Genomic DNA, 256,488 nt, shown 5'->3' on the forward strand with positions numbered 1-256,488 from the left:
ATTTAAGAAATTTTATTTCATTAAGTTTTTCATATGAGTCTTTAATTCGCATTGTAATGGATCAAAATAAAAAAATATAATAATAAAATGAGATTTTAAATATAAATAGTTGTACCTAAGCTCTGCCTAGATGTTGGAGAGTTAAGGTGTTCTCATTATATTTAAGAATCCATTTTCAAGATTGCATTTCATAATCACGCGTAACATCTATTAACACATCTATTTATTATTGATTGCTCTCAATTCACATGTTTATGCCTTTAATTATTGTTTGTTGTTTGATAATGCCATCGTTGGCATTTTCATATAACAAAAATTGTGTTTAATTTAAAAGTGCAAAATAAAACAAAAATAACATTCCGAAGAAAATAATTCTTGGTATTCTACCTAGATGTTGGAGAGTTACCAACAATCATCTTTCATAAATAGTATTATTTTCATTTTAAGGAATATTGTGTTAAATTTTAAGTGAAAAGAGTTATTTAAATTCTGCCTAGATGTTAGAGAATTTTAAAATAATTCTTTAACTTAGAGATTTTCTCAATATTTCTAAATAAAGAGGTTTAGCAATTTTTTTAAATGAAAGGAATTAGTATTAAATTTTAAATCAAAATCATTTCATCTAATATAAAAAATAGCACATGATTAATTGGTACCAATTTATGGGCGCTATGAAGGTAATAATCCTTCCCCACACGTAATCGACTTTCCGACCCAACCTGATTTTCGTAGATTGAAATTTATCTTTTTGATAAACTTTAAATCTTTTTTTTTTATAGTTTTATAAAAAAAGATAAACTTTTGGAGGGTCAATCACACTCTAAAAAAGATTAGTAGCAACTCCTCTTATTTTTCTTAATTTTAAAATTCTTTATGTTTGACGGCTCTAAAACCGTTACGATAGCTTGGCAACTCCACTAGAGACTTTGAGAGTCAAGTCAAAGATTTTAATTATGCACTATTAAAGAATTATTAGATTTAATCGATTTTATTTGATATTTAACTTAATTTCCTTTGTTTTAATTCTTTTAAAAAAATATATACGAGTTAATAAATAAAATAAATTACATGTTAGTTATTACTTTATTTTGATTTTGCTCTCATAATTTATTTATGTTGTTTTGATTAATACATTATTTTGCACATACTTTGTATATTCACTCGCATGCATGAGCTCTAAACTCGGGCTCTATTCCTTTTAGGATGAGGTAAAGTAATTACACTCTCGTGAGGTGATAGCCTTCGCATTTGCTAATGAAATACTTTCTCTCAAATTGAACACTTTCCATTAATAGCCTATAATGGGCAAGGATTAGGGAGCTTTACTAGCTTACAACAGACGATGACGTGAGGTGTAGTCTAGGAGCCTTTAGATGTATAAATCCTAATCCAACATACGTGAACCATAGAAAGCTTGCCTAGGGTAAAGCCCTATCGACTTTTTTATAGCAATAACCCAAATATGTATTAATTTAAAAAAATAGATAATAAAAGAAAAGCATTTTCTTAGAAATTTTTTTCTTTCTTTGAGCATGTAGTTCATTCATTTGGTAATTGTCCAAAATTTGCATTTTCATAAAATATTATAGAATAAAATGATTTTTTAGCATTATCCAACAAGCCAAAAAAAAAGAAAAAAATTAAATTTTCAAAAAAAAATAAATATTTTTCTTAAATTCTTTGTTTATTGGCTAAATAAAAATCAATTTTCAAGTCCTAGTTTTTATGTAAAAAAAATTGTTTTTCCTTCTAAAAAAAGGATTTTTTTTCTTATTTTGTTTTATCTTTCGCATTTCATACATCATAATAAAATAACAAATATATCCCATCCCATGCTCATCATAATAAGATAATATGACCATTCAATCCCATCCATATTGATAGATAATACATGCATTCTATTTCATGCACATGCATCCTGTGCACATTTTAATAGGTAGTGCGCACACTTCATTTCCTTACATATTTTAAGATAATGTTAGTTTTATTAGGTTGACACAACACATGCATTGTATTCCATATAGACATATCTCATGCACACGATAGGCCCGTGCATTTCATACAAGTATGTTGCATTAGTCATAGATATACATCACATCACCCATGTAAGTATGTCATTACAGTTCATGCACATGGTTTCATGAATGGTAGGGTTTATAGAATTTGCATTGTATTTCATATCCCACCATCCCTGTAGCATAACACTACATTTCTTGCATACACATTCATGAATGAAATTTTTATCATTTGGGTCCTTGTATGTATAGAAATCCATTGTCTTAAGCACGTATGCATTTCATGATATTCTTCAGTCATCATATTCATGTGTTTGTAAACATACTCTGTGTGTCATGTAAGTTAAAAATTATTTTTGTGGCATTCATTTAATAAGGGTAATAATAAAAAATTTTTGACCTATGTCCTGGAATAAAATGTTTGTCTTAATGGGAATCAAAATGGCAAAAATGAAAGATTAATTGGAAGTAAGAATTAGTGCATTGAAATTGAATCAAGAGGAATTTTGGCTCGAGCTTTAGGAAATGAAACAATAGAGGACTCAATTGATAGAAATGGTTAAAGGTAGTGGTGGGGTTAAGTTTGTTACTCTTTAAATATCATTGTCACTTCCAATTCCTTTCTGTCAATATCAACCGACTCCTATTGGTTTCAGTGCTTTTCCTAAGTATACTAAGGCATTGGGTGATTTGAATAATAACCAAAGTTTGGGTGAACTTAAGAGAGGAATGGGTGAACTGGCCACACAAATGACTAAACTTAAAACTTTGATTTCCAAGATGGAGTCACATGGTTTCAAATAACCATCACCAATTATCCTGAGTTCAAATCTGTACTTAAATTCTTCTTATAACTATTTTCAATTTCCTTTTTAAGCACCTAAGATTAGGCCCTCAAATTCATGTAACCTTCGAGAATTCGACACCTAAATCCATGTTTACAACCTCATATTTCAGAATCGCTTGTCCAACATGCTATCTCATCACTACTTTCTCAACCTAATTCTTAACTAACATTTTTTTAGGAAAACAGACCAACCATAGAATAGAAGAACTCTTGCAACACTAAAACCCATGTTGATCCAATTCTCATGTCTTATATAGATTTATACCCATTGCTCTTAGAGAACCACCTTACTGCCCTTATCCATGCTAAACCTCATAAACCACATTTTTCTAAATGATATGACCCCAATGCCTGATGTAAAAACCATCTTGGCATTGTGGGCTATTCTCTGAAAGACTACACGACTTTGAAACATAGGATACAAAAATTGATGAAAGTTAGATATTTGAGTTTTAATGTCAAAATAAAGCCAGTTATTTATATGAATCCTACACTAATACATTTTGTGACTGTAAGTAATGCTGTAGACAGTAATCAAACTTACCAAGATGATGAATGAAAAGAAAAAGCCTTAAGGCAAAGGGTTATTCTTAGGTGAGGCAAATATAGAGTAAGAGCTAGTTTAGCACTTTTTAGCCCTTGTCCTAGGATTGTTCTTGATGTTTAAATTTGAAATTTTTGAGAATGAAGGAAAACTTTGAATTTTCCTTGAATAGACGTCTCTGTTTACATTTTACTTTTAATGGTGTGCCTAAAAGGGCTCGTGAAAAAGAGTGATAGTTGTAAATATGTTTTTACCAAACTTTTAAGGTGAAAAAAAATCTATGGGAGGGAATTTAAGCTTATCCTTAATAATAATAAAATTTGACTTACATATCATGCATCATTTGTTTGAAATCATTGTTTTTCACGCTAACTAAAGACAAAGAATGATGATTGTGAATATATTTTTGTTAAATCTTCAAAGCCAAAAGATTTTTGATAATAAAATTCATGTCATGCATTTCTAAATTTTGATAATTAATAAAAGGTTCAAGGATAGCTATCCTAGGAAACGAGATTAGTTAAGTCTATGCACTTATAACGTTTAAGTCAGTACTAAAATCATAAAAAATAAAAATACAAGTCGGATGGACAAAATGAAAAAGGCCCAAAGAAAGATCAAGAAAATAGTCACGGGAATGTAACAGAATATGGATAGATAGTTGGCAAAATTAAAACAGATATTAGCAAAGTTGACAAAAGGAAAAGGAATTGTTGAAACATATAGGGCAAGAGAGGAAATAGGTGGTGAGAGACCATTATATCCATTTGGATTTACATATATTCAAGACCCTCATATGCTGCAATCAGCTTCAACAACTCATCAACCTTATACTAACACTCTTGCCAAGTTACCGTTAGTTTAGACAAATGTCAATCTCGAGCGTACTCCTTACGACTCTGTTGCTGTGCCTAATATGGATGATCCTAAAGAATTGAAGAAATTAAAAAAGGTGTTAGATTCATTGGAGATTTAATGATGAAGGATAAGCACGACCTGTTAAAAGGGGGATTGAAGGCAATCGAAGGCCATGATGTGCACGGGAATGTTCACACCAGTGAACTTAGTCTAGTGCCTGATCTTGTTATTTTATCAAAATTCAAAGCCTTAGATTTTGATAAGTATGATGGAACAAAATGCCCTTTAACACATATCATCATATATTGTTAAAAGATGATAAGTCACACTCATGATAATAAGTTGTTAATCTATTGCTTTTAAGATAGTCTCACCAGGTCTACATCAAGATGGTATGCTTAGCTAGACCAAAATAAGATTTGCTCCTCGAATGATTTGGCTAGGGGTTTCCTAGCACGATACAAGTATATTGAAGATATAGCACCAAATAAGTTGTTTCCCATAAAACATGAAGAAAAAATCAACTAAAACTTTTAAAAATATATATATACAGATAAAGAGACATGATAGCCCAAGTACAATCACCTTTGTAAAAAAAAAAACTCTCTATTACAAAAAAAAATGATCGAGAATGTCTTTAAAAACTTTTCTGACATGGTGATTTCTGGCAAGATTATAGAAAATGCAATAAAAAATGACAAGATTAAGGTAAAAGATACAATAGATATTAAAGAGAGAAATACATAAAAAAAGAATGAAGAAAAAATGCAAACAGTCACAATGGAGGGGCATCTACCTAAGAGTTTCATCTTGTACAATCTTTATCCTTTTCATTATCCTGTCATAAGCAATATCTTTCAAAACCCATATATTTGCCAACCAAGCCAGCATTTGATTCCAACAAATTCTCATCCCTAAATGACCATTCATGATCTTGTATCTACATTTAAACCTGCCATTCAACCAATAAAAAATTGAAATAGACCAAAGAATGATCAAGAGAAACTGTCAATCTCTATTTCTTATCTTTTGCTTTTATTAATAAAAGGTCGATATCTTACTCTTGTGCCTTAAAAAATAACACCAAATGCATCGGTAAGGAGTTATGATCCCAATAGCAAATATGATTATCATATAGGGGCAATTAACCACTTAACTAAAAAATGCAGACAACTGAAAAAAAGGTTAAAGATCTTATCAAGAGTGGTATTCTGACTTTAGATGTGATAGAACAATGAAAATTAACTCTATCCAATTGCCAAATATGAAGAGTTGAGATAAAAAAAGAAGTCTCAAGTTTTGAAAAATCAAGATAGGATGATTTTTTATGAATCTTTTCATTATTTATGTATGACACATGTATAGTGTCCTTAGGAGTTAACTAATTTATTTTGGAAAGTTGAATGCTTTGGATCTTTTTTCAAAATTTTCTTTTTATGCATTTGTTTGAATAAAAAGTCTCATTTAAGTAATTTTCAAGATAAAAAAAATTAAAAAAAAGCAAAAAAAAATTTTTTTTGTAATAAAGATGGAAGGATTCTTAAAAGAAATGGTGAATACTATTAGAAAAAAGTTCATCAAATACCTCCACACTTTTTTGATTACTTTCATGTCCCTAATCACTCAAATGATTTGATTCATAAGAATGTAAGATTATCTACTAATGTATTTATTATATCATTTTTGATAATATGTGAATAATACGTCACATTCATAAAATTGATGCATGAATAACATGTGATATGTAAAGAACATACTGTCTTTATGAAAACTAAATAATTTTGAAAAATAATTTTTATATTTTTAACAAATATAATTTTACAATTTTAATTACCATTCTAACTAATATTTTTTTATAATTCTAATTATTATCCTAATGATGATTGGCCTTGTGCAAAAAAATATATATACGAATTGACTTTTGCTATAAGATCGATGTGAAGGTTGAAAGGGTAGTCATAAACCTCCCTCTCAAGGGATTTTATATGTTATAATATTAAGTAAATATATTCAACAAAAATTATGTTTTTATTTTTAAAACATCGACTTTTTAATAAAAACTGTATTTTCTACCTTAGAAACATCATTTTTTAATTTTAAAAAATATATATTTTCATATTTTTAACAAAGATTACATTTTGAATCTTATTAAATTCTAAAAAATTTATTTTTTTTTCATATTTTCAACAAAAATCATGTTTTTATTTTAAAAACAACGACTTTTAAATAAAAACTATATTTTCTATATTAGAAACGTCATCTTGAAAACATCATCTTTGTTGAATTCAAAAAAATATTTTTATATTTTTAATAAAAATTATATTTTTATCTTAGAAAAGTCATCTTTTCAACAAAAATTATATTTTTTATCTTAAAAATGTCATCTTTATTAAATTTTAAAAAATAATTTTTTCATATTTTTTATCTTAAGAATATCATTTTTGTTAAATTGTATAAAATAAAAATTTTTATCTTTTCAACAAAGATCGTATCTTTAATTATAATTTTTGTGAGGATTTCAATACTACAATATATTAAAACCATAATCTTTATCTAAAATATGTTTTAAAAAATTATTTTCATAATATTTTATAAAAGGTTACAATGTTTCTACAATAAATAACGTAATTTATATAATATGAAAATACAATTAATTGATGACAAATGGAAGAAAAATTTTACTTTCCTTTCAAAATTTTAAAAAATCTCAAAAAAAATAGAGTTTTTAATTTTTCATAGCTGTTTAAAATTTTAACTAACCTTCAAAGGTTATATTTTTGTAAATCAAATTAGAAAAATTAAATTACAAAAAATTAAAATTTCAAAAATAATAATTATTTTCCCTAACCAATACCTTAATTTAAGCTATCATTTTTCCTTTTCATGAATTATGTGAAGTTTCATAACTCTTGATCCATGAAAGATAGAAAGAAAAGCTTAAATGCTCTTAATTTTGGCTCGACAAGCAATCCATCCTGCCTTTTAACATGAAATTTTTTTGTAAAAAAAAGTTACGCACTATCCAAGAAGTTCTTTTCTTTTGTTTTATTTTTTTCAATGATGATAAGAGTCATTAATTGTTATCCTTTTCATGTTGTCAATAGGAAAAAATGAAAAAGCACAAATTAAGACCATTTGGATTAGACAAAGATTTCATCAAATTTCACTAATAGTTGCCAGAATTGATTTTTTGTCTTAGAAAATGCTTTGCTTCTATAGTATTTGTTGTAGACATTAAATTTGTTCGGGTCTTGAGTTTTATCAAGCTCACAGGTTAAAATTTGATTTCTTTTTTAGGCTCAAGCCCACTTTTTTTGTTTTGTTTTTACTTTTATTTTTATTTATCAAATATCATTTATTAATTAAACATTAAAAAGATATAAACAAAACAAACAAAAAATACAAAATAAAAGAAAAAAAAGAAAAAAAAAAGAAAAACAATACAGGGGTGACAGTGATGCCTTGCATGGCACTATCGGCCACTCCTATACCCTGCAAACCCTATTCACCTTTGAACCCTAAGAGTGCCCATTTCCTAACACTTAGCATCAAACTTGCCCATGGGTACCCATTTTTTCTACAAAAAACACCCAAGCACTAACAAAAAATGAGAACCCAAAAGAAAAAAAAAAAAACCCCACATTCAGACACTCGGAACCCCCCAGGCATTATTCTTTCTCTCTCCTAGAGTTTCTGTGTTCCACCCATGAGCACCTCGCACCCTGCATAGAGCCTGAAAGAGCTTTTTTGAACTATGCAATCAATCTCATACAACTTGATTTTTATCATTATGAGAACCTTGAGTGGAAAACAAGATGGACCATCACAAAAAAATAAAAAAAATGAAAAGATCTTTTTCACCTTATCCTTTAATAATTTGCTCTTCGAACCAAATAATCATGTTTGAAATGATGAATGGCTATCTTTCTCTATCATTCTCATACATAAAAATTATCCACTTACTATCCATTTGAGCCTATTAAATTTTTTATTCCAAAATGAACCCTAGTCAAGGATCGTTTTCTACATTGAGGGCAAAATAAGGACACCTTCAAGAGACCAACTTCAATTAAAGTGTTTGATATTGAAAGCATCTAACATGCCCCTCGAAGATGAGAGTCTGAGGCAAAAAGTGACTAAAGCTTTAATTAGAATCCCAAGAGTTCAAGAAAGTAAGTAGCTAAAGATGAAGTTAGATGTTTCCAAGGAAGAGCAAAAATAAAAAAAACATGCACCTTAGGGATAAGACTCTGAAGCTTCAGTTACAATCCAAAAAAAAAGAAAAAAACATATACCTTGAAAATGAGAATTCATGGCTAGAGAAAGTGAATAAAGTTACAAAAGTTAAAGCCAGATGTTTCAAAAAAAAAAGTAAAGAAAGAAAGCTAGAGAATGCTCATCAGGATTCTTGGCCTAATTACTCCGAATAACATATTTTTTAGCCTATTTATCCATTTTTTTCAGAACATCGAACCTCAGCCTATATTACATACCTTAAAAAGTTTATTTTGATCAAATATGGACACTCGGATTGAAGAGTAATGTCCTTGAAAATTTGTGTATACTTATTAATATTTGGCAAGATTTCACCAAGTTCTTCATTAATAGAAAATATGGCTCTAAGATGAAAACTTCAAAAGGGTAGTTTAGAGCTAAAGTCATTTTTTAGACTCCAAAAAGAATTTTAGAGTTTCAAGGTTCTATCCAAAAAAAAAAAATTCTCGAGACAAAACCTTTTGAAAGATCGGTACCCATACAAAACTTTATATTTCATTAAAAAAAAAAAGAAAGCCAGCCTTTTTCTTTTTCCAAATTTTGCTTAAAAAAATAATGGCTAGTTTTGACACACATTAAAGTATCACGTTTTTAATAGAAAAAAAAGTGCTTTGGAAAATTGTCTATTTCGTGAGCCCTAGAGAAATCTTTGAACCCTCGTTGAGCTTTTTATGGGATATGCCCACCGGTGAAAAAAATGATTTGTCAATTACCCCCATCCACAAGTTTTCCAAATAGTAATCATCAATTTTCAAGAGATTCGAAAGTCTTAAGTTTTAAATTTTCTCATTGATTGCAAAGACACTTTATGTGGGATAATTTTTTGATCATTTTTGAAAATTTTAGAGATTATTTGAACATTTTGTACATAATACTAAGATCATTTTTTGGTAAAAATGAAACATTGAAAATTTGAACAGAGATCTTTTGATAAAAAAAGAAGCTAGAAAAGTCTTTGCATTTGCATTGCTTGTATCATAAGAAAGACATTTGACCTACAAATAAAAAAATAAAAAAGAAACATTCGTAGTTGCATCACTTGCCTATGCATCATGAAAGGGACATTTGCATTTGTATCGCTTGCATCGTATCACAAGAAAGATATTTAAATTCACATCACTTGCATTTGCACTTGTATAAAACATTTACATTTGCACTGTAAGAAAAAATTGCATTTGCATATTAGAAAAGGTATTTATAGGGGCATTTACATGAAAAGAACATTGTCACTTGCATTGTAAAAAAATCAAATGTATTTACATCAAGCATTCGTATTCTTGCATTTGCATTGACATTTGCATTCACATCGACATTTCCATTAGCATATTTGATGAGATTAGATATTTGTATCATGATTACATTTATCTACTTTGTAAATATTAAAAAAAATAAAAATAAAAAAAGAGAAAAAAAGTAAGATTTTAAAGTTTCAAAGCCTCTGTTAAAGGGGAACCATTTTCAATCAAGATTTCAAAGCCTCTGTTTAGGAGGAACCTTCTTCAAACATGACCTTTAAAGTCTAAAAAATCTCTAATAAAGCGAAACCCATTTTCAAAAAGATTTTTTTAAATATCTTAAAGTTTCATTGCCTCTGATTAGAAAAGCATTCAAAGATTTTAAAATTTGTAAGACCTCCAAGTATAATTTTCATGACCTCCAGGAAAAATGTTTTAAAGTTTCATTACCTCTGATTAGAGGAGCATTCAAAGATTTTAAAATTTGTAAGACCTTCGAGCACAATTTTTAAGACCTCTGGACAAAACATTTTAAAGTTTCATTGCCTCTGATTAGAGGAATATTCAAAGATTTTAAAATTTTTATGACCTCAGGGTATAATTTTTAAGACCTCTAGGCAAAGGATTTTTACATTTTAAAGTTTCATTACCTCTAATTAGGAGGAGCATTCAAATATTTTGAAATTTGTAAGACCTCCAGGCATAATTTTCAAGACCTCTGGGCAAAACATTTTAAAGTTTCATTACCTCTGATTAAAAGAAGCATTCAAAGATTTTGAAACTTGTGAGACCTCTGGGTATAATTTTTAAGATCTCTAGGCAAAAAATTTTTACATTTTAAAGTTTCATTGTCTTTGATTGGGAAAAGCATTCAAATATTTTGATATTTGTAAGACCTCCAGACATAATCTTTAAAGACATCCAAGCAAAACATCTTAAAGTTTCATTACCTCTAATTAGAAGGAGCATTCAAAAATTTTAAAATTTGTAAGATCCCTGGGCAAAATTTTTAAAACCTCCAAGCACAATCTCTAGGACCTTTGGGTATAATTTTCTAAGACCTCCGGGCACAATTTTCAAGATCTCTAGGCATCATTTCAACTTACGTTGTTGTCCTGATTGATTTTTTATTTTTTGACTTGTGGCGTTATCTCGATCGATTCTTTACTTTTTGATTTATGGTGTTATCTTAGTCGATTCTTTATTTTTTTACTTATGGCATCATCCCAATCATTTTTTTTATCACTTAACTTATGATTCAATCCAAAAAAAATTACAAAAAAAATCAAAAAATAGAAAAAAATAAAAAAAAATTCTCGATTTGCTTCCAAACAAAATTATTGTTTTTATCTTTGCCATATTCTTGATTCTCAGTAATGTGCAAAGAGCGATAGCTGTAGACATCAAATTTGTCTAAGTCTCGGGTTTTATTGAGCTTACAAGTCAAAGGCCGATTTCTTTTTCAGGCTCAAGCTCATTGTTTTTGTTTCATTTTTACTTTTGTTTTTATTTATCAAATATCATTTATTAATTAAACATTAAAAAAATACAAACAAAACAAACAAAAAAATATATAAAAAAAGAAAAAAAAAAGAAAAGAAAGAAGAACAAGACAAGGTTGGCAGTGGTGCCTTGCATGGAACCATTAGCCATTCCTATATCTTGCAAACCCTGTTCACCCTTGAACTCTAAAAGTGCCTATTCCCCTACCCTCAGCATAAAACCTGCCCTTTGGGCATCCATTTTCTCTACAAAAAACACCCTAGCACCAACACAAAAAGGGTGAACCCCCTCAAAAAAAAAAAAGAACCACACTCTTAAAAACCCAGAACCCCCTAGGCACTAGTCACTCTCCTCTAGAGTCTCTGCGTTCTACCCACGAGCACCTTGCACTCTGCACAGGCCCATACCCATTGCCCAATTGGACCATCGAGGTACCTAATCAGAGCCTCGTACTACTCCACCCTCACCAAGCTCCACCCCTTAGCCCAATTCTCTTTCAAAGAGTCATAACCTCAAAAAAAAAAAAAAAAAATGCAGTCCTCCCCGTAGAGATGAACCATCAGTGCCAAGCTATCTACATAAACAAAAAATATCATAAGTTTTGGTTTTATAAAAAAAAAAAACTTTAAACCTCGATCTATGCAGATTGAGGCTGTTTCCGGTGAAAGAGAGGCCAGATCAAAGCTCAAGAGGCTAGGGCGAGCCTTTTGGCAAATTCAAAAAATTTTTAGTGATTGGACTAGCAGTGGACGTATGTCAGCGATGGAATAGACGACAGCCAGTGTAGCAGCTATGATTGGCCAAGGAGACCTTTCTTATTTTAGAGAGAGAATCTCTTTCTTAGAAAGAGAGATTGAAAAATGAACCCAAAAAATTTTTTAGGTTTTATAAAAAAGAAGATAAAAAAGGAAAAATGACGCCATTTAAGAAAAAGTGAAACGACATCGTTTTGAAACCCAGAAGGATCTGTATGTCAGCCTTGACCTGACTCGAGGTCCGCGCAACCCGATTTGCGATCTGTTTCTTCCTCAACTTAAGATCGACCTAGTTGAATCGATATTGAACTACCCAAAAGCTTGATTTGAATCGTTAAACTACTAAATCAATCAAACTGACACAGATCGATGTTGACCAAATCATTGACTTGTCTGGTTTAGATATTTTTTATTTTTTATTTTTTTTAAAATTTTTATATTATTATTTTTGTTATTTTGAGTATTATTATTAATATTTATGCATGATAAAATTTTAAAATTGTTAGAATAAATATTTGATTGTTTTTAATAGTAATAAAAATGAAAACAATAAAAAATAATAAAGATAAAAAAATAATGAGTATATAGCTAAATGTTTTTTGACAATTTTGCTAATTTTAAAATAAACTTTATAAAATAATAATAATAATAATAATAATAATAATAATAATAATAATAATAATAATAATAAAATGCTTATAAAATAGAGTAATAAAAATTTTTTTCCTGCCTAGATGTTGGAGAAAATATAATCGTGTTTCCAATAATAATAATTTCGCCTAGATGTTGGAGAATTATTATAAAAAAATATTAATAAATAAATTAATAAGAATAATAACAAATTTTCATAAAAAAGGAAATTTATGAAAAACTTTAATTAATTTTAAAAAATTATAAAAATTGAACTTGCTTAAAAAATCTACTTAGATGTAAGAGATTTTTAGAGATGTTCGCATTTTCTTTAAACCCTAAGATCCAAACCCTAAATTTCTAAACCCTTAAAACCCCAAAATCAAAACTCCAAACCCTAAAATCAAAACCCTAAACCATTTAAACCTTAAAGTCAAAATGCTAAATCCCAAATCCTAAAATCGAAACCTTAAAATCCTCCAAGCCCTAAAACTAAAACCTTAAAATCGAAACCCTAAAATCCAGAAACCCTAAAATCAAACTTTTAAACCCTTAAAACCCTAAACACAATACCATAAACCTTCAAAACCTCAAAATTTGAAAACCCTAAAATCCAAAACTCCAAAATCACAAAATGCTAACTTTTAAAACTCAAATCCATTCCAAATTTTAAGGATACATATGAAAGTCTCACTTGAAATAATTTGTTCTCGAATGCCACCTTGACGATGGGGTATTTAAGAAATTTTATTTCATTAAGTTTTTCATATGAGTCCTTAATTTGCATTGATAATGGAATCGAAATAAAAAATATAATAATAAAATAGGATCTTAAATATAAATAGTCGTACCTAAGCTCTACCTAGATGTTGGAGAGTCAAGGTGGTCTCATTATATTTAAGAATCCATTTTCAAGATTGCATTCATAATCACGCATAACATCTATTAACACATCTATTTGTTGTTGATTGCTCTCAATTTGCATGTTTATGCCTTTAATTATTGTTTGTTGTTTGATAATACCATCGCTAGAATTTTTGTATAACAAAAAATGTGTTTAATTTAAAAATGTAAAATAAAACAAAATTCACATTTCAAAGAAAATAATTCTTGGTATTTTGCTTAGATGTTGGAGAGTTACTAACAATGATCTTTCATAAAAAGTATTATTTTTATTTTAAGAAATATTGTGTTAAATCTTAAGTAAAAATATTTATTTTAAATTTTGTCTAGATGTTGGAGAATTTTAAAATAATTCTTTAACTTAGAGATTTTCTCAATATTTTTAAATAAGGAGGTTTAGCAAAATTATTTTTTTAAATGAAGGAAAATAGTATTAAATTTCAAATTAAAATCATTTCATCCAACATCGAAAATAGTGCATGATTAATTGGCATTAATTTATAGGTGCTGTAGAGGTGTTAATCTTTCCTCATACATAACCAACCTCGGACCCAACCTAATTTTTGCAGACTAAAATTTATTTTTTTGATAAACTTTAAATCATTTTTTTATAGTTTTATAAAAAAAATAAACTTTTGGGTGACCAATCACACCCTAAAAAAGATTGGTGACAATTCCTCTAATTTTTTTTTATTTTAAAATTTTTTACATCTGGTGATATCAAAACTGTTATGACACTTATTATCTTTAGAATTCATTAATTTGATTGAATAAGAAATATATTGACTCAATTTTGAATTCATATCAATCAAGTACTTAAGATCTGAAATATTTTTTTAATTTATTTTTTTCATGTATGATATTGAGCTATAAAATAAAAATAACTTTTTTATATTTTATATTTTTTACTTTATTTGTTTTAAGATTCAAACTCATGTTAAAAAAGTACAAACCAATTTAAATTTTTATTTTTCTTCGAGCAAACACTTAATTATATATCATGGCAAATCAAACTAATCTTGACTAGTTAGTGTTTGGAATCAATATAGCTTAACAAGATTCCAAATCGAAAAGTCAAATGGATCCTTGACTATTGGAAAGGTGTTTTAAAGATTTGAAATGCAAAACATTAGAAAATGTATTTGTATATGAATTTAATAAAACAATTGGTATATGATTGTGTAAAAAAAAGATATTCCAAAAAATAGAGAAAACATAATCAAATGGTAGTGTTGGATTCATCATTTTTGAATCGAAAATATTGACTTAAAAAGATATAATTTTGTGATATATTTTTAAATTGTAAGTTATAACTTTATCATATATTAATTATTTAAAAAAAGTATTAGTTAATATATTAATTTCAAAGTTAAAAATATTAAGATTAATTTTATTTTTATTAAAATTAATTCAAATATAAAGTAACACTCAAGTTGTTTGTTAATCAATTAATATTATATTTATGATAATAATTTTATTTTTTAAAATATTGTTAAAATGAATATTAACATTATTAAAATTTATATAAAATATAAAAAAATAAAATTTATTTATATTAACTTAAAAAATAAGCAGGCAACACCATGCAAGATTATTTTAATAAAAAAATAATAAGTGTACCAAAAAAATCTATCTCACATTAATTATTATCCTAATTTCCTTAAGTTATAACAAAATTTTATTAAAATATTTTTTATAAAGAGATTTTATTAAAAAAAAAAGAGATTGTACTAACAATCTAAAGATTATTATCAAACATAAGCAAAATTGAGGAAAGAACCAAAAAAAAAAAAGTGAAAAACAAAAAATGGAGAAAAATCAAGAGAAATAAATAAATTAAAAAGAGTGAGAAGAAACGGTCTTGTGTTTGTAAGAATGGCAACGGAGGAGAAGCTCCTCCTTTTCTTTGACAGATCTCTTTCTGTTTCTTTGTAAAAATGACACCCTCACTACCTAAAAATATAACCATCAAATTGAATTGGTCCATCCTGACGTGTACGAGCCAGTTCTTAGATCCAACAATGAACAGATTAAGAATATCTGATGTTTCAGAAATACCGTTGGTAAATGCAACCATATCTCAAGAAAGGGCTGCCCCTGATGAAAGAGTATCTGAATGACTTTGGACTCTGCACCCAGTAGATAACTTTTTTACCTTGTGTTATTTGCAGTGGAAAACTTTTTCCCTTTTATATTGCATTAGATAAGTAAATAGTGTTTATTAGTTATTCTTCACAGCTGATAGGATTCTTCCTTTCTCAGTTGTTTATGTGGTGAGAATGGATAGTCATCTTAAGTTCTATGAGGATACAAGAAACTTAGCTAGAATGTCTGATATTCTTGCTGTTTATGCATGGGTTGATCCTGCAACTGGTTATTGTCAGGGTTTTAGCCTTCTACTCATAACATGTTTTGCTGAACCTTTCTCTTATTGAATTGCTATTTATCTGGTGCAAAGCTGTGAAAGTTTCAACTTCAAGTTTTTAGTTTTAAACTTCTAATACAAACTGTATTGGTTGGATTTTGATCGTAGATATGAGACCTGCTGTCTCGTTTTATTGTTCTCTTTGAGGATAATGCAGATGCATTCTGGTGCTTTGGGATGCTTAGGTATTTTAAACTTGGTGAATATGTTGATCGTGGTCATTTATGTTTTTTTCCACTTGCTTCTGCTTTTCCACTGGCCTCCAGCTTGAAAATTTTCTGATGAAGGGGCCAACTTAAGTGAAGTAGTTGCAAGCTTTGTGGCATATTTTGGAACACACAGACAGGGAAATTTTTTCACATTTATCAAATATAGATGCTGAAAGCCTTCATTTTGCATTTCCAATGCTACTGGTTCTATTTTGCCTAGAGTTATCATTCAATAAGGTTCTTCTTATGAGGGAGGTCCGTGCCTTTAGTCTCATGTAATGCTGTCAAGCTGTTGCAATCTATGGTACTACTCTATTTTGATATATCTAGGAAACAATGAAGTAAGCATTGTGTTAAAATTTGAATTGGCATATAGTCACCACTTGAGCATAAAGCCAAAGATTTTGATGCCTATTTAGAGTATTCCATGTTGCTAGCATCTTCTTTATTGCACACTTGATTGGAACCCCATATTTATGGAGTTTTTGTCCTTTTCTTCTTTGTCTTTTTTTTTTTCTTTTCAGCCTTGCCTTTTTCACGGCCTCTGCATGCTGTGATCAGTCAAGGTTGTCTCACCCTAGATAAATCCAACTTAGGGTGCTGATGGTTTTTATAGATGCAAATCCAGAAATCTATTTGCATGAATTTAAACCTTGTATTATTTCCAACTGGCAACTTTGAGTACTGCATCCATGAGGGTGCTTTTAAAGGATAAAGTTAAATGAACAGGCCCTTAGAGATTATTTAAAATTCCTATAACAGATTTCCCTTTGCTCTGTCAAGTAACAGAGATCATTGTGAAGCTATTTATATAGGGAATAATACTAGTTATTATCAGTTTGCATTTTAATTGAATCTCAATCTTGACTTGCTCCACCTTATTTTAGTGTGAAGTTCAAGTTTTTCAATGTAAGAGGTGCAGTTAATGGGCATGGTTTCTTAAAATGGAATGCTAGCCTATTAGGGACGACTAGATAAGAAATTTGAAAAGACCTCAAGAACTGCTCGTAAAAAGGATGAATTGTATTTGCTTCATTTATTCTTTCGATTTCTTTCCTTTTTTTTTTTTTGTTTGAGAATGGCACTAACAATATCAACCTCAATGTAGATGATGTGGGCAGCTGATTTTGAAGAATCTGTCACGTGCAATTTAGAGGAGATCTGTCTAGAAGCATTAATTATACAACTTCCTAGAGATTCTGGGGCAGAAATCAGTGAAGAAAACCATGAAAATGGAAACGATGGTGTAAAGGATGGCCTACAACTGAAACATTCATTGTCCGAGAATGCTGGAATTAAAGAGGAATAACTTATCACTTTTGTTGTTTGATACAGAATCTTTGCCTAGAAATGATCACCTCCAAATATGTAGTGTCGCCTCACTAGAGTTGGCATCGGGGCGGAGCGGGTCGGATTTTTGCTTTCCCTGCCTCCGACTCGAAGCTTTAGTGCTTTTACCCGATACTCGACCCGTCCCCGTTCAGAAGTTTTAGTGGAAAAACCCAACCCCGACCCGTTACAAATATTATTTACCATAATAAAACCCGACTCGACCCGAATTCAGTTTATTACCAATTTAAATTTTCACATGAAACAACATTTGTAACATACAAACATATTTAGACCATGGAGCATAATTTAACGTGGATTTACAGTCAAATTCTAACTATAAAAATAGTCAAATTTAAATTTTCAAATGCTGTAACAGGCAAACACATTTAGACCATGAAACATAATTTAATATGAATTTATAGTCAAATTCTAACTATAAAAATAGGCTGCAATTAAAGATACAAGTATATATTCATCCAATTACAAGAGGCATCAAGTAAACACCTACAAGACCTCACAACAGCTTCTAGTTCAAACACAACAGCTTCCAGCTCAATCACAACAGCTTTCAGCTCAAAAAATGTTGTCACTAAGGCACTTCTAGAAATATTAATATCTGATAAAAGTTTTCCATCCAATCTTCTAAAGAACACCTTCTCTATAATAAACTAACCATTTTGAGAATATTATTATTAAAAATGTTGTATTATTCTTAAAAAATATGGAAATAAATGAAGCTCATCTTAAACATTATCAAAAGGAGAATGCACACCATTTATTGTCTACAAAATAACATAAATGCATGATCAGTTTTTAGATTACCAATAAATAATGAGAAAAAAGCTAAAGCAATAATGCTGGATGTGATATACTATACAATATTCACCTAGTTCATCGGTATGACCAATAGCAATAGAAATGTCATGTACCTTTTGTCCAAATCACAATAAATCATTTTATCATCACTAAGCTCCATATCCTCATTCTCCTCTAACCACACTAGTCCTATAAAATAAAACAATAAGATGAATAAATAAATCTCATAAAATAATATATTTAAAAACAATAACATAAAAAATGAATTAGTCAAAAAGGATAATATTATTTACCAAATTAGTTATCTTTTCCTCAATCTCACTCTCATCAATATCTTCATAGAAAGACTTTTCTTCTAATGAAATTGACCCTACAAATGAAATAATAAAATATTAACAAATAATATATAACAACAAAATATAATAACTAACAATATGTTAAAATAAAAAATAAAATTGCATAATATGCATTACTGTACCTTCTTTTTCAGCCCATAACCAATTTTGACAATATGTTAAAGCTTCTATAGTTGATGGATAAAATCTATTGCATTGCGCACTCACCAACCTCCCTCAAGTACTAAAAGTAGACTCTGAAGCAATAGTAGAAACTGGTATGGCATAAATATCTTTAACAATAAGTTGTAAGATCGAAAATTGAGGTCCAGTTAGTTTCCACCAATTCAATATATCAAAATTCCCTTTTCTTGGTATGACTTCTTCATCAAGTAACGATCTAACTTTGATTTTACTTTTGATTTCTTTTTCTTTTTCCTTGAAACAAAATCATCATAGTCTCCCAAATTGCCCAATTCAGTAGCACCAAGACAATCTAAAAATGAAAAGCTTGAAATATAAGATCCTTCTTCTTTTTTCAAAGTCAATTTCTCCTCATACTCCTTAAGCAAATCCCGACATATTTGCACAATCCTTTCAATTTTAAATTCAGCATTTTCTCCATAAATATTTTCAAAGTAATACTCCAACAACTTTGTTTTGTACCTTGGATCTAAAATTATGGCAACACCCATAATACTATGCACATCATTCCAATATTTTTCAAATTTGCCTAACATGCTCACAACCATACATGAAATAATTCTATTGGAATGCATAATCCATTCATTCAATGCCAATATGATTTTGCGAATATTAGGAAAATAAAGATTTGCAATAGCATATTTTGTGTCAAAAAACCCTTCAATGATATCATAAAACAATTTCAACTTCTCACAAACCTCAGTTGCAATGATCCAATCATTTTTAGTTGGCAAATATTTATATAAAGGATCACCATGTAATTGCACACAACGAGGAAAAATCTCTTTATAAAACAAAGCTGTTCGAAGCATCAAGTAAGTAGAGTTCCATCGTGTTTTGACATCAACACATAACTTTTTTAAAGTTAGAATACGCAATTGATGTGCTACCTCTTCAAAATTTTCCCATCTCTTTGGTGTAGCACCCCAAAAAAAGACACTATCATGAATTCTTTCAATTTCATCTCCAATCATACTCAATCCATCTTTCACAATCAAATACAAGATGTGTGCACAACAACGCATATGAAAAAAAGCCTCATTAAGCAAAAGTGCATCACAACCAATTCTATCAATTAACAACTCAATAACACCATCATTCACACTACAATTATCCACTATAATAGATGAAAGTTTTCTATCAATATTCTAATCTAAGAAACATTTCATCAAACTTGAAGCAATGACCTCTTTCGTATGTGGAGTTGGCATATATTCAAACCTAATTAAACAATCAATTATTTACACTAATTAATAATTAATTCAATAGTAATAATTACTTAATAAAAAATAAATACTATCAAAACAAGGTAATTTAATAAAATATACCCGATAATGCGTTTTTGTAAGTTTCATTGATTCTCGATGTAATAAGCAGTGATAGCCATGTATCCTCTTTTTTGGTGATCAGCAGTCCACATATCAGTTGTAATAGCAATTCTCCCTTCATTAGCTTCTAATTTGGATATTGTTTTTGCCTTTTCTTCTTTGAAAATCTTTAAAATATCATTCTTTATAGTATTCCAAGAAGGCATAGCAAACAAAAGTTGGAGACTGTAAGAATACTTTTTAAATTGCACATGATCAACCATTGATAAGGGATATTTGTGCATGATTATCATGTTGGCAAGCTCTCTCCTTGTGACATTTTGATTAAAGGAAAAGTTTTTGTGTTACTTTTCCACCTGCCTTCTTTTGATTTACTAACAGCACTTGTTGATGAATATCCATTTGAAATCGCTTGCTGCATCTCTCTGAATGCTCACGTAAATTACTTGTTCCATTCTTAGAAGCACCACCAAGTTTTTTCTTACAATAATTGCATATTGCCTTCCATTCATTATTGATCTTCTCTTTTTTAAAATGTTTCCATACTTCTTATTTTAGCTTACTTGAGTTATACCCAGTATCATTAACTTCAACACCATCGTTAGTCACACTTACTGATGGAGTTGTATTTTCATCAGATGTTGGAATAGAAGTTTGCTAAATTAGTGATTGATGTGAGGTAGAAGTAAAAGGTGTTGGGGAACACGAATTATCTCCTAAATTACACATTTTACCTTCATTCATAAAAAAGAAAAATTAAAGTTAATTCTACTAAAACAATTAAAAAAAAACTTAGAATCTAAGTAACAAAAAAATTAAAAAAGTTTATTCCATAAAAAAAAGTAAAAAATAATCCTACCATGTACAACTTAGCATGCACCTTTAGGTTGTTGACTTAGCATGCAACTTTAGCCAAATGAAGAGGCTAATTAACATATAAAACAAGTTAAAATATCTTCATTTTGTCTTCACTAATGTAGGAGAATCAAATTTCTACAAACAGGATATTTCTAAGAGGCATAAATGGTTTAGGATTGTATATTGATATATGTGCATGTAATGAATGAATTTTAAAGCTTAAGTGGCCTTGTAATGGCTCGTAACTAATGATGTAGGAAAATTAAGATAGTGTTAGTAGATATGAGGTCACCTGATCAAGAGGCCCTACACATTTCAATGATTTTGCTATCTAGGATAGGGAAAGAATTGGGATAAGCTGATAAGGGTAAATTTTTCAACCTTTCAGGTGCTTTATATTTAGGACATGTTCTTTTGAAATAGCTGGTTTCTATTGCATCTGATAATTCATGATTAAGAGACCCTACACATTTAAATGATTTTGCTATCTAGGATAGGGAAAGAATTGGGATAAGCTGATAAAGGTAAATTTTTCAGCCTTTCAGGTGCTTTATATTTAGGACATGTTCTTTTGAAATAGCTGGTTTCTATTGCATCTGATAATTCATGATTAATTTTTTGAGAGTACAAATTTATTGAGGAAATAAAAATTACATACTTGACAAAACTGACAGCCTTAATCCTTAGGACAGTCTCCCATTATGCTATCTAGCTAGACAAGTGAATCAAAGCTAGTAATGCAACTTAGAAATAAAATATAGTACTGAATTTCTTATATTATGGTCTCTATCAATTTTTTTTTATTCCCTTATGCTATGCTACATATTCTCACCTTTTTTTTTTCATTTAGTTACCAAGCAAGCTTAGTGTGAAGCCCCTCCTGATATGATATACAAAGATAAGTTCTTAATTCAAAGCACGGTTGTCCTAGTAGAAGCAACCAATGAAGACATTATGTCTGCCACAGTAAGTGATTTTTTTACTTTTCTTGTGCTTAATTAATAATAATAGTAAGTGACTTTTGCTCATTGTTTTGTTTGACAGTTTGTCAAAGATAGTGGAAGATATATTGAAGAGAACAAGCTTAAATAAATTGCAAAAGAGCCAGTATTCAATGAATCAAGGAATAGATTATGATGTTTCAATTGCAAAAGAGCCAATATTCAATAAAGTTGGGATTATTGCACCACTACAGATGGTTAGATCTACTTTGTCTATTTTTTTAGCCCTTAAAGTCAAGTTATACATATATGTACTTGTATGTGTGATTGGATTATCTTTTAAAGGAAAATATATATTCTTTTTAATCTAAAAGTGAACTTAAAGAGATTTTTTGGTTGAATATGAGATTTAAACATATACTTCAAGTCCATTGACGAATTTTGTACCTAATACCTCTAAGAAAATTAATAAATTATCAATGTTCTCTTCACTGCATCAGGTTACCAAGGTTGAGGAGTCAAAGATGATAAAGCCTATAAAGGATATGGAATGGAAGCCAAGGAAGATATGTTATATGCGGAGGATTTAAACCCAATGAAGGATGTAAAGCTGAAGCTAAAGAATGATGTTAATAGGACTTAAAATTAATAAAAGACATTAAGCTGAAGAATGATGTTAATGTTAAGGACTTAAAATTAGCAAAAGATAGTGAGCTGAAGCTAAAGAATAATAATTTCAATAGCAAAGAGTCAAATGCAGAATCAAAGCCAGTTGAGGATATTCTTGATACTAAGGAATTGAAGTCAGTGAAGGAAAAAGAGTTCAATGCATTGAAGGATGGCGAGGTGAAAACATTGAAGACTATAGAGGAGATAAAGTTCGCTAAAGATGTGGAGGAAATGAAATCAAAACTAAATTACCTTGAATCTAAGCTAGCCGATGTAAGTTTATTTATATGACAAAGAATGATGCTTAATATTGATAGTTAAAAAATAAGGTTGAATTATATTTTACCATCATTAATTCACATCTGTTGTCATGTCGTACTATAAAGTTTCAGTAACACCATAGGTAATTTCCTTTTCAGGCTAAAGCTACCATTTCAAAATTGACAGAGGAGAAGAGGTTAAACACTTAAGAAAGGAAGATCTTACAAGAAGAACTAGTAAGTTTTCTGTCTATGCATTCTTCTTATAGGTCCTTGTTATATGTTCCATATCACGTGTTCAGTCATGGACAGTCCACATCAAGCGCCCTAAGACACTTGATAACAGAAGCAAGCTCAACAACCACACTTGCCTACAACACTTGTAAATAATTCTTAACAAATTCCCCTAGTTTCGACTTAAGAATTCTAATTTTTTCCAAGTAACCTATGATAGGTATCATGTTTTTAAGCACACTACAACCAAGCATTAAAGGGTATTCATTTGATATCATCAACAGTTAATCCAAGTCCCTGTAAAAACTTAACACGCTCGACATAACCTTAACAGTAAAGGGTAATTCTAGATTCTCTAATTCATCAAAGATTATTCATAAGGTTTTAAATGAAAATGAAGAGATTGATTTATCGGTAAAAAAAAATTTGATACTTGTAAATAAAATCTATAAAGGATATGACTTTGGCTTACCTCAAAACTGTTGTCTGCTGGTACTAATGGAGATTACTTAAAGGAAGGCTCAGTTGTAGCAATTTTTGTTTCTCAGAAGAAGAAAGGATCGCTCCTAGGTACAAATGGTGGGCTGGCTTGTCTGTCTTTCTATCTTGTTGACTTTTTTCTTTCTGGCTTGATGGCTTTTCTTGCTGAAACAGTGGAAAGATTCGAAGGAAGAAAGCTAAATAGATTAAAGCTAAATGGATGAAAAAAGGTGGGATGGCTGGAATTGGATAGGTGGATGAGAAATTTTAAAGAGATCGGAAGAGATGAGAAAGATGGGATGACTGGATGGATGAAAAACAAGAACACCGAAAGAAATTAAAACTCAAAAACCCTAAAAAAAAAATTACATATCTATATTAAGGGTATTTTAGTAAATATCTCGGGTCCGGTCGGGTTTCATATAAACCCGACCCTGACCTGAAACCGATATTTTAAAAAATAAACCCGATCCGACCCGACTCGAAACCTATTTAAAAAAAAAAAAAAAAAAAAACCCCGACCCTAAATGATCGGGTCGGGTCGGACCTAACTGTTTCGGGTTAATTTGCCGACCCTACGCCTCACCAACTAGGAAAGGAGATGATGATTTGCCTGTCTTTTGTGTGGCTGCTATTCTCATAATGAACCGTCAAAAAATCATCAGGGAAACCGGTCAATAGATGACACAATAAAGGTATGCCCATAAGTTATTAAGTTATACTGTTATCCCTCTCTGTCTCTACACAAACATTCACAGCTTTGAGTGTCCATTCTACTCACAACCCCTCCTAGTTTGGACTTCTAGGGTGTTTGGTTGCACCTACTTTCAATTATTTGAGCTGGCTAGCCAAGATCCCAGACCTTATTAAATTCACCTAAAATAGAAAATGTTTTTGTTAGGAGATGTACTTTTATAAGTTTGCCCTTTGTAAAAAGTTGAAGAGTATTATTTTCTTCCACCGGATAGAAAAAAACTTGGAAAACATTTTTGGTAATGAAAGGATGTTAGCAATTTTTATTCTTCTATGTATCAAACTTGTAAGAGTTTCAATTACTGTTTAGATGGGTAACAAGGCCCTACTTCTGCATTGCTGGCTTGACCTAAGTTTGATACAGTTTTGTAAATGAAACATAGGGGAGTTAACCTGGTATTGCTAGAATCAACCCTTATATTGGTATGATGATGATCAATGTGATGCCTTACCTTAGATTCAGTTTAATGCAGCTCTGCAAGTGAATTGTGAGAGAGTTCAACTGGAGTGCTTGATTCGTTTCCAAGTTGATTCCATACTAATTTTTTTAGAAACAATTTTTTTTTTTTTGTGCTTAAACAAAATTTAACCTCCCCAAGAACTCAGGTTTCGAGTGTAGTGAGTGCCTACTTTTCCTGGTTTATGGGTCTTTATATCTCCCTGTATGATAAGTTATTTTGCAAGGCTGTTTTCTTTCACTCTGTAACGAGTATGCCATTAATTCTTTTGCGTGATTAATGTTCTTGATGACAGAGATGGTGGAGTTGATATACCTGTACAACTCGATTGTTGGAGATGCTTGTTTTGATTTCAATAATTTTCTTTTGTATACTGATTGCAGATTTTCAATGATAAACTTATAACAATCCATGTCAAAAGATGCATAGGTGCTGCAATCAAACTCAGAGACAAATATTTTTACACGGTTAGTAATTATAATCTTTTCCTCTTATGGAATTATGAGTGAGAGGTGACGTGCAAATTTAACTCTTTTGTTCTACTTTGCCGTGAATACTTTTGTTTCTCTCTCTCTCTCTCTATCTATCTATCTAATAACAATGCAAAGGCATTGTCATATTAGAAACTCTAATACCGTTATGGAGTTTGAACATGTAAAAACGATACTGAATTGCCCATGTGACAATATGTGAGTTAATGCATGATACCTAAAACCTATGTCGAGGAGGAGTAGAAGACTAAAAGGAACAACATTGATAGGACCACACCTTTTACTTGGTTTACTGAGATATAGTCTTAAACAGGACACAGCGGTTTAACATGATACATATAACTGACTACAGTGGGAAAAGACATAGATTGTTGTTCTTGACAATGGTTCTCTTGACTGTAGTAATTAGGATTGCCTTGCATTACATAGTTTTTTGACAGAATTAATGCTCTTGTTTCAAATCATTTCTCCTTTTGAATGGATGGAATGAGAACATTAACATTGTTGAATTCGTGGCATGAATTGTCTGCGTGGCTGAGTTATGATTACCTAACTGGCATCTAAACTGTGTAAATTCATAGTATGTCAGTGGGCATGCATGACATCACAGCCTTCTCTGCTCTATTAAATGTTTCAACTTCATAATAACCTTTAGTATATCCAAAATTTTGTTTTAACCAACTAATCAAGAACAAAGGCCATTCAGCTCGGAATAGTGAGTAGTCTGCAGCACTTCCTGCCCACTTTCATGGCAAAAAGGCAACAGAACTTTGAGCCAATATTTAGTATCGGGGATTCCTAGTTTGGACATGGCATGAAAGTTTATGGTGGGTCTCTTATGATGGAGTATAAAGCAGAAATGCTTTTGCTGTTGTAAGATTCATCCTATTTTTTCACTCCATTATCTTCAAGTCCGTTCCAAGTTAACTACTGTCTGGGTTTTATTCCTCTCTACAGCAGTAGTAATATCTGATGCAAAAGAGTGTATAAAATTCATGTAGAAGAATTTTTGAGTTGAACAGACTCCGTATTTCATACGGGCACACTTTTTCCCCTATTCTTTGGGCTACACTTTTTCAGGTCAAATATAGTAATAGTAATTTTTTGGTTATGTAAATTAATATATAGTAATTTTATGTATTACTATCAAAATTTGGGTGAAATCTAGACCTAGTATTATGTAAAAGGATTGGTTTGCAGCATGGACTCATTGCACATTCCTGCAACACTAAAATTATTGAAAGATGAAAGTTTGTTTAAGGAAATCAAGATAAGCTGGTGATAAACGAAAGAAATAGTCAGAATAAAGTACATAATTAAAGTAGCTGTTAATTATAATTTCATTTTATCTCGTTTTGGTCAAACTTTGGAAAAGAATTTTATTAAATAGCTTTTTACCCAAAATTTTTGTAAAAATGTATATATGTGTGTGCATAAGTGCGTGTGTCTGTTCATAGGTTATTCTCAGATCATTTCCCTTTCATATTCTGTTTGAAGCTAAATATTAACTGGATGGTCTGTTCTTTCAGCAACCTTTAATATAAACTTGGAGTTTATATTGCTATGTACTGTCTCAACTTTAGTCCCAGCCCTAGTTCCTAATTTAACACCAAAAGAAATTTGACGCAAAATGAAGTAGGAGAAGAACAGAAAACAATAGAGGCTGAATTGTTGTAGAATTGGAGTTGGAACAAGAACAAGATCAATAAGTTTTGGGGTTGTAGAACCACTAATGAATCCGATTAAAACGCATTGGGCCTGCATAATGAGTCTAGAAGACTATATGTACCAAGATTATGGGAGCTTTTTATCCTGGCCCTTTGTTACAAATAAACATGATCTACCGTGAGTCCTTCAAATTCATTAAAAGGTTTCATGCTGAGTCACTGACCATTCAAATAAAAATACAAACGTAATTCCTGGCAAAGAGAGAACATATCAACACAATAAATTTAGCAAAGTTCTAGGATGCTTACGCATCAAAGAGGTTATTAAACTTTGCATGTGGGGAGTTTGGTGTCGAATATATGATAGATTTCATGAAAATTATCAAGTTACATTTTTCTTCCAGATCTTAGTCTCTCCTGCATGGCAATGACGTTCATTTTGTTTGGTCTGATGACCTATTTATCAGATTTCTTGACTTGCTCCATGCTCTTATTCCTAGCAATTCGGTGCTTGGCATATGATTACTTTAGTATGATATAATCTTCCATACTAATCTTTCTTGGTTACGCAATTAATGCTTGTGTGGTTTGACAATCATTTTAAAGGGCTGGTGTGTCTTCTTTGAGTGCACTTGTCTGTTATTTAAGATGTGAAAAAATGTAGTTTGATGTTCAATTTATGATGATTTTAGGAAATTATCAACTTGCATTTTTCTTCCAGATCCTAATCTTTGTACGAAGGGATTTCTTTTTCTTTCTATTAGATGACTAATCAGGGTATCGTAATTTCTTCAGCATTCTTATTCTCAGCAGTTTGGTGCTTGGGATCTTCATTGTTGTATTATGATATAATCCCACTTGATGGAGAATCTACACACTAGCTTTACATTGAGTAAATGCTTGTGTGATTCGATAATTATTAAAAAGGCTTTTGTGTCTGCTTAGGGTTATTGGACACTTAGTGATGCATATTTGTTTCTTGATTGTCTTTTTGAATTATCATTGGAATCAATTTATTTGCATCGAAATAAAACCATTCACCTTCCGGCGACCCCTTCTCTCCCCTCTTTTCACTTGTGTTGGGAGGATAAAAGAAGGGGGTGAAAACCACTATTCTATTTAAGAATGTTTGCCTGGCAAAATAATAGGAAATCATGATTAAGCTTGCTCTTTCTCTTTTTTGGCTTCATGTTTATGATGTAACTTATACAGTTCTCTCCTTCTCCTCAGTTTGCAGGTACAAGAAAGAGTGGAAAGTGGTAAGAAGTCCCATCTTTTCAAGGTTCATTAGCTATCACGGGAAAGCTCTCCCAGGTTAGACGAGTGCGATTTGGTTTTTTACCTTTATACAATTTAAATTCTTTTCTAAATCTAAATGTTAAATTATGCATCGACGATTTTGTTTTCTTCCTTCCATGTATGTGAATTTACAGAAAGAAAATTACGCTGTGTAGTTTTTATTAGATAATTGAACTTTTAGCTTTCCTTTTGGACAGTTTAGGTCAGGATTGAACAAGTTCTACAATTTATTTGTGGACAGAGAAGAGTATTCCATTATGTTGTTTTTTTATTGATATTCTGCTATACCTTAATCCAAGACACTTGGCATTTCAATGACAACCATCCCTATAATTTTATGATTATGAATCATTCATCCCCCAGCAGAGTGACTCTCCCAGTTTTTACAAGGATAGTTTTTATATGTAAATCTGCGATTTTTGTATATTTCGCCGTCCTTTCCAGTTAGAACTTTGATATTTCCCATTCGACTCACGGAAATTAAGAGCAAATGATTTCCTCCTTTCTCCAAAGCCAGTGGCGAATTCCTGGGTGATTTGCTTAGTATCATCACAAAGGAGTAGCTGCTGATCAACTCCAAGGACAACTTCATTGGTTAACACTCTGAATTGTAGGAGTTGGTGAAACTATATTTGGATCCAGATGCCGGGTTTAGAAATACCAGCGGGTTGCTTTGGCTCTTTCTCAATCGTGGTGGACATTGCTGTCTCACTTCTGCCAAGAATGATGCCTTCATGCTTGGGTCTAGCTTTCCTGCATTATTGAAATTGTACAGCCGGTCCTCAATGAAGCTACAGTGTGTTTTCCCCATGGAATGTGCTCCTGATATCGAAGAAAGGTAAGAACTCAAGTCGCAAGAACTGAAGAAAGCACTATTAAGAGTTTGTTCCTTGAAACCCATTACCATCCAATTAGTTTACTTGGATTATAGATTTGCCAATGAAAGAGCTGGGAGAAAATAAGGATGAATAAATGAAAAAAAAAAATATATATATATATATATATATATACATATATATATATATTGTATTTGAAGCTGTCTATTTAAATTACAATCACAAAATTTAAAAATTCAATATTTTATTTACCGATCTCATAATTGTTGGCTAGTATTTATTTTGATGTGTATTAAGGTTTTTTTTCCACAGCTTGAAATAATTTATCAAAATAATAAATTTTATTTAAAATAATTCACATTAGACCACTTAACCACCTAGGTGACCAAAAAAACAAGTAATTTAATACAATTAAAAAAATTAAATAACCTTGAAATATAAATTAATTATATATATAATAAAATAATAGTTAAGAAAAAATTATATCAAGTATTGTTTCAATGAAAGTAAATAATTCTTATAGCAATTTAATTTGACGAAATTTAATCTTGAATTTTTTAAAAAATTTTATAAAAATATTCAATAAATCACATAATTCTAATTATTAATAGAAAAATAAATTTGTTTCCATTAACTCACAGGACCCACCGCCGATTCATTCACTTATTTACAAATATATCAAAAATTCTGAATAAAAGGCCAAGAAAAAAGTACAAATCAAAAAGATGAAATGAAATTCAACTGAAATGAAATGAACAAGAAATGAAATTCCAATACTTTTTACACCAACCTGTAAAATCTTAAGTACCTTAAAATTGTGTAAAAAAAAAAAAAAAAACCTAGAAATCTAGAGGGAGAAACACGGAAAGTTACTATGAAAGGAAATCTTATAACTGGTACAACGGAATTTTAAGGGCAAAATTGGTTTTCTATTATGAAGACCTAGTAAAATGGAAAGTTAGGGTTTTTTTTTTTTTGGAGATGTTCACTATTTAACTAGGAGAACCGAAAACCTGTTACTGTTATAAGGATTTAGAATATGTCTGATGTCTGCTAAGGTTATCTTTGTTTCTCTGTGGTTTGTTTTTGGAAATTTTTGGATCCCGAGAGATGAGCAATTCATTAAAAAATGGCAACTGTTGGATAATTTTTAAATGTCTAAATTACCTTTTGTTTGGTACACGAAGACAATGATATTTCTCTTTGTTTTACTTGTATTTTTCAATTTCACCTTTTTTTTAACTATTATCTTTGACTCCATTTAAATATAGCAACTTGTATATTGATATCATATTTATTTTATGTTAAATATATATATAATATAAAAATTTTTGTTGTATAATTTATGTTAATATGTGAAATATAAAATTTTTATTTTTATTTTTATCAAATTCACATATTATTTTTATTAAAATTTTAAATTATATTTTTTATCATATTATCGTATTGTGTTTAAAATTATCAATCTTGATTCCACTTCAATTTTCGTTAGCTTTTTTTTTTATAGAATATATTGTCTAATAAAGTTAAGAGTGCAAGTCTAAGTTATTAAACAAAAATTTTAAAACAAGAAAAGATTTACTTACATTAATGTAAGAGTTATATTTTTTTTTAATTTTTGGATACAATAATTAAGTGTAAGTGTTATGAATTTAATTTTGATTTAAAAATAAAAAATGTAATTTTTACACTAATATAAGTAAATTTTTTAAAGATATATTAAATTGTATATTATTATCCAAAACCTTTGAAAGTAAATATAGTATATAAGATAAAGAAAACGGAAAACTTTAGAAAATTAACATGTAAATGATTTTTTATCACATAACTTTTCAAGATTTTTTTATTTTGATCACCAATTTAGAAAATAATGTTTTGATTCTAAGCTTATATATATTATTTTAATTACCTAATTATTAAAAAATAACTAACTAATTTCTCATCCGGCATTCTAAATCAACATAAAATTATATAACCATAATTAATGTAGGTCTCATTGAAACTTTACCATTAAACATTTCTAATCGCCATCGCTTGACATTGTAATTTCAAGTTTTTATTTTTTATAATAATCTAAATTTTTTTATTTTAATTATTATTATCTCAATTTGCCTTGCTATTTAATATAATTTCCACAATAAAATTTTAAATAAACTTTTAATTGTGACTTGTGAGCAATATTGACATCAACTATCAAATTCAGAGTGATACGAGTGAATTTTTCAAAAGGATATCCAAAATAAAGAGATTAATGAATGACATCAATTTTTCCTTAGCATTAGCTTTGAAGCCTTTAGCTTTCTTTTGCACCAAAATATAGTTGATAGACTTCCAAGGCAATAGGCATATATATTAGAGGTGTTGTACGATTATTAATGTATCATAGTCCTTGAATATAACAACAATTAAAGAAGGTTTTAAAACCAAACTTTCATACATACCGCATAGGAATTTTGGAGTCTAAATCTACTTTTTCTGTCCAATATTTGGTCTAAAACAATATTTGTAATTCAAAATTAGTATTATAAACTTTTCAATCATTAATAGGGAAATAAAATGAAGTATCAATATTATGGGATAAGACAAACAATAAAGTGATTGAATTTCTTTTATAGTATTGATTTGAACATCTTAAAAAATTATTTAAGGATCAAATTATTTAATTAAATTTGAAGATTTGTCTAATACATAACAAGATTTGAATAAAAATATTAAGTTTGTTAAAAAGTTTAGATTAAAAAAAATATAATCCTTTAAAAAAAGAGTTGAGTCTTGGTTCACCGCTAAAGGCTCGAATTTAATTCAATTTATTTTTTAATTATATAATTATATATTATGAAATTTATATTATATAAGAAACAAATATATATAATATGATAGTATAAACAATAAAAAAATGTGTTAAATTATCTATATTTTAAAATTTAACAAAATAAAAAGCCAAAAATACTAAAAATTAAATAAATATATCATTTTTTATTTTTTTAAAAAGTTATCAAATGGGCTTAGGTGGATTTGAGATATACCACTTAAGAACTTGAGTAGGTTTAAGCAAAATTTCAAACTTCAATTATCAGGTAGAGCCAAATTTGAATAAATATATAAACTATTGATATTATATATAAACTTTACTCAAATCTGACTTAACCCAATTTATGAATACTTTTACATTCAACAAAAGCAAGCAAGATGCTAAAATTATCATAATGAACTACATTAAAGTTTAAGATGACAATAGAATTCAAAAAATGAAATCCAGATTAAATGAAGAATTAAGTATTAAAAAAATTAAATGTGCTGAAATCAGATTATTACATTGGATCTATAACATATGTGATTAATTAGCTTTATACAGATCTAACTTAATCCCTCCTTTCCTCCTTTAATTAATAATTAAATCAAAGAAAAAAGGTGGAAGGCTTTATATATATATATATGTATGTATGTATGTATATATATATTGTATAAATTTTAGATCTAAAAATATTCATGTTAAGTAGACATATCCATAGCATGAGTTATCCAATTCCACCCACGCTCAAAAGCTTAAACACCTTGGACTAAACTTGGATTAGATTTTTAATTTAAATATTTAACAATAATATTAAATAAATGACAAAAATAATCGTTATCAAAATTTTTACATTAATTATAATAATATTTTTTTATATTATATATTAACATTTTCAAGGAACAAAAGTACAAAACAACAAATCATTTCTTAATTAAAAAAAAAAAGGAAAAGGAGAATAAAAAAGATAATGATGTGATGCTGTAAACAAAGTGTAATCCACATAAATGAATTACCACTAAAATGGTTTGGTAGGGCAGTGAAGACATTGTCAAGAGACTTTATTGGTGGGAAAACATAGTGGACAAATGGATGACATGTGTAAATCAAAATGAAAGAGTAGATCCAGAATCTCCTAAGCAACCAAGGCTAGAATTTAATTCTGAAGGTTTTTTTTTTTTTTTTTCATTTTATGAACTCTTATGCCAGGCCATGGGGCAATTTAGAGCTGTCACTTTATTTTACTAAGTGTTTATTTTAGTTGGGGTTTCGGGGGAAGGAGAGCCAGTCGCATGTTTCAAAGGTTTGGCGTCAGTCAGGGGTTCACATTTTCTGATCATGATTGGCTGGGCCTAGTGTCATGGGTCGAGATTCAAGCTCCGAACTCACGCGGCTTTGGGACCCGGGTATTCACCCTTCCGGCGTCCCAGATCAGCCTGACCGCCACGGTTCACACCCTTGTGAGGTATTATCCGCTCTGACCCCCCTGGCCTCACGGTTTTGTCCTACAAAAGGCGCCTCACAAGGCGGAGATGGTGTGAACCCTTTTATACCCCAGGGACCCTCCTATTATGTTCGATGTGGGATTCAGGACTCCCCCTTAGGTTCGTGACATTCTCCCGCACCCAACCTCGTGACGCCCTCGTCACGGAGGCTGACCACCCTGCCTACCTCCATCGAGGTGCTCGACGTGGATCGAACGGTTTAGGGCTGGCTCTGATACCATTTGTCACGGGTCGAGATTCAAGCTCCGAACTCGCGCGGCTCCGGGACCCGGGCATTCACCCTTCCGGTGTCCCAGATCAGCCTGACCGCCACGGTTCACACCCTTGTGAGGTATTGTCCGCTCTGGCCCCCCTGGCCTCACGGTTTTGTCCTACAAAAGGCGCCTCACAAGGCGGAGATGGTGTGAACCCTTTTATACCCCAGGGACCCTCCTATTATGTTCGATGTGGGATTCAGGACTCCCCCTTAGGTCCGTGACATTGACCACTTATCACGGGTCGAGACTTAAGCTCCGAACCCGCGCAGCTCCGGGACCCGGGCATTCACCCTTCCGGCGTCCCAGATCAGCCTTCCTGCCACGGTTCACACCCTTGTGATGTATTGTCCGCTCTGGCCCCCTTGGCCTCACGGTTTTGTCCTATAAAAGGCGCCTCACAAGGCGGAGATGGTGTGAACCCTTTTATACCCTAGGGACCCTCCTATTATGTTCGATGTGGGATTCAGGACTCCCCCTTAGGTCCGTGACATTCTCCCGCACCCAACCTCGTGACGCCCTCGTCACGGAGGCTGGCCACCCTGCCTACCTCCCTCAAGGTGCTTGACGTGGAACGAACGGTTTAGGGCTGGCTCTGATACCACTTGTCACGGGTTGAGACTCAAGCTCCAAACCCGCGCGGCTCCGGGACCCGGGCATTCACCCTTCTGGCGTCCCAGATCAGCCTTCCGTCACAGCTCACACCCTTGTGAGGTATTGTCCGCTCTGGCCCCCCTGGCCTCACGATTTTGTCCCACAAAAGGCGCTTCACAAGGCGGAGATGGTGTGAACCCTTTTATATCCCAGTGACTCTCCTATTATGTTCGATGTGGGATTCAGGACTCCCCCTTAGGTCCGTGACACTAGCACTAGCAGGCAAATGTTACGATTCACATCGTTATGAAATATATTTTCCGTTTTAATTTATTGAATTTTACGGTATTATCTTATAAAAACATCTTCGATATAATATATGAATAATATGTAAATAATTAGTGGAATTCCAACCCACGATGAATGTAAGATTTACCACTGTGTTTCAGAACCCCACTCACCTCTAAAAACATTAATTATTTATGTGTTGGTGTTTAGCTCCGATTTCGAAGTTTTTTTAGAAAGACAAAAAAAATTATTAAAGCCAAAGGAAGGGTGTGTCCCTATATTTGTACTCTGACGTATAAGTAAAAAAAATGAGATAAAAAAAGAAATAGGAAAGAAAGAAAAAGAATTGAATGAACCTACCTCAATGGTGCTTGGATCGTCACATTTATAGATAGGCTGTAAGGGACCATTAATGGATAATAAGGAAAATGCTTGATGTGGCATTGATTATGTCAGAATGACTTGACATATTAAGTCGGCACAAATAACAAAAATATCCTTGATTGTTTTGCTGAAGGCTTCTAAGAGGGAAAAAAAATCATTATACCCTTTTGAGCATCAAATTCCTTACCACTCTATCCCTCCAACAAGTAATCTGACATTATCCCTTCACCAAGCAATTTGAGTATTAGATTGTTGAATGCATGATCGGTGTTTGTATTATATGGCAGATTGGCAAAAAGAGATGACTTAAAAGTTTGATTCTTCAGAGCTGACATCATAAAAGAGAAGGTCGGTTTTAAGGGGTGACTAGCCTTGAACCGTGGTCTAACTTTATGGTTGTCTGATCTCGCATGCATGTCTTGGGTTGAGTGCATAGTGGTTTAAAGGTTACCAAGGTGATAATTGCTTGAAATGATCCGAGGTTAGTGCTGGAGTTCATTTAGTCATCGTGAAACTAGTATTTTATTTCAAAAGCTTAGATTTAAGCCTTTACTTTGAACTTTGATGCTGAACCGAGCTCTCAGTTAGCCCTGGAGAGTCATTTGATTTGGCTAGTTCGACTTGGTGTTCATTTAGTTAGGCCAATCTGACAACATTAAATGAAGAGAGAGGTGGTCTGAGTGAAAAAATTTAAAGATGATAGATGAAAAAGATGCCTTCTTGCCTTTGCTCTAACACTTGGTGTGGCTTATGCCATTCATCTGATTTGTGATGTGTCTATATAAAGAGCCGTTAATGATTTGGTTTTCCACCTTTCTACATTTTTCGCTCTCAATCTTATTTGAATTTTCTAATCTCAAAAGTTTTTCAGCCTTTAAAGTTTTTTCACTCATTCCTTAGTACGTATTATTAACCATATCTTTTAGTATGAGTTTTGGAAAAGCTAGGAGTTACTAGATAGAACTTAGGGGACGTCAGCATGGGTAGCAAGATAACGATCCGATTCCATCAATTATCGAGGACCATAATTACAAAAAGACGGCTTACTGGTTCAATTTAATGTCTAAAGATGGGCAATGACAAAATGAAGAGAATGCTCTGGTAAGAGGAGAATGGGTCCTGAGCACAAAAAAGCTTTTTGTTCATATTAACTTTGTTTTACATAATCTACCACCTTTTCTTATCTCTCAAGTCAGCCCATCTTCTATGGCCGACCTTCTTTCATCCTTAGTTGTTCCTCTTTCTAGGGTTCAATCTTATCAATTTTTTTCTACCTCTGTTTTTTTTTCCATCAATGCTTCTGTTATCATTTCCATTCTACCCTAATCAATTCTTGTCCAGATCTCTTTCATTTTTAAGTGGTTTCTACCTTGTTCTTCTTCACCTTATCTTTCTTTCCCCAAAGTTGAGTTACTCTTAATCCCAATTTAACCTTGAAATCCTGCTCCTGTTTAGGAGTTATAGTCTTTTGATGGTAAAGATTCTGAAGATAAGGGTTTTGAGGAGAAATAAGAGAAAGGGGTTACTTTTATCGAGGCAAGTGATGACAAAGAGGGGAGTTTTGTATAACAAGATTATTTGGTCGAGGTCTTTGTATATACTTCTTGTGACCTTGGCATAATCTCCAAGGATGTGATGAACGAACTAAAGGGCAGAGCAAAATATAAAGACTATCCTAACATATGTTTAGCTCATCACATTCGTGTTTTGGCTACGACTTTTCTTTTTCCCAAAAAAAGGGTATAGTATAATAATGTTGAATTCCTCAGACCGAGTCACTGATAGACTAGAGCCATATCAACTTTATGTGTATTGGGATTTTTCTGTGGCTAGTCTAAGGTTCCTACTTTATCCTTTATTTGTTTTAATTTTTAATTTTTATAATTTGACTATCATTAAACTCACTCATAACTCTATATAGTACATAGTTGCCTTCATTATTCTTTTTCAATATTTGAACATTCTTTTTTTCCCTTTATTCAAGGATTTTTTTCTTTTAAAAAGCACCCTAACAATAGTAGGTGGTACTACATAATAGCTTGACCCAATAAAAAGTTATTTGCTGATTACCCAAGCTCAATAAAAAATTGAAAGTTACTCTTTTTTTGCCTTGAAAAGCAAAAAATAAATAAAAATGGTGAGCTTAGGATTGAGATTATTCTCGAGGTTGAGGTTTAGGAGATAAGAAGTACACTCAATGCTTTGGTAGATCTATTGGTGGTTTTTTTTGTCCTAGATTTATCAAATTGGGATAAAATTTTGGAGTATACTCATAAAGGGGAGCTTGTCATTGATGCCCATGAGCTGACTTCCCTCGACGTAATAAACAAAATGAAATACTAGAATAGGCTTAAGGTAACCTTATAAGATTTTATTTTAACCTAATTTTATCTAACTATTAGCTCGATTTTGTAGAGATAGCTAACAATGATGACTTTGACTTTGGCTTGTACCAATATGCCCCCAAACACAAGAAGGGCTAAAAAAAATTCAACTTGAAACCCCATTTCGTGAAAAAGACAAGGTCATTAACACTTTCCTACATCACTCTCTTGTAACACGAAAAGCAAAGGTTAAGGCTAACTGGGATATGTCCTCAATGTCAGTACTGACACTTCTTCCTCTTATCAAAAAGCCACAGGTGGAAGCTTCCTCTTTTTTTCTAAAAAATCTTGAAGCTAGGGTGTTAAGGCCCAGCTTAAAAAAGATCTCCACCAATTTTGAGTACATTCTTACTGACGATTTCATCGCCAACCTAACTATGGCAAAGAGATTTAGCAAAGTCAGGGTCCCTTATCTTGGTAAGTATTGACTAACTTTAACTCGATTTTATCAGTATTTAAGTATTTTTCATTTTACTAAGTTTAAGGTCATTCTATATAGTCCAATAAAAAATTTCTCTTCAACCCTTGGATAATACTGGTGAAGCCCTACACCATGCTTACCTTATAATGGCCCACTTGCTAAAGGTCAAGAAAGACATAGTTGTCTTAGTTGAAGAGCATAAAAAAAGCTCAACGTACTGGGCAAAGTTTGATCTAGCCTCAGTACTCCCACAAAAAAGAAGCTCAGTAAAAGAAAAGAATTGACAAGCTGACAACAAAGTTGGTGGCCATCCTGGTTGATAAAGCCTCAGTTGACTCAATGAAGGAGTAAGTTGAGCTCAAGTTTAATGACGTTTAGATTGAGATAATAAAGATAAGGTTCGAGCTCGAGGCTAGGAAAAAAGGGAGAGGATGACCTAAAAAAAAAGCCGTGGAGGAGTTTAAAGCTTCCAATGAGTACCTCTAGATGAAGGTGAAGTTTTTTAAGAAAAACATGCCTTGTACCTTCTTACTGGCCAAAGATAAGATGTAATTTAAATTTTCTACCCTCAACCTTAACCTCTCTAATATTGATATCAACAATATTAGATCAAGAACTCACCCTAATCAACCTAAGGAGGATAAAAAAAAGGAAGAGAAAAATGATAATAAGGCTTTAGAGGTTGAGCTAAAGGCAGCTTTAAGGGTTGAGAATAAGGTGGGAGAGACCAAAGACAGTGAGATCATCATTACTGCTTTTGTTGGTGAGGGTTTGCTCCTATTGCTACTGCTATCAATGTTATTGTTGAATGATTCTTTTAACTTTATGTTTTTATTTTTGTAAATTTTTATTGATGAACGAGGTTGATTTTTTGTAATGACCTTAGGTAGGGATGATTTGCTGACATCATTTGTTAACACTTCCTTTAACGATTAATCAATACAACTTCTTATTCAGATCAATCTAATATTTCAGTTCAATTTAGCTTTATTATAATATACTCGCCTAAGTTTAAGCACGATTAGTTAAAGAGATTTTAGCTCAGTTAACTAAGTTGAGGATTTACATAATCCTTTTGGGTTAAATTAACTTTAGAATCTATCAAAGTTCTAAGTCAAATTTTGTTAAATCCATAGGTGTAAGCTCATTGAAAACAATTTGATTTCCATATTCAAGTACAAAATACAAATGTAAGCTTACTTTATATCGAGCTACTGATAATAGACCTTTAAATTATTAGCGTTTCATGTCCTTAAAATGACATTGCCATTTAGGTCCTATAGTTTGTAGGTCACTTCATGGATAATCTTTTTAATAACATATGGTTCTTTCCAAGTTGGGACTAATTTGCCACTTCAGTCATCTACTCCTTAGATTTTTACTTTTTTAAGTACCGGGCCATCTTTCTTAATATGCTTATGTCAGACTCTTTTATTATAATAATTGGTCACCTTTTGTTGATAAGCTGCTATCCGTATTAAGGCTATGTCCCTTTGTTCTTTAGCGAGATCAAGGTTAGCCCTAAGCATTTTTTCATTTCTCTTTTCTGATCCTAAATCGACACTTAAGCTCAAAAGATCGATCTTAACAAATACCACAACCTTTATTTCAAATGCTAAATGGAATGAGGTTTCACAAGTTGGTATCTTTTGGTTGTCCTTAGAGTCCATAAAACACTTGGTAGCAGCTCACTTTCCCTTTATTGTATCAAGTCTCCTCTTTAAAGTTTTTAATATTATCTTATTCACAGCTTTAACTTACCTATTGGACTGAAGGTAGGCAACCAATATGAAGATTTGAACACCATTCCTTAAACTTTAAGTTTTTAAATTGTTTATCATTATCTGTTATTATAGATTGAGGTAAACCAAATCTATAGACTATATTTTTTTATATAAATTTCTCGACTTGGGCATTTGTGGTGGTAGGTAAGACTTCAGCTTCAAGTCATTTCATGAAGTAATCTAAATCTATTATTACTAAGAAAAATATCCTCTGACAAGTGATTAGGGCGAACAGTTCAAGAACATCCATTTTTCATTGTATGAAGGGCCACAGACTAATGATAAGAGTAAGCTCGATCAAGGGAAGATATTGTATATCAGTAAATTTCTGACACTTATCGTATCTTTTTACCAATTTAATTGCATCGCTTCTAATGGTAGGCCAATAATAGTCTTGCCTAAGCATTTTTTAGGCCAATGACCAAGGTTTGAGGTGACTTTCATATATTTCTTCATGGATTTCTCATAAAACATAGTTTGTTTCTTCCTCATCAACATATCTTAAGTAAGATAGGCTAAAAGATCTTTTATATAATTTTCTTTAATAATTATGTACCAAAAGGCCTTTTTCATTAATGCCTTAGCTTATATTCTTTCCTCTGATAGTGCTCTCATGGTCAAATACTATTTGGTTGGTCTCATCTCAATTTTTTTCTCTATGATCTGTCGTATAAACTTATCCTTGATGCTTTTATGTGTTAGTTTTTCTATCAAAACTTAGTCTTAGCTTTTCATTGTTATTCCTAATGCTAACTTAGACAAGAAGTCTGTTTGTGAATTCTCTAGCCTCGATATCTTATTCACCTTGGCTTTCTTAAAGCTAGCTCCAAGGTCAGTGCTCTATCTAGATACTTTTGGATCTCATCTTTTTGAGCTTTAAACTCTTCATTTATCTAATCAACCACTAGTTGAGAGTTGCCATACGCGATTATGTGTTGAATATTTAGCTCAGTTGCCAACTTTAGGCTAGCTATCAGTGCCTCATATTTGACCTTATTGTTGGATGTCTTGAACTTGAATCTAAAGGCGTATGGGTACCTGTAGCCCTTGTAGGCTTATTAGAATAACGTCAACTCCTCTGCTATGGCTTGTGACTGATCCATCAATATAGATTTTCCAATAATCATTATTCGAGGTTTTTTTTTTTTTCTTAGATTATCTTTCAAGATGTACCAATGTAAGTTTTGCAACAAAGTCTACTAGTACCTGTGATTTTAAAGCCAACCTAGGTAACATGTATAGGTCAAATTTGTTGAGCTCTATTGCTTATTTAATTAGCTTTTTTGACTTTTTAAGCTTTTGTAAGACCTATTTTAATGGTCGATTAGTTAGTACATAAATTGTGTGAGGTTGGAAATATGGCATAAGTTTTCTAGTTAAGGTGACAATGGGATAAACTAGCTTTTCTATGCCACAGTAGTTAGTTTCTAGCTTTGTCAATACATTGCTTACAAAATAGGTCAGTCTTTATTTTTTTTTTTTCTTTTTAGATTAGGATTAAACTGATAGTCTGGTCTATGCTGGCTATGTACAGGTATAAGATCTTACTGGATTTTAGTTTGGATAAAATGGGTGAAGAGGATAAGAACTCTTTGAGTCTTTCAAAAGCTTTTTGGCACTGCAGAGTCCACCTAAAGTTAGAGATGTTCCTGAGGATTTTGAAGAATGGTAAACATCGTTCTATCAACCTAGACATGAATTTGCTTAAGGCAACTATTTTTCTAGTTAACTTCTGTACTTCTTTTACTAAGGTTGGCACTTTCATGTTTAGCATTGCCTAAACTTTTTTTGGGTTTGTCTTTATCCTCCTTTTGTTAATCATATAACTAAGAATCTTGCCCAACATGACCCCAAAAACACATTTGCTTGGGTTAAGCTCATATTATACCTTCTCAAGGTGTTAAAGATCTCTCTGAGATCTACCAAGTGCTTGATCAAACCTTGCTCTTAACTATCATGTTGTCCATATACACTTCCAAGTTGTGACTGATCTGGTTTTTAAACACCTTATTTACCAACCTTTGGTAGGTCGCTTCTACATTCTTTAATCCAAAGGGCATTATCTTATAATAGTGAAGGCTTTCTTTAGTAATAAAGGCTATATTTTTCTCATCATCCTTTAACATTTTAATTTGATTGTAACTAGAATAGGCATTAATAAAACTGAGGTCATGCTCAACACTATAATCCATCAGTCGATCTATACTAGGGAGAAGAAAGTTATCTTTTGATAGGCTTTGTTCAAGTCAATAAAGTTAACATTTATCCTCTATTTTTTGTTGTGCTTTTTGACAATGACCACATTGGCTATCCATTCAGGATAGTAAACCTCCCCGATGAAGTATGTTTGCAATAATTTGTCAACCTCTTCCTTGATAGCCTGTTGTATTTTCAAGGTAAAAATTCTCTTCTTTTGTTGAATTAATTTTACCTTAGGAGTATGCAGTTTATGAAGCATTACTTTGATATCAATACCAGGCATATCATATGGTGTCTAAGTGAACTGGTTAAGTCACAGCAAATTTTCATCATATTTAAAACATTATAAGAATATATAAAATGTCCAAGTAAATCTCAATACCTCTAATTATTGGCAAACATATTTAGAAGTTTTATTTAAAGAAGAATAAACATCATCATTGACTTTGGTATTTTTGATCAAGAGATATATTACTTTAGTTTTTTTTGTCAACCATTTTGTATTGAGTTCATATTTTTTTGAAACTCAATAGTTGCCACTGACAACTCCTTAAAAATGAAAGAATACCTTTTGATAACGTTTCAGCATTGTACAAATGTTCAGACCAAAAGTTAAAATGTTACTCTAAGACAATGAATTGCGATGATTAGGCAACTTGTTGCTTTTTTGTATTTTATTTCCAAAACTTAGTTTTCACAACAAATATTCTAAGTAATCAATTTTCATAGTTGATTACTTCTTTTAAAAATCTCATGAGTAATATTTTGGTCATGACACTCTTTCTTTCACCTCCCTTGATCATATACCAACATATAAACTAACACTCAAATCAATCAATGACTACTATGTAAAAAAAAATCAATCAATGACAATCAACTACATTCTCTTTGAAAACCTTTAGCCCATGATCTTAAACGAAAATGTTAAAGCGATTAATTATGCAATTAAACATATCACCATATAAATTAATTATAATAAGTAAATTACTAACCTTAATGTACAGGAACATTAAACTCTTTAGGACACTTACCGCTTGCTTTTTTATTTTTGAACTATACTTACTCTTGTTGAATTCAAGATTTATAGAACAAATCCGAATAAAATGACTTTATGTCATAGTCGAAATAAAACATGGGAGAAAACCAATTTTAGTCTTCCACAATCACTTCCACAATAAGTTAGAGAGTTATTGAAAAAATAACTTCATGATTTTTGGTTCAACACCAAGAACATTCTTAATAGCCTTCCATAAAATATTCTCCATTTCATGATCATGAACTTGAACATAATGTTGCCATTGAAGGAGATTTATTATCCTTAAATTGTTGTATATTGGGTACAGTTATAGCAACAGAATCAATAAAGTATGCAAAAAATACAGAATTAGAGAAGAAAAAATTGATATTTGGGCAAGACACTTCCAAGAAATTTTCTTAAAGATAATAGTCTCCCTACTGCAATGCAAATGGATTCTTGGAGACGTTATACCCAAGAAAAAATGCCTAAAGTTGAAGAAAAAAATGATTGCACTTCATGTTTTTCTTGAACTCATGTGAACCATGAACCCCCCCAAAAAAGAAAAAAAAAAAGAGCATAGGAAGATAAAACTGTTTTTGATCTTTCAGAATGAAAAGATGTAAGGTTGTTAAAATTGTGTTTAGAGAAATATTTATGACCTCATAAGGTGTTTCAAACCACCTTCCACGTAAAAGCATCATTCAAATGAATTGATGCAACTTTTGGAATGAAAGAATTCCAACATGCTTATATTTTAGTCTTAAAGTGTAGATATTCGAATGCCAAACATAGGATATTCGGATGTTTGCTTTCCAAAACGTGGGTATTCAAATACCCAACCAGCGTATTCAAATGCCTACTCTTTAACTTTCAAATTGTCATTTTAAAATATAGCATTCAATTTCCTTTTACTTATTTCATTCCAAACGTTATTTTATACTTTTAAAATACAATTTATCAACAAATGCATTCTACATGATTTAGAAAACAATCATTTTTACCTAAAAACATTGTTCTTTGGTAATATATAAAACAAAAATAAGAAAAAAAAAAGAAAAAAAGTCAACTTCATACCAACCATATTAGTGATCTTTTTATATTTTTAAAATAAATATTTCATGAACTTTTTTTTTGTTAATGTTTGATTGATATAAATTATGTAAATTACACTCGTTCATAAATTCATGGTAAATTTTGATGACAGATTAAATAGTGATAAATTTGATCTTTAATCATTAATTTAAATTTCGTTATATTGAAGCTTTGGGGGTTTTTAAGTATATTTTCTAGTTGATTTATTCAAGAAAATTTCACTAATCAAGGAATAATTTTAATTATGTTTTTTTCCTCTTATTATTTTTGCCCATCTTTTCTTTTTTGTAAATATTTTAAAAATTATATTGAAAATGTTTTAACACTTAATAGACTTTTTAAATATTTTAAATTTATTTTTCATGAATTTTTATCTTTTCACATTAAAAACTTGGAACAGTTATTTATAAAAAAATAAAATTTCGTATAAAATACATTAAAATTAAAGTTTTGGTTTTTTTAGTTTATTTTAAATCAAGGAGATACAATATAAGATAGAGGGAGCATTATATTATCATATTATTAAATTAATGGAGAAGAATCAATAAATGAACTTCATAATTGTTATAACATTGGAGAAAATTAAAGTTATTAATTAAAAGAAGGTACGAGGCTATGTCGGGGTGAATTGTTTTTCAACAAAAATTTTCATTGTTTTTAGTATTTATATGATTATTATTATTATGTAAAAATAATTAAAAACTAATTCATAAAATGTTATTTTATAAAAATATTTAGATTATATTTCATATATTGCAATTATGTTTGGTTGTTAGATTTTTGTGTTAGGTTATGAGCATTATATTTTTTATTAATTATCTAATGAAATTTATTATTTTTTAATTTATTGAAATTTATAAAGTTTCTTTTTTTTTTTCTTTTAGTGAGAACGTCTAAAACAAAAGAAAAAAAAAATAAAAGTATAACAATTATAAATTTTAATGAAATGATTTTGATTTTGATTTTGTTTTAATTTTAATTTTCTATTTTTATGTAGTTTTATATTTCTATCTATTATTATTATTTTTTAAAAATTTAATTTTTATTTTATTACAAATAATAAATAAAAATTATGTTTTAATTCTTTCTTTTGCTTCACTTTTCTTTTTCCTTTCTTTTCTTGCATTTTTCCTTTTTTTTTCTCTTCTTCTCTCTGCCCAAAGCATAAAGAATATGATATATAATAAATAGATTCCTTTAAAAAAATAGCAATAAACTACCACAACTAAAGTTTTCTGTTTAAATTGTGTATCTTTCATCATCTTTTATACTCATACCCTCTCAAAATAATTGTCCCTTATTGACTTTTTTTTATCAAACTAACTTAACTTTGACCTTCATTTTTTTAAAGTATTATATTAAATTAATAGTATGTTTTGCAATTTTTGAAATTCAAAGTTTACAAATCTTATTTTTAAAAGCTTTTTGATTTTATAATTTTATTAAACATAATGATCAAATTTGATTTAATTTTTAAAAAAAAGTTAATAAAGAATAATAATTTCAAAACAAAGGGAATAATAAATTTTAACAATTCATTAAGATATAGAAAGCCCAACACATTATTATACAAAACATATTCATCTATCAAACTCGAGCCCATACAAAATACAATCTAAATTTTTTCAACCCAATTAAAGTCTACAATTGCATCATACAATAGTTACTCGCTAAATGTCAACAAATAGAAGGTCAATTGAAAGTGAAAAATGTAAATAATATAAGGGATTATTGATATTAACTATAGACAATTAGAGTTATTATTATTTTTTGAACAGATTTAGAGTTATTATTATTGATTATTGATATCAACTATTAATAATTATAACTTAAAAAAGAAAAACATATAGACAATTATATTACGGGCTACAAAATCATGGCTAGAGAGGAGTGTTAATTTTACTAATTGTATTTTTTAAAACATGTCGAGAATAATTCAAAATAAAAAAATACCTTGAACAAAATTATTGCCGATTGGATTGAAGTGATGCTCCCCATCTTTGAGTTTCCATGCCGATATGAAATATATAGGGCAATTTCCGGGATCCAAACCAAACACCCACTGTCCTCACGATAGCAAAAACGACTACGCCCGCTAATCTGGTCCAGCTTGAGTGGAAATGGAAAAAAGCCATTTGTTTCCAAGTGGGATCGCCACTGATCCAAAGTATGGTGTCGCACAATTCTATCCCTACCTTCACATCCCACTATATTATTTATATGTCGCCTTAAACAATTCTCTTCTTTAGTGTCTAGACCTAGACCAAAAACATGGGAGTAATGTTGAAAAGAGTCCTCAAAGCGTCTAATGAAATCGGAGTGATTATGATTAGCAGCATACTCTTTTATTATCACAAAGTCCGGGTTTATATTCCTCAACTTTAACAACTCTCTCTCCAATATTCCAGCCTCTCTCAGCAACATAGAGAGTTTAAAGAAATAGAAGACGACCACAGCCTCATCCTCTGTTCTTCTGAAATCCAACATAGACTCACCCACTTCTTCCAAACTATTAGCGTAGACAACTTCCAACTTCTCCAACTTAAATTTATATTGCGTGACCGCCTCAGTGATATAATCCTTTTCTTCTTGGACATTTATAATTTTTTTCAGAGACGGTGGTAATATGACACTTACACGGACTGATATGAGATCGTCAAAAGCATCGGTTAGTAAATCAAACAAGCCTTTAGTGTAATTGAGATGTGGTATGCGGAAATCAATGAGGTGCACTCGCTTCTTTCCCATCACGGTGTTGTTTATGGCATCTCCGATATACTCATTAGCAATACCATCCCAATACTGTAAATACAATGGAGGAGTCATCTGCAATTTGAAATAGGCAAAGTCAGGATGGAGTCCGTACGCTGGGCGAACTAGAGCTTCTGCAAAGTATTTCACAACTGTGCTTTGTTGGTCGTCGGGTTCGTCAGCTGCAAGAGTCCAGATCTGCTCAAGCAGTGAATCGGCAAGTTTCAGATCCCCATCTTCAACAGCTCGAGCGCAGTCTAGTAAGACCGGAAAAGCAGAAGAGGCCATCACTGTAGGCAAATACTAGTAGAAATTTGGGGTTGAAGGATGTAGTTACCGATGAACTTGAGAATACAAATAGGTGACGAAATTATTCCAGCAAAAGCAATAGCGCGTGATTCATTGTTTGTGGTGGTCCCCAGTCCGCACACCGCACGCGGTGTTGACTGACCAATAATTAAAGCCAAAGCATCCCATTCCCACCTACTGTCTGAACATCGATTTTTTTTTTATTTTGCCTTTTTGGTTCATCTAAGTAACCTACCCTTCCTAGAAATTGCTACAAGGATTACCGCTACCATCATTTTTTCATTGACCATAAATTTTCCAATCAAAATATGAGTCATATTTTGTTTTGTTTCTGTACAAAATTTTCAATATAAACGTTTACTTTCAGTGGAAATTTGAATTTTATATTTCTACTTTCTCAATTCCACCGGTTTTCGTTATTTGATTCTAACTTCAATGAATTTTTTTTTTGCATTTTTATTAAAAAAATGAAATGATTTAAAAATAATTGATAAAGATTTCGATCTTCAATTTGAACGATGTGATATTTTAATAATGATAGAACATGTTAAGACGGGATAACTTTGTGTTTGCATCAAATATATTAATCTAACAAATTTATATTTTTAATTAAATAATAGTAAAATTATTTGTTAATATTTTTTTATTAAAATATAATTGTAGTTGTAGATGTCTCTATTTTTTTAATAAAATATGTAAATTTTCATAATTATGATTCATGAATGATCGAAGAAAAATTTAGAACTCGTCTTAAGATGTTTTTATTTTTATTTTTTATGTTTTTAATTTTACATTTTTAAAAATTAAAAATAAAATTATGTTTGATAGGTTTTTTTGAAATAAAAATTAAAAATAAAATTTTAAAAATTGTTGAAAGTGAAAAAAACATGTTTTCAATATATTGAAAATATTTTCATCACATTTACTATGCGCGTGAACAATAATTGCGCATGAACAATATCAATTTTAATGCAAAAAAATAAAAAAAAATCATCAAAACTGCCATTTCTTAGAGTCAAACCACTACCACTTTCACAACCCATGCCCATAATTACTTCTTTACGTGGTCCCTTGTTTTTTAGTATTTATAACAAAATGCTAATTCTTTGATGTGTTTTCAATTTTATTAAATAAAAATAAAATAAAATATTTAAAAATATATAACATAAAATATAAAATTGACAACAACTCCTTCGTTACTCCGAATTTTGGTCCGACAGGCAATCTATCCTGTTTTTAATGTGAATTTGGATTGGTCAACCAAAACAAAAGAAAAAATTATGCACAGTTCAAAAAGTGTTTTCTTGAGTTAAATATAAAAAAATGATTTTAATAAAAATTAAATAATTATCTAAGTTCTTAATATTTTATTACATTCAACTAAATTTTTAATTATTTATTTTCATCTAATTAAAATTTTAAATATTTATTTTTATCTAATTAAATGTTTTATTGAAAAAAAAATTGACGATTAAGTAATTTTGCCTAATAAAGACTTAATTAATTATAATAAAATGATAGCAACTTAAAAATTATTTAATTTTAGTTAAATTTTTTTTTTATATTTACGTCTTTTTTTCCTTTCAATAGTCATAAGTCCCTAAATGGCTGTCCTTTTCAAGTCATGCCCACTTTGGTGTTGTATGAAAAATTAAAGACTATAAATTAAGTCCATCGGATCTTTGGAAATCTTTACTATAGCTTACATTAATTTTCATTTTTTCAAACCAGTATGATAGTCTATAAAGCTGTAAACTGATTTCATCCTATGATAGTATATTTTACTTGTTCCTAGTTCGGTTATCTGATAACATTTAATAAACTTTGTATTTTATTTTTTATAAAAAAATAATAATTTAAAAAAAATTTATAAATATTAAAATTAAAATTTAAATTCCTTACTATATACTATCTTTTTAAAATAATTATGTTAATTAATTAAATTAAAATTCAGATTTTATTTTTAGATAAGTTTGAAAACCAACCTAAAAGTATCCAACATCCGACATTATTTTCTTATTTTTTTTCTTTTTTTCTTGTTTATTGTTCTAATTTCTTTTTAATTTTTAATACACCTACTTATAAATAACCAATCAAAATTTCAATTTTAATCTCGCCCTGCTCTTTTCATATAGTAGTATATTTTGATACACAACAAATTAAAATTAATGGACATTCATCCACAGATTACAAATAATGCCCGCCATCACCTCCTCCGTCATCATCGCTGCCGCCACCACCTCCTCCCATGGGCCCAAAGGCACAGATAACCGTTGAAATTGTTGCTCAACAGAATTTGCAATGTCAAAGTGTAATCCTAACATATTGCTTTACATCATCCATTTAAAGAGATAGAAGACGACCACAGCCTCATCCTCTGTTCTTCGGAAATCCAACATAGACGCATCCACTTCTTTCAAACTATTAGCGTAAACCACTTCTAACTTCTCCAACCTTACTCCATATATCTTGGCCTGCACAGTGACATAATGCTGTTCTTCTTGGACATTTACAATTTTTTTCAGGGACCGTGGTAATATGATACTTACACGGACTGATAGGAGATTGGCTAGATACGGACTGATAAGACATCTATATAGATGTGGTATGCGGAAATCAATGAGGTGCACTCGCTTCTTTCCCACCACGGCTTTCTTGATGGCATCTTCTACAGGAATATACCACTACAGAAAATCTAATGGAGAACCCATCTGCAATTTGAAATTGTCAAAGTCAGGATGGAGCCCGTACGCTCGGCGAACTAGAGCTTCCGCAAAGTATTTCACAACGTTGCTTTGTTGTTCGTTGGGTTGGTAAACAGTAAGAGTCCAGATCTGCTTAAGTAGTGAATCGGCAAGTTTCAGATCCCCATCTTCAATAGCTCGAGCGCAGTCTAGTAGGTCCGGAAAAGCAGAAGAGACCATCACTGTAGGCAAATACTAGTAGAAACTTGGGTTTGAAGGATGTAGCTACCGATGAACTCGAGAATACAAATAGAAGCTGAAATTACTCCAGCCAAAGCAATAGCGCGTCATTCATTGTTGTGGTGGTCCCCAGTTCCCACAATTCCCGCGTATTGACAGACCAATTGTTTGAACATCGAACCTCTTTTTCCATTTTGCATTTTTTGTTCATCGAAGTAACCTCCCCTTCCTAGAAATTGCTACAACTATAACTGCTACTATCTTTTTTTCATTGACCATAAATTTTTCAATCAAAATATGAGTCGCATTTCATTTTGTTTCTGTACAAAATTTTCAAAGTGTAAATTTGAATTTTATGTTTCTACTTTCTCAATTCCACCTAATTTCGTCATTTGATTCTAATTTTAATTAATTATTTTCTTGCATTTTTATTAAAAAACGAAATGATCTAAAAATAATTGATAAAGATTTTTATTTTTAATTTGATGATGTGGTATTTTACTAGTGATAGAACATGCTAAGATGCATTAATTTCTTGTTTGTATCAAATATATTAATTTAAAAAAATTATATTTTAAATTAAATAATAAAAATATTTGTTTGTACTTTTTAATTAAAAATATAGTTGTAGATCTCAATTTTTTTTTTTTTGAAATATGTTAACTTTCTTACCTCTGATTTATGAAGGACCAAAGAAAAGTTTAATTGCTCCAAATTTTGGTTCGACAAGGAATCCACCTTGTTTTTAACATGAGTTTGGATTCGTCAACCAAAACAAAGAAAAAAATTATGCACTATCCAAAAAGTTTTTCTTGAGTTAAATATAAAAAAAAAGTCTTTTAATAAAAATTAAATAATTATCAAAATTTTTATCATTTTATTGTATTTAATTGAATAATTAAATATTTATTTTCTTTAATTAAATTTTCGATTTAAAAAATTGAGGGTTAAGTAATTTTGTCTAATAAAGACACAATTAGTAAAAATAAATTAGAGGCTTAATTAAGTATAATAAAATGATAATAACTTCAAAGATTTTTTAATTTTAATCAAGAAACTTTTTTTATGCTTACGTTTTTTTTTTTCAATAGTCATAAGAGCCCTAAATTGTTATCCTTTTCAAGTCATGCCCACATTTGTATTGTATGAAAAATTAAAAACTACAAATTAAGTCCATCATATCTTCGGAAATCTTGACTATAGCTTACATTATTTTTCTTCTTTTCACATCAGTAAGATAGTCTATAAAGTTGTAAACTGATTTCATCCTATGTTAATGCTATTTTACTTGTTCCTAATTCGGTTGTCCGATTACATTTAATAAGCTTTGTATTTTATTTTTTTATAAAAAAATCATAATTTAAAAATAAAAAATTATAACTGTTAAAATTTAAATTCTTTGCTAGATCCTATCTTTTTAAAATAATTATATTAATTAATTTAATTAAAATTTATATTTTATTTTTAGATAACTTTGGCAACGAACCTAAAAGTATCCAACATCCGTTATTCTTTCTTAGTCTCAATTTTTTTTTCTTATTCTAATTTTTTGATTTTTAATTCATCTACTTACAAATAGCCAACCAAAACTCCAATTTTAGCGACGCCCTTCTCTTTTCCATTTAGTGGTACACTTTGATACATAACAAATTAAAATTAGTGGACATTAATCCACAGTAGCAATCATCCTTGCAGCAGTAACATTCATCTACAACATCATTGTTGTCCCTCTCTACTAATTAATTTATTATCTTTTGCGATTCACAAGCAGTAACACATAATAATAGCATCAAGTTTTATTGTAACATGCCTACAAATATAAGTTGGGAGACAGTTGAAAAAAACTAATTTATATAACGAACTTTCAAATGATATAACAGATCTAGATTGTGTAGAAAAGGGTATGAAAAAAATCAAGGAAACATATTTAAATTGTATTGTTCGATTTATTATTTTTTAATAAAAAATATTATTGATTTGAATAGATATTAATTTATGATAAACTTTTAAATTGTAAGTTGTGATATTATTGATTATTTAAATTAAGAGTATTAGTTATATATTAATTAATGTTTAAAATTGTTAAAATTAATTGAAGTATAAAATAACATATGAAGTTTTTTCTAATCAATCATTATTGTATTTATGATAATCATATTATTTTTCAAGAGTAATGTTACCAGTAATATTAATATTAACATGTATTAAAATTCATATTAAATATATAAATTTAAAAGGTTTTTATATCAATTAAAGAATGAAGCCACAACACCACACCACAATATGCTAGAAAAAAAAATAATGGATATTCAATCTAACTTGTATTAATTATTATTCTAATTTGCATAAACCAAGTTACAACATAATTTTATTAAAATATTTTTATCAAGAGATGTTATTAAAAATCTAAATCATTAACAAAGATAATATTAAAATAAAAAAATGATAGCCTTCATCTCTTTGACTTAATGGTCAATTTAGAAAGACAAAGGTTTTAGTTTTGAACCAAAACTCCTCTTCATTCTTATGAACTATGTCCATTCTATTTATAAAGAAAAATGGCAACCGATTCTTTGGCAGATCTCTTTCGCTTCTCTGTTTTCTCAAATTTTTACATTGAATTTTAAATGCCTTTGGTTAGATCAACTAAACGATATTGAATACTAATCAAACTCAAAATTTATATATAATTTTGATGTGAAATTATCATCAATGTTTGGAAATTAATAATAAAGAAAGAAAGGCTGAATGGGGGGGGGGTGAAAAAATGACAAGGAAAATGAGGTTATATTTAGCTGTAAAATTATTCTCTTATTATTTTTTATTTAATTTTATGAATTAAATGAGAATAAAATGATTTAGTTTCATGTTGAATCGAAATTTAATTCCTTTGTTATGTATAGTTTTTTTTTTTTGAATGAAAAGTTAACTACAATAACAAAATTTATATAGAAATTAAATTTATTAAAAAAGTAATATATTTAGTTAAAATATTTAAAACAAAATTTATGTATTTATTATGAATTAGGCTTTTGTGATTATGATCAAGACACAACAAAAGATTTTTTGTAGCAAATTGACTAAAGTAAAATACAATCGATAAAGTACAAGCATAACAACTATATATGTAGTAGCTCTGCTAGAATCACGGAGGAACTTTTCCACTCAAGAATTTGCAAATCACTATAACAAACAAGGAAAGGAAAAATAGAGTCCATGTAGCAAATTTTAGGTTCAGTGGAAAAGGAATTGTAATGGCATGGCAAAATGCAGCTGCGGCTAGGAACAGAGCAACTTTTTCTAACACTATGGAAGTTCTGGTATGTTTTTGGCCGATGAAAAATGCAACCAAGAGAAAGGAAAATGTAAGCAAGACAGCAAATGAAAGCAACACAAAGGAAGAAGGTAGCTCCTTGGGTTCATTAGTTTGTGAACACTGGGGGGAGATTCCAAGCGCAAAAGTAAAGCAAAATGTCAAGATTGCATTCTGCCATTGATGATGCGTTTGAACTTGAGCAGTAAATAAATTAAGTAGTTCTGACTCCTGGTTGAAAGAGGTTGACGGTGGTGATGGGGGAGGCAGTGACGGCGGTGATTCTGCGTCAATGACACTTGGAGATGGTGGCGATGATGACTGGAGCTGTGTTGGGTGTGACCTTGATGTGTCCGATTGAGGATGAAGTCCAAGGACAAATGATACAATCAAAGCCAGAAACGCCTTAACTTTTTCTTGAATAAAGCTCATCATCATGTTCATTTGTATTGTACCCAAGAATCAAACCTTGTCATATATATAGATACAAGAGCAGATCACCAAGTTATAATGCAAGGAAAATTGGAGAAAAGTGGAAAAAACTAACAGAAAGATCTAATAAAATGTACAAAGCCCTTGAAGTCAAGTCGGATCCGATGGAGTTCGATTGAGGGTGGACCCTTGTGGTCTTTCACACTTTTGCTTGGTTTCTGTACATAAACAATTTTGGAACAACAAAATCGGATAAAATAAGTTCCGGTTTCCTCCGAAATAGACCATAAGAAATATATAAATATATTACAAAATGAGATAGTAAAAGCTTAAGCTAAAGGTAAATGAAAAATAAGATAGACGTGTGCTACGTCCACAACTTACAAAGAAACGCCGTTTATATGAATTATAACAAAAATATATTTCATATTTAGCAAGTGTATCTGAATTATAACATATAATTTTTATATAAAACACATATTTACACAAAACAAATATATAAATTAACATTTCTAATTTCTTTAAAACCATAACATCCTTACAAAATCATAGCAAAGGTTTATAGGTCCATAACGAGACCAAAGACAGTTACAGATAATGGAGTGCAGCTACCCCATCCTTTTTTTTTTTTTTTAATGTTTTAAGACTATCTAAGATTATCTTGGAAAATAGTTTGAAAACCCCACTCACCTCCTAAAAACAATAATGTATGGCAATTTGATGACCCAAATTTTCAAGTTGTTTATTACTTTAAAGACAATTGTAGAATAAATTATAGAATCAACTTCTTTAAACACATGCTTTGATTATACGAAACTTCTTGAGAAATTTTTTATATATAAAAGCAGACCCTGAATTCAAAGACCATCTCGCCCCTCTTTCTACTCTTTGCCCTTCGCTTTTGTCTCTATCTATTCGTCTTTTTTTCTTCGAACTTTAGTTGGCTGTGTATAACATAAGGCTAAGGGAGTGGACTTCAATTATGTCCGAAAAGTCGTTGGCCCCTAATTTTTTCTATTAGCCTTTATATACAGCTTCTTTTGGCTTAATGCAACTCGTCTAGTATTTTTTTTTTTTTTGCTTCATGAAATATGATATATATATATATATATATATTTGGTTATCAAAATAAAAGAGGAAATGCATTTTTTTTTCCTACTTGCTATTTGGCTCTAAAGTATTAGGATTTATAAGTAAAAATTTCTGAAGGTGCAAATCAAGTGTTTGTAACGAAAGCACTCCCCTTGCATTTTTATATTTATAGTTTTACAATCTTTCAATCACAACAAAAAATTATGTAAAAATTTACTAATTATAAATGAGTTTCATTCAAATTTTTATAAATCATATAAAATTTTGAATTGTAATTAATTAATTAATTAATTATAGTTCAATTATTATGAGTAAATACTATATGTAACGTATGCAAATCTACCAATAATACATGTACTAGTACTACTTCTATTTATATATATAAAATCATCTATTTATATAATATAAGATCATTAGGTTATCGATATTAAGTTTGAGTTAATACAATATATAGTTTAAAAATTTAGTACGCAAATTTTATATATTCTTTATATATCAGTTTGTATTTTTTTTTTTTGCCATGATTAAAACTTTGAGGAGTTTAGTTTTAAAGGCAGCTATACTGCTGCATTAATGGAAATAGGTTCAGTTTTGATGTTTTTGTTTGTTAAAGATGTAGTGATGGAAGAAGTATTGATGGTGTTGGTGGCAACCATTGAATTTTTTATATTTTAATTAAAATTTTGATTAATATGATTTTTGAATTGATTTAATCAAAAATCAGAAATCTTAAAATATTATTTTCAAAAATCAATAAAAATTAATTCACTTATCAATCAATTAACTGACTTAAATCAACTTCAACATTTAATTCAATTAAAACCAAAATATAAATATCTTTAATTTAAGCTGTCATTTTTCCTTTTGATGAATTATGTGAAGTTTCGTAACTCTGATTCACGAAGGATTAAAAGAAATGTTCAATTGCTCCGAATTAATGAAGGATAGAAAGAAAGGTTCAATTGTTCCGAATTTTGGTCCGACAAGCAATGCATTTTGTTTGTAACATGAGTTTTATTGGTAAAAAAAAAAAAAAAAAGGTTACGCACTATCCAAGAAGTTCTTCTTTTCTTTTTTTTTTCTTCAATAGTGATAAAAGTCATTGTCTTTTTCTTGTTATCAACAACGAAAAATAAAAAAATAAATAAAAATTAAGACCATTTGGATTAGATCAAAATTTTATCAAATTTCACTAATATTTACCAGAATTGATTTATTGGGCCGAAAAATGCTCTGCTTGGAGAGTACTTAATCAATTGCACTATTAATTTATTATCCTTACTGTTTATTAAATTGATTGAATGAGAAATTAAAAATCTCAAATAAATTTTTTAATTTATTTTTTCACGTAAGATAGTAAACTATATAATAAAAAATAACTCTTTTTATATTTCATTTTTTTACTTTATTTTTTTTAGGATTTAAACTCATACCTTAAAATTATTTAAGCTCTAAACATAAATAATCAATTTCAAATCTTCAATTGTTAAAAAAGTACAAATTAATTTAAATTTTTATGTTTTCTTTTGAGCAAAGACTTAATTACATATTAAGGAAAATCAAACTAATTTTGGCTAGTTAGTGTTCACAACCAATCCAGCTTAACAAGATTCCACATCGAATTGAATAGATAAAAGAAGTCAAATGGATCCTTGATTAGTGGAAAGGTAATACAAAGATTCGGAAATGCAAAATATTAAAAACTACAATTGCATCTGAGTGTGATAAAAATTAAAAAAATATATTTTATATTTAATTTATTTATATAAATTTAACATAATAATTTTTATATCTAGAACATATTTAATATGATATAAATAAGATAAAAATATATAAATTATTAAATTTACAAATTCCTAATAGGATAACATTTAACCGATTCATGTTTTTGCTAACATTTTTAGGCTGCTTTGAAAATTGACCTAAAAGAATCCGACATCCACTCACTTTTTCTTTTTCTCATTTTTATTTTTTAATTGTTTAATACATCTGCTCATGTCCCTCTCTTCTCCTTTAGTATTAGAATGTGATAAACAACAAATTAAGGTTAATGGACATTCAAATGATGGCCAAGAGCAACCTCCCCCATCATCACCGCTGCCGCCCCCACCTCCTCCCGTGGGCCCAGAGGCACAGATAGCCGCCGAAATTGTTGCTCAACAGAATTTGCAATGGCAAAGTGCAATCCTAACATATTGCTTTACATCATCCATTGAAATAGCTCTCCAATTTGCAAAAACTCAGTCCAAACTCTGTCCTTCCCTCGACTTAGTTTCTTTTTCCAACTTACATTCTCTTTGCTCTTTAATTTGTTTCAACATTCATCAATGGGAGGTTTGGCAAGATATCCAAATTGTAGGAGAAAGAATCAATTATCATTTCAGCAGTAACATTCATCTACAGCACCATTGCTGTCCCTCGCCAGTAATCAATTTATTATCTTTTTTTATTCACAAGTAGTACCATATGGTAACAACATCAAGTCTCATTGTAACACGCCAATGTCAATGGTCGTATAATCCAACCATTGGATTCAATCCATGACAGTTTCTAAAAAAACAAAAGTCTTACTGACATACTATAATGTATATTTTATTTCATCATTTAAATGGATACTCATATTTATTATCTTTAAAGATCGATTTAATATTCAATTAAAAAGAGAGACAATATTGATTCCATAGATTTATAGGTATGATTTTGTAATAATAGGAAAAAATTGCCAATATAAATTGAGAGATATAATTGAAAAAAAAAATTTATATCTCAAATCATGTAACAATTTGATATATGAATGTGTAAAAAATGATATGCAAAAAAATAGAGAAAACATATTAAAATGGTAATGTTGGATTCATCATTTTTGAATCGAAAATATGCACTTAAAAAGATATAATTTTGTGATATATTTTTAAATTGTAAGTTATAATTTTATCATGTTATTAATTATTTAAAGAAAGAGTATTAGTTAATATATTAATTTCAAAGTTAAAAATATTAAGATAAATTTGATTTTTATTAAAATTAATTCAAATATAAAGTAACACTGGAGCGTTTGTTAATCAATTAATATTATGTTTATGATAATAATTTTATTTTTAAAATATTGTTAAAATGAATATTAATATTATTAAAATTTATATAAAAAATAAAAAGTTATTTATATTAATTTAAAAAATAAACAGGCAACACTGATTATTTCAGTAAAAAATAATAAATCTACCAAAAAAAATCTAACTCACATTAATTATTATTATAATTTCCATAAGTTACGACATAATTTTATTAAAATATTTTTGTAAAGATATTTTATTAAAAAATCTAAAGATTATTACCAAAGATAATATCAAAACAAAAAAACCAGCAAACAAAGAATATAAACTTGGAGGAAGGAAAGCAAAACTGAGGAGAGAACCAAAAAGAGAGAGAGAGAGAGAGAGAGAGAGAGAGAGAGAGAGAGAAAAAAAACAAAAAATGGAGAAAAATCAAGAGAAATAAATAAATTAAAAAGAGAGAAGAAACGGTCTTGTGTTTGTAAAAATGGCAACGGAGAAGCTCCTCGTTTACTTTGACAGATCTCTTTCTCTTCTCTGTTTTCTCAACTCTGTAGATTGAATTATCAATGTCTTTGATTACAGCAACCAAGCAACAAACCCGATCAGTCAATTGAAATACTAATCAAACCCAAATTTTATATATGATTTTGACGTGAAATTATCGTCATTGTTTGGAAATTACTAATAAAGAAAGAGGGGGTGAATGGTGAAGAGCAGGAGGAGAGGAGGTTAGTGTTGTTCCAAGTGTAATGTGTTGTGGGGTAAAAGAAAAGCAATGGAGTTGTGGAAAAGCTGCCGCCGCCGCCCTTACTGCCAGAGCCGTCAATACTCAAAGAGTTGGTTGTATTGTTCTCGACATTGGAGATCCTTGGCTTTCCCAGTCTCCCATCAAGGTTGTTTTTAGCTGTAAGATTATTCCCTTATCATTCTTAATATAATTCTGAGTTAAATGAGAATCAAACGATTTAGTTTCTTATTGAATCGAAATTTAATTCCTTTGGGTTGTATAGTTTTTTATTGAATGGAACCTTTTTTAAAGCTTTATAAGGTCTTTAGTCTCTAACATTTGAGTCAAATGAGATCCCTAGGGCAAGAGTAGGGTTTTATTTGGAAAAGGGAAAGGTTATTATTACAAAAATGAAATTTTTAATTGGTTTCATTTTTTGTTTCAGTAGTTTAAGGCATTCAGCAAACGTGAAAAAAATAATTAGAGATTGGAAACTTTGTTGAATTGTTAACCCTTTAATAGTTGAATTGTTAGTTTAAAAGGGACAAAAGTTTGAATTGTGAGGGAAGGCATACATTTCCCAAAAATCACATGCAACGAAACATTAATTAGAAGGGAGGTTGGCATGTCTGAACATTAATTACATGCTTAAATGCTAATTCTTAGTTGGTTATTTTACTTTACCCGCAACCTATGGAAATATCTATACTTCATGCCTTTCTAAACTATATGTCATGATTCATTTAAACAGGATCGTACCATGGAAGGAAATGGGATAGGTTTAGAGGGTACCAGCTTGTCCCAACTCTAATAGAACCTGTCATAGTGTCATTTACTACCTTACATGATAATCAATTTTTCTTTAATTTCTTTTATGTATTTCAATGTTGTATATGGTAAGTTGTATGCATACTTATTATCATGTCACTAGTTTCATGAATTTTTCTAATTTTTGAATGCTAAAATATAAAGAGCCTTAATATGTTGCGAATTAATTTTTTGTTTGGTTGGATATGTGCTTTAACCCATTCCATCTCTAATTCTTGGACGGCTTAGTTGTGGAACACATATTGCTTATCTGGATTTGCAGTTTTGGAAATGGTCAAGTACTTAAATTTGTAAACACATTTGGGTTCAATTTCGAGAAATTGCATGGTTTCCAACCTGTTGCGACCTCTAGGCTTAATGACACTTCTCATCTTGTTTTGTTTGCATTCATGATATTTGCTGTACATCTCACCTCATAAGTAAGGGGTGGGAGGTGAATGTTGGTGTCAATGCACAGCTTGGATGCATGACCAAATAAGAGGAGAAAATGCAAAGTAGCGACTTCTATCATTTTGTTTCGTTCCATATAGAACCTCTTAACGTTGACTAACTTTAAGACCTTTAGGTGTTGTGCTGCTCTTTTTCAGATATTGTCATTAACATATTTGCTTATGCTTTCTATCTCCCCCTTCCCCTGCCAAATTTGTATGCACACACTCACATTTTCTCCAGATGGTGCAAAACTGTAACAGTGATTTTTCTCATTGATGTTAGGGGGTTGATCCATCTATAAGACCAGAAGTTTGGGAATTTTTTCTAGGTTGCTATGCATTGGGGAGCACTGCAGACTACCGAATGCAATTAAGGACAGCCTGGAGGTCTTGTTCTTTACTTTTCCATTTCAAAATTATGCTAATATTCTTCTTTTCTTGTACTCGCCTATTTTGAGGCTGATCTGCTTGCACGTCAAACAGACTAAATACCCTTTTCTAGTTAAAATTCTTGTGTAATCGTACTTCATTTTCAAACATGGTTAGCTTTTGATAATAAGTTTTTTCAATAGTTATCTGCATTGTCCATTATTTCTCCTCTTTTTGTTGTCAACAGATAGACAAATATGATCTTACTCATGTATAGGAAATATCTATCCATGATACACATCTTTGTGTTTGTCATTGTTTTCCTCATTGCTTACCAAATGATTGAAAGTCGTGATTTTTTGTTAGAAAAGTCTTATTTTTTGATGGTTTGCTTTATACCAGCTAGAATACCTTTTTACAGGTTCTTTATGGAAAGATTACCAATATTAGCTTTTATTAGTTAAGGATAATGAAATTTCTACCTTATCATTATCCACTTCATCGGCATTGCAAGCTACAACTGGCTTCAAATGCCAATAGCTTTACATGGAGAAACATACTATGGTGTTAAGTGGTGAGAAAAGAGCTCAAAATGCAAAGCATTGAGAGTGCAGCAAGGAGGACGAAAATTAACAAAACGTGACCAAATTATTTCCTTTTTGCTTGGATAGAATTCCATTAAGACCATGCTTCTATAATTTACTTTAAAATTCTTTATATTCAAAACAAGTTTAGGACCTATATGCGGGTCTGATTAGAACTTTTAGTTATATGATTTGGTTATGAAAATGATATACATTAGCTTTATTTAAGAAATTATTTTTTTCTTTTTTGGAAAAGGCTCTCTCTTGATTAAGCATGGGCAGAGAGATTCTTGCTCGTTTATGCATCCAGAGTTAATGACTTGTTTATTGTTATTGTTAAAAATTTTTTAGAAAATTTCCTGGGAATGTTGTGCACACCACTATCCTTTATTAAGATCAAGGCTCTGTTTTGCTGATTTATGAATATTTAACAGCTTTATGGGAAATGTATGCAGGGAACGTTAAAAGGACCTCTTAAAGCAATGCCAGACAATGCATTCAAGCATAGGAACTGGTTCACTTGCTTATACTACGGGTTCAAAAGCTATGGATATGAGGACATCCTCCAAAGATGGGGCGAAAAGGGAAACAAAAGTTGAATGTAGGCAAGCTTCTGCTGATGATACTGATAGAAGAAAGAAATATTCTGATTTGGGTGATAATTGTACTGATAAGTCATATGCTAACCAAAAAGAGAGTTGTAGTGATTTTGCTGACCTTATCAGTGGGAGGGGAAATGCTGACACTGATGCATATGACTCTTGCTTCTTATCAACTTCTGGTCTGTGTGGCCATTGTTCCTCAAACATAGGGGGAGACTGTAACAGGTCAGAATTTATAACTGAATTTGATTTTGATTTTCCTCCTTTACCAGTAACAGATTTGTTTGAGAAGAGTGAAGATGAGAAAGAATTTGATGCAAGTGTGGAAGATTATTCTGCTCAATATAAATTGATATTTGAGGATGACAATATGCATAGTTTTCAAATCAATAACAAAGCTGATTTAATCATGGAATCAAATGTTTCACCCTCACTATCTAAAAATATCTCATGCCATTGAATTGGTCCATCCTGATGTGTATGAGCCAGTTCTTAGATCCAAAAATATAAGTTATAAAACAGAAACAGTGAACAAATTAAGAATATTTGATGTTCCACTTACTTGGTAAATATGTTGATCTTGATCATTCATGTTTTTTCCACTTACTTCTGCTTTTCCACATCCCTCCAGCATGAAAATTTTCTGATGGAGGGACCAACTGGAGTGATAAGCAGCTGCAAGTATTTTGGCATATTTTGGAACACACAGATAGGGAAATTTTTTCACATTTATCAAATATAGGTGCTGAAAGCTTTCATTTTGCATTTCCAATGCTACTGGTTCTATGCTGCCGAGAGTTATCATTAAGTGAGGTTCTTTTTAAGTGGGATGTCCATGCCTTTAGTCTTATTTAATGCTGTCAAGCCATTGCAATCTATGGTACTACTATATTTTGATATATCTAGGAAACAATGAAGTAAGCATTGTGTTAAAATTTGAATTGGCACAAGTCACCAGATTGAGCATAAAGCCAACGATTTTGATGCCTATTTAAAGCATTCCATGTTACTAGCATCTTCTTTATTGCAAACTTGATTGGGCCCCCATATTTATGGAGTTTTTGTCCTTTTCTTCTTTGTCTTTGTTTTTCTTTTCAGCCTTGCCTTTTTCACGGCTCTGCATGTTGGGATCAGTCATGGTTGTCATACCCTAGATAACTCCAATTTAGGGTACTGACGGTATTTATAGATGCAGGTCCAGAAATCTATTTGCAGGAATTTAAACCCTGTATAATTTCCAACTGGCAACTTTGAGTACTGCATACATGAGGGCGTTTTTACAGTATAAAGTTAAATGAATAGGCCCTTAGAGATTATTTAAAATTCCTATAACAGATTTCCCTTTGCTTTGTCAAGTGACAGAGATCATTGTGAAGCTATTTATATAGGGAATAATACTAGTTATTATTAGTTTGCATTTTAACTGAATCTCAAAATCTTGACTTGCTCCACCTTATTTTAGTGTCAAGTTCAAGTTTTTCAATGTATGAGGTGCAGTTAATGAGCATGGTTTCTTAAAATGGAGTATTAGCCTATTAGGGATGTTTAGACAAGAAATTTGAAAAGACCTCAAGAACTTCTCGTAAAAAGCAGAATTATATTTACTTCACATATTCTTTCGATTTTTTCTTTTTTTATTGAGATTGGCACTAACAATATCAACCTAAATGTAGATGATGTGGGCAGCTGATTTTGATGAATCTGTCACCTGCAATTTAGAGGAGATCTGTCTAGAAGCATTGATTATACAACTTCTTAAGGACTCTGGGGCAGAAATCAGAGAAGAAAACCCTGAAAATGGAAATGATGGTGTAAAGAATGGCCTACAATTGAAACATTCATTGTTTGAGAATGAAATAATTAAAGTGGCATCAACTTATCACTTTTGTGGTTTGACACGTAGTTTTTGGCCTATAAATGATCACCTCCAAATATGCAGTGTTGTCTCATCAACTAAGAAAGGAGATGATGATTTGCCTGTCTTTTTTGTGGTTGCTTTTCTTATAATGAACTGTCAAAAAAATCATCAGGGAAACCCGCTGAATAGACGACGCGATAAAGGTATGCCCTTTAGAATTATTAAGTTATACTGCTTCCCCCTCTGTCTCTACACAAACATTACAGCTTTGAGTGTCCATTCTACTGACAACCCCTCCTAGGTTGGAGTTCTAGGGTGTTTGGTTACAACCTACTTTCAATTATTCTAGCTGGCTAGCCAAGATCCCAGGTCTTATTAAATTCACCTAAAATAGAAAATGTTTTGTTAGGAGATGTATTTTTATTACTTTACCCGTTTGTAAAAAAGTTGAAGAGTATTATTTTCTTCCACATGATTGAAAGAAACTTGGAAAACATTTTTGGTGATGAAAGGATGCTACCAACTTTTATTCTTCTATGGGAGAACTGAATTATCCCCAGTTAAGAGTTTCAATTAGTGTTTAGATGGGTACTAAGGCCCTACTTCTGCATTGCTGGCTTGACCTAAGTTCGATACAGTTTTGTAAATGAAACAAAGGGTAGTTAACTGGTTTTGTTAGAATCAACTCTTAAGTTGGTATGATGATGATCAATGTGATGCCTTAGTGGCTTAGCTTCAGTTTAATACAGCTCTGCAAGTGAAATGTGAGAGAGTTCACCCTGAGTGCTTGATTCGTTTCCAAGTTGGTTCCATACTAATTTTTTTAGAAACTATATTTTTTGTGCTTAAATGAAATTTAACCTACCCAAGAACTCAGGTTTTGAGTGTAGCGAGTGCATACATTTCCTTGTTTATGGGCCTTTATATCTGCCTGTATGATCTGTTATTTTGCAAGGCTGTTTTCTTTCACTCTGTAATGAGTATGCCATTAATTCTGGATGTGTGGCTAATGTTCTTGATGGCAGAGATGCTGGGTTGATGCACCTGTACAACTCGATAGTTAGGTATGTTTGTTTTTATTTCAATCAATTTCTTTTGTATACTGATTGCAGATTTTCAAATGATAAGCCTATGAAATTCCATGCCAAAATAGGCATAGGTACTGCAATCAAATTAAAAAAGAAATATTTTTACAAGGTTAGTAATTATAATCTTTTCCTCTTGTGGAATTATGCGTGAGAGGTGACAAGCAAATTTAACTCTTTTGTTCTACTGTGCTGTGAATACTTTTGTTTCTCTCTCTCTCTCTCTAATAACAATGCAAAGGCATTTTCATATTAGAAACTCTAATACCGTTAATGGCGTTTGAACATGTAAAAACAAGACCAAATTGCCTATGTGACAATATGTGAGTTAATGCATAATACCTAAAGCCTATGTCAAATAGAGGGAGTAGAAGACTAAAAGGAACAGCATTGCTAGGACCACTCCTTTTACTTGGTTTTCTGAGATATAGTTTTAAGTAGAACACAGTTGTTTAGTATGACCCATATAACTGACTATAGTGGGAAAAGACATAGATTGTTGTTCTTGACAATGGCTTTTCTTGACTACAGTTAGGATTACCTTGCATTACATAGTTTTCTGACATAATTAGTGCTCTTGTTCAAATCATTTCTCCTTTTGAATGGATGGGATGAGAACATTAACATGTTGAACTAATGATATGAATTGTCTGCATTGCTAAGTTATGTTTACATAAGTTGGCATGTAAAATGTGCAAATTTATAGTATGTCAATGGGCATGCATGACATCATTGTCTTCTTTGTTCTATTAAATGTTTCACCTTCATAGTAACCTTTAGTATACCCAACATTTTGTTTTAATCAGCCAATTAAGAACAAAGGCCATTCAGCTCGGAATAGTGAGTAGGTCTGTCGCACTTTCTGCCTACTTTCATGGTACAGCTCGAAATTTATATATATATTGTGAAATTTATACTATATCAAGGATAAATATATATAACATTATAATTTAAACATTAAAAATGTGTTTAATTATTTATATTGTAAAATTTAATAAAATAAAAAAAGTAAAAAAATTAAAATTTAATAAAAATATTATCTTTTAATTTTATTTAAAAAAGTTATCAGGTGGACTTAGACAGATTTGAGCTATACCATTTAATAATTTGTGCAGGCTTATTCAGAATTTCAAACTTAAATTGTCGAGTCGTGTTAAATTTAGACAAACATATAAAAATACTGATATCATATTTAAATTTTACTCAAATTTGATTTAACTTGATTTATGAATGCTTTTAGATTGACTTACTTAATATATACAACAAAAGCAAGCAAGATGCTAAAAATATGATCATGAACTACATTAAGAGTCTAACATGGTGATAGAATTCAAGAAATGAGATCTTGACTAAATGATGGATTAAGTATTAAAAAAATTGAATGTGTTGAAATCAGATGGTTAGATTGGATTTGTAGCATATGTAATTAATTAGTTTTATACAGATCTAACTCAATCCCTCCTTTAATTAATAAGTACATCAAAGAAAAAAGGTCGAAGACTATATATATATATATAATATCATATAAATTTTAGATTTAATAATATTTATGTTAAGTGGACATATCCATAGCATGAGTTATTCAATCCCACCCACGCTTAAAAGCATGAACTAAACTTGGATTAGATTTTTAATTAAAATATATTGTAAAATAATATTAAATAAATATAAAAATATTCGTAAAACAATCGTTATCAATATTTTTACATTGATTATAGTAATGTTTATTTTATAAATATTTACAAAACAACAAATCATTTCTTAATGAAAAAGGAAAAGGAGAATAAAAGAGATAATGATGTGATGTTGTAAACCAAGTGTAATCCACAGATATGAATGACTAATAGAATGGCTTGGTAGGGTAGTGAAGCAAATGTCTAAGAGATTTTATTGGTGGGAAAAGATAGTGGGCAAGCGGATGACATGTGTAAATCAAAATGAAAGAGTAGATCCAGAATCTCCTAAGCAACCTAGGCCAGAATTTGATTCTCAAGTTTTTTTTTTTTTTTAATTTCATTTTATGAGCTCTTACGCTAGCCATGGGGTAATTTAGAGTTGTCACTTTTATTTTGTGAAGTGTTTATCTTAGTTGGGGTTTTGGGGAAAGGAGAGTCGGTCGCAAGTTTCAAGGGCTTGGCGTCAAGTCAGGGGTTCACGTTTTGTGGTCTTGGCTGGCTGGGCCGAGCACTAGCAGGCAAATGTTACGATTCACATCGTAAGGAAATATATTCTCCCTTTTAAGCTTCATAAAAATTAATTTTTTAAAAGATATCTTTTAAAAAATATTTATATTTTTTAAAAAATAAATTTTCTTATCTGAACGAGTTAATAAAAAATATTTTTTATTGTTTGATTATTTTATAGAAAATTTATTTTTTAAATAATATTAATATAACTATTAAAATATTAAAAATTATTTATTATTAAACTATATTAAAATTATTAATATTGAAGAATAATTATATTTTAATAATATTTAATATTAAAATATTATATAAATATAAAAAATACTTAAAATAAAATTATTGATTATTTTTTATATTAATATTTCAAAATATTTAAAATAGTATTAGTATTCTTAAAATATTATTTTAATTAATATTAAAATTTATTAAAATATTTATACTATTAAAATATTTATATTTTATATTGAAAGTATCTATTATTAAATCATAATAAAAATATTTTTATTTATATTAATTATTAAAATAGTAATATAAATACCATAATAAATAAAATATAAAATTAAATATCTTAAATTTAAAAATAATATGAAATTATTAAAATATTAATATTAAGAAAATATTATTATATTATTTAACATTAATTATTAAATAATAAAAATATTATTATATATGTTATTATTTATTTTTAAAATAATCATATAATACTATTTATTATTGAAATATTAAAAATATTTATGTTTAATAATATATAAAATAAAAGTATTTAAAATTGCAATATCAAAGAACTTTTAATGTTAATATTTTAAAATTTTAAATAAAATTAAATAAAATGTTATTTATTAATATAATAATATTTTGGGTTGAATCAAATTAAGTTTGAACTTAAAAATTCATGTACAAGGTTCAATTTAAGTAAAATTATATTAAAGCACATTGATAAATAATTTTACTTATAAACAATTTTTTTTCAAAAATTGTCTTTTTTTTTTAAAGGTAAAGATAATTTTTAGAAAAATTATCTTATTTTTTGTTGATTAGTAAATTATTTTTCGTTGATCAATTAGTTTTTGTCAAACTTGAAAATACAAAAATTATTTTTTAAAAATTATTTTCTTTTAAACAAATAGAGTCATGATATTATCTCATAGTAAGAGATAGTTCATTCTTTTTCTAGACCAATAGAAACCAAGATACATCAAAAACATACCAAGTTTTAAAATCAGAGACAATAGACAATTTCATAAGTTTAAGTTACCATCAAGAGACAAACATCTAATATTAATAAAACTAATAGGCCTATAATCATTCAACACTATCGAATTGTCTACTTTTGGAATTAAGTCGATGAAATAAGAATAACTCCAATTTCAAACTTGCCAGATCGTTGAAACTCCATCACTTTCACTTTTAAGATATGCCTTTAGTCCACCCTCTTTACTTTAAATTAGTTTTTATAGAAATAAGAAAATGATATTTTAACCTCATTTGGATCATATACCCAACTCCCATGTCAGCCAACCCAGCCAGGGACCTCTTTGCCCCTAACATTGCTTTATAATGTAAGAAGCTAGTGATCTGGTCCCCTTTTTCCAACTAGAGGACTCTAGACTTTAGTCACCAAAGAGATTTCTTTCATCTTTAAACAAACATCCCGCAACTTCAGGACTACTCCCTTTCTTTCCATCTTCAAGTCTCTTTCATTTACAAAATTATCAAGTTGATCTACGATAGCCTTAAAGCTATCATCGATGTCACAAAAAAAAAAAAACTTGTTTATTCCAACTTTTCAAAAAGAGCTTCAATAACTGATTATCTTTAACAAACAAAAGCCTGTTTCATATAAATCCATTCTCTTTGAACTTCTCCAGAAAAACTCTTTTTTAACACCCAGCAGTTCAAGGATTGAAAGGCCAATACCACCAATGAATTGATTCAGACTGTAAAAGTAAAGGCACAAGGTCAGATACTAATCACTTCAGACCTCTAGCTTTGGTATAATTATATAAACCAATCGATCCATTCTGATAAACAAATACTTGTCCAATCTATACCTCTAGCTATGTTATTATTTTCTCTCTCCTTTTGTTGAGCATCGCTGAAAGATATTGTTGTTACATCTTGAGCAGCCTCATTAAGTGGCCTGTGAGTCGCATGATCAATACCTCTATTTAATAGCTTCCTTCTTAGATGTGTGTTCCAGTAATTCTCTGTCTGATAATTTGTTTTTCCTTGTAATCTCCTAGCTATGAATGACCATCTATGTATAATAGAATGCCCAAAAAATTGATGAGGTTTGCCTTGAATCTCTTAATCTTACATCGAAAGTTGAGAGTTGAGAGTTTGTCTTGTATCCCCCATTAAAAGTTTAATAAAGTTATAAGAACTTTCACTCTTATAAATAAGATATTTTGATTTTAGTTTGATAATCCTAAATAGTTAGACACCAAGAGAATAGATAAGTGAGTAAGCTATTAAAAGGGTGTAATTGAATTTTAGGTTAAGTTTTGAGAAAGAAGTTTTTAGTGACTTTTTTTATTCCAAAAGTTTATAGTTGTAAAGATTTATTTGTTAGTGGATTTAGTTTGGAGTAGGTCATTTTGAGCTATATCGAATATATTTGTGTATTTATTCTTGTTTTGTACTTGTTTTATTATTTATGTGTGTCGATGTTACATGCGTGTTAATTTTCTAACAAGTGATATTAGACCGAAGTTTGAGAAAGAGGAGAGGGAGACCCAATAAAGAGAGGGAGACCCAATAAAGCGTGAAGACAGTAAAGACAATGTAAGTATTTCAAAATATCTGAAGAAAATATATCTAGCATGTCTAAACCCAAGTTTGAGATTTCATTATTTGATAAAAAGAGTAATTTTATGTTAAGGTATATCTAATATATCTATACCCAAGTTTAAGATTCTATTATTTGATGAAAAGAGTAATTGTCATAACGTATAGATACATGAACCTATAGCTAAACATTGACTTAAAAGTTACCACCAATCTTTTTTATTTAGGTATGATTGGTCACCTAACTGAATTTATTTTATTTTAAAAAGAAATCTTTGTCATAACGTCTAGATCCGGGGATTCATCGCTAGACATTGACTTTTAAGGAGTCGTCACCAATCTTTTTTATCTAGGTGCGATTGGCCACCAATCTTTTTTATCTAGGTGCGATTGGCCACCTAAAGAATCTGTCCTTTTAGGGAATACCCAAGTTTAAGGGTCCCTAAAAGAATAGGTTCAGGTCTGCTAACCAGAACAGAGTTTGAGAGTTCGGTTACGTGTGAGGAAGGTTATAGCACCCTCACAGCGCCCATAAAAGATGGTACCAGCTTAAATTTGTGTTATCCAATGAGCCTTAAAAATTTACCAAGTAATTAATTATTGAAAATTATTCTCAATTGACTCTAATACTTTTAGCAGGAAATTGAGAAAGTCCCCTCACCTCAGGAGTATGCAAGAAAACTACTGTTTCAATTGTAGAGGCTCCATCGTCGGATTATTTAAAAAAAAATCAAAATCAAAATCAAAATAGAAATGAGGGAAATGATGATTGTTCTTGTGCAGGGAAAATTGATACTTTCAACTTTTCCCCAAAAATGTTTTTTTTTTGGAAACTTTGATTTTCAAGGAAAATTGATACTTTCAACTTTTCCTCAAAATATTTTTTGAAAATTTATTTTTTTAAGGAAAATTGATACTTTCAACTTTTCCCTAAAAATTACTTTTTGAAAATTTTGATTTTTAAGAAAAATTGATATTTTCAACTTTTCCCTAAAAATGTATTTTTGGAAATTTTGATTTTTAAGAAAAATTAATACTTTCAACTTTTTCTCAAAAACTTTTTTTTTTTGAAATTTTATTTTTAAGGAAAATTGATACTTTCAACTTTTTCCCAAAAATATTTTTTTTGAAAATTTATTTTTTGAGGAAAATTGATACTTTCAACTTTTCCCCAAAAATATTTTTTAAAAATTTTGATTTTTTTAGGAAAATTGATACTTTCAACTTTTTCTCAAAAATATTTTTTTGAAAATTTATTTTTTGAAAAAAAAAATAAAACAAAGTAAAAGTGAAAATAAAATAAAATAAAATAAAATAAAGGAAAAAAATAAATATTAAATAAATATAAAAAAGATATTAAAAAAAAAAAACCTGGCTCGGCTCGGAGAACGGCTCTGCTCGGCTCGGCTCAAGGAAGGAAAACGGCTCGGGGGAGTGGCTTGTCAGCTCGACTCGGAGGGGGGCAGACACGCGCGGGTCAGAAAGCGGATCGACGTTCGGGTCGGGTCGGATCTCGGTAAAACGCGCGGATCCTCTGGGTTACTTAAGGCCAAAAAACGTCGTTTTGAAAGGGTATAAAAGGCATTTCCCTCTATTTTTTGACAGAACGCTCCTCACCTCTCTCTCTCTTCTTCCTTTTTCCTCTCCCTTCTCTCTAAAAAGCCGAAGAACTCCGATTGAAGATTCACCGGATTCTGGGTTTTGTCGCCGAAATCTGGGTTTTTTCGTCGGAAGTTCACCGGAAGGTCGTCGATTTCTGAAATTCTTGCCGAAAACTGGGCAGGTCGTCGGAAACTTCAAGGTTGGCCGGAATTTTCGTCGAAAAATTCAAACTTCGTCGAAAAATTCACCGGAATCTGGAATTTTCCAGAAATTCCCAGAAAAAAAAAATTCAAAAAATTCCCAAAAAATTTCTGATGATTCTTAGAACTCTCCTAAACTCTTCTCTACGCCTTCTATACTCTTCTCTACGCCTTTTCCTCTCAAATCAGTAGCTCTGGCTTACTGTTTTCTGTGTGTTTGATCTGTTCCAGGAGGGTCCCTTTTATAGGGATTGATCAGGAGTTCCTGATCAATCCCAATTCTTCCTTGAACAGGAATTCAATCTTTGAATCCAATCTAGACTCTTCTGATTGAATTCCCATTCTCAATGGGATTCTTCAACTTTCAATCACAGCCATCAAAAAAGAAAGGAAAAAAAAATAATCAAATAAATCGAGAAAAAAATCAGATAAAATTAACAGATAATTTAAAAGAAATAATAAAAAATAAGATAAACCCAAAAATATATTACAAAACAAAAAGACAAAAAAAAATAATAATAATATAATAATAATAAATATATAACTATATAGATAAAATACATATAAATCTAATCTAAAAAAAATAAAAAAATAAAAATAAAGATATACATATATTAATACATAATAATAATAATAAATAATAAAATACATAAAATACAAAAGAAAAAAAATAATAATACAGGATAAAAATTGAATTGGGCCTTACCCATTTGGATCAGGCCCGATTGATCCAGGCCTGGACCAAATTGGGTGTCTACAGCTGCCCCTCTTTGCACATTTTCTGTGAAACAGAAATTGCGCAAAGACGTAGACACCCAATCAAATCTCAACTTGACCCTTTTTACTTTTTGTTTTTTTTTTGTTTTTTTTGTTTTTTTTGTTTTTTTGTTTTTTTATTTTTTTGTTTGTATTAAAGCTCCTCTAAGCAGAGGCTCAACGACTTTGAAAAGTAAATTGCTCCTCTAAACAGAGGCACCATGACTTTGAAAAGTAAATTGCTCCTCTAAACAGAGGCACCACGACTTTGGGAATGTAAATTGCTCCTCTAAACAGAGGCACCACGACTTCCTCTAAACAGAGGCACCACGACTTTGAAAGTAAATTGCTCCTCTAAACAGAGGCACCACTAAACAGAGGCACCACGACTTTGAAAATGTAAATTACTCCTCTAAACAGAGGCACCACGACTTTGAAAGTAAATTGCTCCTCTAAACAGAGGCACCACGACTATGAAAGTAAATTGCACCACGACTTTGGGAATGTAAATTGCTCCTCTAAACAGAGGCACCACGACTTTGAAAGTAAATTGCTCCTCTAAACAGAGGCACCACGACTTTGAGAATGTAAATTGTTCATCTAAACAGAGGCAACGGGACTTTGAAAATTAAAAGGCTCCTTGACAATCATGTCCAAAGGAGTTGAAAGTTGTGTTTGAAGGAATTTCAGGAGATTATGCCCAAAGGTCTTATAAATCAACCCTGATACCAAAAGACATCCTATTTCAAGGATTAGGAACTTACCTGCCAGGCTTTTTCTTTTTCAATTTTGCAAAATACCTTGATATCTGTCTTCTCTATGTGGGATGTTGGAACACCCCTGCTTTTTGAATTTATACACTATACTTTCCTGAAAGTAGTGTATGCTATGCAAATGCATATGAATTTCAATGCATGCTATGCAAATGTTGGCCAATTAATTCATGTTCAATGTATGGTACTCAAGTTTCTCAAGCTTTTCTTGGGCATCAAACCTTTTGATTCTTCAGAGATCCAATTACACTGCTCTTCTAAGATCGAACCAGTGTAGCTCATAATTGTCTTTTCCACTCACCTTTTTTCTGTAACAAAAAATCTCTTCCCAGATTCAATGTCCTAATCAGGAGCTGAACATCTCGATTCTGCCTTTTTCACTTTTGACTTATTCAATGTAATGTAAAGATCTTTTTATGTTGTCATTCATTCATCAATCATCATTTCAAACTCAAAAAGTAAGAATACATTTGCACATTTCTTCCATGGTGGGGTATTGAGAAGAAAAGGATATGAATGGTTGAGAAACAGTCATCAGAAAAAGGCATAAAGAATGAAAAATGTTTCTTATTAGCAAAATGTTGGCAAACTTTGGCCAAGAGAGAGTTACAAGGATAGGTATGGGGACAAAGCCCAAAATGAACAATCAGATAATCATGATAACACATCTCAAAGTTTTTCTGAAAACTCAACCCTCGATGTATTTAACAACTCGGAACTCTTTCGAATTTGTTAGCTTCCATATCAGCAGGCTTTTAAACTCGATGCTGTATTCTCATTATCTAAGCCGTCGTTTCAGGTTTTCAACTTAGACAAACCCCCTATGTCTCAAACCGCCCTTTTAGGGTTTTCGCCTTGAGTCCTCCTTTTTCACTTTTCTTTTTTCTTTTTTTCATTTTTTCCATTTTTTCTTATCATTCTTTTTTATTCTTTCATTTTTTTATTTTTTTTCAAGCATAGTATTTCTTCACAGCATCAAAATTTATAGGATGGGGTAGATCATTTCCATCCATCTCAGTTAGTATCAGTGCTCCACCCGAAAAAGCCCGTTTCACCACATACGATCCTTCCCAATTCGGAGTCCATTTTCCTCTACTATCATGTTGGATTGAAAGAATTCTTTTCAAGATCAACTCTCCTTCTCGAAAGCAACAAGGTTGAATTTTCTTATCATGAGCTCTCATCATTCTTCTTTGATATAACTGACCATGGCACAATGCAGTCAATCTCTTTTCTTCTATGAAATTTAACTGCTCATAACGTTCTCGAATCCATTCAGCTTCTTCCAACTCAACTTATTTTAAGACTTTCAAAGAGGGGATCTCTACTTCCACTGGTAGTACAACTTTCATCCCATAAACAAAAAAAAAATGAGGTTGCCCCAGTAGAGGTGCGAACTGACGTTCGATATGCATGCAATGCAAACGGTAACTTCTCATGTCAATCTTTAAGTCTCGGTCATCTTTTCCAGAATCTTCTTTATGTTCTTATTGGCTGCCTCAACTGCCCCATTCATTTTCGGACGGTATGGTACCGAGTGATGATGCTTGATCTTATATTGAGCACATATTTCTTGCATCATCTTACTATTTAGATTCTTGGCATTGTCTGAAATAATTCTCTTCGAAAGTTCATATCTGCAGATGATCTCCTTTTTTATGAACTTGCAAACCGCGGAGCGTGTCACATTTGCATATGATGCTGCTTCTACCTATTTTGTGAAGTAATCTATCATCACAAAAATGAATCTGTGTCGATTAGAAGCTTTTGGGGTGATTGGACCAATGACATCCATGCCCCACATTGAAAATGGCCATGGTGGTGCCATAACATGTAAAACAGATGGTGGAGCAAGGATCTTATCAGTATATATCTAGCATTTATGACATTTACGAGCATAGTCAATACAATCACTCTCCATCGTCAACCAGTAATATCCCGTTCTCATAATCTGTCTTGCCATCATATGTCCACTAGTATGTGCCCCACATATTTTATCATGCACCTCTTTAATGATTTTTTTCACTTCAGCCTCATTTACACACTTCAATAATACTTGATCCTTGCTTCTTTTGTACAGGACATCTCCATCCAAGAAAAAGCTCATAGCCAATCTTCGGATAACCCTTTTATCATTTTCTGTTGCTTGAACTGAATACTGCTGATCCTTGACATACTGTAAGATGTTATAATACCAGGACTTTCCATTTTCTTCTCTCTCTACATTAGAACAATACGCTGTTATATCCTTAACATCTAACTTGATGGGCTGAATGTCAGTATTATCATTAATTCGAATCATTGCAGCCAGAGTAGCCAATGCATCATCAATCACATTCTCTTCCCGGGGTAAGTGATCAAACTGGACATCTTCAAATTGTTTCGTCAACTCTAGAATATACTTATGATACGAAACGAGTTTTGAATTTTTTTTCTCCCATTCTCTTTTCAACTGGTATATAACTAGAGCTGAGTCTCTAAACACTTTCAATGCTTTCACTCTTCTTTCTATAGCAGCTTGCAAGCCCATAACACATGCCTCATATTCAGCGATGTTATTTGTGCAATTAAAATTTAACCTCGCTGTTACAGGACAGTATTATTTTTTTAGAGAAATCAGAATTACTCCAATTTCGTGCCCTAAGGCGTTAGCAGCTCCATCAAAGTACATTCTCTAACATTTTTCCATATGCTCCCCTTCCTCCAGTTGGAAAATAGTCATTAAGTCTTCGTCAGGGAATTTTAGCTTCATCGGCTCATAGTCTTCAGTAGCACGATCTGCAATAAATTCTACTATAGCGCCTCCTTTTATTGCTTTTTGGCTCACATATATAATGTCATATTCTGAGAGCATTACTTATCATCTAGCGATTCTTTCAGACAAAGAAGGCTTTTCGAAGATGTACTTAATGGGATCCAGTTTCGCTATGAGCCATGTAGTATGATAAAGCATATACTGTCTGAGTCTTTTGGCAGTCCACGCTAATGCACAACACATTTTCTCCAATGAAGAATATTTGGATTCATATTCCGTGAACTTTTTACTCAGATAGTAAATAGCTCTCTCCTTTCGGCTAGCCTTATCTTGCTGCCCCAGCACACATCCCATTGAATTTTCACATACAGTTAAGTATAGAATTAAAGGTCTTCTTGGAACAAGTGGCACCAATATTGGAGGGTTCGATAGATATTGCTTAATTTTATCAAACGCCTCTTGACATTCTTCATTCCATTTCCCAGGATTATCTTTACGGAGAAGCTTAAAGATGGGATCACATTTGTAGGTAAGTTGAGAGATGAACCGAGAAATGTAGTTCAATCTCCCCAGAAAACCTCGAACTTCTTTTGGTGTGTTGGGAGGTGACAAATTCTGGATGGCCCGTATCTTATCGGGATCAACTTCAATTCCTTTTTCACTGACCACAAAGCCTAGCAACTTGCCTGACTTTACCCCAAAGGTGCACTTGGCTGGGTTTAATTTGAGCTAAAATTTTTTTAACCTCTCAAATAACTTTCTGAGGCTAGTGACATGATCTTCATCCTCACAAGACTTTGCAATCATATCATCTACATACACTTCGATCTCTTTGTGCATCATGTCATGGAAGAGTGTTACCATGGCCCTTTGATATGTTGCCCCAGCATTCTTTAACTCAAAAGGCATGACTTTGTAGCAGAAGGTTCCCCACATGGTCACAAAAGTAGTCTTCTCCATATCATCTGCGGCCATCTTTATCTGATTATACCCCGAGAAACCATTCATAAAGGAGAAAATTGAATGCTTAGCTGTGTTATCTACCAGTGTGTCAATACGAGGCAAAGGAAAGTTATCCTTTGGGTTAGCCTTATTCAAGTCCCGATAGTCCACACACATTTGTACTTTTCCATCTTTCTTAGGAACTGAGACTATATTGGCTACCCATTCTGGATACTTAGCCACTTGTAGAAAATCTGTATCAAATTATTTCTTCACCTCTTCTTTAATATTTAGCAGCATTTCGGGCTTCATCCGTCTCAATTTTTGTTGAACTGGCTTACATTCTGGCTTTAGAGGTAATTTGTGCTCCACTATCTCTGTGCTCAGTCCTGGCATATCCTGGTAAGACCAAGCAAATATATCTACAAATTCTCGAAGTAAGTCTGCCAATCGTTGCCTATTTCCTGATGAAAGTGAAGTGCCCATTCTGACCTCTTTCTTATTCTCTTCATCTCCCAGATTCACTAAGTCCACTACCTCCTGATGAGGCTCGATTGGTTTATTTTCTTGTTCAATCATCCTCATTAGGTCCGGAGGCATAACATATTCTTCAGGATTCTCTTCATTGTCAAGTTCATCAGTGTTAATTGAATTCTCAAAGCTAACCTCTTGATTGTTATCATGATTATCTTCATGTTCATTTAAAGACCTGAAATTGAATGAAATGGGGTATGTTGGCAAGATGTGTTTGGAGAGATGAAAATAATGAAGACACAAGAAGAAATGAATGAAAATACATCCTTCATATTTTTTATTAAAAATAATAAATGATGAATGGCCCAAACAAAAAAGATCACCCCATAGCCTTGGGCAAAAGCTATTGAGATGTCACAATTACATTTTATCAAAATCAAAAGTCAAAGGCATTTCGATGGCACTTCAATTGTTCAGCTCATAATCTGGTGGACAAAGGCGAACCCACTCCTCTTGATTCACCCTCACTTCATCTTCAACAGCATTAATGGCTAATTGGGTAAAAACGTCATCCACACTTTTTCTTGCATCTGGGTACATGAATCCTCTAGGTCTAAAGGTTTCATACAAGTGTGGGATAAACATCAGTCTTGCTGTCTTTCTTGATGGCCTTCTTTTAACTTCCCACTCTACCGTCTCATAGCCTAAGCCTGCCATGTCGCTATTGTCCGCTATTGTTGGAGGTTCTTTAATTCCCTGTAAATTTTTACGTAGCCCAAGTCCTGGACACCAACCTTTGTTGATGACTTGGCTCACCACTATCTTTGAAAAAGACTGACTTTGAAATCCTTCGCCTACAATATTGACCAATTCAAAAGATCGATAGGAGCATGCCAATGCTTCTTCGGCAACCTCTACATATGGGGTGTTCAATGGTTGGGTCACTAGCATATCTTTTTCCCCAACTACCACTACTAATTGACCTTTCACATTGAACTTAATCTTCTGATGCAAAGTAGAGGGCACAGCTCCTGCCATGTGAATCCATGGCCTTCCTAACAGACAACTGTAGGATGGAGAGATATCCATCACTTGAAATTTTATATTGAAGGTGCGTGGCCCAATTTGTAAGGGCATCTCAATATCCCCCAGGACTTCTTTTTTGGTCCCATCAAAGGCTTTCACAATCATCTAACTATCATTCATATGAGAGGAATCAATGGGTAACCTTGCCAAAGTTGACATAGGCATGACATTGATGGCAGAACCATTATCGATAAGGACTTTGGCTATGATATGGCTCTTACACTTGACTGTGATATGCAGAGCCTTGGCATTTCTTTTTCCCTCCAAAGGAATCTCATCATCACTGAATGAAATGTGATTTGGCATAACTAGATTTCCAGCCAAGTGGTTCACATATTCAACAGACACGTTATGTGCCACGTATGCCTGATTTAACACTTTCAGCAAGGTATTTCGGTGTGGTTCTGAGTTCAGCAATAGTGATAATAATGAGATTCGAGCTGGCATTTTATTCAACTGTTCCACAACTGAATACTCAATATGTTTTACCAGCTTCAGAAATTCACAAACCTCCCTTTTTGATACTGGCTTTGGCTGATCTTTTTCAAGTTCTATCTCAAGATTATTTTGCCTTTCTCCTTCTTTAGCTTTCTCTTTTCTAGCTTTCTCTAGCATTTCTAGAGTGTAACATCTCCCACTTCGAGTAATGCCTCATACACCAGTAATATTGAAAGCATCGACCTTGGAGACCTCTTTCTTCTGTCCCTGAACTACAGTGTCACAGTCATATCTTCAGGGTACAGTTTTCTCATCTTTGTATGAAAAAGAGTCGGGACTTTAAAAGTTATCGGTCTAGGGAAGAGTTTGTCTATGACTGACTTTGGTTTGGTCCCACACTGAATTGTCACTGGTTTGGGAAACAACTTTCAGGCCTATCAGTCATGTATACCTCAGCATTCTTCAGGTCTTCTTTTTTTTCATAGACCTCTATTTGGTGTGAATCCAAGAGTCTTTGCACCTCATGGTGAAACTGCTCACAGGTTTCAAGGGAATGGCCTATTGCCCCACTATGATACTTACAACTGGTACCAGCTATATATGCTCCATGATAGCTGTGTGGGCTTACCAGTTGTATCATGTCTGCTCTTCGTAAAACATCAAACAATTGGCCTAAGGGTGTCTTAATATCTGCCACTTCCTTCTTCACATGGGGCTTCTGTTCTTCACCTATAGCATTCACATTGTGATTCGGTAAAAGATTACCACTAACATTTGGCGCAGCCATCCCTCCAGTATCAAAGTAAATCATCCCATCCTTGATCAACCGTTGTACTTTGTGTTTCAGGGTAGTGCAATTTTTGGTAGAGTGACCAACAATCCCATAATGGTAATTACAGTGGGCGGTGGGATCATACCACTTGGGGTAAGGTGTCTTGAGGGGTTCCAATTTGCTTAGAGCAATCAAATGACTGTTGTAGAGCTCCTTATATAATTTCGTATAAGTCATTGGAATTGGGTCAAAAACAGGTTTCTCACGAGTGGTTCGTTGCTCCCGCGAGCCACCAATAGGGTTGGTTGGGCAATTTTGTGGTCTTGAGGTAGGTTGAATGTTAGGACTGTAAATGGTATTTTGGGGTCTAGGAAGGGTTTGATAGGTTTGGGGGTATGGTGGTTGTGTAAATGGTTGGTATGGGTGAAAGAAAGTATTATTTACAGCAGGGTGATATGACAGATATTCTAATGGGGGGTAGGGTGAATAACCTCTAGGTTGCTGTCTATCAAAGCTCATAGCCTGAGCTTCAGTTTTTTTTTTCTTCGGGATTCTTTTGCTAGATGCTTCATTTCCTTCTAGCTTGCCATTCTTGATGGCACTCTCAATGATCTCTCCCGAGATTACCATATCAACAAAATTCTTTGTCGCATTCCCTATCATATTTTCATAATAGGGAGGTTTTAAAGTGCTAACAAATAGCACTGTAATTTCTTTCTCGGTCAGAGGAGGCTATACCTGAGAAGCAATATCCTTCCACCTCTAAGCATACTCTTTAAAAGACTCATTTGCATTTTTCTCCAGATTCTGCAAAGACAAATGATCTGGGGCCAAATCGATGATATGTTTATATTGACTGATAAAGTCATGTGCCATATTGCTCTAAGAGCGAATGCGAGTTTTGTCCAGCTGAACATACCATCTGGCCGCAGAGCCAGTAAGACTGTCTTGGAAGACATGCATCAAGAGTTTTTCATCATGAGCATGAGCTACCATCTTTCTGCAATACATGGTGATGTGGGTTTTGGGACACTTTGTACCGTCATATTTTTTAAATTTTGGTACTTTGAATTTATGGGGGATAACCACATCAGGAACTAGGCAGAGCCCAGCAGCATTAACTGACCCATAAAAGCTAAATCCTTCCACAGCCCTTAACCTTTGCTCTAGCATGCTAATCTTGAAACTTTTCTCAGCTTCCACCTTCATTTTTTCCTTCTCCTTCTCTTTTAAATCATCTAGATCATGAATTGGTTCTGCTACCTTTTCAGTGAAGACAGGATTTATATAGCTATTATACTGCCCTGGATTGAAAGCTGATGGCATTCCAGGATATGTTGGATATGCGAAGTGTTATGGCGGGACCTTTTGGGCAGACTGGGCTTGAGGTGGGCCAAAATCTGGAGGGTACAAAGGGTCCACCACTTCTTGTAATGGGGGAACTTGCTGGCTTGTATTTCCTTCAACTCTTTTTCCTTTATTCATGTTATTAAGGGTTTCCAGAATCTTGCTTAACTCACTTTCAATCTTCTCCTGTGCTTTTTCTATCTTTTCAAATCTATGGGAATTTTTCTGCTCCATTTGCCTTACTCTGGATCTTGTGTTGAAACGATGGGCAGAGTTTTCGCTAGATGGAGCTATCCTGGAACCTTGAGTACCATACCTCAGAATTAGTAAATTTGCATGATTATCACATGGTTAAAGTGTAATGAATGAGAATACAATGAATGAAAAATGCATGTATGCAGAGAACATTTACCTTAAAACGGTATTCAACTAAAAAATTTCATTTATTCCAAAAAAAACTTCGATCTACATTGAGTTTATCATCCTAGAATTATAGCCATAAAATTGTTTGATCTGTTCATACTGGGCCTTGGCTTCTTCTATGAAGTTCAAGAGATGCTGTCCATGTTCTCCTATTGGGGCCACCACTTATCTTAATGCCTCTGCTTCTTTCACCATCTCTCTTACCTTACATACCCTTTTTTGGATTTGGGTTGTTAAGTGCTCAATGTATTTTTGCCTTCCTAAGTTCTCTCTTTTACCACACCAGACTTGGTATGATAATTCTCTATGTTCTCTAACCAATGCAGCGATATGGTCTCCTTGTTCTTCCAACCTTTGACTTAGCCCGTTCAAATAACTGTTTAGCATGTTAAGTTCTGCCTGTGCTTCGGTGCTTTCTTCTTCCAATTCGACATACTCTTGCTTCAGTCTTGTATTTTCCTCAGTCAGCTCGACAATGGTTATTTCTTTGGCCCTTTCTCTCACACATAGCCTCTTATGCTCCTGGTATAACTTTGCTAGATCTTCAGTAGCTGTATCACATTTTTTAGCAATCTTGTGAACTTTAACTTCATAACTTTCGGCTCTACCTTTCCACTGGGCTTTTTCTTCTTGAAGTTCCTGAATCTCTTTCTTTAACTTGATCTTTTTAAACTCAAATTCTTTTGTTGCCAGCTCTAACTCTGATGGTGTCTCTTTAAGTTTTTCTTTTGTTGATGGTTGAGAGATTTCATAAGTGAATACCATTTCTTGTCTTCTCTTTGTTCTCCAAACCAAGTAACCTGGGGTGACTTTTTCAGTGAATGGTCCAGAACTCACTATTTGGGGATTTTTCCATGCTTTGATCATTTCATTCATCCTCTTAAATGTTTTAGGCTCACTGTAAGAGAAATCTAACTGATGAAGCCCATAAATCACAGGAATAAATTGTTCTCCCCCCAATTGCCTCCTCACTGGAAGTGGTGCATAATTCGTCACTCCCCATAAACCCAGAAGCGGAACCATTGTACTATCCCCACATTGGTATAACATAGGCTCATGATTCATCCACGGGGCTAACCATCTCACCCTGGCACCTTCCAACATTTGTAAGAAAGTTATCCATTCTTGTTTGGACTTTCGCTTTGACCACCCACTTTCGCAGAATTCTTTGATCGAAAAATGATTACGGATGTAAATCTTTAAGAAAGCACCATTTCCTTGTTCAAAATGGCTTTTCATCCACACGTACAATAACTTTATGCATCCTATGAAGCGTCCTCTATTCCGACGACAATAACTCAAAGATCTGATAGTCTCTGCTAATATTACCGTTGAAGGATTACAGCCATTGATCACACTCTCGAAGAAATCAACCACCGTTATCTCAATATGCCCTAAAACCTTTGGAAAAATCATCAGTCCGTATATAGCCAAGGCAAATATGTCTAACCCCCGTTCTTCATTGGCGTGTTGCATCAGAAACTCATGAAAGAACTTCCAAGGTAGGCAAACCTGTTCTTGTTTCTTCTTTGTATGAGAATCCACAACTTCCTTGTCTATCCTCATGAGCTGAGCCAGACTTTTACGAAATCTTGACTTATGCTTTTTGACATATATCTTGTCAGGAGTCTTGAGATGCAAACCTACCAAGATCGAATATTCTTCGATGGTGGGAGTCATATCAGCTTCATTAAAGATGAAACACTTGTATGCAGGATCCCAGAATTGTGTCGCAGCTCTAATTAGTTGATCATCAACAACCACTGCTAGAAGGTGTGCTATATGCCCATGTTTCTGACAAAACTGCTCTTGTCTTAACGGACTCATCTTTTTCCAAATGTCAACCAAATCCTCTAAATTATTCTGTTTGAGGAGGATAGATGTTTCTTAAGACAGAGTAGACTCATACCCAATTGGCAAGCAATCTCCCATCTTCAGTTGAGTCTTTTCTGACAGGGCCCTTACTTCATTGGGTGTCCCACAAGGTGCTAATACTGATGAAGAACAAACTAAGCGTTCATTGGCGTCCATGAAAAAAATTTGTTGAAGACCATTTTTCAAGCAAATGTTCTTTATGCAACTTTATGATATGCACATGAACCAATGCAAAAGAAAAAGAAAGGTTAGTATACCAGGAAAAGAATAACTAACTAAATAAATTTAAACATCACATAAAGTAAAAGGGATAAATCCTATGCTTTTGGTTAATTCTATCAGGGAAAAGTGATGGCTCTATCTATGGGTTAGGCACTCTTAAGGTTCACTATATGTGGTTTTAAGGGTCAAAGTCTAAAGGTCCTCAAATTGTTCCTTACATCCTTGTCCATCACAGACTAGTAAGGCACCCTAATCCTCACCCATTACAGGCTACAAACGAAAAATGTTCAATTTGAGTGAGAGTATTTCGCTAGCCACTACGGAGGCATTAGACCTCACGAAAGCAATAGGTACTTTACTCCCTCCTAGAGGGACGGATCTCGGGTATAGAGCTCATGTTATGCACATGCATATGAATGACATAATTAACAAGGTAAATAAACATGAATAGTAACATATATACAAAAAAAAATGGTTCAATTTTATTAGGCTTTTGGATAACACATATTATTTGCTGGCCTGACTCTCAAATCCCCAATGGAGTCGTCAAGCTGTCATAACGTCTAGATCCGGGGATCCATCGCTAGACATTGACCTTTAGGGAGTCGCCACCAATCTTTTTTATCTAGGTGCGATTGGCCACCTAAAGAATCTGTCCTTTTAGGGAATACCCAAGTTTAAGGGTCCTTAAAAGAATAGGTTCAGGTCTGCTAACCAGAACAGAGTTCGGGAGTTCGGTTACGTGTGAAGAAGGTTATAGCATCCTCATAGCGCCCATCAAAAGATGGTACCAGCTTAAATTTGTGTTATCCAATGAGCCTTAAAAATTTACCAAGTAATTAATTATTGAAAATTATTCTCAATTGACTCTAATACTTTTAGCAGAAAATTGAGAAAATTTCCTCACCTCAGGAGTATGCAAGAAAGCTACTGTTTTAATTGTAGAGGCTCAATCGTTGGATTATTTAAAGAAAAATCAAAATCAAAATCAAAATAGAAATGAGGGAAAGGATGATTGTTCTCGTGCAGAAAAAATTGATACTTTCAACTTTTCCCCAAAAATGTTTTTTTTTGGAAACTTTGATTTTCAAGGAAAATTGATACTTTCAACTTTTTCTCAAAATATTTTTTGAAATTTTATTTTTTTAACGAAAATTGATACTTTCAACTTTTCTCTAAAAATGTTTTTTTGAAAATTTTGATTTTTAAGAAAAATTGATACTTTCAACTTTTCCCCAAAAATATTTTTTGGAAATTTTGATTTTTTTAGGAAAATTGATACTTTCAACTTTTCCTCAAAAATATTTTTTTGAAAATTTATTTTTTGAAAAAAAAATAAAATAAAACAAAGTAAAAGTGAAAAGGAAAATAAAATAAAATAAAATAAAATAAAGGAAAAAATAAATATTAAATAAATATTAAAAAGATATTAAAAAAAAAAATTGGCTCGGCTCGGAGAACTGCTCGGCTCAGCTCGGCTCAAGGAAGGAAAACGGCTCGGGGGAGCGGCTTGGAGGCTCGGCTCGGCTCGGAGGGGGGCAGACACGCGCGGGTCAGAAAGCGGGTCAACGCTCGGGTCAGGTCGGATCTCGGCAAAACGCGCGGATCCTCTGGGTTACTTAAGGTCAAAACAACGTCGTTTTGAGAGGGTATAAAAGGCACTTCCCTCTGTTTTTCGGTAGAACGCTCCTCCCCTCTCTCTCTCTTCTTCCTTTTTTCTCTCCTTTCTCTCTAAAAAGCCGAAAAACTCCGGTTGAAGATTCACCGGATTCTGGGTTTTGTCACCAGAATCTGGGTTTTTTCGTCGGAAGTTCACCAGAAGGTCGTCGGTTCTAGAATTCTTGCCGAAAATTGGGCAGGTCCCCAGAAACTTCAAGGTTGATCGAAATTTTCGTCGAAAAATTCAAACTTCGCCGGAAAATTCACCGGAATATGGAATTTTCCAGAAATTCCCAGAAAAAAAATTTCAAAAAATTCCCAAAAAATTTATGATGATTCTTAGAACTCTCCTAAACCTTTTCTTAGCCTTCTATACTCTTCTCTACGCCTTTTCCTCTCAAATCAGTAGCTTTGGCTTACTGTTTTTTGTGTGTTTGATTTGTTCCAGGAGGGTCCCTTTTATAGGGATTGATCAGGAGTTCCTGATCAATCCCAATTCCTCCTTGAACGGGAATTCAATCTTTGAATCCAATCTGGACTCTTCTGATTGAATTCCCATTCTCAATGGGATTCTTCAATTTTCAATCACAGCCATCAAAAAAGAAAGGAAAAAAAATAATCAAATAAATCGAGAAAAAAATCAAATAAAATTAACAGATAATTTAAAAGAAATAATAAAAAATAAGATAAACCCAAAAATATATTACAAAACAAAAAGACAAAAAAAATAATAATAATATAATAATAATAAATATATAACTATATAGATAAAATACATATAAATCTAATCTAAAAAAAATAAAAAAAAATAAATAAAGATATACATATATTAATACATAATAATAATAATAATAAATAATAAAATACATAAAATACAAAAGAAAAAAAATAATAATACAGGATAAAAATTGAATTGGGCCTTACCCATTTGGATCAGGCTCGATTGATCCGGGCCTGGACCAAATTGGGTGTCTACAATCCTAAGGTTGACTCAGATATCTTTAAAAGATAGATTCAATGTATACGAAATTAGAACTAAGTTTGAAAATACAATTACATGTGAAGAAGGTTATACTACCATCACAACGTTCATCAAAGGATGTTACTAATGTGATTTTATGTTGTCCATTGAGCTTTAAAAAAAATCATACAAGATAATTAATTATTGAAAATTATTTTTAATTGACTCAAATACTTTTGACAGAAAATTAAAAAAATTTTCTTACTTCAAGAGTATATTAGAAAATTATTGTCTCTATTGTAGGAGTTTCATTATCGGATTATTTAATATTTAAAAAATTTTCAAGGAAAAATTAATATTTTAACTCTTTTTCTAAGATTTATTTTCTTATTTTATTTTTTAAAAAGATTTAATTCTTTTATTTAAGGAAAAATTGATATTTTCAACTTTTTTCTCAAATATATATTTTGAAATTAGGAGGATTTAAAAAAAATTGATACTTTCAACTTTTTGTCAAATCTTATTTTTTATTATTTTTTAGTTAAAAAAATTGATATTTTCAAATTTTTTTCTTAAAACATTTCTTTTGAAATATATTCTTTTTGAAAGATTTTTATTTTATAAGAAAAATTGATACTTTCAACTTTTCCTTAAAGTCTTTTTTTTGTTATTTTTTTATTTAAAAAATTGATATTTTTAACTTTTCTTTAAAAATATTTCTTTTGAAATATATATTTTAAAAAAATTTATATTTCTAAGAAAAATTGATACTTTCAACTTTCCTTAAAAATATTTTTTGATATTTTCATTTTTAAGAAAAATAGATACTTTTTCTTAAATCTATCTCTTGAAATATTTATTTTCAAAAAAAATTAATACTTTCAACTTTTTCTCAAAAAAATATTTTTCTAAAATTTTCATTTTAAGGAAAACTAATATTTTAACTTTTTCTTAAAAATATTTTTTGAAATTTTTATCTTTAAAGAAAATTGGTACTTTCAACTCTTTTTAAAAAAATATTTTTTTGAAATTTTTATTTTTTAAGAAAAATTGATACTTTCAACTCTTCTTTAAAAAAAATATTTTTTGAAACTTTTATTTTTAAGAAAAATTGATACTTCAAATTTTTTTCAAAAATATTTTTTTTGAAATTTTTATCTTTAAAGAAAATTGATACAATTAATTTTTTCTCAAAAAAATATTTTTTGAAAATTTTAATTTTTAGGAAAATTAATACTTAAAGTTTTCCTCGAAAGCATTTTTTGAATTTTTATTTTCTTTAAAAAGTATTTTGTGAAATATTTTTATTATTTTTTCATTAAAAAAACACTTTCCTTTTCCTCACATTTTAATTTTCCTAAAAAAAATCTTAGAAGAAAAAAAAACTTATGCATAATTGATTAAATACTATTGATTTATGAAAAAAAAGAAAACACAAAAATAAACAAACAAATGAACAAGTAAAAGAAGAAAAAAAACTACCTTAGCCTACCTTGGCTCGGTTCGGCTCAACTTAGCTGGACTTGGGTTGGCTCAACTGTACGCTAAGATCGGCTAGAATGATGCAGTTCAAATTTGGCTTAATGGCTCAATTAGCTCAACACTAGTACAGGTAATTGGATCAAGCGAAATGGAAAACACGTGGATCTTGGTTTGTTTTAAACCCAAAACAGTGTCTTTTTCATGTAATATAAAAACCCAAAATTTTAGTTTTGTTTCTTCAGATCTCTTCTTCCCTCTCTCTCTCTCTCTCTCTCTCTCTCTCTCTCTCTCCTCTTGTTGCTTCTTTCTTTAGGCAATTTTTTATCGTCGATTTCATCAAGCATCATCGAAAAACTAATAGGTGTCTGGGTTGGTCACTAGGAATTGGTATCTGGCCTCTAAATTCTGAAAACAGCTTGCCAAAAACTCGTCAAAAAATTCAAACTATACCGAAAAACTCATCGAATTTTGGAATTTCTAGAATTGTCCAAAAAAATGCAAAAAAACTCCATAAAGGAATTCCAAATCTACTTTTTATTTCCTTAAGATCCTCTAAAATGCAATCCAAAATAATTTCCCCAAGAAACCTATTTCAGAAAACTACCTTAATTTCTTTAAAAATAATTTTCTTTATGCTTTTTGACTACCATGTTTCTTCTTTCCCCTTTGTGTGTGATCAATAGTTTATATAAGGATTAAGCACAAGATCAACTGAAGATTCAAAACTTGAAAACCCCCTATTTTCCAAAATCTCTATCATATTCATCTATTTATCCTAATTTTTTTTAAAAAGAAATTCTTTTTATTATATTTTCAGAATTCAACCTCCTTATCTTAGAGTTTTATAAGGACTAAAATTTTATTTTTATTAATTTTTATTTTTTTATCCAATCTTTATCTGAAACAAATTAAAATCCAAAGTCTGAAAATATAGGTGTCTACAATAATTTTATATTATGACAATTATTATTCAAGATCTGTTAGTACAATAAAAAGGTTGGAGTGGGTATTATAGAGTAATAAGTCTAAGAGTATGTGTGACAGTAATTGGAATAGAATTAAAAAAAAAAGTTGTTAGTACTATTAGATTGGCATTAGCCCTAGAGGTAAACTATAGTGTGTTAACTAAAAATACTCCAAAGAGTTTGTGGATAAGCTTAAAGGTATTTGACTTCGAAGTTGTTGACTAACATATTATGTTTGAAGATGGATTTGTATTCTCTGAATATGAAAAAAAAGGTACGAATTTTTGTAATCACCTAAATAAGTTTAATAGGTTAGTTTCTCAATTGTTGACTATTTGTATTGATGAGTTAGAAGATGAAGAAGAGGCTTTAATTTTGTTGTTATCTTTGCCTAAGTTTTTTAGACCTTTAGTTTAGACTTTGTTAATGGGTAGGTCTACTTCGAAGTTGGACGATGTGATTGCCCTGTTGCATAAGAACGAAAGGTTTTTGGGAATACGAAACTCATCACCTGGAGGGAGTGCACTAACTGTAAAAGGGTTTTGATCAAAAAAAGACTTAAGAAGGGTTAATGGATCGAAAGATTGATGGAGGACTCAAAAGAGTGTTGATGGATCAAAAGGGAGATCCAAGTTAAGAGACAGAGATTACAGTGATATATAATGTTATTATTGTGGTAAAAATAGACATATCAAAATGCACTGCAAGAAGCTGAAAAGGGATATGACTATTTTCAAAAAGGCAAATTACAAGAAGAAATCGGATGAAAGAAATAGTGATACTGTTGCTATTTTGTTTGATGATGATGAGGTCATTTTGATGACTTATGTGGATGAGTTTCAAACTTCAAAGGGCAATAAAGGTTGGATTTTAAATTTAGCTACTACAGTTTATATTTGCAATGATATGAGTTGTTTTATGGAGTTGAAAAAAAATGAAAAAGTATGGAGATATTGTGGCTGCCAATAATAAAAATGTGTAGATTTAAAGTATTGGGAGTGTTCGCCTTAGGTTGCACAATTATGTTATTAGGACTCTTTGTTAGGTAAGGTATGTACCAAGTTGTAGCTACAATTTGATTGCTTTGGGTTAGTTAGCTTCTTGGGGGTATACATACAATGATAGTAATGATTAGTTGAAAGTATATAAAAATAATAATGTGATTTTACAAAGGAATAGAGTCAAAAATTACTTGTACATGCTTGATGAAGGCTTAGTTGTTGAGATCCCTACCACATAAGAAAAGAAGAAGGGTAAGCGTATAAATTTTGCAGATACTATTAAAGTGTTTGGAAATTCAAATCAATAGAGGATTTGTTGGGTTTGCCTTGAATCTCTTAATCTCACATCGAAAGTTTAGAGTTGAGAGTTTATCTTGTATCCCACATCGAGAGTTTAGTAAAATTATAAAGAGTTTCACCCTTATAAATAAGATGCTTTAATTTTAATTAGGTAATCTTAAATAGTTAGACACCAAGAGAATAGTTAAATGAGTAAACTATTAAAATTGTGTAATTGAGTTTTTGGTTAAGTTTTGAGTAAGAAATTTTTTGTGACTTTTCTCATTCCAAAAGTGTCATATTTCATTCCAACCAAAACTCTAATAATTGTGAAATTTATTTATTAGTGGATTAGGTTGCGAGTAGATCATTTTGAATTGGACCGAATATATTTGTGTATTATTATTCTTGTTTTGGACTTATTTTATTGTTTATGTGTGTCGATACTACAAGTGTGTTGATTTCCTAACAAAAACACCATAAAAAACCAATCAATATTTTCAGAGTATAAATATGCAATCGTAGACACCAAAGTTGAATGGATACTTACCTATTACAAGTAAGATTATGCAGTTTGATAATGGCCTCATCTTCTTCCTTAGTGAAATCGAAAACTTTCTCTTTCTATGTTGTTGACTTCCTCCCCAAATCTTCATTCTGTAATTGTTTTTCATTATCAAATTCAGAAGAGAAGCCACATACTATCTCCAAATGATGTTTAAGAGTGGACTGTCCATGTTTAAAACTAGAAAATTGAAATGATCATTGTTAGGATTTAAAACGGAGATTAAAAAATTGAAGATTAAGAAAAAAAAAAAAGATAGATAGCCATCTTTTCTTGTATATAAATGTTGTAAATGTCTACAGCATTTGCTACATGTCATATTTTTATTTTTTTCTTTCGTGACATATGTCATTTATTTATTTATTTATATATTTTATTATTTAAACAATTCTATATTTTAATCGAACCCACAACATTTTTTTAAACTCTTTTTCCTGTTTATTTCTTTTAACTTTTTTATATTTAATATTTTTAACTTTCTTTTACATGTTACTATAAATTTTTTTTTAATTTTTTAGCGAGATTCATTATTTTTTTCATGAGATTTTTTTTTAAATTGCTTACTTTTTATATATTTATATCTTGATTTCAATGGGGCTATGGTTTTAGTTCTGTGCGATTCACGTTGTTGTTTTTATTTTTTTATAATTCATAATTTTTTAAGAGTAGAACTTACTTTTTCATTATATTTCTTTTAAGATCCATTTTTATTTCTTTTAATATTTTTCATCCTTTTTTAAATTTTGTTTTTTATATTTAATAAATATTTTTTAATTTTTTAGTTTGGATCCATTTGATGTCAATTTAAAAAATATATATAGTTAATCTTTTTTATATTTTTTTTGTTAGACACACTTGATGTCAATGGTATCCCTTTTTCTTTTTTTTTTTACTTTTTCTCAATTTTTTTTATTTTTTACATAATTAATAAATTTTGTATATTTTATTTTTTTAGTAACTCACTTGATATCAAATATATTTCACTTATCAAGTAATTTGAAATATTTTGAATTTTTTTAATGTTGGGTCCGTTTGATGTTATTATTAAATATATCTTATAATATTTCTTTAATTTGATAATTTTTTAAAATTGGTATTGTAAATGTTACATTCGGATTTGAATTTTTTTCTTTTTTTTTCTAGTTCTTTTTTTTTAAATCCCTATTTATATAAAATTTTCAAATAAATTAATCATTAATAATGTTATGTACAAACTCAGCTTTTTTTTTTTTTTTTTTGCTTTTAATCATTGTTTTCTGTTGTAGTTTTTCTCTTCCTTTCTTTTTATATTTAATAAACATTTTTAATTTTTTTTTGTTATGGCAAGGTTAAATTTATATTATTGACAAAAACCATTTTTTGTACCTTTTTGTAATTAAATAATTTTGTTAAAAAAGATATTAACCACGATGTCAACATGGCATCTAGATTTGATTTTTTTTTTTTTTTTTTAGTTTTACAGTATAAGAAAAAGGATATTTTTAATCAATAATATCAAATTGGATATACAAGTAAAATATAAACAAAAAATATTAAAAAGAAAAACAGAAAAAGAGAAAAATTACAAGAATAATTCTTTATTGTTGACCTCGCATGGCGACTCAACTTTATTTTTTTCTTTTCAGAATTTTTTTCTATTTTTCTATTTTAATTCTTTTGTCATTTTAATTAGATAATTTTTTTAAAAGAAAAACCATCTTATGCTTACACGTAATGTTATATTTCATTTTTTTTACCTTTTTTGGTTTATCGCTTTTTTAATCAAATAATTGAGAGCAAATGCAATTGATAAATTAATTGTTTTAAAAAAAAAGGTTAATAGAGATATGGATAATAAAATAATATATATTCTATGTGTTTCGATTTGTCCAAATTTTATAGGTGCGTTTTAGAATTGAATCAAGGTTTCTATAAAAAGTTAAAGTGGATTTGAAGTTAAGTTTATGTTGTTCCATTTTGTCTAAATTATATATTAAATTATATTTTAAATAATTTATTTTATTATATATATGCATTATATTAATAAAATTGTTTTTAATAATTTACTTTAATAAAAATATTAGATTTATATATGATTAAGATGTAATCTGTCAATTCATGCATCCATTATATAAATTTGATTTATTTTAACTTTTATTTGATTCTCATTTGAGGTCTCAATGTATCATTTTATGTTTGTTTTGTTTTGTTTTTGTTTTTTTTGCATTTGGCTTGTTCTTTAAATTTTATTAGATTTTTTATTTAAATAAATTTTGTGAAAATAAATAATATAGTTGGTCACATGACAAATCCCTTAATCCGATAAGGGATGATTTTTTAAATTGACGTTGAGTTAAGTCAAATCAAGTTAAAGAAAAAAAAAAGAGATCACGTCGCAAGCTTGGTTATGATGCTTTATCTATCAATCCATTTTGAGTTATATATAAAAATATATTTTATTATTTATTTAATTTTATACATATATGTATTATATAAATGAAATTATTTTTATCTTATTTTAAAAATTTTATATTTTAAAGTCACTATTAGATTCAATGTAGCACCCTCATTTAGCATTTTAAACTCATTTTAGTTTTTCCTACTGTTTTCGTTTACCTTTTCCCACTTTTTGTTTTTTTTTTAATTTATTTTTTTATAATTTTTTAGATTAATTTTATGAGAAAAGAGGACCAATTAAGATTTTTACGTTTCATTTTTTTTTATTTTTTACTTTCATTGTTTTGATTTGATAAATTTTACAAAAAAAATGATGAATAGATATGACAAAACAAAAAAGAAAATTGATTAGCAACTAGACTAGACAATTCAAAACACAATATAATAACAAAACACAAAAATAATACAAAAAATACATAAAAATAACACAAATTAAAATTTTAACAAAAAAATATTTTTGGTGTTGATATAAATTATATTACGTAATTTTTGTATAAAATATAATACGAATATATGAATTTTAATTATTTTACATTACATGAATAAACAAATTGTTAAATCTATTCGTAGCAACATGCTGATACTTGCTAGTGTATATAATAGTGTAAGGTTAAAGTATTTTTAATTCTAATTCTATTTTTAACAAAAAAAATATGTTTGGTGTCGATGTAAATTATATTACGTAATTTTCATATAAAATATAATACAAATATGTGAATTTTAATTATTTTACATTCCATGAATAAACAAATTGTTAAATCTATTCGTAGCAACATGCTGATACTTGCTAGTGTATATAATAGTGTAAGGTTAAAGTATTTTTAATTCTAATTCTATTTTTATTTGATAAATTTAACCGGTTAAGATTTATTTAATAAATCATTATCAACAAAATTCTATTATGATGATGTTAATTTAATATAATTAAAACTTTATTATTTATAAAATTAATTTTATTATTAAAATATAATGAACAATGATGTCCATTCTTTTGAGTTCAAAAGTTCTCCACATCTATCCTCATATATATATATATATATATATTATAGATTATAGATATAGATTAATAGAAATATTTCTTGTTAAATTAAATTAAGCATATACAGCAAACATGTGTTTTAAATTACATTAAAATATTAATCATGTAAATTAAACAAATGCCAATCCTTAAGAAAGAGTTAATAACCTTAGCTCCTCCCTAAACATATACTTCCAAGGTATAGATCAAGATACGTCCGATATCGAAAGTGAGCCATGTGTGAGGCAGTCTGCATATTTCATCACAAAGAGTGCATAATCCACAGAGTTGCAAAGATTGGAAGTTTATGTAAGTAACTATGGGTGATGAACCTTTATAAACCATAAAATGAAAACCAAAAGCTTCATTTTCATTATTTCTCTCAAATTAGAATAGAATATTTATCTTATTTCTTTTGCATAGGAATATCTTTTGGGACATCAAGTAACCAATCCTTATGATTATGTCCCAATGATGGCAATAGAAACTCTAAAAACCACCGTAGGATTATATGCTTCTCTTAAACATTGGACATTCGAGAATGTTCGTTTGAATACAACCAAAGCAATTTTTTACCATCAATGTCAGCATAAAAAATAAGCCAATGTTCATGTAAACACATTGGCATTGGCAGAAACTACTGCATTGACAATCAAAATTAAAATGCTACCATTCTACTTACTATATTATGTTACAATATTACATTAAAAACTAGAAAGACTAAGCCTACAGAAAAAAAGATTAACTTTCTCACGCCTTTTAAGTCCTCTCGTTTAACCCAACTTAACACTTGAGATTCAACGTATAATCCGTTTATCAAGAAACTCTGAATTCATCGTATATGGTTGAAAAGTTATTCTCATGCCAACTAATGTGTAAATGCAACTTAATTATGATTTTGAATAAATTAAGATACTTACAGTAGTAGAAGAATTGCCCGAGTTGACTCCTCCTAGGTTCTATCTTTTAACTCTCGATCTTCTCAGAATTTATGCTAGAAGATAGGTAAAATACGTACTGAAGAAAGTGTAGAAAAACTTTAAGGTCGAAAAGCTTTTGAGGGCAAAAAATTCAAATTGGATTGAGAGTAAAGAAAGCAAAAAGGTGGAAAACTAGAGCCCCAACAGCCTTTTCTATAACCGTGCGGTAGACCCAAAATTCAAACTCTTGGAATAAAACACAAATCTCACATCGATCAAACGAACTCTATTACTAATCTCAGATCATTCTAGTAGAGTAACACCTCGACGACTTTCAAGCCGGCCATGCAGTCAACTCAAGACGTACACGCAAGATTAGACCCTCGCTAGATCGAATCACGACTCTAGGCCATTTATCTCTCGATACTGATATCCCCTATGACGTCGGCTCCTAAGAACCATGATTTACATCATCTTCCTCTACCTACTTAATCTATGTAGAACGTATTGATCATATGTCGAGTAGTTTGATACTCATATTGCTTGATGGGGAGACAGAATGTTGAGAGCATTTAGTGGTCAAAGGGCATAGTAGTATTTTTTCATATTAGAAGTCTTCAGTAGACAATCAGGGATAATTTTAACATTTGTGTTGACTTGACATATCAGGTTAGTCTGACATTTATAGTGTCACGTCAACTCGATAGTGTCCTTATTGTCTCTTAATGATCTCGTATCACTTATCTATAAATATAAAAGTCTAGGTATCATGAAGGTCATAGACACTACTCTATTTTTTCCTTATTACTCTCCTTTCGATCTCATTCTTTCTGATTTTCGCGTCAGAGTACAAACGCAGGGAGCATTCTCTGCCTTTACCTCTAACTGTCATTTTTTTTTGTCTTTCCAGGAATACCCTGAGTTCAGACCTTGGCACAAATAATAGTGGAAAAGTGGATGACATGTGTTAATTAAAATGAAAGAGTAGACACAGAATCTCCTAAGCAACCGAAGCCAGAATGTGATTCAGAAGTTTTTTTTTTTTTAATTTCATTTTATGAACTCTTATGCCAGGTCATGGGGCAATTCAGAGCTGTCACTTTATTTTGTAAATTATTTATTTTAGTTGGGGTTTTGAGGGAAGGAGAGCCGGTCGCATGTTTCAAGGGCTTGGTGTCAGTCAGGGGTTCACTTTTTTTGGTCTTGGTTGGCGAGGCCTAGTGTCACGGACCTAAGAGGGAGTCCTGAATCTCACATCGAACATAATAGGAGGGTCACTGGGGTATAAAAGAGTTCACACCATCTTCACCTTGGGAGGCGCCTTTTGTAGGATAAAACCGTGAGGCCAGAGGAGGCCAGAGTGGATAATACCTCACAAGGGTGTGAACCGTGGCAGGAAGGCTGATCTGGGATGCTGAAAGGGTGAATGCCCGGGTCTTGAAGCCGTGCGGGTTCGAAGCTTGAGTCTCGACCCGTGACAAGTGGTATCAGAGCCAGTCCTAAACCATTCGATCCACGTCAAGCACCTCGAGGGAGGTAGGCAGGGTGGCCAGCCTCCGTGACGAGGGCGTCACGAGGTTGGGTGCGGGAGAATGTCACGGACCTAAGGGGGAGTCCTGAATCCCACATCGAACATAATAGGAGGGTCACTGGGGTATAAAAGGGTTCACATCATTTCCGCCTTGGGAGGCGCCTTTTGTAAGATAAAATCATGACGCCAGGGGAGGTCAGAGCAGACAATACCTTACAAGGGTGTGAACTGTGGTAGGAAGGCTGATCTGGGACGCCGAAAGGGTGAATGCCCGGGTCTCGAAGCCGCGCGAGTTCGGAGCTTGAGTCTCGACCCGTGACACTAGCACTAACAGGCAAACGTTACGACTCACATGGTTATGAAATATTTCTCCGTTTTAGTTTGTTGAATTTTACGATATTATCTTATAAAAATATCAATGAATATAATATATGAATAATATTGAAATAACCAATGGAATTCCAACCCACAATGAATGTAAGCTTTACACTGTGTTGCAAAAGTCAAAAACCCCACTCACCTCCCAAAAACATTAATAAGGTATGGAAATTTGATAACCCAAATTAAACGTAGTTTAACATGAGGCTGAGAGTGTCAATAACTTTTCCTTTCTTTTTTTCGGCTTATTGCAACTCTTCTAGCAATATAATTTTTGCCCAAAGAAATCTATAAAGAAGAAAACAAAATATTCGGTTATCAAAATAAAATAGGAAATGCTTTATTTTTTAACTTGCTATTTGTCTCTAAATTATTGGGATATACTAAATTTACAATTATGTAAAAATACATTACTTATTACATTGAAAAAACATTAAATGTGAGATCTATTCAAATTTTTTTATATATCTTATAAAATTTTGAATTATAATTGATTAATTATAATGTAATTATTATAAGTGATGTTTTTATATAAAAAAATGCAATTCTACCAATGATACATATTAAATGTGGGTTGACACGATAAATAATTAAAAAATTTAACGTGCAAATTATGTATATATTTCTTTATATATCAACTTGTATATTTAAGTATTGAATCTCTAATAATCTAATTAACTCTAAAAAGGGCAAGGTTTCAAATTTAATTAAAAATTGGGCTACAGATTGTAGCAATGGGCATTGGCCAAATTCATCAAAATGGTCTAGAAAAAGATTGAATTATCTGCTATTATTCTTCTCTCTTTTTGTTTAGCACCGCCGGAAGATATTGTTGTTACATCTGAGCAGCCTGATTGAGTGGCCAGTGAGTCGTAGGATCAATACCTTTGTACAGTAGCTTTCTTCTTAGATGTGTGTTCCAGTAACTCTCTATCTGATAATCTCTCAGCTATAAATGACCACCTATGTATAAAGGAATGCCCAAAAAACACCATAAAAAACCAATAAATATTTTCAAAGTATAAATATCCCGTTAGTCTGTTACCAACAAGGTTATGCAGGTTGATAATGACCTCATCTTCCTTAGTCAAATCTCAAACCTTCTATTTCCATGTTGTTGACTTCCTCCCTAATTCTTCATTCCCTTGTTCTTCATTATTAGATTTAGAAGCCGTGTACTATCTCCAAATGATGTTCAAGAGCTGGACTGTCCATGTTTAAACTAGAAACTTGAAATGATCATTGTTAGGATTGAAAACTGAGTTTAGAAAATTGAAGATAAAAAAAAGAGGATAGCCATTAAATTAAATTAAGCAATACAACAAACATGTGTTTTAAATTACATTAAAAAATTTAACCATGTAAATTAAACATAATGTCCCGTTAAAATGCCAACCCTTAAGCAAGAGTTAATAACCTTGGCTCCCTCCCGAACCTATACTTCCAAGGTATAGATCAAGAAACGTCCGATGTCGAAAGTGAGCCATGTCATCTTGAGTGAAAGGAAAATAATTGCCGTGTGTGAGACAGTCTGCATATTTCATCACAAAGAGTGCACAATCCACAGAGCTGCAAAGATTGGAAGTTTATGTAATTAACAATGGGTGATGAACCTTTATAAACCATAAAATGAAAACCAAAGCTTCATTTTCATTATTTTTCTCAAATTAGAAGAAAATATTTGCTTACTTCTTTTGCATAGGAATATCTTTTGGGACATCAAATGACCAATCCTTAAGATCATGTCCCAATGACGGCAATAGAAACTCTGAAAACCACCGTAGGATTACATGCTTCTCTGGAACATTGGACATTCGTGAATTTTCGTTTGAATCCAACCATAGCAATTTTTTATCATCAATGTCAGCATAAAAAAGAATCCAATGTTCATGTAAACACATTGGCAAAAACAACTGCATTGACAGACAAAATGAAAACGTTACCATTCAACTTACTAGATTATGTTATAATATTGCATTAGAAATTAGAAAGACTAAGCCTATAGAGAAAAAGATTACCTTGCTCACACCTTTTAAGTCCTCTCGTTTAACCCAACTTAACACTTTAGATTCAGCATATAATCCGTTAATCAAGAAAGTCTGAATTCATCATATATGGTTGAAAAGTTATTCTCATGCCAACTAATGTGTAAATGTAACTTAATTATGATTTTGAATAAATTAAGATACTTACAGCAGTAGAAGAATCGAACGAATGGTGCTTCAGGTACCTATGTGGAAATTTCTCGTACCTTCTTCTAAGCAAAACGAAAAACTGATTCACAACCTTCAAATATGGGCAGGACAGATGCAATAAAAGCATTAATTCAAGTAGTCTTTTAAGAAAAAAATGAAAAAGAAACACTATTTTTGGAAAGACACTTACGGTATCCTCAATATAGTATTTTTGTGCATTCTTTGAATCAACATCATTTGGAGGAATCATAAGCAAAGGTACTAATGCCCTACCTGCTATCTTATCTTGTCCAACAGATTCTCTTTAAAACAAATGCAACAAATTTCATTATTATTACAATGATTATGACCCTTTAATTAGGCCAAATGATCATGACTGAGACCGAGATGATGTATCATACATACCCCCTTATTACATGACTTTGCCCTTCACTCAAATGTATTAATTCTTCAACGGTGAAAGGAGATACCAAAGATGCCCGAATATCCTACAAAAGTCCAAACAATAAAATGTAAGTTTTTTCTTTTTAATGATAGGAAACCCTTTAATAATAATAAAATGTAAGTTTTTCTTTTTAATGATAGAAAACCCTTTAATAATAAATCAATTCAGAAATATGAAATGTCAGAAATATAGTACTAGCCTAAGATTTTAGGTCGGGTTTTCCTCATATATGTTTACAAAATATGAAGGGAATTATTGAGTGTAACCTTTTCTGTCCATGTCATTGCCCCCTTCTCGAAATCTTCGTTCCCTGCTACTTCATTATCAGATTTAGAACAAAAGAGTTCTATCTTCGAATGATGTGCAAGAGTTGGACGGTCCTCCAATTTCACAATAGGGCAACCTATATTTCCTGATCTCTTATTAGGTTCCATGTTGTAGGAAGCTTTGGATTTTTCTCCACTGCTAGTTTTCCCATAATTCCAATTTTTGCAACTTTTCACCGCCTGAGTCTCTTTCTCCTCCATCTTCCTTTTAGCCTATCAAATGAAAATGCATAAACGAAACTCAGTTTTCTAGAATTCAAGGTTATAATGTAGCAAAACACATTCAATTGATCAATTATATCATATGTGCATACCTTGCTCTGCATTGCTGCAAGATTTGCTCTGTCATCTGTGACAATTAAGTGAAATTAGTCGAAACCACTATCATATAAAAGTCAACGAGAATGTCATGTTGCAATGATGCAGACTACAAGTTCATCAAGATAGCACAACTATAGCAGTTGAGTGAGTTAGAAGCTTCATCTTGCCTAATTTACTCAAAGTTTTAATACCTCTTGTAAGAGTTATCTTAAGGTATCAATAGATAGCTTGGTTTCATGTTAACTACAACTACAAAGTTTTGATCCACATCTATAAAGGGGTTTTTTCAATAATAGAACTTAATTAATTCCATATTTACTTATTTATTATTTATTTTCTTTAGGAGATAAGATGATAATAAAAACTTAATTCAATATTACTTACTTTCTTCAGGAGATTCTAACCAATCCCAGCCGCATATCATTGCCTCTATGATCTGAGGGTCTAATCCACTGAATATTGGATTATCCATCATAACTTTTTCATGGAAAGTAGAACCTGATATAATAGATGACATAGGTATTGCTAAGATATCACGAACCATCCTCGCAAGAATAGGAAAGCTTGAAGCTTGTTCACACCACCAACCAAGTATGTCAAGATCTAGATTGGAAGAAATAGTTATAGGTTGGCGAAGATACTTATCAAGTTCTGATATTGATGAAGCTTCAGTATTCCTTTTGGAATTGTACCACCTATGGAAAGATTCCTTTGTATTTTCTTCAGCGTTCAACAATGTCGAGGAATTATTATCATCGGAGAACAATGCCTCATTAGACATACTTCTTGCATATTCATCGAAAATATCAGTGAGAGTATCACGAATTATTCTTAAGTGAATCTTGGCATCACCATTGCCATAGATTGCCTTGTAGGAGAACTCCAAAACATCAAATCTAAACTGTGGGTCAAGAACAGCTGCAATTGCCAAAACCAAGCTGCATGTCCTACAATTGTTATCAAATTTCACATTCATCAATGGGTATCCTCTTCTATCCTGTTGACTTAGTTTGTTGTAGATACCAAAAATGTCCCACAAACATGCATTTGAAGTTTTAATGGCACCATCAATAGAATTTTCAATATTCTTCTCACCTGAGTTATCCTTACCAAGGAGACCAAAAATACATTCATCACTACTGATGAAAAATGTGCTTGGAGGATGTGAAGCTACAAAACACTGCCAGCTCTTTCTTATTTCTTCAGCTATCTTGAAACATGATGAGGAATTATGTATGGTTAAGGAACAAACTTTCTTGTCAAAATTCCATTCCACAAGGAACTTTTTGAAATTTTCAAAGAAAGTCATTTTCTCAAATTGATTCCCTAAACATTTTAAAGCAAGAATTTTCTTCTTCAATTCCCAATTGTCATCAATAAATTGTACAATATAACAACAATACACAGTCTTTTCAGGATCATGTGCCCACAAACTAATTGTCAAATTAACGCGACAGCAGAGCTTATCAAAATATTGAAGAAGTTTATGTTTTTCCTCTTGATAGACACGAATTATGTCAGATGATAGAGCTTCTTGTGATGGAAGTTTGAACATAGGTTGCAATTTTTTCAAAAGAATGATGAAAAATTCATGCTCAACTATATTCAATGGGTACTGATGCTTAATAATCATTCTTGCAACATCCATGCTACTTCCATCTTGCTCAAATGAAGAATTACCTTCACTTGCATTTTCACTTTTTAAATCACCTCTCCCAACTTTGGTTGCTCTTTTTTTACATCTTGTCAAGTGATTTCTTAGGTGGGTAGTTCCTTTCTTGCTTGAACCATCAAACTTTCTATCACAATGTACACATGTAGCAAGTTCTTTCCCATCCCCATCTTTTCTCTTGATAAATTCTTCCCAAACATCAGATGTTGACTTTCTTGGTTTAGTACTTGAGTTTAGTAAGTTATTTACATTTGCTTTTACTATCTCATTCTCATTTTTTGGAAGTGGTCCAAATGAAGTTTGTTTTCCATTTCCCTAACATTAGCACAAATCCATAGAAAAAAAATTATTTACAATCAGTCATTTTTAAATAGTTAGCTTTTCATGTTTTAAAACAATTAGATTGACTTGTAGTTAAAAAAATGAATAACTAAACTGTAAAAATATTAATTAGTGCAACATTTCTATGGAAAAATTAAGAACAGTTAATAAAATTGTAACCTTGAATAAAGTGATAAAGGAACAACAGATTACCTGTTCAAGAGGCACTCCCCCTGTTCCAGCTGGCGGTAAAGCATGCATAGGTAGCGGTGGGTGGAAATTTGGAATCACTCCCATCTAAAAGCAAATGTTATTATCATTAGACACGTGAATGCTAATATATGAATGACCTTAGAATAATATAAGTATTAGATATTGTAAATACAATTAAGATTGAATGGTACCAGCTCATTAAGCCCTTGTATTTCCATTACATGATCATCCCTTGTGTTTGAGTCTAGAAAATCATAGGTAGATGAAGCTAGTAGAGGGTTTCTCATATGCACTGTCACCTGCGGAATATTCGAAATGGCTTCTTCCTGGAACCCAACTTCAGTTCCCCGAACCCTTACTATAACAAACTTTTTCTTCATATTTTTCATGTCATTGAAGATACGAAGTGCCAAGGATTTTGCTTTTTCAAGTTTTGCCTCAATAGGCAAAAAAAATTCTACTACATAATAAGCATCAGTGGTATAACGGTTCTGTAAACAGATTGCTACAGCAGCTTGACCCTTACAATGAATGCTTCCAATATCAATAATTAGATGGTCAGATTTAATAAGCATAGTAACATGTGGTTCAAAATGGAAGTGCTCACTTGATTGAAGTGCTTTCCCAGCAATAGTTTGCCCTTCTTGAAGTCGGTTTTTTCCACATGCTTCAATAACATATAGAGGCAACCTACGATTGGCATAACAAAAAGTACTTTGGATGAATAGAGTACGTTTCTTGTATGGAATTTCATTGACATCAGCCTCACAAGTCCATGTTAAAGCCAACTGAAGCGCATGTTCTGAGCATATCTCTTCTAACATGTTATATATCTCAATCAAAGCAGCTAATTGATTTAATTTGAAGCCCTGTGTTAATATAGATAATAATGAATTATAACAACAAAAAAAAAACACATTTGCAGAAAAAAAAAACCCAATACATCATTAAATTAACACTTTTATTAGGGACGAAAATAGATAAAGTACCCGTTAATTTTAAGGTATACATATCTAAATCCAATTATCAAATACAATATTCATATTGAAACCATTTAGTAATATCCTATAAAATCTGATTCCATTTATTTAGTTAAAAATATACTGGTATCTATTACAAAAACCTAATTAAATCCGAATTTAATAATAAAATAAAATTCAATTATTTTATATGTTTTATTAATAAAATTAAATTAATAAATTTAAATATATATTTTATATTTAGACAATTTAAAAATTTTACTAAATGATTTGTAAATATTAAAAAATTCATTATTTATAATTGGATTCGATAACGGATACCCTAAGCTTACTACATGTATCCTACTCAAACCCTTAAACAAAATACTCTAATCTTCCTTAATCAAATCCATTAGCATCAGATATCTATTTATACCCTATTCATTGTCATCTTTAAGTTTTTGGTCATTTTGTATGCAACTTCTAAGAGTGTATATTGATAATAGTGCAAATTCAAATTGGACCTTTTTGATAAAGTCTTCCCTTTTTCATTTTAATACCATGGAACTTAATGCCTGTAACTACAAGACTTGAAGTTTAATAATTTTACCTAAATTTTTAGTCCCAACAATATGTACTTTAATATTCAGGCGGCCCCTATTATGCTCTTATAAAATTTTATGCTTTCTTTGGTATTTAAAAAACTATTATTTCAAAAAAAAAGTACAAGAAAACTTTTGGCATGCTTTCAAGCAACCAATAAATATACATTATAAGTTTTGACATTGTAATTTTAATTTGATTAAAAATTAATCAAAAGTTAATAGTAAAAATTATTATTTTCAAGATTGTTCTTTTGTTTTCTTACAAAATATTTTTTTCACCGTTAAATTTTGATATTTTTTATCAAATTAAAAGCATAATGTTATAATTGCACTTATCCAAAAATGAATGATAAATTTGATTCTTTTAGCCAAGATAAAATGGTATATATTTGGACCTTAACTCATTAAAAAATATACAAACCATTGATAACTTTCTAAAGTTAAAATCAAAGTAAAAAGGAACAAAAAAAGGTTAATATGTAATTTACTCTCTTGAATTATATTAATTTTAAATTTTGATATTTAAAAATAAAATTCACAATTTCATATCTTAATTTTGTTTTCATCAAATATTTTATGCTATTGACCAATGTTATTAATCAAAAAGATGATGTGGCAGATATAATTGACCAATGAAAGTGCATAATATGTTATGATCTTATTTGTTATTTTATTGCTATATTAGCATGTTATTAATAGAGTTAGTGTTTAAGGAAAAAAATGGTATGACAATGAAAAGTTGAGACACTAAATCACAAATTTTTTTATAGGTATTAAAGAATGAAAAATAATATAACTTAAGGATCAAATTACATATTAGTTCAAGTAAAAATTTTAGTTTTGTATTGTTTAGGAGACTTGAAAAAGACAACTAAAAGAGAAAAAAGTTAATACCTCTAGAAAAGGCTGTAAAGGTTGTACTTTATCTTCTAATTGAGGACTTGGATTGAAACCTATAACAAAATTGATAAAAATTTTATCATTAATGAATATAATCATAAGTCTAAACAACAATAAATTAAGAAAAGCATGATGACATATGTAGATTCTTTATCATAAAATTAAGGGTCAACGATCCAATTTACCATTTTTTTAGTTTATTGATCAAATTTTATCAATCAATCATCTTTAAACTGATTGATAAATTTTTGACCCAACACTTTTAATTTAAACCCAAATTAGTCAAAATATATACCAATAGAATATTTCATTAACATACTAGAGAAAGAATGAAATATTTTTTAGTTTTTTCAAATTTAAAAAAGTTAAAAAAAAAAATAAAACAAAACTAGAGAGAAAATTGGAAAAGCAAAAGAGAGAAAGAATAATGAAAGTATGAAAATGGAAGGGAAAATTGCATAGTCTTGTTATCAAGCATTAATCTAGAGCTGATCAACAAAAATTTGGATATATGAAAGGGCAATGATGAAATTAAGAAAGAAGTAGCCAGATTGTAAAGAGAGAGAAAGTGGGGGAAGAGAGAATTTATCGATCTAGATAGATCTAGTAATCTAAAACACCACTCAGTGACATAACACAAATACAATATGAAAAGAGATACAAATGTGACATGATTTAAAATTTTATCAATAACTATATATGAGTTTAATAAGAACAAAAAAAATGTATTTTATATTTTCATATCCGCACGAATTATGATATGTAATTTTTATATAAAATATTATACAAATACATAAATTTCAATATTTTAGACGATATGGGTATACAAATCATAAAGTCTAGATCTAGTATGGAGATATGGAAATGAGAAGAGAGAAATGGTTTGGTTATCGATGGTGATTTGCCTTCATTATGCATAGAAAGTGATGTAAATAGTTTAAGCTAAGGAGTGTTTGATTTGCAAATTTTTAGATATTGGGAAGGTAAATGATTCTGACAAAAAGTGATAGTTAAAAGAAATAGGTGATTATTGTGTTTTGTTGATTTTAGAAAATGTAAAAATTTTATGTAATTCACATAAGCTAAGATTACCTAATAAATTCTTTTATTATATTGTCCTTAATGACACAAATATAACACGTGACATTTGTATAATCATTTATTTAATATTTTTATAATATATTTATTTAACACATGAATAACTGATAGAAATAATAATGCAGAAAGCACTAATCTCAAACATAAATATGACATGATTAAAGAAACTATAATCATCACAATATACTTCTCAAGATTAATCAATAATCATGTATCATAATACATGTATTTCTCAAAACAAAATACTAAAGCAAAATGCATAATTTTAAAACTTAGTCATGCAGTAAATCATATTAATGAACTATGATCACAAATATATTTAACAATATAATTCATCTTGTCCTTTTTTATTTCGAGATTTATAAAACATTAAATGTATGCATATTTCCACCAAGCAACTATGAAATATTTTAAAATATTTTTTAGAACATTTATCAACTAAAGTCATAATTAATGACTAATAAGAGAAAATCACTTATAAATTTATATAATAAATTCACTTAGCAATATATCACATATTTTATGCTATCAAATATAATTTTTAAATTAATGAACATGTATTATGCTAATCATCATAACTATGCATAACCAATTTATTGATCTTCAAACAATGTAATTTTACTATTTATCAAACACTTTACACTATCAATTATCAATGAATGCATTAATCATAAACAATATGTCACATTATCAATTTATAGCATACTTTAATGACATCATTATTAAGTATATTTCATCAATAAATTTTTAATATCTTTGTTTTCAATGAAGTGTATAATCAATGTCAATGTTTTTTATGTTCATTCTCACACCGATTCATCTAATAGTGATTTCTCTTGTCAGGTTGTTTTTTCAACCTTTCCTTTCATTTTACTTGTACATGATCCTTTGATCAAATACCAAGTCATAGTAAAATGAAAATAAATCAAGCAATGACTCTTCAAAATATATTCATCTTTTGGATAAACTTCAATCAAATATATCTAAATACAATTGCGCAATCAATCAATCATCTCAATATAATCATTATGCTAAAGTCACATAGCAAATTTTTATCATATTTAAAACATTATAAGAATATATAAAATGTCCGCAAGTAAATTTTAATACCTCTAATTATTAGCAAACATATTTAGAGTTTTATTCAAAGAAAAATAAACACTGTCTTTGACTTTGGTATTTTTTATCAAGAGATATATCACTTTAGTTTTTTTGTCAACTATTTTGTATTGAGTTCATATTTTTTTGAAACTCAATAGTTGCCACTGACAACTCCTTAAAAATGAAAGAATACCTTTTGATAACCTTTCAACATTGTACAAATGTTCAGTCCAAAAATTAAAATGTTACTCTAAGACAATAAATTGTTGTGATTAGGCAACTTGTGGCTTTTTTGTATTTTATTTCCAAAACTTAGTTCTTACAATAAATGTTCTAAGTAATCAATTTTCATAGTTGATTACTTCTTTTGAAAATATCTCATGAGTAATATTTTGGTCATGAATCTCTTTCTTTCACTTTCCTTGATCATATACCAACATATAAACCAACACTCAAATCAATCAATGACTACTATAAAAAAAAAATCAATCAATGACAATCAACTATATTCTCTTTGAAAACCTTAAGCCCATGATCTTAAACGAAAATGTTTAAGCCATTAATCATGCAATTAAACATATCACCATATAAATTAATTGTAATAAGTAAATTATTAACCTTAATGTATAGGAACATTAAACTCTTTAGGACACTTACGGCTTGCTTTTTTATTTTTGAACCATACTTACTCTTGTTGAATTCAAGATTTGTTGAACAAATCCGAATAAAATGATTCTATGTCATAGTCAAAATAAAACATGGGGGAAAACCAATTTTAGTCTTCCAAAATCACTTCCACTATAAGCTAGAGAGTTATTGAAAAAATAATTTTATGATTTTTGGTTCAACACCAAGAACTTTCTTAACAGCCTTCCATAAAATATTCTCCATTTCATGATCATGAACTTGAACATAATGTTGCCATTGAAGAAGATTTATTATACTTAAATTGTTGTATAATGGGTATAGTTATAGCAACATAATAAATAAAGTATGCAAAAAATACATAATTAGAGAAGAAAAAATTTATATTTGGGCAAGACACTTCCAAGAAATTTTCTTAAGGATAATAGTCTCCCTACTGCAATGCAAATGATTCTTGGAGATGTTATACCCAGGATAAAATGCCTAAACTTGAGAAAGAAAATGATTGCACTTCATGTTTTTCTTGAACTCATGTGAACCATGAACCAAAAAAAAAAAAAAAAGAGCATAGGAAGATAAGACTATTTTTTATCTTTAAGAATGAAAAGATGTAAGGTTGTTAAAATTGTGTTTAAAGAAATATTTATAGACCTCATAAGGTGTTTCAAACCACCTTCCACGTAAAAGCATCATTCAAATGAATTGATGCAACTTTTGGAATGAAAGAATTCCAACATATTTATATTTTAATCTTCAAGTGTGGATATTTGAATGTTTGCTTTCCAAAATGTGGGTATTCATATACCCAACCAGGGTATTCGAATGCCTCTCTTTAACTTTCAAATTTTGTCATTCTAAAACATAGCATTCAATTTCCCCTTACTTATTTCATTCTAAACATTATTTTATACTTTTAAAATACAATTTTATCAACAAATGCATTCTACATGCTTTAGAAAAGAATCATTTTTACTTAAAAACATTGTTCTTTGGTAATATATAAAACAAAAACAAGAAAAAAAAAAGAAAAAAGTCAACTTCATACCAACCAAATCAATGATCTTTTTATATTATTAAAATAAATATTTCTTGAACTATTTTTTTGTTAATGTTTGATTGATTTAAATTATGTAGATTACACTCGTTCATAAATTCATGATAAATTTTGATGACAGATTAAATAGTGATAAATTTGATCTTTAATCATTAATTTAAATTTCATTATATTGAAGCTTTGGGGTTTTTAGGTATATATTTTCTAGTTGATTTATTCAAAAAAATTTCACTAATCAAGGAATAATTTTAATTATGCTTTCTTCCTCTTATTCTTTTACCTGTCTTTTCTCTCTTGAATATTTTAAAAATCATATTGAAAATTTTTTAACACTTAATAGTCTTTTTAAATATTTTAAATTTATTTTTCATGAATTTTTATCTTTTTCATATTAAAAACTTGGAACATTTATTTATAAAAAATAAAATTTCATATAAAATACATTAAAATTAAAGTTGTGGTTTTTTAATCTATTTTAAATCAAGGAGATACAATATAAGGTGGAGGGAGCATTATATTATCATATTATTAAATTAATGGAGAAGGATCAATAAATGAACTTCATAATTGCTTATAAAATTGGAGAAAATTAAAGTTATTAATTAGAAAAAAGTAATAGGCTATGTCGGGGTGAATTGTTTTTCAACAAAAATTTTCATTGTTTTTGGTATATATATGATTATTATTATAATGTAAAAATAATTAAAAATTAATTCATAAAATGAAATTTTATAAAAATATTTAGATCTAATATTTCATATATTGCAATTATGTTTTGTTGTTAGATTTTTGTGTTAGGTTATGAGCATTATATTTTTTATTAATTATTTAATCAAATTTATTATTTTTTAATTTATTGAAATTTATAAAGTTTCTTTTTTTTTTTTAAGTGAGAACGTCTAAAACAAAAGAAAAATAATAATAAAAGTATAAAATTATAAATTTTACTGAAATCATTTTGATTTTGATTTTGATTTTTTTTTTAATTTTAATTTTTTATTTTTATCTAGTTTATATTTCTATTGATTATTATTATTTTTTAAGATTTTAGTTTTTATTTTATTACAAATAATAAATAAAAATTATGTTTTAATTCTTTCCTTTGCTTCCCTTTTCTTTTTCCTTTCTTTTCTTGCATTTTTCCTTCTTTTTTTTTTTTTCTCTTCTTTTCTCCCCCTAAAGCATAAAGAATATGATATATAATTGATTCCTTTTAAAAAAATTAGCAAACTAAACTACCACAACTAAAAATTTTCCATTTAAATTGTGTATATTTCATCATCTTTTATACTCATTCCCTCTCAAAATAATTGTCCCTTATTGACTATTTTTTAATCAAAGTAACTTAACTTTGACCTTCATTTTTTAAAAATATTATATTAAATTAATAATATGTTTTGACAATTTTGAAATTAAAAGTTTACAAATCTTATTTTTAAAAGTTTTTTTATTTTATAATTTTATTAAAAATAATGATCAAAATTGATTTAATTTAAACAAAAAAGTTAATAAAGAATAATAATTTCAAGACAAAGGGAATAATAAATTTTAACAATTCATTAACATATAGAAAGCCCAACCTATTATTATGCAAAACATATTCATTTATCAAACTCGAGCCCATACAAAATACAACCCAAATTTTCCCAACCCAATTAAAGTCTACAATTATATCCTACAATAGTTAATCGCTAAATGTCAATAAATAAAATGTCAATTGAAAGTAATAAATGTAGATAATATAAGGGATTATTGATATTATCTATAGATAATTAGAGTTATTATTATTTTTTGAACAGATTTAGTGTTATTATTATTGATTATTGGTATCAACTATAGATAATTGTAACTTTCAAATATATATATATATAGACAATTATATTACGGGCTACAAAAACATGGATAGAGAGGAGTGTTAATTTTATCAATTGTATTTTTTTAAACATGTCGAGAATAATTAAAAAAAGAAAAATACCTTGGACAAAATTATTGCCGATTGGATTGAAGTGATGCTCCCCATCTTTGAGTTTCCATGTCGATATGAAATATATAGGGCGATTCTCCTGGATCCTAACCAAACACCCATTGTCCTCACGAAATAAATGACCGAGTGCAATATGCTTCAGGTTGAGTGGAAATGGAAAAAGGCCATTTGTTTCCAAGTGGGATCGCCACTGATCCAAAGTAAGGTGTCGCACAATTCTATCCCTACCTTCACATCCCACTATATTATGTATTTGTCGCCTTAAACAATTCTCTTCTTTATAGTTTAGAAATAGACGAAAAACATGGGAGTAATATTGAAAAGAGTCCTCAAAGCGTGTAATGAAATCGTAGTGATTATGGTTAGCGTCACGCTCTTGTATTATCACAATGTCCGGCTTTATATCCCTCAACTTTAACATCTCTCTCTCCATTTCTCCTGCCTCTCTCAGCAACGTACAGAGTTTAGAGAAATAGAAGACGACCACAGCCTCATCCTCTGTTCTTCTGAAATCCAACATAGACGCATCCACTTCTTCCAAACTATTAGCGTAAACCACTTCTAACTTCTCCAACCTTACTCCATATATCTTGGCCTGCACAGTGACATACTGCTGTTCTTCTTGGACATTTACAATTTTTTTCAGGGACCGTGGTAATATGACACTTACACGGACTGATAGGAGATTGGCTAGATACGGACTGATAGGACATCCATATAGATGTGGTATGCGGAAATCAATGAGGTGCACTCGCTTCTTTCCCATCACGGCTTTCTTGATGGCATCTTCTACAGGAATATACCAATACAGAAATTCTAATGGAGAACCCATCTGCAATTTGAAATTGCCAAAGTCAGGATGGAGCCCGTACGCTCGGCGAACTAGAGCTTCCGCAAAGTATTTCACAACGTTGCTTTGTTGTTCATTGGGATTGTAAACAGCAAGAGTCCAGATCTGCTCAAGCAGTGAATCGGCAAGTTTCAGATCCCCATCTTCAATAGCTCGAGCGCAGTCTAGTAGGACAGGAAAAGCAGAAGAGGCCATCACTGTAGGCAAATACTAGTAGAAACTTGGGGTTGAAGGATGTAGCTTCCGATAACTCGAGAATAAAAATAGAAGCTGAAATTACTTCAGCAAAAGCAATAGCGCGTCATACATTGTTGTGGTGGTCCCCAGTCCCCACACCTCACGCGGTGTTGAAGGGCCAATAATTAAAGCCAAACATTGAATCTCTCGCTCCATTGTGCCGGTTCATCGAAGTAACCTCCCCTCCTTAGAAATTGCTACAACTACAACTACTGCTATCTTTTTTTTTTTCATTGACTATAAATTTTCCAATCAAAATATGGGTCGCATTTTGTTTTGTTTCTATACAAAATTTCAATATAACGTTTACTGTCAGTGGAAATTTGAATTTTATGTTTCTACTTTCTCAATTCCACCGATTTTCGTTATTGGATTCTAATTTTAATGAATTTTTTTCTTGCATTTTTATTAAAAAAACGAAATGATTTAAAAATAATTGATAAAATTTTTTATCTTTAATTTGATGATGTGGTATTTTAATAATGATAGAAGATGCTAAGATGCATTAATTTCTTGTTTGCATCAAATATATTAATTTAACAAATTTATATTTTTAATTAAATAATAAAAATATTTGTTTGTACTTTTTAGTTAAAAATATAGTTGTAAATGTCTTTTTTTTTTTGAAATATGTGAATTTTCTTAACTCTGATTCATGAAGGATCAAAGAAAAGTTTAATTGCTTCAAATTTTGGTCCGATAAGCAATTCATCTTCTTTTTAACATGAGTTTGGATTGGTCAACCAAAACAGAGGAAAAATTATGCACTATCCAAAAAGTTGTTCTTGGGTTAAATATAAGAAAAAAGTCTTTTAATAAAAATTAAATAATTATCTGAATTCTGGTCATTTTATTGTATTTAATTGAATAATTAAATATTTATTTTCTTTAATTAAATTTTCGATTAAAAAATTGACGGTTAAGTAATTTTGTCTAATAAAGACACAATTAGTAAAAATAAATTAGAGGCTTAATTAATTATAATAAAATGATAATAACTTCAAAGATTATTTAATTTTAATTAAGAAACTTTTTTTATACTTACGTTTTGTTTTTTCTTTTTTCAATAGTCATAAGAGCCCTAAATTGTTATCCTTTTCAAGTCATGCCCACATTTGTATTCTATGAAAAATTAAAAACTACAAATTAAGTCCATCAGATCTTCGGAAATCTTGACTATAGCTTACGTTATTTTTCTTCTTTTCACATCAGTAAGATAGTCTATAAAGTTGTAAACTGATTTCATCCTATGTTAGTACTATTTTACTTGTTCCTAGTTTGGTTATCCGATTACATTTAATAATCTTTGTATTTTATTTTTTTATAAAAAAATATAATTTAAAAATAAAAAACTATAACTATTAAAATTTAAATTCCTTACTGAATCCTATCTTTTTAAAATAATTACATTAATTAATTAAATTAAACTTCATATTTTATTTTTAGATAATTTTGGAAACCAACCTGGAAGTATCCGACATCCATCATTATTTTTTTATTCTTAATTTTTTTTTCTTGTTCTAATTTTTTAATTTTTAATTCATCTGCTTATAAATAGCCAACCAAAACTCCAATTTTAGCGACGCCCTTCTCTTTTCCATTTAGTAGTATACTTCGATACATAACAAATTAAAATTAGTGGATATTAATCTACAGTAGCAATCATCCTTGCAGCAGTAACATTCATCTACAGCATCATTGCTTTCCCTCTCTACTAATTAATTTATTATTTTTTGCGATTCACAAGTAGTATCATATAGTAACAGCACCAAACCTTATTGTAACATGCCTGCCAATATAAGTTGGGGGACAGTTGAAAAAAAATAATTTATATAGTGATCTTTCAAAAGATATAACAGGTCTAGATTGTGTAGAAAAGGGTCTGAAAAAAATCAAGAAAACATATTTAAATTATATTGTTCGATTTATTATTTTTAATAAAAAATATTATTGATTTGAACAGATATTAACTTATGATCATGTCCCAATGACGGCAATGGAAACTCTAAAAACCACCATCGGATTACATGTTTCTCTGAATCATTGGACTTTCGAGAATTTTTTATTGAATCCAACCATAGCAATTTTTTATCGTCAATGTCAGCATAAAACAGAAGCCAATGTTTATTTAAACATATTGGCAGAAACAACTACATTGACAGACAAAGAAAAAATGTTACAATTCTTCTTACTAGATTATGTTATAATATCACATTAGAAACTAGAACGACTAATTATCCTATAGAAAAAAAAATTATCTTGCTCACGCCTTTTACATCCTCTTGCTTAACTCAACTTAACACTTCATCTTCAGTCTTTGATCTCTTAATCAAAAAATCCTGAATTCATCATAAATAGTTGAAAAGTTATTCTCATACCAGCTAACGCGTATATGTAACTCAATTAAGATTTTGAATAAATTTAGGTACTCACACAATACAAGAATCGAATGAATGGTGCTTTATGTACTTATGTGGGAATTTCTCATATCTTCTTTTAACCAAAACGAAAAACTGATTCACAACCTTCAAATATGGGCAAGGCAGATGCAATAAAGGCATTATTCAAGCAATTTTTTTAGAGATAAAAAAAAAAAAAAAAAACGAAAAAGAAGTTCTATTTTAAAAGGATACTTACGGTATCCTCGATATAGTAATTTGGTGCATTCTTAGAATCAACACCATGTGGAGGAATCCTAAGCAAAGGTGCTAACGCCCTAAGCGGTATCTTATCTTGTCCAACAGATTCTCTTTAAAACAAATACAACAAATTTCATTATCATTATGATGATTATGACCCCTTAATTAAGCCATATGATCATGACTGAGACTAAGATGATGTATCATACATACCCACTTATTGCACGAGTTTGCCGTTTCCTCAAATGTTCTCTTTCTTTATCCGTGAAAGGAAACCTCAAATATGCCTCAACATCCTACAAAAGTCAAAACAATTCTGAAAACCCTTAAATGATAAATCAATTCTGAAAATATCAAATCTTGTTAGGCATATATATGAGACGTTAGAAATATCGTACTAGCCGAAGCTTTTAGGTTGAGTTTTCCTCTTATGGGTTCACCACATATGAAGGGAATTATTGAGTGTAACCTTTTTTGTCCATGTTGTTGTCCCCTTTTTGCAACTTTTCACCGCATAAGTCTCTTTCTCCTCCATCTTCCTTTTAGCCTATCAAATGAAAATGCATAAAAGAAACTCAATTTTCCAGAATTCAAGGTTATAGTTTAGCAAAATACATTCAATTGATCAATTATACCATATGCACATACCGTGTTCTGCATTGGTGTAAGATTTACCCTGTCATCTGCGACAATAAGTTAATGAGAACGTCATGTTGCAATGATGCAGAATGCAAGTTCAACAAGATAGCACAACTATAGCTCTTGAGCGAGTTAGAAGCTTCATCTTACCTAATTTACTCAAAGTTTTAATACCTCTTGTAAGAGTGTATTGGTCTTACAAGTTTTCAGTTTAGGTAGAGTTATCTTAATGTATCAATATATAGCTTGGTTCCATGTTAACTACAACTCCAAAGTTTTGATCCATATCTATAAAGGGGTTTTTCAATAATGGAACTTAATTAATTCGATATTTATTTATTATTCATTTTCTTTAGGAGATAAGATGATAATAAAAACTTAATTCAATATTACTTACTTTCTTTAGGAGATTCTAACCAATCCCTGCCGCATATCATTGCCTCTATGATCTGAGGATCTAATCCCCTGAATATCGGATTGTCCATCATAACTTTTTCATGGAAAGTAGAACCTGATATAATAGATGATATAGGTATTGCTAAGATATCACGAACCATCCTCACAAGAATAGGAAAGCTTGAAGCTTGTTCACACCACCAACCAAGTATGTCAAACTCTGGATTGGAAGAAGTAGGTATACTTTGGCCAATATACTTATCAAGTTCTGACATCGATGAAGCTTCAGTATTCCTTTTGGAATTGTACCACCTATAGAAAGATTCCTTTGGATTTTCTTTAGCGTTCAACAATGTCGAGGAATTAGTATCATTGGAGAACAATGCCTCATTAGACATACTTCTTGCATATTCATCGAAAATATCAGTGAGAGTATCACGAATCATTCTTAAGTGAATCCCAACATCACCATCACCATAGATTACCTTGTAGGAGAACTCCAAAAATTAAATCTAAACTGCGGGTCAAGAACAACTACAATAGCCAAAACCAAGCTACTTGTCCTACAATTGTTATCAAATTTCACATTTATCAATAGGTATCCTCTTCCATCCTGTTGACTTAGTTTCTTGTAAATATAAAAAATGTCCCACAAACATGCATCTGAAGTATTAATGGAGCCATCAATAGATTTCCAACATTCTTCTCACCTAAGTTATCTTTACCAAGGAGACCAAAAATACAGTCATCACTACTGATGAAAAATGTGCATGAAGGATGTGAAGCTACAAAACACTGTCAACTCTTTCTTATTTCTTCAGCTATCTCCAAACAGGAAGAGCAAGTATGTATGGTCAAGGAACAAAGTTTTTTGTCAAAATTCCAATCCACAAGGAACTTTTTTAAATTTTCAAAGAAAGTACTTCTGTCAAATTGATTCCCTAAACTTTTTAAAGCAAGAATTTTCTTCTTCAATTCCCAATTGTCATCAATAAATTATACAACATAACAACAATACACAGTCTTTTCAAGATCATATGCCCACAAACTAATTATCAAATTAAAGCGGCAGGAGAGCTTATCAAAATATTAAAAGAGTTTATGTTTTTCCTCTTGGTAGACACAAATTATGTCAGATGATAGAGCTTCTTGTGATTGAAGTTTGAACATTGGTTGCAAGTTTTTCAAAGAATTGATAAAAAATTCATCCTCAACTATTTTCAATGGGAACCAATTCTTAATAATCGTTCTTGCAACATCCATGCTACTCCTATCTTGATCAAATGAAGAAATACCTCCACTAGCACTTTCATTTTTTAATTCACCTCTACTAACTTTGGTTGCTCTTTTTTTACATATTATCAAGTGATCTCTTAGGTGGCTAGTTCCACTTGAGCTTGAACCAGTTAACTTTTTACCGCAATGTACACATATAGCAACTTCATTTCCATCTCCATCTTTCTCTTTTCTCATTTCTTTCCAAAGAGCAGATTTCAACTTTCTTTTGGCACTTGGGATCTGTAAGTTATTTACATCTACTTTTACTGTCTCATTCTCAGTATTTGCAAGTGGTTCAAAAGAAGTTTGTTTCCCCCTTCCCTAACATAATAAGTAACAAAGTGCACAAATCCATAGTTAGAAAAAAAAAATTATTTATAGTCAGTGTCATTTTTAAACAGTGGGCTTTTCATGTTTTAGAACAATTAGATTGATTTGTAGGTAAAAAAGTGAATAACTAAAGTGTAAAAAAGTTAATTAATACAACATTTTTATGAGAAATTAGGAGCAATTAATATAATTGTAACCTTGAATATAGTGATAAAGGAACAATAGATTACCCATTCATGAGGCCCTGATGTTTCCAATACTACTCCACCTGTTCCAGCTGTTGTTGAAGCATGCATAGGTAATGGTGGGTGGAAATTTGGAATTACTCCCCGCTAAAAGCAAATATTATTATCATTAGACCCTAGGCCTAGAATAATATAAGTATCAGATCATGTTAATACAATTAAGATTGGTACCTGCTCATTAAGCCCTTGTTTTACCATTACATGACCATCCCTTGTGTTTGAGTACATAAAATCATTGGTAGACGAAGCTGGTGGAGGATTTATCATAGGCATTGTCACCTGCGGAATGTTCGAAATAGCTTCTTCCGGAGACCCAATTTCAGTGTCCTGAACCCTTACTTTTACAAACCTTTTCTTCATATTTTTCAAGTTATTGAAGATGGAAGTGCCAAGGATTTTGCTTTTTCAGGCTCTGTTTCAGATACATGCCACAAGAATGCTACTACATAAACATCATCAGTGGTATAACGGTTTTGTAAGCAGATCGCAGCAGCAGCATAATCCTTAAGATATAACCATTCAACATCATTTGGATCGTCAAGTTTCATAAGCTCAAAAATACTTGGTTCAACAAGGAAGTGCTCACTTGATTGAAGCGCTTTCCCAGCAAACCCTTCTGTAAGTTCTCCAAAAAAATTCGAAACTCAAAATTATCCCCATAAAAAAAGTACTTTGGATGAATAGAGTACGTTTCTTGTATGGATCGAACCTAATTCCATTCACATCAGTCTCACAAGTCCATGTTAAAGCCAATTCAAGCTCATATTCAGAACATAGCTCTTCTAACATGTCATATATCTCAGTCAAAGCAGCCAATTGATTTAATTTGAAACCTTACTATAGATAACAATGAATTACAACAAAAATAAAAAATCCAAAATAACACATTTAAAAAAAAGCAATACATCCTTAAATTAACATTTTTTTGTAGGAATGACAACAGATGAAGTATCTGCTAATTTTAAGATACATTGAAGCCATTTAATAATATCCTATTAAAATCTGATTCCATTTATTTAGTTAAAAATCTACTAATACTTATTACAAGAACCTTACACAATTCGAATTCAATAATAAAATAAAATATAATTATTTTATATGTTTTATTAACAAAATTAAATTAATAAATTTAAAAATATATTTTATATTTAGATAATTTAAAAATTTTACTAAATGATTTATAAATATTAAAAAATTCATTATTTATAATTAGATTCAAACAATAAATGCCCTAAGCTTATTATATGTATCCTACTCAAACCTTTTATAAAATACTCTGATCCTACTTAATTAGATTGGATAATATCCAATATCCTTTTATGCTGTACTATTGCCATCTTTAACATTGTGACCATTTTGCATGCAACTTGTAAGAGAATATATTGACAATATCTAATAGTGCAAATTCAAATTGGAGCTTTTGGTTTAAGTCTTCCCTTTTTCATTTTAATACCATGGTACTTAATGTCTGCAACAACAGGACTTGAAGTTTAATACTTTTACCTAAATTTTCAGTCCTAACAATATTTACTTTAATAGTCAGGCGGCCCCTATTATGCTTTGGTAAAATTCTATGTTTTCTTTGGCACTTAAAAAACTATTATTTCCATAAAAAACTATAAGAAAACTTTTGGCATGCTTTGAAGCAACCAATAAATAAACATATATATTAAAAATTTTGACATCATAATTTTAATTTAATTAAAAATAATCAAAAGTTAATAGTACAAATTATTATTTTGAGGATCGTTATTTTGTTTTCTTTCAAAATATTATTTTTAACCATTAAAAATCTATTGGTACTTATTATAACAACCTAACACAATTTTAATTCAATAATAAAATAAAATATAACTATTTTATATGTTTTATTAATAGAATTAAAAATATTTTTTATATTTAGATAATTTAAAAATTTTACTAAATGATTTGTAAATATTAAATAATTCATTATTTATAATAATATTCGAATAACAAATGCCCTAAGCTTATTATATGTATCCTACTCAAACATTTTATAAATTCCTCTAATCCTATTTAATTAAATCAGATAATGTCGAATATCCTTTTATGCCATACACATTGCCATCTTTAACATTTTGACCATTTTTTATGCAACTTGTAAGAGAATATATATTGACAATATATAATAGGGCAAATTCAAATTGGAGCTTTTGGTTAAAGTCTTCCCTTTTTCATTTTAATACCATGGAACTTAATGTCTGTAACTACAGGACTTGAAGTTTAATATTTTTACCTATATTTTCAGTCCTAACAATATTTACTTTAATATTCAGGCGGCCCCTATTATGCTTTTGTAAAATTATATGTTTTCTTTGGTACTTAAAAAACTATTATTTCAAAAAAAAAAAAAAAGCTATAAGAAAACTTTTGGCATGCTTTGAAGCAACCAATAAATATTATATATATATATATATTAAAAATTTTGGCATCATAATTTTAATTTAATTAAAAATAATCAAAAGTTAATAGTAAAAATTATTATTTTGAAGACCATTGTTTTGTTTTCTTCTAAAATATTTTTTTCTCCATTAGATTTTGATTTTTTTTATCAAATTAAATGCATAATGTTATAATTGCACTGATCCAAAAATGAATGATAAATTTGATTCTTTTAGCAAAGATAAAATGGCATATATTTAGATCTTAACTCATTAAAAAATATACAAAGTATTGATAACTTTTTAAAGTTAAAACCAAAGTAAAAATAAAAATAAAAAGATTAATATGTAATCTATACTCTTGAACTATATTACTTTTATAATTTGATATTTATATAAAAAAATTCACGATTTAATATATTAATTTTATTTTCATCAAACACTTTATAATATTGACTAACGATATTAATAAAAAAGATGATGTGACAGATAGAATTGGCCACTAAAAATGCATTATGTGTTATGGTCTTATTTGTTGTTTTATTGCTATATTAGCATTTATTAATAGAGTTTAGTATTTAAGGAAAAAAATGGTATGAGAATGAAAATTGATATACTTAATCGTAAATTTTTTGTAGATATTAAATCTTGAAAAATAATATAATTTAATGATCAAATTGCATAATAGTCCAAGTAAAAATTTTAGTTTTGTATTGTTTAGGAGACTTGAAAAAGATAACTAAAAGAAAGAAAAGTTAATACCTCTCGAAGAGGTTGTAAAGGTTGTACTTTATCTTCTAATAGAGGACTTGGATTGCAACCTATAACACAATTGATAAAAATATCATTAACGAATATAATCATAAATCTAAATATCAATATCAATAAATTAAGAAAGGCATGATGACATATGTAGATTCTTTATCATAAAATTAAGGGTCAACGATTCAATTTACCATTTTTTTAGTTTATTGATCAAATTTTATCTATTAATCATCTTTGAACTAATTGATAAATTTTTAACACAACACTTTTAATTTAAACCCAAATTAGTCAAAATATATGCCAATAGAATATTTCATTGACATATTAGAAAACGAATGAAATATTTTTTAGTTTTTAAAAATAAAAAAAATTGAACAATAAAAAAAAGAACAAAACCATAAAGAAAAATGAAAAAGCAAAAGAGAAAAAGAATAATGAAAGAATGGGATTGGAAGGGAAAATTGCCTAGTCTCTTCTTCAAGTGTTAATCTCGAGTCGATCAACAAAATTTTGGATATATGAAAAGGCAATGAAAAAAGAAAAATACAAATGGATTGTAAAAAGAGAGAAAGTAAAGGAAGAGAGAACTTATCGATCTAGCTAGATCTAGTAATTTAAAATACGATATGGTAACATGATATGAATACGATATGAAAAAAGACATGAGATGACCTAATTTAAAATTTTATCAATAATTATATATGAGTTTAACAAAAACAAAAAAATGTATTTTATATGTTTGTATTGACACAAATTGTAACATATAATTTTCATGTAAAATATAATATAAATACACAAATTTCAGTATTTTACATGATAAAATATATGAAACATCAAGTCTAGGTCTAGTATGGAGAGATGGAAATGAGAAAAGTGAAATGGTTTGGTTATCGACACTAATTTGCCTTCATTATACATAGAAAGTGAGGTAAATATTTTAAGCTTAAGGAATGTTTAGTTCGTGGATTTTTAGATATTGGAAAGGTAAATGATTCTAACGAAGAGTGATAGTTAAAGGGAATAGGTGATTCTTATGTTTTGTTGATCTTAGGAAATATAAGATTTTTATATAATTCATGGAATCTAAGATTACCTAATAAATTTTTTTACTCTATTGTTCTTGATGACATATATATAACACGTGATATTTACATAATCATTTATTTAATATTTTTGTAATATATTTATTTAACACATGAATAACTAATAAAAATAATAATGAAAAAAAGAGCATTAATCTCAACCATGAATATGACATGATTAAAGAAGCTATAATCATCACAATATACTTCTCAAGATTAATCATATATCATAATACATGTATTTCGCAAAAATTAATACCAAATCAGAATGCATAATTTTAAAACTTAGTCATGCAGTAAATCATAGACGTGAACTATGATCACAAATATATTTAACAATATAATTCATCTTCTCCTTTCTAATTTCAAGATTTATAAAACATTAAACATATGCATATTTACACCAAGCAACTATGAAATATTCTAAAATATTTTTTAGAACATTTATCTATCAAAGTCATAATTAATGACTAACAAGAGGAAATCACTTATGATAAATTTACTTAGCAATTTTATCATATGTTTCGTACTATCAAAAATAAATTTTAAATTAATGAACACATATTATGCTAATCATCATAACTATACATTAACAATTTATCGATCTTCAAATAATGTAATTTTACAGTTTATCAAATACTTTACACTATCAATTATCAATGAATGCATTAATCATAAACAATATGTCACATAGTCAATTTATAGCATACTTTAATGGCATCATTGTTAAGTATATTTCATCAATAAATTTGTAATATCTTTGTATTCAAATGAAGTGTATAATCAATGTCAATGTTTTTTGTGTTCATTCTCACGCCAATTCATCTAGCTGTGATTTCTCACATAATTCTCGTTAACATAATTCTTGTTAGGTTGTTTTTTCAACCTTTCTTTTCATTTTACTTGTACATGATCCTTTGATCAAAGTCACAGTAAAATGAAAAAAATCAAATAATAAGTCTTCAAAATATATCCATCTTTTGAATAAAGTTCAATCAAATATATTTAAATACAATCGCGCAATTAATCAATCATGTCAATATAATCATTATGCTAAAGTCACATAGCAAATTTTCATCATATTTAAAACATTATAAGAATATATAAAATGTTAAAGCCATTAATTATGCAATTAAACATATCACCATATAAATTAATTATAATAAGTCAATTGCTAACCTTCATGTACGAAACATTAAACTCTTTAGGACACTTACCGCTTGCTTTTTTATTTTTGAACGATACTTACTCTTGTTGAATTCAAGATTTGTAGAACAAATCCGAATAAAATGACTTTATGTCATAGTCAAAATAAAACATGGGGGAAAACCAATTTTAATCTTCCACAATCACTTCCACAATAAGTTATAGAGTTATTGAAAAGATAACTTTATGATTTTTTGTTCAACACCAAGAACATTCTTAATAGCCTTCCACAAAATATTCTGCATTTCATGATCATGAACTTGAACATAATGTTGCCATTGAAGGAGATTTAGTATCCTTAAATTGTTGTATATTGTGTATAGTTATAGCAACAAAATCAATAAAGTATGCAAAAAATACAGAATTAGAGAAGAAGAAATAGATATTTGGGCAAGACACTTCCAAGAAATTTTCTTAAGGAAAATAGTCTCCCTACTGCAATGCAAATGGATTCTTGGAGACGTTATACCCAGGATAAAATGCCTAAACTTGAAGAAGAAAATGATTGCACTTCATGTTTTTCTTGAACTCATGTGAACCATGAACCAAAAAAAAAAAAAAAAAGGAGCATAGGAAGATAAAACTGTTTTTGATATTTAAGAATGAAAAGATGTAAGGTTGTTAAAATTGTGTTTAGAGAAATATTTTTAGACCTCATAAGGTGTTTCAAACCACCTTCCACCTAAAAGCATTAGTCAAATGAATTGATGCAACTTTGGAATGAAAGAATTCCAACATACTTATATTTTAGTCTTCAAGTGTGGATATTCGAATGTCAAACATAGGATATTTGAATGTTTGCTTTCCAAAATGTGGGTATTCAAATACCCAACCAAGGTATTTGAATGCCTACTCTTTAACTATCAAATTTTGTCATTCTAAAACATAGCATTCGCTTTTCCCTTACTTATTTCATTCCAAATATTATTTTATCTTTTAAAATATAATTTTATCAACAAATGCATTCTACATGATTTAAAAAACAATCATTTTTACTTAAAAACATTGTTCTTTGGTAATATATAAAACAAAAACAAGAAAAAAGTCAACTTCATACCAACCAAATCAATGATCTTTTTATATTATTAAAATAAATATTTCATGAATTATTTTTTTATCATAGAAACATTTGTTTTTCAATAAAAATTATGTTTTCTATCTTAGAAATGTTGTTTCTTTTTAATTCTAAAAAATATTTTTTCTCTTATTTTCAATAAAAATTGCTTTTTCAATCTTAGAAACGTTGTCTTAAAAATGACTTTTTTGTTGAATTCTAGAAAATATTTTTTTCCTAGTTGAAAATTTACAATTTTATTTTAAAAGAATTATCTTTTCAACAAAAACTACATTTTTTATCTTAAAAATGTCATTTTTATTAAATTTGAAAAAATATTTTTTTTATTTTTAACAAAGACATTTTTTTAATTTTAGAGACATCGTTTTTATTGAATTATGAAAAATAATTTTTTATCTTTTAAATAAAATAGTGTTTTTAATTATAATTTATGTGAGAATTTGAATAGTACTAAGTGATCTTTTTTTTTTAAATATATTAAGAAAGAATTGTTTTTATAATATTTTATAAAAAAATTACTACATTTTTAAGGTAAAAAATATAATTTATATAATTTGAAAATATAATTAAGTGAAGATAAATGAAAGAAAAATTTTATCTTTTCTCCGAAATCTTAAAAATTATCAAGGAGAGAGGAGTTTTTAATTCTTTTTACTTTTTTATTTCTTGATATTGTTCGAAATTTTAAAAACCCTCAATAATCACATTCTTGTAAACCAAATTTAAAAAAAAAAAAAATTAGGGAGAGAGAATTATTTTCCTCAGCCAAACAACCCTTTCTTTAGTTTAAACTGTGATCTTTCATTTGCACGAAAAATGTAAAGTTTCATGACTCTGATCCATGAAGGATAGAAAAAAAAGTTTTTAATTGCTCTGAATTTTGGTCCGACAAGCAACCCATCCTGTTTTTAACTTAAATTTTATTAGTCAACAAAAAAAAAAAAGTTACGCACTATCTTAGAAGTTCCTTTTTTTTTTTTTTTTTTGTTTTGTAAAAGTTATTAATTGTCGTCCTTTTCATGTCGTCAACAACGAGAAATGAAAAAGCACAAATTATGACCATTTGGATTAAATCAACATTTTATTAAATTTCGCTAACATTTACCAGAATTGATTTCTTATGCTGAAAATGCTCTGCTTCCACAATACTTATTATCCTTGGAGTTCATTAATTTTATTGAAAAAGAAATATATTGATCCAATTATGTATTCACATCAATCAAGCATTTAAGATCTAAAATATTTTTTAATTATTTTTTTCGCCTATGATATTAAGCTATATAATAAAAGTAACTCTTTTTATATTTCATATATTTTTTACTTTACTTGTTTTAAGACTCAAACTCATATCTCAAATATAATTATTTAAAATCTTCCAATATTAAAAAAGCACAAATCAATTTAAATTTTTATGTTTTCTTTGAGGAAACACTTAATTATATATTATGACTAATCAAACTAATCTTAACTAGTTAGTGTTTGCAATCAATCTAGTTTAACAAGATTCCAAATCGAAAAGTCAAATGGATCATTCACTATTGCAAAGGTACTCCAAAGGTTCCCAAATACAAAACAATAGGGAATGTATTTGTACAGTGAATTTAATAAAAATTAAAAATATATATTTTATTTTGATTTATTTATATGAATTTAATATAATAATTTATATATTTTATATGTGTTTAATATAATATAAATACGATAAAAATATACGAATTATTAAATTTTCAAATTCTTAATCCAATTATCCAATAACATTTAACTAATTCATGTTTTTCTTAACATTTTTAGACTACTTTAAAAACCAACCTAAAAGAATCCCACATCCACTCAGTTTTTCTTTTTCTCATTTTTATTTTTTAATTGTTTAATACATCTGCTCATAAATTTTAGCAAAAGCTCCAATTTTAACATGTCCCTTTCTTCTACATTTAATAGTAGAATTTGATCAACAACAAATTAAAGTTAATGGACATTCAATTTTGATGAAAAGTTTTGCCATTGGTTGAAATCAAAATCTCTCGGCAGGGAATAATAGCATTTAAGTTTTACCTTGATGAAAAGTTTGAGGAGTTAAGTTATAAAGGCAGCTATACTGCTGCATTAATGGAAATAGTTTCAGTTTTGATTTTTTGTTTGTTAAAGATGTAGTGATGGAAGAAGTATTGATGGTGTTGGTGGCAACCATTGAATTTTTTATGTTTTGATTAACATTTTGATTAATATGATTTTTTAATTAATTTAATAAAAATCAAAATTTTTTAAAAATTATTTTCAATAATCAACAAAAATTAATTCGTTTATCTATCAATTAATTAAATTAAATCAATTTTAATATTTAATTAAATTAAAATCGAAATATAAATACCCTTTATTTAAGCTGTCATTTTACCTTTTAATCAATTATGTGAAGTTTCATAACTCTTATTCATGAAGGATAGAAAGAAAGGTTCAATTGCTCCGAATTTTGGTCCGACAAGCATCCTGTTTTTAACATGAGGTTTTTTGGTCAACCCAAAAAAGGAAAAAGTTGCGCACTCTCCAAGAAGTTCTTGCTTTTCTTTTTTTTTTCAACAGTGACAAAAGTCATTGTCTTTTTCACATCATCAACAACTGAAAATTAAAAAATAAAAATTAAGGTAATTTGGATTAGATCAAGATTTTATCAAATTTCATTAATATTTACCAGAATTGATTTATTCGGCTGGAAACTGCCCTGCTGGAAGCGTATTTAATCAATTGCACTATTAATTTTTTTTAGGTCATATTTTGTATATAAAATTATAATAAAATAAAACAAAATAATAATATAAATTAAATTAAATAATATATCATATTTTATATTTGATGTATGCAAAAATTATGATAGGATAATTTATTTATTAATCAAAATTATCATTTTTAAAAATTTATATAATTTAAATTATTGATATAATTTTTAAAGGTATAATTATATATGTAAATTTAATCTTATGAATTCAAAATAATCTTCTTCATTTAGAGAAGATTGAATAATCTTATGCTAAGAAGATATTAATAACTCTTTGCAATCTTTATCTCTCTATTTAGATATAAATAAAATATGATATAAAATAATTATCATCTTATTCTAACAATAATTCTATACATCAAATATTACATTTTCATTAAACTTATTGAATAAGAAATACATTGATCTAGTTATGTATTCACATCAATCAAGTAATTAAAATTTTGAAATATATTTTTTAAAATTATTTTTTCATGTATGATATTAAGCTATATAAAAAAAAATAACTATTTTTATGTTTCATATTTTTTACTTTATTTGTTTTAGGATTTAAACTCATGACTTAAAATTATTTAAGCTTTAAGCATTTGGAGGTGACAAAACTAATTAGAGCCCAAAAATTTGTTCGAATCGATCCATGACCGAATCCGGATCAATATGAGTTGATAAAAAAAAGTCAAAGACCAAAACTAGAAAAAATCCCATATTAAAAAATTCAAATCTAAAAATATCCAAACTCAAAAAAATTCAAATCCAAAATTGCTTGAAATTGATATAATTCGAATCCGTCATAGCCCATATCCGTAATGGTTTGAATTTGAGATCGATTCGATATAAATTCATAAAAAATTGAATTAAATCCAAAAAAATTGAAATAATCTGTATCTAAGATTATCGAAACTCAAAATTATCCAAATCTCAAAAAAATTCAAATTCAAAAATATACAAATAAAAAAAGTTTTGAATTCGGATTGATTCGAACCCAAAATATATCCAAATCCAAAAGATCTGAAACCAAAAATAATTCAATCCAAGCCTGCCTGAACTGGCTTATTTGCCACCTAAACATAATAGCCAATTTCAAATCTTCAATGGTTAAAAAAGTACGTATTAATTTATATTTTTATATATTATTTTGAGCAAACACTTAATTGCATATTATGGCAAATCAAACTAATCTTAGTTAGTTAATGTTCACAACCAATCCAGTTTAACGAGATTCCACATCGAATTGAATAGATAAAAGAAGTCAAATGGATCCTTGATTAGTGAAAAAGTATTATAAAGATTCAGAAATACAAAATATTAAAAATAATAATTGTATTTGAGTTTGATAAAAATAAAAATAAAATTTTTATATTTAATTTATCTATATAAATTTGATACAATAATTTTTATATTTTAAATGTATTTAATATAATATAAAAAGATACAAATATACAAATTAATAAATTTACAAATTCCTAATCTGATTATAGGATAACATTGAACCAATTCATGTTTTTTCTAACATTTTTAGGCTGCTTTGGAAATCGACATAAAAGAATCTGACATCCATTCACTTTTTTTTTTCTCATTTTTATTTTTTAATTGTTTGATACATCTGCTCATAAGTTTTAACATGTCCCTCTCTTCTCCTTTAGTATTAGAATTTGATAAAGAACAAATTAAATTTAATGGACATTCAAATGATGGCCAAGAGCGACCTGCCCCATCATCACCGCTGCCGCCCCCACCTCCTCCCGTGGGCCCAGAGGCACAGATAACCACCGAAATTGTTGCTCAACAGAGTTTGCATTGGCAAAGTATAATCCTAACATATGCTTTACATCATCAATTGAAATAGCTCTCCAATTTGCAAAAACTCAGTGCAACCTCTGTCCTTCCCTCAACTTAGTTTCTTTTTCCAACTTACATTCTCTTTGCTCTTAATTTTGTTAAATTGTAGGAGAAAGCAGCAATTATCGTTTCAGCAGTAACATTCATCAATGTGAGGTTTGGCAAAATATCCAAATTGTAGGAGAAAGCAGCAATTATCGTTTCAGCAGTAACATTCATCTACAGCACCATTGCTGTCCTTCTTCACTAATCAATTTATTATCTTTTGCTATTCACAAGTAGTACCATATAACATCAAGTCTTATTGTAACATGCTAATGTCAAGGGCCGTATGTTCCAACCATTGGATTCAATCCATGATAGTTTCAAAAAAAAAAAAAAAAAAAAAGTCTTGCTGACATACTATAATATATAATTTATTTCATCATTTAAATGAATACTCATATTTATTATGTTTAAAGATCGATTCAATATTTAATTAAAAAGAGAGACTATTAATTTTGTAGATTCATAGGTATGATTTTGTAATAATAAAAAAAAGTTGACAATATAAATTGAGCGACATAATTAAAAAAAAAACAATTTATATCTCAGATTATGTAACAATTTGATATATGAATGTGTAAAAAAAAAGTATGCCGAAAAATAGAGAAAACATATTAAAGTGGTAATGTTGGATTCATCATTTTTGAATAGAGAATATGGACTTAAAAAGATATAATTTTGTGATATATTTTTAAATTGTAAGTTATAACTTTATCATGTTATTAATTATTTAAAGAAAGAATATTAGTTAATATATTAATTTCAAAGTTAAAAATATTAAGATGAATTTGATTTTTATTAAAATTATTTCAAATATAAAGTAACACTGGAGTTGTTTGCTAATCAATTAATATTATATTTATGATACTAATTTTATTTTTTAAAATATCGTTAAAATGAATATTAATATTATTAAAATTTATATAAAATATAAAAAATTTATTTATATTAATTTTAAAAAATAAACAGCCAACACCATGCAAGATTATTTTAGTAAAAAATAATAAATGTATAAAAAAAAGCTAACTCACATTAATTATTATTATAATTTCCATAAGTTACGACATAATTTTATTAAAATATTTTTATAAAGAGATTTTATTAAAAAATCTAAAGATTATTACCAAAGATAACATCAAAACAAAAAAACCAGCAAACAAAGAATATAAACTTGAAAGAAGGAAAGCAAAATTGAGGAAAGAACCAAAAAGAGAGAGAGAGAGAGAGAGAGAGTGAAAAACAAAAAATGGAGAAAAATCAAGAGAAATAAATAAATTAAAAAGAGAGAAGAAACGGTCTCGTGTTTGTAAAAACGGCAACGGAGAAGCTCCTCCGTTACTTTGACAGATCTCTTTCTCTTCTTCTCTGTTTTCTCAAATCTTTACATTGAATTATCAATGTCTTTGATTAGAGCAACCAAGCAACAACCCCGATCAATCGATTGAAATACTAATCAAACCCAAATTTTATATATGATTTTGACGTGAAATTATCGTCATTGTTTGGAAATTACTAATAAAGAAAGAGGGGGTGAATGGTGAAAAGCAGGAGGCGGAGAAGGTTAGTGTTGTTCCAAGTGTAATGTGTTGTGGGGAAAAAGAAAAGCAATGGAGTTGTGGACAAGCTGCTGCCGCCGCCGTTGCTGCCGGAGCCGTCAATACTCAAAGAGTTGGGTGTATTGTTCGCGACATTGGAGATCGTTGGCTTTCCCAGTCTCCCATCAAGGATGTTTTTAGCTGTAAGATTATTCCCTTATTCTTAATATAATTCTATGAGTTAAATGAGAATCAAACGATTTAGTTTCTTATTGAATCGAAATTTAATTCCTTTGTATTGTATAGTTTTTTATTGAATGGAACCTTTTTTTTTTAAGCTTTATAAGGCCTTTAGTTGCTAACATTTGGGTCAAATGAGATCCCTAGGGCAAGAGTAGGGTTTTATTTGGAAATGGGAAAGGTTATTATTACAAAAATGAAAATTTTAATTGGTTTACAAAATGAAAATTTTAATTGGTTTCATTTTTTGTTTCAGTAGTTTAAGGCATTCAGCAAACGTGAAATAAATAATTAGAGATTGGAAACTTTGTTGAATTGTTAACCTTTTAATAGTTGAATTCTTTAGTTTATATGGGATAAAAGTTTGAATCGTGAGGGAAGGCATGTATTTCCCGAAAATCACATGCAACGAAACATTAATTATAAGGGAGGTTGGCATGTTTGAACATTAATTACATGCTTAAATGCTAATTCTTAGTTGGTTATTTTACGTTACCTGCAACTTATGGAAATATCTATACTTCATGCGTTTCTAAACTATATGTCATGATTCATTTAAACAGGATCTTACCATGGATGGAAATGGGATAGGTTTAGAGGGTACAAGCTTGTCCCAACTCTAATAGAACCTGTCATAGTGTCATTCACTACCTTACATGATAATCAAATTTTCTTTAATTTCTTTTATGTATTTCAATGTTGTATATGGTAAGTTGTATGCATACGTATTATCATGTCACTAGTTTCATGAATTTTTCTAATTTTTGAATGCTAAAATGTAAAGAGCCTTAATATGCTGGGAATTAAGTTTTTGTTTGGTTGGATACATGCCTTAACCCATTCCATCTCTGATTCTTGGATGGCTTAGTTGTGGAACACATATTCCTTATCTGGATTTGCAGTTTTGGACATGGTCAAGTACTTAAATTTGTAAACACATTTGGGTTCGATTTCGAGAAATTGAATGGTTTCCAACCTGTTGCGACCTCTAGGCTTAATGACACTTCTCATCTTGTTTTGTTTGCATTCATGATATTTGCTGTACATCTCAGCTCATAATTAAGGGGTGGGAGGTGAATGTTGGTGTCAATGCACAGCTTGGAAGCATGACCAAATAAGAGGAGAAAATACAAAGTAGCGACTTCTATCATTTTGTTTCATTCCATATGGTACCTCTTAACCTTGACTAACTTTAAGAGCTTTAGGTATTGTGCTGCCATTTTCAGATATTGTCATTAACGTATTTGCTTATGCTTTCTATCTCCCCCTTCCCCTGCCAAATTTGTATGCACACACTCACATTTTCTCTAGATGGTGCAAAACTGTAACAGTGATTTTTCTTATTGCTGTTAGGGGGTTGATCCATCTATAAGACCAGAAGTTTGGGAATTTTTTCTAGCTTGCTATGCATTGGGGAGCACTGCAGACTACCAAAGGCAATTAAGGACAGCTTGGAGGTCTAGTCCTTTACTTTTCCATTTCAAATTAATTTTCCATTTCAAAATTATGCTAATATTCTTTTTTCCTTGTAATTGCCTATTTTTAGGCTGATCCGCTTGCACGTCAAACAGACTGAATACCCTTTTCTAGTTAAAATTCTTGTGTAATCGTACTTCATTTTCAAACATGGTTAGCTTTTGATAATAATTTTTTTCAATAGTTATCCGCATTGTCCATTATTTCTCCTCTTTTTGTTGTCAACAGACAGACATATATGATCTTACTCATGTATAGGAAATATCTATCCATGATACACATCTTTGCGTTTGTCATTGTTTTCTTCATTGCTTAGCAAATGATTGAAAGTCATGAATTTTTGTTAGAAAAGTCTTATTTTTTGATGGTTTGCTTTATACCAACTAGAATACCTTTTTACAGGTTCTTTATGGAAAGATTACCAATAGTAGCTTTTATTATTTAAGGATAATGAAATTTCTACCTTATCATTATCCACTTCATTGGCATTGCAAGCTACAACTGGCATCAAATGCCAATAGCTTTACATGGAGAAATGTATTATGGTGTTAAGTGCTGAGAAAAGAGCTCAAAATGCAAAGCATTGAGAATGCAGCAAGGAGGACGAAAATTAACAAAACGTGACCAAATTAGGTCCCTTTTGCTTGGATAGAATTCCATTAAGACCATGCTTGTATAATTTACTTTAAAATTTTTATATTCAAAACAAGTTTAGGACCTATATACGGGTCTGATTAGAACTTTTAGTTATATGGTTTGGTTATGAAAATGATATACATTAGCTTTATTTCAGAAATTATTTTTTTCTTTTTTGGAGAAGGCTCTCTATTAATTAAGCATGGGCAGAGAGATTCATGCTCGTTTATGCATCCAGAGTTAATGACTTATTTATTGTAATAGTTAAAAATTTTTTAGAAAATTTCCTGGGAATGTTGTGCATACCACTATCCTTTGTTAAGATCAAGGCTCTGTTTTGCTGATTTATGAATATTTAACAGCTTTATGGAAAATGTATGCAGGGAACGTTACAAGTACCTCTTAAAGCAATGCCAGACAATGCATTCAAGCATAGGAAATGGTTCACTTGCTTATACTATGGGTTCAAAAGTTATGGATATATGGACATCCTCCAAAGATGGGGTGAAAAGGGAAACAAAATTGAATGTAGGCAAGCTCCTGCTGATGATACTGATAGAAAAGAGAAATATTCTAATTTGGGTGATAATTGTACTGGTAAGTCATATGCTAACCAAAAAGAGATATGTAGTGATTTTGCTGACCTTATCAGTTGGAGGGGAAATGCTGACACTGATGCATATGACTCTTGCTTTTTATCAACTTCTGCTCTGTGTGGCCATTGTTACTCAAACATAAGGGGAGACTATAGCAGGTCAGAATTTATAACTGAATTTGATTTTGATTTTCCTCCTTTACCAGTAACAGATTTGTTTGAGAAGAGTGAAGATGAGAAAGAATTTGATGCAAGCGTGGAAGAGTATTCTACACGATATAAATTGATATTTGAGGATAACAATAGGCATAGTTTTTAAATCAATAACAATGCTGATTTAATCATGGAATCAAATGTTTCACCCTCACTATCGAAAAATATCTCATGCCATTATTACTATGAAATTGAATTGGTCCATCCTGATGTGTATGAGCCAGTTCTTAGATCCAAAAATATAAGTTATAAAACAGAAACAGTGAACAAATTAAGAATATTTGATGTTCCAGAAATACCATTGGTAAATGCAGCCAGATCTCAAAAAGGGGCTGCCCATGATGAAAGAGTATCTGAATGGCTTTAGACTCTGCAACTTTTTACCTTGTGTTATTGTAGTGGAAAACATTTTTCCTTTTATATTGCATTAGATTCTACTAATGACATGTTTTGCTGAACCTTTTTCTTATTGAATTGCTATTTATGTGTTGCAAAGCTGTGAAAGTTGCAACTTCAAGTTTTGGGTTTTAAACGTCTAATACTAACTGTTTGGTTGGATTTTATTCGAAGGTATGAGTGACCTGCTGTCTCCTTTTGTTGTTGTCTTTGAGGATAATGCATATGCATTTTGTTGCTTTGAGATGCTTTAGGAGAATGGTATTTTAAACTTGGTAAATATGTTGATCTTGATCATATCTGTTTTTTCCACTTACTTTTCCACATGCTTCCAGCGTTAAAATTTTCTGATGGAGGGACCAACTGGAGTGATAAGCAGCTGCAAACATTGTGGCATATTTTAGAACACACAGACAGGGAAATTTTTTCACATTTATCAAATATAGGTGCTGAAAGCTTTCATTTTGCATTTCCGATGCTGCTGGTTCTATTCCTTCAAGAGTTATCATTAAGTGAGGTTCTTCTTAAGTGGGAGGGCCGTGTCTCATTTAACACTGTCAAGCCATTGCAATCTATGGTACTACTATATTTTGATATATCTAGGAAACAATGAAGTAAGCATTGTGTTAAAATTTGAATTGGCACAAGTCACCAGAGTGAGCATAAAGCCAATGATTTTGATGCCTATATAAAGCATTCCATGTTGCTAGCATCTTCTTTATTGCACACTTGATTGGGCCCCCATATTTCTGGAGTTTTTGTCCTTTTCTTCTTTGTCTTTGTTTTTCTTTTCAGCCTTGCCTTTTTCACGGCCTCTGCATGTTGGGATCAGTCATGGTTGTCTTACCCTAGATAACTTCAATTTAGGGTACTGATGGTATTCATAGATGCAGGTCCAGAAATCTATTTGCAGGAATTTAAACCCTGTATTATTTCCAACTGGCAACTTTGAGTACTGCATCCATGAGGGTGTTTTTACAGTATGAAGTTAAATGAATAGGCCCTTAGAGATTATTTAAAATTCCAGTAAGAGATTTCCCTTTATTCTGTCAAGTGACAGAGATCATTGCGACTCTATTTATATAGGGAGTAATACTAGTTATTATTAGTTTGCATTTTAACCAAATCTCAAAATCTTGACTTGCTCCACTTTATTTTAGTGTCAAGTTCAAGTTTTTCAATGTATGAGGTGCAATTAATGAGCATGCTTTCTTAAAATGAAGTATTAGCCTATTAGGGATGTTTAGACAAGAAATTTGAAAAGACCTCAAGAACTTCACGTAAAAAACAGAATTTTATTTACTTGACATATTCTTTAGATTTTTTTTTATTGAGTTTGGCACTAACAATATCAACCTAAATGTAGATGATATGGGCAGCTGCTTTTGATGAATCTGTCACCGGCAATTTAGAGGAGATCTGTCTAGAAGCATTGATCATATAACTTCTTAAGGACCCTGGGGCAGAAATCAGAGAAGAAAACCCTGAACATGGAAATGATGGTGTAAAGAATGGCCTACAATTGAAACATTCATTGTATGAGAATGAAATAATTAAAGCGGCATCAACTTATCACTTTTGTGGTTTGACATGGCATTTTTGGCCTATAAATGATCACCTCCAAATATGCAGTGTTGTCTCACCAACTAAGAAAGGAGATGATGATTTGCCTGTCTTTTTTGTGATTGCTTTTCTTATAATGAACTGTCAAAAAAATCATCAGGGAAACCCGCTTAATAGATGATGCGATAAAGGTATGCCATTTAGAATTTTTAAGTTATACTGCTTCCCCATCTGTCTCTACACAAACATTACAGCTTTGAGTGTCCATTCTACTCACAACCCCTCCTAGGTTGGACTTCTAGGGTGTTTGGTTACAACTTACTTTCAATTATTCTAGCTGGCTGGCCAAGATCCCAGGTCTTATTAAATATACCTAAAATAGAAAATGTTTTTGTTAGGAGATGTATTTTTATTACTTTACCCGTTTGTAGAAAAGTTGAAGAGTATTATTTTCTTCCACATGATTGAAAGAAACTTGGAAAACATTTTTGGTGATGAAAGGATGTTACCAATTTTTATTCTTCTATGGGAGAACTGAATTATCCCCAGTTAAAGAGTTTCAATTACTGTTTAGACGGGTACTAAGGCCCTACTTCTGCATTGCTGGCTTGACCTAAGTTTGATACAGTTTTGTAAATGGAACATAGGAGAGTTAACTGGTTTTGTTAGAGTCAACTCTTAAGTTGGTATGATGATGATCAATGTGATGCCTTACCTTTGAAATGGTGGCTTAGCTTCAGTTTTAATGCAGCTCTGCAAGTGAAATGTGAGAGAGTTCACCCTGAGTGCTTGATTTGTTTGCAAGTTGATTCCATACTAATTTTTTAAGAAACTATATTTTTTGTGCTTAAATGAAATTTAACCTACCCAAGAACTCAGGTTTTGAGTGTAGCGAGTGCATACATTTCCTTGTTTATGGGCCTTTATATCTCCCTGTATGATCTGTTATTTTGCAAGGCTATTTTTTTTCACTCTGTAATGAGTATGCCATTAATTCTGGACGTGTGGCTAATGTTCTTGATGGCAGAGATGGTGGGGTTGATGTACCTGTACAATTCGATAGTTTGGGATGTTCGTTTTGATTTCAATCAATTTCTTTTGTATACTGATTGCAGATTTTCAAATGATAAGCTTATGAAAATCCATTCCAAAATATGCATAGGTGCTGCAATCAAACTCAAGAGGAAATATTTTTACAAGGTTAGTAATTATAATCTTTTCCTCTTATGGAATTATGAATGATCACTCTGTAATGAGTATGCCATTAATTCGATGCGTGGCTAATGTTCTTGATAGCAGAGATGGTGGGGTTGATGTACCTGTACAACTCGTTAGTTAGGGATGCTTGTTTTGATTTCAATCAATTTCTTTTGTATACTGATTGCAGATTTTCAAATGATAAGCTTCTGAAAATCCATGTCAAAAGATGCATAGGTGCTGCAATCAAACTCAGAAAGATATATTTTTACAAGGTTAGTAATTATAATCTTTTCCTCTTATGGAATTATGAGTGAGAGGTGACAAGCAAAGTTAACTCTTTTGTGCTACTGTGCTGTGAATACTTTGTTTCTCTCTCTCTCTCTCTCTCTCTCTCTCTCTAATAACAATGCAAAGGCATTTTCATATTAGAAACTCTAATACCGATATGGTGTTTGAACATGTAAAAACAAGACCAAATTGCCCATGTGACAATATGTGAGTTAATGCATAATACCTAAAGCCTATGTCAAAGAGAGGGAGTAGAAGACTAAAAGGAACAACATTGATAGGACCACTCCTTTTACTTGGTTTACTGAGATATAGTCTTAAATAGAACACAGTTGTTTAATATGATCCATATAACTGACCATAGTGGGAAAAGGCATAGCTTCTTGTTCTTGACAATGGCTTTTCTTGACTACAGTTAGGATTGCTCTGCATTACATAGTTTTCTAACAGAAGTAATGCTCTTGTTTCAAATCATTTCTCCTTTTGAATGGATGGGATGAGATCGTTAACATGTTGAACTAATGGCATGAATTGTCTGCATTGCTAAGTTATGATTACGGTAGCTGACATGTAAAATGTGCAAATTCATAGTTTGTCAATGGGCATGCATGACATCACTGTCTTCTTTGCTCTATTTTTCACCTTCATAGTAACCTTTAGCATACCCAACATTTTGTTTTAATTAGCTAATTAAGAACAAAGGCCATTCAGCTCCGAATAATGAGTAGGTCGGTGGCACTTTCTGCCTACTTTCATGGTACAGCTCGAAAGTTATATATATTGTGAAATTTATACTATATAAAGGATAAATATATATAATATTATAATTTAAACATTAAAAATATGTTAAATTATTTATATTTTAAAATTTAATAAAATAAACAAGTAAAAATACTAAAATTAAATAAAAATATCATGTTTTTCTTTTTTTTTTTTTTTTTAAAGTTGTCAGGTGGACTTAGACGGATTTGAGTTGTACCATTTAATAATTTGTGCAAGCTTATTCGGAATTTCAAACTTAAATTGTCAAGTTGAGGCAAGCTTAGACAAACATATAAAAATGCTGATATCATATTTAAATTTTACTTAAATCTGACTTAATCTGATTTATGAATACTTTTAGATTGACTTAATATATAAAATAAAAGCAAGCAAGATGTTAAAATTATGATCATGAACTACATTAAGAGTCTAACATGGTGATAGAATTCAAGAAATGAAATCTTGACTAAATGATGGATTAAGTATTAAAAAAATTGAATGTGTTGAAATTAGATTGTTAGATTGGATTTGTAACATATTTGATTAATTAGTTTTGTACAGATCTAACTTAATCTCTCCTTTAATTAATAAGTACATCAAAGAAAAAAGGTCGAAGGCTTTATATATATGTATATGTAATATTATATAAATTTTAGATTTAATAATATTTATGTTAAGTAGACATATCCATAGCATGAGTTATTCAATCTCCCACCCACGCTTAAAAGCTTGGACTAAACTTGGATTAGGTTTTTAATTTAAAAGTATTTTAAAATAATATTAAATAAATATAAAAATAATCGTAAAACAATCGTTATCAATATTTTTATAGTGATTATAGAAATGTTTATTTTATAAATATTTACAAAACAACAAATCATTTCGTAATAAAAAAGGAAAAGGAGAATGAAAAAGATAATGATGTGATGTCTTAAAGTAAGTGTAATCCACATGTATGAATGACTAATAGAATGGTTGGTAGGGAATATTTTGTTGGTGTGAAAAGATAGTGGACAAGTGGATGACATGTGTAAATGAAAATGAAAGAGTAGATCCAGAATCTGCTAGGCAACCAAGGCCTGAATTTGATTCTCTAGGGTTTTCTTTTTTTTAAATGGACTCTTACGCTAGCCATGGGGAATTCAGAGCTGTCACTTTATTTTGTTTAATGTTTATTTTAGTTGGGGTTTCGGGGGAAGGAGAGTCGGTCGCATGTTTCAACGGCTTGGTGTCAGTCAGGGGTTCATGTTTTCCAGTCTTGGCCGATTGGGCCTAGCACTAGCAGGCAAATGTTGCGATTCACATCCAGTTAAGATTTATTTAATAAATCATTATTGAAAAATTTTATTATGATGACGTTAATTTAATATAATTAAAACTTTTTTATTTATAAATTAATTTTATTACAAAAATTTAGAAATATAATGAACAACAATGTCCATTTTCATCAGTTAAAAAGTTGTCCATATCTATCCTTAAATATATATATTATGTAGATTATAGATATAGATTAATAGAAATATTTCTTGTTAAATTAAATTAAGCATATACAACAAACATGTGTTTTAAATTACATTAAAATAATTAACCATGTAAATTAAACATAATGCCCTGTTAAAATGCCAATCCTTAAGCAAGAGTTAATAACCTTGGCTCCTTCCCAAACATATACTTCCATGCTATAGATTAAGAAATGTCTGATGTCAAAAGTAAGGCATGTCATCTTCAGTGAAAGGAAAATAATTGCTATGTGTGAGGCAGTCTGCATAGTGCACAATCCACAAAGCTACAAAGATTCGAAGTTTATGTAAGTAACTATCGGTGATGAACCTTTATAAACCATAAAATGAATACCAAAAGCTTCATTTTCATTATTACTCTCAAATTAGAATAGAATATTTGCTTACTTCTTTTGCATAGGAATATTTTTTAGGACATCAAATGACCAATCCTTATGATCATGTCCCAATAATGGCAATAGAAACTCTAAAAACCACTGTCAGATTACATGCTTCTCTGAGTCATTGGACATTCAAGAATTTTTTATTGAATCCAACCATAGTAATTTTTTATCGTCAATGTCAGCATAAAAAAGAAGCCAATGTTTATTTAAACTTATTGGCAGAAACAATGCATTGACAGACAAAAAAATTGTTACAATTCTTCTTACTAGATTATGTTATAATATTGCATTAGAAACTAGAACAACTAATTACCTTATAGAAAAAAAATTACCTTGCTCACGCCTTTAAAGTGCTCTTTTTTAAACCAACTTAAGACTTCATCTTCAGTCCTTGATCCCTTAATCAAGTAAGTCTGAATTCATCATATATATTTGAAAAGTTATTCTCATGCCAACTAACGTGTATATATAACTTAATTAAGATTTTGAATAAATTAAGGTACTCACAGCAATACAAGAATCAAATGAATAGTGGTTCATGTACTTATGTGGGAATTTCTCGTATCTTCTTTTAAGTAAAATGAAAAACTGATTCACAACCTTCAAGTATGGGCAAGGCAGATGCAATTAAGGCATTAATTCAGGCAATTTAAAAAAAAAAAAACGAAAAGGAAGTACTATTTTAAAAGGATACTTACGGTATCCTTAATATAGTAATTTGGTGCATTCTTAGAATCAACATCATTTGGAGGAATCATAAGCAAAGGTCCTAACGCACTATCCCGTATCTTATCTTGTCCAACAAATTTTCTTTAAAACAAATACAAAAAATTTCATTATTATTATGATGATTATGAGCGTTTAATTAGGCCGTATGATCATGATTGAGACTGAGATGATGTATCATACATACCCATTTATTGCATGAGTTTGCCATTTGCTCAAATGTTCTAATTCTTTATCCGCGAAAAGAAACCTCAAATATGCCTGAACATCCTACAAAAGTCCAAACAATTCTGAAAACCTTTAAATAATATATCAATTCTGAAAATATGAAATCTTTTTAGGCATGTATATGAGATGTTAGAAATATAGTACTAGCCTAAAATTTTAGGTTGAGTTTTTCTCATATGGGTTTACAAAATATGAAGGGAATTATTGAGTGTAACCTTTTCCATCCATGTTGTTGTCCCCCGTCTTGCAACTTTTCACCGCATAAGTCTCTTTCTTCTCCATTTTCCTTTTAGCCTATCAAATGAAAATGCATAAACGAAACTCTATTTTCCAGAATTCAAGGTTATAATGTAGCAAAATACATTCAGTTGATCAATTATATCATATGCACATACCATGTTCTGCATTGGTGCATGGTTTGCTCTGTCACCTGCGACACTAAAGGAAACTAGTCAAAAGCCATTATCTTAGAAAGGTTAGCAAGAACATCATGTTGCAATAATGCAGACTACAGGTTCTACAGGTTAGCACAGCTATAGCTGTTAGTGAGTTAGAAGCTTCATCTTGCCTAGTTTACTCAAAGGATCTATCCTATTAAAAGGAATCAATCTTTTTACTCTTCATTTTCCTTGATTATTGGGTGATCCTTCATTGTTTGGCCCATAAACATAGGCTAGCTAATTGAACAACATAAAAATCTTTAGATTTCTATATGTGTGATTTCTCTCTCATGGAATTAGTTTACTTCGTATCTACAACTAAAACAAAAAATTAGTATAAAAGCTCTAAATGTTTCAATAGTCGAATAAGAGGATGGAAAATTTTCTCAAAAATTTTTACTTTATTTACTATTTTTTTAGAGGTAAGAGGATAATAAGACTTAATACGATGTTACTTTATTTAGGAGATTCTAACCAATCCTTGCCACATATCATAACTTCTATGATATGAGAATCTAAGCCATTGAATGCTGCATTGTCCATTATAAGTTTTTCAGTAGAACCTGATAAGATAGATGACATAGGTATCACTAAGATATCTTGAACCATCCTAGCAAGAATAGAAAAACTTGAAGCTTGTTCTCCCCATCAACGAAGTAGGTCGAACTCTGAATTGAAAGAAATTATTGGTTGGTGAATATACTTATCAAGTTCTGACCTCCATGAGATTTCAGTATTTACATTACTTTTGAAATTGTACCACCTATGAAAAGATTTCATTATATTGTTTTTGGTATTCAATAATGTCAAGGAATTAGTACCTTCTAAGAACGATGTTTCACTAGACATATTACTTGCATATTCATTAAAAATATCAGTGAAAGTATTATGAATCATTCTCAAGTGAATCCTGGCTGCATCATTGTTGTAGATTTCTTTGTAGGAAAACTCCACAAAATCAAATCTAAACTGTAAATTAAGAATAGCTGTAATTTTCAAAACCAAGCTACACGTCATCTAGTTGTTATCAGATTTCACATTCATCAATGGATAGTCTCTTCCTTCTTGTTGATCTCTTCAGTTATTATAGATGTCAAAAATGTTCCTCAAACATGCATTTGAAGTTTTAATGACACCATCAATAAAATTTTCAACTTTCTTCTCACTTGAGTTATCTTTACAAAGAAGACCAAAAATACATTCATCATTACTGACGAAAAATGTGCTTGAAGGATATGAAGCTACAAAACACTGCGTGTTTTTTCTTATTTCTTCAGCTATCTTGAAACATGAGAGGAATTGTGTATGGTTAAGAAGCAAACTTTCTTTTCAAAATTTCAATCCACAAGGAACTTTTTGAAAATTTCAAATAAAGTTATTTTCTCAAATTGATTCCCTAAACTTTTGAAAGCAAGAATTTTCTTCTTCAATTCTTAATTGTCATCAATAAATTGTACTGCATAACAACAATACACAGTCTTTTCAAGATCATGTGCCCACAAACTAATTATCAAATTAAAGCGACAGGAAAACTTATCAAAATATTGAAAGAGTAATGTTTTTCCTCTTGGTAGACACGAATTATATCAGATGATAAAGTTTATCGTGATTAAAGTTTGAACATTGGTTACAAATTTTTTAAAGCATTGACAAAAAATTCATCCTAAACTATTTTCAATGGGAACTGATTTGTAATAATTATTCTTGCAACATCCATGCTACTCCTATCTTGATCAAATGAAGAATTACCTTCACTAGCACTTTCATCTTTTAAATCACCTTTCCTAACCTTGGCTGCTCTTTCTTTACATCTTTTCAAGTGATTTCTTAGGTAAGTAGTTCCTTTCTTGCTTGAATCATCAAAATTCTATCACAATGTATATATGTAGCAAGTTCTTTTCCATCCGCATCTTTTTTCTTGCTAAATTCTTCCCAAACATCAGATGTCGACTTTCTTCTTTTAGCACTTGAGATTAGTAAGTTATTTACATTTGCTTTTACTATCTCATTCTCATTATTTGCAATTGGCTCAAAAGAAGTTTGTGTCCTACTTTCCTAACATGATAAGCAACAAAAAACACAAATAAATAGTTAGGGAAAAAAAAAACAAAAAGCAAATTATTTACAGTCATTGTCATTTTTAAATAGTTAGCTTTTCATGTGTTAGAACAATTAGATTGATTTGTAGGTAAAAAAGTGAATAACTAAAGTGTAAAAAGGTTAATTAATGCAACATTTTTATGGAGAAATTAAGAGCAGTTAATATAATTTGTATTAAGTTTTGAGAAATACATGTACTATGATGTATGATTAATCTTGATAAGTATATTGTGATGATTATAGCTTTTTTAATTATGTCATATTCTTGTTTGAGATTAATGCTCTTTTTTTGCGTTAAGTCTAAATCTAGTATAGAGAAATGGAAATGAAAGTTGCAAAATGGTTTGGTTATTGACGCTAATTTGCCTTGATTATGCATGAAATTGATGTAACTATTTTAAAGCCTAAGGGGCGTTTAGTTTGTAGATTTTTAAATATTGGGAAGGTAAATGATTCTGGTGAAAAGTGATAGTTAAAAGGAATAGGTGATTTGTGTGTTTTGTTGATCTTAAGAAATGTAAGATTTTTATATAATTCGTAGAATCTAAGATTATCTAATAAATTCTTTTACTATATTGTCTTTAACGACACATGTATAATATGTGACATTTATATAATCATTACATTGATATAATCATTTGTTTAATATTTTTATAATATATTTATTTAACACATGAATAATTGGTAGAAAAATAATGCAAAAAAGAGCATTAATCTCAAACAAGAATATGACATAATTAAAAAAGCTATAATCATCACAATATACTTATCAAGATTAATCATGCATCATAGTACATGTATTTCTCAAAATTTAATATAAATTATATTAATTGTTCTTAATTTCTTTGTAAGAATGTTGTATTAATTAACTTTTTTACACTTTAATTATTCACATTTTTACTTACAAATCAATCTAATTGTTCTAAACCATAAAAAGTTAACTGTTTAAAATGACTGACTATAAATAATTTGTTTTTTTTTTTCTAACTATGGATTTGTGCTTTTGGTTGCTTATTATGTTAGCAAAGTAGGAATCAAACTTCTTTTGGGTCAATTGCAAATAATGAGAATGGGATAGCAAAAACAAATGTAAATAACTTTCTAATATCAAATGCTAAAAGAGGAAAGTCCACATTTGATGTTTGTGAAGAATATAGCAAGAAGAAAGATGGAGATGGGAAAGAATTTGCTACATGTGTACATTGTGATAGAAAGTTTGATGGTTTAAGTAAGAAAAGAATTACTCACCTAAGAAATCACTTGAAAAGACGTAAAGAAAGAGCAGCCAAAGTTGGGAGAGATGATTTAAAAAATGAAAGTGTTAGTGAAGGTAATTCTTCATTTGATTAAGATAAGAGTAGCATGGATGTTGCAAGAATGATTATTAAGAATCAGTTCCCATTGAAAATAGTTGAGGATGAATTTTTTATCAATGCTTTGAAAAATTTGCAACCAATGTTCAAACTTCAATTATAAGAAGCTCTATCATCTGACATAATTCGTGTCTACCAAAATAAAAAACATAAACTCTTTCAATATTTTGATAAGCTCTCCTGTTTCTTTAATTTGATAATTAGTTTGTAGGCACATGATTTTGAAAAGATTGTATATTGTTGTTATGCAATACAATTTATTGATGGCAGTTGGAAATTGAAGAAGAAAATTTTTGCTTTCAAAAGTTTAGGGAATCAATTTGAGAAAATGACTTTCTTTGAAAATTTCAAAAAGTTCCTTGGGGATTGAAATTTTGACAAGAAAGTTTGTTCGTTAACCATAAATAATTTATTTTCATGTTTTGAGATAGCTGAAGAAATAAGAAAGAGCTGACAATGTTTGTTGCTTCATATTCTTCAAGCACATTTTTCATCAGTAGTGATGAATTTATTTTTGTCTCTTTTGTAAGGATAACTCGAGTGAAAAGAATGTTGAAAATTTTATTTATGGTGCCATTAAAATTTCAAATGCTTGTTTGCGGGACATTTTTGGTATTTACAATAACTTGAGAGATCAATAGGAAAGAAGAGATTATCCATTGATGAATGCGAAATCTGATAACAATTGGACGACGTATAGCTTGGTTTTGGCAATTGCAGCTATTTTTGATCCACAGTTTAGATTTGATTTTGTAAAATTTTCTTACAAAGAAATCTATAACAATGATGCAGTCGAGATTCATTTGAGAATAATTCATAATACTCTTATTGATATTTTCAATGAATATGCAAGTAATATGTCTAGTGAGACATCGTTCTTAGATGGTACTAATTCCTTCACATTGTTGAATACCGAAAATAATATAATGAAATCTTTTCATAGGTGGTACAATTCCAAAAAGAATGTAAATACTGAAGTCTCATGGAGGTCAAAACTTGATAAGTATCTTCACCAACCAATAATTTCTTTCAATTCAAAATTTAACGTACTTGGTTGGTGGTGTGAACAAGCTTCAAGTTTTCTTATTCTTGCAAGGATGTTTTAATTCTTCTTTTCCTTCCCCTTTTTTTTTCTCTTCTTTTCTCTACCCAAAGCATAAAGAATATGATATATAATCAATTGATTCCTTTTAAAAAATAGCAAACTAAACTACACAACTAAGAGTTTTTTGTTTAAATTGTGTATATTTCATCATCTTTTATACTCATTCCCTCTCAAAATAATTGTCTCTTATTGATTATTTTTTATCAAAGTAACTGAACTGTGACCTTCTTTTTTTTTTAACAATATTGTATTAAATTAAAAATATATTTTGAAAATTTTGAAATTCAAAGTTTACAAATCCTTTTTGAAAAGTTTTTTGATTTTATAATTTTATTAAAACTACTTATCAAAATTAATTTAATGTAACAAAAAATTTAATAATGAATAATAATTTAAGACGAAGGGATTTTAAAATTCATTACAATAAACAACCCATCATTATACAAAATATACTCATCTGTCAAAATTAACCCATACAAAATACAATCCAAAATTTTCCAGCCGAATTAAAGGTCACAATTGCATCCTACAACAGTTTCTCGCCAAATGTCAATAAATTAAAGGTCAAATGAATGTGATGCTCAACAGAATTTGCAATACCAAAGTGTAATCCTAACATTTTGCTTTACATCATCCAATGAAATAGCTCTCCAGTTTGCAAAATCTCAATACAAACTCTCTCCTTCCCTCAACTTACTTTCTGTTTTCAACTTACATTTTCTTTGCTCTTTGTTGCAAAATTCATTAATGGGAGGTTTGGCAAGATATCAAAATTGTTGGGGAAAGTAGCAATCATCCTTGCAACAGTAACATTCATCTACAGCACTACCATTACTGTCCCTCTCCACTAATCAATTAATTATCTTTTGCTATTCACAAGTAGTACCATATAGTAACAACATCAAGTCTTATTGTAACTTTTCTGCCAACAACGACTGTATGATCCAACGATTGGGTTCAATCTACGACAGTTTCGAGCAATACAAATCAAGTTTTACTAACTTACTATAATCTATTTTTTATGTCATCATTCAATTAAACATGCATGTTTGTTATATATGTTTAAAGATTGGTTTCATATTCAATTAAAAAAAAAGAGAGAGAGAGAGAGAGAGACAGAGACAGAGAATATTGATTGCATAAATCCAGTACGTATGATTTTCTATTTATGTAAGATGTAATGTGGAAATGATTTTGTTAATAATAAAAAAGAAAATTTGATTTAATTGTCGGTGAAGTTTTTTAATTCTAAAATTAAGAAATTAACGCATTATCTCATTTGCTAATATAAATTGGTAGACATAGTTGAAAAAAAATATTATATAATGAACTTTTAAATCATATAACAATTTGGTCAAGATTGTATAGAAAAGGTTATACAAAAAAATCAAGAAAACATATTGAAATTGTATTGTTCGATTCATTACTTTTGAATCAAAAATATTGACTTGAATAGATATTAATTTATGATAAATTTATAAATTGTAAGTTATGATATTATTGACTATTTAGACGAAGAGTATTAGTTAATATATTAATCAATGTTTAAAACTGTTAAGGCTAATTTCTTTTTTATTAAAATTAATTGAAGTATAAAATAACATATGAGTTGTTTGTTAATTAATATATTTATGATAATCATATTATTTTTCAAGAGTAATGTTACTTGTAATATTAATATAACATGCATTAAAATTCATATTAAATATATAAATTAAAAAAAGTTATTTATATCAATTAAAGAATGAAGCCACAAAACCACGCCACAATATTCTAGAAAAAAAATAACAACGGATTCAATTTAACTTGTATTAATTATTATTCTAATTTACATATACCAAGTTACAACATAATTTTATTAGAATATTTTTATCAAGAGATTTTATTAAAAATCTAAATCATTAACAAAGATAATATTAAAATAAAAAACGATAGCCCTCATCTCTTTGATTTAAATGTTAATTTAGGAAGACATAAAGGTTTTGGTTTTGAACCAAAACTCCTTTTCAATCTCATGAACTATATCCGTTCCATGTATAAAGAAAAATGGCAGCAGAGTTTTTGACAGATCTCTCTCTTTTCTGTTTTCTCAAATCTTTACATTGAATTTCGAATATCTTTGATTAGATAAACTAGTGACAATCGCTTAATCAATTGAATGCTAATCAAACCTGAAATTTTCATATGATTTTAATGTGAAATTATTGTCATTGTTTGGAAATTAATAATCAAGGAAACAGGGGCTGAATGGTGACTGAAAAAGAGACGAGGAAAAAGAGGTTATGTTTAGCTGTAAGATTATTCTCATATTATTTTTTATTTAATTCTATGAGTTAAAGAAGAATCAAACGATTTAGTTTCTTGTTGAATCGAAATTTAATTCCTTTGCTATGTACAATTTTTTTTTTGAATGAAAACTACAATCACAAAATTTATATAGAATTAAATTTATTAAAAAAATTATTTTATTTGTTTAAAATATTTAACACAAAATTTATGTATTTACTATGAATTTGGCTTTTGTGATTATGATCAAGATACAACAAAAGATTTTTTGTACCAAATTAACTAAAGTACAATCCGATTTTTGGAAGAATCCATTTCTGTGGCATATTGATAGAGTACAAGCATAACAACTATATATGCACTAGCTCTGCTTGAATCATGGAGGAATGTTTCCACACAAGAATTTTCAAATCACTATAACAAACAAGGAAAAGAAAAATAGAGTCCATGTAGCAAATTTTAGGTTCAACGGAAAAGGAAATGTAATGGCATGGCAAAATGCAGCTGCCGCTACCAACAGAGCAACTTTTTCTAGCACTATGGAAGTTCTGGCATGTTTTTGGCAGAAAAAAAATGCAAGCGAGTGAAGGGCAAATGTAAGCAAGACAGCAAATGAAAGCAACACAAAGGAAGAAGGGAGCTCCTTTGGTTCGTCAGTTTGTGAACACTGGAGGGAGATTCCAAGCGCAAAAATAAAGCAAAATGTCAAAGTTTTTGCCTGGCAACCTTTCTAAATTCCAATCAAGATGAAAAATAAAAATAAATCAAAGGTAAGTACAATCATCCTTATTGCCTTCTCACCCCCTTATGCATTTCTGGCCTGCTCAAAGAAACATGGAATTAGGCAGGGCTGGGATTGGAATTCTGAACACAAGCCTGCCCATAACACGATAATAAAATATTTATTTAATTAAAAATTAAGATTTTAGGTAAAGGGTTGGGTCTAAGATTTAGATAAATTATTTACTCGCCATAGAAAATTGTAGAAAATAGATAAGAGGATCTAATAAACAAATTACAATTGGACTTGCTTCATTTTGACATTTCCAACATGTTCCGACTGCACACTGAAGCTTCCATGCTCACTGCTTCTTCACCAGCAGACTCAGAAGCGGAGCTTTGTAACTCCAACCAATTGTCTAGAGATGGATCACCATCTGGTATTTCAACGGGTCAGTTTCAAGTTAGATAAATAATAACAATAATAATAATAATAATAATAATAACAACAAGTATCATAAACTACCATTTATGTCGGAATCTTTGGCATTGTCTCCAGTACTATTAGTTTCTTCAGAATTCCAATTTTTCGAAATTGTAACCAGAGAAGTACTGTCTTTCTCGTCCATCTTCCTTTTACTTTTAGCCTATGAAATGAAAGTGCATAAAGGCAACTCAGTCTTCCGAAATTCTTGGTTATAGTGTAGGTAAAACATTTAATCCAGGTCACCTTTTATCATATGCACCTACCTTATTTTGCAGTGGTGCACGATTTGCTCTGTTGTCTGAGACAGCAAATGATCTCAGGTAAGTGATAAGAGTATGTAACTCTAAACAAATTAGATAATCTAGCTAAGGAAATTCAAAGCTTACTCTTTTGAGCAAAGTATCATACATCAATCAACCAAATGCTCAAATGCGATAATAACAAAGTTAAGCCATGTGGTTTACATGCATCCTACTTACTCAAGGTTTATTGTTATTATTATCTTAATTAGGGATATCAATAAGTAGGGTATGAAATAGATAAGACATTGTCTTCCCATTTCTATTATAATTTTTTATATTGTCTTCATCTTTGTACCCGAACTAATATTTTAAATTTATCACATCATTATTGTTGTGAAGATTTAATAGGTATAGATAATCTTAATAACTTATTAAAAAATAAAAAATTATTTTTAATTTTTTATCTTGCACATTTATTTTAATTTTTTATAAATAAAAATATATTAGATCTAATTAATTTAAAATAAAAAATTTATAAGATTAAATAAAAAATCTATTTTTTCGGTGTAAAGGAGTGGTCAAACCACTTAAATTCTAGAGGTTCTAGGTCTTGCTACTCCTAGGTTATCTTCCCCTTAAGGAGGGTTAGCCAAAAGATAATGAGTACAATCCTCACTAAAGCCCAGCTAGCCATTTAAACAATACAAAAATTCATCTCTAAAGATATGAATAATCTTACAAAAATAAAAAATCTATTTATTATATATATGTATATAAATATATAAGGTACAAGCATAGATACAAGGTGGTTGCTACATTACTTTTTTTTGGGATTAATCAAATTTAATTTGTATTTGTAATGTTTTTTCTACATCAACAGTATAAAAAGATTAAGATATGTCTCATTAAATTGTATTTTAAAAAATTAACCATGCAAATTAAACATATGTCACATTAAAATGCCAATCCTTAAGCAAGAGTTAATAACCTTGGCTCCCTCCCAAACATACACGTCCATGGTATAGATCAAGAAACGTCCGGCGTCGAAAGTGAGGCATGTCATCTTGAGTGAAAGGAAAATAATTGCCATGTGTGAGGCAGTCTGCATATTTCATCACAAAGAGTGCACAATCCACAGAGCTGCAAAGATTCGAAGTGTATGCAAGTAACTATGGGTGATGAATCTTTTTATAAACCATAAAATGAAAACCAAAAGCTTCATTTTCACTATTCCTCTCAAATTAGAATAGAATATTTGCTTACTTCTTTTGCATAGGAATATTTTCTGGGACATCAAATGACCAATCCTTATGATCATGTCCTGATAACGGCAATAGAAACTCTAAAAACCATCGTCGGATTATATGCTTCTCTGAATCATTGGACATTCGACAATTTTCGATTGAATCCAACCATAGCAATTTTTTATCATCAATGTCAGCATAAAAAAGAAGCCAATGATTATTTAAACAAATTGGCAGAAACAAGTGCATTGACAGACAAAAAAAAATGTTACAATGCTTCTTACTGGATTATGTTATAATATCGCATTATAAACTAGAACAACTAATTGCCCTATAGAAAAAAAAAAAACATTACCTTGCTCACGCCTTTAAAGTCCTCTTTTTTAACCCGACTTAACACTTCATCTTCAGTCCTTGATCCCTTAATCAGGAAATCCTGAATTCATCATATATAGTTGAGAAGTTATTCTCATGCCAACTAACGTGTATATGGAACTTAATTAAGATTTTGAATAAATTTAGGTACTCACAGCAATACAAGAATCGAATGAATGGTGCTTTATGTACTCATGTGGGAATTTCTCATATCTTCTTTTAAGCAAAACGAAAAACTGATTCACAACCTTCAAATATGGGCAAGGCAGATGCAATAACGGCATTAATTCAAGCAATTTTTTAAAGAAAAAAATGAAAAAGAAGTACTATTATGAAAGGATACTTACAGTATCCTCAATATAGTAATTTGGTGCATTCCTAGAATCAACATCATGTGGAGGAATCCTAAGCAAAGGTGCTAACGCACTAAGCGGTATCTTGTCCAACAGATTCTCTTTAAAACAAATACAACAAATTTCATTATTATTATGATGATTATGACCCCTTAATTAAGCCATATGATCATGACTGAGACTGAGATGATGTATCATGCATACCCACTTATTGCATGAGTTTGCCATTTGCTCAAATGTTCTCTTTCTTTCTCCGTGAAAGGAAACCTCAAATATGCCTCAACATCCTACAAAAGTCGAAACAATTTTGAAAACCCCTAAATAATAAATCAATTCTGAAAATACGAAATTTTTTTAGGCATATATATGAGATGTTAGAAATATAGTACTAGCCTAAGCTTTTAGGTTGAGTTTTCCTCATATAGCTTTACAAAATGTGAAGGGAATTATTGAATGTAACCTTTTCTGTCCATATTGTTGTCCCCTTCTTGCAACTTTTCATCACAAAAGTCTCTTTCTCCTCCATCTTCCTTTTAGCCTATCAAATGAAAATGTATAAAAGAAACTCAAATTTTCAGAATTCAAGGCTATAATGTAGCAAAACACATTCAATTGATCAATTATACCATATGCACATACCCTGTTCTGCATTGGTGCAAGATTTACTCTGTCATCTGATGACAATAAGTTAAAAAGAACGTCATGTTGCAATGATGCAGAATACAAGTTCAACAAGATAGCACAACTATAGCTGTTGACTGAGTTAGAAGCTTCATCTTGCCTAATTTACTCACAGTTTTAATACCTCTTTAAAAGTGTATTGGTCTTCTAAGTTTCCTGTTTGCATCAATATATAGCTTGGTTCCATGTTAACTAAAACTGCAGAGTTTTGACTCACATCTATAAAGGGGTTTTTCAATAATAGAACTTATTTCCATATTACTTTACTTTATTATTTATTTTCTATAGGAGATAAGATGATAATAAGAACTTAATTCAGTAGTACCTTCTTTAGGAGATTCTAACCAATCCCTGCCGCATATCATCGCCTCTATGATCTGAGGATCTAATCCACTGAATATTGGATTGTCCATGAAAATCTTTTCATTGAAAGTGGAACTTGATATAATAGATGACATAGGTATTGCTAAGATATCACGAACCATCCTCGCAAGAATAGGAAAGTGTGAAGCTTGTTCACACCACCAACCAAGTATGTCAAAGTCTAGATTGGAAGAAATAATTATAGGTTGAGAAAGATACTTATAAAGTTCTGACATCGATGAGGCTTCAGTATTCCTTTTGGAATTGTGCCTATGGAAAGATTCCATTGTATTTTCTTCAGCATTCAACAATGTTGATGAATTAGTATCATCGAGGAATAGTGTCCCACTAGATATATTATTTGCATATTCATCAAAAATATCAGTGAGAGTATGACGAATCATTCTCAAATGAATTCTGGCTGCTTCATTGCCATAGATTGCATTGTAGGAGAACTCCACAAAATTAAATTTAAATTGCGGGTCAAGAACAACTGCAATTGCCAAAATCAAGCTGCATGTCCAACACTTGTTGTCAGATTTCACATTCATTAATGGATATCCTCTTCCATCCCGTTGACTCAATTTTTTGTAGATGCCAAAAATGTCCCACAAACATGCATTTGAAGTTCTAATGCCACCATCAATAGATTTTCCAACATTCTTCTCACCTGAGTTATCCTTACCAAGAAGACCAAAACTACATTCATCACTACTGATGAAAAATGAGCTTGAAGGATATGAAGCTACAAAACACTGCCAGCTCTTTCTTATTTCTTCAGCTATCTTGAAACATGAAGAAGAAGTATGTATGGTTAAGGAACAAACTTTCTTGTCAAAATTCCAATCCACAAAGAACTTTTTGAAATTTTCAATGAAAGTCCTTTGGTTAAATTGATTCCCTAAATTTTTTAAAGCAAAAATTTTCTTCTTCAATTCCCAATTGTCATCAATAAATTGTACAGTATAACAACAATAAGCAGTCTTTTCAAGATCATGTACCCACAAACTAATTGTCAAATTAAAGCGATATGAGAGCTTATCAAAATATTGGAGGAGCTTATGTTTTTCCTCTTGGTAGACACGGATTATGTCAGATGATAGAGCTTCTTGTGATTGAAGTTTGAACATTGGTTGCAAATTTTTCAAAAAAATACTGAAAAATTCATACTTAACCATATTCAATGGGCACTGATGCTTAATAATCATTCTTGCAACATCCATGCTACTCTTATTTTGATCAAATGAAGAATTACCTTCACTAGCACTTTGATTTTTTGAATCACCTCTCCTAGCTTTTACTGCTCTTTCTTTACATCTTTTCAAGTGATTTCTTAGGTGCGTAGTTCCTTTCTTGCTTGAACCATCAAACTTTCTACCACAATGTACACAAAAAGCATATTCTTTCCCATCCCCATCTTTCTTCTTGCTAAATTCTTCCCCAACATCAGATGTCAACTTTTTTCGTTTAGCACTATTTACATTTGCTTTTACCATCTCATTCTCATTTTTTGCAAGTGGTTCAAATGACGTTTGTTTTCCATTTCCCTAACATAAGCAAAAATCCATAGAAAAAAAACAAATTATTTACGGTCAATCATTTTTAAATAGTTAGCTTTTCATTTTTTAGAACAAATAGATTCATTTGTAGTTAACAAAATATTTATAATTAGTACAACATTTCTATGGAAAAATTAAGAATAGTTAATACAATTGTAACCTTGAATAAAGTGATAAAGGAACAACAGATTACCTGCTCAAGAGGCACTCCCCCTGTTCCAGCTGGCGATGAAGCATGCATAGGTAGTGGTGGGTGCAAATTTGGAATCACTCCCATCTAAAAGCAGATGTTATTATCATTAGACACGTGAATGCTAATTTATGAATGACCTTAGAATAATATAAGTATCAGGTATTGTAAATACAATTAAGATTGACTGTTACCGGCTCATTAAACTCTTGTATTTCCATTACATGATCATCCCTTGTGTTTGAGTCTAGCAAATCATAGGTAGATGAAGCAGGTAGAGGGTTTCTCATAGGCACTGTCACCTGCGAAAAGTTTGAAATAGCTTCTTCTGGAAACCCAACTTCAGTGTCCCGAACCGTTACTTGTACAAACATTTTCTTCATATTTTTCAAGTCATTGAAGATACGAAGTGCCAAGGATTTTACTTTTTCAGACTCTGTTTCAGATGCAGGCCAAAAGAATTCTACTACATAAACATCATCAGTGGTATATCGGTTCTCTAGACAGATTGCAACAGCAGCTTGATCGTTTCCAGCATGTGGAAAGTAATATTTCTTAAAACATGGTTCAAAATGGAAGTGCTCACTTGATTGAAGTGCTTTCCCAGCAATAGCTTCCCCTACTATAAATTGAAGTCTTTCACAATGTCTAATAACCATTTCAGACCAGAAACATTGCCCATAACAACAAGTACTTTGGATGGATAAAGCACGTTTCTTGTATAGAATTTTATTCACATTAGTCCCACAAGCCCATGTTAATGCCAATGAAAGCTTATATTCTAAACATACCTCTTCTAACATATCATATATCTCAGCCAAAGCAGCCATTTGATTTAAATTGATTCCCTGTGTTAATATAGATAATAATGAATTACAACAAAAAAGAAAAAATAAAAAATAACACATTTGAAAAGACAAACGCAATACACCCTTAAATTAACACTTTTTGTAAGGATGACAATGCATAGGATATCCACTAATTTTAAGATACTCATATCCAAATTCAATTATCAAATATAATATCCATACTGAACCCATTTGGTAATATCCTATTAAAATCTGATTCCATTTATTTAGTTAAAAATATATCGGTATCTATTAAAAATATACCCTATCCATAGACATCTTTAACTTTTTGGCCATTTTGTATGCAACTTCTAAGAGTGACAATATATAATAGTGCAACTTCAAATTGGAGCTTTTTGTTAAAGTCTTCCCTTTTTCATTTTAATACCATGGTACTTAATGTCTCTAACTACAAGGCTTGAAGTTTAATAATTTTACCTAAATTTTCAGTCCCAACAACATGTACTTTAATATTCAGGCGGCCCCTATTATGCTTTTGTAAAATTCTATGTTTTTTTTGGTACTTAAAAAACTATTATTCCAAAAAAAAAAAACTAAAATAAAACTTCTGGCATGCTTTGAAGCAACCAATAAATATATATTATAAATTTTGACATCGTAATTTTACTTTGATTAAAAAAATAATCACAAGTTATTAGTAAAAATTATTATTTTGAAGATCATTCTCTTATTTTCTTACAAGATAATTTTTTCACCATTAAATTTTGATTATTTTTTTATCAAATTAAAAGCATAATGTTATAATTGCACTAATCCAAAGATGAATGATAAATTGATTATTTTAGTGAAGAAAAAACGGTATATATTTAGACCTTAACTCATTAAAACATATAGAAATTATTGATAACTTTTTAAAGTTAAAACCAAAGTAAAAATTAAAAAAGGTTAATATGCAATTTATACTCTTGAACTATATTACGTTTACAACTTTATATTTAAAAAGAAAAATCACAATTTGAGATCTTAATTTTGTTTTTGTCAAACACTTTTTAATATTGACGAATGGTATTAATTAAAAAGATGATGTGGCAAATATAATTGCCACTGAAAATGTGTAGTGTTATGATCTTATTTGTTATTTTATTGCTATATTAGCATATTATTAATAGAGTTAGTATTTAAGGGCAAAAATGTATGACGATGAAAATTGAGATACTAAATTGTAAATTTTTATAGGTACTAAATCATGAAAAATAATATAATTTAAGAATCAAATTGCATATTAGTCCAAGTAAAAATTTTAGTTTTGTATTGTTTAGGAGACTTGAAAAAGATAACTAAAAGAAAGAAAAATTAATACCTCTAGAAAAGGTTGTAGAGGTTGTACTTTACTTTCCATTAGAGGAGTTGGATTGAAACCTATAAGAAAATTGATAAAAATATCATCATTAATGAATATAATCATAAATCTAAATAATAATAAATTAAGAAAGGCATGATGATATATGTAGATTCTTTATCATAAAATTAAGGGTCAATGATCCATTTTATCATTTTTTTAGTTTATTGATCAAATTTTATCAATCAATCATCTTTGAACTGATTGATAAATTTTTAACACAACACTTTTTATTTAAACCCAAATTAGTCAAAATATATACCAATAAAATATTTCATTGTCATACTAGTAAAAGAATGAAATATTTTTTAGTTTTTTAAAAATTAAAAAAACCGAAAAATAAAAAATAAACAAAACTAGAAAAAAAAAAAAAAGCAAAGGAGAGAAAGAATAAAGAAAGTATAGGAATGGAAGGGGAAATTGCTTAGTCTTGTCGTCAAGCGTTAATCTAAAGCCAATTGACCAAATTTTGGATGTATGAAAAGGCAATGAAGAAAGAAAAAAGCAAATGGATTGTAAAAGGAGAGAAAGTGGGAAAAGAGAGAACTTATAGATCTAGCTAGATCTAGTGATTTAAAATACGATACGATAACAAGATATGAATATGATACAAAAAAAGATGTGAGGTGACTTAGTTTAAAATTTTATCCATAATTATATATGAGTTTAACAAAAACAAAAAAATGTATTTTATATTTTTGTGTCGACACAAATTATGACACGTAATTTTTATGTAAAACATAATACAAATACACAAATTTTAATATTTTACACAACAAAATATATGAATTATCATATCTAGATCTAGTATGGCGAGATGGAAATGAGAAGAGTAAAATGGTTTGGTTATCTACGCTAATTTGCTTTGATTATGCTTAGAAAGTGAGGTAAATATTTTAAGCCTAAGGAGCATTTAGTTCGAGGATTTTTAGATATTGGAAGGTAAATGATTTTGCTGAAAAATGATAGTTAAAGGGAATAGATGATTCTTGTATTTTGTTGATCTTAAGAAATATAAGATTTTTATATAATTTGCAAAATCTAAGATTACCTAATGAATTCTTTTAGTATATTGTTTTTAATGACACATATATAACATGTGACATTTATATAATCATTTATTTAATATTTTTATAATATATTTATTTAACATATGAATAACTTATAGAAATAATAAAGAAAAAAAAAGCATTAATCTCAAACATGGATGTGACATGATTAAAGAAGCTATAATCATCACAATATATTTCTCAAGATTATTCATGTATCATAATGCATGTATTTCTCAAAATTTAATACCAAATCAAAATGCATAATTTTAAAACTTAGTCATGCAGTAAATCATAGTTGCGAACTATGATCACAAATATGTTTAACAATATAATTCATTTTCTCCTTTCTAATTCCAAGATTTATAAAACATTAAACATATGCATATTTACACCAAGCAACTATGAAATATTCTAAAATATTTTTTAGAACATTTATCTATCAAAGTCATAATTAATGACTAACAAGAGAAAACCACTTATGAATTCATATGCTAAATTTACTTAACAATTTATCACCTGTTTTATACTATCAAATATAATTTTCAAATTAATGAACATGTATTATGCTAATCATCATAAATATGCATAAACAATTTATTGATCTTCAAACAATGTCATTTTACAATTTATCAAATACTTTACACTATCAATTATCAATGAATGCATTAATCATAAACAATATGTCACATAGTCAATTTATAGCATACTTTAATGACATCATTGTTAAGTATATTTCATCAATAAATTTCTAATATCATTGTATTCAAATGAAGTGTATAATCAATGTCAATGTTTTTTGTGTTCATTCTCACACCAATTCATCTAGTTGTGATTTCTCACATAATTCTCGTTAGGTTATTTTTTCAACCTTTCCTTTGATTTTACTTGTGCATGATCCTTTGATCAAATACCAAGTCACAGTAAAATGAAAAAAAAAATCAAATAATAAGTCTTCAAAATATATCCATCATTGGAATAAACTTCAATCAAATATATTTAAACACAATCATGCAATCAATCAATCATCTCAATATAATCATTATGCTAAAGTCACATAGCAAATTTTCATCATAGTTAAAATATTATAAGAATATATAAAATGTCCAAATAAATTTCAATACCTCTAATTATTAGCAAACATATTTAGAAGTTTTATTCAAAGAAGAATAAACATCGTCATTGACTTTGGTATTTTTGATCAAGAGATATATCACTTTAGTATTTTTGTCAACCATTTTGTATTGAGTTCATATCTTTTTTAAACTCTATAGTTGTCACAGACAACTCCTTAAAAATGAAAGAATACCTTTGATAACATTTCAGCATTGTACAAATGTTCACACCAAAAATTAAAATGTTACTCTAAGATAATAAATTGCGATGATTAGGCAACTTGTTGCTTTTTTGTATTTTATTTCCAAAACTTAGTTTTCACAATAAATATTCTAAATAATCAATTTTCATAGTTAATTACTTCTTTTAAAAATATCTCATGAGTAATATTTTGGTCATGAAACTCTTTTTGTCACTTCCCTTGATCATATTGTAAACACCCCATTTTGTCCGGGATTCTTTGTCAATTGAGACTAATCCAAGCTCAGTTGCAGGGATTTTTATTCAATTTTGATTTTAGATATTTTTATTTCATATTTATCATTTTTTTATTTTATGATTTATTTTCTTTTTCTTTCTTTTGATTTTCTGATTATTTTAAAAAAAAAAAAGAAAGAAAGATTGAGATTAAGTTTGATGATGATCAGGAAGGATAATTAGGTGCTAATCTTTAGCATTTGATGACTAATGGGAATCAAACTGAAACACAATAACTTGGTTTTATATGTCATTACAATTCACAGCAATTGGGGGGACGGGAAAAAATGGGAGAAAAGATAGAGGAGGAATCCAAATAAGAGAGGGGCGAAAAATAGATTACAGCAGTCAAATATCGATAAATGAAAAGTTACAAAAGTTGGTAGAAATTTTATCTTGGCAGTGTCAGCACCGACGACAAACCATAGCGAACATTGAGCTTTTGAAGATCAAAAATAATAAAAATGAAGAGCAGTAAGAGGCCACTGACGTACTTAAAACCCAAAATGATCGGACAGTGAAAAGGAACCAAAACAGTGAAGAAAGTTCACAGATTCCTTTCTTAGATCTATGCTGTTGAAGGATGGTTGGTGAGAAACTGACCATAAATAGGAGATGAGTAGGTCGAAGGGAGGTTCATGGTGAATTTTCAGCATCAACGGTGGGTGGCTGTAGCGGTATGTAGAGGCGACGGTGCTGGAGCTTCGTTGATTTCTGGAAGAACCGGTTGGTGTCCATTTATGGGAGCGAAGGTTGTTGATGGGAATTTTACAAACCAGAGACAACAGCCTACTCAACAGCAACAAAATTTTCATGCGACTGAGCTGCACCAGACACGAGATCACCTCGATATGAGCAGTCATATGCTCAAGGCACAGGTCCTGCCTGGAATGGTCAATTGGTTCTACAACAGCAACCCTCTTCACTTGTCTATGGTGCTCAGAGAAGTGGCTTGCTACCACCACCACTATGGGAAGCACAGGCAGTAGACTCTAGCCTAATTGCGGATGCTCAATATCCTCAGTCAATGGTTACTCAAGTTAGTGTAACACATGGCCAAACTCAAGGACCTCAACATATGAGAAGTGATCAGGTGGTGGGTATGTACATTCAGCCAATCACAACCGGTCATTTGTCAGCAATTAATAACAAGGCTGTTCAGGGAAACCGGTTTGCTAGTTTTCATCCTCAACCAGTTCTGAGAGCACAGTATATGGACATACTTCCACAGCAAATGGCTCCTATGTATCCTCAACAAATGTGTGGCAACCAAATGGGAGTATATGGTTATGTTTAGCAACACTTCAAGCCATTATTTCCTTCATGAAAAATGGGGGAGATCGTGTCAAATTGGTGAAGGATATGGACAATCTAGTGGAGTCGCGTCAAATTCCTCAAGTCAAGATAATCTTTTTTTTTGTATTTTATTTATTTACTTATTTTTTTTGTGTTAGTTATTTTCATGAGTATTATTTTTATTTTTATTTTTATTTTTTTTGTAAAAAATAAAAATTTTCAAAAAGAAATATTTTTTAGGAAAAGTTGAAAGTATCAATTTTCCTTAAAAATAAAATTTCAAAAACAGGTTTTTGATGAAAAGTTGAAAGTATCAATTTTCCTTAAAAATCAAAGTTTCCAAAAAAAGTTTTTGGGGAAAAGTTGAAAGTATCAATTTTCCTTAAAAATAAATTTTCAAAAAAAATCAATTTTTGAGGAAAAGTTGAAAGTATCAATTTTCCCTCACAAGAACAATCATTCTTTTCTTCCTTTTTATTTTGATTTTGATTTTGATTTTTCTTTAAATAATCCGACGACGAAGCCTCTGCAAGTGAAACAATAGTTCTTCTTACATACTCTTGAGGTGAGAGAATTTTCTTAATTTTCTGCTAAAAGTATTAGAGTCAATTGAGAATAATTTCCAATAATTAATTACTTGGTAAAATTTTAAGGCTCATTGGATAACACAAATTTCAGCTGGTACCATTTTTTTATGGGCGTTGTGAGGGTCTATAAGCTTCCTCACACGTAACCAAACTCTCGAATCCTGTTCTGGTTAGTAGACTTGAACCTATTCCCTTAAACTTAGGTGTTCTCTGAAAGGATAGATTCTTTAGGTGGCCAATCGCACCTAGATAAAAAAAAAGATTGGTGGCGACTCCTTCAAGTCAATGTCTAGCGATAGATCCCTGGATCTAGACGTTATGACAGCTTGGCGACTCCACTGGGGACTTTGAGAGTCAAGCCAGCAAATAATTTATGTTATCCAAAAGCCTAATAAAATTGAACCTTTTTGTATATATGTGTTATTATTCATTCATGTTTATTTACTTTGTTAATTATGTCATTCATATGCATGTGCATAACATGAGCTCTATACCCGAGCGTCGTCCCTCTAGGAGGGAGTAAAGTACCTATTACTTTCGTGAGGTCTAATGCCTCCGCAGTGGCTAACGAAATACTTCCACTCAAATTGAACATTTTCCGCTTGTAGCCTGTAATGGATGAGGATTAGGATGCCTTACTAGTCTGTGATGGACAAGGATGTAAGGAACAATTTGGGAACCTTTAGATTTTGACCTTAAATCATACATAGTGAACCTTAAGAGTGCCTAAACTTAGGATAGAGCCATTTCTACCCAATGATAGATATATCCTGAAATTAAGACACAAAAAGGGTGTTTGTCTAATCATTTTGATTGTTTAACTTTGTGCATCATTTTCATTATCATGTGTAACATTATGCATTAGCATCACTTTCATTTCATCCATGGAACTAACTATGTTGTTTGTCTGATTGTATGCATCTGCATTACTTTCATGATCATGTTTTAACATAATCATTTGCATCCATTTCATATTAGATTTCATTCAGTAAAATGTACATTTCATTCGTGTATCAAAGCATCATACATAAAGCATAGCATAGCTTTTTGTAATCATAATTGTGGTGTTAGAGGTTCAAGGATAGCTCCACCAAGCAACTCCACTTATCAATACAACACAAGAGCTCGAGCTAGGCAAATGGAATAAGAAAATTCCAATCATTTCGAGAGATTAGAGAAAGCTTAAGAGAAGTTAGAAGAAGAGTTGAATAAGATATTAGAGGCTTTGAACAAGCTAACCAAGGGGAAGGCAATAGAGGAGAATACTAGCCAAATGGAAGAGGATGACCCATTGTGCCCTCCTGGTTTCGAGCCACATCAAGCCTAATCTGCACAAGGTTTACCACCACAGCGGTTCACCTATCCTGTAGGGTACACATATCCCAGAATGTCATCAGCTTCAAATCAAGGGCAATTCTTATCTTTACTGAAAAGCCAGTAGAACCAATATCAGTCTATAATTTGGATGATCTAGAAAAAAAGTTGAGGCCTAAGAAGAAAGGGGACTTTAGAAGCCGTAAAAGCTGAACAGAAGATGAACATATTAGATAAAACGCTACGAGTAATGGAGGGAGTTAGTTTTTATAGCTTAGTTGATGTTGCTGGGCCCTGTTTAGTTCCTAATGTGGTTATTTTTCCAAAATTCAAGGTGCTGAAGTTCGAGAAATATGATGGTATAAAGTGTCTAAAAATTTACATTACTATGTATTGTCGAAAAATCACTACCAATGCCAATAATGAAAAGCTCTTGATGCATGCATTCTAAGACAACCTCACTGGCTCTACTGCTAGGTGGTATGTCCAGTTAGACAGAATCGTATTGGTTCTTGGAGCGATATGGCTTATACTTTCATTAGTCGATACCAGCATATAATAGACTTGGCCCTTAATCATCTTTCTTTACAGAATATGAATAAGAAAGTAACTGAATCATTCAAAGAATATGCCTAACGGTGACGGGATATTACTTTTCAAGTGCAACTCTTTTGATTGAAAAGAGACCACCGTATTGTTTGTCAGTACTTTAAAATCCCTCTATTATGAAGAGATGATAGGGAATGCCATAAAGAATTTCGCTGACATGGTGATCTCAAGCGAAATCATTGAGAATGGCAAGCTGAAAGGAGAAGACCAAGAAAGCACCCAAGAAGAAAGAGACTAAAGCTCAAGCTGTAGGCTTTGACAGATAGTTTAGGGGATATCAATCTTATCTACCCTCAGATTACTCTCCATACTATCCTACTGTGAACAATGCTTCATCTTATCCATACCAACTAGCCCCTACAATCACCTAATTCATCCATATACCAGCCCATTTTTATCCCCAAGCTCCCATATACAGCCTTAACAGTCAAACTCTTGCAAGACCCTAAATTCATCTTATTAACTTGAAAAGTGGTTCACGAGAGCAATGGACTATTCGAGAAAAACTTGTATTTGATCCAATCCTTATGACTTATACGGAGTTATACTGAGAGCTCTATAATAGCCACCTGATTGCCCTCAAGCCATGTGGACCCACTCAAACCACCTCATCCTAAGTGGTATGATCCTATAGCTCATTATGACTACCACTATAGAATTGCTGGCCATTGCACTGAAAATTACACTACTCTAAAGCATGAGGTGCAACGGTTAATCAAGGATAGAATGAGCTTTAGCTTCTGGCACTGTTCATGCCAAGTATTTACGGGCCATCGTTTCCAAGATAACAGAGAGAAAATTTGAATTAGCAAAGCTTGAGCAATTGATTACGAAAAATTACTTGATGAAGCAATTTGGGACATTGATGATGTTGCTGGATGTTTTGAATACTATACGTACCTTGCTGAAGGTTTAGATGCAAAATAAAAGGTTGTTATCTCTCTTCCTATTAAGACATTTAAGAGTTATGTGCTTAAGGAACCACTTGGGGTCATTGGATTGATTACTCTATGGAATTATCCACTATTGATGGTCGCCTGAAAAGTAGCTCTTGCTTTGGTTACAGATTGTGCTGTAATACTGAAGCCTTTTGAGTTAGTACCTATCACCTATTTGGAGCTGGCTGACGTATATAGGAAGGTTGGTTTTCCTCTAGGTGTCTTGAATATTCTGACTGGATTGGGCCTGAAAGTTGTGATTCCTTTGGCATATCATCCCAATGTTGACAAGATTGCCTTTACTAGAAGCAATATAACAGGGAGCATGATAATGGAAGGAGCCGCTCAAATGGTTAAGCCTGTATCTTTAGAACTCGGTAGGAAAAGCCTAATCATTTTGTTTGAGGATCAAGAATATGAAGAGTCGCAATGAATTAATGGGGCGAGATAAAAATCCTTCACCTGGTTGCCGAAGGGCATGATTTTAAATAGGATGTTAAAACTGGTTGAATGCTACTTGTCATTTTAAGAGTTCTTTTAAAGTAATGTTAGGATTTCTTTTTTGCAATATGATTTCACTTGTTATCATTTTAATAAGGGCAAGTTAATGCATTTCATTACATTTTCTCTTTCACTCGACCATTATTCCATGCCCTGTTACCTTTCATAACTTTACATTCTCATTTTTAAATTTTAGATGATGAATATTTAGACAATGATAACAATAATTCTGGGATTTAATTTTGAGAACTCATCCGCATTAATATGAAGAGATGATTTGAGCAAAAAGTAAGCTGTTATCGGAGGTGAAATAGATATGTCTTGAAGATGTGCAATCTTTTATACATGATCATGAGCTTTGTTCAATAAATGATGTTCAAGAAAGGTATTCACAATTGAGATGAAAAATGGTCATCTTTCTTTTACCATTCGAAAAACTATTTATTGTTACTCCTTTGAGCCCATTATGATTTCTTTTTCTAAAGAACCCTAACCAATGATCACCCTCTACACTAGGGGGTAATTTTTGAAAAAAATTCATAAAAGATCTCAAAAATGGAAAAAGAAATCAAAGAAAAAGAAAAAAATAAATGCCACACATGACTTGGTGCAAAGTAATGAGAATCCTTTATGTGAGGAAAAAAAAGTAGTGAAATGATGTGGGGGTAAAATGCCGAGCTACATCAAATGATCCTTCGATCTTGAACTTTTTTAATATATGTTTTGAGCCTATTATATCCATTTCTTTTATGACCCCTCACCTTGACCTACATTACAACCTTGAAAAGCTCATTTGGATCAAGTGTGAATGCTTAACTTGAATGATCATATGTTAAGCGAAGGCATGCTCATGATGAAATAATGGAATCATGCTACATTGCTTTAAAGTTGGATGTATGAAAGATATCAACAATGGATGAAAAATGAGCAAAAAAAAAGAAGATGATAAAAAAAAAAAAAAAAGAAAGAAAGAAGGAAAAAATGAAAAAAAGAGATTCAAATTGAAAACCTGAAAGGGTGATTTTGGTAGAAAAAAAAATATCTAGGTCAAATGGCTCACATAAATGGAAGATAAAAAACATCTGAAGATCCCTCAAAGACTGAGGTAAAGTTCGCCAAGCTCAAAATGACTTCAACAGTAAATGGAATGAGTTTTTGAAAAAGAATCCTAGATTAATGTTGAGAATTATTTGAATATTCATCATTTGGACATACCATCCATCCCAATGACATGTATCCAATTTATTTCCTTTCTTATTTACTTTGTACCAAAATAGATCTTCATTGATTATCTTTACCATAATTCACCTTGTGTTCTCTTATTGTTTCACCCCTAGAATGAATTGAGAAAATGCTTGACTACATTGTATTTGTTAAGAATTGAAATGATAATGAATATGTGCTTAAAAGAGTCTTGCATTCATTTGAAAAGAAATCTAAGATGATGGTGGTAACAAAATGAAAAAATGGTAGAAACCTAAAAGAGATGATGAGAAAGGACAAATGATGTGATCAAATGAAGAATATGATGATGGATTAGACAATAAAATGAAGATGAGGCAAATCTTGAAAAGTGGTATAATCAAGTGATGAATATGGGGATGTATTGGTCGATATAACCTATGAGTTATGATTAAGTGATGAAAATGATATGGGGCAATAGACGAAACTGGTACTGAAAAGCTTATGAACGATGACCAAATGACAGATGATGAAATTTGTTTTGAAATGGCTAGTATTGAGAAGCTTATGAATGATGTCCAAGTGATAGAAGATGAAATTTATTTTGAAATGGTTAGTGATGATAAGCCTGGCATGTGGGGTAATAGGTAAATTTTGTTGGTGCTGAGAAACCTTCAGAAGATGATCAAGTAATGGAAACAATGATGATCAATTGATGAAGCTTGTTCTAAAATGTTGAAAAGCTAAATAATGGGAGAGTGTGAGATGGTAAGGTTTTGAGGACCACATACCACAATTATTTTAGAATTTTATGATATAGAGGTCTGTATTGCATGCATCATGAAGGCATCATTGCTTAATACATGCACATGATTTAATGAATTAAACTTTGTTTGGACATGCATGACACTATGGTAATATAGGTTGCCGTATTTGCATCATTAAGAAGGCATTTACATCTTTGGTCATAACATTCATTCATGCAAATTTTTGAGTCACTTGAAAAACAAATTTTGATTTCTTGAGAACTCAAATGAGAATCTTTGAGTTTCAAAATGAAAATCTTTGAGGAGTGAAATCCTAAAGTTCGTCGAATGTGAATCTTTGAACAAATGAAAAGTTTTAAACTTTTGGATGTGAATCTCTAAAATACAAAGCTTCAATTTTTTGGATGCGAATTTCTAATGTTTCAAATAAGAACCTTTGAACTTAGATGTGAAACTCTAAGTTTATTGCATGTGAGTCTTTGAACTCAAATGAGAAGCTTTGAATTTTTTGATGTGAATCTCCAAAATTCAAATGAAAAGCTTTAGATTTTTGGATATGAATTCCAAGTTTGCCAAATGAAAATCTTTGAAAAAAAAAACCTTGAACTTTTGGATGTGAATCTCCAAAATTCAAATGAGGAACTTTAATGCAAGTCTTGCAAGTTGCAAATGCAAATCTTGAGATCTTGCAAATTTGAATGAAATTGAAATTTTGAGAATCAAATTTCAGTAAATTCTTACGAAGTTGAAAGGTTCTTGCGAATCTGAACCTATGAATGTGAACTCAAATTGTGAATCTTTCGGTTCCCATTACAAAATTTCTTCAATCACGATCTATAACTCCTTTGGACATGATTGTCAAGCAGCCATTTACTTTTCAAAGTCCGTTGCCTCTGTTTAGAGGAGCAATTTACTTTTCAAAAGTTGTGGTGCCTCTGTTTAGAGGAGCAATTTACTTTCCTAAGTCGTGGTGCCTCTGTTTAGAGGAGCAATTTATTTTCCAAAGTCATGGTGCTGTTTAGAGGAGCAATTTATTTTCCAAAGTCATGGTGCCTCTGTTTAGAGGAGCAATTTACTTTCCAAAGTCGTTGAGCCTCTGTTTAGAGGAGCTTTGATAAAAAAAACAAAAAAAAATAAAAAAAGTTACCTCTATTTAGAGGAGCTTTGTTTATGTTTCTCAAAGTCATTGAGCCTCTGCTTAGAGGAGCTTTGATCAAAATTAAAAAAAAAAGTAAAAAAAAATGGACAAAAAAAACAAAACAAAAAAAAAGTTGCCTCTATTTAGAGGAGCTTTGTTTATGTTTCTCAAAATCATTGAGCCTCTGCTTAGAGGAGCTTTGATCAAGATTTTAACAAAAAAAATTCAGTTGAGTCTTGAAGGGGTGTCTACATCTTTGCACAATTTCTGTTTCACAAAAAATGTGCAAAGAGGGGCAGCTATAGACACCCCATTTTGTCCGAGATTCTTTGTCAATTAAGACTAATTTAAGCTCAGTTGCAGGGATTTTTATTCATTTTTATTTTAGATTTTTTTATTTCATATTTATCATTTTTTTATTTTATGATTTATTTTCTTTTTCTTTCTTTTAATTTTTTGATTATTTAAAAAGAAAGAAAGAAAGAAAGATTGAGATTAAGTTTGATGATGATCAGAAAGGATAATTAGGTGCTAATCTTTAGCATTTGATGACTAATGGGAATCAAATTGAAACACAATCACTTGGTTTTATATGTCATTACAATTCACAGCAATTGGGGGGACGGGAAAAAACGAGAGAAAAGATAAAGGAGGAATCCGAATAGGAGAAGGAAAAAGAGAGAGAAGCGATGAGGAAAGATAGAGGAGGAATCCGAATAAGAGTGGGGCGAAAAACAGATTACAGCAGTCAAATATCGATAAATGAAAAGTTACAAAAGTTGGTAGAAATTTTAGCTTGGCAGTGTCAGTACCGGCGACAAACCATAGCGAACGTTAAGCTTTTGGAGATCAAAAATAATAAAAATGAAGAGCAGTAAGGGGCCACTGACGTACTCAAAACCCAGAATGATCGGACAGTGAAAAGAAACTAAAACAGTGAAGAAAGTTTGCAAATTCTTTTCTTAGATCTACGCTATTGGAGGATGGTTGGTGAGAAACTGACCATAAATAGAAGATAAGTAGGTCGAATGGAGGTTCATGGTGAATTTTTAGCATCAACGGTAGGCGGTTATAGCGGCATGCAGAGGCGACGGTGTTAGAGCTTCGTCGATTTCTGAAAGAATCGGTTGGTGCCCATTTGTAGGAGCGAAGGTTATTGATGGGAATTTTACAGACCAGAGACGACAGCCTACTCAGTAGCAGTAAAACTTTCATGCGACTGGAGCTACACCAAACACGGGATCACCTCGATATGAGCAGTCATATGCTCAAGGCACAGGTCCTGCCTGGAATGGTCAATTGGTTCTACAACAGCAGCCTTCTTCACCTGTCTATGGTGCTCAGAGAAGTGGCTTGCTACCACCACCACTATGGGAAGCACAAGCAGCAGACTCTAGCCTAATTGCGGGTGCTCAATATCCTCAGTCAATGGTTACTCAAGTTAGTGTAACACATGGCCAACCTCAAGGACCTCAACATATGAGAAGTGATCAGGTGGTGGGTATGTACATTCAGCCAATCACAACCGATCATTTGTCAGCAATTAATAACGAGGCTGTTCAGGGAAACCGGTTTGTTGGTTTTCATCCTCAACCAGTTCTGAGAACAGAGTATATGGACATACTTCCACAGCAAATGGCTCCTATGTATCCTCAACAAATGTATGGCAACCAAATGGGAGTATATGGTTATGTTCAGCAACATTTCAAGCCATTATTTCCTTCGTGAAAAATGGGGGAGATCGTGTCAAATTGGTGAAGGCTATGGACAATCTAGTGGAGTCGCGTCGAATTCCTCAAGTCAAGATAATCTTTTTTTTTTTGTATTTTATTTATTTACTTATTTTTTTTTGTGTTAGTTATTTTCAGGAGTATTATTTTTATTTTATTTTTATTTTTTTGCAAAAAATAAAAATTTTCAAAAAAAAATATTTTTTAGGAAAAGTTGAAAGTATCAATTTTTCTTAAAAATAAATTTTTTAAAAAAGGTTTTTAAGAAAAAGTTGAAAGTATCAATTTTTCTCGAAAATCAAAGTTTCCAAAAAAATATTTTTGGGGAAAAGTTGAAAGTATCAATTTTCCTTAAAAATCAAAGTTTCCAAAAAATGTTTTTAGGGAAAAGTTGAAAGTATCAATTTTTCTTAAAAATAAAATTTCAGAAAAGGATTTTTGAGGAAAAGTTGAATGTATCAATTTTCCTTGAAAATCAAAGTTTCGAAAAAAATATTTTGGGAAAAAGTTGAAAGTATCAATTTTCCTTAAAAATAAATTTTCAAAAAAATCAATTTTTGAGAAAAAGTTGAAAGTATCAATTTTCCTTGAAAATAAAAGTTTCCAAAAAATATTTTTGGGGAAAAGTTGAAAGTATCAATTTTTCCTCACAAGAACAATCATTCTTTTCTTCCTTTTTATTTTGATTTTGATTTTGATTTTTTTTTAAATAATCCGACGACGGAGCGTCTGCAAGTAAAACAGTAGTTCTTCTTGCATACTCTTGAGGTGAGGGGATTTTCTCAATTTTTTGCTAAAAGTAGTCAATTAAAAATAATTTTCAATAATTAATTACTTGGTAAAATTTTAAGGCTCATTGGATAACACAAATTTCAGCTGGTACCATCTTTTGATGGGCGTTGTGAGGGTGCTATAACCTTCCTCACATGTAATCAAACTCCCGAAACCTGTTTTAATTAGTAGACCTGAACCTATTCTTTTAGGAACCCTTAAACTTAGTTGTTCCCTGAAAGGATAGATTCCTTAGGTGGCCAATCGCACCTAGATAAAAAAGATTGGTGGCGACTCCCTAAAAGTCAATGTCTAGCGATAGATCCCCGGATTTAGACATTATGACAGCTTGGCGACTCCGCTGAGGAAATCCGAGAGTCAGGCCAGCAAATAAATCTGTTTATCCAAAAGCCTAATAAAATTGAACCTTTTGTATAGATGTTTTATTCATTCATGTTTATTTACTTTATTAATTATGTCATTCATATGCATATGCATAACATGAGCTCTATACCCGAGCTCCGTCCCTCTAGGAGGAAGTAAAGTACCTATTGCTTTCGTGAGGTTTAATGCCTCTGCAATGGCTAGCGAAATACTCCCACTCAAATTGAACCTTTTCTGCTTGTAGCCTGTAATGGGTGAGGATTAGGGTGCCTTACTAGTCTGTGATGGACAAGGATGTAAGGAACAATTTGAGCACCTTTAGACTTTGACCTTAAAACTGCATATAGTGAACCTTAAGAGTGCCTAAGCCTAGGATAGAGCCCTTTCTACCCAATGATATATATAACCTGAAATTAAGACACAAAAAGGGTGTTTATCTAATCATTTTGATTGTTTAACTTTGTGTATCATTTTCATTATCATATGTAACATTATGCATCAGCATCACTTTCATTTCATCCATGGAACTAATTATGTTGTTTGTCTGATTGTATGCATATGCATTATTTTCATGATCATGTTTTAACACAATCATTTGCATCCATTTCATACTAGATTTCATTTAGGAAAATGTGCATTTCATTCATACATCAAAGCATCATACATAAAGCATAGCATAACATTTCTAATCATAAGTATGGTACTCAAGGTCCAAGGATAGCTCCATCTAGCGAGAACCCTGTCCATCGATACAACACAAGATCCAGAGCAAGACAAATGGAGCAGGAAAATTCTCATAGATTTGAAAAGATAGAAAAAGCACAAGAGAAGATTGAAAGTGAGTTGAGCAAGATTCTGGAGGCTCTTAATAACATGAATAAAGGAAAAAGAGTTGAAGAAAATGCAAGCCAACAAGTTCCCTCGCTGCAAGAAGTGGCTGACCCTTTATATCCTCTAGGTTTTGGCCCACCTCAAGCTCAGTCTACTCAAGATGTTCCACCACAACACTTCGCATATCCAACATATCCTGGAATGCCATCAGCTTCCAACCCAAGGCAGTATAACAGCTATGTAAATCCTATCTTCACTAAAAAGGCAGTAGAACCAATTCCTAATCTAGATGATTTAAAAGAGAAGGAGAAAGAAAAGATAAGAGTGAAAGTTCAGGAAAGCTCCAAGATTAGCATTCTAGAGCAAAGGCTACGGGCTGTGGAAGGATTTAGCTTTTATGGGTCAGTTGATGCTGCTGGGCTCTGCCTAGTTCCTGATGTGGTTATTCCCCATAAGTTTAAAATACCGAAATTTGAAAAATACGACGGTACAAAGTGCCCCAAAGCCTACATCACCATGTATTGCAGGAAGATGGCAGCTTATACTCATGATGAAAAACTCTTGATGCATGTTTTTCAGGACAGTCTTACTGACTCTGCGGCTAGATGGTATGTTCAGCTGGACAGAACTCGCATTCGCTCTTGGAGTGATATGGCACATGAATTTGGCTTTTGTGATTATGATCAAGATACAACAAAAGATTTTTTGTACCAAATTAACTAAAGTACAATCCGATTTTTGGAAGAATCCATTTCTGTGGCATATTGATAGAGTACAAGCATAACAACTATATATGCGCTAGCTCTGCTTGAATCACGGAGGAATGTTTCCACACAAGAATTTTCAAATCACTATAACAAACAAGGAAAAGAAAAATGGAGTCCATTTAGCAAATTTTAGGTTCAATGGAAAAGGAAATGTAATGGCATGGCAAAATGCCGCTGCGGCTACCAACAGAGCAACTTTTTCTAGCACTATGGAAGTTCTGGCATGTTTTTGGCAGATAAAAAATGCAACCGAGTGAAGGGCAAATGTAAGCAAGACAGCAAATGAAAGCAACACAAAGGAAGAAGGGAGCTCCTTTGGTCGTCAGTTTGTGAACACTGGAGGGAGATTCCAAGCGCAAAAGTAAAGCAAAATGTCAAAGTTTTTGCCTGGCATCCTTTCTAAATTCCAATCAAGATGAAAAATAAAAATAAATCAAAGGTAAGTACAATCATCCTTATTGCCTTCTCACCCCCTTATGCATTTCTGGCCTGCTCAAAGAAAGATGGAGATTAGGCAGGGCTGGGATTGGAATTCTGAACACAAGCCTGCCCATAACACGATAATAAAATATTTATTTAATTAAAAAATTAAGATTTTAGGTAAAGGGTTGGGTCTAAGATTTAGATAAATTATTTACTCGCCATAGAAAATTGTAGAAAATAGATAAGAGGATCTAATAAACAAATTACAATTGGACTTACTTCATTTTGACATTTCCAACATGTTCCGACTGCACACTGAAGCTTCCATGCTCTCTGCTCCTTCACCAGCACTCAGAAGTGGAGCTTTGTAACTCCAACCAATTGTCTAGAGATGGATCACCATCTGGTATTTCAACAGGTCAGTTTCAAGTTAGATAAATAATAATAATAATAATAACAATAAGTATCATAAACTACCATTTATGTCGGAATCTTTGGCATTGTCTCCAGTACTATTAGTTTCTTCAGAATTCCAATTTTTCGAAATTTTAACCAGAGAAGTACTGTCTTTCTCGTCCATCTTCCTTTTACTTTTAGCCTATGAAATGAAAATGCATAAAGGCAACTCAGTCTTCCGAAATTCTTGGTTATAGTGTAGGTAAAACATTTAATCCAGGTCACCTTTTATCATATGCACCTACCTTATTTTGCAGTGGTGCATGATTTGCTCTGTTATCTGAGACAGCAAATGATCTCAGGTAAGTGATAAGAGTATGTAACTCTAAACAAATTAGATCATCTAGCTAAGGACATTCAAAGCTTACTCTTTTGAGCAAAGTATCATACATCAATCAACCAAATGCTCAAATGCGATAATAACAAAGTTAAGCCATGTGGTTTACATGCACCCTACTTACTCTAGGTTTATTATTATTATTATCTTAATTAGGGATATCAATAAGGTATGAAATAGATAAGACATTGTCATCCCATTTCTATCTATAATTTTTTATATTATCTTCATCTTTGTTCCCGAACTAATATTTTAAATTTATCACATCACTATTATTGTAAAGATTTAATAGGTATAGATAATCTTAATAACTTATTAAAAAATAAAAAATTATTTTTAATTTTTTATCTTGCACATTTATTCTAATTTTTTATAAATAAAAATATATTAGATCTAATTAATTTAAAATAAAAAATTTATAAGATTAAATAAAAAATCTATTTTTTTGGTGTAAAGGCGTGGTCAAACCACTTAAATTCTAGAGGTTCTAGGTCTTGCTACTCCTAGGATATCTTTCCCTTTAGGAGGGTTAGCCAAAACATAATGAGTACAATCCTCACTAAAGCCCAGCTAGCCATTTAATCAATACAAAAATTCATCTCTAAAGATACGAATAATCCTGCAAAAATAAAAAATCTATTTATTATATATATATATGTATATAAATAAATAGGATACGAGCATAGATACAAAGTGGTTGCTATATTATTTGTCCCTATATTCTATAAAAAATTTGAAATTATACTCATTCTCTTACACATCCCAAAAATTAATATCTATTCTCATTTTCACAGGATAAAAAATTAGGTTTCTTCTAAAGTATAAGTAAAATTGATTTCCTTAAATTTGATAAATATTCCAAAGTATTTTGAACAAGTAATATTCAAATTAATAAGATTTATTAACTTACTTTGTGAATTTTGTTGACAGTTAAATTAAACTTCTTTTTTTTGGGATTAATCAAACTTAATTTGTATTTGTAATGTTTTTTCTACATCAACGGGATTAAAAAGATTAGGATATGTCTCATTAAATTGTATTTTAAAAAATTAACCATGCAAATTAAACACATGTCCCATTAAAATGCCAATCCTTAAGCAAGAGTTAATAACCTTGGCTCCCTCCCAAACATATACTTCCATGGCATAGATCAAGAAATGTCCGATGTCGAAAGTGAGGCATGTCGTCTTGCGTGAAAGGAAAATAATTGCCATGTGTGAGGCAGTCTGCATATTTCATCACAAAGAGTGCACAATCCACAGCGCTGAAAAGATTCGAAGTTTATGTAAGTAACTATGGGTGATGAACCTTTTATAAACCATAAAATGAAAACCAAAAGCTTCATTTTCATTATTTCTCTCAAATTAGAATAGAATATTTGCTTACTTCTTTTGCATAGGAATATCTTTGGGGACATCAAATGTCCAATCACGATCATGTCCCAATGATGGCAATAGAAACTTTTCAAACCACTGTTGGATTTTATCCTTCTCTAACTTATTGGACATTCGAGAATTTTCGATTGAATCGAACCATAGCAATTTTTTATCATCAATGTCAGCATAAAAAAGAAGCCAATGATTGTTTAAACATATTGGCAGAAACAACTGCATTGACAGACAAAAAAAAAAATGTTACAATGCTTCTTAACTAGATTATGTTATAATATCACATAAGAAACTGGAACAACTAATTACCCCATGGAAAAAAAAATTACCTTGCTCGCGCCTTTAAAGTCCTCTTTTTTAACCCAACTTAACACTTCATCTTCAGTCCTTGATCCCTCAATCAAGAAAGTCTGGATTCATCATATATGGTTGAAATGTTATTCTCATGCCAACTAACGTGTAAATATAACTTCATTAAGATTTTGAATAAATTAAGGTACTCACAGCAAGATAAGATTCAAATGAATGGTGCTTCATGTACTTATGTGGGAATCTCTCATATCTTCTTTTAAGTAAGACAAAAAATTGATTCACAACCTTCAAATATGGGCAAGACAGATGCAATAAAGGCATTAGTTCAAGCAATTTTTTTAAAGAAAAAAAGAAAACGAAAAAGAAGTACTATTTTGAAAGGATACTTACAGTATCCTCAATATAGTAATTTGGTGCATTCGTAGAATCAACATCATGTGGAGGAATCCTAAGCAAAGGTGCTAACGCACTAAGCGATATCTTATCTTGTCCAACAGATTCTCTTTAAAACAAATACAACAAATTTCATTATTATTATGATGATTATGACCCCTTAATTAAGCCATATGATCATGACTGAGACTGAGATGATGTATCATACATACCCACTTATTGCATGAGTTTGCCATTTGCTCAAATGTTCTCTTTCTTTCTCCGTGAAAGGAAACCTCAAATATGCCTCAACATCCTACAAAAGTCGAAACAATTTTGAAAACCCCTAAATAATAAATCAATTCTGAAAATACGAAATTTTTTTAGGCATACATATGAGATGTTAGAAATATAGTACTAGCCTAAGCTTTTAGGTTGAGTTTTCCTCATATAGCGTTACAAAATGTGAAGGGAATTATTGAATGTAACCTTTTCTGTCCATATTGTTGTCCCCTTCTTGCAACTTTTCATCACAAAAGTCTCTTTCTCCTCCATCTTCCTTTTAGCCTATCAAATGAAAATGTACAAAAGAAACTCAATTTTTCAGAATTCAAGGCTATAATGTAGCAAAACACATTCAATTGATCAATTATACCATATGCACTTACCCTGTTCTGCATTGGTGCAAGATTTACTCTGTCATCTGATGACAATAAGTTAAAAAGAACGTCATGTTGCAATGATGCAGAATACAAGTTCAACAAGATAGCACAACTATAGCTGTCGAGTGAGTTAGAAGCTTCATCTTGCCTAATTTACTCACAGTTTTAATACCTCTTTAAAAGTGTATTGGTCTTCTAAGTTTCCTGTTTGCATCAATATATAGCTTGGTTCCATGTTAACTAAAACTGCAGAGTTTTGACTCACATCTATAAAGGGGTTTTTCAATAATAGAACTTATTTCCATATTACTTTACTTTATTATTTATTTTCTATAGGAGATAAGATGATAATAAGAACTTAATTCAGTAGTACCTTCTTTAGGAGATTCTAACCAATCCCTGCCGCATATCATCGCCTCTATGATCTGAGGATCTAATCCACTGAATATTGGATTGTCCATCAAAACTTTTTCATTGAAAGTGGAACCTGATATAATAGATGACACAGGTATTGCTAAGATATCTCGAGCCATCCTCGCAAGAATAGAAAAGTGAGAAGCTTGTTCACACCACCAACCAAGTATATCAAACTCTGGATTGGAAGAAATAATTATAGGTTGAGAAAGATACTTATCAAGCTCTGACATTGATGAGGCTTCAGTATTTCTTTTGGAATTGTACCAACTATGGAAAGATTCCATTGTATTTTCTTCAGCATTCAACAATGTCCATGAATTAGTATCATCGAAGAACAGTGTCCCACTAGACATATTGCTTGCATATTCATCAAAAATATTAGTGAGAGTATTACGAATCATTCTCAAGTGAATCCTGGCTGCATCATTGCCATAGATTGCATTGTAGGAGAACTCCACAAAATTAAATTTAAACCGCGGATCAAGAACAGCTGCAATTGCCAAAACCAAGCTACATGTCCAACACTTGTTATCAGATTTCACATTCATCAATGGATATCCTTTTCCATCCCATTGACTCAGTTTCTTGTAGATGCCAAAAATATCCCGCAAACATGCATTTGAAGTTCTAATGGCACCATCAATAGATTTTCCAACATTCTTCTCACCTGAGTTATCCTTACCAAGGAGACCACAAACACATTCATCACTACTGATAAAAAATGTGCTTGAAGGATGTGAAGCTACAAAGCACTGCCAGCTCTTTCTTATTTCTTCAGCTGTCTCAAAACAAGAAGAGGAATTATGTATGATTAAGGAACAAATTTTCTTGTCAAAATTCCAATCCACAAGAAACTTTTTGAAATTTTCAACCAAAGTCATTTTCTCAAATTGATTCCCTAAACTTTTCAAAGCAAGAATTTTCTTCTTCAATTCCCAATTGTCATCAATAAATTGTGCAACATAACAACAATACACAATCCTTTCAAGATCATGTGCCCACAAACTAATTATCAAATTAAAGCGACATGATAGCTTATCAAAATATCGAAGGAGTTTATGCTTTTCCTCTTTATAGACATGAATTATGTCAGATGATAGAGCATCTTGTGATTGAAGTTTGAACATTGGTTGCAAATTTTTCAAAAAATTGCCGAAAAATTCATGCTCAACTATATTCAATGGGTACTGATGCTTAATAATCATTCTTGCGACATCCATGCTACTCCTATCTTGATCAAATGAAGAATTACTTTCACTAGCACTATCATTTTTTAAATTATCTTTCCCAACTTTGGCTGCTCTTTCTTTACATCTTTTCAAGTGATTTCTCAGGTGAGTAGTTCCTTTCTTGCTTGAACCATCAAAATTTCTATCACAATGTACACATATAGCAAGTACTTTCCCATCCCCTTCTTTCTTCTTGCTAAATTCGTCCCAAACATCAGATGTTCGCTTTTTTCCTTCAGCAATTGGGATCGGTAAGTTATTTACATTTGGTTTTACCATCTCATTCTCATTATTTGCAATTGGCCCAAAAGAAGTTTGTTTCCCACTCTCCTAACATAATAAGCAACCAAGAGAACAAATCCATAGTGAGAAAAAAAAAAAAAAAACAAATTATTTACAGTCATTGTCATTTTTAAACAATTAGCTTTCCATATTTTAGAACAATAAGGTTGATTTATAGGTAAAAAAGTAAATAATTGATGTGTAAAAAAGTTAATTAATGCAACATTTTTATAAAAAAATTAAGAGCAGTTATTATAATTGTAACCTTGAATATAGTGATAAAGGAACAATAGATTACCCGTTCATGAGGCCCTGGTGTTTCCAATACTACAACTGTTCCAGCTGTTGTTGAAGCATGCATAGGTAATGATGGGTGGAATTTTGGAATCACTCCCCCCTAAAAGCAAATTTTATTATCATTAGACCCTAGGCCTAGAATAATATAAGTATCAGGTCATGTAAATACAATTAAGATTGGTACCTGCTCATTAAGCCCTTGTATTTCCATTACACGACCACCCCTTGTGTTTGAGTATATAAAATCATTGGTAGATGAAGTCATAGCCATTGTCACCTGCGGAATGTTCGAAATAGCTTCTTCCATAAACCCAACTTCAGTATCCTGAACCCTTACTTTTACAAACCTTTTCTTCATATTTTTCAAGTCATTGAAGATATGAAGAGCCAAGGATTTTGCATTTGCAGGCTCTGTTTTAGACGCAGGCAGAAACGCAGGCAAAAAGAATACTACTACATAAACATCATCAGTAGTATAACGGTTCTGTAAGCAGATTGTAGTAGAAGCACAACCGTCAAAATCAAACCATTTAACATCAACAATTGGCTCAAAATGGAAGGGCTCACTTGATTGAAGTGCTTTCCCAGCAAGCCCTTCTAAAAGTTGAAGTACTTCATTTGTTCTAATAAACTTTCGACCCGCACAAGTGTCCGAATAACAAAAAGTACTTTGGAAGAGTAGATTACGTTTCTTGAATGGAGCTAACCTAATTCCTTTCATATTAGCCTTATAAGTCCATGTTAAAGCCAATTCAAGCTTATATTCAGAACATAGCTCTTCTAACATGTCATATATCTCAGCCAAAGCAGCCAATCGATTTAATTTGAAACCCTGTTTTAATATAGATAATAATGAATTACAACAAAGAATAAAAAATCCAAAATAACACATTTAAGAAAAAAGGCAATACATCTTTAAATTAACATTTTTTTATAAGGATGACAATAGATAAAGTATCCGCTAATTTTAAGATATACTGAACCCATTTAGTAATACCCTATTAAAATATAATTCTATTTATTTAATTAAAAATCTACTGGTACTTGTTAGAAGAACCTAACACAATTTGAATTCAATAATAAAATAAAATATAATTATTTTATATGTTTTATTAATAAAATTAAATTAATAAATTTAAAAAGATATTTTATATTTAGATAATTTAAACATTTTACTAAATGATTTGTAAATATTAAAAAATTCATTATTTATAATTAGATTTGGATAACAAATGCCCTAAGCTTATTATATGTATCCTACTCAAGCCCTTTATAAAATACTCTAATCCTACTTAATTAGAATGGATAATGTCGAATATCCTTTTATACCGTAACCATCTTTAACATTTTGACCATTTTGCATGCAACTTCTAAGAGAATATATATTGACAATGTATAATAGAGCAAACTGAAATTGGAGCTTTTGGTTAAAGTCTTCCCTTTTTCATTTTAATACCAGGGAACTTAATGTCTGTAACTACAGGACTTGAAGTTTAATATTTTTACCTAAATTTTCAGTCCTAACAATATTTACTTTAATAGTCAGGCGGCCCCTATTATGCTTTTGTAAGATTTTATGTTTTCTTTGGTACTTAAAAAACTATTATTTCAAAAAAAAAAAAGCTATAAGAAAACTTTTGGCTTGCTTTGAATCAACCAATAAATATATTATATATAATAAAAATTTTGACAATCATAATTTTAATTTAATTAAAAATAATTAAAAGTTAATAGTAAAAATTATTACTTTGAAGATCGTTGTTTTGTTTTCTTCTAAAATATTTTTTTCACCGTTAGATTTTTATTTTTTTTATCAAATTAAAAGCATAATGTTATAATTGCACTGATCCAAAAATGAATGATAAATTTGATTATTTTAGCAAAGATAAAATGGTATATATTTAGACCTTAACTCATTAAAAAATATAAAAACTATTGAAAACTTTTTAAAGTTAAAACCAAATTAAAAATAATAATAATAAAAGATTAATATGCAATTTATACTCTTGAACTATATTACTTTTACAATTTAATATTTATATAAAAAACTTCATGATTTAATATATTAATTTTATTTTCATCAAACACTTTATAATATTGACTAACGATATTAATAAAAAAGATGATGTGACAAATATAATCGACCACTGAAAAATGTATTATGTGTTATGATCTTATTCGTTGTTTTATTGCTATATTAGCATATTATTAATAGAGTTAGTATTTAAGGAAAAAAATGGTATGAGAATGAAAATTGATATACTTAATCATAAATTTTTTATAGATATTAAATCTTCAAAAATAATATAATTTAAGGATCAAATTGGATATTAGTCCAAGTAAAAATTTTAGTTTTGTATTGTTTAGGAGACTTGAAAAAGATAATTAAAAGAAAGAAAAGTCAATACCTTTGGAAAAGGTTGTAAAGGTTGTACGTTATCTTCTAATAGAGGACTTGGATTGCAACCTAAAACAAAATTGATAAAAATATCATTAACGAATATAATCATAAATCTAAATATTAATAAATTAAGAAAGGCATGATGACATATGTAGATTTTTTATTATAAAATAAAGGATCAACGGTCCAGTTTACCATTTTTTTAGTTTATTGATCAAATTTTATTAATTAATCATCTTTGAATTAATTGATAAATTTTTAACACAACACTTTTAATTTAAAACCCAAATTAGTCAAAATATATGCCAATAGAATATTTCATTGACATATTAGAAAACAAATGAAATATATTTTAGTTTTTAAAAATTAAAAACTTTTGAAAAATAAAAAACGAACAAAACTAGGAAGAAAAATGAAAAAACAAAAGAGAAAAAGAATAATGAAAGAATGGGAATGGAAAGGAAAATTGCCTAGTCTTGTCGTCAAGTGTTAATCTCGAGTCGTCAATCAAAATTTGGATATATGAAAGGGCAATGAAAAAAGAAAAACGCAAACGGATTGTAAAAAGAGAAAAAGTAAGAAAGAGAGAACTTATTGATCTAGCTAGATCTAGTAATTTAAAATACGATTTGGTGATATGATACGAATACAATATAAAAAATGACATGAAGTGACTCAGTTTAAAATTTTATCAATAACTATATATGAGTTTAATAAAAACAAAAAATATATATTTTATTTTTTTATATCGATATGAATTATGATACATAATTTTCATGTAAAATATGGTATAAATACATAAATTTTAATATTTTATATGACATGAATATACAAATTATCAAGTCTAGATTTAGTATAAAGAGATCTAAATGAGAAGAGTGAAGTGGTTTAGCTATCAACGCTGATTTGCCTTTATTATACATAGAAAATGATGTACATATATTAAGCCTAACGAGTGTTTAGTTCACAGATTTTTAAATATTGGAAAGGTAAATGATTTTGGCAAAAAATGATAGTTAAAAGAAATAGGTGATTTCTGTGTTTTGTTGATTTTAAAAAATGTAAGATTTTTATATAATTTGTAAAATCTAAGATTTCCTAATAAATTGTCCTTAATGACATGTATGACACATGTATGATAGGTGACATTTATATAATCATTTATTTAATATTTTATAATATATTTATTTAACACATAAATAATTGGTAGAAATAATAATGCAAAAAAAGAGTATTAATCTCAAACATGAATATGACATAATTAAACAAGCAATAATCATAAACAATATGTCACATAATCAATTTATAGCATACTTTAATGACATCATTGTTAAGTATATTTCATCAATAAATTTCTAATATCTTTGTATTCAAATGAAGTGTATAATCGATGTTAATGTTTTTTGTGTTCATTTTCACACCAATTCATCTAGTTGTGATTTCTCACATAATTCTTGCTAACACATTTCTCGTTAGGTTGTCTTTTCAAGCTTTCCTTTCATTTTACTTGTATATGATCATTTGATCAAACACCTAGCCACAGTAAAATGAAAAAAAATCAAATAATAAGTCTTCAAAACATATCCATCTTTTGAATAAACTTCAATCAAATTTATTTAAATACAATCTTGCAATCAATCAATCATCTTAATATAGTCATTATGCTAAAGTCACATAGCAAATTTTCATCATATTTAAAACATTATAAGAATATATAAAATGTCCAAGTAAATCTCAATACCTCTAATTATTGGCAAACATATTTAGAAGTTTTATTCAAAGAAGAATAAACACCGTCATTGACTTTGGTATTTTTGATCAAGAGATATATCACTTTAGTTTTTTTTGTCAACCATTTTGTATTGAGTTCATATTCTTTTGAAACTCAATAGTTGCCACTGACAACTCTTTAAAAATGAAAGAATACCTTTTGATAACATTTCAGCATCGTACAAATATTTAGACCAAAAATTAAAATGTTACTCTAAAACAATAAATTGCCATGATTAGGCAACTTGTTGCTTTTTGATATTTTATTTCCAAAACTTAGTTTTCACAATAAATATTCTAAGTAATCAATTTTCATAGTTGATTACTTCTTTTGAAAATATCTCATGAGTAATATTTTGGTCATGAATCTCTTTCTTTCACTTCCCTTGATCGTATACCAACATATAAACTAGCACTCAAATCAATCAATGACTACTATAAAAAAAAATCAATAGATGACAATCAACCATATTCTCTTTGAAAACCTTTAGCTTATGATCTTAAACGAAAATGCTAAAGCCATTAATCATGCAATTAAACATATCACCATATAAATTAATTATAATAAGTAAATTACTAACCTTAATGTAGCAGAACATTAAACTCTTTAGGACACTAAACGCTTGCTTTTTTATTTTTGAACCATACTTACTTATGTTGAATTCAAGATTTGTAGAACAAATCTTGAATAAAATGACTTTATGTCATAGTCGAAATAAAACATGGGGGAAAACCAATTTTAATCTTCCACAATCACTTCCACAATAAGTTAGAGAGTTATTGAAAAAATAACTTTATGATTTTTGGTTCAACACCAAGAACATTCTTAATAGCCTTCCATAAAATATTCTCCATTTCATGATCATGAACTTGAACATAATGTTGCCATTGAAGGAGATTTATTATCCTTAAATTGTTGTATATTGGGTATAGTTATAGCAACAAAATCAATAAAGTATGCAAAAAATATAGAATTAGAGAAGAAGAAATTGATATTTGGGCAAGACACTTCCAAGAAATTTTCTTAAGGATAATAGTCTCCCTACTACAATGCAAATGGATTCTTGGAGACGTAATACCGAGGATAAAACGCCTAAACTTGAAGAAGAAAAGGATTGCATTTCATGTTTTTCTTGAACTCATATGTAAACCACGAACCAAAAAAAAAAAAAACAACAAAGAGCATAGGAAGATAAAACTATTTTTGATCTTTAAGAATGAAAAGATGTAGGGTTGTTAAAATTGTGTTTAGGGAAATATTTATAAACCTCATAAGATGTTTCAAACCAACTTCCACGTAAAACCATCGGTCAAATGAATTGATGCAACTTTTGGAACGAAAGAATTCCAACATGCTTATATTTTAGTCTTCAAGTGTGGATATTCGAAATGCCAAACATAGGATATTCGAATGTTTGCTTTCCAAAATGTGGGTATTAAATACCCAACTAGGGTATTCGAATGCTTACTCTTTAACTTTCAAATTTTGTCATTCTAAAACATAGCATTCGATTTCTCCTTATTTATTTCATTCCAAACATTATTTTATGCTTTTAAAATACAATTTTATCAACAAATGCATTCTACATGATTTAGAAACCAATCATTTTTACTTAAAAACATTGTTCTTTAGTAATATATTAAACAAAAACAAGAAAAAAGAAAAGAAAAAAGTCAACTTCATACCAACCATAATCAATGATCTTTTTATATTATTAAAATAAATATTTCATAAACTATTTTTTTGTTAATGTTTGACTGATTTGAATTATGTAAATTACACTCGTTCATAAATTTATAGTAAATTTTGATGATAGATTAAATAGTGATAAATTTGATCTTTAATCATTAATTTAAATTTCATTATATTGAAGCTTTGGTGTTTTTAGGTATATATTAACTAGTTGATTTATTCAAGAAAATTTCACTAATCAAGGAATAATTTTAATTATGCTTTCTTCCTCTTATTATTTTTACCCGTCCTTTTTTGAATATTTTAAAAAATATATTGAAAATTTTTTAACACTTAATAGTCTTTTTAAATATTTTTAATTTATTTTTCATGGATTTTTATCTTTTCACATTAAAAACTTGGAACATTTATTAATAAAAAGTAAACTTTGGTATAAAATACATTAAAATTAAAGTTTTGGTTTTTAATTTATTTTAAATCAAGGAGATACAATATAAGATGGAGGCAGTATTATATTATCTTATTATTAAATTAATGGAGAAGGTTCAATAAATGGACTTCATAATTGCTTATAACATTGGAGAAAATTAAAGTTACTAACTAAAAAAAAGTACTCGACTATGTCGGGGTGAATTGTTTTTCAACAAAAATTTTCATTGTTTTTAGTATATATATGATTATTACTATAATGTAAAAATAATTAAAAATTAATTCATAAAATGATATTTTATAAAAATATTTAGATCTAATATTTCATATATTTCAATTATGTTTTGTTGTTAGATTTTTGTGTTAGGTTATGAGCATTATATTTTTTTATTAATTATTTAATCAAATTTATTATTTTTTTAATTTATTGAAATTTATAAATTTTTTTTTAGTGAGAACGTCTAAAACAAAAGAAAAGAATAATAAAAGTATAACAATTATAATTTTTAATGAAATGATTTTGATTTTGATTTTGTTTTAATTTTAATTTTCTATTTTTATGTAGTTTTATGTTTCTATTGATTATTATTGTTTTTTAAGATTTTAGTTTTTATTTTATTGCAAGTAATAAATAAAAATTATGTTTTAAATCTTTCTTTTGCTTCCCTTTTCTTTTTCCGTTCTTTTCTTGCATTTCTCCTTTTTTTTCTCTTCTTCTCTCTGCCCAAAGCATAAAGAATATGATATATAATAAATAGATTCCTTTAAAAAAAATAGCAATAAACTACCACAACTAAAAGTTTTCTGTTTAAATTTTGTATATTTCATCATCTTTTATACTCATACCCTCTCAAAATAATTGTCCCTTATTGACATTTTTTTATCAAACTAACCTAACTTTGACCTTCATTTTTTTTAAGTATTATATTAAATTAATAGTATGTTTTGAAATTTTTGAAATTCAAAGTTTACAAATCTTATTTTTAAAAGCTTTTTGATTTTATAATTTTATTAAACATAATGATCAAATTTGATTTAATTTAAAAAAAAAGTTAATAAAGAATAATAATTTCAAAACAAAGGGAATAATAAATTTTAACAATTCATTAACATATAGAAAGCCCAACGCATTATTATACAAAACATATTCATCTATCAAACTCGAGCCCATACAAAATACAACCCAAATTTTTTCAACCCAATTAAAGTCTACAATTGCATCATACAATAGTTACTCGCTAAATGTCAATAAATAGAAGGTCAATTGAAAGTGAAAAATGTAAATAATATAAGGGATTATTGATATTAACTATAGACAATTAGAGTTATTATTATTTTTTGAACAGATTTAGAGTTATTATTATTGATTATTGATATGAACTATTAATAATTATAACTTAAAAAAGAAAAACATATAGACAATTATATTACGGGCTACAAAATCATGGCTAGAGAGGAGTGTTAATTTTGCTAATTGTATTTTTTTAAACATGTCTAGAATAATTCAAAATAAAAAAATACCTTGAACAAAATTATTGCCGATTGGATTGAAGTGATGCTCCCCATCTTTGAGTTTCCATGCCGATATGAAATATATAGGGCAATTCTCCGGGATCCAAACCAAACACCCACTGTCCTCACGATAATATGAGTTTTGAAAAAGCTAGAAGTTACTGGATAGAACCTAAAAGAGGTCAATACGGGTCGTAAGATAATGATTTGATTCCACCAATTATTAAAGGCCATAATTATGAGAAGATAACTTACTAGTTCAATCTGATGTCTAAAGAAGTGCAATGACAAAATGAAAAAAATGCTAGGGTAGGAAAAGAATGGGTCTTGAGTATGAAAGAACTTTGTGCTCATATTAACTTCGATCTACATAATCTACCACCTTTCTTTATCTCTCAAATCAGCACATCTTATATGGTCAATCTTTCTTCATCTTCAATTGATCTTCCTTCTGGGGTTTAATCTCATCAATTTTCTTCTACCTCTACTTTTCTCCCCATTAATGCTTCCATTGTCACTTTCATTCTACCTGACTCAATTTTTATTGAGATCTCTTTTTCTTATGAGGGGTTTCTACCTTGTCTTTCTTCACCTCATCTTTCTTTCCCCAAAGTTTAGTAACTCCTAGTCCCAGTTCAACCTTGGAATCCTACTCCTACTCAGGAGCAGAGTCTTCTGGTGGTAAAGATTCTAACGATAAAAGTTTTGAAGAAGGACAAGAAAAAAGAGGTACCTCCATCGGGGCAAGCGATGACAAAGAAAAGAGTCTTGTATAACAAGATTATTTGGTCAAGGTCTTTGTATATACTTCCTATGACCTTGGCATAATCTCCAAGGATGTGATGAATGAACTAAAAGGTAGAACAAATCTTAAAAACTATCATAATATGTGTTTAGCTCATCACATTCATGTTGTGGCTATGACTTTTCTTTTTTCCATAAAAAAAGTATAGTATAATAATGTCGAACTCCTTAGACTGGGTCATTAATAGACTAGAGCCATATCGACTCTATATGTATTGGGATTCTTTCGTGGTTGGTTTGAGGTTCCCACTTTATCCTTTATTTGTTTTAATTTTTAATTTTTATAATTTGATTATCACTGAGCTGACTCCTAACTTCATATAGGACATAATTGCCTTCATTATTCTTTTTCTATGTTTGAACATTTTTCCTTTTTTTCCTCTATTTAGAGAGTTCTTTTCTTTTAAAAAGCACTCAAATGATAGTAGATGGTACTACATAACAGCTTGACCCATTAAAAAGTTATTCATCGATTGCTCGAGCTTAATAAAAAATTGAAAGCTACTCTTTCTTTACCTTGAAAAGCAAAAAATAAATAAAAATGGTGAGCTCAGGGTTGAGATTGTTCTTAAGGTTGAAGTTTAAAAGATAACAAGTACACCTGACACTTTTATGGATGTATTGGTGGCTCTTTTTATCCTAGATCTATCAAATTGAGATAAAATTTTAGAGTATACTCATAAGAGGAAGCTTATCATTGATGCCCACAAGCTCACCCCTTTGAGGTAATAAACAAAATGAAATACTAGGATAGGTTTAAAGAAACCTCATAGGATTTTATTTTAACCTAATTTTATTTAACTGTTGCTCGATTTTGTAGAGATAGCTGACAATGATGACTTTGACTTCAGCTTGTATCAACATGCCCCTAAACCCAAGAAGGGTTAAAAGAAAATTTAACTCAGGACCTCGTTTCATGAAGGAGACAAGGTCATTAACACCTTTTTACCTCACTCTCTCATAGCACAAAAAACAAAGGTTAGGGCTAATCGAGATCTATCTTTAATGTCAACACCAACACCTTCTCCTCTTATAAAAAAGCCACAAGTGGAAGCCTCATCTTTTACTCTAGAGAATTTTGAGGTTAAGGTGTTAAGGCCCAAATCAGAGAGGATCTCCACCAACTTCGGGTATACTTCTACTAATGACTTCATCACCAACCTAACCATGGTAAGGAGATTCAGCAAAGTTGAGGTCCCTATTGACTAATTTTAATTTGATTTTATTAGTATTTAAGTATTTTTCATTTTACTAAGTTTGATGTCATTTTATGTAGTCTAATAAAAATTTTATCTATAGCCCTTGGATAATATTGGTGAAGCCCTACACCATGCTTATCTCGTAATGGCCCATTTGCTAAGGGTCAAGAAGGACATGGTTACCTTGGTCGAAGAGCATAAAAAGAGCTTGAACGCACTAGGCAAAGTCTGATCTAGCCTCAACACATCTTATAAAAAGAAAGCTGAGCAAAAGAAAAGAATTGATGAGCTAACAGTGAAACTGGAGGCTATATTGATTGATAAAGCCTTAATTGACTCAATAAAGAAACAAGCTGAGCTCAAGCTTAATGACATTTAGACTAAGATAGTGAAGGTAAGGTTCGAGCTCTAAGCTAGGGAAAGAGGAAAGGATGACCTAAAAAAGAAAGTCATGGAAGAGTTCAAGGCTTCCAATAAGTACCTCTAGATGAAAATGAAGTTCTTCAGGAAAAATATGCTTGGTGCCTTCCAACTAGCCAAAGATGAGATGCTGTTTAAATTTTTTGCCCTCAACCTTGACCTTTCTGATATTGATATCAACAATATTAGATCAAGGACTCATCTTAATCAACTTAAGAAGGATAAAAAAGAGGAAGATGATAATGAGGCACCATGCAGGCTGAGCTAAAGGTAGTTCTAAGGGCTGAAAATAAGGTGAAAGAGATTGGAGAAGGGTGAGATCATCGCTACTACTCTTGTTGGTAAGGGTGTTACTCCTACTAAAATTGCTATCAATGTTGTTAATGAATGATTCTTTTAACTTTTTATTTTTGCTGTTATAAATTTTTGTTAATGTATGAGGTTGATTTTTTGTAATGACTTCAAGTAAGAATGATTTGCTAACATCATTTGTTAACACTTCCTGTAATGATTAATCAATACAATTTCTTGTTCAGATTAGTCTAATTTTCAGTTCAGTTTAGCTTTATTATAATATACTTGTCTAAGTTTAAGCATGGTTAGTCAAAGAGATTTTTACCTAGTCAACTAAGCTAAGGATTTACATAATCCCTTAGGTTGAATTAACTTTAGAATCCATCAAAGTTCTAGGCCATATTTTGTTAGATCGATAGGTATAAACTTGTTAAAAATAATTTGATTTCTATATTCAAGTACAAAATACAAATGTGAGTTTAGTTTATATCAAGCTACTAATAATAAACCTTTAAATTATCAACGTTCTATGTTCTTAGGATGATATCGCCATTTAGGTCCTATAGTTTGTAGGTCGCATCATGGATAATCTCTTTAATACCATATAGTTCTTTTTAAGTCGAGGTTAATTTGCCACCTTGGTCATCTACTCTTAAGGTTTTTACTTTTTTAAGTACTAGGCCATTTTTCTTGATATGTTTATGTCAGATTTTTTTATTATAATAATTGGTCACCCTTTGCTGATAAGTTGCTATTCGTGTTAAGGTTATGTTTTTTTATTCTTTAACGAGATCAAGGTCAGCCCTAAGCACTTCTTCATTTCTCTCTTCTGACCTTAATTCACCTTTTAAGCTCAAAAGATCAATCTTCACAAGTACCACAACCTTTTGTTTCAAATGCCAAATAGAATGAGATTTCACCAGTGGGTACCTTTTAGTTATCTTTAGGGTCCATAAAACACCTGGTAGTTCATCAGTTCACTTTTTCTTTACTGTATCGAGTCTCTTCTTCAAAGTTTTTAATATTATCTTGTTTGCAGGTTCGGCCAATTCGTTGAACTAAATATGGGCAACCAATGTGAACTTAAGGTCGATATGAAGGTTTAAACACAATTCCTTAAACCTTAAGTTTTTGAATTATTTATCATTATCTATTATTATAAATCAAGGTAAATCAAATCTACAGACTATGTTTTTTCATATAAATTTCTCGACTTAGGCATTTGCGATGGTAGCTAAGACTTCAACTTCAAGTCATTTCATGAAGTAATCTACTATTATTAAGACAAATCTCCTCTAACAAGTGATTGGGCTGAACGGTTCGAGGACATCCATTTTTCATTGCATTAAAGGTCACAGACTGATGATAAAAGTAAGATCAGTCAAGGGAAGATGTTGCTTATGAGTAAATCTTTGACACTTATCGTATCTTTTTACCAGTTCGATTGCATTTCTTTTGATGGTAGGCCAATAATAGCTTGTCTAAGCACTTTTTAAGTCAATGAACAAGGTCCGAGGTGACTTCCACATATTTCTTCATGGATTTCTCATAGGGCGTACTCTATTTATTCCTCATCAACACATCTTAAGTAAGATAAGCTAAAAGATCTTTTGTATAATTTTTTTTTCAATTATTATGTACCGAAAAGCCTTTCTCATCAATGCCTTCACTCATATTCTTTCCTTGAGTAGTGCTTCCATGGTCAAATACTCTTTGATTGCTCTTATCCAAATTTTTTTCTCTATGATCTATCTTATAAACTTGTCTTTGATACTTTTATGTGTTATCTTTTCTACCAAAACTTGGTTCAAGCTTTCCATTATCATTCCTAAAGCCAATTTAGACAAAAAGTCTACTAGTGAATTTTCTAACCTTGGTATCTTTTTCACCTCAGCTTTCTTGAAGCCAACTCCAAGGCTAGCGCTCTGTCAAGATATTTTTGGATCCCATTTTTTTGAGCTTCAAACTTTCCATTTATCTGATCAACCACCAGTTAGGAGTCACTATATGCCATTATGTGTTGAACGTTCAGCTCAGTTGCCAACTTTTGGCCAATTATCAATGCCTTATATTCCACCTTATTGTTAGATGCCTTAAACTTGAATCTAAAGACGTATGGGTACTGTAGCCCTTCTAGGCCGATTAGAATAAGGTTGGCTCCTCTGCTATGGCTTGTGGTCGATCTATTAATATAGTTTTTCCAATAATCGTTATTCAAGGTTTCTTCTTTTTTCTCATATTATCTTTCGGGATGTACCAAGGTAAGTTCTACGACAAAGTCTACTAGTACCTGTGATTTTAAAGCCAACTTAAGTAATATATGTAGGTCAAATTCATTAAGCTCTATCACCTATTTAATTAGCTTTTTTAACTTTTTAAGCTTTTGTAAGACCTGTCTTAATGGCTAGTTAGTCAGTATATAAATTGTGTGAGCTTGGAAGTATGACTTAAGTTTTCTAGCAAAGGTGACAACAGGATAAGCTAACTTTTCTATGCCATTGTATTTAGTCTTTGGCTTTGTCAATACCTTGCTTACAAAATAGATCAGTCTTTGTTTTCCTTCTTCCTCTTGGATTAAGACCTAACTAATAGTCTAGTTTGTACTGGCTATGTACAAGTACAAGATCTCACTGGATCTTAGTTTAGACAAAATGGGTGGAGAGGATAAAAACTCTTTGAGTCTTTCAAAAACTTTTTGGCACTGGGAGTCCACCTGAAGTTAGAGATGTTCTTGAGGATTTTAAAGAATAGTAAACATCATTTTGTCAACTTCGACATAAATCTACTTAAGGTAACTATTTTTCTAGTTAACCTCTATACTTCTTTTACTGAGGTCAGCACTTTCATGTTTAAGATTGCCTCAACTTTTTTTAGGTTTACCTTTATGCCTCTTTTGTTAATCATGTAACTAAGAAACTTACCCGACATGACCCCAAAAGCATATTTGCTTGGGTTAAGCTCATATCTTACCTTTTCAAAGTGTTAAAGGTTTCTCTGAAATCTTCCAAATGCTTGGTCAAACTCTTGCTCTTAACTATCACTTCTAAATTGCGACCGATCCAATTTTTAAATACCTTATTTACCAGCCTTTGGTAGGTCGCTCCTGTATTTTTCAATCCAAAGGGCATTATCTTATAATAGTAAAAGCCTTTTCTAGTAATAAAGGCTATCTTTTTCTCATCATCTTTTAGCATTTTGATTTGATTGTAACTAGAATAGGTATCAATAAAACTGAGGCCATGCTTGATACTATCATCCATCAATCGATCTATACTAGGGAGAAAAAAGCTATCTTTTGGTAAGCTTTATTCAAGTTGGTAAAGTTAATGTTTATCCTCCATTTTTTGTTGTGCTTTTTTACCATGACCACATTGGCTATCCATTCAGGATAGTAAACCTCCCTGATGAAGTCTGCTTGCAATAATTTGTCAACCTCTTCCTTGATAGCCTATTGTATTTTTGAGGTAAAAATGTCTTCTTTTGTCGAATTAATTTTACCTTGAGGTTAGCATGCAATCTATGAACCATCACTTCGATATCAATACCAGGCATAACAAATGGTGTCCAAGTGAACAAGTTGGCATTATCTTTTAAAAGTTGAATTAACTGATCCTTATGTTAAGCTTAGCTACGATCTACATATGTTTTATAGGGATGCTATCCCATAACAGAATTGTTTTGGGATCATCGGCTAGCTCAAGTCAATTTTCATCTGAGTCTAATCTTCGATCAATTATCTCTTTTTGTTCAATTAGATCGAGATCATTTCTTATGAAAATAAATCCTGATGTGATGATCAATGTACTATGAATAACTTGTTAAACATGTATGTAGTGAAATTAATATGTATTTTTCATTTCACACTATATTTTGGCTGACGTATTAGCTTGATCCAAATGACATGTGATTGTTTACGCCGACTTAAAAGCTCAGTAGTCTTTGGAGTTACCTAAAAAAATTTGAAAAATAGAACAAAAGTTTTCTTTTTGTTAAAGCTTAAAAGCTCAGAGCAGCTTAAGAGTGCGCTTTGGTCAGATCAGTCTTACATTTTGTACTCTAGCTGGTGACTTCTAGCTTGTCATTTTTTGGTGGTTGTCCTTATTTTCTTTTGACCTTAGTTTCTATCGAATTACGCGTTTGCTTTCTAGTCCTACCTTTCATTGTTGTAACATAAAACTGCTATGCCATAGATTGATTTTTTCAAACCTCTCCAACCCCACTGGGTGTCGAGAATTTAACTTTCAAATGGAGAGCTGAGCCTATAAGCCGCATTATAGACTAGCTAGGTCAACCTAATATCATATTATAAGCTGATGGGACATCTACAACCATGAATTTTATAACCAAGGTAATAGTTTTCAATTCAATCTCCAAAGAGATCAAAAGCTTGATTGTTCCTTTTATTGGTACCTGCTCGTTCCTAAACCCTACAAGTGTTGAGGTGATCGACTTCAATTGGTCTTCACTAATTCCCATTTTCATCATGCAACAATAGTACAGGACATTGGTTGAACTCCTATTATCAACTAGGATTATTTTGACTACATAGTTATACATTAAGACTGTAATCACTATAACATCATCCTATGGGTGTTGGATTCCTTTAAGATCTTGCGAGCTAAATGAGATTAGCTCATCTCTCCAGTCTTTTTATCTTTTTGCTAAGGTGCCTATAGCCATATCAAATTGCAATTGAATGTTAATCATACCCAAAAGTTATATATGATTTTAATGTGAAATTATTGTCATTGTTTGGAAATTAATAATCAAGGAAAAAAGGGTTGAATGGTGACTAAAAAAGAGACAAGGAAAAAGAGGCTATGTTTAGTTGTAAGATTATTCTCATATTATTTTTTATTTAAATCCGTGAGTTAAAGGAGAATCGAACAATTTAGTTTTTTATTGAATTGAAATTTAATTTCTTTGTTATGTATAATTTTTTTATTGAATGAAAACTTAACTACAATCACAAAATTCATATAGAATTAAATTTATTAAAAAAAATTAATTTATTTAGTTAAAATATTTAACACAATTTATGATTTTTTTATGAATTAGGCTTTTGTGATTATGATCAAGATACAACAAAAGATTTTTTGAACCTAATTAACTAAAGTAAAGTACAACCGGATTTTTGGAAGAATCCATTTCTGTGCCATATTGATAGAGTACAAGCATAACAACTATATATGCACTAGCTCTGCTAGAATCATGGAGGAATGTTTCCACACAAGAATTTTCAAATCACTATAACAAACAAGGAAAGGAAAAATAGAGTCCATGTAGCAAATTTTAGGTTCAATGGAAAAGGAAATGTAATGGCATGGCAAAATGCAGCTGCGGCAACCAACAGAGCAACTCTTTCTAACACCATGGAAGTTCTGGCATGTTTTTGGCAGATAAAAAATGCAACCAAGTGAAGGGCAAATTTAAGAAAGACAGCAAAATGAAAGCAACACAAAGGAAGAAGGGAGCTCCTTTGGTTCGTCAGTTTGTGAACACTGGAGGGAGATTCCAAGGCAAAAGTAAAGCAAAATGTCAAGATTGCATTCTGCCAAGCGCAAAAGTAAAGCAAAATGTCAAGTTTTGCCTGGCATCCTTTCTAGATTCCAATCAAGGTGAAAAATAAAAATAAATCAAAGGTAAGTACAATCATCCTTATTGCCTTCCCGCCTCCTTATGCATTTCTGGCCTGTTCAAAGAAAGATGAAGATTAGGCAGGGCTGGGATTAGAATTCTGAACACAAGCCTGCCCATAACACGATAATAAAATATTTATTTAATTAAAAAAATTAAGATTTTAGGTAAAGGGTTGGGTCTAAGATTTCGATAAATTATTTATTCGCCATAGAAAATTATAGAAAATAGATAAAAGGATCTAATAAACAAATTACAATTGGACTTACTTCATTTTGACGTTTCCAACATATTCCGACTGCACCCTTAAGCTTCCATGCTCTCTGCTTCTTCACCAGCAGACTCAGGGGCGGAGCATTGTAACTCCAACCAATTGTCTAGAGATGGATCACCATCTGGGATTTCGACAGGTCATTTCAAGTTAGATAAATAATAACAACAACAACAACAATAATAATAATAATAATAATAATAATAATAAGTATCATAAACTACCATTTATGTCGGAATCTTTGGCATTGTCTCCAGTACTCTTAGTTTCTTCAGAATTCCAATTTTTCGAAATTTTAACCAGAGAAGTACCGTCTTTCCTGTCCATCTTCCTTTTACTTTTAGCCTATGAAATGAAAATGCATAAAGTCAACTCAGTCTTCCGAAATTCTTGGTTATAGTATGGGTAAAACATTTAATCCAGATCACCTTTATCATATGCGCCTACCTTATTTTGAAGTGGTGCATGATTTGCTCTGTCATCTGAGACAGCAAATGATCTCACGTAAGTGATAAGAGTATGTAACTCCAAACAAATTAAATCATCTAGCTAAGGACATTCAAAGCTTACTCTTTGAGCAAAGTATCATACATCAATCAACCAAATGCTCAAATGCGATAATAAAAAAGTTAAGCCATGTGGTTTACATGCATCTTACTTACACAAGGTTTTTTATTATTATTATTATTAGGGTATGAAATAGATAAGATATTGTCATCCTATTTCTATCTATGATTTTTTATATTATCTCTATCTTTGTACCCGAACCAATAATTTTAATTTATCACATCATTATTTCTGCAGAGATTTAATAAGTATAGATAATCTTCATAACTTATTACAAAATAAAAAATTATTTTTAATTTTTTATCTTGCACATTTGTTTTAATTTTTTATAAATAAAAATATATTAGATCTAATTAATTTAAAATAAAAAATCTATTTTTTTGGTGTAAAGGAGTGGTCAAACCACTTAAATTCTAGAGGTTCTAGGTCTTGCTACTCCTAGGATATCTTCCCTCTAAGGAGGGTTAGCCAAAACATAATGAGTACAATCCTCACTAAAGCCCAGCTAGCCATTTAATCAATACAAAAATTCATCTTTAAAGATATGAATAATCTTACTAAAATAAAGGATCTATTTATTATATATATGTATATAAATACATAAGGTACTAGCATAGATATAAAGGTGGCTGCTATATTATTCATCCCTATACTCTATAAAAATTTTAAAATTATACTCATTCCCTTATTCATTCCAAAATTTAACATCTATTCTCATCTCCACAGAGTAAAAAAATCAAAATTTTTATAAGATATGAGTAAAATTAACATCTTTAAATTTAATAAATATTCCAAAATATTTTGAAAAAGTAACATTCAAATCAATGAGATTTATTAACTCACTTTGTGAATTTTGTTGATAGTTAAATTAAACTTTTTTTTAAATTAATCAAACTTAATTTGTATTTGCAATGTTTTTAGTATATCAATGGGATTAAAAGATTAAGATATGTCTCATTAAATTATATTTTAAAAAATTAACCATGCAAATTAAACGTATGTCCCATTAAAATGCCAATCCTTAAGCAAGAGTTAATAACCTCGGCTCCCTCCCAAACATATGCTTCCATGGTATAGATCAAGAAACGTCCGATGTCGAAAGTGAGGCATGTCGTCTTGCGTGAAAGGAAAATAATTGCCATGTGTGAGGCAATCTGCATATTTCATCACAAAGAGTGCACAATCCACAGAGCTGCAAAGATTCGAAGTTTATGTAAGTAACTATGGGTGATGAACCTTTTATAAACCATAAAATGAAGACCAACAGCTTCATTTTCACTATTTCTGTCAAATTAGAATAGAATATTTGCTTACTTCTTTTGCATAGGAATATATTTTGGGACATCAAATGACCAATCCTTATGATCATGTCCCAATGACGGCAATAGAAACTCTAAAAACCACCGTTGGATTACATGCTTTTCTGAATCATTGGACATTCGAGAATATTCGATTGAATCAAACCATAGCAATTTTTTATCATCAATGTCAGCATAAAAAAGAAGCCAATGATTATTTAAACATATTGGCAGAAACAACTGCATTGACAGACAAAAAAAAATGTTACAATGCTTCTTAACTAGATTATGTTATAATATCACATAAGAAATTGGAACAACTAATTACCCTATAGAAAAAAAAAATTTCCTTGCTCACGCCTTTAAAGTCCTCTTTTTTAACCCGACTTAACACTTCATCTTCAGTCCTTGATCCCTCAATCAAGAAAGTCTGGATTCATCATATATAGTTGAAATGTTATTCTCATGCCAACTAACGTGTAAATATAACTTCATTAAGATTTTGAATAAATTAAGGTACTCACAGCAAAATAAGATTCAAATGAATGGTGCTTCATGTACTTATGTGGGAATCTCTCATATCTTCTTTTAAGTAAGACAAAAAATTGATTCACAACCTTCAAATATGGGCAAGACAGATGCAATAAAGGCATTAGTTCAAGCAATTTTTTTAAAGAAAAAAAGAAAACGAAAAAGAAGTACTATTTTGAAAGGATACTTACAGTATCCTCAATATAGTAATTTGGTGCATTCTTCGAATCAACATCATTTGGAGGAATCATAAGCAAAGGTGCTAATGCTCTAAATGGTATCTTATCTTGTCCAACAGATTCTCTTTAAAACAAATACAACAAATTTCATTGTCATTATGATGATTATGACCCTTTAATTAGGTCATAAGATCATGATTGAGACTGAGATGATGTATCATACATACCCACTTATTGCATGAGTTTGCCATTTTCTCAAATGTTCTAATTCTTTATCTGTGAAAGGTGACACCAAATATGCCCGAACATCCTACAAAAGAGTCCAAATAATTCTGAAAAACCTTTAATAATAAATCAATTATGAAAATATGAACTCATTTTAAGCATATATATGAGATGTTAGAAACATAGTACTAGCCTAAGATTTTAGGTTGAGTATTCCTCATATAGGTTTACAATATATGAAGGGAATTATTAAGTGTAACCTTTTCTGTCCATGTTGTTGTCCCTTTTTTGCAACTTTCCACCGCATAAGTCTCTTTCTCCTCCATCTCCCTTTTAGCCTATCAAATGAAAATGCATGAAAGAAACTCAATTTTCCAGAATTCAAGGTTATAGTTTAGCAAAATATATTCAATTGATCAATCATACCATATGCACATACCCTGTTCTGCATTGGTGTAAGATTTACTCTGTCATCTGCGACAATAAGTTAACGAGAACGTAATGTTGCAATGAAGCAGAATACGAGTTCAACAAGATAGCACAACTATAGCTGTTGAGTGAATTAGAAGCTTCATCTTGCCTAATTTACTCAAAGTTTTAATACCTCTTGTAAGAATGTATTGGTCTTACAAGTTTTCAGTTTAGGTAGAGTTATCTTAAGGTATCAATATATAGCTTGGTTCCATGTTAACTACAACTGCAAAGTTTTTATCCATATTTATAAAGGGGCTTTTCAATAATGGAACTTAATTAATTCGATATTAACTCATTTATTATTCATTTTCTTTAGGAGATAAGATGATAATAAAAACTTAATTCAATATTACTTACTTTCTTTAGGAGATTCTAACCAATCCCTGCCACATATCATCGCCTCTACGATCGGAGGATCTAATCCACTGAATATCGGATTGTCCATCATAACTTTTTCATGGAAAGTAGAACCTGATATAATAGATGACATAGGTATTGCTAAGATATCACGAACCATCCTCGCAAGAATAGGAAAGATTGAAGCTTGCTCACACCACCAACCGAGTATGTTAAACTCTGGATTGGAAGAAGTAGGTATACTTTGGCGAAGATACTTATCAAGTTCTGACATCGATGAAGCTTCAGTATTCCTTTTGGAATTGTACCACCTATAAAAAGATTCCTTTGGATTTTCTCCAGCGTTCAACAATATCGAGGAATTAGTATCATCGGAGAACAATGCCTCATTAGATATACTTCTTGCATATTCATGGAAAATATTAGTGAGAGTATAACGAATCATTTCCAAGTGAATCCAGGCATCACCATTGCCATGGATTGCCTTGTAGAAGTACTCCACAGCATCAAATCTAAACTGAGGGTCAAGAACAACTGCAATTGCCAAAACCAAGCTACATGTCCTACAAGTGTTATCAAATTTCACATTCATCAATGGGTATTCTCTTCCATCCTGTTGACTTAGTTTCTTGTAGATACCAAAAATGTCCCACAAAGGTGCATTTGAAGTTATATTGGCACCATCAATAGATTTTTCAACATTCTTCTCACCTGAGTTATCCTTATCAAGGAGACCAAAAACACATTCATCATCATTACTACTGATGAAAAATGTGCTTAAAGGATGTGAAGCTACAAAACTGTGCCAGCTCTTTCTTATTTCTTCAACTATCTCTAAACATGAAGAGGAATTATGTATGGTTAAGGAACAAACTTTCTTGGCAAATTTCCAATCCACAAGGAACTTTTTGATTCTTTCAAAGAAAGTCATTTTCTCAACTTGATTTTCTAAACTTTCTAAAGCAAGAATTTTCTTCTTCAATTCCCAATTATCATCAATAAATTGCACAGCATAACAACAATACACAGTCTTTTTAAGATCATGTGCCCACAAACTAATTATCAAATTAAAGCGACAAGAGAGCTTATCAAAATATTGAAGGAGTTTATGTTTTTCCTCTCGGTAGACATTAATTATGTCAGATGATAGAGCTTCTTGTGATTGAAGTTTGAACATTGGCTGCAAATTATGCAAAACATTGATAAAACATAACTCCTCAACTATTTTCAGTGGCAACTGATTCTTAATAATCATTCTTGCAACATCCATCCTACTCCTATCTTGATCAAACGAAGAATTACCTTCACTAGCACTTTCATTTTTTAAATCACCTCTCCCAACTTTGGCTGCTCTTTTTTTACATCTTTTCAAGTGATTTCTTAAGTGAGTAGTTCCTTTCTTGCTTGAACCATCAAACTCTGAACCACAATGTACACATGTAGCAAGTTCTTTCCCATACCCATCTTTCTTCTTGTTAAATTCGTTCCAAACATCAGATGTCAACTTTCTTCTTTTAGCACCTGAGATTGATAAGTTATTTACATTTGCTTTTACTATCTCGTTCTCATTATTTGCAATTGGCTCAAAAGAAGTTTGTTTCCCACTTCCCTAACACAATAAGCAACAAAGAGCACAAATACATAGTTAGAAAAAAAAAATATTTACAGTCACTGTCATTTTTAAACAATTAGTTTTTCATGTTTTATAACATTTAGAATGACTTGTAGGTAAAAAAGTGAATAACTAAAGTGTAAAAAGGTTAATTAATACAACATTTTTATGGAGAAATTAAGAGCAGTTAATATAATTGTAACCTTAAATATAGTGATAAAGGAACAATAAATTACCCGTTCATGAGGCCCTGGTGTTTCCAATACTACTCCATCTGTTCCAGCTGTTGTTGAAGCATGCATAGGTAATGGTGGGTAGAAATTTGGAATCACTCCCCGCTAAAAGCAAATATTATTATCATTAGACCCTAGGCCTAGAATAATATAAGTATCAGATCATGTAAATACAATTAAGATTGGTACCTGCTCATTAAGACCTTTTGTTACCATTACATGACCATCCCTCGTGTTTGAATATATAAAATCAGTGGTAGACGAAGCTGGTGGAGGATTTATCATAGGCACTGTCACCTGCGGAATGTTCGAAATAGCTCCTTCCTGAGACCCAATTTCAGTGTCCTGAACCCTTACTTTTACAAACCTTGTCTTCATATTTTTCAAGCTATTGAAGATACGAAGTGCCAAGGATTCTGCTTTTGCAGGCCGAGTTCTCCATGGTAGCCACAAGAATGCTACTACATAAACATCATCAGTGGCATAACGGTTTTGTAAACAGATTGCAGCAGCAGCACAACTGGCAACACAAAACCATTCAACACTTTTTGGATGGTAAAGTTCCTTAAACTCAGAAATACTTGGCTTAACAAGGAAGTGCTCACTTGATTGAAGTGCTTTCCTAGCAAACCATTGTAAAAGTTGAAGTACTTCATTTCTTCTAATCAACGATCGATTCTCATCATCAGCAAAATAACAACAAGTACTTTGGAAGAATAGAGTACGTTTCTCGTATGGATCTAACCTAATTTCATTCATATTAGCCTCACAAGTCCATGTTAAAGCCAATTCAAGCTTATATTCAGAACATAACTTTTCTAATATATCATATATCTCAGCCAAAGCAGCCAATTGATTTAATTTGAAACCCTGTGTTAATAGAGAAATAATGAATTACAACAAAAAATAAAAAATCCAAAATAACACATTTAAAAAAAAAAAGCAACACATCCTTAAATTAACAATTTTTGTTGGGATGACAACAGATAAAGTATCTGCTAATTTTAAAATACACGGAAGCCATTTAGTAATATCCTATTAAAATCTGATTCTATTTATTTAGTTAAAAATCTACTGGTACTTATTAAACAACAACCTAACACAATTTGAATTCAATAATAAAATAAAATAAAATTATTTTATATGTTTTATTAATAAAATTAAATTAACAAATTTAAAAATATATTTTATATTTAGATAATTTAAAAATTTTACTAAATGATTTATAAATATTAAAGAATTCATTATTTATAATTATATTCGAATAACAAATGCCCTAAGCTTATTATATGTGTCCTACTCAAAACTTTTATAAAATACTCTAATCCTATTTAATTAAATCAGATAATGTCGAATATCCTTTTATGCTGTACCCATTGCCATCTTTAACATTTTGACCATTTTGTATGCAACTTGTAAGAGAATATATATATTTATATATATATATATATATATATTTATATATATATATATATTGACAATGTATAATAGTGCAAATTCAAATTGGAGCTTTTGGTTAAAGTCTTCCCTTTTTCATTTTAATACCATGGAACTCAATGTCGGTAACTACAGGACTTGAAGTTTAGTATTTTTACCTAAATTTTCAGTCCTAACAATATTTACTTTAATAGTCAGGCAGCCCCTATTATGCTTTTGTAAAATTCTATGTTTTCTTTGGCACTTAAAAAACTATTATTTCAAAAAAAAACTATAAGAAAACTTTTGGCATGCTTTGAAGCAACCAATAAATAAACATATATATTAAAAATTTTGACATCATAATTTTAGTTTAATTAAAAATAATCAAAAGTTAATAGTAAAAATTATTATTTGAGGATCGTTATTTTGTTTTCTTCCAAAATATTATTTTTAACCGTTAAATTTTGATTTTTTTTTCCCAAATGAAAAGCATAATGTTATAATTGCACTGATCCAAAGATAAATGAAAATTTTGATTCTTTTAGCGAAGATAAAACAGTATATATTTAGACCTTAGCTCATTAAAAAATATACAAACTATTGATAACTTTTTAAACTTAAAACCAAAGTAAAAATAAAAAATATATATTAATATGCAATTTAAACTCTTGAACTATATTACTTTTACAATTTGATATTTATATAAAAAAATTCACAATTTAATATATTAATTTTATTTTCATTAAACACTTTATAATATTGACTAACGATATTACTAAAAAATATGATGTGGCAGATATAAGTGGCCACTGAAAATGCATTATGTGTTATGATCTTATTTGTTGTTTTATTGCTATATTAGCATATTATTAATAGAGTTAGTATTTAAGGAAAAAAATGGTATGAGAATGTAAATTGATATACTTAATCGTAAATTTTTTATAGATATTAAATCTTGAAAAATAATATAATTTAAGGATCAAATTGCATATTAGTCCAAGAAAAAATTTTAGTTTTGTATTGTTTAGGAGACTTGAAAAGATAACTAAAAGAAAGAAAAGATAATACCTCTGGAAAAGGTTGTAAAGGTTGTACTTTATCTTCTAATCGAGGACTTGGATTGCAACCTATAACACAATTGATAAAAATATCATTAACAAATATAATCATAAATCTAAATATCAATAAATTAAGAAAGACATGATGATATATGTAGATACTTTATCATAAAATTAAGGGTCAACGATCCAATTTACCATTTTTTTAGTTTATTGCTCAAATTTTATCTATTAATCATCTTTGAATTAATTGATAAATTTTTAACACAACACTTTTAATTTAAAACCCAAATTAGTCAAAATATATGCCAATAGAATATTTCATTGACATATTAGAAAACAAATTAAATATTTTTTAGGTTTTAAAAACTATAAAAAATTGAAAAATAAAAAAAAGAACAAAACTAAAAAGAAAAATGAAAAAGCAAAAGAGAAAAAGAATAAGGAAAGAATGGGAATGGAAGGGAAAATTGCCTAGTCTCATCGTCAAGTGTTAATCTTGAGTCGATCAACCAAATTTTGGATATATGAAAGGCAACAAAAAAAGAAAAACACAAACGGATTGTAAAAGGAGAGAAAGTAATGGAAGAGAGAACTTATCGATCTAGTTAGATCTTGTGATTTAAAATACAACATGGTGATACAATACAATACAATATAAAAAATAACATGAGGTGACTCAGTTTAAAATTTTATCAATAACTATATATGAGTTTAATAAAAATAAAATATATATTTTACTTTATTATATCGACATGAATTATAATACATAATTTTTATGTAAAACATGATATAAATACAAAAATTTTAATAGTTTACATAACATGAATATACAAATTATCAAGTCTAGATCTAGTATAAAGAGATCTAAATGAGAAGAGAAACATGGTTTGGTTATCAACACTGATTTGCCTTCATTATGCATAGAAAGTGATGTACATATATTAAGCCTAAAGGGCGTTTAGTTAGCAGATTTTTAAATATTGGGAAGTTAAATGATTCTGGCGAAAAAATGATAGTTAAAAGGAATATGTGATACCTGTGTTTTGTTGATTTTAGGAAATGTAAGATTTTTATATAATTTGTAGAATATAAGATTACCTAATAAATTCTTTTATTATATTGTCCTTAATGACATATGTATAACACATGACATTTATATAGTCATTTATTTAATATTTTATAATATATTTATTTAACACATGAATAATTGATAGAAATAATAATGAAAAAAAAGAGTATTAATCTCAAACATGAATATGACATAATTAAAGAAACTATAATCACAAACAATGTCACATAGTCAATTTATAGCATACTTTAATGATATCATTGTTAAGTATATTTCATCAATAAATTGCTAATATCATTGTATTCAAATGAAGTGTATAATCAATGTCAATGTTTTTTGTGTTCATTCTCACACCAATTCATCTAGTTGTAATTTCTCACATAATTCTCGTTAGGTTGTTTTTTCAACCTTTCCTTTCATTTTACTTGTACATGATCCTTAATCAAACACCTAGTCATAGTAAAATGAAAAAAATCAAATAATAAGTCTTCAAAACATATCCATCTTTTGAATAAACTTTAATTAAATATATCTAAATACAATTGTGCAATCAATTAATCATCTTAATATAATCATTACGCTAAAGTCACATAGCAAGTTTTCATCATATTTAAAACATTATAAGAATATATAAAATGTCCAAGTAAATCTCAATACCTCTAATTATTAGCAAACATATTTAGAAGTTTTATTCAAGGAAGAATAAACATCGTCATTGACTTTGGTATTTTTGATCAAGAGATATATCACTTTAGCTTTTTTGTCAACCATTTTGTATTGAGTTCATATTTTTTTGAAACTCAATAGTTGCCACTGATAACTCCTTAAAAATAAAAGAATACCTTTTGATAACGTTTCAGCATTGTACAAATGGTCAGACCAAAAATTAGAATGTTACTCTAAGACAATGAATTGCCATGATTAGGCAACTTGTTGCTTTTTTGTATTTTATTTCCAAAACTTAGTTTTCACAACAAATATTCTAAGTAATCAATTTTCATAGTTGATTACTTCTTTTAAAAATATCTCATGAGTAATATTTTGGTCATGAAACTCTTTCTTTCATTTCCCTTGATCATATACCAACATATAAACTAACACTCAAATCAATCAATGACTACTATATAAAAAAAAAAATCAATCAAAGACAATCAACTATATTCTCTTTGAAAACTTTTAGCCCATGATCTTAAACGAAAATGTTAAAGCCATTAATCATGCAATTAAATATATCACCATATAAATTAATTATAATAAGTAAATTACTAACCTTAATGTACAGGAACATTAAACTCTTTAGGACACTTACCGCTTGCTTTTTTGTTTTTGACTATACTTACTCTTGTTGAATTCAAGATTTGTAGAACAAATCCGAATAAAATGACTTTATGTCATAGTCGAAATAAAACATGGGAGAAAAACCAATTTTAATCTTCCACAATAAGTTAGAGAGTTATTGAAAAAATAACTTTATGATTTTTGGTTCAACACCAAGAACATTCTTAATAGCCTTCCATAAAATATTCTCCATTTCATGATCATGAACTTGAACATAATGTTGCCATTGAAGGAGATTTATTATCCTTAAATTGTTGTATATTGGGTATAGTTATAGCAACATAATCAATAAAGTATGCAAAAAATACAGAATTAGAGAAGAAAAAATTGATATTTGGGCAAGACACTTCCGAGAAATTTTCTTAAAGATAATAGTCTCCCTACTGCAATGCAAATGGATTCTTGGAGACGTTATATGTGGAGACCCACACCCAACTTGCGAGTTATTGTCCGCTTTAACCTGAAGGTCTAATGATTTTGTCTCACAAAAGACACCTCACAAGTTGAGATTAAATCTCTACATATATATCATTCCTTATTCACACATCATTCTGATGTGGGATTGGGGGTGTTACAATCTCTCCACCTTTAATGCTTGACGTTCCTGTCAAGCCGAGTCCATCCACAGGACCAATATCACACCAGACTATCGTGTAGCACTTAGTGACTCTCACGACTGCGAACTAGTGACCGCTCTGATACCATTTATGGAAACCTACACCCAACTTGAGAGGTATTATCTACTTTGACTCGAAAGTCTCACGATTTTGTCCCACAAAAGGCATTTCACAAGTTGAGATTAAGTATCTACATATATAGCATTCCTTATCCACACATCATCCTGATGTGGGATTGAGAGTGTTACAATATACCCAAGAAAAAATGCCTAAAGTTGAAAAAGAAAATGATTGCACTTCATGTTTTTCTTGAACTCATATGAAACATGAACCCAAAAAAAAAAAAAAAAGAGCATAGGAAGATAAAACTGTTTTTGATCTTTAAGAATGAAAAGATGTAAGGTTGTTAAAATTGCGTTTAGAGAAATATTTATGACCTCATAAGGTGTTTCAAACCACCTTCCACGTAAAAGCATCATTCAAATGAATTGATGCAACTTTCGGAATGAAAGAATTCCAACATGCTTATATTTTAGTCTTAAAGTGTAGATATTCGAATGCCAAACATAGGATATTCGGATGTTTGCTTTCCAAAATGTGGGTATTCAAATACCCAACCAGGGTATTCAAATGCCCACTCTTTAACTTTCAAATTGTCATTTTAAAATATAGCATTCAATTTCCCTTTACTTATTTCATTCCAAACGTTATTTTATACTTTTAAAATACAATTTTATCAACAAATGCATTCTACATGATTTAGAAAACAATCATTTTTACCTAAAAACATTGTTCTTTGGTAATATATAAAACAAAAACAAGAAAAAAAAAAGAAAAAAAGTCAACTTCATACCAACCATATTAGTGATCTTTTTATATTTTTAAAATAAATATTTCATGAACTTTTTTTTTTTGTTAATGTATGATTGATATAAATTATGTAAATTACACTCGTTCATAAATTCATGGTAAATTTTGATGACAGATTAAATAGTGATAAATTTGATCTTTAATCATTAATTTAAATTTCATTATATTGAAGCTTTGGGGGTTTTTAAGTATATATTTTCTAGTTGATTTATTCAAGAAAATTTCACTAATCAAGGAATAATTTTAATTATATTTTTTTCCTCTTATTATTTTTGCCCATCTTTTCTTTTTTGTAAATATTTTAAAAATTATATTGAAAATGTTTTAACACTTAATAGTCTTTTTAAATATTTTAAATTTATTTTTCATGAATTTTTATCTTTTCACATTAAAAACTTGGAACAGTTATTTATAAAAAATAAAATTTCGTATAAAATACATTAAAATTAAAGTTTTGGTTTTTTTAATTTATTTTAAATCAAGGAGATACAATATAAGATAGAGGGAGCATTATATTATCATATTATTAAATTAATGGAGAAGAATCAATAAATGAACTTCATAATTGTTATAACATTGGAGAAAATTTAAGTTATTAATTAAAAAAAGGTACGAGGCTATGTCGGGGTGAATTGTTTTTCAACAAAAATTTTCATTGTTTTTAGTATTTATATGATTATTATTATTATTATGTAAAAATAATTAAAAACTAATTCAGAAAATGTTATTTTATAAAAATATTTAGATTATATTTCATATATTGCAATTATGTTTTGTTGTTAGATTTTTGCGCTAGGTTATGAGCATTATATTTTTTATTAATTATTTAATCAAATTTATTATTTTTTAATTTATTGAAATTTATAAAGTTTCTTTTTTTTTTTTCCTTTAGTGAGAACGTCTAAAACAAAAGAAAAATAAAATAAAATTATAACAATTATAAATTTTAATGAAATGATTTTGATTTTGTTTTAATTTTAATTTTCTATTTTTATGTAGTTTTATATTTCTATCTATTATTATTATTTTTTAAAAACTTAAATTTTATTTTATTACAAATAATAAATAAAAATTATGTTTTAATTCTTTCTTTTGCTTCACTTTTCTTTTTCCTTTCTTTTCTTGCATTTTTTCTTTTTTTTTCTCTTCTTCTCTCTACCCAAAGCATAAAGAATATGATATATAATAAATAGATTCCTTTAAAAAAAATAGCAATAAACTACCACAACTAAAAGTTATCTGTTTAAATTGTGTATATTTCATCATCTTTTATACTCATACCCTCTCAAAATAAATGTCCCTTATTGACTTTTTTTTATCAAACTAACCTAACTTTGACCTTCATTTTTTTTAAGTATTATATTAAATTAATAGTATGTTTTGAAATTTTTGAAATTCAAAGTTTACAAATCTTATTTTTGAAAGCTTTTTGATTTTATAATTTTATTAAACATAATGATCAAATTTGATTTAATTTAAAAAAAAAGTTAATAAAGAATAATAATTTCAAAACAAAGGGAATAATAAATTTTAACAATTCATTAACATATAGAAAGCCCAACACATTATTATACAAAACATATTCATCTATCAAACTCGAGCCCATACAAAATACAACCCAAATTTTTTCAACCCAATTAAAGTCTACAATTGCATCATACAATAGTTACTCGCTAAATGTCAATAAATAGAAGGTCAATTGAAAGTGAAAAATGTAAATAATATAAGGGATTATTGATATTAACTATAGACAATTAGAGTTATTATTATTTTTTGAACAGATTTAGAGTTATTATTATTGATTATTGATATGAACTATTAATAATTATAACTTAAAAAAGAAAAACATATAGACAATTATATTACGGGCTACAAAATCATGGCTAGAGAGGAGTGTTAATTTTACTAATTGTATTTTTTAAAACATGTCGAGAATAATTCAAAATAGAAAAATACCTTGAACAAAATTATTGCCGATTGGATTGGAGTGATGCTCCCCATCTTTGAGTTTCCATGCCGATATGAAATATATAGGGCAATTCTCCTCGATCCTAACCAAACACCCATTGTCCTCACGATAGCAATGACTAAGCCAGCTAATCTGGTCCAGCTTGAGTGGAAATGGAAAAAAGCCATTTGTTTCCAAGTGGGATCGCCACTGATCCAAAGTATGGTGTCGCACAATTCTATCCCTACCTTCACATCCCACTATATTATTTATATGTCGCCTTAAACAATTCTCTTCTTTATTGTCTTCTTTATTGTCTCGACCAAAAACATGGGAGTAATGTTGAAAAGAGTCCTCAAAGCGTCTAATGAAATCGGAGTGATTATGATTAGCAGCATACTCTTTTATTATCACAAGGTCCGGGTTTATATTCCTCAACTTTAACAACTCTCTCTCCAATATTCCGGCCTCTCTCAGCAACACAGAGAGTTTAAAGAAATAGAAGACGACCACAGCCTCATCCTCTGTTCTTCTGAAATCCAACATAGACTCACCCACTTCTTCCAAACTATTAGCGTAAACCACTTCCAACATCTCCAACTTACATTTATGTCGCGTGAACGCCTCACTTCTAAAATCCTTTTCTTCTTGGGCATTTATAATTTTTTTCAGAGACGGTGGTAATATGACACTTACACGGACTGATATGAGATTGTCCAAAGCATCAGCATAAGCATCGGTTACTAAATCAAAGAAGTCTCTAGTGCAATAGAGATTTGATATGGGGAAACAAATGAGGTGCATTCGCTTCTTTCCCATCAGGGTGTTGTTGATGGCATCTCCGATACTCTCTTCATCAATACCATCCCAATACCGTAAATACAATGGAGGAGTCATCTGCAATTTGAAATAGGCAAAGTCAGGATGGAGTCCGTACGCTCGGCGAACTAGAGCTTCTGCAAAGTATTTCACAACCGTGCTTTGTTGTTCGTCGGGTTCGTCGGGTTCAAGAGTCCAGATCTGCTTAAGCAGTGAATCGACAAGTTTCAGATCCCCATCTTCAACAGCTCGAGCGCAGTCTAGTAAGACCGGAAAAGCAGAAGAGGCCATCACTGTAGGCAAATACTAGTAGAAATTTGGGGCTGAAGGATGTAGTTACCGATGAACTTGAGAATACAAATAGGTGACGAAATTATACCAGCAAAAGCAATAGCGCGTGATTCATTGTTTGTGGTGGTCCCCAGTCCGCACACCGCACGCGGTGTTGACTGGCCAATAATTAAAGCCAAAGCATCCAATTCCCACCTACTGTTTGAACATCGAATCTTTTTTTTTTTGTTTTGCCTTTTTGTTCATCTAAGTAACCTTCCCTTTCTAGAAATTGCTACAAGGATTACCGCTACTATCATTTTTTCATTGACCATAAATTTTCCAATCAAAATATGAGTCATATTTTGTTTTGTTTCTGTACAAAATTTTCAATATAAACGTTTACTTTCAGTGGAAATTTGAATTTTATATTTCTACTTTCTCAATTCCACCGGTTTTCGTTATTTGATTCTAGTTTTAATGAATTTTTTTCTTACATTTTTATTAAAAAAATGAAATGATTTAAAAATAATTGATAAAGATTTCAATCTTCAATTTGAACGATGTGATATTTTAATAATGATAGAACGTGTTAAGACGGGATAACTTTGTGTTTACATCAAATATATTAATCTAACAAATTTATATTTTTAATTAAATAATAGTAAAATTATTTGTTAGTAATTTTTTATTAAAATATAATTGTAGTTGTAGACGTCTCTATGTTTTTAATAAAATATATGAACTTTCATAACTATGATTCATGAATGATCGAACAAAAGTTCAGGACTCGTCTGAAGATGTTTTTATTTTTTTTTATGTTTTTAATTTTACATTTTTAAAAATTAAAAATAAAATTATATTTGATAGGTTTTTTTTAAATAAAAATTAAAAATAAAATTTTAAAAATTATTGAAAGTGAAAAAAACATGTTTTCAATATATTGAAAATATTTTCATCACATTTACTATGCGCTTGAACAGTAATTGCGCATGAACAATATCAATTTTAATGCAAAAAAATAAAAAAAAAATCATCAAACTGCCATTTCTTAGAGTCAAACCACTACCACTTTCACAACCCATGCCCATAATTACTTCTTTACGTGGTCCCTTGTTTTTTAGTATTTATAACAAAATGCTATTTCTTTGATGTATTTTCAACTTTAATTAAATAAAAATAAAATAAAATATTTAAAAATATATAACATAAAATATAAAATTGACAACAACTCCTTAATTACTCCGAATTTTGGTCCGACAGGCAATCTATCCTGTTTTTAATGTGAATTTGGATTAGTCAACCAAAACAAAAGAAAAAATTATGCACAGTTCAAAAAGTGTTTTCTTGAGTTAAATATAAAAAAAAAATGTTTCTAATAAAAATTAAATAATTATCTAAGTTCTTAATATTTTATTACATTCAACTAAATTTTTAAATATTTATTTTCATGTAATTAAATCATAAAATATTTATTTTCATCTACTTAAAATTTTAAATATTTATTTTTATCTAATTAAATGTTTTATTGAAAAAAAATTAACGATTAAGTAATTTTACCTAATAAAGACTTAATTAATTAATTATAATAAAATGATAGCAACTTAAAAATTATTTAATTTTAGTCAAAAAATTTTTTATATTTACGTCTTTTTTTCCTTTCAATAGTCATAAGTCCCTAAATGGCTGTCCTTTTCAAGTCATGCCCACTTTGGTGTTGTATGAAAAATTAAAAACTATATATTAAGTCCATCGGATCTTTGGAAATCTTTACTATAGCTTACATTAATTTTCATTTTTTCAAACCAGTATGATAGTCTATAAAGTTGTAAACTGATTTCATCCTATGATAGTATATTTTACTTGTTCTTAGTTCGGTTATCTGATAACATTTAATAAACTTTGTATTTTATTTTTTATAAAAAATAATAATTTAAAAATAAAAAATTATAAATATTAAAATTTAAATTCCTTACTGGATACTATCTTTTTAAAATAATTATGTTAATTAATTAAATTAAAATTCAGATTTTACTTTTAGATAGATTTGAAAACCAACCTAAAAGTATCCGACATCCGACATTATTTTCTTATTCTTTTTCTTTTTTTTTTTTTGTTTCTTGTTCTAATTTCTTTTTAATTTTTAATACATCTACTTATAAATAGCCAATCAAAATTTCAATTTTAGTCACGCCCTTCTCTTTTCCATATAGTAGTATATTTTGATACACAACAAATTAAAATTAATGGACATTCATCCACAGATTACAAATAACGCCCAAGAGCAACCTTCTCCGTCATCATCGCTGCCGCCACCACCTCCTCCCATGGGCCCAAAGGCACAGAAAACCGTTGAAATTGTTGCTCAACAGAATTTGCAATGTCAAAGTGTAATCCTAACATATTGCTTTACATCATCCATTTAAAGAGATAGAAGACGACCACAGCCTCATCCTCTGTTCTTCTGAAATCCAACATAGACGCATCCACTTCTTCCAAATTATTAGCGTAAACCACGTCCAACTTCTCCAACTTTACTCCATATTGCTTGGCCTGCTCAGTGACATATTGCTGTTCTTCTTCGACATTTACAATTTTTTTCAGGGACCGTTGTAATATGACACTTACACGGACTGATACGAGATTGGCTAGACACAGACTAATATGACATCCATACAGATGTGGTATGCGGAAATCAATGAGGTGCACTCGCTTCTTTCCCATCACGGCTTTCTTGATGGCATCGTCAAAAGAAATAAAATAGCAATACAGAAAATCTAATGGATGATCCATCTGCAATTTGAAATTGTCTGAGTCAAGATGGAGCCCGTACGCTCGGCGAACTAGAGCTTCCGCAAAGTATTTCACAACTTTGCTTTGTTGTTCGTTGGGTTTGTAAGCAGCAAGAGTCCAGATCTGCTCAAGTAGTGAATCGGCAAGTTTCAGATCCCTATCTTCAATAGCTCGAGCGCAGTCTAGTAAGACTTCCAAAGCAGAAGAGACCATCACTGTAGGCAAATACTGGTAGAAATTTGGGGTTGAAGGATGTCGCTACCGATAAACTCGAGAATACAAAAGTCCAGCAAAAGCAATAGCGCGTGATTTGTTATGGTGGTCCCCAGTTCCCACACCTCACGGGGTTTTGACAGACCAATAATTAAAGCCAAACATTGAGCCTCTTTCTCCACTTTGCTTGTTTGGTTCATCGAAGTAACCTCCCCTTCCTAGAAATTGCTACAACAACAACTACTACTTTCCTTTTTTCATTGACCATAAATTTTCCAATCAAAATATGAGTCACATTTTGTTTTGTTTCTGTACAAAATTTTCAAAATAACGTTTACTTTCACTGGAAATTTGAATTTTATGTTTCTACTTTCTCAATTCAACCGATTTTCGTTATTGGATTCTAATTTTAATGAATTTTTTTCTTGCATTTTTATTAAAAAACGAAATAATTTAAAAATAATTGATAAAGATATTTATCTTTAATTTGATGATGTGGTATTTTAATAATGATAGAACATACTAGGGTGCATTAATTTCTTGTTTGCATCAAATATATTAATTTAACAAACTTATATTTTTAATTAAATAATAAAAATGTTTGTTTGTACTTTTTAATTAAAAATATAGTTATAGATGTCAATATTTTTTATAACATATGTGAACTTTTTTAACTCTGATTCATTAAGGACAAAAGAAAAGTTTAATTGCTCCATTTTTGGTCCAACAGGCAATCCACTCTGTTTTTAACATGAATTTGGATTGGTGAACCAAAACAAAGAAAAAATTATGCACTATCCCAAAAGTTTTTCTTGGGTTAAATACAAAAAAAATGTCTTTTAACAAAAATTAAATAATTATTTAAGTTTTTATTATTTTATTACATTTAATTAAATTATTAAATATTTATTTTAATCTAATTAAAATTTCAATTAAAAAGAAAATGATGCTTAAGTAATTTTGAATAATAAAAATTCAATTAATAAAAATAAAATTTGAGAATTTAATTAATTATAATAAATTATAATAGTTTGAAAAGATAATTTAATTTTAATTAAGAAACTTGTTTTTTTATATTTATGTCTTTCCTTTCTTTCTATAGTCATAAGACCCCTAAATTGTCGTGCTTTTCAAGTCATGCTCACGTTTGTGTTGTATGAAAAATGAAAAATGAAAAACTACTTTTTTTGGAAAAAAAAAATGGGTTAGGGAAGTTGTTTAATCTTTAAATCAAAATAAAATATATCGTATTTAATAATTTAAAATATGAAATTGTAAATTATACATTTAAAATAATTTTAACAAATGATTACTAATACAATTTAAATTCAAAATTTTTTATTACAAACCTTAACCAATTAAGTTCATTGAATCTTTGGAAATCTTGACTATAGCTTACATTATTTTTCTTCTTTTAACACTAGTATGATAGTCAATAAAGTTGTAAACTCATTTCATCCTATGATAATATTATTTCATTTTTCTCTCGTTCGGTTATCCGATAACATTTAATAAGTTTTGTATTTTTTATAAAAAATTTATAATTTGAGAATAAAAAAATTATAAATATTAAAATTTAAATTCCTTACTTATATTATCTTTTTTAAATAATTATATTAACTAATTAAATTAAAATACGGATTTTATTTTTAAAAATCTTTGAAAAACTAATTTAAAAGCATTCGACATCCACATTGTTTCTTTTCTTTTTTTTTTTGTTTCTTATTCTAATTTTTTAATTTTTAATGCATCTACTTATAAATAGCCGACCAAAACTCCAATTTTAGTCACGCTCTTCTCTGTTCCACATAGTAGTATACTTTGATACACAACAAATTAAAATTAATGGACATTCATCCACAGATTATAAACGATGCCCAAGAGTAACCTTCTCCATCATCACCGCCATGGCCTCCACCTCCTTCCATGGGCCTAGAGGCACAGATAGCCGCCGCAATTGTTGCTCAACAGAATTTGCAATACAAACATTTTGCTTTACATCATCCATTGAGATAGTTTTCCAGTTTGTAAAATCGCAATCCAAACTCTCTCCATCCCTCAAGTTAGTCTCTTTTTCAAACTTTTTCACATTTTGCTTTTTGTTGCAACATTCATCAATCGGAGGTTTGGCAAGATATCCAAATTGTTGGAGAAAGTAGCAAACATCCTTGCAGCAGTAACATTCATTTTCAGTACCATTGCTGTCCCTCTCCATTAATCAATTTATTATCTTTTGCGATTCACAAGTAGTACCATATAGAATCAGCGTCAAGTCTTGCTGCAACATGCCTGCCAACTTCAACAGCCATATGATCCAAGGATTGGGTTCAATCTACGACAGTATCAAGCACAACAAATCAAGTCTTAGTAACTCACTATAACACATATTTTATTTCATCATTCATATGAACATCATGTTTGTTATGTTTAAAGATTGATATTCAATTAAAAAAGGAGAATATTGATTGCATAGATCTAGTTGGTATAATTTTCTATATTTGTAATATGTAATGTGAAAATTATTTTTTTTAATAACAAGAAATGAGCTTCTATTTAATACATTGTTAGTAAAGTTTTTTAATTCTAATATTAACAAATTAACATATATCTCATTTGTCAACATAAGTTGGGAGACACAGATAAAAAAAACAATAAATATAATAAACTTTCAAATCATATAATAATTTAGTCTAGATTTGTGTAGAAAAAATTATATAAAAAAATCAAAAAAACATATTCAAATTGTATCGTTCGATTCATTATTTTCTAATCGAAAATATTGACTTGAATAGATATTAATTTATGATAAAATTACAAATTATAAGTTATGATATTATTGATTATTTAAACAAAGAGTATTAATTAATATATTAATCAAAGTTTAAAATTATTAAAATTAATTTCTTTTTTATTAAAATATAACTCTCATCTCTTTGACTTGTTAACTTAATAGGATATGAAAGTTATGGTTTTGAACCAAAACTCCTCCTCATAATCATGAACTATGTCCATTCTATGTATTAAAAAAATGGCAACGCATTCTCTTTGTCTTCTTCTTTGTTTCTTTACATTGAATTTTAAATTCCTTTGATTAGTTTAACTAAGCTTAATTAATTGAAAACTATTAAACCTAAAATTTATATATGATTTTGTTGTGAAATTATTATCCTTGTTTGGAAATTAATAATAAAGAAAGAGGTGATGAATGGTGGTTGAAAAAGAGACGAGGAAAAGGAGGTTTTGTTTTGCTGTAAGATTATTCTCTTATTATTTTTTATTTAAATCAGAATTAAATGAGAATCAAATGATTGAGTTTTTTGTTGAATAGAAATTTAATTCTTTTGTATTGTATAGCGTTTTATTGAATGAAACTTAAATACAATCACAATTTTCAAATAGAAATTAAATTTATTAAAAAAATTTATGTATTTATTATGAATTGGGCTTTTGTGAGTATGATCAAGACACGTCAAAAGATTTTTATGTACTAAATTGACTTAAAAAACAATTAAAGTAAAATACGATCCTTTTTTTGTTTTGGAAGAATCCATTTTTGTGGCATATTGATAAAGTACAAGCATAACAACTATATATGCACTAGCTCTGCCAGAATCATGGAGGAATGTTTCCACACAAGAATTTGCAAATCACTATAACAAACAAGGAAAGGAAAAACAGAGTCCATGCAGCAAATTTTAGGTTCAATGGAAAAGGAATTGTAATGGCATGGCAAAATGCAGCTGCGGCTAGGAACAGAGCAACTTTTTCTAACACTATGGAAGTTCTGGCATGTTTTTGACCGATAAAAAATGCAACCAAGTGAAGGGCAAATGTAAGCAAGACAGCAAATGAAAGCAACACAAAGGAAGAAGGGAGCTCCTTGGGTTCATCAGTATGTGAACATTGGAGGGAGATTCCGAGCGCAAAGGTGAAGCAAAACGTCAAGATTGCATTCTGCCATTGTTGATGCGGTTGAACTTGAGCAGTAAGTAAATTAAGTAGTTCTGACTCCTGGTTGAAGGAGGGAGACGGTGGTGGTGGGGGAGGCAGTGACGGCGGTGGTTCAGCGTCGACGACACTTGGAGATGGTGGCGATGATGACTGCAGCTGTGTTGAGTGTGGCCTTGATGGGTCCGATTGAGGACAAAGTCCAAGGACAAATGATACAATCAGAGACAGAAATGCCTTAACTTTTTCTTGAATAAAGCTCATCATCATGTTCATTTGTATTATACCCTGAAATTAAACCTTGTTATATATATATATATACACAAGAGCAGACCAAGTTGTGACGTAAGGAGAATTGGAGAAAAGTGGAAAGAACAAAAGAAAAATCTAATCAAATGTACAAAGCCTTTAAAGTCAAGTCGGATTCGACAAAGTTCGATTGAGAGTGGACCACTGTGGCATTTCACACTTTTGGCTTGGTTTCTGTACAGAATCTATTTTGGAACAAGTAAATCGGATAAATTAAGTTCGGGCTTCCTCCCAAAATAGTCCATAAAAATATATATAAATAAATCACAAAAAGAGATGGTAAAAGCTTAAGCTAAAGGTTGTTGAAAAATAAGATAGTCATATGCTCTACTTCCCCAATTTTTAAGTAACGCGGTTTATATATGAATTATAATAAAAATATGTTTCATACTTAGCATATAGATGCAAATCATAATATTTATTTTTTATATAAAATACTTATTTCACACTAAATAAATAAAATATTAATATATAAATTAACATTTCTAATTTGTTTAAAACTATGACATCTTTACAAAAGCATAGCAAAGGATATTGGACCATATCGAGACCAAAGACAATGGCTCATGAGACATAAGATTATCTAAAAACATATCAATAGAGTGCAGCTAACCCATTCTCTATTTTTTTTTTTTTGTAAGTTTTAAGATTATATAAGATTATTTTGGAAAATAGTTTCAAAACCCTGCTCACCTCCCAAAAACAATAGTATATGGCAATTTCATGATCTAAAAGTTCAAGTTGTTTATTACTTTAAAGACAATTTTATAATAAATTGTAGAATCAACTTCTTTAAACACATTTGCTTTAATTATACTAAACTTTCTAAGAATTTTTTTATATATAAAAGCGGTTCTGAATTCAAAGATGTTTTTATCCTTTATCATTATTAAGTAAAAAAAATATTGTCATAATCTAATTAAGGGACAAATGTTATTTAATGAGACCCGAATAGGTCTTTAAAAGATTTAAAATGCAAGATTTATGTATTTAATTCACAAGAATGTAAAATTATCGAATAATGTCTTTTACTGTATTATTATATGAATAACAAATAACATTCATAATACTAATATGTCAATAGTACTTTATTTTTGTTGAAACTAAGTAATTTTGAAAAATAATTTTTATATTTTTAACATATATAATCTTACAATTTTAATTACTATCCTCATTAATGTAATCTTATAATTCTAATTACTATCCTAACGATGATTGGCCTTATGTAGAAAAACTATGTGAATCGACTTTCGTGGTAAGGTCAACATGAGAGTTGAAAGGTAGGTGGTAAAACCCCTTTCTCGGAGGATTTTATATATAGTAATATTAAGTAAATATATTTTACGTTTTATTTTTTCATATTTTCAACAAAAACTCAGTTTTTATCTTGAAAAAGTCATCTTTTCAATAAAATTACATTTTTATTTTAGAAATGTCATCTTTATTGAATTCTAAAAATTTTATTTTTTTCATGTTTTAAAAAAAACCATGTTTTAATCTAAAGAACGTCTGTTTTTTTAATAAAAACTTGTGTTTTCTATCTTAGACATGTTGTTTCTTTTTTATTTTGAAAATTATATTTTTTTATTAAAAAAAACTGTATTTTTAATCTTAAAAATGTTGTTTTTATTGAATTCTAAAAAATATTTTTTTAGTTGAAAAACTATATTTTTATTTTAGAAATATTATCTCTTCAATAAAAATCACATTTTTTCTTTAAAATGTTATTTTTATTAAATTTTGAAAAATAATTTTTCTTATTTTTTAACAAAAATCATATTTTTTTTATCTTAGAAATATCGTTTTTGTAGAATTGTAAAAAATAATTTTTTATCTTCTAAATAAAGATCATTTTTTAATTATAATTTTTGTGAGAATTTTAATAGCATTATGTTAAAAATGTAATATTTTTAAAAATATATTAAAAAATTATTTTTATAATATTTTATAAAAAAAATTATATTTTAAGGTAAAAAACGTCATTTATATTATCTGAAAATATTATTAAGGATAAATGAAAAAAAAAAGCTTACTATATGAAAATATTATAAAGTGAGGATAAATGAAAAAAAAAATACTTTTGTTTCAAAATCTTAAAAATTATTAAAGATAGAAAAGTTTTTAATTCTCTCTATTTTTTTACGTTCGAAATTTTAAAAAACCTTAACAATCACATTTTCACAAAACCAAATTAAAAAAATAAAATTTTAGGAGAGACAATTATTTTCCCTAGCCAAACAACCCTTTACTTTAAACTGCGATCTTTCCTTTCCACGAATTATGTAAAGTTTCACTAGTCTAATCCATGAAGCGTAGAAAAATAAGTTTAGTTGCTCCGAATTTTGGTCCGACAAGCAATCCATCCTATTTTTAACATGAATTTTATTGGTCAACAAAATTCTTATTTTTAACATGAATTTTACAATTTCTTAATCCAATTATCCGATAACATTTAACTAATTCAGTCTTTTTTTAACATTTTTAGACTACTTTAAAAACCAAGCTAAAAGAATCCTACATCCATTCAGTTTTTCTTTTTCTCATTTTTAATTTTAATTGTTTAATACATTTGCTCATAAATTTTAACAAAACCTCCAATTTTAACATGTCCCTTTCTTCTCCATTTAATAGTAGAATTTGATCAACAACAAATTAAAGTTAATGGAGATTCAATTTTGATGAAAAGTTTTGCCATTGGTTGAAATCAAAATCTCTGGGCAGGGAATAATAGCATTTAAGTTTTACCTTGATGAAAAGTTTGAGGAACTAAGTTTTAAAGGCAGCTATACTGCTGCATTAATGGAAATAGGTTCAGTTTTGATTTTTTGTTTGTTAAAGATGTAGTGATGGAAGAAGTATTGATGGTGTTGGTGGCAACCATTGAATTTTTTATGTTTTGATTAACATTTTGATTAATATGATTTTTTAATTAATTTAATAAAAATCAAAATTTTTAAAAAAATTATTTTCAATAATCAACAAAAATTAATTCGTTTATCTATCAATTAATTAAATTAAATTAATTTTAATATTTAATTCAATTAAAATCGAAATATAAATACCCTTTATTTAAGCTGTCATTTTGCCTTTTAATCAATTATGTGAAGTTTCATAACTCTTATTCATGAAGGATAGAAAGAAAGGTTCAATTGCTCCGAATTTTGGTCCGACAAGCATCCTGTTTTTAACATGAGGTTTTTTGGTCAACCCAAAAAAGGAAAAAGTTGCGCACTCTCCAAGAAGTTCTTGCTTTTCTTTTTTTTTTCAACAGTGACAAAAGTCATTGTCTTTTTCACATCATCAACAACTGAAAATTAAAAAATAAAAATTAAGGTAATTTGGATTAGATCAAGATTTTATCAAATTTCATTAACATTTACCAGAATTGATTTATTCGGCTGGAAACTGCCCTGCTGGAAGCGTATTTAATCAATTGCACTATTAATTTTTTTTACGTCATATTTTGTATATAAAATTCTAATAAAATAAAACAAAATAATAATATAAATTAAATTAAATAATATATCCTATTTTATGTTTGATGTATGCAAAAATTATGATAGGATAATTTATTTATTAATCAAAATTATCATTTTTAAAAATTTATATAATTTAAATTATTAATATAATTTTTAAATGTGTAATTATATATGTAAATTTAATCTTATGAATTCAAAATAATCTTCTTCATTTAGAGAAGATTGAATAATTTTATGCTAAAAAGATATTAATACTCTTTGCAATCTTTATCCCTCTATTTAGATATAAATAAAATATGATATAAAATAATTATCATCTTATCCTAACAATAATTCTATACATCAAATATTACCTTTTTATTAAACTCATTGAATAAGAAATACATTGATCTAGTTATGTATTCACATCAATCAAGTAATTAAAATTTTGAAACATATTTTTTTAATTTATTTTTTGACGTATGATATTAAGTTATATAATAAAAAATAACTATTTTTATGTTTCATATTTTTTACTTTACTTATTTTAGGATTTAAACTCATGTCTTAAAATTATTTAAGCTTTAAACATTTGGAGGTGACAAAGCTAATTAGAGCCCAAAAATCTGTTTGAATCGATCCATGATCGAATCCGGATCAATATGAGTTGATAAAAAAGAGTCAAAGACCAAAACTCGAAAAAATTCGATATTAAAAAATTCAAATCTAAAAATATCCAAACTCAAAAAAATTCAAATCCAAAAAAACTTGAAATCGATATAATTCGAATTCGTCATAACCCATATCCGCAATGGTTTGAATTGGAGATCGATTTGATATAAATCCATAAAAAATTGAATTAAATCCAAAAAAACTGAAACTATAATTATACGATTTTTTAAATAAATAAAAAATAAATATTTTTAACTAAAAATTTTAAATTTTAAAAATGCTATTATTGATAATTATTAAATAATTATATCAATAATAATCAACAAAATTAGTGTTAAATTTTTAATTTTGATTATAAAATAAATTTAATTTGACACACTAAATATTAATAACTAATCATTTTTAAAACTATCTCATTATATTTACAATAATTATCAATATAAAACAAAAACTAATATCATTAATTTAACATTTAATTTCATTATAAAAAATTCATTTAAAATATATTATTGATTCATTACACTTATTCCATATAATTAAGTTTTAAGTTTGATATATTGATAATTTATATATAAAAAAATTATATCATAATTTTAATATTTGATTTAAATTGGTGTTTTGTGAAAAACATTAATACTATTATTCAAAAAAATTAACTTTAAGTTATATTTTTTTAATGTTTCACACATATTACATTAAAATATTAATTTTACTTGAAAATAAAAAAAATCTTATAAATTAAAATATATTATTTTAAAATTAAAATATAAAAATGAAAATAATTAAATAATTAAATTAAACATACAATATTCAAACAAATATAATAAAATAAAAGATATTCTTCAATTCCTAAAATCAAATAACCAAAATTTTCAAATTTCAAAGAAAAATAATCATCATCGAGGTTAAGTCCCCCTAACATCTAAACTTTGACCTTGCAAATTACAATCAAAGCAACACAATTATTGTTAATAAAAAATTTTCAACAAAAAAATATATTATAAAGTAAAGTATCAACATACATTGTAATAAAAAAACTCTTAATCCTCTTCCATGAGAAAACTAATTCAATATTGCTTTAGTCCTCCCTAATTTTAGTATTTCATCATCTTCTTCATCTAATAAGAATTCAATCAAATAATATTTCTGTTAACATGCATTTTTGTAATATTTTTATTTAATTATATAAAATATAAAATTAATTCTTAACTCAAAATTAAAAAATATGTTTATAAATTATAACTTACAAAATTTAGAAAAATTTTTGAGTTTATTTAAATAATAAACCTGTCTAACTCGAACTTACTGAATCCGAAATAATATGTATCCAAAATTATCATAACTCAAAATTATCCAAATCTGAAATTATTCAAATCTCAAAAAAATTCAAATTAAAAAATATACAAATAAAAAAAATTTTGAATTCGGATTGATTCGAACCCAAAATATATCCAACTCCAAAAGATCTGAAACCAAAAATAATTCAATCCGAACCTGCCTGAACTGGCTCATTTGCCACCTAAACAGAATAGCCAATTTCAAATCTTCAATTGTTAAAAAAGTACATATTAATTTATATTTTTATATATTATTTTGAGCAAACACTTAATTGCATATTATGGCAAATCAAACTAATCTTAGTTAGTTAATGTTCACAACCAATCCAGTTTAACGAGATTCCACATCGAATTGAATAGATAAAAGAAGTCAAATGGATCCATGATTAGTGAAAAAGTATTATAAAGATTCAGAAATACAAAATATTAAAAATAATAATTGTATTTGAGTTTGATAAAAATTTAAAAATATATATTTTATATTTAATTTGTCTATATAAATTTGATACAATAATTTTTATATTTTAAATGCATTTAATATAATATAAATAAGATACAAATATACAAATTAATAAATTTACAAATTTATATATGATTTTGACGTGAAATTATCGTCATTGTTTGGAAATTACTAATAAAGAAAGAGGGGGTGAATGGTGAAAAGCAGGAGGCGGAGGAGGTTAGTGTTGTTCCAAGTGTAATGTGTTGTGGGGAAAAAGAAAAGCAACGGAGTTGTGGACAAGCTGCTGGCCCCGCCGTTGCTGCCGGAGCCGTCAATACTCAAAGAGTTGGGTGTATTGTTCGCGACATTGGAGATCGTTGGCCTTCCCAGTCTCGCATCAAGGATGTTTTTAGCTGTAAGATTATTCCCTTATTCTTAATATAATTCTATGAGTTAAATGAGAATCAAACGATTTAGTTTCTTATTGAATCGAAATTTAATTCCTTTGTATTTTATAGTTTTTTATTGAATGGAACCTTTTTTTTTTAAGCTTTATAAGGTCTTTAGTTGCTAACATTTGGGTCAAATGAGATCCCTAGGGCAAGAGTAGGGTTTTATTTGGAAACGGGAAAGGTTATTATTACAAAAATGAAAATTTTAATTGGTTTCATTTTTTGTTTCAGTAGTTTAAGGCATTCAGCAAACGTGAAATAAATAATTAGAGATTGGAAACTTTGTTGAATTGTTAACCTTTTAATAGTTGAATTGTTAGTTTATATGGGACAAAAGTTTGAATCATGAGGGAAGGCATGTATTTCCCGAAAATCACAGGCAACAAAACATTAATTATAAGGGAGGTTGGCATGTCTGAACATTAATTACATGCTTAAATGCTAATTCTTAGTTGGTTATTTTACGTTACCCGCAACTTATGGAAATATCTATACTTCATGCCTTTCTAAACTATATGTCATGATTCATTTAAACAGGATCTTACCATGGATGGAAATGGGATAGGTTTAGAGGGTACAAGCTTGTCCCAACTCTAATAGAACCTGTCATAGTGTCATTTACTACCTTACATGATAATCAAATTTTCTTTAATTTCTTTTATGTATTTCAATGTTGTATATGGTAAGTTGTATGCATACGTATTATCATGTCACTAGTTTCATGAATTTTTCTAATTTTTGAATGCTAAAATGTAAAGAGCCTTAATATGCTTGGAATTAAGTTTTTGTTTGGTTGGATACATGCCTTAATCCATTCCATCTCTGATTCTTGGATGGCTTAGTTGTGGAACACATATTCCTTATCTGGATTTGCAGTTTTGGACATGGTCAAGTACTTAAATTTGTAAACACATTTGGGTTCGATTTCGAGAAATTGAATGGTTTCCAACCTGTTGCGACCTCTAGGCTTAATGACACTTCTCATCTTGTTTTGTTTGCATTCATGATATTTGCTGTACATCTCAGCTCATAATTAAGGGGTGGGAGGTGAATGTTGGTGTCAATGCACAGCTTGGAAGAATGACCAAATAAGAGGAGAAAATACAAAGTAGTGACTTCTATCATTTTGTTTCATTCCATATGGTACCTCTTAACCTTGACTAACTTTAAGACCTTTAGGTGTTGTGCTCCCATTTTCAGATATTGTCATTAATGTATTTGGTTATGCTTTCTATCTCCCCCTTCCCCTGCCAAATTTGTATGCACACACTCACATTTTCTCCAGATGGTGCAAAACTGTAACAGTGATTTTTCTTATTGCTGTTAGGGGGTTTATCCATCTATAAGACCAGAAGTTTGGGAATTTTTTCTAGCTTGCTATGCATTGGGGAGCACTGCAGACTACCAAAGGCAATTAAGGACAGCTTGGAGGTCTAGTCCTTTACTTTTCCATTTCAAATTAATTTTCCATTTCAAAATTATGCTAATATTCTTTTTTCCTTGTAATTGCCTATTTTTAGGCTGATCCGCTTGCACGTTAAACAGACTGAATACCCTTTTCTAGTTAAAATTCTTGTGTAATCGTACTTCATTTTCAAACATGGTTAGCTTTTGATAATAATTTTTTTCAATAGTTTTCCGCATTGTCCATTATTTCTCCTCTTTTTGTTGTCAACAGACAGACAAATATGATCTTACTCATGTATAGGAAATATCTATCCATGATACACATCTTTGCGTTTGTCATTGTTTTCTTCATTGCTGAGCAAATGATTGAAAGTCATGATTTTTTGTTAGAAAAGTCTTATTTTTTGATGGTTTGCTTTATACCAACTAGAATACCTTTTACAGGTTCTTTATGGAAAGATTACCAATAGTAGCTTTTATTATTTAAGGATAATGAAATTTCTACCTTATCATTATCCACTTCATTGGCATTGCAAGCTACAACTGGCATCAAATGCCAATAGCTTTACATGGAGAAACGTATTATGGTGTTAAGTGCTGAGAAAAGAGCTCAAAATGCAAAGCATTGAGAATGCAGCAAGGAGGACGAAAATTAACAAAACGTGACCAAATTAGGTCCCTTTTGCTTGGATAGAATTCCATTAAGACCATGCTTGTATAATTTACTTTAAAATTTTTTATATTCAAAACAAGTTTAGGACCTATATAAGGGTCTGATTAGAACTTTTAGTTATATGATTTGGTTATGAAAATGATATACATTAGCTTTATTTAAGAAATTATTTTTTTCTTTTTTGGAGAAGGCTCTCTATTAATTAAGCATGGGCAGAGAGATTCATGCTCGTTTATGCATCCAGAGTTAATGACTTATTTATTGTAATAGTTAAAAATTTTTTAGAAAATTTCCTGGGAATGTTGTGCATACCACTATCCTTTGTTAAGATCAAGGCTCTGTTTTGCTGATTTATGAATATTTAACAGCTTTATGGAAAATGTATGCAGGGAATGTTACAAGTACCTCTTAAAGCAATGCCAGACAATGCATTCAAGCATAGGAAATGGTTCACTTGCTTATACTATGGGTTCAAAAGTTATGGATATATGGACATCCTCCAAAGATGGGGTGAAAAGGGAAACAAAAATTGAATGTAGGCAAGCTCCTGCTGATGATACTGATAGAAAAGAGAAATATTCTAATTTGGGTGATAATTGTACTGGTAAGTCATATGCTAACCAAAAAGAGATATGTAGTGATTTTGCTGACCTTATCAGTTGGAGGGGAAATGCTGACACTGATGCATATGACTCTTGCTTTTTATCAACTTCTGCTCTGTGTGGCCATTGTTCCTCAAACATAAGGGGAGACTATAGCAGGTCAGAATTTATAACTGAATTTGATTTTGATTTTCCTCCTTTACCAGTAACAGATTTGTTTGAGAAGAGTGAAGATGAGAAAGAATTTGATGCAAGCATGGAAGAGTATTCTACACGATATAAATTGATATTTGAGGATAACAATAGGCATAGTTTTTAAATCAATAACAATGCTGATTTAATCATGGAATCAAATGTTTCACCCTCACTATCGAAAAATATCTCATGCCATTATAACTATGAAATTGAATTGGTCCATCCTGATGTGTATTAGCCAGTTCTTAGATCCAAAAATATAAGTTATAAAACAGAAACAGTGAACAAATTAAGAATATTTGATGTTCCAGAAATACCATTGGTAAATGCAGCCAGATCTCAAAAAGGGGCTGCCCATGATGAAAGAGTATCTGAATGGCTTTAGACTCTGCAACTTTTTACCTTGTGTTATTGTAGTGGAAAACATTTTTCCTTTTATATTGCATTAGATTCTACTAATGACATGTTTTGCTGAACCTTTTTCTTATTGAATTGCTATTTATGTGTTGCAAAGCTGTGAAAGTTGCAACTTCAAGTTTTGGGTTTTAAATGTCTAATACTAACTGTTTGGTTGGATTTTATTCGAAGGTATGAGTGACCTGCTGCCTCCTTTTGTTGTTGTCTTTGAGGATAATGCATATGCATTTTGTTGCTTTGAGATGCTTTAGGAGAATGGTATTTTAAACTTGGTAAATATGTTGATCTTGATCATTTCTGTTTTTTCCACTTACTTTTCCACATGCTTCCAGCGTTAAAATTTTTTGATGGAGGGACCAACTGGAGTGATAAGCAGCTGCAAGCATTGTGGCATATTTTAGAACACACTGACAGGGAAATTTTTTCACATTTATCAAATATAGGTGCTGAAAGCTTTCATTTTGCATTTCCGATGCTGCTGGTTCTATTCCTTCAAGAGTTATCATTAAGTGAGGTTCTTCTTAAGTGGGAGGTCCGTGTCTCATTTAACACTGTCAAGCCATTGCAATCTATGGTACTACTATATTTTGATATATCTAGGAAACAATGAAGTAAGCATTGTGTTAAAGTTTGAATTGGCACAAGTCACCAGAGTGAGCATAAAGCCAATGATTTTGATGCCTATATAAAGCATTCCATGCTGCTAGCATCTTCTTTATTGCACACTTGATTGGGCCCCCATATTTCTGGAGTTTTTGTCCTTTTCTTCTTTGTCTTTGTTTTTCTTTTCAGCCTTGCCTTTTTCACGGCCTCTGCATGTTGGGATCAGTCATGGTTGTCTTACCCTAGATAACTTCAATTTAGGGTACTGATGGTATTCATAGATGCAGGTCCAGAAATCTATTTGCAGGAGTTTAAACCCTGTATTATTTCCAACTGGCAACTTTGAGTACTGCATCCATGAGGGTGTTTTTACAGTATGAAGTTAAATGAATAGGCCCTTAGAGATTATTTAAAATTCCAGTAAGAGATTTCCCTTTATTCTGTCAAGTGACAGAGATCATTGCGACTCTATTTATATAGGGAGTAATACTAGTTATTATTAGTTTGCATTTTAACCAAATCTCAAAATCTTGACTTGCTCCACTTTATTTTAGTGTCAAGTTCAAGTTTTTCAATGTATGAGGTGCAATTAATGAGCATGCTTTCTTAAAATGAAGTATTAGCCTATTAGGGATGTTTAGACAAGAAATTTGAAAAGACATCAAGAACTTCACGTAAAAAACAGAATTTTATTTACTTTACATATTCTTTTGATTTTTTTTTTATTGAGTTTGGCACTAACAATATCAACCTAAATGTAGATGATATGGGCAGCTGCTTTTGATGAATCTGTCACCTGCAATTTAGAGGAGATCTGTCTAGAAGCATTGATCATATAACTTCTTAAGGACCCTGGGGCAGAAATCAGAGAAGAAAACCCTGAACATGGAAATGATGGTGTAAAGAATGGCCTACAATTAAAACATTCATTGTATGAGAATGAAATAATTAAAGCGGCATCAACTTATCACTTTTGTGGTTTGACATGGCATTTTTGGCCTATAAATGATCACCTCCAAATATGCAGTGTTGTCTCACCAACTAAGAAAGGAGATGATGATTTGCTTGTCTTTTTTGTGATTGCTTTTCTTATAATGAACTGTCAAAAAAATCATCAGGGAAACCCGCTTAATAGATGATGCGATAAAGGTATGCCCTTTAGAATTTTTAAGTTATACTGCTTCCCCATCTGTCTCTACACAAACATTACAGCTTTGAGTGTCCATTCTACTAACAACCCCTCCTAGGTTGGACTTCTAGGGTGTTTGGTTACAACTTACTTTCAATTATTCTAGCTGGCTGGCCAAGATCCCAGGTCTTATTAAATTCACCTAAAATAGAAAATGTTTTTGTTAGGAGATGTATTTTTATTACTTTACCCATTTGTAGAAAAGTTGAAGAGTATTATTTTCTTCCACATGATTGAAAGAAACTTGGAAAACATTTTTGGCGATGAAAGGATGTTACCAATTTTTATTCTTCTATGGGAGAACTGAATTATCCCCAGTTAAAGAGTTTCAATTACTGTTTAGATGGGTACTAAGGCCCTACTTCTGCATTGCTGGCTTGACCTAAGTTTGATACAGTTTTGTAAATGGAACATAGGAGAGTTAACTGGTTTTGTTAGAGTCAACTCTTAAGTTACCTTTGAAATGCTGGCTTAGCTTCAGTTTTAATGCAGCTCTGCAAGTGAAATGTGAGAGAGTTCACCCTGAGTGCTTGATTTGTTTGCAAGTTGATTCCATACTAATTTTTTAAGAAACTATATTTTTTGTGCTTAAATGAAATTTAACCTACCCAAGAACTCAGGTTTTGAGTGTAGCGAGTGCATACATTTCCTTGTTTATGGGCCTTCATATCTCCCCGTATGATCTGTTATTTTGCAAGGCTATTTTCTTTCACTCTGTAATGAGTATGCCATTAATTCTGGACGTGTGGCTAATGTTCTTGATGGCAGAGATGGTGGGGTTGATGTACCTGTACAATTCGATAGTTTGGGATGTTCGTTTTGATTTCAATCAATTTCTTTTGTATACTGATTGCAGATTTTCAAATGATAAGCTTATGAAAATCCATTCCAAAATATGCATAGGTGCTGCAATCAAACTCAATAGGAAATATTTTTACAAGGTTAGTAATTATAATCTTTTCCTCTTATGGAATTATGAATGATCACTCTGTAATGAGTATGCCATTAATTCGATGCGTGGCTAATGTTCTTGGTAGCAGAGATGGTGGGGTTGATGTACCTGTACAACTCGTTAGTTAGGGATGCTTGTTTTGATTTCAATCAATTTCTTTTGTATACTGATTGCAGATTTTCAAATGATAAGCTTCTGAAAATCCATGTCAAAAGATGCATAGGTGCTGCAATCAAACTCAGAAAGATATATTTTTACAAGGTTAGTAATTATAATCTTTTCCTCTTATGGAATTATGAGTGAGAGGTGACAAGCAAATTTAACTCTTTTGTGCTACTGTGCTGTGAATACTTTGTTTCTCTCTCTCTCTCTAATGACAATGCAAAGACATTTTTATATTAGAAACTCTAATACCGATATGATGTTTGAACATGTAAAAACAAGACCAAATTGCCCATGTGACAATATGTGAGTTAATGCATAATACCTAAAGCCTATGTCAAAGAGAGGGAGTAGAAGACTAAAAGGAACAACATTGATAGGACCACTCCTTTTACTTGGTTTACTGAGATATAGTCTTAAATAGAACACAGTTGTTTAATATGATCCATATAACTGACCATAGTGGGAAAAGGCATAGATTGTTGTTCTTGACAATGGCTTTTCTTGACTACAGTTAGGATTGCTCTGCATTATATAGTTTTCTAACAGAAGTAATGCTCTTGTTTCAAATCATTTCTCCTTTTGAATGGATGGGATGAGATCATTAACATGTTGAACTAATGGCATGAATTGTCTGCATTGCTAAGTTATGATTATGGTAGCTGACATGTAAAATGTGCAAATTCATAGTTTGTCAATGGGCATGCATGACATCACTGTCTTCTTTGCTCTATTTTTCACCTTCATAGTAACCTTTAGCATACCCAACATTTTGTTTTAATTAGCTAATTAAGAACAAAGGCCATTCAGCTCGGAATAGTGAGTAGGTCGGTGGCACTTTCTGCCTACTTTCATGGACAGCTCGAAAGTTATATATATTGTGAAATTTATACTATATAAAGGATAAATATATATAATATTATAATTTAAACATTAAAAATATGTTAAATTATTTATATTTTAAAATTTAATAAAATAAACAAGTAAAAATACTAAAATTAAATAAAAATATCATTTTTTTTTTTTTAAAGTTGTCATGTGGACTTAGACGGATTTGAGTTGTACCATTTAATAATTTGTGCAAGCTTATTCGGAATTTCAAACTTAAATTGTCAAGTTGAGTCAAGCTTAGACAAACATATAAAAATGCTGATATCATATTTAAATTTTACTTAAATCTAACTTAACCTGATTTATGAATACTTTTAGATTGACTTAATATATAAAATAAAAGCAAGCAAGATGCTAAAATTATGATCATGAACTACATTAAGAGTCTAACATGGTGATAGAATTCAAGAAATGAAATCCTGACTAAATGATGGATTAAGTACTAAAAAAATTGAATGTGTTGAAATCAGATTGTTAGATTGGATTTGTAACATATTTGATTAATTAGTTTTGTACAGATCTAACTTAATCTCTCCTTTAATTAATAAGTACATCAAAGAAAAAAGGTCGAAGGCTTTATATATATGTATATGTAATATTATATAAATTTTAGATTTAATAATATTTATGTTAAGTAGACATATCCATAGCATGAGTTATTCAATCTCCCACCCACGCTTAAAAGCTTGGACAAAACTTGGATTAGGTTTTTAATTTAAAAGTATTTTAAAATAATATTAAATAAATATAAAAATAATTGTAAAACAATCGTTATCAATATTTTTATAGTGATTATAGAAATGTTTATTTTATAAATATTTACAAAACAACAAATCATTTTGTAATAAAAAAGGAAAAGGAGAATGAAAAAGATAATGATGTGATGTTGTAAAGTAAGTGCAATCCACATGTATCAATGACTAATAGAATGGTTGGTAGGGAATATTTTGTTGGTGTGAAAAGATAGTGGACAAGTGGATGACATGTGTAAATGAAAATGAAAGAGTAGATCCAGAATCTGCTAGGCAACCAAGGCCTGAATTTGATTCTCTAGGGTTTTCTTTTTTTTAAACGGACTCTTACGCCAGCCATGGGGAATTCAGAGCTGTCACTTTATTTTGTTTAATGTTTATTTTAGTTGGGGTTTCGGGGGAAGGAGAGTCGGTCGCATGTTTCAACGGCTTGGTGTCAGTCAGGGGTTCATGTTTTCCAGTCTTGGCTGGCTGGGCCTAGCACTAGCAGGCAAATGTTGCGATTCACATCCAGTTAAGATTTATTTAATAAATCATTATTGGCAAAATTTTATTATGATGACGTTAATTTAATATAATTAAAACTTTTTTATTTATAAATTAATTTTATTACAAAAATTTAGAAATATAATGAACAACAATGTCCATTTTCATCAGTTAAAAAGTTGTCCACATCTATCCTTAAATATATATTATATAGATTATAGATATAGATTAATAGAAATATTTCTTGTTAAATTAAATTAAGCATATACAACAAACATGTGTTTTAAATTACATTAAAATAATTAACCATGTAAATTAAACATAATGCCCTGTTAAAATGCCAATCCTTAAGCAAGAGTTAATAACCTTAGGCTCTTTCCCAAACATATACTTCCATGCTATAGATCAAGAAATGTCTGATGTCAAAAGTGAGGCATGTCATCTTGAGTGAAAGGAAAATAATTGCTATGTGTGAGGCAGTCTGCATAGTGCACAATCCACAGAGCTACAAAGATTCGAAGTTTATGTAAGCAACTATCGGTGATGAACCTTTATAAACCATAAAATGAATACCAAAAGCTTCATTTTCATTATTACTCTCAAATTAGAATAGAATATTTGCTTACTTCTTTTGCATAGGAATATTTTTTGGGACATCAAATGACCAATCCTTATGATCATGTCCCAATAATGGCAATGGAAACTCTAAAAACCACTGTCAGATTACATGCTTCTCTGAGTCATTGGACATTCAAGAATTTTTTATTGAATCCAACCATAGTAATTTTTTATCATCAATGTCAGCATAAAAAAGAAGCCAATGTTTATTTAAACTTATTGGCAGAAACAATGCATTGACAGACAAAAAAATTGTTACAATTCTTCTTACTAGATTATGTTATAATATTGCATTAGAAACTAGAACAACTAATTACCTTATAGAAAAAAAATTACCTTGCTCACGCCTTTAAAGTCCTTTTTTTTAAACCAACTTAAGACTTCATCTTCAGTCCTTGATCCCTTAATCAAGTAAGTCTGAATTCATCATATATATTTGAAAAGTTATTCTCATGCCAACTAACGTGTATATATAACTTAATTAAGATTTTGAATAAATTAAGGTACTCACAACAATACAAGAATCAAATGAATAGTGGTTCATGTACTTATGTGGGAATTTCTCGTATCTTCTTTTAAGTAAAATGAAAAACTGATTCACAACCTTCAAGTATGGGCAAGGCAGATGCAATTAAGGCATTAATTCAGGCAATTTAAAAAAAAAAATGAAAAAAAAGTACTATTTTAAAAGGATACTTACGGTATCCTTAATATAGTAATTTGGTGCATTCTTAGAATCAACATCATTTGGAAGAATCATAAGCAAAGGTCCTAGCGCACTATCCCATATCTTATCTTGTCCAACAAATTTTCTTTAAAACAAATACAAAAAATTTCATTATTATTATGATGATGATGACCGTTTAATTAGGCCGTATGATCATGATTGAGACTGAGATGATGTATCATACATACCCATTTATTGCATGAGTTTGCCATTTGCTCAAATGTTCTAATTCTTTATCCGTGAAAAAAAACCTCAAATATGCCTGAACATCCTACAAAAGTCCAAACAATTCTGAAAACCCTTAAATAATATATCAATTCTGAAAATATGAAATCTTTTTAGGCATGTATATGAGATGTTAGAAATATAGTACTAGCCTAAGATTTTAGGTTGAGTTTTTCTCATATGGGTTTACAAAATATGAAGGGAATTATTGAGTGTAACCTTTTCCATCCATGTTGTTGTCCCCCTTCTTGCAACTTTTCACCGCATAAGTCTCTTTCTTCTCCATTTTCCTTTTAGCCTATCAAATGAAAATGCATGAACGAAACTCTATTTTCCAGAATTCAAGGTTATAATGTAGCAAAATACATTCAGTTGATCAATTATATCATATGCACATACCATGTTCTGCATTGGTGCATGGTTTGCTCTGTCACCTGCGACACTAAGGGAAACTAGTCAAAAGCCATCATCATAGAAAAGTTAGCAAGAACATCATGTTGCAATAATGCAGACTACAGGTTCTACAGGTTAGCACAGCTATAGCTGTTAGTGAGTTAGAAGCTTCATCTTGCCTAGTTTACTCAAAGGATCTGTCCTATTAAAAGGAATCAATCCTTTTACTCTTCATTTTCCTTGATTATTGGGTGATCCTTCATTGTTTGGCCTATAAACATAGGCTAGCTATTTGAACAACATAAAAATATTTAGATTTCCATATGTGTGATTTCTTTCTCTCATGCAATTAGTTTACTTCGTATCTACAACTAAAACAAAAAATTAGTATAAAAGCTCTAAATGTTTCAATAGTCGAATAAGAAGATGGAAAATTTTCTCAAAAATTTTTACTTTATTTACTATTTTTTTAGAGGTAAGATGATAATAAGACTTAATACGATGTTACTTTATTTAAGAGATTCTAACCAATCCTTGCCACATATCATAGCCTCTATGATATGAGAATTTAAGCCATTGAATGCTGCATTGTCCATCATAAGTTTTTCAGTAGAACTTGATAAGATAGATGACATAGGTATCACTAAGATATCTCGAACCATCCTAGCAAGAATAGAAAAACTTGAAGCTTGTTCTCACCATCAACCAAGTACGTTGAACTCTGAATTGAAAGAAATTATTGGTTAGTGAATATACTTATCAAGTTCTGACCTCCATGAGACTTCAGTATTTACATTACTTTTAAAATTGTACCACCTATGAAAAGATTTCATTATATTGTTTTCGGTATTCAATAATGTCAAGGAATTAGTACTCTCTAAGAACGATGTCTCATTAGACATATTACTTGCATATTCATTAAAAATATCAGTGAAAGTATTATGAATCATTCTTAAGTGAATCTTGGCTGTATCATTGTTGTAGATTTCTTTGTAGGAAAATTCCACAAAATCAAATCTAAACTGTAAATTAAGAATAGCTGCAATTTTCAAAACCAAGCTACGCGTCATCTAGTTGTTATCAGATTTTACATTCATCAATAGATAGTCTCTTCCTTCTTGTTGATCTCTTAAGTTATTATAGATGCCAAAAATGTCCCTCAAACATGCATTTGAAGTTTTAATGACACCATCAATAAAATTTTCAACTTTCTTCTTACTTGAGTTATCTTTACAAAGGAGACCAAAAATACATTCATCATTACTGACGAAAAATGTGCTTGAAGGATATGAAGCTACAAAACATTGCATGCTTTTTCTTATTTCTTCAGCTATCTTGAAACATGAAGAGGAATTGTGTATGGTTAAGGAGCAAACTTCTTTTCAAAATTTCAATCCACAAGGAATTTTTTGAAATTTTCAAAGAAAGTTATTTTCTCAAATTGATTCCCTAAACTTTTGAAAGCAAGAATTTTCTTCTTCAATTCCTAATTGTCATCAATAAATTGTACTGCATAACAACAATACATAGTCTTTTCAAGATCATGTGCCCACAAACTAATTATCAAATTAAAGCGATAGGAAAACTTATCAAAATATTGAAAGAGTAATGTTTTTCCTCTTGGTAGACACGAATTATGTCAGATGATAAAGTTTATCGTGATTGAAGTTTGAACATTGGTTGTAAATTTTTTAAAGCATTGACAAAAAATTCATCCTAAACTATTTTCAATGGGAACTGATTTGTAATAATTATTCTTGCAACATCCATGCTACTCCTATCTTGATCAAATGAAGAATTACCTTCACTAGCACTTTCATCTTTTAAATCACCTTTCCCAACCTTGGCTGCTCTTTCTTTACATCTTCTCAAGTGATTTCTTAGGTAAGTAGTTCTTGTCTTGCTTGAATCATCAAAATTCTATCACAATGTACACATGTAGCAAGTTTTTTTCCATCCGCATCTTTTTTCTTGCTAAATTCTTTCCAAACATCAGATGTCGACTTTCTTCTTTTAGCACTTGAGATTAGTAAGTTATTTACATTTGCTTTTACTATCTCATTCTCATTATTTGCAATTGGCCCAAAAGAAGTTTGTGTCCTACTTTCCTAACATGATAAGCAACAAAAAGCGGGGAAAAAAAATAAAAAGCAAATTATTTACGGTCATTGTCATTTTTAAACAGTTAGCTTTTCATGTTTTAGAATAATTAGATTGATTTGTAGGTAAAAAAGTGAATAACTAAAGTGTAAAAAGGTTAATTAATTCAACATTTTTATGGAGAAATTAAGAGCAGTTAATATAATTTGTATTAAGTTTTGAGAAATACATGTACTATGATGCATGATTAATCTTGATAAGTATATTGTGATGATTATAGCTTTTTTAATTATATCATATTCTTGTTTGAGATTAATGCTCTTTTTTTGCGTTAAGTCTAAATCTAATATAGAGAAATGGAAATGAAAGTTGCAAAATGGTTTGGTTATTGACGCTAATTTGCCTTGATTATGCATGAAAGTGATGTAACTATTTTAAAGCCTAAGGGGCGTTTAGTTCGTAGATTTTTAAATATTGGGAAGGTAAATGATTTTGGTGAAAAGTGATAGTTAAAAGGAATAGGTGATTTGTGTGTTTTGTTGATCTTAAGAAATGTAAGATTTTTATATAATTCGTAGAATCTAAGATTATCTAATAAATTCTTTTACTATATTGTCTTTAACGACACATGTATAATATGTGACATTTATATAATCATTACATTGATATAATCATTTGTTTAATATTTTTATAATATATTTATTTAACACATGAATAATTGGCAGAAAAATAATGCAAAAAAAGAGCATTAATCCCAAACAAGAATATGACATAATTAAAAAAGCTATAATCATCACAATATACTTATCAAGATTAATCATGCATCATAGTACATGTATTTCTCAAAACTTAATACAAATTATATTAATTGTTCTTAATTTCTTCATAAGAATGTTGTATTAATTAACTTTTTTACACTTTAGTTATTCACATTTTTACTTACAAATCAATCTAATTGTTCTAAACCATAAAAAGCTAACTGTTTAAAATGACTGACTATAAATAATTTGTTTTTTTTTTCTAACTATGGATTTGTGCTTTTGGTTGCTTATTATGTTAGCAAAGTAGGAATTAAACTTCTTTTGGGTCAATTGCAAATAATGAGAATGGGATAGTAAAAACAAATGTAAATAACTTTCTAATCTCAAATGCTAAAAGAGGAAAGTTCACATTTGATGTTTGTGAAGAATATTCCAAGAAAAAAGATGGAGATGGGAAAGAACTTGCTACATGTGTACATTGTGATAGAAAGTTTGATGGTTTAAGTAAGAAAAGAACTACTCATCTAAGAAATCACTTGAAAAGACGTAAAGAAAGAGCAGCCAAAGTTGGGAGAGATGATTTAAAAAATGAAAGTGCTAGTGAAGGTAATTCCTCATTTGATTAAGATAAGAGTAGCATGGATGTTGCAAGAATGATTATTAAGAATCAGTTCCCATTGAAAATAGTTGAGGATGAATTTTTTATCAATGCTTTGAAAAATTTGCAACCGATGTTCAAACTTCAATTATAAGAAGCTTTATCATCTGACATAATTCGTGTCTACCAAAAGAAAAAACATAAACTCTTTCAATATTTTGATAAGCTCTCCTGTTGCTTTAATTTGATAATTAGTTTGTAGGCACATGATTTTGAAAAGATTGTATATTGTTGTTATGCAATACAATTTATTGATGGCAGTTGGGAATTGAAGAAGAAAATTTTTGCTTTCAAAAGTTTAGGGAATCAATTTGAGAAAATGACTTTATTTGAAAATTTCAAAAAGTTCCTTGGGGATTGAAATTTTGACAAGAAAGTTTGTTCGTTAACCATAAATAATTTATTTTCATGTTTTGAGATAGCTGAAGAAATAAGAAAGAGTTGACAATGTTTGTTGCTTCATATTCTTCAAGCACATTTTTCATCAGTAGTGATGAATTTATTTTTGTCTCTTTTGTAAGGATAACTCGAGTGAAAAGAATGTTGAAAATTTTATTTATGGTGCCATTAAAACTTCAAATGCTTGTTTGCGGGACGTTTTTGGTATTTACAATAACTTGAGAGATCAATAGGAAAGAAAAGATTATCCATTGATGAATGTGAAATCTGATAACAATTGGACGATGTATAGCTTGGTTTTGGCAATTGCAGCTATTTTTGATCTAAAGTTTAGATTTGATTTTGTGAAATTTTCTTACAAAGAAATCTATAACAATGATGCAGTTGAGATTCATTTGAGAATAATTCATAATACTCTTATTGATATTTTCAATGAATATGCAAGTAATATGTCTAGTGAGACATCTTTCTTAGATGGTACTAATTCCTTCACATTGTTGAATACCGAAAATAATATAATGAAATCTTTTCATAGGTGGTACAATTTCAAAAAGAATGTAAATACTGAAGTCTCATAGAGGTCAAAACTTGATAAGTATCTTCACCAACCAATAATTTCTTTCAATTCAAAATTTAACGTACTTGGTTGGTGGTGTGAACAAGCTTCAAGTTTTCCTATTCTTGCAAGGATGTTTTAATTCTTCTTTTCCTTCCCTTTTTTATTTCCCTCTTTTTTTTTCTCTTCATTTCTCTACCCAAAGCATAAAGAATATGATATATAATCAATTGATTCCTTTTAAAAAATAGCAAACTAAACTACACAACTAAGAGTTTTTTGTTTAAATTGTGTATATTTCATCATCTTTTATACTCATTCCCTCTCAAAATAATTGTCTCTTATTGATTATTTCTTATCAAAGTAATTGAACTTTGACCTTTTTTTTTTTAACAATATTATATTAAATTAAAAATATATTTTGAAATTCAAAGTTTACAAATCCTTTTTGAAAAGTTTTTTGATTTTATAATTTTATTAAAACTACTTATCAAAATTAATTTAATTTAACAAAAAATTTAATAATGAATAATAATTTAAGACGAAGGGATTTTAAAATTCATTACCATAAACAACCCATCATTATACAAAATATACTCATATGTCAAAATTAACCCACACAAAATACAATCCAAATTTTTCCAGCCGAATTAAAGGTCACAATTGCATCCTACAACAGTTTCTCGCCAAATGTCAATAAATTAAAGGTAAAATGAATGTGATAAATGTATGTAATATAAGGGATTATTGATATCAACTATAGACAATTAGAGTTATTATTATTGATTATTATAGATAATTATAACTTAAAAAAAAACTATAGACAATTATATTATGGGCCTACAAAAACATGGATAGAGAGGAGTGTTAATTTTACTTACTGTATTTTTTTAAACATGTCGAGAATAATTCAAACAAGAAACAAGAAAAATAACTTGGGCAAAATTATTGGCTAGTGGATTGGAGTGGTGCTCCCGATCTTTGAGTTTCCATGCCGATTTGAAATATATAGGGCGATTCTCCTCGATCCTAACCAAACGCGCATTGTCCTCACGAAATTCATCGAAAGGTACAGACTGCTACAGCGTCAGTGGAAATGGAAAAAAGCCATTTGTTTCCAAGTGGAATCGCCACTGATCCAAAGTCTGGTGTTGCACAATTCGATCCCCACCTTCACATCCCACTATATTATGTATATGTCGCCTTAAATAAATCTCTGTTTCATAGTATGTATGTAGACGAAAAGGATGGGAGTAATATTGAAAAGAGTCCTCAAAGCGTGTAATGAAGTGGGAGTCAGGTTACCATCAAGCTCTTGTAAAATTATTTAATAGTAAAATTATTTGTTAGTAATTTTTTTTTTAAAATATCGTTGTAGTTGTAGATGTCACTTTTTCTTTTTAATGAAATATATGAACTTTCATAACTATGATTCATGATTCATGAATGACCGAAGAAAAGTTTAGGACTCCTTTGGAGATGTTTTTATTTTATGTTTTATGTTTTTAAAAATTAGTAACAAAATTATATTTGATAGATTTTTTAAATTAAAAATTAAAAATAAAAATTTGAAAATTGTTAAAGATGAAAAAAAGGTTTTCAATATTTTAAAAATATTTTCATGCAGTTACTATACGGTGAACAGTAATTATGCATGAACAATATCAATTTTAATGCAAATAATAATAATAATAATAATCATCATCATCATCAAAACTGCCATTTCTTAGATCCAAACCACTACCACTTTTTTTGTTTCTTATTCTATTTTTTTTTCTTATTATAATTTTTTAATACATCTACTTATAAATAGCCAACCAAAACTTCAATTTTAACCATGCCCTTCTCTTTTCCATTTAGCAGTGTACTTCGATATGCAACAAATTAAAATTAATGAACATTCATCCACAAATTGCAAATGATGCCTAAAAGCAACCTCCTCCACCATCACCTCCACGCCCTTTGCCTTCTCCCATGGGCCTAGAGGCACAGATAGCCACCGCAATTGATGCTCAACAGAAATTGCAATACCAAAGTGTAATCCTAACATTTTGCTTTACATCATCCAATGAAATAGCTCTCCAGTTTGCAAAATCTCAGTACAAACTCTCTCCTTCCCTCAACTTAGTTTCTGTTTTCAACTTACATTTTCTTTGCTCTTTGTTGCAAAATTCATTAATGGGAGGTTTGGCAAGATATCAAAATTGTTGGGGAAAGTAGCAATCATCCTTTCAACAGTAACATTCATCTACAGCACTACCATTACTGTCCCTCTCCACTAATCAATTAATTATCTTTTGCTATGCACAAGTAGTACCATATAGTAACAGCATCAAGTCTTATTGTAACTTTTCTGCCAACAACGACTGTATGATCCAACGATTGGGTTCAATCTACGACAGTTTCGAGCAAAACAAATCAAGTTTTAGTAACTTACTATAATCTATTTTTTATGTCATCATTCAATTAAACATGCATGTTTGTTATATATGTTTAAAGATTGGTTTCATATTCAATTAAAAAAAAAAAAGAGAGACAGAGACAGAGACAGAGAATATCGATTGCATAAATCCAGTACGTATGATTTTCTATTTATGTAAGATGTAATGTGGAAATGATTTTGTTAATAATAAAAAAGAAATTTTGATTTAATTGTCGGTGAAGTTTTTTAATTCTAAAATTAAGAAATTAACGCATTATCTCATTTGCTAATATAAGTTGGTAGACATAGTTGAAAAAATAATAATTTATATAATGAACTTTTAAATCATATAATAATTTGGTCTAAGATTGTATAGAAAAGGTTATACAAAAAAATCGAGAAAACATATTGAAATTGTATTGTTCGATTCATTATTTTTGAATCGAAAATATTGACTTGAACAGATATTAATTTATGATAAATTTATAAATTGTAAGTTATGATATTATTGATTATTTAGACGAAGAGTATTAGTTAATATATTAATCAATGTTTAAAACTGTTAAGGCTAATTTCCTTTTTATTAAAATTAATTGAAGTATAAAATAACATATGAGTTGTTTGTTAATTAATATATTTATGATAATCATATTATTTTTCAAGAGTAATGTTACTTGTAATATTAATATAACATGCATTAAAATTCATATTAAATATATAAATTAAAAAAAGTTATTTATATCAATTAAAGAATGAAGCCACAAAACCACGGCACAATATTCTAGAAAAAAAATAACAACGGATTCAATTTAACTTGTATTAATTATTATTCTAATTTACATATACCAAGTTACAACATAATTTTATTAAAATATTTTTATCAAGAGATTTTATTAAAATCTAAATCATTAACAAAGATAATATTAAAATAAAAAACGATAGCCCTTATCTCTTTGATTTAAATGTTAATTTAGGAAGACATAAAGGTTTTGGTTTTGAACCAAAACTCCTTTTCAATCTCATGAACTATATCCGTTCCATGTATAAAGAAAAATGGCAGCAGAGTTTCGACAGATCTCTCTCTTTTCTGTTTTCTCAAATCTTTACATTGAATTTCGAATATCTTTGATTAGATAAACTAGTGACAATCGCTTAATCAATTGAATGCTAATCAAACCTGAAATTTACATATGATTTTAATGTGAAATTATTGTCATTGTTTGGAAATTAATAATCAAGGAAACAGGGGCTGAATGGTGACTGAAAAAGAGACGAGGAAAAAGAGGTTATGTTTAGCTGTAAGATTATTCTCATATTATTTTTTATTTAATTCTATGAGTTAAAGAAGAATCAAACGATTTAGTTTCTTGTTGAATCGAAATTTAATTCCTTTGCTATGTATAATTTTTTTATTGAATGAAAACTACAATCACAAAATTTATATAGAATTAAATTTATTAAAAAAATTATTTTATTTAGTTAAAATATTTAACACAAAATTTATGTATTTACTATGAATTTGGCTTTTGTGATTATGATCAAGATACAACAAAAGATTTTTTGTACCAAATTAACTAAAGTACAATCCGATTTTTGGAAGAATCCATTTCTGTGGCATATTGATAGAGTACAAGCATAACAACTATATATGCACTAGCTCTGCTTGAATCATGGAGGAATGTTTCCACACAAGAATTTTCAAATCACTATAACTAACAAGGAAAAGAAAAATAGAGTCCATGTAGCAAATTTTAGGTTCAACGGAAAAGGAAATGTAATGGCATGGCAAAATGCAGCTGCGGCTACCAACAGAGCAACTTTTTCTAGCACTATGGAAGTTCTGGCATGTTTTTGGCAGATAAAAAATGCAAGCGAGTGAAGGGCAAATGTAAGCAAGACAGCAAATGAAAGCAACACAAAGGAAGAAGGGAGCTCCTTTGGTTCGTCAGTTTGTGAACACTGGAGGGAGATTCCAAGCGCAAAAGTAAAGCAAAATGTCAAAGTTTTTGCCTGGCAACCTTTCTAAATTCCAATCAAGATGAAAAATAAAAATAAATCAAAGGTAAGTACAATCATCCTTATTGCCTTCTCACCCCCTTATGCATTTCTGGCCTGCTCAAAGAAAGATGGAGATTAGGCAGGGCTGGGATTGGAATTCTGAACACAAGCCTGCCCATAACACGATAATAAAATATTTATTTAATTAAAAAATTAAGATTTTAGGTAAAGGGTTGGGTCTAAGATTTAGATAAATTATTTACGCGCCATAGAAAATTGTAGAAAATAGATAAGAGGATCTAATAAACAAATTACAATTGGACTTGCTTCATTTTGACATTTCCAACATGTTCGGACTGCACACTGAAGCTTCCATGCTCACTGCTTCTTCACCAGCAAACTCAGAAGCGGAGCTTTGTAACTCCAACCAATTGTCTAGAGATGGATCACCGTCTGGTATTTCAACGGGTCAGTTTCAAGTTAGATAAATAATAACAATAATAATAATAATAATAATAATAACAATAAGTATCATAAACTACCATTTATGTCGGAATCTTTGGCATTGTCTCCAGTACTATTAGTTTCTTCAGAATTCCAATTTTTCGAAATTTTAACCAGAGAAGTACAGTCTTTCTCGTCCATCTTCCTTTTACTTTTAGCCTATGAAATGAAAATGCATAAAGGCAACTCAGTCTTCCGAAATTCTTGGTTATAGCGTAGGTAAAACATTTAATCCAGGTCACCTTTTATCATATGCACCTACGTTATTTTGCAGTGGTGCACGATTTGCTCTGTTATCTGAGACAGCAAATGATCTCAGGTAAGTGATAAGAGTATGTAACTCTAAACAAATTAGATAATCTAGCTAAGGAAATTCAAAGCTTACTCTTTTGAGCAAAGTATCATACGTCAATCAACCAAATGCTCAAATGCGATAATAACAAAGTTAAGCCATGTGGTTTACATGCATCCTACTTACTCAAGGTTTATTGTTATTAATATCTTAATTAGGGATATCAATAAGTAGGGAATGAAATAGATAAGACATTGTCTTCCCATTTTTATTATAATTTTTTATGTTGTCTTCATCTTTGTACCCGAACTAATATTTTAAATTTATCACATTACTATTTGTGAAGATTTAATGGGTATGGATAATCTTAATAACTTATTAAAAAATAAAAAATTATTTTTAATTTTTTATCTTGCACATTTATTTTAATTTTTTATAAATAAAAATATATTAGATCTAATTAATTTAAAATAAAAAATTTATAAGATTAAATAAAAAAACTATTTTTTCGGTGTAAAGGAGTGGTCAAACCACTTAAATTCTAGAGGTTCTAGGTCTTGCTACTCCTAGGATATCTTCCCCTTAAGGAGGGTTAGCCAAAAGACAATGACTACAATCCTCACTAAAGCCCAGCTAGCCATTTAAACAATACAAAAATTCATCTCTAAAGATATGAATAATCTTACAAAAATAAAAAATCTATTTATTATATATATGTATATAAATATATAAGGTACAAGCATAGATACAAGGTGGTTGCTACATTACTCGTCCTTCTACTCTATAAAAATTTTAAAATTATATTTATTCCATTACTCATCCCAAAATTTAGTATCCATTCTCATCTCCACAGGGTAAAAAATCAAATTTCCTATAAAATATAAGTAAAATTGACATACTTAAATTTGATAAATACTCCAAAGTGTTTTGAACAAGTAACATTCAAATCAATGAGATTTATTAACTCATTTTATGAATTTCTTTGACAGTTAAATTAAACTTTTTTTTGGGATTAATCAAATTTAATTTGTATTTGTAATGTTTTTTCTACATCAACAGGATAAAAAGATTAAGATATGTCTCATTAAATTGTATTTTAAAAAATTAACCATGCAAATTAAACATATGTCACATTAAAATGCCAATCCTTAAGCAAGAGTTAATAACCTTGGCTCCCTCCCAAACATACACGTCCATGGTATAGATCAAGAAACGTCCGGCGTCGAAAGTGAGGCATGTCATCTTGAGTGAAAGGAAAATAATTGCCATGTGTGAGGCAGTCTGCATATTTCATCACAAAGAGTGCACAATCCACAGAGCTGCAAAGATTCGAAGCGTATGCAAGTAACTATGGGTGATGAATCTTTTTATAAACCATAAAATGAAAACCAAAAGCTTCATTTTCATTATTCCTCTCAAATTAGAATAGAATATTTGCTTACTTCTTTTGCATAGGAATATTTTCTGGGACATCAAATGACCAATCCTTATGATCATGTCCTGATAACGGCAATAGAAACTCTAAAAACCATCGTTGGATTATATGCTTCTCCGAATCATTGGACATTCGAGAATTTTCGATTGAATCCAACCATAGCAATTTTTTATCATCAATGTCAGCATAAAAAAGAAGCCAATGATTATTTAAACAAATTGGCAGAAACAACTGCATTGACAGACAAAAAAAAATGTTACAATGCTTCTTACTGGATTATGTTATAATATCGCATTATAAACTAGAACAACTAATTACCCTATAGAAAAAAAAAAAAAAAACATTACCTTGCTCACGCCTTTAAAGTCCTCTTTTTTAACCCGACTTAACACTTCATCTTCAGTCCTTGATCCCTTAATCAGGAAATCCTGAATTCATCATATATAGTTGAGAAGTTATTCTCATGCCAACTAACGTGTATATGGAACTTAATTAAGATTTTGAATAAATTTAGGTACTCACAGCAATACAAGAATCGAATGAATGGTGCTTTATGTACTCATGTGGGAATTTCTCATATCTTCTTCTAAGCAAAACGAAAAACTGATTCACAACCTTCAAATATGGGCAAGGCAGATGCAATAAAGGCATTAATTCAAGCAATTTTTTTAAAGAACAAACACGAAAAAGAAGTATTATTTTGAAAGGATACTTACAGTATCCTCAATATAGTAATTTGGTGCATTCTTAAGATCAACATCATTTGGAGGAATCATAAGCAAAGATGCTAACGCACTATCCCGTATCTTATCTTGTCCAACAGATTCTCTTTAAAATAAGTACAACAAATTTCATTATTATTTTGATGATTATGACCCCTTAATTAAGCCATATGATCATGACTGAGATTGCAATGATGTATCATACATACCCATTTATTGCATGAGTTTGCCATTTTCTCAAATGTTCTAATTCTTTATTTGTGAAAGGAGACATCAAATATGCCCGAACATCCTACAAAAGTCCAAATAATTCTGAAAAACATTAAATAATAAATCAATTCTGAAAATATGAAATCTTTTTAGGCATATATATGAGATGTTAGAAATATAGTACTAGCCCAAGATTTTAGGTTGAGTTTTCGTCATATGGGTTTACAAAATATGAAGGGAATTATTGAGTGTAACCTTTTCTATCCATGTTGTTGTCCCCTTCTTGCAACTTTTCACCACATAATTCTCTTTCACCTCCATCTTCCTTTTAGCCTATCAAATGAAAATGCATAAAAAAAACTCAATTTTCCAGAATTCAAGGTTATAATGTAGCAAAACACATTCAATTGATCAATTATATCATATGCACATACCCTGTTCTGCATTGGTGCAAGATTTACTCTGTCATCTGCGACAATAAGTTAACGAGAACGTCATGTTGCAATGACGCAGAATACAAGTTCAACAAGATAGCACAACTATAGCTGTTGACTGAGTTAGAAACTTCATCTTGCCTAATTTGCTCAAAGTTTTAATACCTCTTTAAAAGTGTATTGGTCTTGTAAGTTTTCAGTTTGTATCAATATATAGCTTGGTTCCATCTTAACTAAAACTGTAGAGTTTTGACCCATATCTATAAAAGGGTTTTTCAATAATAGAACTTATTTCCATATTACTCTACTTTATTATTTATTTTCTATAGGAGATAAGATGATAATAAGAACTTAATTCAATATTACCTTCTTTAGGAGATTCTAACCACTCCCTGCCACATATCATCGCCTCTATGATCTGAGGATCTAATCCACTGAATATTGGATTGTCCATCAAAACTTTTTCATTGAAAGTGGAACCTGATATAATAGATGACACAGGTATTGCTAAGATATCTCGAGCCATCCTCGCAAGAATAGAAAAGTGAGAAGCTTGTTCACACCACCAACCAAGTATATCAAACTCTGGATTGGAAGAAATAATTATAGGTTGAGAAAGATACTTATCAAGCTCTGACATTGATGAGGCTTCAGTATTTCTTTTGGAATTGTACCAACTATGGAAAGATTCCATTGTATTTTCTTCAGCATTCAACAATGTCCATGAATTAGTATCATCGAAGAACAGTGTCCCACTAGACATATTACTTGCATATTCATCAAAAATATTAGTGAGAGTATTACGAATCATTCTCAAGTGAATCCTGGCTGCATCATTGCCATAGATTGCATTGTAGGAGAACTCCACAAAATTAAATTTAAACCGCGGATCAAGAACAGCTGCAATTGCCAAAACCAAGCTACATGTCCAACACTTGTTATCAGATTTCACATTCATCAATGGATATCCTTTTCCATCCCATTGACTCAGTTTCTTGTAGATGCCAAAAATATCCCGCAAACATTCATTTGAAGTTCTAATGGCACCATCAATAGATTTTCCAACATTCTTCTCACCTGAGTTATCCTTACCAAGGAGACCACAAACACATTCATCACTACTGATGAAAAATGTGCTTGAAGGATGTGAAGCTACAAAGCACTGCCAGCTCTTTCTTATTTCTTCAGCTGTCTCTAAACAAGAAGAGGAATTATGTATGATCAAGGAACAAATTTTCTTGTCAAAATTCCAATCCACAAGAAACTTTTTGAAATTTTCAACCAAAGTCATTTTCTCAAATTGATTCCCTAAACTTTTCAAAGCAAGAATTTTCTTCTTCAATTCCCAATTGTCATCAATAAATTGTGCAACATAACAACAATACACAGTCCTTTCAAGATCATGTGCCCACAAACTAATTATCAAATTAAAGCGACATGATAGCTTATCAAAACATCGAAGGAGTTTATGCTTTTCCTCTTTATAGACATGAATTATGTCAGATGATAGAGCATCTTGTGATTGAAGTTTGAACATTGGTTGCAAATTTTTCAAAAAATTGCCAAAAAATTCATGCTCAACTATATTCAATGGGTACTGATGCTTAATAATCATTCTTGCGACATCCATGCTACTCCTATCTTGATCAAATGAAGAATTACTTGCACTAGCACTATCATTTTTTAAATTATCTTTCCCAACTTTGGCTGCTCTTTCTTTACATCTTTTCAAGTGATTTCTCAGGTGAGTAGTTCCTTTCTTGCTTGAACCATCAAAATTTCTATCACAATGCACACATATAGCGAGTATTTTCCCATCCCCTTCTTTCTTCTTGCTAAATTCTTCCCAAACATCAGATGTTCGCTTTTTTCCTTCAGCAATTGGGATTGCTAAGTTATTTACATTTGGTTTTACCATCTCATTCTCGTTATTTGCAATTGGCTCAAAAGAAGTTTGTTTCCCACTCTCCTAACATAATAAGCAACCAAGAGCACAAATCCATAGTGAGAAAAAGAAAAACAAATTATTTACAGTCATTGTCATTTTTAAACAATTAGCTTTTCATATTTTAGAACAATAAGGTTGATTTATAGGTAAAAAAGTGAATAATTGAAGTGTAAAAAAGTTAATTAATGCAACATTTTTATAGAAAAATTAAGAGCAGTTATTATAATTGTAACCTTGAATATAGTGATAAAGGAACAATAGATTACCCGTTCATGAGGCCCTGGTGTTTCCAATACTACTCCACCTGTTCCAGCTGTTGTTGAAGCATGCATAGGTAATTGTGGGTGGAAATTTGGAATCACTCCCCCCTAAAAGCAAATATTATTATCATTAGACCCTAGGCCTAGAATAATATAAGTATCAGATCATGTAAATAAAATTAGGATTGGTACCAGCTTATTATGCCCTTGTATTTCCATTACATGACCACCCTTTGTGTTTGAGTATATAAAATGATTGGTAGATGAAGCTGGTGGAGGATTTATCATAGGCGTTGTCAGCTGCGGAATGTTCAGAATAGCTTCTTCCAGAAACCCAACTTCAGTGTCCTGAACCCTTACTTTCACAAACCTTTTCTTCATATTTTTCAAGTTATTGAAGATACGAAGTGCCACGGATTCTGCTTTTTCAGACCATGTTTTATATGAACACCACAAGAATGCTACTACATAAACATCATCAGTGGTATAACGGTTTTGTAAACAGATTGCAGCAGCAGCATAATCGTTAGGATATATCAATTCAACATCATTTGGATTGTCAAGTTTCATAAGCTCAAAAATACATGGCTCAACAAGGAAGTGCTCACTTGATTGAAGCGCTTTCCCAGCAAACTCTTCTATAACTTTTCCAAAAAAATTTGCAACCTTAAAATTATACCCATAACAAAAAGTACTTTGGATGAATAGAGTATGTTTCTTGTATGGATCGAACCTAATTCCATTCACATTAGTCTCACTGGTCCATGTTAAAGCCAATTCAAACTCATATGCAGAACATAGCTCTTCTGACATGTCATATATCTCAGCCAAAGCAGCCAATTGATTTAATTTGAAACCCTGTGTTAATATAGATAATAATGAATTACAACAAAAAATAAAAAATCCAAAACAACATATAAAAAGAAAAAGCGATACATCCTTAAATTAACATTTTTTGTGGGGATGATAACAGATAAAATATCCACTAATTTTAAGATACACTGAAACCATTCAATAATATCCTATTAAAATCTGATTCCATTTATTTAGTTAAAAATCTACTGGTATTTATTACAAGAACCTAACACAATTTGAATTCAATAATAAAAAAAATATAATTATTTTATATGTTTTATTAATAAAATTAAATTAATAAATTTAAAAATAGACTTCATCTTTAGATAATTTAAACATTTTACTAAATAATTTGTAAATATTAAAAAATTCATTATTTATATTTAGATTCGGATAACAAATGCCCTAAGCTTATTATATGTATTCTATCCAAACCTTTTATAAAATACACTAATCCTACTTAATTAGATTGGATAATGTCAAATATCCTTTTATACCGTAACCATTGCCATCTTTACCATTTTGACCATTTAAATTGAAGCTTTTTGTTAAAGTTTTCCTTTTTTCATTTTAACTACAGGACTTGAAGTTTAATATTTTTACCTAAATTTTCAGTCCAAACAATATTTACTTCAATATTCAGGCGGCCCCTATTATGCTTTTGTAAAATTCTATATTTTCTTTGGTACTTAAAAAACTATTGTTTCAAAAAAAGGCTATAAGAAAACTTTTGGCATGCTTTGAAGCAACCAATAAATATATATAAATTTTTGGCATCATAATTTGAATTTAATTAAAAATAATCAAAAGTTAATAGTAAAAATTATTATTTTGAAGATTATTGTTTTGTTTTCTTCCAAAATATTTTTTTCACCGTTAGATTTTGATAATTTTTTTTTATCAAATTAAAAGCACAATGTTATAATTGCACTTATCCAAAAATGAATGATAAATTTGATTCTTTTAGTGAAGATAGAATAGTATATATTTAGACCTTAACTCATTAAAAAATATACAAACTATTGATAACTTTTTAAAGTTAAAACCAAAGTAAAAATGAAAAAAAAAAAAGATTAATATGCAATTTATACTCTTGAACGATATTACTTTTACAATTTGATATTTATAAAAAAAAATTCATGATTTAATATACTAATTTTATTTTCGTCAAACACTTTATACTATTAACTAACGATATTAATAAAAAAAATGATGTGGCAGATATAATTGGCCACTGAAAATGCATTATGTGTTGTGATCTTATTCGTTGTTTTATTGCTATATTAGCATATTATTAATAGAGTTAGTATTTAAGGAAAAAAATGGTATGAGAATGAAAATTGATATACTTAATCATAAATTTTTTATCGATACTAAATCATAAAAAATAATATAATTTAAGGATCAAATTGCATATTAGTCCAAGTAAAAATTTGAGTTTTGTTTTGTTTAGGAGACTTGAAAAAGATAACTAAAAGAAAGAAAAGTTAATACCCCTCGAAGAGGTTGTACTTTATCTTCTAATAGAGGACTTGGATTGAAACCTATAACAAAATTGATAAAAATATCATTAACAAATATAATCATAAATCTAAATATCAATAAATTAAGAAAGGCATGATGACATATGTAGATTCTTTATCATAAAATTAAGGGTCAACGATCCAATTTAGCATTTTTTTAGTTTATTGATCAAATTTTATCAATTAATCATCTTTGAATTAATTGATAAAATTTTAACACAACACTTTTAATTTAAACTCAAATTAGTCAAAATATATACCAATAGAATATTTCATTGACATATTAGAAAACCAATGAAATATTTTTTAATTTTTTAAAATTAAAATAAATTGAAAAATAAAAAAAATAGAACAAAACTAGAAAGAAAAATGAAAAAGCAAAAGAAAAAAAGAATAATGAAAGAATGGGAATGGAAGGGAAAATTGTCCAGTCTCCTCGTCAAATGTTAATCTCCAGTCGATCAACCAAATTTTGGATATATGAATGAGCAATGGAAAAAGAAAAACGCAAACATATTGTAAAAAGAGAGAAAGTAAAAGGAAGAGAAAACTTATCGATCTAGTTAGATCTAGTGATTTAAAATACGATATGATGATATGATACGAATATAATATAAAAAATGACATGAGATGACTCAGTTTAAAATTTTATCAATAACTATATATGAGTTTAATAAAAACAAAAAAAAATTATATTTTATTTTTTTATATCAATACGAATTATGATACGTAATTTTCACGTAAAACATGGTATAAATACATAAATTTTAATATGTTACACAACATGAATATACGAATTATTAAGTCTAGATCTAGTATAAAGAAATGTAAATGAGAAGAGCGAAGTGGTTTGGTTATCGATGTTGATTTGCTTTCATTATGCATAGCAAGTGATATACATATATTAAGCCTAAGAAGTGTTTAGTTCGCAGATTTTTAAATGTTGGGAAGGTAAATGATTATGACAAAAAAATAATATTTAAAAGGAATAGATGATTCGTGTCTTTTGTTGATTTTAAGAAATGTAAGATTTTTATATAATTTACATAATCTAAGATTACTTAATAAATTCTTTTATTATATTATCCTTAATGACATATGTATAACACATGACATTTATATAATTATTTATTTAATATTTTTATGATATATTTATTTAACACATGAATAATTGATAGAAATAATAATGCAAAAAAAGAGAATTAATCTCAAACATGAATATGACATAATTAAATAAGCTATAATCATAAACAATATGTCACATAGTCAATTTATAGCATACTTTAATGATATCATTGTTAAGTATAATTCATCAATAAATTTCTAATATCTTTGTATTCAATTGAAGTGTATAATCAATGTCAATGTTTTTTGTGTTCATTCTCACACCAATTCATCAAGTTGTGATTTCTTACATAATTCTCGTTAACATATTTCTTGTTAGGTTGTTATTGAAAAATAACTTCATGATTTTTGGTTCAACACCAAGAACATTCTTAATAGCCTTCCATAAAATATTCTCCATTTCATGATCATGAACTTCAACATAATGTTGCCATTGAAGGAGATTTATTATCCTTAAATTGTTGTATATTGGGTATAGTTGTAGCAACAGAATCAATAAAGTATGCAAAAAATACAGAATTAGAGAAGAAAAAATTGATATTTGGGCAAGACACTTCCAAGAAAATTTCTTAAAGATAATAGTCTCCCTACTGCAATGCAAATGGATTCTTGGAGACGTTATACCCAAGAAAAAATGCCTAAAGTTGAAGAAGAAAATGATTGCACTTCATGTTTTTCTTGAACTCATGTGAACCATGAAACCAAAAAAAAAAAGCGCATAGGAAGATAAAACTGTTTTTGATCTTTCAGAATGAAAAGATGTAAGGTTGTTAAAATTGTGTTTAGAGAAATATTTATGACCTCATAAGGTGTTTCAAACCACCTTCCACGTAAAAGCATCATTCAAATGAAATGCTAAAACTTTTGGAATGAAAGAATTCCAACATGCTTATATTTTAGTCTTAAAGTGTAGATATTCGAATGCCAAACATAGGATATTCGGATGTTTGCTTTCCAAAATGTGGGTATTCAAATACCCAATCAGGGTATTCAAATGCCTACTCTTTAACTTTCAAATTGTCATTTTAAAATATAGCATTCAATTTCCCTTTACTTGTTTCATTCCAAACGTTATTTTATACTTTTAAAATACAATTTTATCAACAAATGCATTCTACATGATTTAGAAAACAATCATTTTTACCTAAAAACATTGTTCTTTGGTAATATATAAAACAAAAATAAGAAAAAAAAAAGAAAAAAAGTCAACTTCATACCAACCATATTAGTGATCTTTTTATATTTTTAAAATAAATATTTCATGAACTTTTTTTTTTGTTAATGTTTGATTGATATAAATTATGTAAATTACACTCGCTCATAAATTCATGGTAAATTTTGATGACAGATTAAATAGTGATAAATTTTTAAGTATATATTTTTTAGTTTATTTTATTCAAGAAAATTTCACTAATCAAGGAATAATTTTAATTATGTTTTTTTCCTCTTATTATTTTTGCCCATCTTTTCTTTTTTGTAAATATTTTTAAAAATTATATTGAAAATGTTTTAACACTTAATAGTCTTTTTAAATATTTTAAATTTATTTTTCATGAATTTTTATATTTCACATTAAAAACTTGGAACAGTTATTTATAAAAAATAAAATTTCGTATAAAATACATTAAAATTAAAGTTTTGGTTTTTTTAGTTTATTTTAAATCAAGGAGATACAATATAAGATAGAGGGAGAATTATATTATCATATTATTAAATTAATGGAGAAGAATCAATAAATGAACTTCATAATTGTTATAACATTGGAGAAAATTAAAGTTATTAATTAAAAAAAAAGGTACGAGGCTATGTCGGGGTGAATTGTTTTTCAACAAAAATTTTCATTGTTTTTAGTATATATATGATTATTATTATTATGTAAAAATAATTAAAAACTAATTCATAAAATGTTATTTTATAAAAATATTTAGATTATATTTCATATATTGCAATTATGTTTTGTTGTTAGATTTTTGTGCTAGGTTATGAGCATTATATTTTTTATTAATTATTTAATCAAATTTATTATTTTTTAATTTATTGAAATTTATAAAGTTTCTTTTTTTTCTTTTAGTGAGAACGTCTAAAACAAAAGAAAAAAATAATAAAAGTATAACAATTATAAATTTTAATGAAATGATTTTGATTTTGATTTTGATTTTGATTTTGTTTTAATTTTAATTTTCTATTTTTATGTAGTTTTATATTTCTATCTATTATTATTATTTTTTAAAAATTTAATTTTTATTTTATTACAAATAATAAATAAAAATTATGTTTTAATTCTTTCTTTTGCTTCACTTTTCTTTTTCCTTTCTTTTCTTGCATTTTTCCTTTTTTTTCTCTTCTCTCTGCCCAAAGCATAAAGAATATGATATATAATAAATAGATTCCTTTAAAAAAAATAGCAATAAGCTACCACAACTAAAAGTTTTCTGTTTAAATTGTGTATATTTCATCATCTTTTATACTCATACCCTCTCAAAATAATTGTCCCTTATTGACTTTTTTTTATCAAACTAACTTAACTTTGACCTTCATTTTTTTAAAGTATTATATTAAATTAATAGTATGTTTTGAAATTTTTGAAATTCAAAGTTTACAAATCTTATTTTTAAAAGCTTTTTGATTTTATAATTTTATTAAACATAATGATCAAATTTGATTTAATTTTAAAAAAAAGTTAATAAAGAATAATAATTTCAAAACAAAGGGAATAATAAATTTTAACAATTCATTAACATATAGAAAGCCCAACACATTATTATACAAAACATATTCATCTATCAAACTCGAGCCCATACAAAATACAACCCAAATTTTTTCAACCCAATTAAAGTTTATAATTGCATCATACAATAATTACTCGTTAAATGTCAATAAATAGAAGGTCAATTGAAAGTAAAAAATGTAAATAATATAAGGGATTATTGATATTAACTATAGACAATTAGAGTTATTATTATTTTTTGAACAGATTTAGAGTTATTATTATTGATTATTGATATGAACTATTAATAACTATAACTTAAAAAAGAAAAACATATAGACAATTATATCACGGGCTACAAAATCATGACTAGAGAGGAGTGTAAATTTTACTAACTGTATTTTTTTAAACATGTCGAGAATAATTCAAAATAGAAAAATACCTTGAACAAAATTATTGCCGATTGGATTGAAGTGATGCTCCCCATCTTTGAGTTTCCATGCCGATGTGAAATATAGAGGGCAATTCTCCTCGATCCTAACCAAACACCCATTGTCCTCACGATAGCAATTACTAAGCCTGCTAATCTGGTCCATCTTGAGTGGAAATGGAAAAAAGCCATTTGTTTCCAAGTGGGATCGCCACTGATCCAAAGTATGGGGTCGCACAATTCTATCCCTACCTTCACATCCCACTATATTATTTATATGTCGCCTTAAACAATTCTCTTCTTTATTGTCTAGATGTAGACCAAAAACATGGGAGTAATGTTGAAAAGAGTCCTCAAAGCGTCTAATGAAATCGGAGTGATTATGATTAGCAGCATACTCTTTTATTATCACAAAGTCCGGGTTTATATTCCTCAACTTTAACAACTCTCTCTCCAATATTCCAGCCTCTCTCAGCAACATAGAGAGTTTAAAGAAATAGAAGACGACCACAGCCTCATCCTCTGTTCTTCTGAAATCCAACATAGACTCACCCACTTCTTCCAAACTATTAGCGTAAACAACTTCAAACTTCTCCAACTTAAATTTATATTGCGCGGCCTCAGTGATATAATCCTTTTCTTCTTGGACATTTACAAATTTTTTCAGAGACGGTGGTAATATGACACTTACACGGACTGATATGAGATCGTCAAAAGCATCGGCTAGTAAATCAAACAAGTCTTCAGTGAAATAGAGATGTGGTATGCGGAAATCAATGAGGTGCACTCGCTTCTTTCCCATCACGGTGTTGTTGATGGCATCATCGATTCTCCCTTCATCAATACGATCCCAATACCGTAAATACAATGGAGGAGTCGTCTGCAATTTGAAATAGGCAAAGTCAGGATGGAGTCCGTACGCTCGGCGAACTAGAGCTTCTGCAAAGTATTTCACAACCGTCCTTTGTTGTTCGTCGGGTTCCTCAGCTGCAAGAGTCCAGATCTGCTCAAGCAGTGAATCGGCAAGTTTCAGATCCCCAACTTCAATAGCTCGAGCGCAGTCTAGTAAGACCGGAAAAGCAGAAGAGGCCATCACTGTAGGCAAATACTACTAGAAATTTGGGGTTGAAGGATGTAGCTACGGATGAACTTGAGTATGCAAATAGATGATGAAACTATTCCAGCAAAAGCAATAGCGCGTCATTCGTTGTTGTGGTGGTCCCCAGTCCCCACACTTCACGCGGTAACGACAGACCAATAAATTAAAGCCAAAGCATCTCAGTCCCCACAAACTGCTTGAACATTGAACGGTCTTTTTCCATTTTGCTTTTTGGGTTCATTGAAGTAACCTCCCCTTCCTAGAAATTGCTACAACTATCTTCTTTTCATTGACCATAAATTTTCCAATCCAAAGATGAGTCACATTTTGTTTTGTTTCTGTACAAAATTTTCTATATAAACGTTTACTTTCAGTGGAAATTTAAATTTTATGTTTCTACTTTCTCAATTCCACCGATTTTCATTATTTGATTTTAATGAATATTTTCTTGCATTTTTATTAAAAAATAAAATGATTTAAAAATAATTGATAAAGATTTTTATCTTCAATTTGAATGATGTGATATTTTAATAATGATAAAACATGTTAAGACGGATTAATTTTTTGTTTGCACCAAATATATTAATCTAACAAATTTATATTTTTAATTAAATAATAGTAAAATTATTTGTTAGTATTTTTTATTTAAATATAATTGTACTTGTAGATGTCACTTTTTCTTTAATGTAATATGTAGACTTTCGTAACTATGATTCATGAATGATCGAAGAAAAATTTATAACTCGTTTGGAGATATTTTTATTTTATTTTTTATGTTTTTAATTTTACATTTTTAAAAATTAGAAACAAAATTATGTTTGATAGGTTGTTTTAAATAAAAATTAAAAATAAAATTTTAAGTTGAAAGTGAAAAAAACATGTTTTCAATATATTAAAAATATTTTCATCACATTTATTATGCGGGTGAAAAGTAATCGCGCATGAACAATACCAATTTTAATGCAAAAAAATTTAAAAAAAATCATCAAAACTGCCATTTCTTAGAGTCAAACCGCTGCCACTTTCATAACCCATGCCCATAATTACTTCTTTACGTGGTCCTTTGTTTTTTAGTATTCTTAACAAAATGCTAATTCTAAGATGTGTATTTAACTTTAATTAAATAAAAATAAAAGAAAATATTTAAAAATATATGATATAAAACATAAAATTGACCACAACTCCTTAATTACTCCGAATTTTGGTCCGACAAATAATCTATCCTGTGTTTTATGTGAATTTGGATTGGTTAACCAAAACAAAAGAAAAAATTATGCACGGTTCAAAAAGTTTTTTCTTGGGTTAAATATAAAAAAATGTTTTTAATAAAAATTAAATAATTATCTAAGTTCTTAATATTTTATTACATTCAACTAAATTTTTAAATATTTATTTTCATGTAATTAAATCATTAAATATTTATTTTTACTTAATTAAATTTTTGAATATTTATTTTTGTCTAATTAAATTTTTGATTGAAAAAAAATATTGATTATTGAGTAATTTTATCTAATAAAGACTTAATTAATTAATTATAATAAAATGATAGCAACTTAAAAAATTATTTAATTTTAATTAAGAAATTTTTTTTATATTTATGTCTTTTTTTTTCCTTTCAATATTCATAAGATCCTAAATGGTTGTCCTTTTCAAGTCATGCCTATGGTGTTGTATGAAAAATTAAAAACTACAAATTAAGTCCATCAAATCTTTGGAAATCTTTACCAGCTTACATTAATTTTCTTCTTTTCAAACCAATATGATAGTCTGTAAAGCTGTAAACTGATTTCATCCTATGATGGTATATTTTACTTGTTCTTAGTTCGGTTATCTGATAACATTTAATAAACTTTGTATTTTATTTTTTATAAAAAAATAATAATTTAAAAATAAAAAATTATAAATATTAAAATTTAAATTCCTTACTATATACTATCTTTTTAAAATAATTATGTTAATTAATTAAATTAAAATTCAGATTTTATTTTTAGAT

At 29.8% G+C, this 256,488-nt stretch overlaps 9 protein-coding genes, 2 long non-coding RNA genes and 4 pseudogenes across 24 annotated transcripts; 6 read left to right on the top strand and 9 right to left on the bottom strand.

Annotated features, from left to right (window-relative positions):
* The first annotated feature begins 15,528 nt into the window (after positions 1-15,528).
* Positions 15,529-26,213, top strand: LOC111279405 (uncharacterized; annotated as a pseudogene).
* On the top strand, positions 21,883-23,332 carry LOC149510919 (vesicle-associated protein 2-2-like; annotated as a pseudogene).
* Positions 26,214-28,585: 2,372 nt separating the features above from the next.
* On the bottom strand, positions 28,586-47,295 carry LOC149510920 (DELLA protein 2-like). Of its 2 annotated transcripts, none has more exons than XM_089756546.1 (2): positions 45,828-47,294; positions 28,586-29,146 (listed from the first exon to the last, which is right to left on the bottom strand). In XM_089756546.1, the coding sequence occupies exons 1-2, from the start codon at positions 46,911-46,913 to the stop codon at positions 29,069-29,071; spliced, it is 1,164 nt and encodes a 387-aa protein (XP_089612672.1). In that variant the 5' UTR covers positions 46,914-47,294; the 3' UTR covers positions 28,586-29,068. The 2 variants fall into 2 exon arrangements, with proteins under 2 accessions (XP_089612672.1, XP_089612673.1); XM_089756547.1 differs by lacking the exon at positions 28,586-29,146 and adding an exon at positions 29,210-29,272 and having other exon boundaries at positions 45,828-47,295.
* Positions 47,296-49,264: 1,969 nt separating this feature from the next.
* LOC111279412 (DELLA protein RGA2-like) lies at positions 49,265-49,858 on the bottom strand. The gene is made up of 2 exons (XM_089756331.1): positions 49,697-49,858; positions 49,265-49,618 (listed from the first exon to the last, which is right to left on the bottom strand). Exons 1-2 carry the CDS (start codon positions 49,856-49,858, stop codon positions 49,265-49,267), a joined length of 516 nt encoding a protein of 171 aa, XP_089612457.1.
* An 8,258-nt stretch (positions 49,859-58,116) lies between these two features.
* LOC149510921 (uncharacterized) lies at positions 58,117-64,562 on the top strand (annotated as a pseudogene). Its single transcript, XR_016334690.1, has 5 exons — positions 58,117-58,644; positions 60,021-60,124; positions 61,146-61,517; positions 62,966-63,353; positions 64,176-64,562. The product of XR_016334690.1 is annotated as an uncharacterized LOC149510921 (transcript).
* Positions 64,563-67,532: 2,970 nt separating this feature from the next.
* Positions 67,533-95,380, top strand: LOC149510922 (uncharacterized). Its single transcript, XR_016334788.1, has 3 exons — positions 67,533-68,379; positions 69,127-69,205; positions 95,070-95,380. It is a non-coding gene; the product is annotated as an uncharacterized LOC149510922 (long non-coding RNA).
* A 1,275-nt stretch (positions 95,381-96,655) lies between these two features.
* Positions 96,656-111,250, bottom strand: LOC149510923 (uncharacterized). Of its 2 annotated transcripts, XM_089756302.1 has the most exons (15): positions 109,899-111,250; positions 104,020-104,078; positions 101,753-102,430; positions 101,562-101,645; positions 99,740-101,342; positions 99,349-99,383; positions 98,975-99,247; positions 98,669-98,751; positions 98,454-98,565; positions 98,262-98,354; positions 98,087-98,167; positions 97,758-97,981; positions 97,486-97,637; positions 97,142-97,290; positions 96,656-97,031 (listed from the first exon to the last, which is right to left on the bottom strand). In XM_089756302.1, exons 1-14 carry the CDS (start codon positions 110,950-110,952, stop codon positions 97,286-97,288), a joined length of 4,536 nt encoding a protein of 1,511 aa, XP_089612428.1. In that variant the 5' UTR covers positions 110,953-111,250; the 3' UTR covers positions 96,656-97,031; positions 97,142-97,285. The 2 variants fall into 2 exon arrangements, with proteins under 2 accessions (XP_089612428.1, XP_089612427.1); XM_089756301.1 differs by lacking the exons at positions 96,656-97,031; positions 97,142-97,290 and having other exon boundaries at positions 97,341-97,637; positions 109,899-111,247.
* Positions 111,251-113,423: 2,173 nt separating this feature from the next.
* On the bottom strand, positions 113,424-184,737 carry LOC149510924 (zinc finger BED domain-containing protein RICESLEEPER 2-like). Its single transcript, XM_089756332.1, has 10 exons — positions 184,639-184,737; positions 155,154-155,212; positions 153,179-153,832; positions 152,988-153,071; positions 151,198-152,782; positions 150,831-150,865; positions 150,652-150,729; positions 150,396-150,478; positions 113,632-113,743; positions 113,424-113,519 (listed from the first exon to the last, which is right to left on the bottom strand). Exons 2-10 carry the CDS (start codon positions 155,190-155,192, stop codon positions 113,424-113,426), a joined length of 2,766 nt encoding a protein of 921 aa, XP_089612458.1. The 5' UTR covers positions 155,193-155,212; positions 184,639-184,737.
* Positions 128,898-136,439, top strand: LOC111279413 (uncharacterized; annotated as a pseudogene). Its single transcript, XR_016334518.1, has 11 exons — positions 128,898-129,443; positions 130,383-130,398; positions 130,616-130,649; positions 130,834-130,937; positions 131,976-132,852; positions 132,971-133,071; positions 133,132-133,337; positions 134,163-134,550; positions 135,343-135,408; positions 135,522-135,559; positions 135,747-136,439. The product of XR_016334518.1 is annotated as an uncharacterized LOC111279413 (transcript).
* LOC149510925 (ubiquitin-like-specific protease 1A) lies at positions 147,115-149,723 on the bottom strand. The gene is made up of 6 exons (XM_089756310.1): positions 149,483-149,723; positions 149,208-149,359; positions 148,241-148,275; positions 148,017-148,137; positions 147,802-147,927; positions 147,115-147,646 (listed from the first exon to the last, which is right to left on the bottom strand). The coding sequence occupies exons 1-5, from the start codon at positions 149,710-149,712 to the stop codon at positions 147,803-147,805; spliced, it is 663 nt and encodes a 220-aa protein (XP_089612436.1). The 5' UTR covers positions 149,713-149,723; the 3' UTR covers positions 147,115-147,646; position 147,802.
* LOC111279591 (uncharacterized) lies at positions 171,012-173,094 on the bottom strand. 2 transcript variants are annotated; one of them, XR_016334638.1, is made up of 4 exons: positions 172,978-173,094; positions 171,550-171,670; positions 171,352-171,475; positions 171,012-171,195 (listed from the first exon to the last, which is right to left on the bottom strand). It is a non-coding gene; the product is annotated as an uncharacterized LOC111279591 (long non-coding RNA). The 2 variants fall into 2 exon arrangements; XR_016334639.1 differs by lacking the exon at positions 172,978-173,094 and adding an exon at positions 171,774-171,874.
* LOC111280115 (zinc finger BED domain-containing protein RICESLEEPER 2-like) lies at positions 173,248-176,836 on the bottom strand. Its single transcript, XM_089756051.1, has 8 exons — positions 174,973-176,836; positions 174,606-174,640; positions 174,427-174,504; positions 174,171-174,253; positions 173,956-174,067; positions 173,758-173,850; positions 173,583-173,663; positions 173,248-173,472 (listed from the first exon to the last, which is right to left on the bottom strand). The coding sequence occupies exons 1-8, from the start codon at positions 176,522-176,524 to the stop codon at positions 173,248-173,250; spliced, it is 2,259 nt and encodes a 752-aa protein (XP_089612177.1). The 5' UTR covers positions 176,525-176,836.
* Positions 184,738-192,608: 7,871 nt separating the features above from the next.
* LOC111279409 (uncharacterized) lies at positions 192,609-254,910 on the bottom strand. 4 transcript variants are annotated; one of them, XM_089756299.1, is made up of 17 exons: positions 253,409-254,910; positions 201,218-201,276; positions 198,920-199,600; positions 198,734-198,835; positions 196,886-198,494; positions 196,494-196,528; positions 196,315-196,392; positions 196,057-196,139; positions 195,842-195,953; positions 195,644-195,736; positions 195,448-195,549; positions 195,136-195,359; positions 194,862-195,013; positions 193,702-193,736; positions 193,479-193,599; positions 193,253-193,378; positions 192,609-193,038 (listed from the first exon to the last, which is right to left on the bottom strand). In XM_089756299.1, exons 1-16 carry the CDS (start codon positions 254,487-254,489, stop codon positions 193,290-193,292), a joined length of 4,656 nt encoding a protein of 1,551 aa, XP_089612425.1. In that variant the 5' UTR covers positions 254,490-254,910; the 3' UTR covers positions 192,609-193,038; positions 193,253-193,289. The 4 variants fall into 4 exon arrangements, with proteins under 4 accessions (XP_089612425.1, XP_089612423.1, XP_089612424.1 ...); XM_089756297.1 differs by lacking the exon at positions 253,409-254,910 and adding an exon at positions 207,061-208,526; XM_089756298.1 differs by lacking the exon at positions 253,409-254,910 and adding an exon at positions 207,061-208,526 and having other exon boundaries at positions 192,609-193,095.
* On the top strand, positions 221,490-237,914 carry LOC149510926 (uncharacterized). Of its 5 annotated transcripts, XM_089756305.1 has the most exons (9): positions 221,490-221,728; positions 223,093-223,196; positions 224,235-224,449; positions 224,592-224,606; positions 225,392-225,633; positions 226,424-226,811; positions 227,708-227,792; positions 227,980-228,064; positions 237,488-237,914. In XM_089756305.1, the coding sequence occupies exons 1-6, from the start codon at positions 221,717-221,719 to the stop codon at positions 226,499-226,501; spliced, it is 666 nt and encodes a 221-aa protein (XP_089612431.1). In that variant the 5' UTR covers positions 221,490-221,716; the 3' UTR covers positions 226,502-226,811; positions 227,708-227,792; positions 227,980-228,064; positions 237,488-237,914. The 5 variants fall into 5 exon arrangements, with proteins under 5 accessions (XP_089612431.1, XP_089612433.1, XP_089612435.1 ...); XM_089756307.1 differs by lacking the exon at positions 237,488-237,914 and having other exon boundaries at positions 225,392-225,591; positions 227,980-228,727; XM_089756309.1 differs by lacking the exons at positions 227,708-227,792; positions 227,980-228,064; positions 237,488-237,914 and adding an exon at positions 225,231-225,331 and having other exon boundaries at positions 225,503-225,591; positions 226,424-226,469.
* Positions 240,590-246,864, bottom strand: LOC111279829 (uncharacterized). Of its 2 annotated transcripts, XM_089756304.1 has the most exons (15): positions 246,763-246,864; positions 245,353-245,736; positions 244,915-245,250; positions 244,549-244,583; positions 244,370-244,447; positions 244,114-244,196; positions 243,899-244,010; positions 243,705-243,797; positions 243,530-243,610; positions 243,190-243,413; positions 242,915-243,066; positions 241,718-241,752; positions 241,494-241,614; positions 241,279-241,404; positions 240,590-241,122 (listed from the first exon to the last, which is right to left on the bottom strand). In XM_089756304.1, the coding sequence occupies exons 2-14, from the start codon at positions 245,504-245,506 to the stop codon at positions 241,280-241,282; spliced, it is 1,629 nt and encodes a 542-aa protein (XP_089612430.1). In that variant the 5' UTR covers positions 245,507-245,736; positions 246,763-246,864; the 3' UTR covers positions 240,590-241,122; position 241,279. The 2 variants fall into 2 exon arrangements, with proteins under 2 accessions (XP_089612430.1, XP_089612429.1); XM_089756303.1 differs by having other exon boundaries at positions 244,915-245,736.
* Positions 254,911-256,488: the final 1,578 nt, after the last annotated feature.

This window comes from Durio zibethinus, chromosome 27 (assembly GCF_047325235.1).
Source record: "Durio zibethinus cultivar Kanyao isolate XHJ-2024 chromosome 27, ASM4732523v1, whole genome shotgun sequence".
NCBI classification, from domain to species: Eukaryota; Viridiplantae; Streptophyta; class Magnoliopsida; order Malvales; family Malvaceae; genus Durio; species Durio zibethinus.

Excerpts from the sequence above, each read along its gene's own strand:
- LOC149510920 (XM_089756546.1), bottom strand. The coding sequence starts at position 46,913 with ATGGCCTCTTCTGCTTTTCCGGTCTTACTAGACTGCGCTCGAGCTGTT. Across the intron at positions 29,147-45,827 it reads CGGCAATAATTTTGTTCAAG|GAGCACATTCCATGGGGAAA; the intron begins GTATTTTTTTAT and ends CTTCGATATCAG.
- LOC111279412 (XM_089756331.1), bottom strand. The coding sequence starts at position 49,858 with ATGGTCTCTTCTGCTTTTCCGGACCTACTAGACTGCGCTCGAGCTATT. Across the intron at positions 49,619-49,696 it reads AATACTTTGCGGAAGCTCTA|TGGTATATTCCTGTAGAAGA; the intron begins GTTCGCCGAGCG and ends GATTTTCTGTAG.
- LOC149510923 (XM_089756301.1), bottom strand. The coding sequence starts at position 110,952 with ATGGCCTCTTCTGCTTTTCCTGTCCTACTAGACTGCGCTCGAGCTATT. Across the intron at positions 97,982-98,086 it reads ACTTAAAAGGTGTGAGCAAG|TTGTTTTTGCCAATGTGTTT; the intron begins GTAATCTTTTTC and ends CTGTCAATGCAG. Across the intron at positions 97,638-97,757 it reads GATATTCCTATGCAAAAGAA|CTCTGTGGATTGTGCACTCT; the intron begins GTAAGCAAATAT and ends CAATCTTTGCAG.
- LOC149510925 (XM_089756310.1), bottom strand. The coding sequence starts at position 149,712 with ATGCACTTGTTTCTGCCAATTTGTTTAAATAATCATTGGCTTCTTTTT. Across the intron at positions 148,276-149,207 it reads ATGTTTGGGAGGGAGCCAAG|ACAACAGAGCAAATCGTGCA; the intron begins GTTATTAACTCT and ends TTGCTGTCTCAG. Across the intron at positions 148,138-148,240 it reads GTGCACCACTGCAAAATAAG|GCTAAAAGTAAAAGGAAGAT; the intron begins GTAGGTGCATAT and ends TTCATTTCATAG.
- LOC149510924 (XM_089756332.1), bottom strand. The coding sequence starts at position 155,192 with ATGGAAAGTAAAGTACAACCTCTACAACCTTTTCTAGAG. Across the intron at positions 152,783-152,987 it reads GGGGAGTGCCTCTTGAGCAG|GGAAATGGAAAACAAACGTC; the intron begins GTAATCTGTTGT and ends TGCTTATGTTAG. Across the intron at positions 150,866-151,197 it reads GTTAGAATCTCCTAAAGAAG|ATGACAGAGTAAATCTTGCA; the intron begins GTACTACTGAAT and ends TATTGTCATCAG.
- LOC111280115 (XM_089756051.1), bottom strand. The coding sequence starts at position 176,524 with ATGGTAAAACCAAATGTAAATAACTTACCGATCCCAATTGCTGAAGGA. Across the intron at positions 174,505-174,605 it reads TTGCACCAATGCAGAACAGG|GCTAAAAGGAAGATGGAGGA; the intron begins GTAAGTGCATAT and ends TTCATTTGATAG. Across the intron at positions 174,254-174,426 it reads CAACAATATGGACAGAAAAG|GATGTTGAGGCATATTTGAG; the intron begins GTTACATTCAAT and ends CGACTTTTGTAG.
- LOC111279409 (XM_089756297.1), bottom strand. The coding sequence starts at position 208,162 with ATGGCCTCTTCTGCTTTTCCGGTCTTACTAGACTGCGCTCGAGCTGTT. Across the intron at positions 199,601-201,217 it reads CTTTACAACCTTTTCCAGAG|GGTTTCAAATTAAATCAATT; the intron begins GTATTATCTTTT and ends CTATTAACACAG. Across the intron at positions 196,529-196,885 it reads GTTAGAATCTCCTAAAGAAA|ATGACAGAGTAAATCTTACA; the intron begins GTAAGTAATATT and ends TTATTGTCGCAG.
- LOC149510926 (XM_089756305.1), top strand. Across the intron at positions 223,197-224,234 it reads CAATTAAGGACAGCTTGGAG|GGAATGTTACAAGTACCTCT; the intron begins GTCTAGTCCTTT and ends AAATGTATGCAG. Across the intron at positions 225,634-226,423 it reads TCAAGCCATTGCAATCTATG|ATGATATGGGCAGCTGCTTT; the intron begins GTACTACTATAT and ends ACCTAAATGTAG.
- LOC111279829 (XM_089756303.1), bottom strand. The coding sequence starts at position 245,506 with ATGAATGTGAAATCTGATAACAAGTGTTGGACATGTAGCTTGGTTTTG. Across the intron at positions 243,414-243,529 it reads ACTTTAAAGGCGTGAGCAAG|TTGTTTCTGCCAATTTGTTT; the intron begins GTAATGTTTTTT and ends CTGTCAATGCAG. Across the intron at positions 241,615-241,717 it reads GTGCACCACTGCAAAATAAC|GCTAAAAGTAAAAGGAAGAT; the intron begins GTAGGTGCATAT and ends TTCATTTCATAG.